General features: G+C 46.1%; 2 protein-coding genes and 1 long non-coding RNA gene across 9 annotated transcripts; 1 reads left to right on the forward strand and 2 right to left on the reverse strand.

Moving 5' to 3' along the window:
- Positions 1-6,607: 6,607 nt before the first annotated feature.
- On the reverse strand, positions 6,608-18,397 carry OAF (out at first homolog). Its single transcript, XM_009469581.2, has 4 exons — positions 18,161-18,397; positions 9,514-9,648; positions 8,765-8,945; positions 6,608-8,248 (listed from the first exon to the last, which is right to left on the reverse strand). The coding sequence occupies exons 1-4, from the start codon at positions 18,395-18,397 to the stop codon at positions 7,974-7,976; spliced, it is 828 nt and encodes a 275-aa protein (XP_009467856.2). The 3' UTR covers positions 6,608-7,973.
- A 22,875-nt stretch (positions 18,398-41,272) lies between these two features.
- On the reverse strand, positions 41,273-230,845 carry LOC148054995 (uncharacterized). Its single transcript, XR_015706101.1, has 4 exons — positions 230,698-230,845; positions 137,146-137,234; positions 136,897-137,019; positions 41,273-41,439 (listed from the first exon to the last, which is right to left on the reverse strand). It is a non-coding gene; the product is annotated as an uncharacterized LOC148054995 (long non-coding RNA).
- TRIM29 (tripartite motif containing 29) lies at positions 52,912-78,310 on the forward strand. 7 transcript variants are annotated; one of them, XM_087763538.1, is made up of 9 exons: positions 52,912-53,956; positions 61,578-61,673; positions 62,907-63,140; positions 63,491-63,689; positions 67,033-67,116; positions 70,499-70,558; positions 71,803-71,904; positions 73,017-73,093; positions 75,969-78,310. In XM_087763538.1, exons 1-9 carry the CDS (start codon positions 53,099-53,101, stop codon positions 76,029-76,031), a joined length of 1,773 nt encoding a protein of 590 aa, XP_087619664.1. In that variant the 5' UTR covers positions 52,912-53,098; the 3' UTR covers positions 76,032-78,310. The 7 variants fall into 7 exon arrangements, with proteins under 7 accessions (XP_087619664.1, XP_009467797.1, XP_087619666.1 ...); XM_009469522.2 differs by having other exon boundaries at positions 71,806-71,904; XM_087763540.1 differs by having other exon boundaries at positions 78,234-78,288.
- Positions 230,846-252,864: the final 22,019 nt, after the last annotated feature.

Genomic DNA, 252,864 nt, shown 5'->3' on the forward strand with positions numbered 1-252,864 from the left:
CTGATGACTTTAAAAGGGAAAACGAAAGCTGGTGGTGGTAGTGGGGGGAACTCGGCTTGGCTGAGACCATTACCTGGAGCCTATTGAATTTTCTGCGCTTTAGGTGTCTGAGCCCCTCTGGAGGCTCCAGGAAGGTGAAATATCCAAATGCCTGGGGAGGACGCGGTGGTACACGCCAGGGAACGCGCTGCTGCAGGGAGACCCTCTTGCCAGGGAGGAGGGCTTGCAGAGCCCAAGCAGCCCACCTTCACTTCGCATGCTGCATCTTTTCTGCACGGCCGTGGAAGAAACAGAGCACACCTCTGCAAGCAGCTTGCTGCAAAGCCTTACTGTTCGGGGACCCCGAGAGTGAACACGCTGAACTGCATTTGCACAAAAGTAAAGAAACACCCTCCCACCAGCACTGGGCTCTGGCACATGAAAGTGGTTGGGCCGAGGCTGGTCTCTCTCCCTGCAAAAAGACTGCTTAAACCTTAGGTTCTTCTGACAGATGGCAGGGTGGGATGATTTGGTAGAATGGAAGTTCAGTGCGCACCCAGGTCTGCACAGCTCCAGGCCAAATCCACCCTGGGAGTGATGCCACTGGCTTTGACAGAGGGCACAGTATCGATTTTGGGAATCTTCTCATGAAGAGTCGCCCACAAGCAAAGCAGATGGGTGGATAGGAGCCTGCGGGGGATGCGTCCCTGAGAGACACCACACACAAGCACACCCATCGCAGGTGCTCAGACTAGTCAGGCTCACACACTGAGCCAAGACCACGAGCCTCCCGCAGCCTCTCCTCGTGGCCGGCTGCGCAGTGCCGGGGGCTCCCCAGCTGCCCTCCCCGTGGCTGGCACAGGGAGCCAGCCTGCTCAGCGGGGTGCCGGCTGGCCACAGAGGGGTTATCCCAGAGCCATGGAGAGGTTACAACACAGCCATGGAGCAGAGGCTTTGGCCATGTCTGCCAGCCCGCTGCAGGCTGGCACTGTGTTAGGTGATGGCATTGCCGCAGCATCTGCCTTGCCCTGCAGGCGTGCTGGTGAGCCCACATGCAGGCAGGGCCTGTTGAGAGACTGCAAGCATTGGGCATGGACCTCTAAGTCTCCCCTGCACAGCAGGACCACCAAACGCCTGAGCTTCGCTGCAGCATGCAAATAGGTATGCAAAGGAAACAAGCCTGGGACAGACTGATGGAAGTATCTGCCCCCTCCCCTCCAAACCTGGAGACAACACACAGCATCTCCTGCTGCACAGGGCACCAGACACAGGTCACTAGCAGGGCACATGGCTCCCGTACCGCCAACACCCTGCCGCCTGCCCCTGCCGCAGAATGGGCTGTCAGGATCTGGCCTTCGCTGCCGCTCTGCTCCTACCCCAGTGTCTCCCTCAGCTGCAGCGTGCCCGGGGACACAGTCCTTCCCCTCAGCACAGGGGCTTGAGCTGAGGGCAGAAGCCAAACTCACTCTGTCAGGGCAAGCCAGAACTTGGCACAGCCCCAAGGGATTTGGCAGTGATTGCTCTTGTTCCCCAGCTAATTGCAGAGGGGAGGTCTGCTCAGAGAAGATGTGAGACCACCTAAGCTGTACCTCTGGGTCAGACCCTCTGGAAGGAGTCTCTCTCTTTCCGAGTATCCCTGTTCATTCATTCCTCACTCAGCCCAGCCTCCTACAGCTCCCTCCTCATTCATTTCTCCCTCCTTTTCCCTCTTTGTCATTAACTTTTCTCCTTCCAACGCATGTCCCATCTCACTCACACACACACACACACGCCCCCTCCACCCTTGCCACATCCCTCTGTGAATTTATCCCCTCGCACTCCTCCCAGCTTTATCCCAATGACTGGACCCACAGGCCAGGCACTAAATGCTCATTTTCCAGGTACCCAAGAGACCTCCGCACTCTGCTCCCCAGCCCACGTTAGGGCTAGCAGCATGAGCGGTGTGCCCATATTATGGGCATGGCTTGGCAGTCCTCTAAATAGGATCAGGACAGCATCCATCCCCAGGGAGGAATGTGGGCACTTAACCAGGCACTGGCTGTGATAGCCGACTCTGGCGGGAGAAAAGAGGAGGGAAAAGAGGGAGGAAAGGTCACAGGAATCAGAGCAATCCCATTTCCTGCCCAAGTCCACGGTCTCAGCTACGTGGTGAGCACCAGCCCGAGCCTTCCTCAAGTGCTCTTTACCTGCATGCACAGACTCCAGGTTCACCATCCTGCTGGTGGAGGGAAATCCGCGGTGCGCCCAGCCTCCTGCCGTCAGCCCCAGGTTGCCAGGGGCTGCCAGTTTGCCCTCCCTCCTCTGCCACCCGCTGCCTCTCAAACCGGGCGTGGGTCCGCTCCCGAAGGGACCTAGAGCTCCATTGCCTGTTGCCATGCAGGGCCAGGTGAGCATGCGGCGCCGCGCCACGCCTCGCCCCACCTCCGGCTCCCTCGGGTGCCCTGACACCCAGCAGCCTGGCGCCCGGCCCATGCAAAAGCGCCCATTTGCATATTAGTAACTCGGGAATGGATGAGTCCCTGCAGCGCTACCAGGGCGTGGGGTGGGGTGGGAAGGAGGGAGGAAGGAAGGCAGTTTGCCCGCCCTCAGCTGCACCGATACACCCCGCAGCACCTGCCTGCTGGGCTGCAAGTGGGGGCTTTGCGAGGGATCCGCCATCAGCCCCAGATCCGACTTGTCCCCTCGTGGACAGGCTTTTGGCTCTGCCTCTTGCCATGCATGGGTAAGAGAGGCCAAGGCATCAAGCCGGGCTGGGCAGCAGCCACCGGCATCCAGAAGGAAAGGCATCCAAGCTGCGGGAACGGCCCCTCCAGTAAACAGCCCTTTCACTTCATTTCTGGCCGCTCAGATAAACCCTGGGTTCTGCTCAGAGTGAGCCATGAGAGCAGCCTGTGCAGTTGAGTCTCTGCATCCCCTAGGTCTGGGCTGAACCTGAGTGATGCCATATGAAACAATCAGCACAAAAAGGGAAGTTAGGAGCAGAAAGGTAACCTGACTTGGCTAAAGACACAGGGCAGAGTTAGGATCAGCACATGGAGACTCCTCTTTCCTGACTTGTGCTCTGTGCGGTACATCAGTCCCTCAAGAAGAGAAGAGAAGTGGCAGACAGCCTCTTCCTCCTCCTCCATGTTGTTCAAAGCTGCAGCATTTAACTGGCTTCCAAGGAAGCCAGGGAAAAAAATTCCCCTAACGTTGGCTTCTTTGGTAGGAAGCTGCCAGAGGCCAGGTCCTCAGCCTACGCTCTGTGCTGTGACAGGGACCAACAGTCACCCTGATGGACCCAGGCACTGTGGTTGCTCCCTGTCCCTGCCGTGCGCTACCTTGATGACCCCTACCATGGCCCAGGGTAGCAGGACGCCTGTGTTAAACGCCTGAGCTCCAGCGCTGCTCAACCCCCTCCTGAAAGTGTTAACACGCTCAATTGGTAGCTGCCAGGTACAAGCTATCACACATTCATCTCTCCCTGGCTAATTCACGTTCCAGGGCTCTCAGCTTTCCCACATACTGCTCTCCCTCCCTGGAAAGACAGGTTTCTCCGCAGAGATGGGTGGGTGGGTGGGCAGGCTCGTGAGCCTCACCTCCAACCCAGTCCGACGTTATGGGGCTGGAGTGCCTGTCCTCGGCTTGCGTGGTCAGAGAGGACATCCTCAGGAGAGGGCAACAGGCTGGGAGGAAAGGGTGGACGTGTTAAACGAAACTCTAACAAGGAAAAAGAGGGGAAAAGTGAGGGGAGAACTAGAAGGGGGAAAGCAGGGAGAAAGGGAAGTTCCCAAGTCAGACTAACGTTTGCAGGACAGGGCGCGCGAGAAGATTTCTGCGGGCTGCGTTTAGCGCTGCTCCAGGAAGCAGAAAGGTGACACGGGGTGGTTTGCGCAGGCAACTTGTTTCGAGCTGCTGGAGGGGCTGGACTCCTGCCACCGATCCCCAGCCTGTGGCAGAGCCCCAGCCATTCAGGCCCTGATCCTCGGGGCGTTCCTGGGCAGCTGCTGGTCTGTTTTCTAGTGTTTTCAGCATGACCCCCCCATCTGGATTTTCCCCATCTTGAAGACTGACCCGATCAGGTGTCTTCACTGTGTCAAACCTGGATTTGCTGGTGGCTTCCAGCCAGCTTGAAGAGCCTCTGGGGCACAGGAGAAAGGCCCTGGAAAGGCTGGGGACCATGAGAGCTCCCCTTCCCCCCACATCAGAGCACGTTTTGTACACCAGTCGGGAGTTTCACTCGACGCCGATCTTTTCCCGGTGCTTTTCCCTTGCTCCAGAGCCGAGCAGCCTGTCCCGGAGCCCCAGGGAGGCAGGGCCCCCGGAGGCACCCCCCGCCGGGCAGGAGTCCCGGCATCCTCCGGCCGGGGATGCTGGCCGGGCCATGGGCAGGGCCGCAGTGCCCTCTCCTGGCGCTGCAGGCGCTGCCAGATGCAGCCGCGAATCCTCCAGCCACGCTCTGCAGCTGGTGGGATCTGCTTTTTCTGACTATTATTTTGTGGTCAATGGAACAGCAGGAAAAAATTAATATTTAGGCGCTTTTCTCCCCAAAAGGTTGTGGGAGCAAAGCCCTTCACCTGGGTACCCTTGGCTTCAGTGATGTGCTATGCAGGCAAGAGAGAATACAGCCTTCTTAAGCTACCTGAAACACCTCTGCTACCCAGGGAGAGAAAAAATAGGGGAGGGATCACAGCATCATCACTCCTTTCTGCTATGGAAATACGACCACCTTCTCCAGGCAAAGGCAGATTTGCTTTAACTCTGTCCTGAGATGATCACTCCTAGATGCCAGCAGATATGCTGCTTTTTTTGTCCGTGGCCATCAATGAATGATCCATCCGCTCTCATCCTCACTGCATGCATGCGTTCCTCCACTCCTGCTGCCAATGTTTATTCCCCTCTTAGAGGAAGATAAGCTCTGCAGATAGATAGCACTTGATTTATGGAGTATGGCCTTTGGACGGGCCCTGAAAGCACGAACTGCAGAAAGGTGTTACAAAATCTCCCACTGCTTTTTCCTAGCAGCAAGGATTTATACCCGTGCCAACTGCGCCTTCTCTCTATGCCAGGAAGGTCTCCTGTCTCCACCTGCAACAGCTGCTTTTCGAGGGTGTTATTTCAGTGCATCAAGAAAAAAGGTTTTTCTTTGGAAAGGCAAATGCACTGCAGTGCAGTTCTCCTCTAGGAAGGCTGAAACCTTGCAGGGACCAGGCTGCACAGCCGTGAGCCGGGGCACGGACCGCACGCCTCCCCACCGCCGCCGCTCCGGCCCGGAGCGGGCTCCGCCGCCAGCCCCTGCCCCCGGGCGCCCCTCACCGCCGCCGAGCAGAGCCGCGCTCCGCCAGCACCCACTTGTGGAGGCCGGGAAATCTGCACCGCCGGCCGTGCCCCGCCGGGCCCCGGGCAGGACCCCCCATCCCCGGGGCCGGGCAGCGCCGGGGCCCCGACACCGCTGACCGCGCTTTCGGACCCCTCCGAGGCCCCTGCTGCACACAGAGAGCTCAAAACACCCTCCGACCTGCACTGCTGAACACAGGTCCAGCTCGTAAAAGGCTCCTCCATCATCTCACAGAGCCGAGGCGACGGTTTGGTACGGCCGTGCACCATGCTGCTTTCCCGAGGCGGCCCTCGGCTCAGTGCTGCCAAAAGAACCGGGGAAGGGCTGAGGTGTCTCTATGATCCGGGCACCCCAGAGCCTCGCTGCTACAAAATAAGCACATTCCAGCTCACCCAGTGCTCCCAGAGCAAGCTCATGTCCCCTCCCAGCAGGCCTGTACTGGAGGTAACAGGGGAAAAGGGCTACGCAGGGCTCCTTGCAGAAAGGCACGCAGCCGCCCTGCAATCCTCTCCCACTCTGCCCACAGCCCACCTTGCCCCGCAGCTGGATTTAACTCCAGCAAGCGAGGACAAAGTCCCACGGTGTCCTGCTCCAGCAGGAGCTGAGGCAGCAGAGAACACACCCCTGCAAATGCTGACCACGTAAGTGAAAAAGCAGCAATTTCAGCTTTCCCAGAAATTGCAGTAAGAGGGTAAGTTGCCTCAGTGGCTCAAGCGGAGAAGGACCGAGGCTGCAAAAGTCCCATCTCTGCATTCACCACACTAGGGGGAATCAGCACTCCACATTTCTCCCTCGAGCAGCCGCAGCTGAGCTCTGAGCCGGCCCAAAACTCTGCCACCCTCATCTCAGCTGTAGCTGCAGAGGAATAGACAAAGACTACTTTATTGAGGCTGCAGGACCCAGACCAGCCTCCAGCCACATGGTGCAGCTGCACATCTGCATAACATCCTCTCACGGGACCCCACCATCACTTGGGGAGAAGAGCAGGCACCAGCCTGCCTAACCCCAGGACCTGCTTCTACCGCTAGACTTCCACTTCACCAGAGCTCAGGCTCGAACCTTCCACAGTTGCTTGAGATGAGCCAAAGCTGTCTCTGAGGGGCTGGGTGGACAGCATGCTTGAGATGTAGGACCACACTGCTAAGTGCTGGGGTCATGCCGAACAGCAGGATGTTCCCGCCCATCCATGGGTCTTCAATGTCCTAGGTGCAGGCTTGAGACTTACCCGTAAGGGAGCAACTCTTAATCAAGAACCCAAACAACCGGATCACGCATAGATTATGATGCACAGAGAATCTTTTAGGCCAGGAATGCTTTAAAAAAATCAGTTTATTTTACCTTACAAATGATAAATAATTTGTTTTTTTAAAAAAAAAAAAATCATTTCAAGTGTGTTTTACTTCATGTTGCAATATTAAAATACCTTTCCCTTCTCCCCCCGTAAGTGATCAATACAAAAATAATTGTGACCAAATTATTTTTTTGTCAAAAATTCCTGTATTTTAGGCAAAAAGGCACATTGTGAAGGCTTTTCACCAGGAGGCACAGGGGTTCACAATGACCCCAACAGCCTGTCTCCCCTCCCTGCTTGCTGTAACTTGAGTGGAAGAGGACATAGGAACCAGGCAGCACTCCTGCAGTGCTTTTTGTCTGATGCCCTCCAGGTATATACCAGGGCCAAGGTCAGCTTCAGAGTCATCCCTGTTTTACACATAGGGGAAACCAAGGCACAGCAAAGCAGTACAATTATTTAAGAGCTTCTTGTGAGTAGCTGGCAGAGTAGGACATAAAACTGGACGTAGATGTAGACTGTTGTCTTCTTCAAAACGACAGCGCGAACCCACCTGGGATCATCCTCCCCCCTCACAACCACAATGTTATGATGATAGTCACAAGTCTCTAGATATTTCTTTCTTAGTGGGAGAGTCACAGGACCAACACAAAAAGTTGGGCCTTCGCTAGTCTAAACAGGGATTAATTAGAGCCCTAATTACCAGCCCTTTAGGAACAAAAGTCATTGCTGGGATATATCCCCCCATTATATCTTCTAGCCACAGGAAGGATATAATAGCCAGTCGGACGCTAGAAAAAGCTACAGGCAGGCTCTTGCTTTGGGTAGGCTTCATACCTTCCTTGTTCAGGGTATGTGGTCCCATAAATCAGCTGTTTTCCCACTGGGAAATGCCGTGGTATCACCAGGAGGTGGCGAAGTCAGTGAAGGGGCTTCTTCGGCAGCAGAGGTGTTTGACAACCCAGGTCATCTGGACCATTTCTCTCCCTGCCCTGACCACTCATCAGGATGCTCGAGGCTGGTAACAGATCAGAGCTGCCCCCTTTCACATCTGCTAACTCCAGAGTAGGGGAAAACACACCCCTCCCGGTGCTTCACCCCAGAAACCTCCATCTCCTGCTTCTTCCAGGAAGCTGGATGTCCTGGCAGCTGGCAGGAGAGCATCAACGTGAGCTCAGTGAGCTGAGCCTGCTTATCACAGTATGAGGCAGCATCGGGTGGGGAGGAACCAGAAGGAAAGGCACACACACAGAGCTCTCCTGGTACAAGGCACCGCTGTGAACCATATTCCTTCTCTGGAGCAGCCAGCTCCAGGAGGCCCTTAGCATCATGAATGGTGGCAGGAGGCAGATGAGCTGCCCCTCAAAAAGGTCTGGCCTGGTTCTGCTAGGTCTCCTCGTCCCAGAGACATAGCTGCTTCTGCGGCACATAGTAATCAAAGGTGTAGCCCTTCTGGCAGCTGCGGATGCCACACTTGTAAGAAGAAACCTTGCCCCCAGCATCGCGACTCTTGCAGTACTTCAGCATGCACGGGTACCACTCGATGCTCAGCGAGTAGCTGCAAATGCAGGGTTTCCAGCGGTCTGCACACAGCTTGCAGCGCTGCAGGTCAGGGAGATCAGATGTCTGTGGCAGGACCTCGAACATGGAGCCATCCACCCCTGCGGGAGAAAGCAGAGAGATGTTGCTCAGGGCGCTGCCAAAAGGCAAGGCCAAAGGAGAGAGCCACCAAAGCGAGCGTTGCTCTCTCTGCACAGTCTCCAGGACAGTCAAGGAGAATGAGGTCAGACAGAGTGCATTTCCAGGGGCTGTTTGGACACGAGTCTGAATAGGAACCATGGGAGAAGAAAGGACCCTGGGGAGAGTAAGCCAAAAGATACACAAAGTGTGTAAATAACATATTTCTTTTGAGTGATTGACCAAGTGAAAGGTTACCTTGAAAATACCTGCCTAATTAGGTTCACTAGGAGACCACCACCAAAAGAAGTCAGATATGCTAACAGATTAGTGCAACGCGACATGCAAGCAAGCGATACACATGACTTATCCACCATAAAAGACAGTGAAAGAGAAGCCAAAATGATCTGTGCTGATCACCAGAAACCTGGCAGGAGAGATCACAGCAGAGTGCCAACTTGCTGACAGGAGCAGTTCCAATGAAACCAAAGGAAATTTACCTTTCTCCAGCCAAAATTTGACATCTTCTTCTCGGGTGTAAATGGCTTCTTTGGCCTCTGCACAGACATTGTGGATGTGAGAGCTCAGCTGGGCCCCCTTGCTGAAGTTGACAGCTACATCCATGCTGAGATGCTCCAGGCCCCGCACCTCCTCAGCCTGCCGCACTGTCCTGGGATTTTTCTGCAGAGGATGAAATAACAAAAACTTGAATCCTGGTTGCAACAAATTATTCCTTATAGCATGTCATGATTTCACACCAACATAAGAAGATATGCAAATGGATGCTCCTCTGTAAATGCACCTGCATCCTATCCGGATGGAAAGCACTTTAAAAACTTCCTGTTGATGCTGAAAGTGATGATAGTTTATCACTGCTCTGATTTGCCTGTGATGGTTTATCAATGCTTTGTTGTGATAGATGGTCCCAAATCAGTACTTACTTCATCGGGCAATGTGGGGCAGGGGTTTTCATGGTGATTGCTCTAGCCATCCACTTACCCTTTGATACAGGCTAGGCTTAACTAAATCATGCCTCGTTATAGTTTATTAGTAGAACAGGATCAATACTATCGATGAACTTCGTTTAATACCGAGTCCCTCAAGCAGAAGGGGTGGTCAAAGGTGGGTCTAAGAGCTGAACAACCAGGCAGCTGCCTGGGAAGAGTATCCCAGCAGGACGGCTCTAAGAAACCCTGGATGGGCTGGAGGATGGAGCTGGCACTCAAGCCAGCTGCAGGGTGCCTCTTACCTGCCGCAGCTTTACCATAGACTCGCTGGGGATGATCTCGTTGCGGTGAAGCCGTGTGATGAAGCAGAGTGCTTGGAACTGGCTCTGGCCCCTCTCCAGCTCCCCTAGAATTAAGGCACGGAAGATCTTCACCTCCTGGCAGAGATAAACAAACAGAGTGAGAGTCACAGATCTTTGCCATCAGTGGGGTGAACTGAGAAGTCAGGGTCAAAGAGAAAGGCTCTCCAGTCAAAAGACAAAGTCAAAGGTCTCATACTTCTGCTACCTGAGCAGAGGGGTGTAGTCCCAGGTTCAATCCCACCCAAAAGCCTGCAGCATAATAACTGGTGTCTGTAAAAAAATAAGGGGTTTCGCAATCTCGCTGTGGCAAGGACAAATCGCTGCCAGGTCACATCCCACATCCGTGGCTCCCTCAAACAACAGCTGGGGGTTTCCATCCTTTACCAAGAAGGGAGGCAAGCCTCCAAGGAGTCTCATTTTGTTTTGTTAAACAAATACCACATAGCCCTTATCTCCATGCATTACTTAGAGCAAGCAGTCCCAAGTTTCCTCTGCTGCCTTCCCTCACTTGCTTCTGAGCAACTGGTATCCTGAAGAACAAATTATTCATTTCTGAACCCAACAGCATGTGGAATAGAAATGAAAGTCAAATTGTTAAAGCCAGAAGGAACCCATTATGACCAGCTGCAGCTGACCACCTTTTCTGCCCAGGACAATAATTTTGGCATTTTATATAGAGAGCTTCTGACATGGATTGTAGTACATCTCCAAAACCAGCTTGGAAAACAGTCATATTTACCTTCACATAGACTCACAGAATACGTTGTTCAACAGCAAAACCTCCCTATGTCCTGTTCTGGCATAAATCAACACTGATTTCTATGCAGGTATCAATTCATCTGGCTTCAGGGGCACTTGTACACACTGTAGGAGTCCGCCATCCCCTGTCTTGGTGTCAGAGCATACTACTACAAGGGCTAAGCAGGTGGATCGGAACGGTGCCTCCTTCTCAGTATGAAGAGCAATTACTGCCTTTTGGCACCCACCCGCAGCCATCGCTCTTAACAACGTCCTCCACAGAGAGCTGGACAGATATTGGTGGCTAGGGACCAGCAAGTAGAAGCTATGCCAAGCTGCTACGATCATTCCTCTCCTCCTGGCCTGCTGAGCTATTCCTGTTGTACAGCTCATAAGCTCAGCTTCTTCCAACCCTCTTTCTGCCCTGAGAAGAAGGAAGTCTCTCTCTTTTCTACAAACTCTAAGCAGTGCCCACATCGAGTTGTTCTGCAGACTAGCTCATACAGCCCACCATTTATTCCCTGCCTTCTCTTCCATGTCCAGAAGAGAAAAGAGTATGCAATTCAGTCCACATCTGGACAGCTGAAAGAACAGCTGCAATCTGGGATGCGTTTCCCTCCCCAGAACAGGAGAAAGGGTTTTGCTGGGTGCATTTGTTGACTGAAAACTCACCACAAAAGCAGGACATGAAGGATGTTTGGGAAGAAAGAGATACCAAAAATGCTTGTGAAATTACTACGGAATCATTATTTTTTAACTGCTTTAATGGGGAGAATTCTTACTGAGACCTTGGCATCACTGGAACGACCCATGTTCCCATCTGCCTTTAGTCCAGCTGCCTTCTAGCTGAGCTCTTCTGCTGAGAGCTCCCACACTGCGCAAGGCCCAAGGATGAGTAGACTAAAACTAGTTAAAACTAGTGCTGACCCTGGCATATTCTTCAGCTGCAGATTTAATTTTAATTCACTTTGTACAATCAGCATTCAGTCTGGAAAAAGCAAACAGGGATAGCCATGTTTTGCACTCGGGCCGAAAACCTCTACAGGCAAGAGGTTAAAAACAGTGCAGGGCTTCCCAGGTTAGAGGCAATTTTTGTAAAACGAGAACGTGCTGACCAATTCATTAATCCTCTGATTTAAGAATCAGCCTTCAGACACCCAACTCTTTCCTTCTCATGGCTGATACATACGAGAGATTCACAGCTCTCACTGCCCCAGCAAACGGTCCAGAGCTCCCAACTGATCCCACACAGCTGCAGGTCCCTCGCTCTGCCTCCCAGGTCCAGAGCCCAGCTACCCCACCGAGTCCAGGCAGAGATAAGCTCCCTCCCAAATGGGCTCAGATCCCAAGGTGCCACTTCCACCGTATACAAAGGGTTCCTGGATTCCGTGACCCTGTTCAGTGGTGAGTTTGGACAAAGGTTTTAAGTATTTGTTTTAAGTGTTTCTGAGTTGCAAGCATACGGAAGAGGAAGGACCAGATTTGCATCATGACAATGCACCCGTGGAGCAAATGAACAGCTCTTGGGCATCGAGACAAGCACCTACTCCCCCCTCCAACCCAAGGCAGACACGAGGAGCAAGCTCGGAGTGCACAGGGTCACCCGCCACTGCTGTATCACCCTCAAAGCACCTTATTGTGTGAATATATATGAACCGCCTCCAGCTCCAGCCTTGCTCCCATCACACCAGCAAGCAAGTGACCTAGGGCTGCTGCTCAGCTAATCTAAATATTTATCTGCCTATCTCTGTGTGCTTGCTGATTTATAGGTCAATGAGTCCATATAACCCCTGGTAAAGATCCCTGCAAAAATCACCATTGAAAGAGCTCATTGGTAGGGGATGGAAGGAGGGAAAGAAAGAGAAAGGTGGGGAAAGGTGGTCTTGCAGTGGGGGAGGTATAGCTGCAGGAGGAAAGAGCAAGGGGGAAGAAGATGGTAAAGATGGATGGGGTGGTGTCCCACTGCACGACCCATCCTTTCCTCCACCCCCAGATTCTCCTTTCTCAGAAAGGCATGGCTGATCTCCCTCATGCCTCCCCCCTCCTGCCCTCGGGCACACACTCAGCCAGCTCTTTGCTCCCCACTTGCCTGCCACAGCCCCTTCCAGCTGAATCAGAAAGGCTCTGCGCCTGGACGGTACATTAAACATCAAAGCCAGAGCCAGATCTTTATCTAAGTCAGCTGTTCCACCAGCCCTGCTGATGCTGCTGCCTGCAAGAGCAACTGCCCCGGGCTGCCACCCTCAACGCCTGCCACATCCCCACACGCTGGGCTTGGGTCCCCCAGAGAGGGGGTCATTTCTTCCCCCTGCATCCCCAGTGCTTCTGGCCCACGTCCCTCTCCCAGCTCTGTCTCGCTCCACTGCACTGAAAGGAAGCGACTCTGGTGTGAAGAGGGCTCTGGTGCTGCCCAAACTCCAGGTGTCAGGAATTTCCAGCACATTTGTTGATACCCAAGGAGGTCCACTGGGAAAGACAGGAATGGTCTGGGTTTGCCAGCACTGATGTAGCCAGTGAGCCAACGATCAGCTTTAATCAAGTTGTTTTGTTCAAGGAGCTGGCTCCTATAGCGTGCGTTGTTCTGAAGAGAGAAATCCCACCTTTACCTGGCTCCGAGCAAACCCAAATCAACCCTTGCTGTGGATTTCAGAGCAAGGCTAAAACCGTGCTGCACGCTGGCCTGTTTTCTGGGAGACATGTACCCTGCAGTGACCACTCTCTCCTGTGCAAGAAGTCAGTCTCTTCTTTTCCCCAGCCCTGCTTCACCTCTCTGTCTCAAAGTCTTGCTTGGCTTTCCCTAGCTTCCCGGCTCTCCCTGCCCTGGCTATGCAACCTCAGGTGGAGCAAGAACTGAAGCCTGTCACATCAAAAATATGTCATGCTTCTCACATGGGAAGAGCCACCAAAGTTTTTCCTACTCAGGGAAAGCCTTTCCCTCCCCAGCCACCTCACCTCTTTCCCACCAGCAGGAGTGAATCAGTGCCAAGGTGGGTACCCAGCCAAGGCAACAACCAGCACCTTTAATTCTGGGTTTCTGCAAAATTTCCCAGCAGGGAACAAGTCCCAGCAGAACATTGCCTTTGCAATGTGGGGACTCTCCGGATGAACTCATCATGGAGGCACTGAGAATCCTTGGCCCTGACCTGCACTCGTGTGGCGGGTACAGTTACAGCTATTGTTTAGGTTTGGACAACAAACGCTTGGTGTAACAGAGAACAACCAGTTCTGCAGCCGGGCTCTAACCATGGCACTAGAGGTAACTGCAGCCTTGGCTTTCGCAGCAAGGGGGGAGCAGCTCCTCTTTCCTAAAGGCAGAACGGAAATCAGCACACCGAGCTCCCAACAGCCCAGGTTGCCTGCACCTACCAAAGGGACTTCCAGCAAAGACTAGCCTGCAAGGAGGAGCAGGGAAATCATCGAACTTCTTCCCTCCTTGCACTGTCCTCAGCCAGCTCCTCCAGGGACTGTCATCTGGGGTGCGAGAACAATTCAACCTCCATTTCTAGGGTTTATCCAGTAAAGACTTATAAGCCTGTGTGGTCTAGATCTGATCCCAGCATCTCGACATCATGTTGAGTGGAGCAAAGCAGTTCCCAGGGAAATAAATTATTTCAATGCCTTCCTCCCCGCAACCCATTCAACTTTCCTGCCAAATTTCTCTCCCCCAAGGATATCAGTGCTGCTGTGGGACCCACTTTTGTCTTTGCTGTCGCACGCCTGCTCTGAGTGGGGGGTACATGCAAAGGGGACGCGCTGCTCGGGGCACTGGGTAACACCGGCACTCCCGGGCCCAATTCCTTACCCTGTCAGCAGCCTTTGCTGCAGTCAGGGCCCTGCCTGCACTGCCCCGGGTGAACAGCTACAGCTGGCCAGCAAGTCATTGTGCTTGTACAACATAGAGAATGTGTTATCGCATCTAGACTAGGGGTCCAGCCAGCTGAGTTACCCTGACTGGGTGAGGATTATGTTTTTTAACCCTTCTCCTACTGGAAATGGCTAGAATGAAGACACTTTGGTGTATTGCCTCTTATACTCATGTACCTATAAAGATGAGTTAAGTATGTGCTGCGAGAGGGGGATTAAAAAAAAGCACATTTTCAGGAACAATAAGGTTTGACCCTGATTCTGACAAGCACTGAGCAGCCAAAAATCCCCACAATGCTCTGAGATGCTTGGAAAAACATCGTCCAGTTAAGCATCCTCACGCTCAGCACCGACAACCTGAGGGATGCCTAAAAGTAACTGTCAGAGACCACTTTTGAAACTGGATCCCACCTAACAAGTGATCTCCCTAAAGCTGTGGAGTGAGCAATGGGCAGCTCTGGCCGTAAGGCAGGAGCTCAGCCCTCCAGCCCTGCGCTCAGCTGAGCAGGCCATCGCGCTGCCTTTGCGTGCGGTACAGCTGCCATCTACCCACGCTTGAGCCATCAGCTTGAGAGCACGCATTTTTAGGTACCTCACTACAGCTCAGGGTAACAAACACCACCACGTTTTAATGAGCCCACCCCATCCCCTCCTGCCCTCCCAGAGGGTGCTGAATGACTTTCCTTTTATATTTTTGGTATCTCTATAAAGGAGAAGAGACTGCTTTCCAAATTACACAGATACCATCTTTGGACAGATGCTTTCCTAGATCACCTGGTCATTCAGATGGACTCTTGGCATAAGGAAATTCTCAAAACCCCACCCCAGAATATCATGTAACATCAGCTTTATCAACAAAGAAACTGAAAGGACTAGCACCGCAAGCGTTAAAATACCATTACCCATGCTTTCTCCCTTGTGTTTCCAACACAACTTTTCCAACAATCAAAAGGAAAAAGAAACTTTTCTATATCTTTGTACTGACCTTGGAATAAAACCACCCACTTTGTTCTCAGGCCACTGTTTAACAACTGGCAAGAACATGCTATTCAAATTAGACACAACATTTGGGGTTGCTGTCCCCCCTCAAACTTCTTTGCAATACATTTTGTGCCTGACAGTACTACACAGGAAAAGACAAAGTGTTTTCATCACGTTCTTTCAAACTGCAAGAAATGGTCTTCACTACTATATTGCCCAGAAAACATTGAGTCCCAGCTCGGACTCCCACTGACCACTCTGTGCTGCAATAGAGACCAAGGGAAAAAAAATGGTGTGCTCTGAGGACAAGACTCCTTCAGGTTCAGCTCTGGAGGGGAGGCAGGGGTGGAAGAGAAATGAAAATCCCACCTCTGTGGAAGACCCAACCACTGTTCAAGTCCCACCAGTATCAGAGCAGAGCAATGAACCGTGATCTCATTATAACTCCTTTCTTCTCCAGCCCCTGGTCTAGCAGCAGCTCCTTGTCAGCCAATGGAAAAAAAAAAAATAAAATCTGCCTTTGGACTAACCCCCTGCAGTTTAAGCCAGAGAAGTGGAAAAATCGTTTGTGCAAAAACCCAGCATCCTGGCCACAGCATGACCACACAATCTAGCTTGGGAAAGCCAGATCAACAACCCCAGCTGCTTTTACCAAGGCTAAGAGCCTCAAGACCTTCTCTCTGGAGAGGAGAACTTGTGTAACGTTAGAGAGACGAGCACCAGAGCAGAACAGGGAAATGCCTGCATGCAGCCAGGAGAACAGGTCAGAAGGGGAAGCCTGGCCAGGCAGCTGCCTGCTCGCAGCATTACTCACTGCACCACAAATTCGTCTCCTCAGTCCTTTATGTCTTTCTGGCTTTTTTCAGCTATTTTCCAGTAAAGCCATGAAACAGAGAGAGCCAGTACCCAACTGTTCTAAAACTGAAGATTAGTAATAGGCTTCTGCAAGTCTGACGCTTGAGAAGCCTTCCAGGGACCATCTCCTGTGTGCTTCCAGCAGGAGCTGGGGGGATGCGTGGAGCTAAGGATTTAACATACTGAAGTCAAGACACCTTCAGAAAACCCATCTTCCAAAGCAGCTCAACTACAATAAGGATAAGAGCAAGAAAAGAGCTAACATATACTATGTTTGGTTTGTAGATGAGATTAGAGAGCAAGCTCCCCTCAAGAAGAGTTGAAGCAAGTGAAAAATGCTGAAACCATCAACAGCTCAGGACACCAGAAGTCCTCAAGTCACATCCCAGGTTCCCAAAGGGCCTACCTAGAGGATCTGTAACGAGCTTGGATTTCCCTTGGCCAGGAATACGCTGTGATATGCAAGTTTGCAAACTGCAGGCTTAAGAGCCCTCCCTCCCTCTTCTAACTTCCCTCGTGTGCTGTGTCTTCTTGGATTTTTTTTTTATGGGACTGCTTCCCTGCACGTGTGCTGGAGTACCCTGAGCATGCCATCATGTCCAAAATCACTAAGGCTTCTGCTAGCATCTCAGAAAGAGGTGGGCTTGACCCTGCACCCTCCAGATGGAAGAGGGCCATCGGAGAGGCTTGCAAGGAGACTGGGACCAAAAAGCGTAGCCGAAAGGGGAAGAGGCAACAGAACAATCCCTGGCAGAAGGCTCCAAGGTTCGCAACAGGTTAGGACACAACACCTTCCTATCTCATGGGTTTGAGCTTCCTCCTGCTATGAACCAAAGTCCACCTCAGCAAACAGTCTGAACGGAGGGTTGGAACAAGTTAATACTGCCGTGCCACCCGGACAGCCGTGCCACCCGCATGGCGGCAAACAGCTCTTCCCTGTGCAATAGAAAGCTTGCTGCACCCAGCCAGGCTTGGCATGCTCCGAAGAATGACACGCGGGCCCAGAAACTGCCATCTCCCGCTGAGAAGCGTGGGATCTTGGACTTCAGCTCAGCAAGTATCACCTCGCTGCAGAAAGGCCACCTCTCACACGCTGGGCCGGGAGGAAAGGCTCCCTTTACAGGAGGGCTGTTGTCAGTCCCACAGACAGCTGTTGGTCAAACGCTTCCCACACCACAAACTCACACATGTGCTCCCAAAGACAGCAGGAGGCCACCTAAGGAACTAACTATACCCCACATGCACTGTGGAGGGAGGCTAGAGATACAGCAGAGCACAAACACCCCCATTCAGGGGTCAGGGACCCGAGCTCTCCCCACCGCACAGAGACTCTCCTGCCCTAGCCCTGCTCCGTACCCAGTTACTGCTGAGCCTGCCATGAAAAACAATGCTACTCGCCACTCAGCAAAGAAAAACAGAGCTGCTAGGGTCGGCTGGGAGCGGGAAAGGCTTTGCCACCCATCCCACTGGGATCTTTACTGCCTATTTTCACCACAGAGGCAGCCCAGGTTACAGGTGTAATGCCATCAGGGACAGCAGCCTGCCTAAATGGCTTGGAGCTATACATGTGAGAATTGCTCCGCAGAGACCGCGGACAAAGACCCCGACAGTGCTTGAAGGTGCACGGACTTTTCCTCTACACGTGTAAAAGGTCCCCCACCTCCTCAGAGACGGTTCTGGCTCCTGGACCCGCAGGCAGGGTTTTCCCAGGCTCCAAGCGGGTCCCAAGTCCGGACGGACCTCACATACCAACATCACCAGCGCTCACCCCACAAAAAACACGCGCCAGAGCCCTGACCCGACCCTCCGGCTAAGCCCGTCTGCTGACCCGCCAGGCGTGAGGGCCAGAGCTCCCAAGCTGCAGCCTTTGATCGCCTCCAGCTTGGCCGGGACCCACCGTGGGAGACCGGACCCGCAACAGGCGCCGGGGGTGATCCCGCCGCTGCCCTCCCCGGGGCTGGGGGACCTCGGGAGGGGACGGCGCTTTCAGTCCTCCTCCTCGGGGCAAGCAGCGCACCCCTGCGAGCGAGCCCGGACCCCCGCCTCGCACCCCTGGGACCCCCCGGCGCCTCCCTGCGACGCCTCCCCAGCAGCGGGAGCTGCCCGGCGCCGGGACGCGGTGCCGGGGCAGGAGCCGGAGGAGCCCTACCTGTCTGAAGTCGGCGGTGAGGGTGACGAGGGCGCCGTCGGCCGTGCGCAGCTCCAGGCTGATGCAGTCGGAGCCGCTGTCGGCCTGCAGGCTCTCCTCCGTCACCTGCCCGCCGGGCAGCCGCACCCGCACCCGCAGCTCGGCCCTGGCCGCCGGGCCGGGCGCGCCGGGCAGCGGGGCCAGCGCCAGCCAGAGCAGCGCGGGCAGCGCCGGCAGCCGGCGCCGCGGGCCGCGCATCCCCCCGCGCCCGGCCGCCGCGGGCTCAGGGCAGGGCCGGCATGGAGCGGTGGGCGGCGTGGGAAGGCGGCCCGCCGCGCCCCCGGCCCCGGCCCCGGCCCCGCTGGGGTGGCTGGGCGCGCCGCCCGCTCGCCCTTTTCATTCAAGCCCTCGGCGGGCTCTTCCTCGCCCCCCGCCCGTCACTTCCTTCCCCGGGCCCAGGGACCGGCCCCGCCGAGCCGCGCGCCGCCCCGCCGTTAAAGGGCCAGCGCCGGGCGGCGGAGGGCGGGCAGCGTCCGCCGAGGGGCCGGGACGGCGGGTGCCGCCCGAAGCGGCGGCCCCTGCACCCACCCCGCTCCCTGCCGTCAGCTGGGTTGCGGGAGGATGGAGGGAAGCATCACCTCCTGCCAGCCTCGCGGCTCTCCCGCACTTGCTTTGTGTGGCTTTTTTTCCCCCCTTAGGACACACAACTGCTGCCGTCGGAGGTAGGCAACTATCTACAAACTGCAGTTGGGGAGGGAGGGCAGCGTTAACAAAGCCCAGCTCTCCTGCCTGCGCGAATACACACAGAGTCCTCTAAACATGTGGTTGCTGTGAATCAAACGGCATTTACATGATTGCTCAGGCGCTCAGTGCACTGTTACGGGTCTGTTGCGAGGCACGCTGGGTGTATCCCTGCCCCTGAGGATGCAATGCGGGCCACTTCACATTTTCTTTCATAGGCACGTGGACCTGGGTCACTTCACGCTCCGCAGTTCGCCGTCAAAAAGCTCCCTATCTGCCCTTCACCCACCCAGTTCTGCAATCACTTCCAGATGGGCAGATGCTCATGAAGGGCCCCTTTGATTTCAAAAGGTCTCTCTGCAAACACAAAGGTCGCTGTGGCAGCAGGATCAGGGCCTCAGAGAAAGAGCTTTGGAAGGAGAAGCACAGAAATAAATAGAAATAACCCATTTAAATCCACGCTTCCAGGCAAAGAGATCGCTCTTGTCCAAGTAGCGCTTTTTGTGGCACTTCACACAAGTTTTAACCCTAAATTTTCACAGCCTCCCTCAAACAAATCATCTCCTTGAAATACTTTTCAGGACAACAGCAGTGCTAAAAATAAGAGCTGAGGAGAAGAAAAAGTTAAGAGGTGCAAACAGGGGAGAAAAGAAACGGCTCAGCTCAGTTACAAAAAGAGAGGGAGGGAGGGCCCACAAGGTAGAAACCTACAGGAAGAGTTCTTCGTGACAAAAGCTGCAAAGGAGAAGGCCCCACTCACAGCGTGTTTATTCAGAGGAGATTATGGAAAAAGACAGGAGGACCCCAGCAGGGGCTGGAAGGAAAAGTGCCACGAGGTCAGTGGGCACAAACAACCCTTGGAAGACTTCTAGTCCAAAGGGCCATACTTGCTTCCCAGCCCAAATCTGGAATCCACTTTCCTGTTGGGTTTCCTAGGGTTACTTCAGGTCCATCAGCTTGCAACTGAGCCCCAAGCACCAGAGTCCGGCACGGTCCCGTCTCTGTGCTGGAGGATAAAGGGAGATAAGGCTGCACTCCCTGCGGCTGTACGTGTTTGCGGGAACGTACTCTCCCAGCTGCAGGCTTTAGCAGTGCCTGCTGCGTGCCTGGATCCTGGGGTGCGAGAGGTAATTCAGGACTGTCCTCCACTGTGTTGCTGAGCTAGCAAAGTTGGCTTGGAGTAAGTGGTATCGTTTTTTCGTGTTACCTCCTAGAGCAAAGAAAATCAGAAAGCAGGCTGTCTCAGAGAGCTCTTTCTGAGGCTCAGTACTTTGCCAGAAATGCTGTAGTCCTGCAAATTGCAATTTGAGCAGGGCACAACTGAACCTTAAATCTGACTTAGGAACAGTAGATTTGATCCCAGTCCCAAAATGAATGGACACACAGACAAGAAAGGGAGGGCAGGGAGGGGATTCAAAACACGGGTAGGCAACAGAACTAAAGAGCAAGTAGCTCTTTAATAGCAGATAACAGAAAAGTAACCAGGGAGCACAAGAGAGAACTTCGCTGAGATTTGAAAGAGACTGAAAACTGATGAGCGCAAGGGACAGACGTTGCTGGTCAGCATCCCAGCAAGAGACACTTGAACCTCTGAGTGGTGGGTGGAGAATTACTGGCCATGAAGGGTAGCGGGAGAAGAGTAAGTACAGCTCAAAGGCTTTAGGACAGGTCTGAATGGCCAAAGCAATTCTTTACTGGTGTCAATCAGCCTCTTCTACCTTTGCAGTTTGCTAATATGGGACAGCTCTTCATACATGTAATCTCCTTTCTGAACTGGAGGAAAGGGGAAGCATGCCTTACAGTTCAATGTTCCCATTGCAGGATCAGCTGCCGAGGTGCATTTAGTTTTACTGAATGTTAATAGTCTGGCCCAAGAGTTCCTGGTATGTGCATGCTGGAGTCTTTTTACTGGGAGGAAACTTCCATTAAAATACCTCAGCCGTGTTTGAGAACAAGGTTAAGGAAAAAAATATGCTGTTAGAAGAAAACACTCTCTGCTGTGCTTTGTTGTGAAGTTCCAGCAAGGCAGCGCGTGGGAGCAGGGGATTACAATCTGACATGGGGTTTGCCTTGGTACCTTAGATGCATCCTTTGTCATCCCTGGAGAAAACCACTAATATTTGGCCAAGCTACAAATCTTCATTCCTTCTTCCTCACCTCAAAACTTCATTTACAGAAGCTCAGTGTCACATCGGCACCTTGGAAAACCAGAAAGGGATCAGTGCCCACTAAGATCTGGACTCAAAGGCAGCCCTTGCTGTAGAAGCTTAGAGCCTTAGCAGGCAAAGGAAAAATAGAGAGTGTGAAAAGTCCTACAGCATCCCACACAAGGCTCTGGGAGTAAATTGCTTGCAAGAGCCCTGCCTTCCTTCCCCACATGCAAATTTACCTGGCAAACAAAAATGTTTGCAGCCACGCTGTCTTCACCACTTACCACCCACTTGCTGTTGCGTGCACGCTGTCAAGCTGGATGATGAATAAATCTTCTGGATGATGCACCATCTTCTCCCTTCCTCCATTCTAGGAATACATCTGCCTTCTCCCTCACTCCACACACACACAAAAATCCTTTCCCCTCTTAGTCCAAAACTGGGCTGCTGCAACTATTTCTTACGCAGTCTAGGATGTTCCCTGCCCAACCCCCTGAACACAGGAGCATTTAAGACCAAAGAAAAGGAAGGCCCTTTCCCCTTGCTGTTTCACCCCAACGTGAATAATCACTCAATACTCTAGAGGCCATTAGCATCTTAAGTTTGCCCTCCGATGGAGGAGAGAGCAGTAATTACTGCTACTTTCTCATCAACTTACAGTAAGGCTCTATGGCCAGTTTTCTTATGAGCATGAAACCAAGGTATTTAAAACACCACAACAACAGTACCACCAATACATCAAAGAGTGAAGATGTTTGTTGTGAATGAGCTGCTTATTCTAAGAACCAATCTTGGTAATTCAATGGGGAGCTGGGCTGCGTGAGGCTGGGCAGCGGGGAAGAGCAGCTTGCTGAGAACTGCTCTGCTGCCAGCAACTCCCCTGCATCCCCCGCCTTTGGAGGGGAAGAGACACACCTCCCAGGTTCCCCTCAGACTGCTGAATCAACCACCACTGTGGCTCCCAAGAAGCTCTAGGTCCTCCACATTGTCTCTGCTCCTTCAAAAAGGCCCCTTGTTTGCCATTTCAAGTTGCCTTTGCCTCTAGCGTCATACACTCTGTTGAATAGAAATTCGGTGCGTGAGCCAGGAAGCAGCTAGGAAGCCCTGGCTGTCAGGGAAGGCAGACATCCAGGCAGGGCACCCTCAGAAGGTCTGTTCCATACCTAACTGCTGGGGCCCTAAGAGCAACAATAAGCCTTAAACATCCAGTCTCATCCCTCCCCCTAGCACCCCCTCTGCTCTGGCTCCACTGCTCCTTTTAAGCAAAGACCCTGGTCCCCAGCCTTTACCTGAACTCAACTGCAGGTAGGACCTCTTCAACCTTGACTTCTCTCCTCAGCATAACCCTGGACCTGGCTTACCATCTCACACTTGCCTGGTGCTTACTGGACTGTTGGCTGACCCAGTTATCCCCGCTAAGCCTGCTCTGCTCACCCTGCCCAGGACCATGCCTGTGTTGGCGATGATGCAGCCTTGTCCCACTCTGCTCATCTTATCTGGTGGGGCAGCCCCCCTCTGGGTGCTCCACACAACCAGCTCAGGGGAGGGCTGAAGGACTTGGGCTTAAATGGAGCTGTGGGGCCAGTGGGCAGAGAACATGTGGGCTGAGGCCCGTTGGGGCAATTAGTGCCTGCTGGCATGCTCGGGGCCCTGATGCCAAGCCTTTTCCAAGCCAGAGCTCAAACAAAGCACTGGTATCAAGCCATATTTCTTTCAAGGTGATTTATTGGGTTGTGTCTAATGAACTGTACACAACACCCTTGCCCTTGCTTGGTTAAGGCATGGAGGAGATGGACAGAGCAAGCATGAAAGCTGGTGCATACACCTGTTTTATCAACGCAAGAGGTTTAAGACTAGCTTACACTCACTTAAACAGACCAGGATTTCCCGCGAACTGCAATGGGAAGAAGCAAGATCCTGACCCTGCTGAAGCTGGGAAGCATAATGTGCTTTTGGATGGAGGTAGAACAGGGGCTTGAGAAGGCTTCCCTGTGCTCCCGGGGCAATGCATTTCTCTGGGAGCTACTCACAGCACACTCCTGCTCTGCAGCTCCTTTCTGCAGCACTTTCAGGAGGGAAAACACTGCACAGCTAACTCATCTCAGAAGCTGCAGAGCTGAGCAGAACCGCAGGAAAGATCCTGTCACTGCAGCCTCAGGCCTTGTGCCCTGATCAGACTGCTAATCCAGCTAGCAGATCCTGGGAGCCCTCCTCTCTCCCAGCCTTCGCCAGGCAGCTTGCCTGTGGTTTACCAAGGCTTTCCGTCCCCTGCCCTGGCCTCATCAGGTTTATTCCCCTTGCTGGACTGAGGCAAGCTCTGTGCGCACATACTGAGAGCCAGGCAGCCTTCTCCTTCCAGCACTTTGGCTAACTGGTTGCACAGACAGAGTTCAGGGCAGTAATATGAAGGCAAGAGGAAGGAAAAACAGACTTTTGGTAGTGCTCTGAAAACCCACTCAGCAGTTGTCCAGAACAGCCTGAGAAATCTAAGTCTTCAGAATGAAAAGCAACCAAGAACAAGCTTTTGCTGCCTGTTCAGTCCCCGAGTTTCTCATCTTATTTACACTGGTGTTAATCTCAACTAAAGCTGGTATAACTGAGGTCAGGGATCAGACCCAAATGTTCTGCCTTGATCTCTTTAATCTTCCATCCTTCATTTTCATGCCAAACTCTGCTTTTAAAGCTACATGAAAGAATCATCAGTGCTTTTTAAAGGATTCAATCAGGGCAACTATTTTGGGGATCTGAACACATAAAACCCAGCTTTTTACTATTGTTCACAGCACTGCAGAACTAATAGAGCTCTGGGAGATTTAATTGGATTTTTTTTTACTCTCCCAGTTCCCCAACTTGTTGACTAAACCCCAGCTATTATCAGGAATATTACTACAGAGGACCTACAGCTTGATCTGAAGCTCTGGGAAAGGATTTGTGTTGTGGTGTTCAGTAGAGATCTTACTGTTACAGAAGGAAATCAGGCTTCAAGTCATTTTTCATTAATTAAAACCTATTCAGCATCCCTTTTGAGTGTTCCCCACTGCCCCTCCCGAATGTCCTCCTTTTCTCGGCAATTACATAAAACAAGCTTCTGAATGGTGTTTAAAAACAGCTTTACTGTCTTAAAACAATGCCTAGCATCTTTTATCTCTGACCTGTTTACCACCCTATTCTCTGTCCTGGGCAATTAAAAGGTTGAAGAGTACAGCAGCCTGGGTGTAATTAAATGAACAGGCCCCAGTGGCAGAGCATCGGGAGGTTAACCAAGTGCTCAACCTCTATAGCTGATGCAGACTCTCTTCCAGAGATGCTGATGTCCTGATTAGATCCACATTAATTGAGATACCATGCTTATTTACACAGAGGCTGGATGCAGCTGCAGGGGGGATGAGAAAGGCAGAGGAAGGGGGGAGGAGAGCAGCTGGAGTGGTTCTTGGCGTAGGCAGGGGGGGTTCTGCCCCTTTTCCCCTGGCTAAATTCATGGGAAGAGACTCAAGAGCATGAGCCTGCTCCTGCTGTGGTCTGTGTGACCTGGTTCACAGCTAGGGTGGAACAGGGAAATGCCACAAAAATAATACCCTTGAAGCCACAGCACTCAATACAGATGAGGATCCCTCACAGGGGACCTGAGGCCCTAAGAGAGAAATCCTGTACCGTGGGAACCGGTGGGGAGCATCCACTAACAGTAGTCAAGATCTGGGCTGCCCTTCCTTAAAAAAGCCATGAAAGCTGGAAGGATCACGTGGAAAAGTCTGGCCTGCCTGAAGGAAAGACTTCAGAGTTCACACTGATGGTGTAGCTTTGGGAGCTACTAGGAAACGCTTGGAAAATCTTCCTTGTGGCCAACACTGTCCTACAGCTCCTTACGTGAGTAATAGCTGCTTTTCTGAAGGAGGCTCACGACTAAGCATTGGCCGTGGATGCCTTCTAAAGAGGACACCTCTTGGCGTAGGCCAAAATACATCACACTGGAAGAGGAGAGTAGGGTTTAGTAGTTTTTGTGGGTCAGCCCTTCTCTTGCGCTGAAGATTTGGGCAGGCTTCCCTTTTGGTCCCGCTTCTGTCCTCTGCTGGGAGCAGAATACAAGTTGTACCTGAAGAGTTGAATTCACATCCCTTTTGTGTTTAACTGGTCTAAATGGCAGGGCAGGCTCAGTGCCCTTTACGTTCTCTTGCTCCAGCCTTTTTCTGTCCCACTCACACAGTTCTGCTCCTTCCCTTAACATCTGGATTCAACTATCAAACAACAGGCTTTCTGTAACACATTCCTCACCTCCCTCGCTGCTTCATGCCTCATAGCGTTTGTCCTGTTCACAGAGGGAATAAACACAACGAGGGGGAGGTCGGAGAGAGACAAAGCCAGGGCAGGACGAAGGCATTTGTAGGTGAAAAGCTTTTTTCTTTTCCTTTCCTGAACCCAGCTCTTGGCATAGGCTCCCAAATGCCACACAAATACAGGAATCCCATTCAAACTCACTGCAAAAGTCTTCTGAAAGTGTCTCCTGAAAGCTGCCCTGCAGCAATCACAGTGAGCAGAAGGGAAACCTTCCTGCCATTTCCAGGGATGGGGAGGATGCGCAACCCTCTGCGCTGCTGACAGGCTTCTTTGGTTGGCAGGTATCTCATATAGCCAAGCCCCAGGTACCCTAACGCTACAGCTGCATGCGTGGCATGTCTCATAAGCTTTTAATATCTCTGGACACACAGTAAGCTCCAGTGTCGTGTTGTGTTTCGAGAAAGAAGAGATTCAGGAGGTTGGTTTTGTCTGCACGAGACCTCTGAGTAAGTGCAGCCACCCCTGCCAAACTGAGCACTGATAGCTGAAGATCTTAATAGAAATTGAAGTCCATCAGCTCAGGCCCTCAGTGGGTTTACAGATAAAACTGGGTAAGGTCTGGGAGCAGTGGTCCACCTGGCCCAATGTCCTGCCCTCCGACAGAGCCCCGAATCACATGTTTCTGGGAAAGCAACCAAATATCCTGCTGTGAACATCTGAAATAATACCCCTCAGGGACCTCTGCTGACCCATCTCAGTCAGAGGTTGGCTTTCGCCCTGAAGCATGTGGATTTAGATCCCTTCTAGTTGATTTCGTAAGCTGATGTGATCAGAGCTGGGCAGAACATACAAAGCCAGGTCCTCTGTGGCTGTTAACTGGAAGAGCGGCTTTTCAGAGCACTGCTGTTTTCCTCCTGCTGTGGTCTTGGCCAGAATGTCAAGGGACAGGCTCTTACACTGGAATTTCATGTCCTGCAAGACCTCAGCTCAAAACGAGGAGTGAGGCCTCGCCATGGACAGGGCTTAGGTGCCTGCTCCCTTCGCACAGTTATGGTCTTGGGGACACCAGCTAGAAGGAAATGCTGAGGAGGGAGATGCTGCTATGTCTGAGACTGCCAGCTCTGAGCTCTCCTTAAGATGTCTGAGTATTTTCCTGGAAAAAAGAAAGTGGAGAAGGAAACGCTACTGCTCCCTCAACACCCAGTTGCTTCATGCTTAGGGCACTTGCTTGGACAGGGAAAACCCAGTTTGGAGCCTACGTCACCCAACTGGACACTGATCCCAGAGTCTTGCATTCTGGGGGACTCCAGTCCTGGCCCCCTGCCATGCTGGGAGAGCATGCTCAGCTTCCCTAGGATGGTGTGATATTTAGTGTACAGGGAAGAAAGCAATAAAAGTGGTATCTCACTAACTGGACTCCCACCGGGTATTCCGAGGGATCCAGTTAGCGAGATGATCTCCACTACATTCCTGCTGGTGCTGACTTGGAAGAGGTTCATTTAAATCAGCACAGTTTATGCTGGAATGATCCCAGTGGAAATTAGGGGGGAAAAAAACAGGTGGTGAGTTCTTGCTTCATATATCTAATTGGGAGGCTGACCAAAGTCTAGATGAAGCAACATCAGTGTTGAGTTAAACAATATCCTTTAAAACAAAAAGGATGTGAATCTCCTATGCAAGACAAGCCTAGTAAAAGAGATATTATAAATCTAAGTGAAGCCCTCAAATTCTAAAGGGCTATAAATCTAATTAAAGTGATATAAATCTAACTGAAGACATACACTGTAAATCCAGTCCAAATGATATCCATCTAAGGAAAGCAATGCAAATACACTGAAAACACCATAAATAAAATCAAAGCAATATATAAGATGTAATGGACGCAATCTGAAACCTAAATCAAGTGATATAAATATAACAGAATGATATAAAACTAATTAAAGTGATTTATAAAATGGACATTTTGAAAAGAATCACGGCCCACAGAAGATGAGAATAGCTGTAGAGAGGTACCAGGATAGGTTTATGAGCAATAAAAACACCTGCAGCTACAAAGACTAAAACAAGGTTAATTAGGTGCTGTGCTTCAGGGCAACCTCCAGGTGCAGAGGGGGTCAGGAAAGCCGCTCTTTGAGTATGACACTGAGTCACAGTCGCTTCTGACCCACGTTATGTGAATAGCAAGAAAGCAAAATGGGGACATTTGCATGGAGTAAATGTAACATAGTGAAGATAATGACAGCGCTGCTCAGGGGAACCCCAGAGTCCTGGGAGCTTTAAGGGATACTCAGTTAAGCAGGAGTTCGTGGGAATGAGCGTAATCCCCTGCATGGCTGAATGCACTCATCCGACTCTATTGGACCTGAAGCAGCAATGCAGGGCAGGAGAGTCAGACCCATGCTGAGGGTCGACTCTCAAAGCAGTTAAGAGAGATTGGAATCAATTTAAGCCTGAAGCAAAAGGTTAGGCACATTTTAGCCATACTTTGCAGGGTGTGGTGATACTGGGTGCACAGTACCAGCAGCGGTGGGGCCAACACTCCGGAGCGTTAGCGTAGTGGGAAGGACGAGCTGTCGGGCAGTTAGTGGCTTCCCCCTCTCCCCAGACTTCCAGAGGGGTCCTGCTCCCCTACAGACAAGGGGACAAGGACAGAGGCAGCCAGCACGCTCCTGTCTGAAATTTCTTCCCCAGGGAGGCTCATTTCCATTTCAAACTTTCCTGTATACAGTGAAGGAACAAAAAGAAAATGAAGTATTTGGGGATTTTTTCCACTTCAATTATGAGCAGTGAACCCCTCCTTCCCCCTTCGCCTCCCACGTTTAAAGGCAGAACTGTCCCAAATCTTCTGTGTTTGACAGAGGGAAACAGCGGTTAGTATTTTTCTCTTAAACTGAAAAAATCTCATTGGTAGTTTCCATTTTCATCCACTTTCACATAAAATAAATGCCTAAGGATCTTTTGGTTTTCACTTAAGTGATTTAATAATTGACTTAATATGACCACAATACAAATAATTAATAAGGCTGTTGCTCGTCTTTGGAAAAAAATCAATTTCAGAAACTAGTCACATCTGCTGAAAATTCTGTCTTCCTTTAGCTAAAAAAAAGCTCTTTCTTTTCATTCTGAATAATAAAACGTGCTCAGTTCAGCTTTACAGTTGAGCTTTTCCCTTCCAATCCTATTCCAAAGCAAAGTACCATATGTTTTATACTTACTATTTCAAAATTTTCTTGTGCTTGAAAGTTATTTGGTGTTTGAGCATCTGCAGTAGTCTGAATTTCATTTTTCCAGAGTAAAGGAAAATATCTCTTTTGTGGAAACTTACTGAAAAGCAGCAACCCCCTCCCAAAACCCCCAACCCCAACTATCTAGGTTAGAAATCAGCCTGGAGGGAAATGCAAATATTTTTCTTGCAGATTTAGCTGGAAATGTTTCCTATACTTTCCTGGAACATTTATGCAAAATTAGGCAGTCTGTTGGACTGACAGCTCCACTGAATCAAATAGCTTTAGAAAAAACCCAAAGTTAACCAAAATGTCTATTCGCTTCATGTATGGACAGATACATTGCATTCTGTATCACCTAATCTTATCTGGTCTTAAAACGCATTGGAAGTAGTCTTGTAAGATATTATATTATATTATATTATATTATATTATATTATATTATATTATATTATATTATATTATATTATATTATATTATATTATATTATATTATATTATATTATATTCTTCTCATCAAAGTTGGGGGGGTGTGTCTAACCATGGGGATTGGCTTGAAACCAGGTTAAACAGCTGGGGGTGACCACAGGAGAGTGACTGAATAAGCCCCCCTTACGAGAGCTGTTTGTACCACACTTCTGTGTTAAGGTGCCTCTAGCAAAACCTCACAGAGCTCGTCACCTGGAATCGAGGTGGGCAGACATTCAGCATCGCCGAAATTCAAGCCTGATTTAGCCCAAGCTAGAAGGAATGAGATGTGACACTTAGAATTAATGAGTGAGCTGGAAATTGGAAAATAGGTCTGGCGACTAACAGCTAAAAGTTACACACCAAATCCAGAATGAACTTCCAAGAGCCCTGGTTCCCACAGTGGCACATCGATGCCTCCTGCTTTCCTTTGGCTGTCGGTAGCCCTTCCCATTATTTGAAAACAGCAATAAGCCTCAGCTACAGTTTATCACGGGGGAGTAAATCATATAGGTCACTAGAGTTATCCTTCTTTGCTAGATTTGTATAATGTTACACTGAGAAGGATTTTGCCTCTGCAACTAGCGCTATCCTGAAATCAGCTGCGAGGGACAGTGCTAGTCCCTGTGAGCATGGGGGCCAGGATCTGGCTCTGGGGATTTCACATAGTGCAAATGCAAGCTGGATCCAGCCCTGGGACTTAGTGGAGATTTACAACCAGGCTGTTTCTCATCCTGTTCTTTTGCCAAGGTGGTTGCAATCAGTATTGAACACAGACACTGAAATAATCGTGGTGATACGATCAGCAAACAAAAGCCCCAAAGCCACGAAACACTGACTCTGTACCGTCACTAAAACTTTTCCAGCGGCTACAGGAGGGCGAGTGCTGTCCAGACCAGCCTGAAACACAGCGAAGGCACCTCAGTGCATTGTGTGCCACATGTGCAGGCATGAAAAAGCCTATGATAACCTAGCATGCTTTAAAAAATGATGGGGGCTGATTTAGGATAGGGAACATTGCTGATGATTTAGAGCAGGGTAGAAGATGGGGTTGCGATGACATTTGAAGGAAAAACAAGATTTTACTCATGGTCAAGTACTTCTGGGGTTGAGGCTCTGTCTTTGTGCTGCCTGTTGACAGCACCTGCCCAGTGAGATCCTGGCACTTACCTGAGAAGCCCAGGTCTTGCTGCAATGAATATCGTAAGTGATGAAATTATTATCTAACCTGGAGAGATAGATTTAACAAGATAAGGTTAAAGCAGAGAAACTTGGTAGTCTGTCAAGAAATGAAACCAAAACTCAAAGCCAGGCTTGATGACTCTAGAGTGGATTAGTTACAAGGTCCAAGCCAAGAGTCTGTTCCTGTGAAGGACCTGGGGTGGTGGCTGGCCCTGGGAGCCAGAGTAGCACAGCTTTTACAGGCACCTCTTGAACTCAGAGGTGAGGGATAGTCAAAAAAAGGGAACAGAGGACCTTGGCCACACGAAGAGTCTGGCAGTGATATCAATCACCTTTAAAAAGGTGGGGACCTCCTTTGGGTGACATCTTCTGCCTGCACAGCTTGTGCTACTTGTGGTGAAAAGGCTCTGCAGCCACCCTGCTTCCAGCCCAGCGTGGCAAAGGACAGGGCTGCCACGCTCCCTCCTGGACCCACACTATTCACCTCTGAGTCTGGGGACGACACGATGGTTGAGCGTAAGTTAGAGCAACACAGAGGCTGCTCTACTTTACAGAGGGTCGAGAGGCTGCTCTGGGGCTGCTTGGGAAGGCAGATGAAGATGAACATTACCCTTCCTTCCTCCCCAGGAAAGGCTGCAAGCTCCTGTGCAGCAGGGCTGTGGCGATGGGCCTGCCAGTGCCCGGGAGGGGTGTCACCTCCCCTCAGCTGAAGTGAAGCCGGCGGCAGTCACCCCACGCTGTGGGCTTCAGTGGAGGAGAGGGAGGAGTAGAGCTGGTCCAGGTCCAGGTCCTGGTGCTAGCTTCACCAACTGATCACAGCTCTTGACTAATGCTTGTTGTAAATCTTTGCTGGGTGCTGCCAACAAGCCATCAAACTAGAGATGATGGAAAGAAATCCCCCCTGTGCCAGTTCCTGCAGTCCCTCCTGCAGCTCCTAAACCCTGCTGCTGCTTTGGCTCCAGCTCCCGGGTGCTATTATCCCGACACGTGGCTCCTGGAAACAGTCCACTCTCCCTTGTCTCTATCTTACTAGCTCAAGGTCCTCCTGCCTGATGTCCCTGCAGGCAGCGAGATGGAGGCAGGCCAAGGGACAATCTGTTCCTCATTGAGGTCATCCTGCAGCTTGCTGCTGATGTGGCATTTGGGGGATGGAGGGGAGAAAAAAAAAAAAAAAAAAAATCTCTTCCTCACTTGGCCTCAGTTCCAGTGCTGCTGGGGGACTGATAAAGCGTGAGAAGCACAAGGCCAGCAAAGGAAACCTAACTCTTCCAGGTAACCCTTTACACCCCCACCATCCTGCTCCCAGACCAGTGGCACCTCACCAGCTGGGCACAGTACCAGGACTTTAGAGAACATTTTCCATCTCCCTAGGAGGTCTTTCCAAGGTCCTTTTCCGTTTTTGTCTCTCCCCCAGTTATTTTAGAGAAGGGGCTTTCCCCCACCCCGGCTCCCAGAGGTCCCCCATGCTGGGAAGCTCTCCTTCCTTACAGCCCAGCCAAGCTGCTGTGTCATTTTAATGACCCAGCTCTAAGTGCAGCTGCCGAGCTCAGGCAGCTTCTTGGATTCTCGTGAAAAATCACAGCTGTCTGAGAGTTTCCTGTTGCTTTGCCTCCCCCCATTCGCCCTCCCATTAAGGAGGTGGGGAAAGCAGGAATGCAAAAGCTGAGAAGCCTTCAGAGCTGGGAAATTTTTCTTCCCTCCAGTGCATCAAAGGCAAGATGTTTCTTCCTTCCCTTTCTGTGGCACGTGGGAGAAATCAACAGCATCTTTTGAGAAGCTACCTGTTCCCAAATCCCAGAGCTCCTAGTCCTCCCTCACAAAAGAACTAGGCTCTGAATTTCAAATACCCCAAAGTCCAAAGAGGTTTGGCTCAAGCTGTTACTCTGGAGCTCGGGACGTGTCTTTCAGTCATGCTGTGGAGTAAAACCAGAGCCCAGCCTGTTAGGTAGTGCTTCGTGGAAGCAGAGAAGCATGAAAGAAAACAGAAAGGGGGCACGAGAGCTGGAACAAGGCAGAGCTACCACTGGGAAGACTGCGAAGTCCCTTTTGTTTGCCCAGCGCACTGTGACACGAAGCTCAGAGCTTGGCTAAGGACAAAACAAGATGGTCCTGCTTGCAGCTGCCCTGCCAACCACTTCCAGGCTGGGCAGCCCGTGAGTCACCGAGCATGCCAAGCCTGAGAATACATCGCGCTGTTTGTGGGGCACTGCTGCAAGGAAGTCTGCAGCCCAGAATTAATTGAGGGGTTCTTAGTGCTGCAGGAGAAATCACATTATATTCCCTTCACAGCTCCTGGGGCAGGATTGCATGAGAACAAGAATCCCTGACTGGGATGGAGACGCAAAAGGGTCAGGGCACTCTTGTCTATATTAGCGAGAAACAAGATACCTTTTGCTTGAGATAAGAGGCACTGACCACAGCAGGAGGGAGGCAGAGCCTGGCACTTTGTGCTCTGCCTGTTCAGAGTAGAGGAAGGAGAGCAGAAACTCACAAAGCACGTGTTGTACCCTGACGGGGTGCACAGAGGGGCCCCACTCCCTGCAAGCGTGCTCAGAAAACGCTTTTGCAACAGGGGGGTAGATCAGTGGGGAAAGCTGCCCCCCCAGTGATGCCAAGGAGGTTTGTGGCAGTATTAGCAGCGAAGTCCGGGTTGTGGAAAAGAAATCTCCTCTTCCAGTGACACTCCCACTAGCTGCCCCAGGGACCAGCTGGGGAGTCTGTCCCAGCCGATCAACACTGGGGGTTTCCCTGGTCCTGACCAAAAGCTGCTCCCATGGGAAGAGGCCAGCCCAGCTGTACCAGGAGATGTGGAATGACTCCTGTTCTCCCGCTCCAGGAAACCATCCCGCTGGTTTATGATTCATAGTTACGGGAGCGCAAAGGCTGGTATGTGCATGTAGCCTCTTGCGTGCTAATCACAGCTGAGGATGGAGATGGGGGAGGTGGGAAGTGTAGGGGGATGAATTCCCATTCCATGGTATGAAGAGATCCAGGCAGCGTGCTGAGTCAGCACAGGGTCAGCAGGGTGAGGCCATACAGGCTTTGATTCCCCCAGCAACTGGCTTTCAGCTGGTGCCTTCCCACCACCCAGCTCAGCCCCTGGCATAGGAACCATGTGTACAAGGGGAGCTAGCTTATCCCTTTGCCTCTCTTTCTCGCCGTAACCTTAGCTGGAGCCCTTCCCCACAATCACGTGGTGAATATGGCTCCGTTTCAAGGGACAAAGTGCAGAAGTTTCTCATTAACAGAGAATGAAAACTGCCTGCTGTGATCCAGCTGCAGTAACTCCATTGGAGGAGGGAGAAAAAGCGCTGTGGGGGAAGGAGGTAAAAAAGGAAATCAAACAAGCACAACCGCCTTGCAAAGCCTGAGCCAAGAGCTCTGAGCCCTGTGGTGTTGCCTCTGCGCTCCTTTCCCCATGCACCCTGCCAAACCCCCACTAACCCCAGCATCTCATGCAGGAGAGGACCTTGTTCTGCTCCCTGAGCCTCTTGGGGGATCACAACTGCAATGACCTTGATTTCAGTGTAACGCCCAGCAAAACAGCTCTGGACACACAACATCCATCTGAGGCTTCCCTGTCTTGCCCAGACACCTCCAGCCCATCCCAGAATGTCAGGGGCAGTGAGAGCACTGTCTTCCCAGGGTTTTTAGGGGCAGGGAACTGAACGAAGAGGAGGAAGCAGGAGAAAGGGAAGTGGTTGCTGCAGTGTTTACATCTCCCCTGTTCTCCCCCCCAAAAAAGAAAAAACTGAGATTTGATTTCCCTCAGGCAGCTCCCAAAGAAATTACCCAGCATTCAAAGGAAAAGGCCCCTTTTTTTCCACCTACAGACTTGGCTGCAAAACCAGCCTCTCACTCTACAAAAGAAAAGAACCCCATATTGTTAGTGAGAGCCCACTACTGCCAAACAGACGGACCCACGTGGGCCAGGGCTGGGAGTAGGAGTGAGACAGGGAGGGAATAAAGTGGCCCTTTATCTGGTGCCCGGGTTGCCTGGGCTGGGGGTGATGCATAGCTAGCATAACTGGAAAGGTCAAGTTGCATAACAGCCTGAAGAGTGGGATCTTCCTTCTGGGGGAACTAGGGGAGGAATAAGAAGGAGCGTCTGATGAGCAGACAGCCAGATGGTTGGCACTGAGGTGGGGGCAGTGGCAACAGGGTAGCGTTGAGGGGTATTCAGTCCAGCTTCATGCCAGTGGGGTCATTGACTTGCACATGGCTTTTTCATACTGCAGGGGAAAGAAGGGATTATAGTAGGACATGCTATGTGCATCACGTAACCTGGCGAGAGGATGGGAGAGCAACCCAGCCAACCTCCTTCGGCAGCAGCAGATTCCCAAGCCATAGAGATGAAGGAGCAGCCAGGGCAGAGATGGAGGTGGGGCACTAGGTGGCTGTGGGAGAGATGGGGTGATGGCACAGGGCAGAAGGGAAAACACTCAGTTTGGATAAAGCAGGAGCACTGTTTTCCTTCCACTACATTGTCCCAGCACCAGAGAAATCCAGTCCCGGGGGAGCTGTGTTTGTGATTGTTTATGGTGAAGGGAAAGAAGTTGCTTTCCTTTCACCCCCAACCCACACATTCACTTGCTGGCACTTTATGCAACAAACTCATCTAAACTGAGCGAGGACCTGCCAGCATCTGCTGCAGCTTCCCCTATCCTCCCCTCCCCAAGGGAAGTTACAGACAGTAGAATCATCCTTGCATTGTCCTCCCAGCAAACGCCTCTGCTTTTCCCCAGAAAGCTGTGGTGGTGTTGGCCAGGGTGGCATACTGTTCCCTTCCCACCTCTTAGTAGAACCTCTTGTTGAGGGTGAAGGGCAGGTTGCAAGAGACAAAGCCCTGATCCTATTGCCATGGAGATATTAATTCAAGCTGAGTTCAAAGGAAATTGTTCCAGCTAAAGCTAACAAGCCTGGCAGGAAAGCCCTGCTGTCAGTTGAAAGAGGCCAGCTTCTCGTAAAAGGGGAAAGGAGGTGGGGTCACAAAGAGGGGCCCCCCATTCAAAACACAAGCTCCAAATAGACGAACTCCTATTCCCTCTCTTTGAGCAAAGCCTCCCCCCCCCCCACCAAAGCCACCAGCTGTGAAGCAAGACAGAAGATGCCAGGCAGTCTTCCGTGCCTGGACCCTTACAGAACAGCGGCAGGGGACAGAGGAGCTAGGAGAGCAGCCTCTCCCGCTCAGGGCAGATGTGGCAGGCATGCACTAAGGCTATCGCCGCTCTGCAGCTGGCTGCTGGGCTCTCCCTGGTCAGATTGCTCTGCTACGGTGTACGCTGATGACAAGGACAAGCACAGGTCCCAGGCAAGGCTGGCTGCCTCCTGCCATGCACCAGCAAACACTGGAGGCGGAGGGGAGAGGGAACACTTGACACCAGTGGCAGAGCTCCTGCCTTGCTGCCACGCAACCTTTAAGTGCACCATGTGATAACCAACACCTTCCTCGTGAGGCTGCAAGGGACTGCTCGGGGGCAGGACAGTGAAGGGCAAGACAGCTCTTGCTTAGCTTGTCACTGAAGTAATTCAGGTTTTTATATAGCCAATGCAGTTTCAGGTTTTGGTGGAAGTATTACATTTGGTGTAATGATTAATCCTGGTGGGTGAGACTTGTTGGCTGGTATAAAACCTTGTGTTCATGCCCGGTGTTTAAGGAATGCTTTGTCTTTGAGAGCTGGGGGTGAATATTCACAGCCCCTCTGAGGATGGGTGGGAGCGACCTGGTCATTATTTGGTGTAAGGTCCCACATAGAGCATCTGGAGAGAAGGCAGGTGTGCTCTCCCACACAAAAACATCCTTAAACTGACACTGGGGAAGTGACAAGTGGGGGTGCGAGAGAGGCAGAGGCCACAGTCCAGGGTGGAACAGGAGGGAGTGCAGAGCTGCAAGGTCAACCAACAGCTTCGAAAGAGATGGTGAAGCAACCAGCTGCCAACCCCCCTCCCCTGCCCTGCAGGAGGACTTTGAACATCTCCTGCCCTGAGTCAGAGCAGGAGTGGGCCTGCTTAGTGCAAGGTTTGGAGGAGAATTACAAGCAGCCCAGCTTAGTATTAGGGGCATTAGCTGTGTTTTTTAAAAAAAAAAGAACAAAAACCCCAAACTCAGAACAGACTCTTCCAATTGAGCTACAATATCTTCCCATCTCCTCCTCCGGTGCCAAGAGGAGAAGCAGGCACTGGAGTTGAACTGCTCCCTGCCAGCCAGAGCAGGGAGAGGAAGAGAAAAAGCTTTCCTGCACCAGGCAGCCCTGGAGAAACTCCTGGCTGGCAAAGAAAGGCCCTGAGGGAATCCTCCGCAGTCCTGGGCCACTGCTGGGCCCTCAGGTGCCTGCAGGGCTTGCAGGACACTGCTGGCAGCACAGTTCCCCTCCCATTCCCCCATCTCCCTTTTCACTCCTTCCCATCTCCATCGCTTTCCTTGCTGCTTCTCTGCAGCCCCTTCCTTCTCTTGCACGCTCTGCTGCTGGGCTCAGAACTACTGCCAGGAAAGTGGCAGGGAGCAGTAAGAAAGCGCTGACAGCCAGTTAGTACTGCGGGTTTCACATCCCGCTGGTTTAGCAAGACTTGGGCCCTCTCCCACCTCTTCCTTTTCTTTCATCTTCCCCTGCTTCCAGGCTGTAGCTCAAGGCTGCAGCTGCTGCAAAAACAGGAGAAATTTGGTAATGGACAGCAGAGAGATTTCCCACTCAGAGCAAGAAATGTTTTCTCTCTCTTTTTCTTAACTTTTTCTTTCCTCCTCTCATCATCCCTGCAGCTTCTCCCTCTCTCTGACTCCTTTCCTTGCCAGCTGGCTCCTCTCCTCCCGTGCCACTGCTGAGAGCACGAGGGGCTCACTCCTGAAGCAACCTGGCTTTTGGCCTGTTCAGCAACATGCCTAAGCAACGGGAGAGAAAGTAAGGAAAAGGGGAAGGACAGACTCGGGTTACTGTGAGCTGTTAGGGCAGAGAGAGAGTGTGCAATGAAGCGGAGGAGGAGACCTGAATATGTTAGTGTTGGAAATAACAGCAGTGATACTTGGCATTTCTTTAGCCTTTTTTGCCTTTGCACTGTAATCTCAGATACGGGGTCACAGCATGCCAATGGCCGCACAGCCCCGTGGTGGCAGAGCCAAGAGGAGGACCCAGAAACCAGATTCTGGTCTGAACTGCCTCTTTGCTGTGCAGCGAACCCCCCTCAGCTGGGAACCTGCACAATTAAACCGCAGGGTAAGGCACCTCCGTGGCCGCTGCTCCCAGCACAGGCGTACACGTAAGCTGATCAGCAGCAGTACTTCTCAAAAGCCCTGTCTCCTCCTCCGGAACGGGAAAGGATTTGCTGGAGTAGTATTAGGAGAAACCGTATCATACACTCCCCTTCCTTGAAATAGCTCAAGCTTCATCCGAAAAGCAAGCTAGAGAGTTTTTTCCCCCCAAGCTCTATCTACAAGTTGAATTATTTTAGAAAAGAAAAACAACTAGTCCCTCCTCGGTGGCCACAATTAATTTCGTTTTCCATTTATATGTAGCCGTAACACTTCTCTCCTGCAAAATTTGCTCTGACATCCTGGTGAAGAGTGAGGTAGCATTTCTGTAGTCATCTACAATAAACTCTTCCCAACCCCATTTTTAATTGTAGGTATTGAATTAGGTGCTCTGGTCCTGTGATAACGCTGAGATGACACAGACTTGTTAAAAACACTGATGAAGGATCCGTGATTTCCTCCACTATTCTAGAACCAGAGGGCAAAAGGTATTTCCCCACATTCCCCCACCAGAAAGCAAGCTCTGAATTTTGTCTCTACCAGGAACTTGGCAATTTCCCTTTGAATACCTTTGCCTTCACTTGCCCCACATTTAGCCCTTTTTCCCACTGATGATTAAGGCTTTCTGAGGCAATATTTAGACCCGCCTTAATCTCTACCCCATGCTGACTACAGAGCATCACCATTCCTTCCTTCCTTCCTTGCTCTTTTTTTTCTGCATCCGAAGAACTTGGGGCTGGTTATTTTAACACCCATTGCGAGGTTAGCCAGCTCAGCTTTTGACAGCTCTCATTGATTCCTTCACATGCTGACCTCTAAGCTGCTGCTCTCTCTGCTGATCTGGCCTGTTTCTGCATCCCTTGCAGGCATTCTGATCACTGTTAGCATCCTTTTGAGGTGGTTATTCATCTAGCTACAACTGGAAACCTCCCTTGGAAGGTATCCCCACCCCCCCACCTCTCAAACATTTTGAACTTTGGTTTTTTTACTTCAAAAAATCACAAGCCTCCTCTGAGCTCCTGAGTCCAATTTTCATTCCTGTGGATTTCTCTTAGCCAACAAGGATTTGCCTATTTGAAATCAAGAACCTTATTTGCAGGCTTTGTTTGTCTTTCCATTTCATTTTAATTGAATCAGCAGTTAATCTCTGAATCCAAGGTTGCTTTCTCAGTACAGTGCCTTCATCGTTTATCGACACACAGTCCAGGGCAATACCTTTCCTCACTGGTTCAGCAAACGCTAGCGAAGAAATTCACCCGCTATCACATGCCAGAATATATTCCCTACTGTTATTAGTGACGTTGATTTTTCATGCTAAATAAGAGACTTTCACTTCCTAAGAACACACTTTCTCAGTCTGTATCAGACGCATAATTATGCAGGACTCTCTGTCCATGTCCCAGTCTGACCCTGGAAATCTACAGCACAGCCCCCTCACAATGCCAGGACCAGCCTATCTTTCTTTCCCCACTGATCTTAAGTCTAATAGATTCCTTTTCTGGCATGTCAAGACTTGGAGGATTCTCGCCATAAAGCTCGGTATTGCCCCTTTCTACCACATATACCTGCAGGGAATTGTAGTTACTTCAGATCTCGTCTCAGAGCAAGGTTTCCAGCTAGCCTGCTCTTTCTGCACCTCATCAGACGGATGTTGCATTGCATGGTGCAATACATCCTCTGCCTGGAAAGCAGGGCACGCTGCAAACAGTGATGAAACGCAGTTCTCTAAACTAAGGATCCACTGAAACCGGGATTCAGCACAGAATGGACAAGGCTTTACCTTCTCTCTCACTTCTAATTCCTCCAGCTCCAAAAGGCAGAGTTAAAAACCAAGGGTCTATGCTTAGATCTTAATTTCTGTTAAATTTTCCTCTCAGTCACCATAACAGCAACTACTAGATACATAAATGCAGAGCTAACGCGGACAGAGGACAATGGTACAAAGCATGCTATGCACCAGTACCTTGCTCTAACGTGTGGCAGGGGTCATGAAGCGGTACAGAAATCCGCTTCAGCGTCATTACATCACTGCAAGGAACAAACCAAAGCAATCAATGCAGAATGCCAAGGTGATTTCCTTTTCTCTCTCTTTAATCTGTATTTGAGTTCCTCTCTAAAAATCTTCCCTTTTACCTCCTGATGTTTCTGCCCCTTCCCTAATCTTTAAAGCATTGCTTCAGGCTGCTAAGGTGGGCATCAGGCCAGGCTGCTGAATGATACTGTTTGCTTAGTTTAGCACTGGCTCCTGTCAGGAGGAGGCCTACTGGCTGAACACACCATTTGTAGCCTTATGTGGTGTTATTTACATGGGGAAGGGAAGAAAAAAATACATCTTTGTGAAATATGAGTTGAGAGAAAAGAGAGACACAGGCAGAGCAGGGTGGGAGTGTGCCCATCTGAGAAATCCATCCCAGCCCAGACCGCAGGAGGAATTAGCACAGTGCCCACGGAGAGGAACGCTGCTCTTAAAGCAAGCTGCGAGGGTCTGCAACAAAGCCTCATAACGGGAGATGAAATTGGACAGGCTTCTGGAATCACTGCACAGAAGCTCTGCTACCAGCTGGGAGACTAATTTAGTTTCTGGGTTTTTTTCCTCTTCTCCCCATCCTCCCTCTTTCTCTCTTTGAATAGGAGACCAACGCGGCCAAGGGCTCGGCTCCAGCCAGATTGTACAGGCTCAGGCGGGGCAGGCTGGGTCACTCAGCGGAGGAGTAAACATCACAGAAAGCTGAAAGGGCTTTCTTAGGCTGCGCTTGAGCTAAAATGCTGAAGAGCAGCACAGGAAGCACTTGAAATCCCCAACAGGTCCCAGCCTGTCGGCATCCAGCTGCATTACCTGTTGGGAAGTAGAGCAGCCCGAGGACTGCTCTAAATCCCACAGCAGCCATGGCAGGTAATGAATGCAGAGACAGGCAGGGGCTGAAGCTGGCCAGTGCTCTGTAGTCTTCCTGCTGCTTAGCACAGCAGTACTCCGCTCTTTGACTGGTGCCCAGCAGCAGCATTGCAGTTTTGTCATCCCCAGTCAGTACCCTGACGCACTTGATGAGAGATGCTGTGCCAGTGGAGGTGCCATCTTTTGGAATAAGATGTAAAACCAACTGTCTGACAGCCTGGACTATAAAAGTTCCCTTGGCAGCCTCTGCCAGTGTTATCTTCCTCCCTCAGCCAAATTCCAGGTTAGAAACTGAACAAAGCAGTAGTGATGTGCTGCCAGTATTTTAATGAGCAGTTCCCACAGACACCTTCCTACCTCTGCCTGTGATGAAACTCCGCAGAGCAGGTGCACGTGTGTGCTCCCAGAAAGGGAGCTGTATTTACTTCTCGCTTGTTCAAACAGCAGCAGTTACAAAAATCCTCTCTCATAACCATCACTCAAGCAGGGAAGTGGCTTATTTGGCAAGGAAATTGTCATCAAGAGCAGTTTGCTGGAGATGTTTACACTGTGTTTCTGAGGGTATAATGAGTGTGCTGATAAGATAGTGCAGGAACTAGCTGACTTGAATGAGGGGGGAATATGTTGATGGGGAAGCTGTTAGCTGTATTCTGCAAGGTGTTTGGGAAATACCCTGCTGGCACCCTACAGAGGCAATAGCATTTACTCTTGAGCTTTTCTTTCAGGCCGCTTAGGTAGAAGGTCTTTCTAGGACAGAAAAGCAGGACTGGGAGAGCTGGGATTTCCAGGATCATGTTTTTCTCCGCCAGGAAGGAATCTGGGGTGTTTTCCCTGCTGTAAACCCAACTATCCCTTCCCAGCATCTGGGGCATTCCAGCAGGGAAGAGGAGAGGAACAGGTACTGTCAAAACCCCAAGGAGCCCTGGGTACCTGCTAAAAATTAATCATGAAGGCACTCACCCCTCTAAGGACCCTGCGGGACAGGCACGGACCAGGGGAGCAGCGCATGGAGAGGCTGGTTCCAACACAGGCCGATTATCATTGCTTCTTCTGCGCTTCAAGGTCTGGCACAGCAGCTCTCTCACTCCCCTGGGCTGGCTGCATTTCAACTGTGGTGGATTTACCTTTCTAGCAGAACACAGAAAAGCCAGGAAGACTATACCCAGTAAAACTCCAGTCCTGTCCTCTGCCCCAGCCTCAGTACAGGCAGAGGGAAGGCCCTTCCTCCTCCCTCCCACCAACCCCTCCATGGACACCAGGGATGGACATGTCCCTCTGGGACGTGGCCCTGGGCAGGTCCAGGCATCCACCCTACCACTGAAGCCGTGGGCTTGAGATAATACCCCCCTACCGCTGGCTCAGCCCCAGGTACTCCCTCCAACCCCTGCTAGGAATGGAGCTCTGCCAGGACAGGCAGGTGGAAGAGGACTGGATAGTCCTGTCCTGGAAGGATTTTCCAGCATGCCCACGTTTTTGGAGGCCCCTTTCTGCACAGGGCTCCCAACACCCGTGCGTGGGCTATGGAGGACACCTAGTGGCTGGCAAGCCATGCCGGGGTGCCCTCACCCCACAGCACCCTGCCTGCTGGAAACAGGGTGGGCAGGCTGCCCTGAAGATGCTCGCCCCATCGCTCACCCAGGGTGGGAGCAGCAGGGCTGCTGGCAGCACATCTCTTCCGCAGCTCTCCCTGAACTCCCCTCTCCGTCTTTAGTGCTCGCACACAAGCCCCAGGCCCAGGGAAATCGTGCAAGTCCCCTAGCATGGAGGGGGAAAGTGGGGCTCAGCACCTGTGGCATCCTCCCACCCCATGTCCTCGCACAAGCAGGGTACATGGGTGCAGGAGGTCAGCGAGGAGGAGCAAGCACCTCCTGTGTGCTCCCAAGCCGGACTTCCACATCTCCCCCATATGGTGCGGGGCACGGGGATGGGCAGGATAAGGGGAGCTGGGATGGGCCAGAGGATGCTGGGGGAGGCTTGCAGATGTGGCATAGGGGAGGGGGGATTTGGGTGGCCAATAGGGCTGCACTGACTAGCCTGCCCGCCCCCCCGCCCCCCACCATTGCGATGCTCAGAGAGCCCTGCTCTATAAAAAAGTCACTAAAAGTGTGCTGGGAGGGATCTCCCCGCTCACTGTTTCATTTTCCCTTACTGGATGGGCAAGATGTGAAAGCCCAGGAAAAGCTGAGCACTAAAGCCCTCCAGTTGAGAGACGTGGAAACCTCCCATCAATGTCCAACAGACCTTCATCCATCAGAAACACCCTTTTACAAATCAGCTGCTCTTCAGCTGGGTGGTGAGCAGCATGTGCTCTCCTCAGCGAGAATGAAGGTGTCCTTCGTGTGTGTCCACACGTACACACTGCCTCTCTCCCCTTCCTGCTGCCACGGGGCTGGGATCTCCAGGACAGGTAAAAGCAAGTGGGTGAGGGCAGCCCCCTGCTGCCCCCTCCCTCTCCTGTACTGGCAGAGGTGGCCCTGGGTGGCAACGTGTCCCCCTGACATGGGGGACTCACCCCAAAAGGCTGTCCCAGCCAGCCCAGAGGGCAGGATCGTTGCTGCCAGGGCACATGGAGAGGAGTGCAAGGCAAGGGCAAGCGCGCCCTTCCCTGTACCAAAAGAGAGCTGCAGCTCCCCCAGGCCTGCAGCTTTCTCACCCAACCTTCCTCCACCCCCTTGGCTTTCTTTCCTGGGTGCCAGCCAGCCCCATGACGCTACGTTAGGCTGCGTTTGGACTTGATGGAGCCTCAAACTTAAATGCAATTAATGTAATAAAGGCCAGCAGCTAGTGCATGCATGGAGCCAACTGGAGCAGCAGGGACAGCTCCCTGAGTTGCCCAAGCTCCAGGTGTTCCCTGCCCATGCACAACAAGCAACATCCCTTCTCCACTCCCTGGCATTCCTGCGGCCCGCAGAGCTGCAATGCCAGCACACGGCTCAGAGCTGCCTGGGAATCTCCCCCATTATTTTACCCTCTTTCACAACTATACCACCAACGAGGAGGCCAAATCCTGTCTCTGCCAGCAGCTCGCTGCTGGAGAAGCAGGCTCTGCCAGGAGATAGCAAGATGGGGAGGCAGGAATGCATGAGGTTTTGGGCCTTCTGGGTGCTGGGCACTTTCCAAAGCTCACATGCAGCTGCAAAACAGTTCTCCAACCTGACCGGCCATCCTGTGTGCGGGGCTGGCAGGCAGTCGTGGTGACAGTGCTGGCTGACACACAGGGAGTGTGGCAGATGCTGGCCTGAGGCTGTGCCCCTTGCTGCTGCTGCCAGTGTCAAGTCTGCTACCCTGCACCTTATTATGGGCACTTAACTCACCACGGACAGCTGCTACCGCAGTGACAGAGCTGCCACCAAGTCCGGAGGAGAACTCCACATGCTAGCCACACAGAAAGCCCTGCCCTGGGGAGGTAGGTGAGAGGACAGGATGGACAGGCAGGCATCCTTGGGCAAGGATGCAGTGGATGGCCATGCCTGTGCCACCAAGAAGCCCATTCTCTCCCCTGACTTTGAGTTAGGTCCTGCCATGGGGGTTTGTTGAGCTAGAGAGCCCTTCAGAGGTTTGTTCTGCTGGGTGGAGGTGGAGAGGGGAACAGCTTTTTCTGCCGCCAGGCCACGTAGGAGTGAAGCAAAGAGGCCCCAATGCAGTTGGTAGGAAGATGGGGGCTGGTGACAGGGAGGCTGTGAGGGGGATTCAGGGTGCAGGTGACCCTCTGGGCTGCCCAGAGCAGCAAGGATGCATCTGGAGAGAGGCAGGACCTAGGACAGAGAGCTGGGATAGGAGGATGAGAGATGAAGTCTGAGCTCCTGCCCATTTAACAGCGGGGCTTGGAAGAAGGTGTAAACAGGTGCTGAAGGACTGTGAGCTCAGTGCCAGTGACGTAAGAGCTACCGCGATCAGCCTGTCCCCAGATCCTTTCCAAGGCAAACATCAGACATTTTCCATCAGACGCTGCTCTCCTTGGATGCCAAACTTCACTCCCATTTGTGCAAGCCAGGACCGGTGTCCACATGCTCCTGTTGAATTGCAGATGCCTTCCCAAGCCCCAAACACCGAGCAGCCCCTGACAGGAGCAGATAAGGGACCTAGGAAGACAAGCTGTGTCAAGGACTGCCTACCCCCATCTCCCTCTGAATGCCAGCAACCAAAATACAGTCTCTGCACCGTTGCCTGGAGAAAAGGAACCTTGCTGGCCTTCCCTGCAGCTTGCTGATCCTGTTGTTTTCACCCAGAGAAGGGGATGGCATGACACAGTTTTTTCCCAGGCAGTTGCCACCACCCTAAAACCAGAGGGTGGGATTCAGCTGCAGAGGGATAATGCTGACCAAGGACAAGCAAGTCCAGGCAAGGCACGCAGCAGAGCGCCGCTCCTGATGAGTAAGAGTGGCAGATGCTAACCCTCCTCGAGGTCTGGTCCTGACCCTCTCTCTGCCTCAGCTTCTGTCAAGTTATCCTGTATTTATGGCAGTGAGTAAGGGAGGCTCAGGCCCCAAGTTCACTCTCTTATCTAGGTTCTGTATTTCTCTCCCACAATCCTTCTGATTTTTTTCTCCTTCTCCCTTCTTTTCCCAGAATTTTCCCCGTTCTTTGTCTTTCCCCCTTCACCTCCATCTCATTTTTCTGTTGCTGTCCTATTTGTTTCTTCTGTATTTATAGAGGAAGGGAAGAGAGGAGTAAATCAAGACACACACACACTGGATATTTGTCTTGCTCAGTCACAGAGTGAATAAGCGTCCTTGTTTCAACATGTTTTCCCATTTAACTTCCCAGGGGCTTTTCAGAATAAGAATTCCTCTGAACAACCAGACACAAGAGCTGAGCTCACAGTCATTTGCTGTGCGGGGTGGCTTCATTCCTCAGGCTTCCCCCCGTCCTGCGCTCTGATTTCCAGGAACCCAAAAATGACAGAGACTGGGGCCCACCCACCCCCTCCCCTAAAGCCTCCCCAGCAGGCAGGGAAGCCCAGCAAGATCAGGATGCAGCTCCCCAAGCGCTGAGCTGTCCCCCTGGCACGACAGAGCAGCAGCCCTCGCAGGGGCAAAACCTCCATGGAGGTTTCTGTACAGGGCAGAAGCCATGGGCAACCGACAACCTTGCCTGCTGGGGTTCTTCCACATCCAGGGGACTGCTCAGACCAGCCCTGCTGCCCTGGGTGGGTGATGGCTCCCCATCCCTCTAAGTAACTTCCCTGCAGGGGGGCTTGTCTCAGGAGGCTGAGCCTTCCACAGAGAGAGCTGACTCGAGACACTGAGGCTCTTGCAAGAGGCAAAGAAAGATTCGGGGGAGACAGCACTTGCTGTTAGTGAGGAAGGCACTAACCTGATCCCACAAGCCCACGAGCTTGCCATCACCCCCAGCCCCTCACCAGCACCTGGACCGTGAACAAGCGCAGCAAAAGGGGAGGAAGCATCTATCCCCCGCTCTGCCCCACCTGCAGCACGCTCTTGGGGCAGAGGTTGTCCCGTCCTGCTCTCCCTCCCACCATGCTAGGCTGCTCGGCAGTCACGCAGGCCTGGACACCTTGGGAGGGACAGACCACGGTTTCTGTCTCCAGGGCAGCTCAGGGCAAGGAGTGCTCCTCCATGCACGGCTCTCCATGCTACCCTTACTAGAAACAACCACTGCCTGGAGGGAAGCTTGGCTTGATATTGCCAAATACAGAGGATTTCAGAGTAGTTCATGGGTTAGGGAGACTCTATTAATAGCTCTCGGTCCTTTTTCTTCTTTCCCTGCCTGCCCTTGTTCTGCTTTTCTTTATCCATCCATGCTTCCCCTCTTTCTCTCCACCTGCCTCCTCCAGGCGTGGCACTGTGAGTCACACCTCGTCCTATCACCTTCACTTGTTTTCACTCCCAGACCTCACCATGGAGCTGGGACTTTGAGCTCGCAAAGGCAGAGACTGCACTGAGAGGGAAGCTGGGGAACTGCTGCCAACCTGGGAGAGCACAGATACTTGGAGCGGGGGGACAGGGAACCATGGGATTACAGAGAAGGGGATGACCTTAGAAAGAGACTAAGGAGGAGCAAGTACTGATGTTCCTTATAACCACCTTTTATCAACTATCACCAAATACAGAGCTGCTTCCAGCTGCATTAGCGCAGAGCCTCTAGATGTCAAGCCTGCCTATAGCTTATGATGTGGACTTGTCAGGTCTCTCCCATCACAAATAAAACTCTTCCCAGCAGTACTCTCAATCCTTTCCCAGCCTGAGCTCCATCCCCACAGCACCTCTCTCCCAATCTAGGACCCCAGATATAGCTGTATGACAAGCTTAATCTGCACAACTCTTCAGAGGGAGAGAAACCATCCCGCTGCTTAGGGAGGAAAGGACCATGCAAGGAGCCCTGACCCAGATATGCCCTAGCAGCCTTTCCCGTCTGCTGACACCCTGTGCCAGAAACCTCCTCAGTGGCTCGGCTACTGGAACTGTAACTCATGAATCAGTAAAATAGGCTCTAGAGGGGAAACAAGATTTTTAATCAATGGGACAGGGACAAGAAGGTCTCTGGGGATTTCCAGTCTCTGCCTTTAGCTTGCTGGAAAACCAATGTTTTTCAACTTTGGCAGGCCTTAGTTTCCTGAGGCATGAGATAGAGATGGCATTCCCCTGCCTTGCAGAGTTTGGTGCAGGGCATTTTTTTCTGAAATGAAAACCCATAGAGAACTAGACCTAACCTGCTGCTGGGGACAATAGCAAATTATGCTAAAAGTTATAATTTCCAAGCATCAGAGAAAAAAGAGCATCCTCATAGAAAAGTACACAAGGAGATGCTGGGGGCTATAGACCCATGCTAGCACCCAGGACCAAATCTTTTTCTGGAAGGAGTACAATCTATTGCAGCTACTCAGATACCAATAAATTCAGTTCTGCCAGCTGCACATCAGGGAATGTTTTGTTACTTCTACAGCCCCCAAAACCATAAGATTATACCAACTGTCAGTTTTACATTAATAATCATCTCTTCTAGTACACTTTGTTCCCAAAGATCCCAGAGCAGTTTAGAAGATTATCAACAGGTTGGACCAGAACAGAATCATGATCTCCAAAGTTCGCTTGTGGAACCATCCATGAAATCACATCTGCACAGTCACTGAGGCTGACATGAAAACTGCCAGTGACCACACTCCAAAGAAGCCAAAAGAGAATATGCCATCCTACGGAAGAAGGTAAAAAAAGCTCCAGTGGTCCTTGCCAGTCCACCTAAGGCATATTCCTGATCCCAAATTTAGAGATCATATTTTAGTGCTGAGCAGACATCCGAGGTGCAACCAGCTCCACCCAACTTCCCCATCTCAGGTTGCGCCAATCTCCAGTGCATGAAAAGGAGGTGGAAAAGAAAACAAAAACTGAAAACCAATGACACAGAAACCAAGTTAATCATCAAAGAGGGGGGGAAAAATATCCTTCCTGGCCTCTACAGGCAACCAGGAGAAGCCTTGAAACACAGACTTAATTAATTAATTAAAACCAATATGAACATGGTGCAACAAGTCTCGTAAGCACATTGAAGGCATGCAGTATCATCCATACGCTGTTATGCAACGTGTTGATGACTGTAGCAAGCTCATCTTGAATCCAGTTCGGATCCCAGTGCCCAAGACTGTTTCAAAGGCCATCCCTGAACTCTGCTCCTGTGATGTCTAGAAATTGTCTTCTAATTTCTAGCCTATATTTTTTAGCGAACAAATTTACCCTATTTGATCTTACACTAGCACTGTCCTTTAATTCAAATAGATTTCCCTCTTTAGCTGGTATTCCCTTTCCTGCCCTCCACATGAATTTAATGCTGAGTAGTCATTTTCCCCTTCAGCCTTTTCAAAGATGAAGACTCAGCATAACCACCAGAAAGGGGTCCTCCCCCAGGCGGCACGTACCCTCCAGTTAATGCCCTTGTCCCGTCACGCACCCTCTCGCTCCTTCAGTGAATCATCCTCCTTCTGCACGCTCACTGAGTATTGTTGTTACACAAGGGGCATTTATATTCTGCCTGTAACTTGTTCCAATAATTAAGATTCCCCGTGGTCCAGCTCATAGCCTGCAGGCCTGATTTAAGCCCCAGGAAGCTTGTGTCTGGCCTGCCATGGTGCTCTGGAGAAGCTATTCAGATGCTTACACTACCCTAAAAATCCGAGTCCTTGTATCTGAAGCCAGGTCCTGACCATCTTCACTGAGCTCTCAATTCAGCATGTCCCCTAACATGAAAATGCATCCCCCAAATAACTGGACCCTCGTGGTTCAGTTTTCCTTCCCTTCATCACCTACTCTGAGACACACAGATGATTATCACATGGAGGCGCTGAGCCCAAATTCTCACAAATATCTGAACTTAAGTTCATGCCACATAAGTTGAGTCTACCTCCTATAAACCACAGCTCTGAGAGGATCTGTAGATTTGCTTTAAGCACACCTGCAGCACTGTTGTTTTTTCCTGATGCGCTCTATAGCAGGATAGCTCTACTGATCTATCTGGATGCATTGCTGACTGAATCTGATACGTGTGAAAGCAACACGAAGCCTTGAACTCGTTCTGCCTGCTCTGCTGTTACGCTAGGAGCTGGTTAATGCATGGTCATTGCTCAATGGTGTCTACACGCTTGACGGATCGGTTTCCTGTGCTTTCTTGTAGCAAGAATGGCGTGCATGCAGTTCAGCGTAACATTTTCCGAGCTGTGGACTTGTTCTATGTAAAGGTGTAAGAAATGAGAAAGGACTGAAAATATGTAGGATGTGAAAGGGAGTGTGGATTAGTGGGTAGAGCACAGAGGAGGCAATTAGCAGACAGGTTCCCTGCTTCTAGTTTGGAGTTGCTGTGAGAACTGGGGCCAGTGAATCATGGGCTGGTTGATCTAATTCTCTATGACTCTCCATGACTTCATCACTCATTGGTGTTTGAAACTCTACTCTGGAGCCTGTCTAAAGGAGTGCCCTGGGGTTGGCTTAACTGTTTCTATTCTATTTAGTTTGAAATGGACCCAATTTTTTCACTTTTTCCATCCTGAGGAAGTTGGTATTTTTTAGGTACCTACCCATGAAGATTTTTGTGCAGCACATTGGACCATGGAAACACTTTAGTACAAGCAATAAACTATCCAAACTTGATGGCGTACATACAATGAAAAAAATGAAGTTCAAAACAAGAACAAAAGCATCATGGAATATTAAAAAAAAAATATATCAAGGATTTAGAGGGGTCACAATCATGAAAAATAAGAGAACGAGCAAGCAAAAAGGCTGCATAGCTATTTCAGAAAAAAAGTTTCATTTTTGCTGAAAAATTTCAGTCAGTTCCACAGTACGTGCCTCAGTTTCCCTAATTGCTACATGGGGTTAGCAACCCAGACCTATTTTGCAAAGGTGTTGTCAAGTTTAATTTGTGAACCTTTGAAAAACGCTCCGAGTTTTTCAGATGAAAGGCACTGCAGATGCCAAACGTGGGTGTATGCTCTGAGTCAGAGGCATAGACATGGGCATATTGTGTGATCGGCTTGACGCAGTGCACTAGATAGGAGACAGTTGTCCTCTGCAGGAAATGTAGGGATAGCTGGTGCAAAAATCACAGATGATGCTTGCACAAGTGTGAACTCATGCTATAGAAATCAGGAGCCACCCTCTGGGAGATGCAAAGATAAAGCCTGCAATAAAGAGACATCCAGTCTGTACTTTACTTTGGCTTCTAAATAGCCTGAAATACATGCATGCGCACAAGTCTTCTAAGTATGGTTGGGAACTGAAGCACAAATTGTCTAACAAACTACCCTTTAACTAACAAACTGCCCTTTAACTCCAGTAGTCTTCCTGTGATTCCCAGGCAGAAGTAGCTAGCATTAGCAGTGGTTATGAGCACCAATAAGACCATGCGCACCTCAAGTTTCAGACAGATGTGAAGAGTAGATTTCCTAGAAGAGGCCAGAAATAACAAGAGAGAGGTGGGGCCCACCTAAAAACAATTTTTTGGCATGAAAAAGACGTGATGAGGTGTGATGAGGTGCAGACAGATGATAGGGAGAAGAGCGGGCTTGGCCTTTGGCTATGGAGCGAAGCTGCAGTCCCAGGATGCGTGGCAGCAGAGGCGATGCATTTAGCTCTTGCTGGTCGCATGCGGGCCTGCCACGGCTTCACAGGTATTTGCAAGCAGGACGTGCCCAAGGCGCTAATGCCAGGCATGTGGAATGCCGTGAGAGCGAGCTGAGGTTGAAAGGGGACCAGTGAAAGTGGCGTTACAGGGAAGTGACTGGCAACAGCAGGGAATGCACCTTACGCACACGAGTGACATCCTTCCTTTCTTTCTTTCTGGAGACTCAAGGGAGGTTCGGCCCAGACTACTGGCAAACAGATTCTTCATCAAGAAATCCAGTTTGCATTTGGCTCCATTAGTCTCTATGTGTGTATATGCACATGACCTCCCTCTTTCTGTCTGACAGGGAGTATTTAAGCTGAGGACTCCCCAAATTAAGCAGCAAGGACAGATGCCACCGAAGCTATTCAAAAGCCAAAGCAGAACCTGCAGCTTTATGGAACATACCGACTGTCAAAAGGGCTGACAACAGCCCACCTGAGTCTGACTGGAGCAGCATTAGATGATAGACATTACAATGTCTTAGGTCTCAAGTATGGCCATACTTCACCAGTACTGCAACAAATGGAGGAGCTAAAGCCATGGCTGGCATTGGGGTAGGTCAGGCAGAGCACAGCCATAACCTGACTTATTGGAGGGTGCCAGTCTTGTATGTGCCTCTGTATGGACAGAAGAATCAATAATAAACCTCCTGCTGAGCCCAGTTACTCCTGAATCTGCCTGGAACAACTGGATTAAACTCATTTATGCTGGATTTGCATCAGTAAAGCCAAGATGAAAAAATTCAGTCCTTAATCTTTTGACTGCCTTACCTACTCCAAAATCTTAACAAAGTGTCAGGAAAACAAGAGAAACCAAGGCCACCTTCTTCCAAGTTAGACCTCTCCATATAGATGGGTTTTGTTCCTTAAGTATTAATGCTAGCTTGGAAAAGCTCTGCTGAGTCTTTTCTGTACACGTGAGAACAGGCACCTCCACCCTCCAGTATTTTTAATTACTTGGAGATCTATAGGACTGTTGATGTTATAAAGATCAGCTCAGCCCAGGAAGCCAGGGGGAAAGAAATACATATATGTCAGCCAATCTCTTTCTTTTATGAAATTTGTTTTTAAAAAATAGCATTACCCTTTCATATGCTAGAGAATGACTTCTGACTCACGAAAGACTACGGTCCTATTAATAAAAAACCTGTCCATTAGAAATTACTGCAAAAGGCGCGGCCTTTCCCAACAACTATAATCCAAAAAAATACCGTATACTGAATCATTTCTCATATATAGAGAGCCATAACGGCATACAGGCAGTAAGAGGGGCTGGATCTATGAGCCACAGGTACCAACTGCATTTCAGTTGAAGAGAAAAAAAATTTCTCTTTCCTTTTCTCTCATTTTGCACAGACAAAGCCCTTAGAAACCGTATCTGTAAGACAGGCGCTTCCTGGCAATCTCATTCTCATACCAGATCCAAAATGTATGCTGTTCCTGTTTTGGGCTGCACCTCTATTTTCTCCACACCAAAAAAAACCTGCAAAATGCAGACCTGGATTTTTCCTCCACCACTCAGGACACCTTCAGCGAGGGGTTTGTATGGATTTCTAATGAGAAATCATTACAGGCTAAAAAAATCACATTCTCCAGCAACACCACCATTGCATTCTGCGAAAATTAAATTAAGCACAAATATTAGGCATGGTTAATTTACACCCTGGGCATTAATTTCAGAGCAATCTCACTGAAATTCTTTTTTCTTGCAAGAAATATTTTGGCCATCTAGCTGTTAAATATTTCCTCTTCCAGGTATATGTCTCAGTTCAGTGGACATTTATGGGAAGAACTACATAAGATACACCTGAACCCTTATCTCAGTGAGAACATGCAATGAAATAGGCAATGGGGGTTTTATTCTACTAGTCACATTAGTGGAGATTGCATGGCCTGTGGGAAAAACAGGACTAGCCGATTTTTACTTCAGGTCAGCTGTGTTCTTTGGATACGTGGCTGGGCTATTTCCAGGTCTAGATGGATGGACCTTGCAGAAACCCAACATCAAAATAAAGATAACAGGGTCTTTTAAACCCAGTATTATCCATACATTTCCCCTCCCTGTCCTACTGAATACAGTAAGCCCTCAGGGGAACCCAGTTTAAGAATGCTTTATTCTAGGCGTTCATTTTAATTACAACCATAATTATTTTTGTGCATGTGTATGACCCAGTTAACAAACCCATCTTCGGCATCTCATGGTCTCTCCGACCCTGCCCATCTCTGCAAGGAGGTAACCTCAGCTCCTGGCAACAATGAGCAAAATTATTTTTGAAACAAGCGGTCGAACTGGTTGCTACATCTTAATGAAAATTATTTTTTTTTTTTAAAAACAGTTCTATGTATATAAACAGCCCTTCCTCCCAAACCTGGTTAGACAAGAATGTTCCTGGGTGTGGACTGCCTTGTATAATTAACTGTACAGCTGTAGCTTCTGATCCCTGGTAACGTCTGTTTCTTTCTTTCTCCCTGCGTCTACCTAGCATAATCCAGGCGTTCTCCTCCTCCTTGCAGGAGCTCCAGGTGCGTCACTTGGGCAGAAACTTTCCTGCATTCCACCGTCATTTCTTGCTGAGACAACGACCGAGCAGACATACCCGCTTTGTAGGGGGTTGAGAGACAGGACCTGGAGGGAAGACTAAGCAGTGAAGCCAATTTGCCCTGTTTAGACGATGGAAACGGGGAGTACAGCAAGGCCAAATGGTAACACTGGGAAGCCAGAGGATGTGAAGAGTCCATCTGCCCCCAAAAAAGAAGAAGAAGTGAAGAAGACCACAAACCCTGGTGGAGGTGAGAAGGAAGCTATGAAGGGCACTGGCGGTACTTCTTTGGAAACAGGACAAATCAAGAGCTCCCTCTTCTCTGGCAGTGACTGGAAGAGGCCCATCATTCAGTTTGTGGAGTCATCCGATGAGAAGAGATCGACCTACTTCAGCATGGATTCAGCAGATTCAAAGAAGATGCAATATGCCAGTGGACAGATCGGAGACATGAGGAGACCACCCCTCTCCTTTGCAGAGAAAGGCGATCTCAGGAAGACCCTCTTCTCCTTGGATTCCAAAAAGAGCTTCCTGCCTAGCGAAGGGGAAGGGAGGAAGTCGTTGTTCTCTGGGGGGCAGATGGGGGACCTGAAGAAAACATCCCTCCCTCTGGTGGAGACAGGGGACCTGAGAAGATCCACCTTCAACAAGCCTGACAGAACAGCTGGGTCACGGCCCAGGGTGAAGCTCGAGGATGTTCTGTGCGATTCCTGCATCGATAACAAGCAAAAGGCCGTGAAGTCCTGCTTGGTGTGCCAGGCTTCCTTCTGTGAGCTGCACCTCAAGCCCCACCTGGAGGGAGCAGCTTTCCGGGACCACCAGCTCCTGGACCCCATCAGGGACTTTGAAGCAAGAAAATGCCCTGTGCATGGGAAGACCATGGAGCTGTTCTGTCAGACAGACCAGATGTGCATCTGCTATCTCTGCATGTTCCAGGAGCACAAGAACCACAGCACAGTGACAGTGGAGATCGAGAAAGCAGGAAAAGAGGTAATGCTCTTTTTATTGCACGTTCCCATGAGTCTTTCCAATGGACCTCAGTATTACACCACAGCTTTTGCTCTCCAGCCTACAGTCTCTCTTAAAATCATGTCTGCGATGTAATTCTGGGATGCAGGGGTGGTTTAGTGGAGAACTGATATTGCCTGGGTTCTGCTGCAATGGGACTGTTGTTCTCCTAATGGCTGGTTACAGCAGCACAGTGCTGGTGTCGTGTAGCAGACTGAGTTGAGGGGGGGTGGAAAACCTGTTTTCCACCCCTGGTTGCACCACTGACTTTCAGCAGAAACTGAATCAAAGCCCTACATGCTAAGCTTTCAAAAAAACCGTCTCAAGTCTTGACAGTGTTTGTGTAGTGTTATTCACAGCCAGAAAGGTGGGGCATCACCCAAGTCAGGACCTCCAGAATACAGGTAGTCAGATCAGTGGCTGCTCGGTTACTATTGAAAATTGCCATCTCAGCTATTTAGAGTGAGATTACGGCTGTTTTGCTTTTCTGTTATGGACATAATAGTGTCAAACCCCACCTATGGAAAGATCTTTTGAAGCTTAGATGAAGAAAAAATCCTGGTGCAAACACAAAACATTATAGTTTCCCCTAAGTGTTACTACAATAGGTTCAGAGGATGGACATCTAAGGAGATGAGGCTGGTATGTGAAATTGTGCTCACTAATGAAAAGTCTTCCACCTTTGTTTGCTTAAAGTCTCATTCTGTTTGCTTTCTGGGTGGATGCATGATGATTCCACTAGCTCTAGTCAAGATCAGGGTCTCACCATGTTTGGTGCTGTACATCACCATAGTAAGAGCATGTCCTGGCCTAGAGACCTTCTGATCTAAGCAGACAGGACAGGAGAGATTACAGAACTGAGACCCATGAAACAGTAACATAAAACAATTTGCCTAGAATCACACAGACAGTCCATGGCAGAAAATGGAAGGACACTAAGATTTGCTACATCCTAGTCAGGCACAGCCCAAGCCAGCGCTCTGATGTGGTGAACAGGCAAATACAAGTACCCTCTGCTGAAAATTCTTGGGTTACCCTTAACTTAGAAGAACACTTTAACTCTTTCTAAGGTGCCAGGAAGATTTATCTCATAAGGCTGAAAGAGTAACTAATCTAGAGCTTCTCTCTCTCTTCGTGTGGAAATTTTTGGCCTTTTCTTGCAATGTCATCTCCAGCTTGCAGCCTTGCTGAAACCAGACAAGGTTTCTTCCATGCCTCAGACAGTCTTTCTTAAAGAAATTCCTGCAGGGCTCGCTAGCCTGCTGTTTGTACTTGTGTTTTTGATGTCAGCTCTGAACATAGCATATGCTTAACTCTCACAAAGCTGTGTCTAGCGTCTGCCAGGTTGTCCAATTCCTCTTAGCCATTTTACTGAAAAGAGGTTAACAGTTGCTCCCTGAGGAACCAGAGCTGGCCAGAGCCTTCTTCCTGTGGTTGGATGGACCTAGAACACCTTGCTTTTAAAGAGGCAACCATAGCTAGGCAGAGAAGACTTTACCTAAGATTTAAATTATGTTTGATTTCTTTCTCAGAGTCCTTGTGCCACTCTTGTTAGCTCCGTGCTTTAGCTCCTGTACTGTCCTGTGCTGTTAAGCCTAAAGGATTTAAGGCTTTATCAATATGAATCATACACATGTGCAAGTTTCTCCTGACAACGAGTTTTGATCGTGTTGTAACTTGAGTGAGTATTCACTCAGACAAAAACAATTAACAGGATAGCTGTTGCTTAGAAATGTTTATTCCTAGCCCTGATTTATTCACCATTGGTGGAGCCTTAGCAAGAACCACAAAGAGGAATGAACATTTCCAAGTCCCTTGTGTGCACCACCTATTCTTTTCAAGTCTTGCAAATCACCTGAGCTGGAATATGACCACAAATTGGAAGAGTGGCAAAGCGTGGCTGGTGCTGCTGGCCTTTGAGGAAAGACTAAGCAAAAAGTCCACATTAGGTCAACCCCATCCCTGCTCCGTTTTCACAGCTTGGCATCCAAGCAGCTCCAGGGTAGCTTTACTGCCTCCAAATTTGCTAACTACGCCACTGGACTGGTGACCAAAATACAGCTGTATCCAGACAGACCCTTTCACAGAGTGTTGGTTGTCAAGGAACAATTGGTTTATCTGCAAGGATTTCCCAGTTATGTATTTCCCAGCTTATACTGCGACTCCAAACCTGGAGAGGATTCCAGCAGAACTGGGAGGAGGAGTTCTATGCTGTGATGCACTTAATCCTGTCAATCTGGGTGCTCAGCAATTTGGTGGCACAAAACTGTCACATAATGAGGCGTAATATGCTCGTTTTGGGGACATCTATTCCTTTCATATTGCAGAATTAATGCAGGTTACAGTCTCTTTCATGAGTTTATCTTTGCTATAGGCCTGTAGGGAAGAGAGGTGCTGTACTTCAGTGTTGGGAAAGCAAGGGACAGCTTAAGATCCTTCTGTAAAATTAGGTAACTCTGCTTGCTCCACAATGCAGACAGAGACAATACAGCTTAATAGAAGAGGAATGCAAACAAGCCAGTATACAGACACCTACTGTTTAGAGCATTTAAGCAAGCAGTGGAAAGCCTGATAAGTCTCTGTCTGTGGAAGAGAGGAAGAACACAGCAGCATCTTCCACTTTTCAGGAGCCTGGGGTGAGAGTCAGTCACCCCTTCTTGGTGTGCTTCTGAGCAGACAAGAGCGAAAGGCACAGGGGCTCAGACAGAGACAACTTGGCAGGGAAGACAGAGACATTTTTCCTGAGTTTCCACCCAGTGGCGTTCACATATTTTACCCAGCAAAACTTTAATGCCTTCCCCAGACCCACTTTGCATTAATTTCCTGCTACGGATTTAAAGGAAAAGTAACACCCCCACCAGAATCAGTACAAGAAATAACCAAGAAAAAGTCTGTGAGGCTGGGTAATAACCACACACAGCTGAAAAGGGAGAACTGTCAATAGCAGCTTCTACACTCCAATAAAACCCTCTGGCCAGCTTGATTTATCAGCAGAACTAGAGCCCCCCTTTCAGACACAATCCTTAATTTTGAAAGGGGATCCTTCATTCAAAACCTGTTTTACAAGCCTATTCTCAAAACGAGACAACTTCACATATGCCTGCCAGACACAGAGCTGTAAATAACCTGGCGTTACTATCCAGCGCCAGCCTTAGTACTCAGCATGTCAGGTCAGTTCTACTGAGAAGCACTTTGATTTTTTTCTTTAATTCTTTACCTTTAAAGAAAAGTTCACATTGTACAGCAGGTTTAAAGAGGCAGCAGAGAACTGCTGTGCAGAAACGGGAGCTGGGTGTTCCTCGTTTCAACAAAGCAACTTTTAAAAGGGGAGACTTTACAGAGTCTGAACTAGGGCTTTGAAGTCAACCGTCCACAGAGATGGATCCAGAGGGATTTCCATCTGAGCCCTCATTGTATTGCTTTCACTGTCTGAACAGAGAGCAAACAAGAGCGTATCAATGTGCCAGTGGAAGGATTTTTGGCCCTTCCCACTGATGCAAGGTAAGGGCACGACGTGGCTGTGAGACCTTATCTACACCAGTTGTGGTTGCTCTGCGGACACAGCTTAAAATAGCTGCTCTTTCCACAGAGATGGTGCAGTTACCTACAAGACATTCTTCCTAGCTGGAAGGCTGTAAAAGCTGACCTGCTGCAAATTGTGATTTAGAGTAGGTTTGCCTGCATTCTGTGTTAATGCCTCTACAGCGAGGGCAGAACCCAAGGAGAATCCACCAGTTTGCAGGTAAGGAATTCTCTTCCAGCTGTGCAAAGCAGAGAGCCTTTTCTGGCCTCAGCTCATGCAGTGACTAGTGGCATTTTTGCAGGATGCTGCCAGAGCCTCCAGAGATTGTAGCCCACTGACACCCACCTCTGCTTAACAAAAGCTTAGATAAAAAAACATAATGGCAAAACCAGCAGAAATAATGTCTCAAACAATTAGCTGATTTCTCAGCCATGTCATTTCCAATACATGCGCTGTACTGCGACAACTAGTTTAAACACTTCTTCTCTAGCTTCATTATTGCATTTGGTTGTTGCTGTGAGGTAATTAGTAGAACTCTTCCAGGCTGGTGACACAGGGGTGTTCCCTGATTCAGGGACTGGGTTCCCAGAGCATTAAGGCATGATGATGCTTGTATTGCTGCCTTGCAAAAATGAGTTGCATCATGATGCAAGACTCATAATCTCACATCTCTAGGTCCTTTACAGCACAAGGGCTGGGTTCAGTTGTGGATGTTTAGGTGTACACTCTGAACTTTCACTTAGGCCTCTCGACTGTCCTAATTAACTTAGAATCTAATAGGGGATCCTCTCAGCTCAAAGACTCTCAGTGCCAGCATTTCTCAATTTGCTATAGTCACACTGAATGGTCTAAACCTGTATTTCCTAGATCTTCTTCACGGTTGTTGTTGTTTCTGCACTGTAGGGACTCCCCCCACAATGGGTGGAGCTGCTATATTATCTTTCACTAGGACCTTGTGAACCCCAGGTCTCATCCAATGGATTTGTTCTGGGTGGTCCATCATATAAGGGGATCAGGGATTATTGACCCTGGAGAATCTGAGAAATATGAAGAAAGCTAGGAGAGAAGTTTCTTCATAGGGAATGAAGCTAAAGTTGAATGAATTAATCAGTGAAGCTGACTATCCGTAGTAGCTGTAAGCACCCTACTGTAAGTGTAACACAGGATATATATGGACAGCTAAAGCAATCTTTCAGCCAGCCCCAGACCAAACAGGGCCTTAAAAACATCATGAAATCACCTTTGCTGAACCCCTTATGTTGTGGTCTATTTCCAGAGCATCCCTACCAAATCTGCCTCCTTGTGCCCATGCCACCAGTTCTTGTACTATTCCATAGTCTCCCTGGACCTCTTCTTAACATTTTTTTTCTATGGTAAGACTAGTTTTAATGTTTTGTACTATCACGCAGTGAAACACCTCCCTTGCCTTTGCTGGTGTCTGTACTAGTGTTTCCTTTTGCCCTTAGTATGGGCGTTTTAACCCCGGCCGAACCTGGATGACTGTGCTATTTGCATTCCGGCTATTGGAACCATCTCTGTAATTTCCATTTGCAAATCATAATTCTCACTCTAAATTGTAGTGTGGGTCTGCTCTTAAATAGTTGTTACAACCCATCCCAGAGGCACCCAAACTACCTTTCTGGGTGAAGGGATATTATAACTGCAACAAGCTGTTAGGAGTTAGCTATCACTTTTTGAGCAAGTAATAGTTTGCAAAATTCCTTTGAGACCCATCTTAATTAAAAAGTACTATAAAAGTATAATATTGTTATCACAACCTTCCAGCCATCACCTGAAATTTTTTCCTCTTGCCTTTCTTTTCAAACCACCCCTTGTGTTTGGGAGTGTCTATGTGGCTGTGAAAGGTCTGCTCTTCTCAAAAAAATCCCTCCAGTCCCTCTCTATATGATTTCACTCACATTCTTGTCATAAGAATCTCCTGATATTTAGGAATGACGAGGGAAGCAAGACCTCCCATTGCTCAGGAGGTGTGCTTTTTACTTTGCTAACAATTAATGCCATCTGGATGTAGCTCTGTGGCTCAAGGAAACAACCTGCATTATAGTGTAATTTCTCAGATTGGTTACTGCGATGGATATCTGGATCTAAAATGCTTTTATCTCACTGCATTTCCCTGCCGTGCAAAGATGGTTGCACACCTTTGTGTCTTGATGCAGAGGACACCTCACAGTGCACATGAGAATGGAAAAAAGCATGCATTCCTCCAAGTCACTCTCTTGAAAATGTGAAAACTATGAGCCAAAACTGAAAGCTCATGCCTTTACTCTCTTGATCAGTAGTAGAGAGAATTTTCTCATCTTGATACCCTTCCATGTCTGCTCTGAACTCCTGTAGAATATGAGCTCATGACTGCATTCAGTTGACTATTAAGGGCTGTCAGGTGTATGCATAATATTTAGAGGGCTAGTGCTCTCCTAACTCCCAACAAACAAGGACAATGACAACATGAGGATGCAGCTCTTCTAGCGTTGAGATACCTGCAAGTATATTTGCCTTTTTTGTTCCCTCTTTCTTCTGTTTTATAACGCAATAAAGCACCTATCAAATTGTTTTCCCTCTATAAATAGAAATTTTCTAAATTGGAACAGCTAGAGTCAATGGCTCTCAGATGCAGCTGTGCTTGATTCAAGCTCAAGAGGATGTTCAGACACTACAGTGACTGGCACCAAGGCAAGAGCCCTGATGGGCTGATTTCCTTGGTCTGAGATGGTTGACAGTTTGTTGCCTGCTTTTCATCGTGTGATGCTGTTTTCTACTCCTTGAATGGAGAACTGAAAACTTTTAAGCTCCCAGCCCAAGGGCAACTATGATCACAGGTTTTCATGTTGTATTATGTTCTTGGATGGGTGGCAAAGCAGTGGGAACTACATCGTGTGTTTTAACAGCAGGGAGACCTCACTGTGTTAGCTGCTGTGGGAGTGGATTTATCCATCCCTCATCTCCCCTGCCTCCAACTGTTGGTCTAAATGTAAGCACTTGTGGGTAATACAACCATTTGCCAAAGGATCCCACACGAACAGCAGGTTTTCAGAACTTTTCAAACACGACATAGTTCAGTTGTGGAATACAGGTAATTTCCGCCAACAGCATAGTTCCTAAACAGCTCCAGGGATAAGTGTCCCATAGCCAGATTGCCTGTAGTTATAGTTGTGCTGTGACCAACCTGTACACACATGAAACACAGAAAGATCTTGAAATGCGTAAACAAAGGCTTTGTCATGATCTGTTGGGCAGGGACGTGGTGAATATGAACGACCAAGGGAGGGGCTGCCCAGAGTTAACGGCGCAAGGCATTACTAAACAGCCAGGTCCTGGGCTGATCCAGAGACATGGCGAGCACACCAACCGGCACGTCACACCAGTGCATGGCTGCCTGGCCCTCCACAGGCCCCAGTTCTATGAACTGCCTTGCATGCAATTGTCTGGTCTGAGCTTCCCTGGGAAGCCAGTGCAAAACGAAACACAAATGAATCCCAGTGAAGTTGCTGATCTAAGCCAAGCATGGTTGACTACACCTCCTCCCTCCTCCTTTTGTGTTTTTTATTTTTTCCAAGCATTCCCCAGCTTCATCATAACATGAAAGCTCTCAATTCAGAGCAAATTAATCCACAATCCTGTCTAAACAGAATTCCTGCCAGAGGCATCGTCCTCTTGTTGCAACACTCGTCAAACGTCATTCCGTAATTACATGAAAACTGTTATTGCTGCAGAGGCACACCCTGGGATGGGCCCTTCACTGCATACACAGCTGAATTTTGAAACAGGCCTCTTCCCCCTCCAGCTAATGACTCTAATGTGATTAAAAGCGGCACCATGACGGTAGCCTAGTAGGTGGGTGCTTCTGCTGCTGTCTTTGCTGAGGGAGCTGAATCTCTTGACCCAGCCAGAAGCTCTGGGATCTTGTCCAGTGTCAGCACATGATCTCCATTTCAAGCAGTGCCAGGAACCTGTACCTCCCAGCTATTATTGTTCAGGGCCAAACGCGTAAGTGGAAACACAGGCCTGCTTTGAAGTAGGCTACCCTCAGCCCCAGTTCATGAGACTCCCCTCTTCTCACAGGCTGAGCTTTCACTGCAGAAAGAGCAACTGCAGCTGAAGATCATTGAGGTAGAAGATGAAATGGATAAGTGGCAGAAGGAGAGGGACCGTATCAAGGTGCGTATGGGATATTCTTTCAAGTTCACTGCTGTTTCTCCTGTACTTGTCACTTTCTTTTCCACCCTTTCACATCCCTCTCCTCCTTTCCTCAATTTCTCTGACATACCCAGCTCTTACTCACTCCATTCCTTACCCAGTCTCTACCTCATCACTCTCCAAAACTCACTCATGTGAAATCTTGGAAACAACAACTCCTGCTGAAGTCATCTTGCAACATACCCTGCAGGAGATCAAGAAGAGGCAGCACAGCCTTGTTACAAAATGATCCCAAGGCACCTCCCTGCTTTGGGCCCCTTACAGTTCTTCAATCACCAGTAGCCAGGCTGATTCAGAAACAAAGGTGTGCTGCTTTTTTTCCTGCTAGACCACACAAAAATAAATTCCAGAAGGGCTCCGAATTGCCCAAACAGAGATAAGGCAACAGGAACAGATGCAGTACGCCAACAAACATTTATAATGGAACAGCTTATTTCCATACGGATGTAGGGCTTCTTTATAATTCTTTCACCATGTTAAGGGTTAGAGCATAGTAATGGTGTTATTTTTTTTTCATTTATACCCTAACTGAATAGGGCAGTGAAAACACTATTTGGAGACACCCCAGAAAATTTGCATAATATTAATAGGCAAAGCCCATTCTTCTCCCTTTTATGTGGTACACACACATCGGCTTGCTAGTTCTGCTTTTTGTCTGCTTTATTATTATTATTACTATTATTAACATTATTATTGGAAATCTGACCTAGAAATTTTAACTCTGAATATAGTTACATCCACAGCCCTTATGAGGAATATTTCAGAAGGACCTAGAGGTCAGGTTTCCAAGAAGTCTTTCAGCACCTTTCATCCTTTGAAACGGTGGGAATTTGGTCCTCGAATTCTTGAGGAGCCAGAACCATGATTTAGAAGGTTAAACAGTGTTTTTAAATATCACCTAAGAGTGCAGTTCATTAATTGAAATAAAAGACATGCTCTTATAATCAGGAAGACAGCATGCCCTGGATATTACACACACACAACTATTGCAAGAACAAGTATTCTCTTGGCACAACTTTTCTGGTGCTAAGAGTTACATACCTAGAGTCTCCATAGTCACAGTCTAAATGCTGAGAATGCTTGGATGTATCCCTCTCTGTATCCCTCTGTTAGGAAGTGACTCCCTGAGAAGTTTAATATTTTTTCTCCTGTGTCTTTCCTGCTGCCTCCTCTCTTTGCCCCTTCCCTCCGCAGAACTACACCACTAATGAGAAAGCCACAGTGGACCAGCATTTCAAAGAGCTGATCCGTGACCTGGAGAGGCAGAGGGATGAAGTGAAGGCTGCCCTGGACCAGAGGGAAAAGATTGCATCAGAGAACGTGAAAGAAATCGTGGATGAGCTGGAAGAGAGGGCAAAGCTTCTGCGGGAGGACAAGGAGAACAGGGAGCAGATCCACCAGATCAGTGACTCTGTGCTCTTCCTGCAGGTAACTGAGATCTCATTTTCCTTTCCTTTTTTCCCATGAGGACAGGGTTTATCCCAAAGACAAATCCCAGCTTGTGGTAAGATGTGTTAATCTTCTCCCATTCCATGCACATGTATGGCAAGAACCAACCCTGACATTTGAAGCTGTCTCTGCTCTGGTAGGTGAAGAATGAACTTCCATGTGCCAATGCCTGATTTTTTGTAGATGGCTACAGCTCACGGGCAGAACATTTGTCTTCCCCCTCCATCTTCACTGTTCTCCTTTGCACGTCATACTATTTGGAGCCTAACATTAGCCAGTTCCCTAGGATCTAGCCTCCGTCTCTTATGTTCCTCCCTTCTTTTTGACAGGAGTTTGGGGCTTTGATGCGGAATTATGTCCCCCCTCCATCTCTCCCAACATACAGTGTGCTGCTTGAAGGGGAGAGCATGAGCCCATCTATGGGACTCCTCAGAGATGACCTCCTAAACGTCTGCATGAGGCATGTGGAGAAGATCTGTAAGGCTGACCTTGGCCGCAACTTCATAGAGAGGAACCACATGGAGAATGGTAGAGTATCTGAGATCTGCCCCTTCCCTCCCTCCCTCCCCAAAGCTGAGCACAGAGTCAGAGAAGTGTGATGAGTGTGCTCTCACAGAGGAGAAAGTAAGCAAGGACCTATGGAATGTGGGAGAAACACTACCTGTAGCTGAAACTCATCCTGGAATATCAGAGATATCCTACCAGACCTATGTGGGGATGGAGCCAGTTGAACTGCCAGGGATTTAAAGTATCTTGTGTGCACATGCAGTGCCAAATGGTCCCCACACTTCAGTAATGTTTAAGGATGGCTGATCTTTCTTATGTGAATAGAGAGGTCGTGGTCAATACTGCAGCACTGCGGGGAGTCTTCTAAGTTTTAGAACCCACTTACTTTCTGTGTCTCCCAATTAGTTCTGCAGAAAGGACTTGTCTTGCATCAAGCTCACACATAAGATTAGGCACACATAAGATTAGGAGGACAGGGCACTAGAATGGGACTCCACAACTGTGGTTCACTTCCCAGCTCTCCCACAAACAGCCTGTGTAACCTTGGGCAAGTTACTTAATACCATGAAATGACGTCTTGCGCTAAGAATAATAGGGATTGGAATTAATCGTTATCTCACCAGGCTTCTATAAGGGTATAATCTATTAATAATTGTGGAACCCCAGATACCAGAACAATAAAGGTCAAGAAGCTGGATAGGTAATGTGAGGATAAATTGCACCCTGCTGTCCGGGAGGACATGTGACTTGAAAAGATGCAGGAATAATTTCAAGTCCAGCTCATATAACACAAGCAGCTGAGGAACTCTGCTGCAGATCTGCAAGATCACTATTATTTCATTCAAATTCACAGTACTCACTAGACATTCCTCCCATATTCATACACCACCTTTTTTCCTGGGCAACAGCCATGCAAATCACTCCAGCTTCCTTCCAGAAAAGACAGATCCACATTACAAGATGATACGATAAAGGAAGAGGGAAAGAAACAGCCAAAAAAACCACCAAACCACAAACCCCAAAACCCAGACAAAAAGCAGACTGCTGAAAAGATGCATAGAGGTCAGAACAACATGGGTTCAGTTATTGGTCAACACGCTAATGTTTTTCAGAGCCTGGGTTTTGTGAATCAGCCTGTCTGGCATTCACAATCTAGAGCAATAAGAATGAAGGTGACATGGGACCGGAATATATTTAGATCTCTAATGAGAATCACTAGTATTCATCAAGTGACAGCTTGCTGCCTTCCTACGTTATGGAGAGAAAGAGTAAGTCCCTGGCCCCAAGGAGCCTGCACTGCAAACAGTTCATTAATGTTTATCTAGCACCATCGTTCTCCATTAGACATGAATTAGATGGACCAGATACTTCTGGTCCAGTGAACCAACCTTTCAGAAAAGTCAGGAATCACATTCAAAGTGCTCGCGATGCATAGCTAGAGCCAGATTTATAAACTCTCCCTACCCTTAAAGTAGTACCAGAAATTGAACATTACTTGTCTTCCAACATTTAACACTGCAATATACCTGGTCAGATTCTCAACACTCCACATACTAAGGTTTGCTGAGAAATTTGGCTGTAACTTAATACAAAGTAGATGACAGGCAGCTCAGATCCAAAAATCACTTTTGTACATTTTCTTTCTTCTCCTTTGCTCACCTGGAGATTTGCAGAATTTCCAAACTCTGGATGGCATAATTCCAAAGGGGTTTTGGATGCCTGACTACTCACAGCACTTCTGAAACCTAGATGAGTAGCATAAAAGCACTTTGCATTCAAGTTACCATTACTTAGGAAGTTACCTTCCAGCTGCTGAGCTGTATTTTGCCAATCCTGAAGCAAATACATTTTACTTGGCCATTTGTACAACCCAACGAGAGTATGCATATGTTCAGTTCTAGTAGCTATGGATAAAGATTGACTACTTCTTGATCACTTGATCACTTTTAATTAGGGTCCCCTCCACGTTACTGATGCCAGAAGTCCTCAATGGTACTTGAAATCCATGGGATTCGAGTGCCAAAACATTTCTGAGCAGGGCAACAATTAACTACTGCTAGAAACCTGGGCACTTTCAGAAACTTCACCAGAGATTTAATGGACACAGCTTGGAGTCTGCCTAATGAGAAGAACAGTGGCATCCACTCAGTTGGGAAATGTTATTTAAGGCGAGTCTCAGCAACTTCAGAGCTCTCCGTTTTTCAAACAACAGTTACACTTGAAAGAGGACAGCACTCTGCATCTAGTGACTGCAAGGAAATAACTCCACAATTACTTAATGGATTTAATTAACTCAGACTCCCCCTGAGTCATTGCAACAAATTCATTTGCAACCAGCTTGATCTTCTAGTGTAAAAAACTTCCCAGGAAGAAATATTATATTAATGGAATGAAACCTGCTTAATAGCAGACTCCAAAGGGAATCCACTTTCTTTTAGTTGTCATAACAGGTACCTACTTAGTAGCGTGGCAAAGAGGTAAATAATCAGAGAGCATCCAGGGAGTTCAAATAACACAGAAATAAATTGCAGAAATAACATAAAAGTTTGTTCAGTGACTTAAGAATCAAAGAACGGAAGTATTTAAACATGGGAACCAAATTTACCCCCTTGCAGAGAACAATAGGTTTATAGAACACTTGGGGCCTTAAAAGAAATTATGAGCAACCGAACTGATAGAGCATCATTTCCTGTGGATCAGTGTTAGAAAACCAAAACAGGCTGCGTAATACCTGGCAAAAGGGCAGGTTTCATCCACTTGACATGCAGCCTGAACCAAACGCCCTTGTCCAAGAGCCCAGGAAGCTAGAGCTGTTTGCAAGTCAGGTTTAGCATCTTTAAAAACTGAACAAACCAACATATTGAGCCCTCCCAACACTGACTTTCTTGAGCTTTGTTATACTTGCAGTTCAAGATCTGCTGGTTGAGAGCCAGCTCTGTGCACAGGTTAAACACACAAGAGAAGCCAAACCCAAACCACTGCTTTTGAAGTGGGATATGTTTTTAGCCACACAGCAGTATTTTGGTAGGAAAATGCCTGAACCCTCAAGTCTCCCTATGGATTTTCAGGAGATAGCGTATCTACTGAACGGCCGAATGCTTCAGCTGTGCTACGCCTGCGAGCGAGCTTCCTCTTTTGTCCCAGGCTGAACCTCTGGGCAGCTACAGCACTGCTTTACCTCCCAGCCAAAGAGCCCTGCAGAGAAATTACAAAAATAGAGGAACTTGTTTCCAAAGGGCAGAACCATCTCTCCTGCAGCACTTGAGAAAGCAATTCCAGTCTGTTATCCCCTTCCCCCTCCTCCCGTCCCTCTCAAGGCCACTAAACTGTCTCCTCCAGCTCACGTCCTGCTCTGCTTCTCCAGGTGACCACCGGTACATGATGAACAACTATGAGTGGAACCAGCCTGAGAACTTGAAGAGATTTTCCATGTTCCTGTCTCCCAAAGGTACAGCACCCTAATGGTGGTCAGGTTTCCTTCAAACACAACATAGGAAAGGAACTTCATTAATAATTTGTCCCAAAATTTGCTTTCCCACATATTTCCTGCTGTCCCCCAGACAAGATCAGATGCTCTGCATTTGTTTATGCCAGGTCTTCTCTCCAGCCTACAGAGTTTTGACACGGTTTTGCCTTTTCATCTCAAACAAGGCAGCAAAGGTTCTCAACTCCAGGGAGGAGAGCTGGAGCAGCTGAACTCTTTCAAGAGCGTAGTTTCTGAATATAAGGGAGTTTTAACATGCATTACTGGGTTGAAGTAAGTGTTATTCTCCACCAGAAGCTTACCCCACTGTGCTATCAAGTGTGAAAACTACACTAGGTTTGCTCTGCATTAGGATTTTACTTTCACCAGAAAACATGCTTTTTCCCTACAGGGAAAGGATAGCAGAAGTGAGGAATGTGTCCTAAAAAAGCAGGAGTCTGGGGTTCTTTTCTGAGCTCTGATGCCGACAACAAGAGCCCTGGTGATTTGCTTATGTCCCAGTTGTTACGTGAACACTACAGGATGAGTCTTTGGAGTGAATGACTGTTTTCAACACATTCAGTTGTAAAATGGCAGTTCTCTGTTTTCAGTTGTAAAATGGTAGTTGTCTATTTCTAAATTAGTATCAGGACCTCCAGAGTGAGAAGCAGAGTGTGCTAAAAGCCTAGACAAAGCAATGCCTATAGAAACAAAAGAACAGAAAGGGTAACACAAATTAAGTAACCAAATTTCCTCTGGTCCCTAGAGAGCAAGGCCCTGCCTGGATTTGCCAGGTGTTTACAGCTGCTGTTCTGCAAAGCCAGATGGCAGGCAGGGTGAAGGGATATGCCAGCAATTAGCAGTGGCACTCCCCTGAAGGCATATTTGAAGTGCGATGTTGCCCGCTCTGTCGTTAGGGTTTCATGGGGATAACCCAGATCCCAACAGAGAGCCCTTTGTCTGGATTTCCACTTTGCCCTTCTCTGTTATCAGCCCACGCCCGGCAGCTCGCTGGCAGCCCTGCCTGGCGCCTGGGGGTGAGGACCTGAAGTTTGGAGCAGATACCAGGGACAGAGGCGACATTCCCAGTTCAGCATCAGCAAGCCTCAAAGCATCACCAAGCAAGACTGTTTCCTGCAGGCCCCCCAAAGTCACAGGGGCAGCTTCTTCATCAGGGGCTGCAGAGGGGCATTTTGCCAGCGGTGGGTTCGTTTTGCATGGAACCCGTCTGCAAACACTGCCCGGATGGTTATAGCTGCTGTTCTTCCCCAGCTGCTTCAGGGCTTTACAGGCGCTGTGCTGTCAGGGAAACACATGTTCTGCTAAGTGGAGCTGCCGATGCTGGGGAGAGACCACAGTCTCAGCCCTGCATCCAAAACTGTTTTCAACCTTAAGGGATGGTAGAAAGTTAGTTCTAAAATTGCATGGGCTGAACCCATTTCTACCCAAAATGTGGGGCTTCAGGTTTAGGTGGAAATGGCCCAACATGCATTGGGGGGGGGACTTCCCCCTGCTCCTCTCTGGAGGATCAGCTGCTGAGACCTGGGAGCAGGGGCTCCCTGGCTCCCAGCTGGGGTCCAGCATCCCAGCCTCCTGAAGGATGTGCCAAGAGACAGGAGGGATCGACAGGGACTGCTAGATACAGGGTTTCTTATTCAGTGCTGCTTATTGGAGCCAGAGGGGACACTTGCTGGATGCAGTCAGCTATGGAGCAGCGTGAGGGTTGTACAGCGGCTCGCAGTTCAGTGGCCCGCTGCTTCCTGCAATGGACTTTTGAATATACAAATACTGAGGGAGCATTTGTTCCGCCTACACATCTATGTTTTCCCGAGAGCACAGACAGGTTGCCTTCCAAAACTACTCATTCTATATTTTCTACCAACAAAGTTACTTTGTCAAAAAAACCTAAGCATGTGATTGCAAGGCACAGTCTCTGCTGAAATGGGGAATGAGCAGCACTCAGGGTGAGGGCTCAAGCATGATCCCTTATGGGAACACTTTGACAGAAAGGAACCAGCTGCTGAAACCACACTGATGGGGACTTTGAGAACACAATGAATCAGTAGGCAAAACAGGAGACATGACCCACTTCGCTTGCATGCTGGCTAGCAAAGGATTATCCGATGAATAATGCAATATACCCATAATCATTTAACTCTCTAGAGCTTTCTATGCTCTATCAACGTGTCATGTAGAAGTCCAGCGCTGCCTCCAATTGCATCTTTTCTAAGGAATTCCATAAAATGGGAGGGAAAAAAAGAGGACCACCCTTTGCATTGCATAATATGCACAGAATCCTTGAATATCTCATGATAGTTTTGAAACACACGCTTTTTCTCTCTAGGTTGGATCACTGCAAATTCTGCCTGAGGCCACAGCAGCAAGTCTGTTTGCTGCATTGAGGCATGCTACCCAAGTAGTGCTTGCATTAATTGCAGTAGCCCATACTAAGAAACTGCTTGGGTTTGAGCTGAACCTATAGGTTTTTAAGCCCTGCTTAAATTCAAGGAGGCTTCCACTCCTCTTGTCATTAAAGACAGTATCACAGAGCATCTGCCTGCAGGGATGACATAATGAGGCAGAGGGGAGACATAAAAGGTTTCAAATGCTGCCTAAAAGATAGAGGAACAATCTGTTCAACTGCTCGACACTCCTTTCTGTCCTCTTCCACTGACCTTTCTTCTCCTGATGTTGCAAACAGTTTGGCCAAAGCCAGGAGGAGGTTGGAAAGATCATCTTGTGCCTTTGGAAATCTTTGAATGAGGAGTAGAAGGGACTCAGCTCTCAGACAGAGATGGAGAGATAACTGCTTAAATAGAAACACTGCTTAAATAGAAAAGCCGTCCACAGGATGGCAGCATAACAGCTCAAAGTATTCATCTCTTTTTCGTTCTTCTAGGAGCCCAGTGTCTCACAAAAGGGGTACAACAGCATTAGTCTGCATCACAGCATGATGTCCTAGTGAAACCCTGGAGCACATGCCTGTCACAGTGGCTGAGACAATGTGTGCTTGAGCAAGAAATGCTGCTCTACTTGTGTCTCTCGAGCTCTAAATCCAAGCCTCTGCCTGCAGGTCTCTTTGCAGAATAGTCATGTTGAGTAGGCAAACCTGAGTTGGCAATTTAATGCAGCTAAAGACAGCTCTGTGGCAGTAAGAGAGCTTTGTTCTCTAAATGAGAAGTCTATTCACCATTCCCTAGAACCCAGAGAAAAAAGACCAGGCTCTCCTCTACTCCCAGGACCCAGATTTCTGGTTTGGGGCTGCCTTCAAATTGGTGGGGACTGTTTCATAGAGCAATGCCAGGCACAGGCCTTTGAGCCAGCTCATCAGGAGCCAACTGCTGAACTGGATGCTCTTGTTTTACAGCCAATTTCAACCCACGATCATGGGAGTTTTCCTCCTTCCAAGCGACTGAGGAAACACTTGGTACGGGTAATTCCGACTTCAATTTGAAAGGATCTAATCCCCCGTGCCACAGCTTTCTAGCTGGCTAACCAACCTTTTCTGCTTCCCCTCTCAGCTGTCCTGTCACCTGTCAATCACTGTCCCACAGAACCATCTCTTAGCTGGGTTATCAGCACCACCTGCATACACCCAAACCCAGGAGCTCACTGCTCTAGGCGCTATGTATATAGGAGGGAAAGGCATCCCTGGTCCTCATTTTTCAGACAGTGAAAGAAGATAGAAAACATAGGTGCCAATTTGTAAAGATCCTGAGATACCTAACCAACTGCTATCGATAGGAGTGCCAACGTCATCCAAGGCAATCTGTGGAGGTTGTGGCATAACCAGGAGCGGACTCCAAACACCCTCAAGCCAGTCTCAGATGCCCAAGGCTGCTCTTCTCCATCGCACATACACCTTTTGCTTAGCTCATAATTTCTCAAAGACAGAGCCTGCCCAATGTTCGCTGTCTCTACAGCATCCAGCACAATGGGGTGCTTCGAGCTAGCGTACCGAGAACCAGCGGCAGCGAGTCATGCCTTTTCTTCCCAGATCCCCACCATCCTTTTTCTCGCTTATATTTTCTTACTTTGCTTTGTTCATGCTCAGAGGGTCCTGCCTTTCCTTTCATTCAGAGGCAGCCTACAAGCATCCATGGCCACTCTACCTGGGGAGCTCTAGTGACTCACAGCCACACCTAAGTCATTCCTGCTTTTCATGCCACAGGCAGGGCTGTCTCCCTCTCGTCGTCTCTGCTCTCAGCTTCATTCTGGCAGCCAGGGCCTAACCCCAAGGAGGCCAGGAGGGGAAGCCTTGCTTTAATTTCAGTGGGCTTTGAATAAAGCCTCAACTGCTTGGAGGCAAGGGAGCTTGGGCAGTTACGTAGTTTTGCCTCATTACTCCAGTTTCTGGAAAGGCAGTTTACCTGCGAGGAAGCTGCTGCTCTTCAGCCACACCTGCACTCTGGGTCTCGCAAGAGAAAGGCTCTTCCCGGCCTGCCTGGAGCATTGAGATCTCTTCACACTCGCACACTGTGTACACCAGGACCCCACAACTGACTGCTCTCATCTGCCTTTTCTTACTAAGAGAAAATGGACAAAGCTATTAGTTCCCATTTTCCCCCAAGCTGGTTCAAGGTAGTTTCACAGGGCGTGTTTTGAAATGCTTAGGCTTCCCCACTGCAGCACACAACACCATGGAATAACACAACCTCTTCTATCTTCCAGTAGGCAATGGTACTAAGCTGCCTTTTCAGTTCTCCTCGGTGGGACAGAATCCGCCTGGTGACTTCAGCAAACAGTCTGACGGGAGCCTCTTCACTAAGACCGGTACTAGGCATTTAGTTTTTTCCCCTTCCTTCTGCCCCTTTTTTAGGTGATAAGATATTTCATCCTGTTCTTGCTCCCCCAGAGAAGGCCTGGAGCAGTCCTACACCTGGCCCATATCCCCTGCCCTGACTGTCAATCTCTTAGATACACGCACATGTTCACATGAGCAACTTACTCTGCTGAACCAGGGCAACCGGAGTTTATTAGTGTTAAAAAATATTAAAAGGTTACATCTAGTGAATAGTTGAAGGGGTTTTAAATTTTGTTTGTAATGGGTAGAGATAAGAATTTCAGATTATTTTAGAGGTGTAAGGACCAGAGAAAGATACTAGGAAATCATATTCATGGCCATTTACCCCTTTAACTTCATCAGTGTTTTAAAACAGCTATTGTCCTGAAAGAATAATAGCCACTGAGCACAACCTTTAAAAAAATATGCAGCAGCTGCCCATCCTCCTTCATCTGAACCAGAATCCCCCATTCACCATCTCATAATCCTCTTTTCACTACCCACTAGCTCAAGGGCACCAGAGGTAGAATCCAAGAGCATCAGCACCTGCCAAGCAGAGTCAGGTCTGATTAATTTGCAAACGGGAGATGGTGAGGAAAGGCCATTGCCTGATAGCCTGAAACTGGTTGCAATTCAGCAGGGCTGGTATTATTTTTGAATCAGAACCGAGCTGGTGTAGTAGAAGGGGGTGAGGGCTTATCATGCTGCCAGAGGTAGTCATTAATTTCTGACATGAAACCCAGGCCTCGGCTCTTCGCACTAATTAAATAGCCTATAGTGTTCTTTGCAAGAGTCAGAATGCTTAGTTCGGGACTTGGCCTAAATTTAATTGGACTGATTGCATTCCACCTCTCTGCATTCCTCAGACATTTTAATTAGACAGACCTTCTTTACTCCCTTTTCCTAACTGATTGGGTGGTGGAATAGGCATCTGACTGACGGCTGTTGTGTCCTACCCCAGAAATGGCTGCATTTCAATATTAAGCAATGCAATACTAATTATGTGGCACTTCCGGTCCTGCTATTCATCTTGACGCTCGCAAGGGGAGACGGGGATGGTGGCAGGGACTGATCTATAACAGGCTGTTTTATGTTGTCACAGCTTATCCTTCCATAGTGAGACATCAGTCCACAAAGGTGACGCCACAGACATGGAAATCCTCTAAGCAGTCTGTATTGGTAAGAAATATACCCTTGGTGTGAAAGCATGTGCACAGCTTCAGCAAGAGAACTATCTGTTCTAGGAACACCTGAGACTTCACAGACTAGGGCTTAGGTCCTTTGGAGATGGGGAAGTAAAAGCTTCAAGTCAACAGCTTCTATTATTTTTTTCTGCAGTTAACTGCATCCACAGAGGGATACAGATTAACCCCCCCGCCTCCACAGTTCTGGGTTGTAGGAATAATCAATACTTCAAAATGACATTTTGAAAAGATTTTGCCCTGGTCTAAAATTTGATCCAGGCTTCTAGAAGCTATACAAATACTATAGCACACATGCTGCTCTTGGTAGTATTTTTCCTCCCTGCACCGATATCATACGCTCTTAGTAGTCTCTGACGGATTGTGTAAATGACACCAGAGACAACCATATAAAAGTATCTTGCTAATTACATCCTACAGTGGGCAGATGCAATATCAAAGATGAGGGGTCAGACTATGATCATAAATAACCAGAACATCTGTAAGTCACTCATTTTGCACTGTTAGCACAAAACAGGTAACAGTGCATTATAAGGGGCAGAGGACAGTGATATTTTAGGTCTTGTAATCTTAAATATACAAGGTTAACAAACAGTTAATGCATAACCACAGAAACACTAAGTTCACCTGTTTTTCTTAACATCTATTCATGCTGTGCTGCATTAAGGTCTTGCACGATCTGAATTAAGATTGTCAAGTTTTTGCCCCCATCTCTGCAGATGAAATCTATTTTTTTGAATTCTGATTATACATTTGTGAAAGATTATTTACTGTTCCCTGGAAATAAGACTTGTAAGAAGGAGAGGGTCAAGAATCGAGAGCATTCCCACACTGAAGAAAGAAAACAGAGGAAATACACAACAGTTAGAAAGCGTCTGCCTACAGACTGCAGCTGTATGTCTCTGCTAAATTTTCAAGGCCCCACCAGGAGATGAATGCCAGTGAAAGGGATGTTCCTTGGTAGGCTGTGTCACTTTCAGGAAATCCAGCCTTGAGTTTCTGAATGTGCTACAGCAAAACATATCTCCTAGGAACAGCAAAGTTTTGCAATATCTTCTGTTTTGTGTTTGATCACTACCTTTCTAAAAGATCATCTGCTTCATGATGTGCGTGCTCAGATGGAGACTCTTCCCGGTGATTTTAGATACCAACCTATCCCCCCTAATAGTGGTGTTATACTGGGGAAGTCTGGTCAGGAAAGTGAAGTCTCTGTTAGCACTGGTGGATGCGAGTATGGTGGTCTTAGCAATAAGCACCCCACTCCGTGACAGCCAGTGTGCGGTGCTCCATGAACATAACCCATGCTTTCCTTAATCCCCATAGAGAAAGCCTGGATAACTTCTCCCACATGAAGTCACCAGACTTTTTCTGTCTGCCTTTCTCTCTCATGCATACACTTGTAGCGGCTATTTTATTTTTATAGTCTAGATTCACCAGATAGCCCTGAACCTAACAATTGGGTTGATAAATATAACCATTAAAAAGTCCCAAAATAGAAATACATGTTCTGGACCTCAGTAGCTCTGCGGGAGGTTTTATGGTCTATTGGGCCAATAATCTAGCTTTTAAAATAGTCTTAAATATGTATTTAAGTAATACACATTCTAAAAGCTCTGTAAATACGAATTTTCACAAAGGATTATACTGTTTAAGGAGGACTTTTTAACCCACAGGGAGTTCTTTAAAATGAAGCCCCCCTCTTCCATCTCTTAATTATATTGGAAATTAAAGCCATAAAATGAAAAGAATTTCAACAAAAGGGAACATTGAGCAGGAGGTATTGGGAGTCAGCACTGAGCATCAAGATGGGTTGGGTTTGCTCTGCCCATGCTTCCAGCCTCCTGCTGTGCCTGATATTAACTGGTGCGCTGCACAAAAACGTACCAGCGTGTTCCAGTCAGGTCTCTCCCACCTTCTGCAAGTGAGATCTGGGCAGCGGATCAAACCTAAGACAGATCAGACGTTACAAAACCACGGTTTTTCCTGATTGCCTCGGTCACTGCTTCGGTGGTGTAAGCATATTCTTATCCAGGCTCAAGATTTTGCCTTGAGCAGTGCAACCAGCTATGACAGTCAATAGATTGGCTTTTGCATTTTGCAATGACTCCAAACCAACAGTAGCCTGCATGATAACTTTGCCACGCGTTGCTTATTTGTAATAGTGCAGATAAGAACGAAATTCCAGGGGTAGGTCCTGATGAGAACAGATACGATTAGGGACTGCAGTAAACAGACAGGAAAATGACAATTCCTTTAGGCTCTCCCCCTGTCTCTCCACTTATGCTTCTGTTTACACAAACATTTAGTACCTGGCCCTGCAATATCTGGAGGCGCGAATAAACAATACACCATTGTGTGAGAATTTCCATGCACAAGAGTTTTGGCTTGCCAGCCAGAGAGCACAAATAAATACCATGCGACTTAGTTGATCACTTGCATAACTGTGCATGGCTTTAAGTGTGAAAACTCCCATGAGTTCTCAGGTTAGTAAGCAATTAAAAGGCACTGACAGAAGCATAAAAATAAAGGTGACATTCCTCTTCTCCCAGAAACCTCTCATCAAACCATGAGTCATAGTCTGAGATTTTATATGATGCACAGACTCATTTGGCTCAGGAATTAAAGTCCATGCAAAACATGTGTAAATCAAAAAGCAACACCATTTGCATTTGATCACTCCAGCACCTCCAGCAGTGAAATGAGGCGGTGTTGCTCTGCAAGAGGAAAGACTGAAGGTGTTAAGATAGGAGTATGTTAAGATATGTACGGTTGGGCTAGCTAGGAGGGTGAAGTACAGGCAGTCAGAAAAAGAAGGTAGGTCAAACTCACATGCCCCGAATTCTCCATTGCAGTCACATTACCGCCCCTTTTACGTCAACAAAGGCAATGGAGCCACTTCCAACGAGGCACCTTGATTCCTGAAGATTTAGGGAAGAGCTGGCAGCACTTGGAGTGAAGACTCAGCTGCGGATTTTCATGGATGTACCTGCTACTGTATTAACCTCACTGCTCTAATCTCTACCAGGGAGAGGGAAGGTGCAGAAGGGAATAGCCTTTACTAGTGGAAACAAGGACTTTTTCCAAATCACCTAATCACCTTGAAAGCTCTGCAGGCCTTAACAATGTAATCCCGTCCTCTGCTGTCACCTCTTTATTCCCTCTCTGTCAATGCCCTTCCTTTTGCCTCTGCAGAGTGAGCTGCTCTGCTTCTCCTGGGAAGCATGCATGCTTGGGTAGCACTCCCCCCCCACTCTGCTATACCAGTTGCCCCTCGTCCTGAGTGTGTTTATGTGACCATAGCTATTAAGTCCTGGTGAAAGGTCCCAAGCTGGGGGGGGTGGTGCAGGGGGGAGGGCGGGGGCAAAGGTCTTCCTGTAATGGAGAGGCCCCAGCCACCAGGAGCAGTGACAGGCTAAGGCTCTTCCTATGCCCCTCTACCCCATCCCCTGGCCCTGCTCGGACAGGGACACACAGCTCTCGCTGGGATCAGGTCCAGCGCCTGCCACCTCCCTGCATCCCCAGCCCATGCCGGTGGTGGCATGCTTCCTCAGGGCCCTTCATCAGCTCAGCTCTACTCCTGCTGGCTTCCAAAAAGCCAGTCAACAGGACCTATTCGGAGCTGCTACAGCCCAAGGCCAGCTACTGGTGGAGGGCAGAGAGGCTTTCTATCCCATTAAAGAACCCCTGCAGCCACCTTTTCAAATTAAGAAATAAAAAGAAAATCCATCCTACTAATATAAGATTGATTAGATGCCATAGGTGCTGGGTGCTTTTTTGTTTTGTTGTGTTTTTTTAATTCCCCTAAACCAAAATTGATTTATGTATTGTGGTTCAGGTATTTTTTCTGCAATGGGAACTAGTACCATAGCTTTTGGCTTGGGATAATGTTTTTTATTTGTCCCTTGGATAGATGAATCATGTCAGCACCCAGCCTACAAACCAGCCAGGGCTGGTTAATCTTTCCATGATCTCACTGAGATTATTTTTCTTCCCCTTGGACAATGCTGGGAGATTGGGTCCATGCTATGCAAAAACCTCCCGAGGCCAGTCAATGGGAGTGCAGATGGCCCACTGCAGGATCAGAGCCCTCAAATGGTGATAAGCAGCTGCAGAACAGAGAACCAAGACGTGACAGCTGCTTTTCATGGTTTGCTCTGTTCAAGCAGTTTTTGGAAAGGCTTCCCCCACCCCTCCTACCCCCAAATGCTTGCAACACCTTGCTGAGAGAGGTCACACCTGTTGCTCCCTGAAAATTACTTTCTTGCTAATCCCCGTGCAAAGATACTCGCTGCTTTTGAATCCAACACCTCAGACAAAACTTCTGAGGCTGAAAGTTGGTTGCTCCACACCACCTGAAATGGCACTTATAATTATTTTTTCCTTAATGACCAGAAGGGAAGAGGACAGCATGGTAGGGAAGGATGTGAAGAAAGGGAAACTGGGATAGAGTTGCTAGGAAATGCACTGAAGGGTTTGAGTATGTGTGTGAAAGGATAAAATAAGCCCCCCTTGCCCAAATCTCACTGTTTGTTTTGCCCCCAAGCAGGTGTCCAGTAGTCACTTGGGTCCCTTATGTTCCAGTAATAGCTTGCACCACCTCCTTTCTATTCTCCAAAATGTGGGCATGATCCCTCCTTCCCGCCAAAACTCAGACATTAAAATCCCCCCTCCCTTCTTTCCTGCCCTGAAGAAGGCCTGCTGCGGTGTCAGCTGGCATCTGCACTGCCCCTCGCCCACCGGCCTGAGGAAGCCAGCGTCCCCTTCCTCCCGCTGCCCCCTCCCCGCCGGCTCTGCCCTACCCCACCTCCGCAGCCCCTGCAGCCTTTTGCTCCCCTTCCTCTCCTCAAGGGCCTCACTCAGACCTCGCACACACGGCTTTTCACACCGGCGCGCTCCGGTGACAGGAACGGAGCTGCTCCCCATTTCTGTTAGCCTGGGAGAACGCCCGGTCTCCCCTTCCAGCCCCGCTGGTCTCCCTGCAGTCCTTTGCCCCACCGGAGGAGTGTGGGACAGGGCACAGCTCTGGCCCTGCTGTACATCACGGTCCTGGGCAACTAGCAGCGTGGCTTTGAGGTGTATTGTGCATGAACTGTTTTTATCATGTTTGTCTTGATCAGCAAAGCAAGAGGAATTCCACCTCCTCAGACAGGACACGACTGCGCTGATGTAAATGAGGCCCTTCACGTGTGCAACATACTGCAGAAATAAAGGAGAAAGCTCCATGTCTGACCAAAAACCCTGGGAATGAGGTCTCTGTCTGTCTTTCGTGTTTGTATGCTTCCAAGAGTCTCAGTGAGGTTAAGTCTCTTCAAAATATTCTTTATACGAGCAAGGGGTTTGGAGAACCTGTTTTGCCAGCTCCTAGAGGCTTTTTCACTGCTTTCTGGATATTTTAAGTCAGGGTCATGTCAGCTCAGAGCAAATTCCCACATCCTTGAAGGTCAAGGCCAGACTGATAGGTGCACTGCTAGTATACCACCTTGAGACAACCCTGCCAATATGCCCAGCTAGGTCAGTTCCCAAACACCAGTGCCGTGCAAGACCTTCCCTGCAAGGGCATTTCTAGAAACCCCTCAGCCTGTGGTTGTTCATGATTTCAGTGCCTCTCTCCTGCCAGAGTTAAACTTCACCAGTTCCCACTGGAGGAAAGTGCGTGCTCACATATGCACAGGCCAAAATCAGCCTGGGAGAGACCAGGCTGCGAGGAGACCTGCTGAGCTGAGGCACTGTTTTGCCCCAGCCTGGACCCGAGTCTCCCCAGGAGGTTGGTTCTGGACACCACTGGGACCCTCCACCCACTTCAACCCTCCTGGCGATATAGGCCTCCGGGTTCTGCACGGCTCAGATTTCTTGCCTATATCATGGCTTCTCTTGTCTCTGAGGGAGAGAATAAATCCCCTGTGGGCTGCTGAAGATGCAGACTCAAGGCCAGACACAAATAGAGGTATCCCTGACAGCTGCTTAAAAAAAGCAATTGTACATGTGAATGTGTGAGGATAAGAACAGAGGCAGGCGAGGTTTATTCGTCTACCCTAGATACACTAAGGCAGGGAGCTTTCCAAAGGATACCTGGCATATTTCTTCTCCCAGGTACTGGATACCAGCTATTTTTCCCCAGACATTGCTGACAGTCATTCCCAAAGAGCGAGGATACTACCAATTCACTTGAGAAGCCAGTAAATCCTCCTTGTTTACCCCACATGGGAGTTACCAGAGAACAGAGCTCAACTCTTTCCCATCAATTCCACTCACTGCCTCCATTACTGTTATTACTGTGATTAAAAAGCAATCAAAAAGAAATCTTCTTCCTGTCCTGGAATTGCTGCAAACATCTCAGTTCCACCGCTTAAGCAGGAGAAGAGCGAGTTACAAGCGCACTCTGTACTCCTGGACTCTGTGACACTAGAAAAAAAATAGCGGAGCTCATCACCTGAGCAGTCAGATGCAGTGAGCAGGACTGGCCGCACCGGCTGCATGGGGATGGAGTAATGAACCTCGCAGCTGCAGGGCTGCGTCATCCCTGCTTAGGGAATCTAGTCAGAGCAGCCCCAGACACGCCGTAATGAACTTTGCAGCCTGGAAGTGCGGTCTGAGCTCAGCACTGCTGCACACCTAGCTTGGAGACCGAGGCCAGCCCAGCTGAAGGAGACAGTACTGCTCATCTCCCTCTACTCAGACCAGAGGGGTTGGATCTGGGGTCAGGCATCAGCTCTCCATCCCAAGGAGATCCCTGGCAGAAGGGACAGAGGTGACGGGTCTCTCTGATCCAGCCAGCAGCTGCAGAAGGGCAGAGGAGACTTGGACACCCGAAGCTGGGCTGTCAGAGCAAGGCTCAGTAACAAAATCTACAGTCAGGGTGACTCAGAGGGAAGTGGGCAGCCACAACACCTCTTTGGAGGGCCTGGATGCTGATGAAATCGTGGTCTTCTCCCTCTTTCACCCCCAGCAATTTACAGTTTCCTTAAAGTTTATGCTTCTGGGTCTAGCTTCTTGTCCCAGAGAGGCTGTTTCTCAGTGCAGACTTTATTTGTAAACCCCCACTGCCCACCAGAGCAACCCCAGCCTCTCCCTACTGCACAGCTCTTTAGACCCAGCCTGACACCAGCCCAAAGCACCCCGAGCGTGGTTCCAGCCATCGCTGGGCCAGGTAGGGCCGGGCTGGGCTGGCGGCAGCGTGCCGGGGTGCAGCTGGGTGTGCTGCTGTATGACTGACTATCTGGCTGTGCCGGTAGCCTTTTGATAACCAAAAAAGAGTGAAACTGACTGTCACACAAATATAAGCAAGTTTATGCTGGATTTTGCTAGCATATATCTAATTGTGGGCTTCTGAACCAGAATGATGCACGATCTGTGCTAGTCCAAGGGAAACATAAATAACATGGGGACAGACCCTCTTCTTGGATGTAAATTGGCTGCAATAGCCAGCTAAGAATCAAAGCAAGTAGCTCCAAAAGCCGATCATCTTTAATAATTCATTCAGCTCACTCAATCACTTCACTTCTGTCACCAGAGCAAGACAGGCCACTGTTTTATATTTGTACATGTTAACTATAAAGTTTTAAAATGAACAATTCTTCGGGGGCATAAACAAGAATAATAAAATCTAATTGCTTGCGAACCTTTAAATTTTTGCAATATTTTAATGACGTAAATTTGCCACTCTCTTGCACAAAGATAACACAGAAAGAGTTTGGATTTGCTAATTAGCAAGCATAAAATACAGGGACGTGTTCTTAATAAAACTATTGGGATGTTCAATCAAAGGCTATGATAGCTTCTGAATTTTCATTGCCAAGAATCTGGTCGTTAGACTTTTAGCTCTTCAGGCTACAGACCTTGAAATGATGCAGTGTAACAGAGCATTTCCTCCAGACCACACTGGAGCCAGGGGGCACAGTGACACCAGTTTCAGACCCTCAGTCAAGGCCAAATTCTGTCTTGAATATTTCATTATCTTGGGGGCTGGCTTCAGACCTGCCTTCAAGAGATCACTTACTACATGTAAAGTTAAGTACATGGATATGTCACACATGGGACTGGGGCTGAAAACAAATAGGATATTCTTAGCATCTGCAGGTACGGTACAACTGGTAATTCTGCTACCTCAATGTATCACAAGAAGCAGCTTTTTCATCTTCAGCTCTCCTGGACCATGGCTCACAGACGGACAAATAGAAAACACTCTATTGCCTGGTAGAAGTAAGGCCCATGTCTTACAGCACAGTCATCCAGGCAGTACTCAAAAAAATAGCAATGAGAAATACAAAATCGGTTCAATATGTTCTTTTTACCCCAGCTTTTTCTTCTACTTGGATTTTTAAACAACTCTGAATTAACTCAATAGAAAGAATTGTTGAAATAATTCTTCTAAATAGAAAGAATTGTAAGGAAACTCCCTGCAGGTTAATATCTCCCTTAACCTGGGGAAAAACCATTTAAGCCAGATAAAAAATGCATGGATAGTTGCGGTAATTAATTTGCACATTTTAGTGCACTTCAACTAGTAATCTTACACACTTCCATCAATCATATATCTAGTCCTGGAATAGCTGCCATGCACTGTCAGACAAAGCTGCCTGCCTGTTAGGGTAATGAAGGATAAGCTTTTTGCACTTTCTATCACTTGTTATTACAGGATCTTCAGTGTTTTCTAAATATGAGTTTTCAACACTTTCTCCCCGAGAAGGCAGGCAAGCATGGCCTGCAGTTCCCTCGTCAGGAGACATAGGCACAGACCAAAGGGAGCAGCTTCCCTGGCATTGCTGATGCTGAACTCTGTGCTCTTGGATATGTTTCAGGGAGGACTCAAAGCAGATTCTGTCAAACTCTGCCTCGGACTGTTTGTTGACTCTGATAAGGCCCGAGACCAGATTCTTTGTGATAGCGTTAGCCAGTCTCCCCTGGATTGCAGTGTTGGACAATCTTCCTATGGCTGGCACCCTGAACCTGGTTAGTCCAACTTTGATGAGCTCTAGGAAGAACTTGATGAGTCCTTGGTGCCGCAGAGTCCTGCTGAAGTCAGAGTGGGCTAAATGGGCCAACAGATCCCGAGTCGCCAGGAAGAGTCTGTTTTGCTGCTGTCTGGAACTGCTCATCAACCCCTGCATCAGCAGCATCAGCTTACGCTGATTTTTATTAAATAGCTCAGTGCCAGAATTGCTTGTGAACTACTTTTGGGTCCCTGCAACGCAAGTACCACAGGACAGCTGTCTTGGTTTAATGGGGACATGCACAGGAGGTATTTTTGTGGGATCCGAGAGACCTGTCTCAAACCCCACAGCAAGAGCATTAGCACTCGGGAGTCCAGCCTTGCATTTCCCTGCTCCAGCAGTTTGACAGACCCCATTACCTTTTCACATGCCATTTGGCTGCTGTCAGAAGCAAGAAAGCTTCTTAACAGGGAAACCTTTAAAGGCCACAGCCTGCATATGTGTGCTCTTTACTCAAGCCTCCTTCAAAGAAAAGATTTACTTCACATTTTCTCTTCCCGCTCAGGACCTCCAGGGGACGATAGCTCCATAGCCATGCTCTCCTGCCTACTTATGGATTCTGTGAGTACTTTCCCGTTGCAAATCCTGGAGGATTTAATATCCACTCTGTAATCTACTGGCACCAACAGGCATTATCTAACTAAACCTTAAATTGAAAATGCTAGTCTTTCCATTTTCCCCAAGCCGTTGTGAAAAAGTCGGGTTCTCGTAGTCCAATGTAATTTACTCTCACTCTAATTAAAATACATCAGTCAGCTGTTCCTGGCAAGATACTCAGCTGTCTGATGCTGAGTGCTGAAGGCACATCAGGACCTGTGCGGAGCTGGCAGGTGGGACAGTGGTGCCCCCGGCCTCCCAGACTGACTCTGCTTTATCAGACCTGCCTCTGTTCCGTCTCCCCATACACCAGCAGGAGCAGCATGCTGAATTCTCCGTTCCTGTTTTGCTGTGGCTCTGATTAGTCAAGTTTCGGCACTGCTAGGGCCAAGGATTGTCACTGAGGGCATCCAGCTCCTTATCCCAACCCATTTCCAAATCTCAGCAGCAGGGATCAGCAAGGAAACCGTTTAGTGTTGTGTTTGGTTCTGTAGTGGTGGGAACTGATCAGTGTCCACAGAAACACCCTCCACCCAGCTCACTTCCCAGGCATCTGATGGCAACAAAAGCGGCTACCTGGCTGGGCTAGCAAACACACATGGCTGGGCATGCAGCAGTGACCTGGTGGGGAGGAAAACAGGCAAGAGGGACCTGAGATACACATTTAATGTAGATAGACATAGGCCAGTGATACAGATTTGTGACCTTGACCTTTCTGTACCACCATGGGCTTCCAAGATAAAGAAACAAATTTTCTGTAGTTCTTCCTCCCTCTCATTCATCATGCTCCATTTTGACTAAATTACCAAAGTCTAAACACCAGCCAGCAATATTCATTTACGATTTCCAATTTTTTTCCAATCAGTCCCAATCAAGCCTGTTGTATGTATCAGGTTTCCACATGGATAGGGTATAGATTCTGTTCCATCGTAATCAATCCCCACTGACACACAGCAAATGGAAAATGGAAACTTTTAAGAGGAAATCAGTCAGGAAATGCAAGAACAAAGACAGTGTTAGAGTGGATTGCAGAGCAAGTCCATCTGGTTCAGTAACCCATCTGACAGTACCAGATGCTTCGACGGAAGATGCCAGTAGACAGGTGTGGGGTAAACTGTGCTTAGGGAGAGCTATTTCCTCCTGACCCCATCAGTTAGTATTCAGCTTATGTCCTTAATTAATACCACTTTTTGTATTTTTAAATCCTGTTAACTACATATCTGATGTGGCTCTCTATTAGTATAACAGCTGAGCATCAGGATCTCTGGTGCATTTATTTTCCCAACACTTACCGCAAATGTGAAACCCCATTTTACGACCACAGGGAAGAGAAGCACAGAGAAGGTAAGATTTGCTTAAAGTCAAAAAAGGAGTTTGTAGCAAGGCAGGAACTTGAGGTCTAATCTCCAGCCAGGAGAGGATTATTTTCCTCAAACATATCTAATCCCATTTTGAATCCACTTGTCCCTTAGCTCAGGAGTACGTGGCAGCAAGGAGTTCTACAGTCTAGTCTCATAAAAATACTTCTCTGAGAACAACTGTTGTTCAGACATCTTGGTACATTTGAAAACCATTTGGCAGATTAAAGGTGTTAGTGCAGGGAACACAGGGTTACAGCACAGCTCCACCTCCTATCTGAAGAGACAGCAGGCATCACTGGGAGCCTTGGCCTTGCCAATGAAGTCCTACATGAGTGATGTAGGGATTTCCTCCACCCTTTTTGCTCCAGCATAGCACATTTATTGGGACAAGAATCATAGAGGCTGAAAGGTCACCTCTTGATCAAAATGAGGGGGTTGGCAAGGCAGTACTGGGGAGGTGGGGGTGGCTGGACATCTGCAACATGCCTTTTGAATTGATATATAAACTCACCATGTGAAAACAGTGCAGACATTGATACACAGAATACGGTTAACAAGGTTAATATTTTGTGTGCAATGCTTAGGAGATGATGGAAAGATGGAATAATACACACAATCAAAGAAGTAGAGGAACCTAAACAGAATAATGTATTTTCTGAAAAAAATTGAGAAAAGGAAAATTTTCCCAGCTGAAACATTTATTATTTTATATACTTTTAAGAAAAATAATTTCAGGGAGATGTAATGACTGAATATTCCCAAATCCATTAGCTTCTGCTAAAAGAACAGCTGCACAGGAAATACAGGGAAATAATCAAGAAGAAAAAAACTCATCCCAGCATACTCTCATGTTCAGTAGGCATAAGGGACTCTTGCCCTTCATAACTAACATAACCACTTTGTGTTTTCATTACCCAAAGAAATGATTAATCCCCATTTGAACCTCTCTAGATGCTCCACTTCCATCACATCTACCGCAGCAAGTTCCACTGAAATATGTAGAATTAAAAAAAGGTCTAGGACAGAGGACTGATTTAGACTAATGAAATGTATGAACAAGGTCACAAATCTCTTTGCGTACAAATAAAAATGCAGAGCTCATCTCTCCAACCTAGGACAGCAGTTCTGGGTACCCGTCTCTGTTACCACAGGATCAAACTCCTCAGTTTGCAGTAACACTCACCAAGATATTCCATACTGAACCAGCCATGTAGGAATTCAAAGCGGTGTGCTATATTATTATGTTTTATTAGTATGGCTGTTAGGAACAGAGGGCATCGCTTTTTATCATATGCTGATAGAGTTATGGCAAGTCAACTCAGTTATGCTAATCATTAGGAGGTTTTTTTAAGGGTAATATCTTTTCATTTCATAGATAAGACAGGCTAAGAGCATGCACATAGTCACAATGGCTTTGCTAATGAGCAGTAATTTGTTAAAGGAGCAATTAATTTCAATAAGTGGTCCATACTTTCCCTGGCGAAGGGAGGGGTATAGTCCAGACTCTTCAGTTCCCGAGACACTCCTGTCACTCGCAGTGAGGAAGAATTTCTCTTTTTCTGCTCATTGCAAGCGACTAAAACACAACGCAGAGAAGTCGCAATGCCAGCCAGGCAGTAGCACAAACTGATGCACATAAACTGGCCAAGTTTCTACTCTGACAGAATGTGATGGCCACACATCGGTGCCCTCTGGGTGACCAAGGCACTGGCCCTTTTCCCTCCTGTTTCAGTCTCAAGGAAGACAGCAGCCTGCCCCCAGCAGTTCTCCCTTCCCACTCCCAGGTAGAGAGAGCCCAGCCGCAGCAAGAAGTGAGGCTGCAAAGTTCCTCTCCAAGACAACTGCATATCAAGTAGAAATCACACAGGCACTCTTGATAAACAGCAGGCAGCCCCACTCCTGCCAGCTAACAGGATTAATCTAAATGCACACAGACACAGCTGGGCAAAATCAAAACATTGAGCAGAGACTAAATTACACCACTTCATGGCAAAACATCTTCAAGGCTCCCACTCCATCCACTGCCTTTCCCCTCGCTGCTGCAGCCATGCTAAGGAGGAGAAGCTGCATCCCTGCCCCTCCAGCCCTCTGGCAGGCACCAGTTCAAATGACAGATGGACCTCAGAGGTGAAACCTGGCCACCCAGTTCTTGTAAGAGCAATGGGCAGAAGAGCGCCAGGTCTTCACAGACCTGGAGTCCTAGCTGCCGAGGGCCAAGAGATTAGTTTTTGAAGCAGTAGGAATGGCAAGGTCTCTTACAAAGGGAGAGGACATGGCTCCGCAGTTAACACCACAAGACTCAGGCTCTTATGGCTCTGCTGCCAACCAGTTAAGGCCAGAGCGAGCTACCCAGTGCAGCACTGAGCCTGTGGTTCACCCAAACCACAGGAAGCAGTCTTTAACGCCAAAGAGAAAAACCTCCACACATTTCAGCAACAGAGTAGAGGTGAAATGAAAATAAATATATGTTCAAAAGGCTAGTATAATTTTTACCCAGTTGAAAGTAAAAGCCACTGCAGCAGTGCCACACAAGAGGGTCTGTGGTTTTCCTCCTCCCCCTATAAAGACCAGGGAATCCTGAGACTGAAAAAGATGGAGAAGTTCTGTTATAGTTCACCCATGTTCAGGTCCCTGCCTATACAGTGGAAGGGAGATAGGAAGTGATACAGCTGCAATCACGACTGCGTTTTGAAAATGAAATTTGGGCAGAGGGATTGCCTTCCTGACTCCACACCTCAATTTCATCCTGTCCACATCTCATTTAACTTGATTCTCACAAACTGCTTTGTAGAATTAAAGAAAAAATCTAGCTGTCATGGCCAATGCCCCAGCATCAGTTTCCCAGAGTTTACAGTGCTGTGGGCCAGGAGATACAGAAAGTATTACAGCAGGCACCAGCTGGATGTGTCTAAGCAAACTTGTCAATGCTGAAAATGGTTTGGGTTGGCTCTGCCCCATAGCCAGATCTCATTTAGAACCAGTAAGCAAGGCTTTGCGTGGGCTGGCTCCATTCATATTGTGCTCACTAGAAAGAAGACTAGCAGTCATCTAGGAAGTAATTGCCTGACTCACCTCATGAATTTTCCTAGCAAGCAGAAGCTGAATCTCCTGTCCCTGACAGCAGAGACCTCAAGATGACCAAGAAAAGGTCGTATCAAGCTGCGGCAAGCTGCCCTCCTACTGCCTACTAATCCAGGACAGATTATGAACTCTGCTTGAACTCCAAATGTGAGTGAGCTTACTCCCAAGTGTTTCCTAATGATACCTGTGCACTTAAATGGAACATCCTTCATTCTCCAGAGACAGTGATAACGTCTGGTATGATAATACCAGAAACTTTGTGGTTTAAAATCAAAGAATTCCAGAAACACTCTTAAATGATTGTAGCACATTACAGAGGTCTTAGTGGGAGATGGGTTTCCCCTTAACAGAAATGACAAGCAATATCCTCCTCTGAGCAGCCCTGAGAGAGCTCCAAGTAGTTGTAGAGCAGCGACAGGAGGTTAGATGAGTGAAGCAATGACCAGATTTTGAGAGATTTTTGTGAAGAACACAGAACCCCAAAATAAGTAGCTGCTTACCAGCTTTCCAAACTAGCAACAGAAGTGAAGCTTCTGCATTTAGGGGTTGTCAGTACCATATACCACTAAAGTTGATCAGACTAAGCTCAGCAAGAAAAAGCTAACATTAGTAAACTAATACTGGTCAACATGATTATGGTTAGTTTGTGGCTTCTAGATGGAATTTCCTTTTAATTTCATGAATATTAATTGGAAAGAATTGTGCCACAGAGAAAACGTGGTCACAGGGCAAATCCAGTTTCCAGTTCAAAGGATGTTACTGTCTTTTCTCTTTTCCTTTCAGAGCATTTATAATTTTGCTTGTGGGATGCAGTTCAGCTGCTGAGCATCATCTTGTCTGGAAGCTTTCTGGGGCTGAAAAGACAGGGCTGGAGCTCAAGCAATGTAGGAACTCACTTTTGTGCAAGTGGCTGTTTCCTCTTTAAGGATAACTAAGTCTGTATTTCATAGCAGACAGGAAAGATGCTTTCTATTTAAAGCAGATGGGTTAAGAGTTCAGGAAAGGAAGATGAAAAGGGATCATGGGAGGAAAGGTTCTTGGAGATGTAGGGATTTGAGAGTGGAGATAGGCTGGCACTCAGCAGACAAGAAATTACATAGGGCAATTTGTACCAAGAACTATTCTGACCCATCTTAAATCAGTTCTTTAGAGTCTCCCCTGAGGTACCACAGTAATTTCCTTCAGCTTTTACTCAAAGGCCAGACTCTCCTCTAGGCAACTTCTTTTTCACAGGTTGTTTGGGTGATCTTAAATGGCAATTGCATTACCAGTAAGACCAGTTTCCTTTATTTCTGCCAATCAGCATCTTACAAACACTGTTACCTGCCATAGAACACAAGTTCCTGCCTGGGGCTGTTGTTTCAGCAGCTTTTAAAGCCCCAAGTCCCATGTAAACTTGATGAAATGGTCAGATCCCCAGCTGGGCTGAGGCTACCAGACCTCATAGCAGCCTCCTACAGCAATTCAAAGAGCAGCCTGTTTGGCCTCAGCTCAGGGCTGCAGACCAGGATGCTCTCTGTCCTGCATGACCCCAAGCACATCACTAAGGGGCCACTGTTCAAAAAGCACCTAAATACCCTTGTGGGTCTAGGCTGTAAGTCTTTCCAGGTGCCACGTCTCCACCAGAAAATGCTGTGCATTTCTATGGCATTCTGTATCTGGACATACAGTACTAGGACCCAGACGAAGTCCTTAGGGATACAGAATGGACATGTACCCCTCTTGTCTATTATTCCTTGCTCCATTTTTTTTAAGCAGCACTCATTAAACTGTCCTTGCCAGGCATTTCTAGTTCTAACTAAAAAAAAAAAAAAAAAAGCATCTCATTGCTTGGTTTCTGTAGCAGAGGGGTGGGGAGCACCCTTATTGGATCTAGTCATATTGTATATCTTTCAGACATTAACTAGTCAACTAGTCGCACCATGTTTATGTCCAGGTGCACAGTGTTCAGAAAGATCAGACTGCTGATCATCTTTAAGACTTTTTTTCTTTCCCTCATGTTCCTCTTAACTGAGAGATGCTTACCTGCCCTCCCCCTTTTCAGCATATTTGAAAAACAAAACCAGACAACCACTAGTTTGCTTTGCATGTAATTTTTTTTCCCTAAGAGATCACAGAGATAAACCTCACAGTCCCAGCAGCAAATCAAGAAATCTTGCAGTACAAATACCTAAAAATATTTTTTACAATAGTCATCTTGGTATTTACATATTTGCTCCCAGTCTCCCCATCTAATTAGATTCTGAATCCCATATTCATTTATGCTGGCAGACAGAGCCATTGTTTTCGTGTTTTGGGTCTGTGACTAACTGGAGGGCTACAGTATAATCCCATTTATGCCTTCGGTGGAGGATGAGGCAAAAACAAAGAGAAATGAATGCTCAAGTGAGGAGGAACCTATTTGCAAAGGCTGAGGATGGCCAAGGCAATGCTAATGCAATTGGTACTATGGGGCCTCTGGCAGGGCTCAAATGTGGGGCGAAGACTGACTACCTCATTGAATTCATAGATCTGTTTGAAGATTTTTCACATGAGCCAGGAACTAGACAATTATTACACGATCCAAAGAGAAGTTACTGGGCACCAAAAGACAAAATACCATTGGTAAAATCTGTATATGCAAGTGGAAACATCATCAACAAACGAGAAGGACAACAGAGGCAGGAGGAGTTTCCAGCAGGTTGTGCAGGGACCTGGATTATCCACACGTCGAGAACCTCGGTGAGCTGCTGTCTCCACATGTGGAACAAAGCCAAGGGGAAAAGGATCAGTTCTCACATGAGCTGCCTCCTGCGTGTGTGCAACATGAAGCAAGCAACCTTGAAGCAAAACTGGAGCAAACGTAGCTGTTGCTTCACAGCTCAGATAAATGACAGGCTCACAGAGAAGCCAAGACATGCTTGGGAGGAGCAGTCTTTGAGATGCAGCCGAAGAGACACCAGTTCAGTAATCGATGCAAGGCATTTGGCATGACAGCTTCTCAGCTGGATTTGTGAGCTGGGTGTTGGCCAATCATTATAGCTTCAAGCATTTTAGCATGGATATGGCCATAAATCAGTAAGTTCCCAGCCCAGCAGCAGGTTGAGTTGCAAGGACCACACCAACTAACATCAATGCTCAGCAAAGAGCTTTGGGGATTTCCCCCAAAGCATGATATAAGCATAATGAATAAGAGAGAAAAATGCCTGAATAAGCCCTTAGAATAAACCTGAGCTCTCCTCTTCATGAAGACGAGCAGCTAGATCTAGCTTCCTGGCAGCTGAATATCTGTCCCAGTATTAGGGTCAGGCTTATTGCTGTTGGACCTTGTCAGATTCAAAAGTAAAAACATATTATTTCAAGTTAGATGACTTGTTTTGGATTAAGGGAAAAGGGAGGGGAAGAAGCCAGGGAAGAAGCTGTGAGAAGACAGCACAAAAATGAAACTATCTGAAAAGATGAGAGTTGGGAAAATTTTATTCTAATTCATTGCCTCTGTTTCCCTGCCATGCGAAAGGATAACATCTACATCTGAGGGATAGAAGCAAGCTTGCTTGAACAGTGTGTGCAAAATCCATTTGCCATTCTTGCATGAAAGGGACTATTGAGATGTGTGGTATTAGCTGAGCCTTTATCTGATACCGTGCCAACTTGTTTGAAAGTCTCTTTTTACCCACAGCAGAGTCAAGAGCCACTAGCGTGGCTGAGATAGGGCTGTGCTGCTGCCACAAAGATCCTATCCTGGCATTTTGTCTGGTACAGAAATAAACCAATAAGCTTAGGATTTCTCTCCCATTGGTTAATGCATTAGTCAGAAAAGCAGCCAAGAAGGAACCCTGATGTGCCATGGTCTGACCTGAGGGGAGCCAACAGCTAAAGAAATTAGCTAGACACTGAAGAAATTCTGGCTCCCCAGTCTTGACCTATTTGTTTTCTAAAATGCAGAATCCAAATCACTTTGATTTTTAAGTAAGAGATGCTTCAGGGGTGTGCATTGGCTCAAGGAGCAGACAAGAGACCACAAAGCCTTTCTACCCTTAGGTTAGCAGCAAACCTGCCCTGCTTTGTTAGCGGCAGGATGGCACAGGGGGCTGACAACCTTGTAATCACCAATGGCACATGAGTTTTAGGCTCCACCGTACCAAACCTGTAATTTGGTAATCTCTGCAAAAAGATTGTGGAGGCTTGGTGAGAAAATGCTAAGCAGCGGGGAGATGGTTGTTGGCAGAGAAATCCTCTCTGTTACTGCTTGTGCTACCAACCTAAAGCTGACTTTCTGCCCAACAAGTCTCTCTGTTATGCTGTCCCTAACCAGGGAGGGATGAGAAGACACTTGCTCAATGCATTTGCTGCATTTTCTCTGTGATGGGAATTATATGCCCAATTATATATCTTGCCAATCTACTTAAATTGGGATCTTGCTGACCCTAAACAACGAAAAGAGTTTCATAGTATGAGCACCCTTATATACTTTGGGACTACAGGGGTCTTCAAGGAACACAAAGCTCTTCTGACAGTAAAGCTATGAAATACTAGCCTGCCTCCATGCTCCTCTCATACTGAGGGGAATTGTAAAGGAGGCAGCAGCATTAATTATTGATCGCAAATAGAATTAATAAAGAAAGAACATTTCCTACAGCTGATAAAACGTTCCGTGCAAGATCTTTATCCTCAGGTCGGTAGCAGAAACAAGACAATAGCATGCAACCCCCTTCATGCCAAACAAGATGTGATACCTTATTTCTCACAAGGCAGAAAGACTACAGAGCTGCTCAGGATACAGAGAGAGTTTCCATCATGTGATTGAACTCGATCCATGCCGCTACCTGGTGCAAGCACTGGGCCTCAGCCTTACAGCTCTGGGGATCTGCTGCCCTAACCCTTGCAAGCCAGCTGCAGATTTGCAGGCAGACCTTGCAGCAGGCAGCTATGCCAGCAGAACTGGCCAGATTCTCTCTACAGATAAATAGCCCTCTGCTCAGAAGGCAGATGTAGGTGGGGTGGGGATGGGGTTGAATAAGGCAGCTGAACCTGAAAGCCTGTGCAGGCTTGTTGCTGGTTGGACAAGCATAACCATGTCCCATCAGAGAAGATGGAGTGGTACTCGGGGTTTGGTGGTGTGCCTTACTGAGCTTTCAGGAGAAGCTGTCTTTCCCCTTGCCACAGAATTTCAACAGCAAACCTCTCTGGGTATTATTGCGTTTCAATGCTGCCCTGTGTTCAGGCATGGTATTTCTCACTTTTGAGGTTAAGATGATTTCTCATTTAGCTTGGATAGAGAGCTTCTTCCCAAGGCAAAGCCTCTCTGGAGGCCACAGCCTCTGCTCGCTATGGGCACCTCTGACAAGGATACAATTTTTCCCCCATCATCTTGGTGTCCACACACTAGCACCTACATAAATATTGTCAGTGCACATAGATCTACATAAATTAGCTTCCCCGCCCCCAACATCTAGTAAAGCTCTAATCAGCAGAAAAGAACAGATTAAAGGTAAAGGACTAGATCATCAGATTGCATCAAGTCTTTGCAATTCTTTGAATTCTGTTGAAGTTACTCTGGTTTACACCAACTGACAGGGTAATGCAAAGATTCTCCCATTGCCTTGAGTCAGGATGTTTTATGACCTAGTTCTGTTTATTTGTACCCACAAACTAAACTAACCTGCATTATAAATTATAACAAAGGGAGGGGATATTTTTCTTCTTCTTCCAGAAAGCTTTACATTCATCAAAGTTAATTGTAATCGGCCATTAGCTGCCATAAATAATCAGATATATTGCGAGACACAGAATAAATCCACCCAAATTATGCTAACGAGTAGGGTTTTGAAAAAGTTTAACCAAAGTTTTGGTTCTGCTGATTGCTGGCAGAAAACTTCCAGTTCTTAAAGCTCCCGTCTGCAACATCGCAAAACCCCTAAACCCAGGAAACAGTGGAAGCCTGAAGGGTTGGATGTTGGAAATCAAACCAGCAAGGCACTAGTCTCCCCTACATATCTTCAGGTCTTTATTTATATTGCCATCAGCAGCATGACAGCAGTACCATATATCTTGCTGCTGCCTAAACAGGACCCTAGGAATGAGGGGATTTAAGTCCAGGATAACAAGGTTTGGGGCACTTATTCTAGACATGGTTTTATACTGCCCTCCTCCTAACAACCTGCCTATGGCACAGCGAAGAACAGCAGCAGTCACCTTGTTTGGGCTTTTCCCCCTTAGCCTGTAGCTCCAACCACCAGCTCAGTTTCAATCCATCGCTCCTGCTAAGAGCTCCATTTTTTAAGTCAGCTCCTGTTCTCTCATGAATTTTTTAAGAGAAGATGGATGCCCCACAAAGCCAGGGTGGTCTCCTCCTCTCTACATATGAAGAGGCAGAAATGGGATATTTCTGGACTCTGAGTACCAGGAGACGAAGGCCCATACTCCTCCAGCAGTTGCTGGCTGGGTGATAAAACAAAAACTACCACTGCATCCTCCTGCTGCCAGCATCGCTATAGTAGTGGGGAATTGCCCACATAGACAACACTCACAATTTCTGTGAAGCGACGATGGGACTGTAATTCCATGTCTTATGCTGTCAGGGAGTCACAGCAAACTCAATTAAAAGTTGAGACCAGAAGAAAGGGGAAAAAAAAAAAAGAGGGGGATGTGTGTATACATATGTGCATCTGTGTGTGTCTGGGACAAAAATGATGATTGAAGTGCCCCTGTGCCCCAGCAATAAGAAGTGTCTGCTTTTGATGAAAAACGGGGGATACAGAATGCGCTGAGAAAAACCAGGAGCACGACCGGGAAGGAATCCAGCTGACAAATTACATTGAGAAAAGATCCTTCCAGGCGCGGGAGGCAACGAGTTGCAGTTCTGATTGAATAGACTTGTTAATAAAAATACATTGAACAAAAAATGAAAGAGAGAGCAAATCCTTTCAAATAAGATTTCAGTCCTGACTTAAATCCATGGCTTTATTTATGAGTTCCTCTGTCCTCGCTCACTCAGCAGGACAGTAGAAGAAAAGGTGAAAACAGACTGAAGCATGTTATGTCCCTCCCCAGGTCTGACACACAGTGATATAGCTGGCGGCAGAGGTGGGGGAGTAAGCCACAGCAGTTTTAAAACATCTTTCCCCTCCAGTTGCTTTAAAGTTACAGCTTGTTTTCCTGGAAGCAGAGACAGCTGTAAGGCAGCAAATCTTGGTCATTACACTTGCTCTGTCCCATAGCAGGCTAATGTTGCACCTTTACAGCAGCAACATTGGTCTCACCCCTTGGTTTCTTTCTTCACTGTCAGATATAATGGCTAGAGGGCTCTGTTAGCCAGGAACCGGAGCTCCATCAACTTGTGTTGGGGCTGCAAGAGAGCACTCTCTGCAGTGACTCTTTCTGAGGGACTTTCTGGGGACTCCTATGAAGCACCAAGACTAATTATTTTGCAAGCCTGCAGCACTGCACTTTTGCATTTCACAGGTTTGTTTTTTCAGTTGCTGGAATCATACCAGCTTCTCAGCTGCATAATGAACAGGCCAACACTGAGCCTCATTAGCGCTCGTTTCAGGTGCATGATTTAATTGTCAGCTTTAGAAAACACCTTTAGTGTCCGTGGGGAGCATTAGAATTGGGCCATGAGATAGGGCGAAGGAAGTGCAAAGAGACTGCAAGGAGGCATGAGAAAGGATGTAAATCATGCAGGGCTGAAACTGCTTTTAAGGCATGCACCTCTGCTATCTGCTGCTCTGAACACATTGCACTCACAGGCATGTGAGTCCCACCAATTTACCAGTCTGGGGCCCAAGGTCTCTCTGGGTTTCTCTCTGCCCATTCCCTTTTGTCCATCCCCTCTCCCAGTCTGACCCACAGGGAGTTTCAGCAGCAAGAATCAGTGACCATAGCCCATGGGATGAGAAAAGCAACAGAAATCCAAGTGCATTTCCAAATGACTCGCCTATCCCTCTGCTCACAAAGCCTTATATTTTGTGAGGCCGTTTTTTGTGCCTCTTACACGCTGACAAACTCCTGCTCTCCAGGGCCCATTTGCCATCTGAGACACATTTGCATATTGCTTCCCATAAGAGTTTAATAGAGCAGAGATAGCATGCACAGGAGCAGGATGAGGGGGGAAAAGCTGGAGGGTTTCAGTGTTTCAGAGCACTCTCCTTGCATGCCTGGAAGAAAATTTTTGCTTCCTGCAATCCATCATCCACTGGGCCTGCGCCAGAGAGCAATGCTGCTGGAGTGGTCCTGTGTCCGCTCCCATCTCACTGAAACCCATTAAAGAAAATCCCCAGCTGTCCTGCCCAACCTGGCACCATTACTCTTATCTCAGACCATTGAGACTCATACTGTACAAAAACTGCCCGGCCTATCCATCCTTGCTTCACATTGCTGCTTGAACTGCTTTTTGCTACCTTCTTTGGCGCAGAAACATGGTGAGCACCGCTGGAGGGCCCACAAGTTGTTTGAAGGAGTCTATCCTATATTTGCCACCCCCTGGAGTTAAAATATAATGAGATCTATAAATAATAAATAAATCAGCAATTCTTTTTCATGTCTTTAGAAAGGCTATTCTCTAAGGCTACATAGCTTTTAGAATTTTTAATGGAAGTGCAAGGGGGGAGCTAGAGAGTTTTTCTTCTTGATTTTAAAGATAAACACATGATTCGTGGAGATGAAGCTTTAAGAAAAGAAAAATCAAGAAAATTAAATCAGACTTTCAGTCCAGTGCAGAGGAAAGACAGAAGGAGAAAACTGGACTAAGTTTTGCTTGAAACCTCTTAAGAGAAACATTTACTCCCACCAGACAAACAGATCAAACTTTTAAAATGCATACACGGTATGCATAGCAGTACATACATACATGGTAATACATGGCAATTTGAACAATTCTTTAACACTCAACAGGGTGTTTGAAAATATGAGCTCAGTCTCTGACAGATCTACAAAGAGGGAGACTAAATGGAGAAGGGGAAACTGATAGGTACTTACTAGCCTGCGTCTCATGAGTCTTTCTGTGCTGGAGAAACAGGAAAGACCGCCTTTAGGGTCATTCAGCTCAATGTGCAGGGCAAAGGGTATTAATAATACAAATCACAGAATCATAGAATCATTAAGGTTGGAAAAAAACCCTTAAGACCATCGAGTCCAACCGTTTGCCTAGCACTGCCAAGCCCATCACTAAACCATGTCCTCGAGCACCATGTCTAGCCTTCTTCTAAATACCTCCAGGGATGAAGACTCAACCCCTTCCCTGGGCAGCCTGTTCCAGTGCCTGACTACCCTTTCAGTGAAGGAGTTTTTCCTAATATCCAACCTAAACCTCCCCTGGCGCAGCTCGAGGCCGTTTCCCCTTGTCCTATCCCTTGTTATTGGGGAGAAGAGACCCACCCCCACCTCGCTACAACCTCCTTTCAGGGAATTGTAGAGAGCAATAAGGTCTCCCCTCAGCCTCCTCTTCTCCAGGCTAAACAGCCCCAGCTCCCTCAGCCGCTCCTTCTAAGACTTGTTCTCTAGACCCTAATATCTAATATATTATCTAATATAATCCCCCCATATCTGAAAGATGAATATACTAGGCCAATTCAAGCAAAATATCATTGATGAAACCAGCACATCTGAATTGAGGAAAAGCAAAAGACAAGCCAATATCACACCCCTAGGTTCTGTCTCAGAAAAGCCTGCTCTGCCTGCTTCCTTCCTAATGAGGCATTTTACAATGCTGATGAGAAAATTCCCCGGTGGAATAGAAGCACCAGGGTGGGGACCACTGATACTCTGAAATTTATACAGAGTCAGATGAAGGTAGGCACACAGGAAGGGGAGCAAAGGTGGAAAAATGGAAGGGAACCAAGTTGACTTGCTCTATTGCACAGACCTCAACATTTGCAGTGTCTCTCTACTTCCATCAGGCCCCTGCTCCCCCCCTAGAGAACAAGCCAAACCAATACACAGACCTGTGTTTTTTTTATTCATGAGAACCTTCTATTCAGTTACCCCTGGTCCAGCAGAGCTTTTTTTGCTTTCGTTCTCCCAACCATCAGAACAACACTGCTAATCCTACAGAATAATATTAATGTAATCAATATGATTATGCCCATGAGAGAATGTCAGCCACTGTAAAACAACACAGCCAAAGGGATCCAGTAACAGAACAAAAACAAGGACGGGAGCTTATTTTTTGGATTTGTTTTGTTCTTCTGTCATTTTCTATCCATTTTTCCTATACTATGTAAAATAGAAATAGATAGAGTAGAATTCTTGGGCATTGCCAAAGAAAGCCAGCCTTTTGTTAAGGCCAAATACTAGAGAGAGACCCTAGCTTAAGTATCTGCTCTTCAGGCAGTTTGAAAAACATACCCAAAGCTGTAACTTCCCCATTGAACCCCAGGGCAAGTGCTGTCCAAGCTGCCTGTCAGTGTTTGGCTGTCTAATTATCTATACAGTACTGCTCTGACAGGGGAGATTATCAAACCGAGCCCATTGCTGCTTGGCTGGATAGTGTGGGCAGAGCAGAATCTGGGTGTTGCTGTCCCAGGACAGCCTTTCTACATGGACTGTGAATGATTAGCACAGACCGGAGGCCTCGCTTATAGATGGCAAGCACTAGCATTTCTTCACACTTGAAAAGGCTTGAAACAAACATGGAACAAACAGAGCATCTGAGATCTTGAAAACACTTCCCCACACAACTCTAATTAAGTGATTTTCTAGTGCTCCCACACAGCCATACCTGGATGAGAACTTGAGTCCCGTACTCATATTCTGAGCCTATATTTGTGGAATGAGTCATCTCCTGCCAATTTGGGAAAACCTGGAGTTTGCTTTTGAAGGCATGGAGTTTTCTTTCTTGAGTACTGCAGCATGCAGGAGCTGGCAGGGGGGATTTGTCTCAAATAGAGCTGTGTCTGCACTTCGGGTTGCTAGGCAGGTTCTTACAGCATGATCATCACTCTGATGGTAGCTAGCAGCTGCCCTGCTCACAGGTGCATTGCTGAGAAAACTGTTAAAGTTCCCCTTCTGGGGGTCAGCATCTCCTAGTCTGCACAACCAGTCCCTTCAGTCTGTCTTCATTTTTTTAAAATCTCCCATTACTGTTTCTTCTAAAAGCTCTGAGATGGTCCCCAGAGGCCATACAAGAAAACAGAAATTGAATGAAGATTAAAATGCTGATCTAGAGCTGCTAATGCCCCTCAGGAGTTACACAAACATCCACTTGGAATGAGTCCCATCTGGATAACAGCAAGAAATGTTCAAGAACAAACCTTGAAGGTTAGTTAACATATTAGCTTTCTCTAGATATCTCATATCCTCTTTGACTTTCATCCCTTTTCCCTGGCGTTAAGGAATGGCCATGAGACCACCTGTAGTAAAGCTCTGATGGTGGTCACAGGGCTTTGGCTGGGTGAAAGCTGCCCCTGCTCTGGGGGTGTACGAGCCACCGACGGGCTGAGGAAGCCTGGATGCTCTTCCAGGACATGACAGTGTCTCATGCATGACTAGCCAAGTCCCCTCACCTCCCTGAATGTAACTGCTCTCAGAGGATGAAGAGTTATAGCACAGCTAGGAAATCAATGACATTTAAGAAGGGATGGACTCAAACTGTTCAGAAACAGGGAGAGCTGGTCAGGTGAACAGGAGAATTTGGCTTTCCCTTAAATAGCATTAGAAGTTTAAAGGGCAAGGTTCAGCTCTGCCAGCAGAGATGCCTCTGGCACAGAGGTGTGTGTGCTAATCACTCAGCAACCTCACCTGGCTGCTTTTTAAATCAGCAGAGAGAAAGGGACACTTCTCTTATGTGTGGTTCATCTCCTCCTGAGGTCAACTCCTTGCCTGACTCACCCAGAGTTTTGCTTTGGACAAGGCATCGTGCTATGCTCCCTGCTTCAGCTGTTGTGCTTCAGCCCTCTCTCCTATCTGTAGGCAATTCACTCTTTACTTCATCCAGTTCATCACATTCTCTTTTAATGCCTTTGGTTTTGTCAGAGTTTTATGTGTGTGTGCACATGTTAAATCTGGGCAGGAATGTGTTTGAACATTTAGCCAGATTAGCCTGGGTTTTATTTATTCTTGCTGGGACACGCACTCCAGCCCCTGGCTGACATTGTATTAATTGTTTCTGTCTCATTATCCTTACTTACAAGGAAGGGGCGTGTGTGAAATGAAGAAAGCCTCATATGCCTTGCAAACATGTTTTATCTCCCCTTTGATTCCTCACCAGCTTGTTCCAGTATCAATACCCACCTTTGATCTGATAACCCTGATGCTTCTTGCCTCTCCCCAGTATCTGCTCATCCCTCTCCAGGACCATACTGATTTCCTCCTCTGTCCTCCACCCCAGACCCTCCTGAATTTCTCCTTCTCTCCCTGGCCAGCCAAGGTCACCCTCCTCAGCATCCACACCGTGGTCAAGGCACTACTTTTCTCACATCCTTCTCTCTCCTGTATCAAAGCCTCCCAGTCCCAGGTATCGGCCCCCCAGTCTGCAGTCACAGGGGTCAGGTCTTTGTCAGGATGGCACACCTGCAGCAGCAGCACAGCCCTTCCCCAACAGGTTACTAAATTCCTGCTAATCCCAAGTCCACAAATAAGAAGTGCTACTCTAGCTCTGATAGTAGGGGCAGGGAAGGAGGGTCTGAGACCACCCTTCATCGGGGAGGGATGCTGAATGCACCTTTGCTCACACCCCCTCACTGGGAGGCTACAACCAGCTGTCCCCAAACTCTTGGTCTATACACAAATACTGGTGTTTATGGGTCAGGGTGGCTGCTGGGGTGAATCTGGGATGCAGCAGAGCTGCCCACAGCAGTGGCCTGCTTGTACCTTGCTTCTTTTGGGAGTAATAAAAGAAGTAGCTACCAGGTGCCTTTTGCTGCCTTTCTGTGCTGGCAGGTTATTTATATGCAAATTTCTTGTCTGTGTTTGCTGCTTATAAACATGATAACAAAACCTTCCATGGAGATGGGATGTGGGAGAGGCATGCAAGGCCCTTTTGATCCAGCCAGGAGAGTTAATACAGTATTATTCACAACCAATTAGACATTTTCAGACAGGAAGGGATAGCTATATACTGACATGCAGTTCGTTAAACTGAGATTGTGGCTGGGAGCTGGGGAAGGCAGAGGTTTTCTCCCTTAGAAACGTATTCAGCTACAATTAGATTGTATTGAAATACCAGCACCTCAGGGTTAGCAGTAACACTCTCCTATTGCAGCAGTAAGAACTTCACCACTTGGATTCCTGTTTGGTTCCTACAGTTTCTGCAGAAACTCCTGGGCTTAACTTACGTTGCACCGTGCCTTGGGACTGCAGTAAGATCAGCTGAGCCCTTCCTGTCCTACCCTGCCATGGGTGTCCCTCTCCTCTTCCTAGGATTCAACACCTTCTGCTCTTTCCCTTCCCAAAACTCTGCATGAGGACCAAAGAAACACCTTCTTGGTGATTTTTGTTTTTATTTTCTATGATGCAACGTGCTTCCCCAGTTTCTGGACCCTGTTTGAGATACAGAGTGTTATCTAGCCGAGTGCATTTTCAGACAAGTTATCTGGAGCCCCCTCCAGTCTGGTAGAGACAGCCAAGTCCCCTCTCTCTGTGCCTTTGCAAAATAAGCTTTGATTAACCAAAATGTACACATTTTAAGATCCTTAGATGAAAAGTATTAGAGTGGCTATGAGAACAGTAGATTCAGAGATCTGAAGAGGCCACACTTTATCATGAAAACCTACTTCCTACTCAGAATAGGCTGCAATTTCTGTGTGAGCAAAATTATATCATTTTTAAAAGCCCCATAATCTTGAGCTTAATCCAGAGAGGTCCTGGGTCCCTAACAAATCCTTTCAGCTGCCCATTACTGCTGAGAGTAGCACCTCCACGCCCAGCTCTCAAGTTAGCACTAGCATTAAGTGTTGAAGGCTGCAAGTTTTTTTTCTGGAAAGACAGAAACAGAGGAGAGGGGGAGATTTCCTGGGAGGGACCATTTTTTTCTGGTAGAAAATGAGTAGTTTATAACTAGTGCCATAAATTCCCTGGAAAGGCGTGGCTGCTTTCCAAAAAATGAGTCTGAGTTAACTCAAAGGTGCCAGAATAGGAACTTGCGTCCCTCTGCTCTCAGACCAGCGCACAACCTGCAGGCTCATGGCTCCTTACCCGAGTGAACCACTTGGCCTCACCACTAGCTCTCAGGCCCTACCTGTTGCCCTTACCAGTTAAGGAGCTGCTGCCTCCAGAGATCTCACCTGGATGCAGGGATGCGAGCGCCAGCAAACGCAGGGACTCGTGTGCTTGCTGTTCAGGGTAAGCAAGGAAAGCAGCCGGCCAGCGGCTTTGCTGCTGGCTCCTGGCTCCCTCCACATCCCAAGGGGCCATCCCTGGTTTCCCATCACTCCTAAGAGGAGATGCTGACAGGTTGGGCCATGTCAGGTGCTGTGTCAAGCCTGCCACTCTCCCTCCACTTTCCCAAAGAGGAGGACTAGAGGCACCGCCTGTCACACCAGGTGTAGCTCACCATGACAGACCCTGTCGGCTCTCACTTCCCCTGTCTTGACAACATTAGTAAGTTCAGAGGCTTCACAGAGCCTCAGGCACTTAAACCTGTCTTTCTTTTCAGTGACTGTCACTGCCGTCTAAGCAGCAAATGGTAGAAAGAAAGAAAGAGGGAGAGAAAAACGACTTCAAGGAGGGAAAGATCAGCAGAAGAGTTCAGCTAAACAGAGCAGTATTGGTGACCAGCATATAGAAGCCAAGACTAAGCTCAAAAATGCACTTCTCCCTCTGACCAGCTACTAAAAGTCATGTCTCTCCTAACAAGCAAGACAGGCAGCCTTGCTCCTTCCCCTACCCCATCCTCCTGCTAGCCCCATTTCCCGCTCTGTTCAGCAAATGCCCTTGCCGTGGAGATGGAACCTCAGCAGCACTTAAACAAACTCTAGCCCTGATTTGCCTCCAGCTTATGCCAGGTGAGGTCAGCAGCCCTGCCACAAAAGCAAGCTTAGCTGTGCTGGCATTACCTCCACCTCCATCCTGCTCATCCGAGCACCTGCTTCTGTTTGGGCTCCATACCCCTAACGCTGGCCACACCGCTGCTCAGCCCTGCCAGATCTCCCAGTTGGCCAAGTCCCTGGTCTGGGGTTTTGGAACAAAAATGTTGCTTGTAATTTTTTGTGTGATTGTGATGGTGAAACACTGGCAGAGACTGATAAGCACAGAACCTGCTGGTTCCAAAGAGGCTGCGGTGATCACTGCAGGATTCACCCACCCTCCAGAAGCCCTGTTTTCGATTGCAGCTTTAATTGCAGATGAAAACAGGAGTGTCGGTGTGAAGTTAGTCCCCCAGCCAGGCTGACACAAGCAGCTGTTTCGGTTTACTCATTTCCTGTCCTCCCTCTACCTCTTGGCTGCTGAGTTTTTGATGTGTCTTCCAAAGACATAGGGCTGCCAAGCCCTAGATACTTATTATATCATTTGTCTGGCATTTTGGAGCTTTCTCATGGTCCAAAGAAGCAACCTGCAAACATGGACAAAGCCAAATCCTTGTTCCCCTTCACAGCTCTCCTGAAAACACCCTTGCAAAGAAACCAGTGAACAAGCACTTTACCTGAGGGATGCATCTGTAGCCCATTGTGATAAACTACCCTTGCTCCTTGCCTTGTTTCTGTCTGTGTTCGCTCTTTTTCTCCTGGCATGTTTAAACTGTCTGAGAAGACCATCTTTCTGCTGAGTCCTTATTCTTCTCTCAGCACCAGAAGAATTAAACTATATCTGAAGCTCCTAAACAAAACCACTATACAAGTGAGATATTTATCTAATTTACACCAGTAATCCCATTACAACAACATCAGCAGCTCTGATGGTACTGAAGTATAAATGGACCCAAAATCTCTGTATTCCGATCACCCCCCCGCCTTTTTTTTTTTTTTTTTTTTTTTTTTTTAGGTCCCTGCCTCATCAAAGCTAGGAGTGTACTTTGGGGACTATTCCGTATTTCAAGCCTGCTTTAACACTTCAACTACTTGTGACAAAGAGAAAGGACATGCGAATAACCAAGGAAATGCTGATTTCACACACGTCTGTAAAGACTGAGTGGAGGAGGAGATCTGGGTCCTGAGGCCATCCTTCATGATTCAGAAAGCCTCTCCACCTTCAGCCCATGATTTTTGATGAAAGGAAAGCTTTAGCCCGGCAGACAGTGTCACAGGGAGACAGACAGGGATTTTGTACATCTACCTCTAAGTATCTCTTTTCTCCAGAGTGATACAAGATCAGAGAGCTTGTGGCAAAGGGGATGGTCTGCAGGGCAGATGGGCTGTCCTGCTCTGAACCTGAGCCCCCTCTCCAGCCTCTGGCACAAGCCAGGCCTGCACACCTTTGGCACCAGCAAGGAAAATGGATAGAGACCTCTCCCCTCTACCAGGACTCACTCTGCAGATGCCAAGTGAACTACAGCAGGGCATAACCAGGCAGAGGGAGCAGCAAATGAGTCTAGCTCCATTTGCTATCCTGGTGAGTGACTTCCCCTGCAGAGATGGGGACTGTGATCTCTGGAGGAACTTGTCAGATAATACTAAGAGCTGCACAGGGATTTATGCTGTCAGGGGCACAATATTTCACTTCGATGACACTTGCTTTCTTAATATTTTAATCATGCTGTTAACCTCAAGACTTGAGAGACACAGGCGGCTGCCACCCTTCCCACTGTGCCTTCCACTGACGAAGCCAAGCCCTGCAGCGAACGCCACGCTGACAGCGTTCAGCACAGCACACGCAGCTCAGAAGTTTCCCCAGCTCGTGCGTCACAGCGCGCATCACTCCAGAGACCAGGGGACCAATTACCCATTCTCTTCCACTGAATTCAATGGTGCTCATGTCTCAGAAAAGCAACGCAGAAGAAACAAGAAGGAAAGTCAAGGTCAAGGCAGCCAGGGCTGCAGGACTCGCTTCTGCATTCCTTAGTAACTGCAGACAGCCAAATGCTATGACACCCTTGCTTTCTAGGCTGTCCCGTGCCACATTCTTACTAATGACTAGTAACAAAGGCATCAGAGAAAGGCAAGAAACCCTCAGTGTTCAACCCCACATGCAAGATTCATAGGATCATTTATTGCCTAACAACTTCCCTGCTATTTCAGTAACTTATGACATTTTTGATGTCCTTGATCTGTTTTGCTTTCTTCCCTCAGGTTACTTTAGCTTGGGAGCTTTTGGTCTCGTTTTAAATGTATTATTCTAGCATGCGTCTATCTTGGGGAAATGTTTCCAAGACTCATGCACAGAGAGGAGATTTTCAAGATGCTTGTGGACATATCTACTATGTGACTGCATATTGGCAGGGGACTATATTTGATGAGCCAGATGATTGCTTCTAATCCAGTGTCCTGTGTTATATCAGCGTAAGCTGAAAATTTACGTTGATCATATCCGGGTGGTGTGTTCATCTGATGTTCATTCTGTTCACAAGACTAATCAGACTATCATATCCATTTGTACACCTCAGAGAAAGAAGAACCCATTCCACAGCAGAGAAAGGCAGAAAACCATGAAATACCTTCCGAATTCTGCAATTCAACAATCAGAGATGAATACCGTAACAAACTGAGTTTTCCAAGTCTAACTTGCAGCTTAATAAAGTCCTTTCTAGGAGAAAGAAGAAAGCAAAGGCTCTGAGGACTCAACTTCAACAGGCTGTGCAGAACAGCATGGCAAGCAGCACACGAGATATTACAGAGCAAGTGAGAAGGCAACGGCGAGACATCCCAGGCTGCTCTTCAGTCTGGCAAACGGATTGTACCCAGCCCTGCACAACAGAAGATCGCAGGCAGGTGTCTGGTCGCTTGCAGGAGACAGGGTGATAAATCCTTCCTGCCACTGACTGCACTCCTGCTCTTCACCAGTACATTTTGACAGGGAGAGAATTGAATAGTGTCACTAACAGACAGAGGAAAAATTATAAGGTTCATTTAGAAGGCAGTAAAGAGGGAATTTTCAATTTCCTTTTAAAATCACAACGTAATAATTCTTTCCTACTGGTTTCAACAGTGGAGCAGGAGCCAAAGGGACCTCAAAGCATTTCAGCATCCAGCTCCACAGCTGCGATGGGTGCCTGCGCTCCGGCTGAGGGAGAGCAGCTTTGAGACCCCAGCGGGCAGAGGACTTCAGGCAAACATAAGGGTTGGCGCACATTTCCAACACCTGCAAATTCCAGCTAAAACTGTGGCCCCTTTACCCTGAAGCACATTACAAATGGATAAGGAAAAAACCCTTTTCCTTAAGGAGCTTTTATTATCCTAAAGGAAACAGGACATTGTGTTATCACTGGGAGACAAAGCCCTGAAGACACTAGATGACATGACCAAGGCCTTACTGGTAATCTGTGGCAGTACAAAGATCCAATTCCAGGTTGGGAAAGTTTAGGGAGAATGCAAAATGAGGCTTCTGCACTGTGTGTATCTGCATATATATTCTATAAAAGCCTGGGAGCGTGTGCATGCTCGCACATTAGCGGACAGTAGGGAGGATACACGTGACAGTATTAAAGTTCTGCCATTAATTCCTGTTGGTTCCTTGCATAAAATGACTGTGATTTCAGGTGCATTCCAGGAAAACTGGAACAGATATCATGCATGTGTGCAAGCATTGATTCAAGGTCTTGGCGTCAGTATAAATTGGTATGCATGAGTGAGGACAGCGTCCTGGAAAGGATATGAATATATGCACATGCCAGAACTATGGAGTCATGGATGGAACAGGAACATAAGCAGAGTATGCTTTTGCATAGTGCTAAGCAAAGTAATCACAGCCTTTCTCAGTTAACTGTTTTCCTATTCTTCTTTCCATCACCTTGTAAATAACTACAAACTGGCCTCAGCTGGATGTACAGGGAGATGATTGATGCAATCAACTTCTATGTAATTAGTGACCAAAGCAATAAGGACAGTCTCCTGGTGTTTCATTGGAGATCTAATAATGATACATACATCATATATAGACATACACACACCATTTTCACACACATATATTTATAGTTATGCCCACAGTTAGATGATTAAGAGCCATGAATATTCCTGAAGGCTCTGGTTTGCTGCTGTATTAGGAGTTTTGAGGGGATGCCAAAAGCTGATTGCTCCTACAATGCAACAGTTGCTGTTTGGATCAGAAAGACCACACAAAAATGTATTAACTGTTACTTAAATCCATTGTGCAATTCCTACTGTTTTCACTTATTCCATTTTGTATTAGTATATTTTTTTTCATAATATGGACAAGAGTTTCATTTGCTAACGCCAAGTGTGATGCCACAGAAATCAATAGATAATGATAAATTTTCTGTAGCTCAGGATCTGATTCCCAATCTTTTATCTGAATTACTCTATTGATTGGTGGAAAAAATGGATTACAAATAAAAATACAAGGCAATTAAATGCTATGCAATTAGCACTAAGCCTCAAGAAAGATGACTTAAAGACAAAGGGTAGAACTCCGTAATCAGCTTTTGTTCCTACTTTTTTAAAGGATATAAACCCTTACGTTTCAGTGCTCAGGCGAGCCTCTAATTGGTGTATGTTAGAAAGAAGCTTTCCCTATGAGAAAACAGTTCTAATTATCCACTGGTGACTTCCTCTCTAGCATCTGGAGCCATTTATTGTGGGAGACAGACACCACTCTGGTAGACCAATGGCTTGGTTCTCTAAGGCTATTTCTCTGGGAAAATAGCCAGGCTCAAATACCAATTATCTCATTAGAAATCTGGAATGACTCCATTGACTTTAATGGGAATGGTTAAATTTGGAATAACTTCATACAGTGGGTTTGTCCAGCCTGAAATGTGCATCAAGGACAGTATATTTCAGTCTAAACTAGAAGGACCTCTAACACAACACCACTGGGAACAGCAGGAGAGAACAGGGAGCACTTCAAATGCTGTTTTGAAGTAGTGTGACAAGAACATTCCTACCAAAAAATCCAGTTGCAAATTAGTTCCATAAATCTCTGCTGGTACCATTAAGGATTTGTGGATGTGGAAGGGGAAGAGAAAGGGCAATTGGATTTATTACTTCGGAAATAAGAGCAAGGCATCCACCAAAGGTAGAAATGTTTTGGGATAGATTAAGCTTGACCTTTAGGCTATGCTATGGTAACACACTTGGCTAGTATTATTCTTTGAAAGCACTAGAGCAAAGTTGTATATGGGCCTTTATTTCCAATACATAAGCGCCAATGTTTGATAGCTCACTGTTAGCTGATCTGTGGCCATAGGTCACTCTCAAATCTTCATTTATGTCAGGTAATGCCATGCATCACTGATTTCAATTGAGAAGATGCTTATTAATAAGATTTAGTGTATTGGATTGTAAGATAGCAGAAAGACCATCTATGTCATCATAATGATCCAGAAAGCTGGAATAACTCATTGCATCACTATATAATTTTCATTAAATGCTTGCCACAGTTTTCAATGTTAACAGCTTGCTTAGGACAGTGGAGCTTTACTGCAGGTCTGAGGATCTAAGACCCATATGGAAAATGATGTGAAGATTGCAAAGGCTTCTGTATTAGAAGAGATTAAAAACATTAAGACTAGATTAGTTTGGGGAGGAGATGAATAAAAGGTGACACGATAGAGGCATGTAAGGTATTAAATGGCACAGAGAAGGTCAGCTGGAGGGTCCTGGTTTTACATTTCACAATACAGGAATCCAATTAAATTAAGAGGCTATTAATTTAAAACTGACAAAAGGAAATACTCTTTTCACATGCAGTGCAATTAGGCAGTGGAACTCATGAGTATGAGGTATTAGAGAGGCAGAGAATTTAGGATTGCCCCAAAAGGAGGAGCATTCACAGAGACAGAATATGAATCCTTAGCTCTTTAGGATAAAAGGTTTAAAGGGGATATAGACTCATACCTTAGGCTATATATTAAGCACAAGAGACTTGGTACAAAGCTCAGAAAAGGTGGCCCAAAGACTCGCTTTCATTTCAGTGACTTGTTTCTGTCCATAGCAGCTTGTTGATGGAAGGGAATGCCTTCATGTAATTTCATTGCTGGCCTTAGTGGGAATGATACACTTTCTGTCCTCAGAAAGTGCAGCACTGAGTTTTCCTGTTGCAAGTCCCAGACTAAAGTAACCATCACTCTGAGTCCAGTGACAGAGGAAAAAGTATCCCTAATTCCATCCTTGAATGAAAAAATTCAGCCTTGCAGTTAAGTGATAAAACCCTATCTGTCTTTGTCAGAAAAAATTATAATAAATTAAATACCATTTTTTAAAGCAAACATTTAAGAGGCACCTTCTTCAAGTTAAGTAACAGTGAGAAGACCCAGTAAGTCTAATGCCTCTTGCCTTGGGATATCAGATGAGCAGTCACCAACATATGCACTACAGTAACAACGCAATATTATTTCACCATTGTTATTTATTAGCATGCCAGAAAATGCTATCCAGATTACGCTCCTATTATGCTAGGAATTGTGTATACACATGGTAAGATAAGTGCTGCTAAAAAGCACTTATGATCTCAATTTAAATTAAGCACAACAGGCATAAGTAACAAACAAATGTAGGCAGTAAAAGAAAATGGATAAAAGCTCTAAAGATAAGAAGAGCCCAGAGGCTCTTCATGTTTGGTTTTTTTTGTAAGAATCACAGTAAATGAGTTGCCTGGAAAAAGTGTCTTAGACACCGTGTTTTAATCGGATACATCACTGAAAAACAAAATCGGAGTTTCATAATCATAAACATTTATACAGGAAACCTGATGCTGTGATTTATGCTTATCCAATCAGGGATTTAAAACATGCCGTGTAACCACAGACAAGAATCAAAGCTGCTCCAAATACACTTCCCAGAAACTCATAACTGACAAGCTTTAGGCCAAGATTTATCAATAAAAACTATTTTTGAATATCATGTTGCCAATAAACATTTCAGAAAGTTGCAATCATGGAATATTCACAGAAAGCGAAGTGGATGAAACTGCCACCAAAAACTCATTTCAAATAAAATGAGTGAGGACTTGAATGGAACTGTTTTCCATTTGAAAATGTTATTCTTTCAAAATCAAAATATGTTGTGAAATTGTGCTAATTTTGGCCAGGGGATATCAAAAAATATTGACAATGATGAGATGTCTTGGTTTGGCAGTTCTAGAATAATAGTCTCTGATGTTTCTTTATGATATTATTTAAAATCTAATTTTTCACCTGATAAAATAAAATACAAATATCAACACTGAACCAAACCATTTCAATTTTGAAAGCTGACCAAGTTGCACCTAAAACCATTTTTTTTTTAATCTGTTCCTGTTATATCACTGCTTATAAAAACCTTCTCATGTCTGAGCTAAATGTATTCATGAACCCATCTGTTAGGTCCTTTTTTAGCTTAAACAACAAGACATGGGCTGAGACCTACAAAAAGTCATCTGCAGAACAAATAGTACCTCACTAGAGCTGGCTACAGGAGGGAATCCATCCTGTGATAGTTTTTCAAACTGATTTTGCTTAGAAAATTCAAAGATTTTGAAACATATCTCCCTTCCTCCACTCCATTTTGAAATGCTGAAACAAAACGAAAGCAATTCTTTGCATGTCTGGGTTGCACGCTTGCCTTGCTTGTGCTGGACTCTTCCTAACTCTCTGGTACCCAAGGCTGCCTGGAGCCTTTTACCCACTCATTCAAGACATGCACTACAAAAGTCACATCTTTTCTCCAACTGAACAGCCTGTGCAGCCAAAGTGCTTTGGTGCCCTTCAGTATAACAGAAAGAAACTAATTTGGCTCAATCTCTAGAATTAAATATATGTGGCTGGGGCATCTCAATCTCCCAGTATTCTACTTTTTTTTTTTTTTTTTTACCCCATTTCTGAGCTTCTCCCTCCATTCCTCCTAGCAATTACCTGCCTACATGATCTGTGGATTCACAATCCAATCCCCTAGAGACCACGGACAGAGGTTTTGACAAAGGTCTCTGAGACAAGCCACTCTAAAAGTGACAAAAATGTAAAACCCTACTGAGCTAAATGCAACGTGAAAAGGGCAAAGCTAAAGTCAGCTCAGCAGAACCAGTCCCCCCTTTGCTCAGAACAGACTGCCTCAGCAGAGACCGGCTGGCCTGCTGTTACCTCGCAGGTTTGAACAACAGCACTTTTAATTTAGCACCCACGGGGCAGAAGGTAAAGGTCTGTGCCTGATGACATTTCTTGTCTCTGATCCCATCTGTGGCCACCAAAAGTTCATCTGGCATCTTTGAACATGTCGTCTGTCTGGAAGGCGTCACACTGCCAGCAAAGATTCCTAAGGGGCTTAGCCATACCAGGAACTCAGAAGGGAAAACCTCTGTTACGCTTACCCTGAACATCTAAATGTAAAGGTAGGGCTGAAGGTGTTAAGAGCAGATGTGTTTGGTACTGTATGTCCCTCTGTTTATTACCCAAGCAACCTACTCCTTTAACCCATGCAGAGACAAGAAGGGTACACAGTCATTTCTAGCAAAGGGAGAATAAAGAAGTCTCTCAGATTTATTGGGAGGGGAGGTCTCTTCGAATATGTGGCTTCAGCATTAGCACTTTGGGATCATGCCAAAACTCAAGGGAGATTGACCAACAGATTTGGGCTGAGTACTGATAGAAACAACAGCATCTGTGAAATGCCAGTCTGTATGTTTTAGCCTCTCCACTCATTAAATAAGTGGGAGAATGCTTTGTTGGATTAAGCCCGATTGCTAGGTTTGGGGTATGGAAAGGTAGTTTAGGGAGCAAACCAGCTGACCTGCATTCACACCAAAGCCTTTGCCACTGCTCTCCTGTGCGGATAAGCTGTGTCCTCCCCCCTGCCTCTATTCTACAACTCACCATGCACAGTGAGATTTGGAGAGCAACAAAACAAAATAATGGAGCTAAATATTGCAAAAGTAAAGCAAAACTTTGGCACTCATCAAGCAAAGCATCCATTGAGAGAGCTGTGCCTGTGAGTGGGATTCTTAGACTCAGTGAGGGATTGGGATGATTGACAGCAGCCACTCAAAGGCTGCAAGCCAGGCACAGCAGAGAGACACTGCTGAAAAGAGGGACATTTGGCAGTGGCTGGTGCACTGCACTACCTAAGGAAACAGTGGCAAAGACAAAGGTGTGAATTCAACCCACGCAGCCCTGGAAAAGTCCTGCTCATTTCCTCACAAAATAGGCTGTAAATGCTGTGAATCACCCAATTCCCAATTTAATTCTGAAAGTCATTCAAGAGAGGGAGAACAACAGAGGAACATCTGTGCTGGTAAGATATACTGAGACCCAGATACCGAACATTATTTTAGTGCAAATTAAACTTTTTCCCCTTCCTTATTCCTGCAGTTGGCAAGAATCTTCAAACAACTGAGGGGAAGGAAGTAAAAGCATTTAGCAACACCTCAGTTGTTGCTTTTTCCCAGACAGCTGCTTGAGCAAGGTTTTTATCTGTCCAGAGATTACTGTTGACTAGTTGTGCTAACGTCATCAACAAATAAGATTAAGAGCAGCTCTTTTGGAAAAGACAAACATCCATCTAGCCTACTCCTGGTCTCTAGTGGTGGTCACTGGCACATGTCTGGAGAAGAGTATAAAAACAGGACAAACAGACTGTATTGCCTTCCCCAGCTCTCCAGACTCCCAGGCTGTGACTGTAGAATTTGACTATCCTTCTAGATGAGGAATCCCAGGGTATTTTCTAGCTCCTGACTGTAGTGTGCAGTCCAAGTGTGTACCACCCACCTCCGTGGGATGGCAGTGAGACATGCTCCCTCCATTCCATGGTCTGATCTCCATGGCAAATAAACTGCAGCGTGGGCTAGAGAAGAGTTGAAATTGCTTTAACAGAACACCAGTTTGGATGACGAGGGACTAAGGATGCATGGCTGTATATGCCAACAGGGAAGGCCACCTGCAGCTTTAGGGACTTCTGTTGTACACCACCAGAATTCCAAATTATATTCTGGTGGCTCCTTAAGATTAGAATAATATTCTGCTTTGATGACATGAGGATCTCAATGCTGACTAAGGATTTTGTATCAACTGTGTCTTGAAAAACTCTCCAACAAAAGAGAGAGAAGTCGTCACATCAAATGACTGGATTTCAAGAGAGTTTCATGGGACATGACAGATTTCGACAAAATGCTAGGGAGGGCACTTTAACTTGCTACTTCTCTGTGTGGGCTCATTAATTAAGGACTCATATAAAAGCATCCTATAGTTCTCTCCTGTGGTGGCCAGGCTGTTCAGAGAGATGCTGCTGCTGTTCTTTCAGGGTCGTTAGTGCAACACACACACAAGCTCTGAGCTAAGAGAGAGATGGGAGGAGCTGCTCCCACAGGAACCAGGATTGGGGAGAGCTGTTCCAGCACATCCATGCTGCTGAACAGCTCACAGACCTGCAACAAATTCTCTTTCTCTAACGATGTTACTACCCATGCAGTAACTTGGTCACACGAGGACTGCTGGGTAGAGAGTCAACCTGTTAGCGTGGACAAAGAAGAGTCTGCTACAGGATGGGAGAACCGCTTCTCATCACTGCCATGGGGGGAGCAACACCCTAGGAGCACCTCTGTCTGTGCTGCAAGATCGGTAGTTTTGCCATTTCTGCAACAGCAGAGAGTGTCTCCTCCAGGACAATATAGGCTGGGCCTGCTTTGTCCTTCTTAAAAACTGGCAGTTAATAAGCTACTTAAAACTGGCTGTCTACATCCTTAAGCACGTGAGTGAGTGTAAACAGCTGGGGCTTAAAACCGAGACCCTGCCCTGCCCTGAAGGGAATTCTTGGTTAAGAAATTGGAATTATTCCCCAGAACAGCTTCATCCAGCTATTGCCCTTTTAAGATGGAGCTGGCCAGCTTTTATAGGAGCCTCAAAGCTCTCATTTCTAGCTTGCCCTAACTTGGCCTTCATCCTGTTTCTTCCATGCCAGGAGAAGTATGAGGAGAAGGGAAGAGGTAAGGCAAGGTCTGGCTCAGTCTTAGTCTGCCTGGGTTTCTAGCCAGCGTTACAGGAAAGTCTCATTCTTGCTTCTCCTTGGAACCTGGGCGTATTTGAATTTACCCACAGAACTGTATTGTTGCTGCCTGGTCCACGGAGTAGCTAGCAACAGGACCACAGAGGACTTGCCTCCACAATAAGATTTCTCACCCGAGAACATAGTTTTTCCCTGTTCCCTTTCCCTTGCTCCAAATCCTACCCACTTCATTGCATGCAGACTCAGTACACAGCCCATGCAATCCAAGATGAAAAAGCATTGCATTCAGCCAAAAAAGACCAAACAAGGAAGCAGAGTGTGTGTATATAAATATCTATAAAATAAATTAAAAAAAAAAAAAATCACAAACCACACACAGCTGGTAACTACAATCAAAATGCAAAATAATTTAAAACAGGCATGGCTATATGTAAGTGAGAATAAGTAGATATAAGATTTCCATAAATATATTTAGGTTAAGAATGAGAAGGTTTCTATCCATCAAAGCGATGAAGCTTTGAAAGGGGGAGGGAGGCAGGGAGGGCAACAAACACAACTGCACAACCTGGCCACTTTCAAGGTGCAGCCTGAACAAGACACTACATTATACTTTCACAAGGAGCTGTGAAAATGAAGAACTGCAGACAGCAGGTGGGGAGGAATAAAAGGGAGACAGAAAAATGCCCTTAAAAAGATCATTTCAGATGAAAGAGCATCATCTTCCATGGTCATATTACACTTAAGATTATGTAACTAAGGTACAAAAATGTCTCTAAATATCAGGCTGGGGCATTTAAAGTCCTGGTTAAGAGATACATAGAGCCCAAGAGCAAGACAAATCTTCATCTGTCAGCAGTCCGATCACAGGGAAAGTCTGGACTCCTGGATTTTCCTCTCAGTTTTGCTCTCTTTTTCTCCTAAGCCCTCTCATGCAATGCCACAAAAATCAGTCCTGGAAAGGGACCTTTTTGGTGAAACTTTGAGATAGCCAGTCATCTTTCCCTTCCTTCCTACAATGGGAGGAGAGAAAAGGGGATCTCTAAAATCTAATTGGATCTGCACAACACTTCCAGAAGACCTGGAATGTGATGAACTGTGCATGACAAAATGTAAAGTCCCATCATTTTACTTTGGGTTTTAAAGTAGCTGGGTATGAACATCATCATCCCCATGTCAGACAGCCAGGGAACTGAACCTGCAACCCAGCCCAACACCAAGGGAAACAGCAGCTCTGATCTCTCCAGTCTCCTGTGACTCATTTCAGTCCACTGGGGCCACGGGAGGTGTCTGCTGCTTTCCCACCCTATCTGCAGTAAAATTAGCTGCAAACTCAAAAGCAGCCCTGTCACCCAGGTGGGAATTTCAGGCATAAGGGACTTTGACACAGCTGGTTTCAACTTGTTCCCTCCTGTCCTTAGCAAGCAATTTCCAATTGTCCAGCATTTCTCACCTCTCTCTTTTCCTCTCTCCCCTCTAAACCTATGAGACAGATGCTGCTGGTAGTGAATTCCTTTCAGTAGAAAAAAAATCAGCTCCTTCCTTCCTTTTTCTGAATTTCTGAGCTTAATTAGGCTCATTCTGCACCTGTCTTGATGACACATGAAGAAAATTAATGGAACCAGCAGCCATTTCAGACTTCCATGTGGCCTGTGGGAGCCTCCAATTACTTCCACTATGGGGCTATGTCAGGGATAAGAATAAAGGACTTTAATTATTGACCCTGCTGTGCTGAGGAATGGCAAGAAGATGGATATTTGGCTACATCACATGATCAGCACGGAATCCTGACAGCAGCCTTTGGAAGGGAATACAGCAAACGTCAGGAGCAAATAAATTCTGAGCGCAGAGCCTTCCAGCAGCCTACAAAAATCACAGGTCTGTCTGTGCTGGCAAATGAGCCAAGGCAGCATGATGAACAGCGCTACTGAAGTTCACGGGACAACTAGCAATGCATGTTTCCAAGCACTTGCACAACCCAGTCCTAAAACAGAGTATCTGAGCATCCACAGACACACCGCTCCATACAAAACTTCCGACTTCACTCCCCTTTGCTTTAATCCTACATAACTCCACTGACTTTGGTGAATGCAAGCTATTGCATGATCTTGAGGGTGTGAGAGAAGAGAGATTATGTGCAAGAAGGAATATGGAAGTCAATGTTTTTCTCATCAAAAATATTCTCCTGGAGTAAAATACTTCTTCATCAACACAAAGAACAGATGAAAAATAAGAGAAAGTGGTCTCTTGCATTTTTAGGAAGTCAAACACTGGTAACGTACACAAAAACTCACAACAAATTATTTTGACAGCAAAAATTTCTTTAAAACCATGTTTTTACATGTTCTAAAAATGGCTGTGAGCACACCTAATCTCATGTGTGTGCACACTCGCTTGCAGAATAATTTCAACAAAGCCATTTAAAAAAAAAAGACATTTCTGATAGAAGTAACAGAAAACCAAAGGGGGGGGGGGGAAAACCACTCCAAAGCACTCCTCTCCACTCCATTTCTAGACACAGGTTAAAATTCACTTTCCTGCAAATTCTAGCACAGAATTTGTACGTCGTGGAGCTGCCAAGGTTCCTGTACTGCTTTAGCTCACATCAGTCAATGACCACAGCTGTGCACTGGCCCTATTCTAACATTTGGCACAAATCTGGCTCTTTTCTGATGCTGCTTTTTTCAAATGAAAACTCTGAAATGCTTAGAACCAGTGAGCTAAGTATGTCATGAGGTTTTAAATAGACACAGCTTTCAAGTCATAGTTTCCAGTAAATAATTCACTATTTCATGTAAAAGAAGTGACATTTATTACCTATATTTTATGAAGTATCCAAAGAAATTTTATAGAAAGTGTTTGGCTTCTGATGAATCAAACCCGAAAGAGAGGGTTGGTCATATATCCGTTAATGCAGGTCTATATTCCTATCAAACAGGTTCACTGTAGCCAAGCTAACTATTCCCCAGCAACAGCAGTATTACATTCTGCTGCAAACCAATGAAACCGGGTCTTTATGGACCTGTATTGTATACCTGCCACTGTCGTGTTTCACATTTCCCAGCAATGCGTCACACCCAGTTAGCATAGAAAGTGCGTGGGCTGAACACCATATGGAGAAATGCGAGTAATTTAGGGAGATATGAAACATCTATTTGGAGTCAAATTTAGCCAGGAGTCAACTTTTTCTGTTATTTTTTCTAGGAAGGATTTTCAACTTATATCAGGAGAAAGTAAAGTGTAAAGAAACCTCACATTCTGCTTCCCCCTCCCTATACGAGCTTATTTCCTTAGGCCAACTCATAATATCAGATCCAGCAGCCAGCTTTCTCCACAGCTCTTGGAGTACAGGGCAGTTAAAACTAAGACCCACAACTAAGGCTCTGTAGTTATGAACTGTCTACACCAGGAAGACAACTTCATCCTGCATATCCAAAGCTTCACAAGCCATAGCCTTTTTTCTTTAATTTAATTCTAAATATTGACACCCATCTCCAAATCTGGCCACCGCTTTCTCTTACAGCTCTGAAGGAAGGTGAGAACAAGACTGGTGCCCATTTTCCCCAATACCTCATTGCAAGAAAAATGGGTGCCATTTCTGTGTATCTCAGTTCCCAGAGACAGTCACACTCTTCTTTCCCTTCTTGAATGGATATAAAATATCTCTTAATGTTTTTAAGACGCATAAAAACAATGAAGCCTGAAATGATATGTAGGTGTGTATGATGTATGAAGGACAACTTCACTCAATCCTACTGCTGAATAATGGCTCTTTAGGTAATTAGTATCTGATATTTTTAAACAGATGGGTCCCTCTGGCTGAGGACAACTATAAGGCTGAAAACAATCCTGAACAAGTATTATATTAATTTCAGAGATCCTTGTCTCTGTGGAAAAAATCCTACTGTCTTCCTGTGAACATTACAATGATGAGCACATTAATATTAGATAATTATGACTTTGAAAGATTAAATGAAAAATGGTGATGATGAGGAAAAGGCATTATGTTAAATAAATCTCCTGCCCGCATACACTATTAACGCTCATCTGTTGACAGATTCAGACTGAAATAATAAAAGCAAGAGGAAGGGAGAGGTGGTTTCTGTCTCTGTCCAAAGTGGCAGAGGTGCAACCCTGATGCAGGGTCTCCCAGTGAAACAGTTATTCAGACAGAAAAGGCATCTTCGCTGATCTATAGTAGAAATGCTTAGCCCCTTTTTATAATGCTTTTCATCCTCAGAGCTTTTCATCTTTTCAGTGCATGCTCAGGGTTTTGATTTGCCCGATTATTCTCATAACAATAAAAACAGAGAGCACTTTTAGAATCTTTCTTTGAAGGATCTCAGAATGTCAGGGAGAACATCTGCCTAGCCTGTGATATGGACAACTCTTCTTATCTATCATCAGAGACATGCAGTTGTACAGGACAGGGGTGCAGGTAGGCAAGCCTTGAAGTTAGAGCCAACGTCTGAAATCAAGATAAAGACTGAGCATCTGAAACTACAAACAAGAATCAAGGTAGTCACTGAAGATGATGACAGGGATGAAGAAAGGATAACTGAGGGAAGGATCAGAAGATGGCACCTGAGCAAGCTGAGAGGTAGCAAGAAGACAGGCTATAGCGATCAGGTGCTCCAGCTGTCCTCCCAACAAGCAGCTCTTGCCTCTCCATTGTCTTAAAACAAAGCTACTGCTCTCGCTGGTCCATTCCCCACACCAAGGAACAGGAATGCAGTCCTGCTTGTCCCACCAGGCTGATAGCTGGAGCTGAGCAGAGCTCCTGTCCAGACCCAGTAACCTTGGCAAGGAGATATCAGAGCTCAAAAAAACCTAACAACAACAAAAATAAGGCAAAGAAGCAATTCCCTAGATCATTCCAGGAGTGTTCCTTCCTTCCTTGCATTGGCTACTGCACACCCCTTAATCTCCTGGCCAAACAGGTACCACTACCTTGGATGGCCAGCAACCCTGAGGGACACGGCTAGCCCCCAGTACCCCAAATACTGCAGCCTCACACATCCCTAACACTGTCATATTCTGTTCCTATAATTTCAGATTTTTGCCTCTCGCCTCCTGGATATATCCAAACTAGGTAGAAACAGTACTTAAAAGAGGTAGAGACGAACCTGTTCATGCCTGTGCCCCTTGCTGAAGGCTAGCACAGGGCAGAATTTTAATTGCTTACCCAGCCCCATTCCAGGGCATGAAAGAGGCGTGTTTTCTTCCTACCTCTTTTTATTTTGCTTGCTCTGGAGAAATTTTGTGAATATAAAAACCTTACCACTGTGTAATAAGCACAATCCTCTTAGAGCAAATCTGACAGGCACTGAAGGTATCTTAATGGATGTATTATTTCAAATGTTCCCTTCTGTTTGATATCTGGCAAGCAGAGAGAAATGTGATTAGAGAATGCTGGGGACACTGTATAGCTGGCCCTCGTTTCCACCTCTCCTATTCAGATTATTTCCCCCCTGTTGGTGACCTTTTGAATCTGGCTCTGATCCGGACCTGAACTAAAATTTATGACCCTTTGATGAGAAAGGTAAAAGAGTTTGTGTGCACTAAATTCCTTTTCTTCTCCTTTAAAAAAAAAGGTCTTAAATAAGACTCAATAAAATCCTTTAAGCCAGTTGCTTTTATCTATTTTTATATAGAATTTAAGGATTTATGCCTTTTTTCCCCACCTCCCTGTTAGTTCCTTTTTGATTGAATTACATCAGGAGCCAAGAGTCACAATGTTCATTGTAGCCATAGTAAAGCTCCCGTTAAACTCTAAAATCACAGAAACTGCATCACACATCAGCGATGATTTCAATGGCAATACCTCTGTGTAAGGATACAAGCATCTCCTTCACCCTCATCATCATCAAGATTGTAATGCAGATTTGGCTTGCAAGCTGGTGAGATGCTGCATTTTTTCCAGCTGTAACCAGACACTAATGTCCAGGCATACCAGGCTATCAATTATCAGTCATGCTTTTACCTTTGCCCTACCCTACTTGATGTAGAAAACATTGTGTTTGTAGCAGACCACTTAGTAGCTTTATGGCTTGGCCAAACCTCCTCACTGCTCTCCCTTGAGCAACATTATGTCAACAGATCCTCATCAAATCACTAATTATAATAATTAGGGTGGGATGATCTAGGAGTTAACAAGCACAGTGCCCACGTTTGAGCAGCAGTCAACTTCCATATCCTTCATTACCCCTCACTCTACTCCCCAGCCAGGTCTGAAGGCAGATCTGCCCCCCCTCCTCTCCCAGCAGGCTCATGGGATTCAGGCAGCCGGGATGCCCTGGTAACCAAGGGGAAGGAGATTCCCAAGCTATCCCAGCTTTTGCAGTGGTTAATCAAAATAAATTACAGTATGTCAGAGACAATTCAGAAGCTATAAAATGCAACACAAGAAAAAACTCTTGAACTTGGATACTTTGAAGACTTGATTGTATTCTGGACTTCAAATTTCACAGCCCTGAAAAACTTCTATCCATTTTAATAGCATAGATCAGGTCCCGACGCACATTGATTTCCATTATCTTTCTCTCTCCTTCTGTTCTGCTGCCAACACCCATTCTCTTGGGATGCGAGAATCCTATTTTAACATACTGCTTTCTCTGCAGGGGATATCGCTTCATTAGCAGTCTCAAAAGGTGGGAGGGAAGCAAGTTAGCTCTGGGACATATGGCTGAGACAGATCTATCCCTGGTGTAAATTCCATTAACTCAATACATTCATGTGTTCTAGAAGCAAATCTGGATTTGACCTATTTCCACACAGGATACATGCATTCAAGTTCATTGCTGGGTTCTGAGCAAAGCAAAGCCCCATTCTGGATATGCCATTGCTTGCAATGAGGCCGAGACCAAGGATCAGTCATCTGCAGACAGAAATATAGGGAGATGAAGGGACAGATCAAGAAACACCTTTTCGTCCTTATTCTCAAGATCTTGGTAAGGAAGTGGCAAGACAGGTAAAATGATGATAATTTGCCCTCTCTTCTTTATTCTACCCTTCACCACCACCACCCCCCCCCCCAAAAAAAAAGTTTCAAAGAAAGGAAGGAAAAATCTCAAAGCCAAAAAAGCACATTTTCTCCATTAAGCTTATTGATGGTCTCAGCAGACCACAGCAAGATCAAAGAGAAAGTGGGAAAAACTGCAGCTTATTAGAGAAACAACTGAATACAACACAAATCAGAAAGCAAGACAAAAGCCTGATACAGATGGGGATGAAGCCACAGCCAGACCATACCAGTGCAAAGCCTTCAGCATTTAGGAGACTGCAGGCAGCAAATAGCTAGCCTTTGCCACAACAGGGTGACAACAGACTAAGCTCAATCTAAATGCCTGTCCCAGACAAGATATGCCTGCAGCTTGGACCTAGCAGTGAATGTGACAAATTCCTGTACAGCTCCCATTCACTGAATCTAAAGAGGCCGATGCAATGCTCACCAACATCACTGGCTCAGCCTCCCCTAATCTCAGTGTTACTTCATCAGCCACTGCTTCCTAGCTTGGTCATCAAGCTTTTAGGGAAGTTTGGACATCCAGGGCCCTAGATGCTCCAGTAGCATCCTCAGTCTATGCCCACAGGTACAACGCCAGGAGAATCTCATTGCACGGAACACGGAAGTTGTGCAACTGTCTTGCTTTTAAGGTCATTAGAGCATTTGTTTAAGGCTTAATTTTCAGAGGTGCTAAGCAACCTGTGGAGCTTAACAGGAGCTGCTGTCACATTTGAAAAACCAGAACAAGAAACATTCTGTCACACCAGTGTGCTGGGTGCTGTACAAGTCAATAGGAGGATCAACAGAACAAGAATAGTATGGGAGCATGGGAGTACCAACTTGTTCGTAACTCCTGGTAAACACTTGCACATCCCTCTCGAAATAAATACATCTTACATGCAGATGCTCTTACACATGAATAAACCTGCACAAATGCTCATATAAATTCAAATTAGGAAAATGCTTTATTGACATGACAGGCACTATAAGCACTGCCAAAACATAAGAGGAGAAACCTGTCAGAGAGATACAATTCAGCAGCCAGGCTGAACATACACCACTTCACCTGCCAGGGGAAGTGGAGAGATACAGCATAAAGAGTGAGGAGAGCAGTCCTGCATCACCAGCTATGACAAGGTGATCTGGGGCAGAGTCTGGGTCTCCTCAGCCAATGCAGTCTCACTCCCCAACATGTCCCTGGCACCTGCTCACTGCCTCAATCAATCTGCTATGTCAAACTCTCTTTCTGTTCTTATTTCCAGCACACTTTCTGGAATACTCTTTCTTCCATCCAACACAGGCGGTTCCCTCTGTTCCCTGAAGTATGTTTCCTTCTCAATTATCACACATTCCTGTCTCCTCTTGTTGCCTCACACATCTACAGCTTTTCGGACAGCAATGGGTGGGAGGGAGCCAGAGTCTCTGAACACCTTGGCAGAGCTGATGGAAACAAGGCATCCATGGGTTCTGCATCCACTGAAAGGTCTGCAACCAGCTGAGACCAACATTTGTGAGAATTAAGGGGCAAAACTACAGGTTGTAAGACATGTGGGTAGAAACAGCTGGAAGGAGTCCAGCAGCTCAGAAATTAATCATGCAGAAATCTGAAGTTGGAATGGAATTTCCCTCCAGGTTATGAGGGTGCAGCTGATGGAGATAGTTGTGGTTGGGAAGGAATTTTCCCCAAGGGACCTTGGCAAGGGCTGAGGTTGGGGAAGGAGGACAAAAAAAAAAAAATATATATATTTTCATCTTGAGCACAAAGCAAAGAATTCAGTAAATGTGCTGTTCGTCTTCATGGAAACATTCCTCTATAACAGGCCTCAAGTCCCTACAAACAGTTTTGAGTGCTCCCTATGGCTGTCTCTTAGGCTTTTGAGGTCCAGGAGATCTGGGATTCAGCTCCATCTCTAACATGTATGTGGCGGGGAACCCTGAGAAAATGCCTTTCCTCAGTGTGCTTTAGCTGACCCCTCCACCTGTTCCATAACAACATGAAAATGACTGAATTGGGTCAGGCTGTAGGTCCAGCCAGCCCCTTGCTCATCTCAAAAAGGGATACTAGCAAATACTGAACGAAAGATGATGTAAACAATTATTCTACAGATTATGGAGAGCAGGGAGCAACAATGCCAAGAAACTTAATTTTACGCATCTCCAGATAAAAACCAAAGCGTAGAAGGTCAAAGTTAAATATTTCTGTCTGCTACATGCACATTGACCTGCTGTTCTGCACCACTAAGAGATCTTCCTGCTTACAGGAAAATGCAAGTTTAAAAAAGAAAAGTTTTTGATAAACCATTAAAACAAAAGCCACTTTCTAGTCCAAATGTTCACAGTAGCTGCCTCCACGGGTGACTGCTAAGTAGACCTCTAGCAAGAAAGCACATTTTGTTTGCATAAAATTATCTGCTCTGCAAGCAAAACTAGATATTTATGACTTCTGAGATTTCCCCTCATTCCCAAGTTTGCTGTGAATCTCCTCCAGCTACCAATTCAGCTGTGAATCATGGTCTCAGTCCCTGGGTTGGACAGTCAGTGTTTCTCACATGGCTGCCTTCACGCTCCTTTTCTTCCAGAGCACTGAGCGACATTGTGGCAGCCAGTACACAGTGCTGGCAGTGTGCTCCATGAAGACAAGCGACCTTTGAAAACAGCATCCCTGTGGCATGGAGACCTGAGCTGAAGGCAGAGAGACTGCTGTAGAGGTGACAGTACTGACCACTCCTGGAGGGAGACACAGCTGCTAAGAGTCATGGGCTGTCACGGCAGGAGAGAGAAACCTGTGCTTTCATAGCAGTCATTGCAGTTCTTTGCATTCAGCCGTGATCTTCTATCTGTCTGCTGCCTGTACACAATAACTGTGTTTCTCATCACTAAATCCACTCTTCAGGCAGTATATAAACATATATACACACCTAGCTCACATCTATCTGTTTCCCAGAGTGGAGCATGGCGGCTGGTTAAAACAGCACACAAGGACAAGATAAAAGGGGTTAGGCCAGGAAATGAAGGAGAATACAACATCCATTTGAAAGCACAGGCTAAATTTTAATTAGATGGCAAGATGCAATTACTCATGTTGGAGTTTTGCCAGCTAATATCCATGCAAAATACCCCAGGTCTGAATGGACAAAAGGTTTGGGGACCTCTGCTTTATATCAATGAGGACACGCAGCTATCCTGCTCAAGGACAAAGTACAAAAATCTAGGTGGACTGCAGGGGCAGCCAGGCAGGCCGACATCCCACCCTGCAGAACACACGTGCTATCAGAACAATATAAGGACAAATGAAGGAGCAGCTCTCTGATGGAGCAAGCACAGGTGACCGCTGCTTTCTGCACTCCATGATTCAGCACGGTGGAAAGAATCAAGGGACAGAGTGCAAAACCTATTCCCTCCCCAAGCACAAAATGCTAAAATACATTTTGGGCCAAATTCTGGACTTCAGCATGCAGCAAACCTGGCTCTCACTAGAAATCTTCCACCTGCCTTTGCTCCCTGACTCTAGCCCTATACAATGACAGGTATCAGTCTGCTCTTCCATGCGTAGTGCCTCTATAGGCCATCAGAATATCGAAAGAGCTTTCCTTAAGTGCAACACCCCAATTTAGTCAGATCAGCACAGCAGTGAAAGAGAATATGATGTTGCAGTGAACAACAGCCACTTCTGTTTGCCCTGTAAAGGTAGAAGTGAAATGAAATGCAGGAAAAAACAGAATCCAGACAGGCAGCCCACCTCCTGCCCCATGGGAAGGTTTGAGATAGAGGAGCTTGTATTGCGTTGGCTGATTGCAATTACGCCATCCGCTGTCAGGCTAGAAATAAAATGAAATTGCAACAGAGTTCCAGCTTTAATTGAAATTTCCTGGGATCTGTTATTACATGGCAGTGATTGCTCTGCAGCACTAATGAGCCTTTGCTCAGATGATTATCCAAGTGTCTCTCCAGTCGCTATTTCATTATTGTATTATTAATGATCAGATAGGATTGTCACAGCTGAGATGAAACTTGAACATCAGACAACAGACAGAGCAGTACGCAGCTCAGAGCACACAAACATGACTGCTTTGACACACATCCCCCTGCTACGATGGCTGCAGCATCAGTGCTAGTACATGAAACACAAAGTGCATGCCAATTTTATTGGGGGGCAGGTGGGACCTTTTATATTTCTTTTGTGGTACACTGGGTGTACCATATATATATACACACACACCCCCAATATACCTTTTGTATTACTTTTTTAGTACACTAATAGTGATTAGTCTGTATGAACTCTGCCATCCAGATGACCTTTTGTGTCCAGTTGTGTGTAAGACTATTGGTGGTGCTCTCCACACTTTGTCTTCCAAGAAAGACTTTTGTTCTTTCTTGGTTTCCTCATTTCATAATTACAAGGCTAAAGCTATTTTTTTTTGTCATTCAGTGAAATGAGGACTGTAGCCTTCCCCTTTCCTTGTTGGTATGAAGAGCCTCCAAGATTCTCCCCAAGTGTCTATCTGGGTTTCATGGCCTGAATTGATCACCAAAATAGTTTTAGCATTTAAGAGCTGCTTACCCAGCCCACATTCTATTGCTTGGAAGTAATTCAGACACCCCCACCCCCACCCCACCCCGCATTCAACAGATCACCCTGTGCCAAGTCCTGCATGAAATCAGGCGGGATCCCGCAAGCTATCCACTTGGCACGAGACCAGGCCAAGACTGGAAGCTGTTAATTTTGGCGAGATGAGATTTGCAAGATTTGGCAGCACAGAGAAAGACCTGGCTCACTGCAGCCCTAACTGCTTTGGGAAGCAGCCTTCCCCTGCCTCGAGGAACAGAGTTGTACAGAGTGATGTTGCTGAAAGGACATAGCTACATCTGTGCAGTTACGTGCATCAAATATACCCCTCTCCCATTGCTGGTTCTCTGATGGATACGTAAGTTAACAAGTGACCCATTTCCTCTGTTGGCTGCAGGATCTCCCCATCTCAACACCACAAGTCAAAAAGCCATCATGCATAGAAAAGCCCTCTAACAGTGTTAGATAAGCTTACAATCTCAGGTTCACAAAAACTCAGAAAAAGCTGTATTTTCATATACCTGAAAGGCCTATTCTGCTTTCTAAATAAGTGATAAATCCCACATCTCTGCTTTTAACAGCATAACATAGCCCACCACTACAAAAGACCAGCCCATCCAGACCTCACTGCTCATCATCATGTCTTGACTAACTGGGAAGAACATTTCAAGCAGGCAGAAGCATTTCTCAAACAACTTCCAGCAATGCTGCATGTGTCCCTAGGCTAATGCAAATCCTTGAAATACAAAATCTTTTTCAGTTTTGACCAAAATCCAGGAGTTCTGGGTTTAGGTTGGTTTGGGTTTGGTTGGTTTTGGTTTTTTTTTTTCCTCACATGCTCCTTTTTGTGTGATATCGAGCAAATCACTTCTCTATTTCAGTTACTTCAGATGTAAAACAGGGCAAAAAGTTCAATCCCAAAGCTGGGTGACATTTCAGTTTTCTTGTGAGATGTTGCCAGAAACAGAAGAGTAACAGTTTTAAAACAGCAGGAAATATTTGCAAAATCAGGGTGAGTTAAGGGAACAGTTTCAGTCACCAGAAGTATCTGTAAAAAATTCAGAACTGCCAAACCTTTATTTATTTTTGTCACTACAATTACTTTTGATTTTTTCCCTAAAATTATTATTTTTTCTTGCTGTTCATACTTAAGCAAAATGTCTTGTTAACCCATGAATAAAAGATAATGGCTCCCTTGAGGGCGGCTGAGTGCTTCAGCCGCTATTAATTTTTTATTGGGGCTTTGTTGCCCAAGATCCTAAGCATGTATTGGTAATTGGACAAAAAAGTTTATTTCCCTGATATTTGGTTTTACCATTAAATAAATGTTCTAATATTTGAATAATCATCTTCACCCAGGCTTACAAAAAGTTTTACTATCTTCATAGATGAAAATACACTGGATAAGTGCTAGGTATTGTTCTTAATGCTGATAAAAGACAATCTACATGTCCAGGAATCATTTTCTTAAAATCCTAACATAGATTCTTCCTCTTTTTGTTCTTTCTCAGACACACACCACACACGATTAGATCATTATGGTCTATCATTTTGTCATATTTCAGCAATTTTTTTCTTTTAGGATCCAAGATGAGAAATCACTAAAAAGGTCTAAAACTAGAGAAAAATCGTTTTACAAAAACAACTGCTCCATTTTGATGTCAAAACACACAACATTCTTCTCCTTTGAAAGAACATTTTCAAAAAAAGTCACATCCCCCTCAGCAGCAATCATTTCCCCCTGTGATTTTTGTACATTGTGGTTGCAGATATCTTTCTCAGAAATGATAAGTGAAGCTTTAATTTACACAGCAGTCGCTTTCCTGTTAAGAGGCTCCACCTTAAATCAACCCCCCATTTCAGAGCATTGCCACCTTGTATATTTGTTTAATCAGCATACACGCATATGTACACACATATAGCTGTGAGCATGGCTGAGATGACAGAGTAGGTGAGACTTAAGAAGTTCCACCTTAGCAAGGAGCTCGGCACAGGCAAACGAGACCATTGCCTTCCCAACTTCTCAGGCAAGCCTGCATACTGCAGGCAGTATCTGAGCCACCTGACTCAAAGCTAGCTTGGATATGGCTATCCGAGCATCTCCCCTGTTCAGCTGCAAAGTAGCCTGTTTGTGATATACAAGAACTATGGAATTAGTAGTTCAGTGTGAAATAAAGACATCATGATGAGACAACATTGCATTAAATTGCTGGCCCAGACTGACTCCCAGGGGAGAAAAGCAGCCCTGATCCATGACTTTATCTAAATGCGCTTCTGCACGTTCTCCAGTGGTACCAGCTATTCTTTGCATCCCCAGACCATTAGCATGCCACACTAGCAGGTCAAGGAAGACAAAAAGGTCCCTGTAGCTCCCATCTGTCCCACTAGGAAAGATACACTGATTATGTTCTACATTCAATCACAAGAAATCATCAATCTGTAATTAAGAGACTTCTCTCCCACCCCTCTGTCAGGTCCTTGCCTCTTCTACCCTCCCATCCCCCATCAAACCTTCCAACATGAAGTCAATTTAATGAGATTTCACAGTAACAAATGACCAGTTTGTAATAATTATATTTTCTTCCGCAATTGCTGTAAAAATGATTTAAAGCAGAGAAGACTCCAATTTATTAAGCATCAAATTTTCTGCGGTAAACTTTTAACTATGAAAAGAGCCTTGAGACTGGGGGAGCTCTCCTCCCCCACTCTGGGCTTTGCCATTGCCCTGAAATATTGATGGCTTGTAGATGAAAATGTAACGATAGAAATTTGACTCCTTTATGAAAATAAATGAATCCTGTGGCAGGCAGAGCCCAGCTGCATTTTCTACCCTTTCATCAAGCCTTATGGCAGCATGGCAAGTGACATGGGGAAAGAAGTCATACAGAGAATAACAAACCCATCCTCAACCAGTTCCAGTCTCATTTTCCTAGCTAATATTAGCAGACATTAGCAGAGGAAGGTCTAACTGCTGTGCACCTTTCAGGCTATTAGGGAAAAGTCCAAAGCCAAAGGGAGTTCAGGTTCTCAGCTGTGGTACATCTGGACTTGGTGAGTTTACAGAGATGCTGAGAACACAACAGTCATCCTGAATAACATCAGGCTTGGGGCTCCCAGCCCTTGGAGTACCAAAAACCTGCTTCAACTGTGCTCCTATGTGTTTGCAGCTCAGTGACTAACTTTAGGGAAAAGCCTTGAAGGTGAAGATTTACTTCTCTTGAGACACAGCTCTGCTCCACAATGTTAACCTCTGCATTGACAACATGACCTGTGCACTGGTGTTTCTTGATCTTTGACAGTCTTTGCTTTCCCTCAGGCCTTCTACCCTACCATTAAAATAAAACTCTTATACATCCATAGTCTCCTCCAGTGTTTTTGTGTGGTTTTGGGTTGTGGCTTTTGTGTGTTTTCTTGTTTTGGTTTGGGTTTTGTTTTGGTTTTTTGTTGTTATTTGGTTTGGGTTTTGTTTGGTTTTGTTGTGTTTGGTTTGTTTGTTGTTTTTTTTTTTTTTAACCAACATACCATCTGGACTTTAAAAGCAGTTGAGACAGAGCATCTGGAGGAGGCCTAGAAACGATGTTCCGACTTCAATGCTTCATTTGAAAGGCACTTTACGGGCTTTGACAAATCACAACACTCAAGTTCTGCAATTGTTTCTGCTTTAGAGAAAGACCATAGTTAAATTAGTCATTTAAAAAGTCACACAGAAAGTTTAGGAGGAAGTGAGAGTCTGAATTTTTAGACTATTGCACTGCCTCAGCAGCTCACCGCCTGCCAGAGCTGGGAAGAGAACCCAGGAGTCCTGGTTCCCCATCCTGTTCATCAAACATAAAGCTCCTTCTTACATTTCCCTGATTGTTCCTGTCCATTAAACTTCAATGTAGTTTGCATCCTAAGTCTTTTCCCAGCAAATCTGGCTTTCTTTCATTTTTATTGTGGCAGATTATTTATATCACAAAGGCAGAGTCACCCAGCTGTGAGGCGATATAGAAACGTCACTAATGCTAAAGAAATTGATCCCACATCATTAGTTTTCCCGTGGCTCTCATTTTGAGTCAGCAGTGTGTCCTGCATTTTTGGACCTTTGATACGTGAGACAGGCAGAAAAGATCATGGGGATTTTGGTATAATCAGCAAGCACCATGCAGGCATGAGAAAGCAGCCATAGTAGTTCTGTCTGTTGCTTATCAGGGGACACAGTGTAAGAAGATTCGACTATAAGACTGGACTTGATGCAGGCTGGCAGTGTACTGAGAGACAAATTCCTGGTGACTTGGTATTCTTATTGATGTACTGTACCTGAATACCTGTCTGAGAGAGAGTGTGCTGAAACTGGTAAGTGTCTGATGGTTGGATATTAGACATGCCAAGTTGGGATACTGAAGTTCAAGATTCAATTCTCAGTCTGCCACAATTCCCTAATTAATGGAAGTTTCATCCCATTATGCACCTGGAGAGTGACAACAATAGAGCAGATAAGATCTTGCACTCAACTTTTTCTGGTTGGCCACTAAAGTCTTGAAGAGCGTATTTTATTAAGAGTACGCAGAAATTTCCTGTGCAATCAGGCCCTGTTTTATCTAAAGGACCTCTTGGGACTGCTGCAATTCATTAATAACACAGGAAGAACAGAATATGGGTAGCTGAGCTTTGAGATCCCTATGGAAAAGATGCTAGACAGGAGAAAAATAGGAAGGCGATTATGGAAACAAATGAAGCTAACTTAAGGACAAGATCTGGAGAGGTGCACCTTTCTCCTGATTCATTTTAAAATGCCAGCAATCGTTTGCTATGCTGGGGGAATAAGTAACATCTCAAACAAACAAAACCCACCACAACACCCAAAGCCTGCAGCATCCTAACACCCTCCAATATAGTCACAGCCAGACCGCACAGTTCAAACCCTGGTCCTAGCTCTCCTGTAATTCGAAGTCAGTCAATTCTAGCACACATTTGAACCCTTTTCACAGCAGGAGCCCACATTACATGCTAAAAACTGCTAAAACTACTCCACAGCTGACTTGGCCCTACCTAGAGCCCTTTTCAGTTTAGCCAGCTGGGACAAGCAGGTAGTCATAACCCTCCAGCAAAGCTGGTCAATGGTTAAAAACTACCAAGTCCCAGTCAGCTGCTGCTGTTCTCTGAATAATACTGTAATCTTCTTGTTCAGGCTGTGAGCCTGAGTACAGGCAGCCCAAAATAGAAGTGGTAGGAGAATGAGAGAATCAAGTCCATGCCATGAGATAAGCATATTTCTTCATGGATAATTATGGTAAAAAGAAAAATGCAATATTACTTCCTTTTTTCCCCACTTCGGTCACTCAGAGGAATGAAGGTGAATTAAAAGAAAATCTGCCTAATGCAGTACACAAGCAGATCCCAAAAACCCCAAAGGTTTGCCTGAAGTTTTCCCTTGTGTCACTGGAAGTTTTCGCAAAGCCCGTATTTTATTCTACCTGGGTTTCCCCATATGCACCTCAACAACTGAGAATGAGAGTTTTCTGTAGCACAGCAGCAATTGCTGAAACAGCGCTCAGCATGGAATTCATTGAAATGCAGACCACCTCACACTTTCTTTTACCTTCAGCTGAACAGAAAAGGAAATAGCTTCTACTAGCTGATTGACCTTTCTGCTGAATAGGTTGTCTTGCTCCAAAGCTATGATCCATGACCCCGAGTGGAGTGGCATGGAAGGCCATAGATAATTATAACCCAGGGCCATCACTGCTAAAACAAGAGGGTATTCGAATAGTTGGTGCCGGTTTCCTATTTAAAGTGGCAAGCAACTGATCCTTCCCATCTTTCTCCTCCTTGTCTTCCAAGGAGGAGGGAATGGATGCAAATGGTAGATTTCCTTAATTAGAACAAGGGGCAATTTGGGAAGACAGCAGGAGACTGAACAAGTCTGGCTCACGGGGGAAGAGATTATTTTAATGAGACCTAATTCTATTATATGAAAGATGATGAACAATCAATGTGCAATCATGCTGACAGGGAGTGGTTAAAGATTTTAGTCTTTGGTATGCATGAAAAAATAGTTTTTCTACACCTAGCAGAGGGAGAGCAAATATGAACGAGAAGAGGAAAGATAAAAAGAGCTGGGTCCTTACATAGGGTAAATTGGCACAATTTGACTGTTTTCTGATTAATACCAGTGAAAGATGTGGCTTAGAGTTTTAACCTGCACATTGTTTACCAACAGCTGTTGTAATCCAGCATGCCTTGTTTCAAAGCACACTTGTTACATCAACCTCCAGCACGCCTACAAAAGGCTGTTAATTTAATTAATTATCTCTGGTAAATGGACCCCTAAGGGCTCCCAGAGGTAATATGCATCTTGGCAAGGAAACAACACAACTGACAGGAGCATCTGCCTTGCAGAAAATTACAGTGCCCACCTAGTGACATTAAGCAACAGAGAAGAAGCCAAGTCTCCTTGCTTCTTCCTCAAGAGGGGCAAGGCATCAGTCACCAACCCTGGCTCATCTCTGGACCTGTCTGAGGAGCTGTACCACTGTCTGAGGTCAGAGAGAGCTCGGGTATTTACTGTCCTGGAAATAAGAACAGCACTAAATATTTTACTCCTTCTTCCTGGCACAGTATGTTACTATGAGAGTAGTTAGAGCACTGGGCAAGACTGGGTTCTAGAGCAAGTTTTGCAAGCGCCGAGACATAGGATCAGGTTTTCAGCTAGCACAGACAAATCTCACTCTGGCAGTAGCTCCAGTGAATCCTACTGGCGCTTTTGTCACAATCTCATTTCATTCTGCCACGGGCCAGATACTTCTAGTCAAGTGTGTACAAGGGCACGTATAGCTGCGTAGCCTTACATTACATGCTTAAGCAACTATTTGTGAAAGCACATCCACTATTTGTGCATACCTATAGCTCTGTATACATTCATGTGAGCGCACACAAAGACAAGGTTTTCATGAGTCTAGTTTGAAAATTTCCGCGCACAACCACCTTCTGCTGTCAAGTTAGCACTCAATCAATTTTTGCTTTAGAAGCTAATGAGGCCATTTTTAACAAGGTGAACTCAATCACACCCACATAAAGAGACTTGACTGCCTGATGATTTCTTCCAAATTGACTAAAACAAGGTATAACTTTTTCCTCAGCTATTTACAATTGCTAGATGAGCTCTAACTGAAGTATAATCAGATGAATCCCACCCTCTTCAGTGAAGCTTTGCCAATATTTGGAAGCTGAAGATTGTGCTCAGACAACCTTAGGAAGGTCATTTTACACGTTATCTGCAAAGCTCTTGTCTCCTTTACCTGGAGGAAGGTCTCTTATATTCCCCGAGGGGCCTATTTTATTATTGCTCTTCTTACATGCCATCCACACACTTCCCACAATTTGTTTAATATATATATTTTTTTTTTTTTACCTCTGATGAAAGTGGACATAAAATAGTCAAGTCTGTCTTGCCAACATTTTAACACTTCTTATTCTCCATTACTGCATGAAGGCCAAAGAAGAAAGTTACCCTGACCTCAATGTTACTATCATTTGAGCTTTTTTCACTAATAATTTCATATTTGTTATCACGTTCATTTTAGATACACACACATACAAGCCTTCCTACTACTCCATGGCTGCAGTGGAACTTTCACTGTAGTAATGAGAAGCCCAACTGCAAATGACTGATTATTTTTAGCTTAACAAGCAAGAGGACAAACAATAAAAGAGCAGGGATAATGCATCATGAAACGTACTTTGTTCATTTGACAACTGCAGTTTAGTTGTAATTAATTACGATAATACTTCATGGCATACCAGTTAATATTCTGTAGTATAATTTGTTAAAGTCTCAGTAACATGAGGCCTCCCCTCCAGCCTTATGCTGCTAAATCTTTACTATGTAGTAGGAAAAAGCCTGACATTTTAGGGGTGAATAGTATGGAAGACACTGTGGAGGGAAAGTACAAATTAAAAATTCACTTTGGGAAATCTGTCAGGGTTACATGCACACAGACGGGTCTTGGCAGCTTTGCATTTGATTTCTGAGACAGATATGAGGGCCTGCACAAATCATTGGCACCATATAGAAAGTCTTCTGTTGCCATTTCTCATGACCATGACATTCAGTTACAGTTCAAGATCTCTGCAATTAGTGCCCATATCTGAGTCCCCAGCTAAGCCTGAGGTCTCAGGCTAACAGCCGGTTGCAGCATTTTGCTCTCTAGTACACATCCCCTGCCTCCCCATCCCTGCCCCTTATTGTGGCAATAAGCTAACTGGAGTTTCCACTGTGTGGATAGCAAGAGCTGAGCTGCAGACCTGGGTGCACTGTACTCTGCCTCCCCTCGTGAACACTGACTGTGCCCCAGTTACAACATCAAGTGCCAGAAGCCCACTGCAGGGAGCATCTCTGCCCAAGCGCAGTGGACAGGGACCACGCGCCAGGCTGGAGCAGCTCAAGCATCCTTTGCGGCTCACAGCAAAGGCTGCCGGTGAGAGCCGAGCTGCGCTGCGTCTCAGTTCCCCGACAGCCTCCTCAGCCACTGCCAGCCCCCTTTGCTGGGCAGACAATAAATTTTTCATGACAGTACTTCTCCCTGCACAAGGGCCCAGATCTTGGCAGAAGCCTCTAGGTGCTAGTGTAAGACAAACAAATAATTGTGTCTGTCAGAGCATGAGGAGCACGTACAATGCTGTAGACAGCTGTAATAGTTTTACACATTTATGCTTCAGGCCTACATAGGTTGGGTGTCTCTTTCATAGGCTGAAATTATATTAGCTTCACACTACATATTGCTTTTCTTATTAAATCTGGACAGACCAGTTCTTGTCTAGAAACCCGTAGCTGTCACATTAGTTTTGTGTGTACAGCGCTCTGGACAGGTTCCAGCCTAATGACAGAGCCATTCCTTCCTGCCTGCGTCAGGGCTGGCTTGCTTTCTTCTCCCTCCCGTTCCCATACAACACCCTCCTCCACATGGAGGGAGTCAACCACCTCTTCCCTCCTCCGTCCCCTCCCCATGCTTCTCTCTCAACATTGCTGCCAGGCTCAGTGCATTGCTCAAGGAGATGTAGAAGCAGCCAAGGAAAAGGCACTTGACTGCTGTTTCCCCTTGTAACAACTTCACCTCATGGATGAGCAGAAGGTTATCAGTTAGAGGTTGCCAATTACCCTGAATACTTTAACATAGTCAGTCCTTGATAGAGGGGGAAAAATAATCCTTAAAGAACAGAGTGATATTAGCTCTCAGGATTGATCCAGACAAGTCTGTAACCTTAGGTAATTCTCCCTTTCAAAATTCTACAGGAGGATTAAAAACTTTCTTATAAAAAAAAAAACCAAACATTTTCCTCTAGGGGATTTTATAACTTTTCAGGAGCCCCCCTCACTCCCCATTAGTAATTTGTTCAGCATCAAATCAGGTGGACGAAAACACTGGCTGGTACAGGCTGACTTAGTTCCAGATATTTAATCTAGGGCAATTTGCATTCATTTAGTGGTGATTTGCCAGGTTGCACTCATTCAAAATTTGGCCTTGCAGACATCTGCATAAGGACTTGCTCTCCCTCTCTGCCTGGCCTAGTGTCCTTGACTGACAAGGGTGACCCTCTAACATCAGTCCTCCTGACAGCATCCTTCCTCTGCCAATGTCATTTTTAAGATAAGGGTTTCTTTTCAGGTACCTAAGCCAGGCCCACCCATAAGCTGATTCATGTTACTCAGGGGTAGGAAAGCTTCCCTGGAGCACTCATTTTGCCCTAATAGTTTTCTGGATGGCAGGTCAGCAGGGAGGCAAAGCATGCAACAGACCACAGTGAGACTGAACCCTCTCCATCTTCCAGAGAAACCGCTAAGTGATTAACCGCTTCCCAGAGAGAAGCGACACAGAGACATGAATAAAGAGACACTGGCTGTTAGACTATACAAGCAAGTAGAAATTACTCATAAGCCATGGGATTCAGAGAAATCTGTGATCAGTAACGGAGCATGTAATAACTGTATCACCAGAGGAGCTCCCCAAGTGCCCATCTCTCCTCCTCGCACCACTGCAGACGCCCACGGTGCCTGTCAGCTGCTGTGCTGAAGCTGACGGAAAGCGAGTTTATTGTTTTTATTAGGATTTGGATGAAGATTTACATCTCCCTTTTTTTTGGGGGCTCTACGTTATTTTACTTTATTGGTTCTGCCGGAGCCTTGGCCAGTCTCTACACACAGTGCCTGTCCACCTCCATGGAAAGACATCTCCCGAATCATTCAGACAGAAGCAGCAAGATGGGAGGGGAAAAAATAACCTAAGAGTATCTTGTCTACCAATATGATATTTTTAACTTCTGCTAAATGAAGCCACTGTTACATTTCATAGAGTCACATAAAGTTGGAAAAGACCCCCAGACATCACCTAATCTATCCTATTGCTCAGAGCAGAACAACCACCACCAAACAGGTCAGCTGTGGCTTTGTCTCTCCCTCACAAAGCTCCAGAAGACTGCATCTTGAGGTAGCACATTTCAGTCTTGCACTGCCCTGATAGTGAAGTTTTCCCTAGTGTTCAATCTGACCCTACACATCTGCCAATTGTGGCTGTTTCCTTTTATTATTGCAGACAGTTTGCACCTTAAAAATCTGTTTATCCAGAGCCTACATTCTCAGTTTCCAAATAAAGTCTTGGGAGACATTATCAAAAGCTTTACTAATATCATAGCAGACTATATCATCTCATCCACATAGGCAAACACTTGCAGAGAGCTGTACAGTTGATCGAGAATGACCTATCCTTGGTAGACCTGTCAGCTGTTCAGAACTTCCCCACATAGATTTTATCTTTACACCACTCATGAAAAGAAAGGCATCATCCAAGGGAAAAGGAAAAAAAAAAAAATCTGAGGTAGGGTTGTCTTCAGAAAATTTGAATTCCCTGGAACTAGTCAATAGACAAAACTACAGTACTCTGAAGAGCAATCGACAGGTCTAAGTAAGGCCCTGCGTGAAAAGCCAGGTGAGAAGAAAAACTGCTGGGCACAAAGCTATAGAACACAGCAGACTATTTCAAGACAGCCTTTATGCCTTAGGCAAAGCTCCAGATACAGGTGTTGTGTTGAATGAAGAGCTGCGCTCAAACCTTTTAGCTCTAGCATCTTGTCCTCTACGTTTTGCTTCCTGCTTTGTGTCCTGAGACCCCGGCCATAAACACTAAGCATTATCATGATTATTTGTGCAGAGGCACTTATTGTAATGAACATCCCCAACCTTCTCTGGGACACGCGCAGCAGTAACTATGTTTATGTAGGACTCGCTATTACTTTCAAGGATCCAAGGAGAAACCTTTCCTGAAACCTTAGCTGCAATACAAAGAGATGTGAGATAGATTTCCTGAACATTCAGTACCCTTCTGTTTCGTTACCAAATTCTTTAATGACCCTTATAATGAGCTGCAAATTCTGCATGTATCTTTCAGACAGCCACCATTAACTACACAACAACCTGAGGAAAAATTCTCTCCTCACTAGGTTGTGGAAAGCCCAGGACAGATTCACATGTAAACAGACTTAAAATCCAAACCAAACACACGTACTGTGTAGTGCTTAGTATGAAACACAAGTTGTCATTTTTAGGATTGCAGCAGGAAGCAGGCTCCTCTCAGACTCTGCTTGAGTTTTAGAGTGACCTTGTAAGAGACCCTGCTGTTCTTCCTCCTCAACGCACTCCCTCGCCTCCCTTCTCTTGCTCAAGTTTTCTGAATGTCTCTTACAGTGTGCTTGCAACAGTAGTCATTAACAAGGACCTGATCTCAATCTGAGCCTTAAGCCATTCCCATAGCACAATAATAAATATAGGCAGATTTCAGTATAGAAGAATTATCAGGTTTCAGTAGCTGTAACAATATCTGAATTATTAGGTGAAATCCTCGTGGAAAAGCAATTAGGTAATAAGAGACTTGTATCAGAGTCATCAAAGACTTTTCATACTGTGTTAGAAAATCAGGACCCAGAATGAATTTGATTGGATTAAATAAAAGAACCGATCTAACCTCCTCATGATCTCCTACACGGAACTGAAGCTTTACAGAGCTTTGAAAAAGCAATCACAACATTTTGTTTCAAGACTTCCTTCATTCCTTCCCAGTCTTGCAATAAGAACATGAAATAGGAATCACCTCTGTACACCTTCTCTCCCAACGCTTTCCGCTTTATTGCATTTTTGAGGAATTTATCAGAAAGATCTTCAGACCCCCATCCCAAAATCCCATTGATAAATGCAACAAGGTGGAAAACTGACCTCATTGTTGCCCCGATGTTTCAGAATGCAAGTGAAGGAGTTTGTGTCTCTTGTCCATTCCCAGAGTGCCTGGAGCTTTACAGATGAAACTGTTGTTTGAGGATATATTCTGTGCCCTGCAATCTGAATAAAGCAAAGGCAATCAGCAACCTATGAGAGCCACCTGCTTTGGACTTTAACACAGCTATAAAGCAGACACCATCTAAAGCCACAGAGAAAAAAGTCCCATAACAAAGTAGTGCTGAATACCTCTTCGTTTAACACATTTTCTGCTCCTTTTCCTTTGTAGAGTACCTTTTATTCAGCTCCCTATGTCTTCAAGAGGGTCCCATCACCTCCTGGAAAACAATTATAAGGACAAGCTGTTAAGAAAAAGGCAGAAAGGTAGTAGAGACAATCAGAGGACTTTCCTATGGAAAAGCATTTGGATGAAGGCACAGAAGAGCGCCATGCAGAACAAAGTTGTGGAGGCTGGGGAAAGATGAGAGAGCAAGGGTTAACAGAAGATAAATTGTACAAGGCCTTGAAGACAAGCACAAACCCATCAATACTCAGTGGCTGTCCAGGGATCCTGAAAATATTGCAATCATTTTAAGAAATAACATCAAAAGAGAGACAAGAAAGTTCCCTCCCTTTCTGTGCCACCTATAACTATTCCGATCCCTCCTCTGCCTCCCTCCCCTAGCATCAGCTGAACAATCTAATGATTGATTTTGGTTAAAAATAGCATTCTCTGTTGTTTTGAGGGACGGGATGCATCCTGCAAACAGCAAGAGTGGTCTCTAAGCAGCCCCTAGGCAGACTGGGAGAGGTGGGCAGCTCTCCTGCTTATCTTGTGCTCTGCAGATGGAGCAGAGTTAATCCTTCCAGATGTATCTGGAAGTAGAGTCCTGTACAGAGAAGGCTGCTGTAGCACAGTAACCAGCAATAATGGACCTGGGGTTTTTACAACTTAACTGGTGCAGAATTTGCAACCAATATGTGGACAGGGCCAAATCCTGAGACATATCAAATGCACCCAGAACTACAAAAGTCACTTAGGTCTCCACCATGGCTTTCACCAGGTCCTGCCTATACCAGTGACAAGGAAATTCCCTGGCATCATTTAGTGCAGCCTAAAGGCTGTTGCTTTCTACCTTCAGCTGCAGTGAACTCCAATGATATCATTGCCAGAGCAGACCAATTAGTTAGGAAATAATAAATATTTGTCTGATACAGTTCCTCCTCTACAAAATGCTTACAACCCAAACAAAAAGCTGTGGAAACCTCTCTGTCCTAAGGCCCATTTAATTAGAATTTTCTGTCTCATTCAGGTAGTATATTAAAGGTTTATGGACCCTCTAACTAAACCTATATACAATATGACATGACCCAACCTCAGTTTTTACAGTAGTGGCCAACTGATGGTCTTGCATTGCCATAAAAATGTGCCTTTGGACAGTTTTGCAGCTGGAATGCCCCATAATGATTACCCATCAAGATCTGTTCCAAGACTTTTGAGTCAGGAACCCCAAAACAAACTGCAGGAATTGCAAACCTCTGCAAATAAAAATACACAAACACTCATCCATCTGCAAACCGCAAAGGCCCTAGAAGCTGCACTGCTGCTCTTTGTTTAAAAAAAGACAAGTGGAAATTGAGAGAAATTGAGATAATTTACAAAAGACAAAATAGGTCTGAATGTTCTGCAAGAAAGAGGAAAAGCCACTGGAAAGCAGTTTTTGCTTCCTGGCTTTAAGGGAACAGTTGTCAACAGGGCGCTCTGTGAAATGCCATTACAAACCATGCTCCTGCTCTGTCCCCCCAAGGGGGGAACAAGTAAAAGAAAATCAATTAAAGTGCAGCTCTGTGGTGGGTTTGTACATTCACTATTTCCTAGTGAAGGCAGGAAAGCTTGAAAGCAGTAGAAAGTAGGTTAAGATTTGCATGAGGATAACATGCAGGACAGCACCAGAGGTTAGACCTAATAACCTTAGACAAGCCAAAACGTGTGCAAACTTAGTTTACATTTTTATTTTACTCTGATGCCTTCCTTCTTTTTATTTCCCATGCACCTGTGATGATTAATATCAGAGGGTGTTATTGCACTCCTGACATTCAAACCGAGCCATTTCAGAGCCTGGAATAAGCGCTAAAAAAAGGAAGGGCAGGTGGTGAGGTCAGCTCTCTCCCAGATCCAAGCTCTTCTTCTATTTACATTATTACAAGAAAGAGCTAAATGTGCTGAGAACACACAGGAAATGTCATCTCTGTTCACAGACTTTTGTATTAAAGGTAAGACCTGAATATTTATCTTCCCTCCCAGCCACTGAACTCCACAGGTCCATTAGCTCAGGGCACTCATGTTTGAGTGTGGGGAATAACAGCTGCTGCGGCTCGGGGATCCCAAACACCTACCAATCCTTTCAGGTGCATCTCTCTTTCCTCCCTTAAATAAAAGTGTTAACATGCTCCAGCACTGAGAATCAAAGGTAAGAAAAAAACCCAATGTTTTTTTCTTCAAGCTTGAGAGAAAAAGCAAGTAATTTAGCAAACATTACTTAAGGATTTCATAAAATGACTTGTGCTCTGCCTTTTATTTCTGTCATGTCTTTTTTTGTTTGTTTTTTAAATAGTTTCTTCTTACTTCTCCTCCTTACTTTTTGGCCACTGATTGACAGCTCCCTCATAATAAATTCTCTCAGTTGGAAGGGATTTTTTAATAATATTTCATTCATGGCACTGCAAACTGGATGGTCCCTCTGTATCTCCTCCAGTTTCTCTCCCTTCCCAATAGTTTTTAGGATCATTGGCAGCAAAGATAGCAGAAATCAAAGGGAATGCCTCTACACCCACCATGCTCCTGTAGTGGCAAAGTGCATGAGTTTCCTAACCTGTAAAGCCACCAATAAATGCTTCTACAACAACAGGAAAAAAAAGGAGCAGAAAACTCAGATTAATGCAGAGGACAAATGACTATTTTGCTCCAAGTATGAGACGTGTTTCTCAATGCAGCCTGGGTCACTCTCAGTGCGGGCACACCGGGCACCACCAGCCCCAGGATACCCCAATGTGGATCTGCAGTTCCAGAACAGTGGCAGCTTTAGAGCAGAGTATAGACAGTTCATATTATAAGCTTAGCATATCCCTTCTTAGGCAACCCAAGGGATTTGAACACTCAAGTGGCAGATTAATTCAAATCAAAACTGATCAGAGATGAGGAGATAACCATACCGTTTATTTTGTGGGCAAACAACAATTCCTTTTCAGCCTTGATCTCAACAAAATAACTTTCCTTTTGTTGTGCAATCACAGCCTAAAACGCAAATTCAAAAGAGGCTCAAAATAAATCCATATTTTCTGTAAGAGCAATTTGCACAAACACTGTGTTTTCCATGTTTACTTTGTTTGCCAAAATTAGAAGTGAAAGCCAGAGCAGCAGGATGGGAGACACTCCCCTGGTTAGAATTACTTCCACTTTTCCTTGGGGTTTCTTACTGACAGCGTAAATTTGGGGCTTGTTAACATATTACAAGACATCAAGCATCACACAGCTTTTGCTTTTCAATCTGCTTGTTTCTGTTGCTTAGTTGTGGTGACGGTTTAAATCTGAGCAGGAGGGGGAAAGCCTTTCTAGTGGGAATGCTGGCTGCCTGTGCTGGTTTTGCCTTCAGTTTCTGAAAAGGAGAAAGAAAGGTACTTTCTAAATAACTGGAAGTCACCACCACCATCAGGCTTAGAAGCTAGGACTGCAGAGTGGCCGGTTGGTTGATTCAGGGAAATCTCTAGTAATGGAAAGGGGGGAGGGGGGTGTTTAGCCTGCTAATCCTGACTTCCAGGCTCTGCTCCCTGCTTTCGTACAGAACCCAACGAGATATTTCAGCTAGCAACTTTGAACCACCTCTTTAAAAGGATTAAGTTTCTAAATGCCTCAGTAGAAATTAGGCACCTAAATGTCTTGGAGGATCAGAGCCTGGTCTACAGCCAGATGAGATTTGCAGAGAGATTTCTGTGCCTCAGGCTGCGGATAGTGTCTGATGAGACTTAGAGCCCGCACATTGCAAGCTGTCCAAACCCAGCTTGGCACTCTAGCTTCCCATCAGGAAAATTAGAGATAATAGTACTCTCTTGTCTTACTAGGGTAGAGGGAGGAGAAAGACATTAAAGATTGTGTGATGCTCACCTAATACAGCCCCAGGGAGCAGATAAGTGAGATTTTTCTCAAGTATTTTAACAGAGAATAGCTCTACTGACTTCAGTGGCGAAATGGAGCCAATTTGCACAGCCCAAGGAGCTAGCTCTTGATGCTTATCTAAAGCTTCTAGGACTGCAAATGAAGGCTGCAGGTATCACAGGCACATCCTGCTGTTTGCTGCTATGAAGTGCAGCACATAAGCAGCTGTAATAGCAACGTGAAGTTTCTGGTGACACTGCCCTCAAGGTAGGTAGCGCATCCGTGCATTTCCTTGCTGACAATGAATAACACAATGAGCAATAATTCTTCTGCTCATGGTCTTGGAGAGAACTGCAAAGTGCAGAATCCCTTGGCAGGGTGGGAGGAATCATAGAGAACTTGCTCTGGCATTTCTAAATAGGTTCAAATCCAGCCTCGCTTCTGTTAAGGCAGTTTTTCCTCAACATGATCTCCTGCCTTATCACAGTGCCAAGAGAGCTGTACAAGACCTTGGAGTTTGCTGCACATCCCAAATGCAATCAGATTCCAGACTTCCCCCCGCCCCCCCCAGCTTCAATCACAACCTGCAGCCTCTCCATGGTCCCCAATCAAGGCAAATGTTCTTTTTTCAATGTCTCACAATAGGCCAAGTCATTTTTCATCACCTTCCCCCTCTACAAAGCCCAAGGTTGCTGTTTCCAGACAGTCAGGTTTCTCCCCCGCTGTGTATTTGCCCATATCTTTGTAACTTAAGATAGTGGCCTACATACTGATCTGTCTCTTCCCAGTGCTTCCTACTTCCACAGATGCTACCAAGATCTCCACCGAAGACCTCCTAGCACCTACAAGAGATTCGTTCCTGAAGGACACACAACTGCCAAAGAAATCATGCCCATCCCTTAATGGCAGCCTCATTCCCAGACTTGCATCACTCCAGTATGATCTGTGGGTACAACCAGCACCTCCCTCTGCACAAGAAATAATCTTTCTTGACCATTTCCAGTAATACTCTCACTGCCCACCAAGCCTTTATACAATCAGCAGTTATGCTTTTTTAATGAGGGGTATAGTTAAATACTCAAGAGGAGAAAACAAGAACTCTCTAGTCTTGCAGTTAGAAACTAACATGGGAAAATCTGACTTCCAGCTATTTTCACATTCAGAAAGATTTGACACTAAATCCCACATGTTACAATGAAAAACCTTAATCCCTGAGCTGTACAAGGGGAAGAAGGGAAGACAGGGAGATACAGATAGGATGAAATGCTGGACTTCAGAAAGTTTGGACTGAACAGAGCATTTCTGCAAAAAGTTACTGCCAGTTGGCATCCTTAGCCAACTGTAGGGCGTTAAATCAATGCCTGATTCAGGACTGAATAGAAATGGAATATCCATTCAAAGCTGGCACCAGCAAGGGACATATTCTGCAGGTGCATAAAAGCAGGTTGCTCTGGCTAATTACTAGGTAATCAGATCCAGTGTAGTAGTTTCCTGAGTGGGTAACCAATTTACCCTACATAGAATGTTTCCCCTGAGGTGTATCTCCTGCTCATATTGGGTATTTCTTGATTGGAGGTTTTTCAGTTTAGCAAAGTAAAAGCAGCTGCTGTTTCAACTTATAAAAAAAGTCTGAAATAGCATCAAGGGCCCGGCATGTGGTTGGTGGTTGCAGGGGAAAAAAGGAAATCCATTCAGGCTCAAATATGCAAGGTTGGAACAGACTTCAGAGGAATCATTGGAAGCTTAACTATCTAAAACCCACTCTGTCCCCCTTTCTGGCAAAGTCCATTGTGACAGCTCTAACTTCTGAGTAGTCTTCCATGCCAGGAGAGGTATGGCTTGAAATAATCCATAATTTATAGGCAAACACATTTTTAAAAAAAATGCACAAAATAAACCAGTGCAAAAGTGACAGCTGGGAAAAAAGAAAAAAACCACACAAACCAATTTGGTACATTTCCAGACAGTGTTGGAAAGTTCTTCCCCACTAAGAGGAACTTCATACCACTGTCTGAATAGGACAAGTGAGTAGAACTGTAGTAAGCCTGAAAAAAATGCTTCTTGAAAGCTGTTGATCTCCAGGCTACGTATTAGAGCAGAAATGCCGATGTTAACTTCATATCAAAGAAACAGGGCTCCTGGAATAGTCATTTTTGGTGCCAAGCTGATATTCAAACACAACAGGGCAGGTAGTCTTCCTCAAGAGAATCCCTGGAGTGACAGAAAGGAGCTGAACTCCAGGAAACCAGTGATTTCTCAGGGAAGTGGGAGCAGACGGAGAACAAGGGGCAGGGGACTGGTCTCAGTCTTCATTCTGAAACTGTTCTGGACTTGAGAGAAACACAAATGGATTGGGTTCAAGCATCGCGCAAATCTTGGAATAGTTTAATATAGAACTAGAATGAATTCAGTTAATAAATATAAGAGATAATGGGAAGGGCCCATTGGTACATACGCTGTTTTACACAACATGCATACAATGAATAAGATTCATTGCCTTTACTAACCCTTCTGCTCTGAATGGTCAAGTGCTCCATCCAGCTAAACATAGCCTCTTCTTCAGCCTTAAGACAGTTCTGTAAAGCACGAGAGGCACACCATGATAAATAGATATGTTTTTTTTTTCTCTGCAGCAGCCTGGACCTGCCCCAGGTCAGCGCAAACAGAAAAACTCAGAGACCCATCAAGTGGCTCAGCTCCAAGCTAGCACCACAGAATTTCAGACACGCACACAAGGGCTGGGGAATTTTAGTATCTTCTTCCCCTACAAGTAATTTCCAGTGTTTATGCTCTGTGGAGCTCCTTACGAGTGTCAGAGCAGAACAAATGTCATTTTTAATGGACTTGCTAAATCATAAAAACCATTTGCAAAATTGCATCTGATTAAAACATGAAAACGTTCCATTATTCACAGAAGGATCCCAGGCAGCTTGCAACAGTGGCAGTAGTGGGCTGTCTGAAGAGAAATCTTGGCCCGCAGGACTTTACCTCAGTAACAAAAAGTAATCCTATAATGTACTCTAGCCAAATGCAGAGGCTTTTTCCTGGAGCGATGGAATTCACCATTACATCATTAATTCTTGTAGCAACATATAAAAACGCACGACAATATGCATTACAATGTACAACTCGGCAGCATGCATTGTCATTGGTAATATTCAAATACTTCCGAGATGTAGATCACAGTTCCCTTTGGGAGAAGGCCAGCTCTGGAACAGGCCAGGAGTATCTCATTTCTAGGGCAGTTGTCACTAAAAGACTTCACTATTATTTATCCCCATTCTAACCTGCCCACAGCCACAAAAAAAAAAAAAGCCTCTTACTCCATATGGAAGGGGAGTAAAACTGAAAGTTCTTTCCCATATGGACAAAGCAGATGGGGCAATAGAGCATATATTATAAATAGGGGCTGCTTTAGAGAGTAAATAGCACTAAAACCAGAAAGGAAACCCATCAAAATTATGATGTTATACCATTTACTGGCGAGAACATAGAGGCTTAGTTCTAACTGTGCTCTCTAGATGGTGATGCAGAGTAATTATGCTTTAGTTTACTGAGCATGTAACCTTTGGTAACAGTATATTCTGAAAAGCGACAGAAGATGATTTAGCCAGATACACCGCATCTAGGTAGCTGCCTACATCCTAGATGTCAAACAATACATCAACCTTTTACTGTTAAGCTGTTATTTACTTTTCAGGGGATTCGGGAAGCAAGTTCCTTCCCCAAAGCATATTTTTTTATTTTATTTAACTAAATAATGCAGCTTCAGGGGGAGAGGTAGGAAGGAAACCAACATTATTTTTGGAAAGGCAGAAACATATCATACATCCAAAGCCAAAACATTTCATTTCAAAAGGATCCAAACTTCCCTTTGTGCATGTCTCAAAATAGCAGATTAAGTTCTGGTTTCACAATGGCATTTCCATGACAGAACTGATGTATGCATTGCTTTCTAAAAGGATAGAAAAGCATGAATAACTCCAGCATTAAAATAGGTTGTTGCGAGGTTACCAAAGCTGATTATTTCCTTTGTGGGTACAGATACGCCCTGATCTGACCATGTTAGCATGCCTAGTTTCGGGACTGTGATAGCAGACGCAGGACTGCTTGCTGCACTGACTGATGCTGATGAGAAGGCAGAGGGGGATATGCTCTTTTAGTGCCTCCAGATATTCCATACACATGATAGGAAACACAGGCTCTGATACAGCATCCATTTACATACTGGAAATGTCTGCTGCAGTCTTTGCTGCACAGAGAAATTCACCTGTACCATCACCTGGTAAAGATTTGACCAGAGCCAAGTGTTGTTGCATGGATTAATTCCTTAAGGCAAAAGTGCTTTGAAATAGTTGGGTGAAACTGTCAAGTAAGAGTAAAAATCAGACTGTATCAGTGCTGCTGCAGTATTTTCCCCATATGCCAAACAGTGTCAGAGACATGCTTAAGTTCAACTTAGGCAAATTTCCTACCATTGAGCAGTACCATTTTCATGCAAAGGTTAATAACTCCTGATACGTTCTGTGAACTCAGCATTTCTTCTGAATTTCAGCTTGATGTACTGCCCTTTTCACCAAGAACACATTTCTTCCTGCCTGCCTTCCTTTTGCTAATCAGTTTTATCAACACAGCCTCAGGTGAAGAATAGCTTTCAAGATATGTAGACTACTAGACAGAACTTCTTGCTTAATGCAAATGATAACAGTCAACAGAAGCCTATTAATAAGCTACAGAAATCCAGCCATGGCCCAGAATCACAGCTGATGTAAACTGAAATAGCAATGTCAATTTACACCAAAAGAGAGCCTGGCCTTGCAAGTTTATAAATCTCAATGCTCTTTAAAAAACAAATCACTAAATCATTTTGCCTGAGAGATGAGAATATCAATTATATTGCTCTATATCCTTCACCAGAACCATTGATTTGTGCTTCCCTTATTTCATCCTAGGATTTTCAAACACAGTAGAAAATTTATGGCTCCATTCTATAGAGAGGAAAACTGGAAATCTTGTCAATTGCTGGTGGTCCGTCAGTGGTGGGAATCCAACTTCCCATGTTCATCCCAACAGAGTACAAACGCCACTCTCTCCATCCTGAAAAACTAATCCATTCTAGCCCAAGAGCTCCGTCAGCAGTGTTGAAGGTGCTCATTTTCACAATCAAACTGCCTGACAATGTCTCAGCAAGTCTGCAAAGAGACCCCGTATCTCCTGGCGAGTTTGGAAGATGCCAGCATGATGTCTAATCTTCTGGATTCCCTGCAATGAATATCTCCAAGAGAATAAAATGCATTATATTATCATACAGTTCTGCAGGCACTACACTTAATCCTTTGCTCCTACCCAATGAACAGTTTCTTTTGAATTGTATGCAGTGTGGCATTGGGCCAGAGCAAAAGCAGCTGGGTGATTCGTGCTCATTGCAAGACCTTTCTTCACCTGCTAGCCTCGGACACAAGTGCCCTAAATGCTGTCAAAGCTTGTTCTCCACAAGGTCACTAAAGAGCTCTTGCTTCACAGCAGACATGTTGGTTTCACTGAGATTAATATGTGTACATTTCAAGCTTAAGCCTGCTCATGCCAGGGATTCATCTGATTTCAGGCATTACAAGAGTAATGTGTTTGTGTTCCCTCAAGCTGAGCAGCGTTTGGCTGCCCACTGAGGACGGGCCCTTCATTATCCTGGGCAGGCGGGGGTGAGGGGGGACAGGACACAGAGCAGGTTTCCCTCCCAAAGGACCCTGGCGAAGGGATGGACTGGTTCTATAAAGGTTACAGTAAAGCATCCATGGCTGCATTTGATTAAAAGTTACATGAATGCTTAGCTCTCGCATAGCATTTGTCATCCTGAGACTTAAACTGATCAACATCATCAAACCTTGTTTAGAGCATAAGAAAGTGATTGGCTTAAGGTCATGCAGAGTCTCAGGGAGGACAAGGATTAGGTCTTTGACTGAAAATGGCACTGAAAATATTCTGTTTCCTCCCTATGTTTTTCCTTTTAATCCTGCTTCTTCTGGGTCTGCAAGTGGAAGTGTGGACTTTTCCATGCAACAATCCCCAATGTAATCGTAGTGACGAATGCCTTTCTGAATCTTTCGTTCTGATCTAAGTACATCTGCTATGCAGACACCCCCAAGCCTAAGACAGCAGGTGAATGACAGGGGCAGACAATTCTCCCAGCATGTCAGGAGCAAGTTTAACTGGACAAGACTGGGGTAAGTATAGTTCCTTCCATGCAGCACAAGGACTTGAAATGATCAAAACAAAAAATTAATCCCATCCTATCATCTAGAAGAAACTACATGGAAAGGCTCATGGTTCATCAACTTCTCCAGCTCTTAAGATGTCCTTAATTAAGGACAGGGGGTCTTCAACTGTTACTTTACAATGGTACGCACCTTCTCCCAAGGAAGGATGGGCAGCCACCACTCCCTTGTCTGCCAATGCTTCCTCTGCAAGGTGCTGTTAGAAGCCACACTTTGACAGGGACACCTCAAAGTGACCCCTTGCTCCCCAGGTTCTCAGCATAGCCCAAGCAGCACCCGACCACAGTGAGGGGCAAGAGTCACATCACTTAAGCACAATATTAGATAAAAACAATAGGACAAGAAGCAACAACCCTTCCCCTATATTATCTGTTGTAGAGTTGCAGTTCTTTTCTTTACACTGAACTTGGGAGAATCAGAGCTAAAAGCACAAGCCTTTCCCTGCTGAGATAAGCAATTAGTAGCTCTCAGCTCACTTCTTGACTCCTTAGTCAGATAGGATCACATTCCCTAGAAAATGAAGTACTTCTACTTGACAAAAGGCATTCTCAGCTATTGCAAAAAAAAAAAAAAGTCATTCTCATGACCCTAGTGCATTGCCAGCTTACCCCATCCAAGAAGTTGGTCTATTGCAGATGTTATTTACAAAATATTGGTCCTTTGGTTTGCAAGAGGTATGTGACAAGATATGGAAAACCACTTTTGGTATGGAAACTCCTCAGCCCTAGGTAGCAAGTAGCATCTAGTATTCTTGCTATAGCTTTAAGTTAGAATCAGAAACCAGGAAGAAAAACAAAAAAGCAAAGATTATTTTTTCCTGCTGATTCTCCTGACATCCTTGCTAGTGTATGGTGAGACAGGAGCTTCTTGGCAGGTGCTACAGGCTCTTGTCACAGGATGGTTCATCGTTGTTTTTGCAAACCCATTCATTCCTGAGACTTCAGCACAAACTTTGAGGCAGGAATGTCTCTATGCAGGAGATCTCAGGAATTACTTCAGGGAGCTAGAACTGAGAGCCAGGTCATAGCTTAGGCACTGCTTATGTCCCAGCTAATGAGTGCAGGGGATGTGCCAATAAACCTTTTGCAAAAGACGTGAGATAACCCCGCTGAATATCTCAAGGATAACAGCCAGTCAAGGACATACCTACTGCAGCCAGAGGCAACAACAGATCTGAGTGGACAATAATCATAATTTCTCTTCTATATTCATTCCATAAAATTTACAAAAGCCAATGGCTTTTCAGCTCAAGCTGCAGAGAGTCATTACTAGACATCAACTTCAACCAAAATAGAAAAAAATGAAGGGCTTCTAAAGATGCAAGAAATTAACTATACGACTAACTACACTGTAAATGCATCAGCAGTTTTCCTTTTAACTTCCTGCCCTCAGTTCCCCAGAACTTTGGTTAATTTTGAGCCAAAGCATTTCAAAGCTCAATTCTTCTGCAGAAAAGCCTGATGGAAACTAATTGATGTGAGAGAAATTCAAGCATGAAACAGAAAATGCCCTTCTCCCTATCTATTATTCACACTTCATAGTGAGAGAACCTCAAAATGGCTAGTAGGAACTTCTAGTTCATCTTGTTAGCATAGATTTGCCGAATTCTGACTCTCAAGCCAGTTTTTTCCCCCTAAGTGGCCAGCAGCCACAGAAAAAAAAAAGGGGGAGGGGACATAGAAAGTCTCAAAGGTTTCTAATGGTAACAGGACCAAAAGGAATTGATCTGGAAGTTAGAGAAAGGGAGAACCTTTTATCCAGTGGCCTGGCTACAAAAAGCATTTTCTAGAAATCACCAAGTTGATGTTGCCAGCCCACAGTACCGAAGAGTCTGACCTTTTCCTTCTCCACTGCTCCAGCAAGTACCATCGGGTGGGAGGAACTGACATTACGGAGCTCAGGAAGAAACGCTGAGCAATAGTTCTGTGCCTTCTGCCAGGCGCTCCTACCAGACTGCAGTCTGCCCATTTGCTTTCCTCCAAACAAGGAAGCTCTGTTTTGTTTTTTCTCTTTAGACTACAGCATAAAAACAAGCCAAGAAAACAGATATAAATGTCCACAACATGACAAGATTATGCTGCAGAGCTGAGATGCAGGAAAGTGAGAGAGAAGATGATGTACTGGTAACTTTTAATAGAAGCCACAGCCAGTAAACAGTAAGGAACAGGGAAATCTGTGCTTACTTCTCATAGCCTTGTTTATGCTAACAAAGGTTTGGTAATGAATTACCGGTAAGTGGCCTCCTTTTGTGGAAAATTATTCAAGCAAGCAGGTGCAGCTTAACAAACATTTATCTTCTTCTGGCTGCCAGGCACTCCAGGAGCTGCGCTAAGGGGACCATACGGCACAGCTACCTGTGCAGACATCCACGGGGGTGCGGAGAGGTAGCGACATGCACAGGCAAGAAACTGCTGGGTGTTTGTGGGCAGGGAAGGTGGCATCTGCTCAGGCATCCGTCCCACTCAATGCAAGTGCCAGCCCTAAATTCAGCATCCCAAACAGTCTAGCCCTTGAAATCTTGTTGACCTCCATGAGGCTTATTTTATCACTCCGAGAAGCCCATTCCTAGATTGCTTGAAGAATGTGAGGAGGTGGCTTTGAAGCTCTAAGGTAGGATTCAGGGATCCAAGTTCTGGGTACCACCAGCTTTGCATGCGACTTCTGGGAAGCCGCATCAGGCCTGACTGGGATAGTTTTGCAGTCACATCTTTCCAGGGCTCTTGCATCACCTCAGTTGCTCTGCTTTGCCCATACTGCAGCTAAATCCCATTTTTGCTTGCAAAAGGCTCAGGCACTAATACAGCACTCATCATTTCAGTTCCTAGATGGATAAATACGCTCACTGCCACTCTAAGCTGTCACAAGGATTTGTATCTGCCTTCATTACATCCCTTCCAGTCACAGTATAATTAAATCCGATGTTGCTTTAAGTCTCAGTGAGCAAAGGAAAATTCAAGAGATTAATCAGAATATTTTTCAAAAAGAGTTCTAAAAATATTCAAAATAGACCAGAAAACCAGATGAGTGGCATTCTCATTTATTACTGAGCCAAGCTCTGGATACAACAATCAATTGACTTGATAGATAACACAGATGATCTGCCTCTCCTATTTCATTCTAGAAGCTCTCATTCAGAGCCAGATCAAGATGCAATTCTCTGTATTACTGTCTCTCTCACTCACTGGAGTTTATTTTTGGATGTGTGTTTTCAGCATTCTCTCAAGGGGTGTGCTGTTGTCATAATTTTGAATTAGGTTTTTCTTTTCTCATTGTCCCCATCCTGTAATAAATTTTTTTTGGAGCACGTGTCCTAAGATACTGTTCAATTCTGTCCTTCCAGAAGCCTATGAGAGTTTTGTTGTTGTTTTCACAGCAGTCGTAATTGCAGACACGCAATAGATATTTCCCATATGGTTCTCAAGGCTTTTTTACACAAGCCTGGACCAGCTTTCCATGACACATAATCTGATGTTTACAAAGCAGTTGTGGCTGTTTAAGCCCCTCAGCTGTTTGCTCCTGGCCACTTCAGCCCTGATATAACCAATTACCTTTCTGCTTCAAGGAAAACGGGTTCATCTATGCCATCTTTAAGAGTAACTTCTCAAGCTTCTTGGCAAGCTAATGTTCTGGCTGTATCCTTGCATGCTTTTGTCACAGTGGCAGAAGTCTACTGACTGAGCAAAACTTACAGCTGATTTACGTCAAGAGCACAAGAACAAAAGCAGACACTCATCATTTGCAGCTGGGCCAACTGAGCTGTACAGAGGGGATGTAAATATTCCCACAAGAGCAACCAGAAAGATCTGATCCAGGAAAATTTCAGCGCTTAGATCAGTGTCACTTTAGCTGCTACTGAGAACATTTATTACAAATATATAACGCAATAAAATAAGGCACTTGCTTTTCATAGTGTAAATGACCTTGCAAAAGCACAAGGGGATGATGGAAGAGGGGAGTCAGTCTCTGTGCCTCGCCTGTGAATTCCTGCTCTGATTGAAAAACGTTAACTCCTGAGAAACACCAGATGCCATTTGCTGACCTTAGGACAGCAGTTCTGCAGAGCCCGGGCTGCCAGAGCTGGTGCCACCTCAGCATCCTCTCCACACCTACTCATGCATTCCCGTTCCACAGAGAAGCCTTGGGTCTGACAAGCACCAGCAGTAGTCAGCTCACAAGCAGAGAGAAATTCAAAGCTCCTGACGTACCTGACTCTTCCTGTGGCTGGAACACAGCCCCCAGGAGAGGTAACTCATTCAGAAATTAAGAAATAAACAAACAGTGTAAGCTTGAGAGGAAACCAACCTGCAATAGATTGCCTGAGTACACTATGAGCAAGGGGAATGCAAGATGGAAATTACACGGGGAAGAGGTAGGTAGCACTGGAGGAAGGAAAGAATATTAAAAACAGAGAATTGTGATTCAATGCCAAAATTATTAAGCAGGCAAAGGAAATATGCTAGAAAGCAGCATAATCGATATCAGTCACTGGATGCTGTTCCACTGGGGAAGACTTGAGGTGCCAAGGTTGAAAAGCCTGCCATTCATTATTTTTGATTTAGTGCTGCACAGACAAGAAGAGCTTGCATGATGCATCTGTTGTATATTCTTCTATTGATCCCTCAGACTTAGCTTTCTAAACTTACCATCCATCACCCCCACCAGTCCCACTCAAATTCCCCTTAAGAAGAGGCTAAACAGAAGCAACTGTCCTGTCTCTCAGGGCCAAGGTCCAAATGGTTTATGAGAGCCAAGGACATATAAGAACTTGGGCTGATCCACTACCTTTATGATGGATTGTCAGCATTTACGGATATTATTTTCTCCCCTACTAAGATGGCTCTTCTGAAGGGCAAATGAAGTCTTGAGGAAGCTGTGCTCCCAATCCCACTTAAGCGAGACAAACTGATCATGAGAGAGAATTCATCTCCAGCTCATGCACGACTCATTCCACCTCCATAGAAACTAACTCTGAAAAACTATCTCCTCCCAGACTACAGATCTCAGCTTTCTTTCTAGCTTGGCCACATCCTCGACACTAGATTCTTAAGTACACATCACTTCACAAACTGTACCACCCTCTGTTCCTCCTCCCTGTTCAGCCTGTACCCAGTCGTTTACCAAGGAGTAGGTATGTCCAAGTGGGGGTACACAAGGAATGAGAAGACAACTTGTGAAAAAAATGCAAATGCAAAACCCCATGTACACCTACTTATCTGCTTTCTCATGTATTATCCTTGCCAGTGAGTACTATTTATGGCCTGTGTTGGTCTGGCTGGGGAGGACTAGGTGGGCAGACGAAGGCTCATGGTACAGGCAGCGATATAATCTAGAAGTATGGTTAAGCTAGTGCAAATTTTGAGCTAGACAGTCATACTTTTGCGATCGTAAAGTAATTTAACTCTCAGATGTTGGCATAAGACTTAATATGGAGGGCAGATTAGCGTTCATCTTTTGGGAGCTTTTTACACTTTCACCAGAACAATTTAAAACTAGCCTCCGCTAGAAAAAAACACAACAGTTCCCACAACTCAGCTTTCATTACCAGCTTCTCATCTAGTCTATGGAAAGAGGAAGGCTCTTTTAGAGCATCAGTGACAAAATGGGGTGGTATGAATATCCTCTACATACCCAATAGTTATTTCTCTGTTGCCCCATTCCAGGTAAGAACCACCCCTGAAGTCAGTACCAGACAAAACAAATGAGAAGCAGTGGCAGTTTCACCCCAAGCAAGGGCTAAGAAAGAAAACATCAAATGAATTGTTTCAGGATTCATCTCCCACATGTCCAGCTATCATTTTCTTTTGCTGTGCTCTGCAAAATGTCTCACAAAAGCATTGATGGATCTGACAGTCTTGAATCCATCATCTTAATTTCTTATAAAAACTGTGGAAGGATCTTTACAAAAATTCTCACAAAGCTTCTCCCCCACCCCTTTCTTGTAAAAGATGCAGATGTTAAGAACACAAAGCATTATTCATTTCCTCCCTTTCTGACATTTCAGGTATAAAAAAGGAAGCCAGGTATGAAGGGGACATGTAGGTTAAGAGCAATCTGTCTATGCTCAATAAGAGATGAGAAAAAAAAAAGTGAAATTGTACATTATTAGATGATCTTCAGTTGCCCTCTCAATGCAAAGAGCAGCAGCATTAGGAGACAGGGAGAGTTTAAAAACCTGCAAATGGCTCCAAGGGAGAAATGCTCACTGGGGGAGGGAGAAATGTTACTGCCTAACAGGTTACATGCCAGGAAATTTCAAAGTTTAGAAGAAAACTGAAGTTTTTTTAGAAAAAGGTCTTTAGACAACTACACAAATTGGTTCTGCATTCTGTTTCTCTGTACATGGGTTAGTTAACAAACCTATAGTAAACCCTCCCACATCAACATGGCATGCACACGACAAGAGTCCCAAACATGCTTTGGAGTTAAGGCAAGCACTAAGCAAGGAGAAAAGAAAGCAGATGCTAACTGTGCCTTTTGTTGCATTGGCCCAGGAACATGTCATAGGGTCAAAATAAAAGTGCATCCAGAGCACAACCAGAAATAACCTTGTCTAGAGGAACAGCCCTGATATAAGCTTTAGGTTTAGAGAAAAAAAAAAAAATCTGTTTACCTATTACCAAACAGCCCTACTATTAACCAATTACTGAGAGGTAGCTCAGAGCAGCAGTGCTTGCTGGCTTGACTATTATCATTGAATATTTCAGGGCCTGCTAATTGGAGATAAATTCATGTACGGGAAATTGGATGCAATTATAGTCATTTTAGCAATAGTTCAGAATGGAACTGACCTTTGCTTTCACATGCAGGGGGGTCCAACAGAGATATGTTTAATACTAATTTTATTTGTTGTGGAAGAAAGCTTTTGTGTTTGCAAGTACCAGAACAACCTACCTAAGCAAAGAAAAACACAACATGAACTAGCATTTAGAGAATGGCCTAGGATTTAAGATTCCTAAATTCTAGTCTCGTCCTTGTCATCAACTCAGTGTAACAGTAATTTTGCCTTGCTATGACTCATTTTACCCATCTTCAAGGTTTGGCTGACTCAACAATCCCTTGTAGCTCCCAAATATACCCTTCTTTCTATTTGAAACTTCCCTTATTTGGTGTTGACACCTTCACAGCACTTACAGGCAATTATCAGTTTCCACTGAGAATCCACCTTGGAAAGGCAGCTGAGCAGTGTGGTGGGAAATCAAATCATTCCAATGTGGAAGTTCCTTTATTAGGATAAATATTAGGGGTCTTTTCCAAGCCTGCTTTCTATAGCTGATGCACAAAGGAGTCCTTACATAGTATCTGAAAGGCTTACAGTAGTCTTAAACAGCACTGCCATTTCAGGGGTGACTTTAACCAACAGAGCCATAAATGAATACCATTGTCTGCAGCCAGTCAGAACCGGATGGACATCAAAAACACCTCTCGTCGTATTTTCAAGCTTATATATCTACTTCCCTTTTCCTCTGCTGTTTTGTGCACCCAGCAGTGCTCCCCAGTCATCTAACCTCGGGGTCTGCAGCTACCAGTCAAAACTCTTGGAAGTCTAGCATCGTAGGCTTAATATACAAAGTGCTTATTTTTAACACAGACTGATAGCTTTTCTCCTAGATAATGATGATTGATTCTGTTTTCCATCCTTTGTCAAGGCTCAGCACATGCCTAGAATTTTAACTAGTCCTTCTTCTGATACTTCCATGCATCCATCTGTTCCTCTGGATCTCTCATTCTACTGCTTTAAATAATGAACTGAGCTACACTCAGAACAATCTATTAATAATAACAATCTCGGAGATTACACAAGCCAATTAATAGTAAAGCAGCATCAGGAACTGAAGTGATGGATGCTGCTGAATGGGAGAGGTGTGGGAGGGTGGTGAAGCTGCCAGTCCTTGTACACACAGGATTAGCAGAACTCTCTACAATAGCTGGGGGGCAAGGTTCTGCAAACAGCGCCATAAACAAACTCACAGTAATTAGGCATGCACACACGTCTGTGCAAAATTATGCCTGAGCAACATGGAGAAGGGAGTAGAACCACATTAATTCTAACGTTCTCTAACACGCAAAGTGAAGCTCTTAATTTGCAGCTACAGTTCAGGCACATCAAAAAGAACATCCAGCTCACTGAGCACTGGGAATACAATACCATCAATGAGTTTTTCTCCTTTAACTCGTTGTTTGAATGTAGCACAACTGACCTGGTAAAAGACATCAAGGATCTCCTAAATCTGCTCTGTGCTATGTCCTACCAATCCCTGTGTTTCTGCTCCCATTTGCACTGATACAGCAAAACCCAACTGGCATGGCACCATTCGAGATCCCAGTTAAGGCTTGTTCACTTTGCCTCCCAGCCTGGTGACACACGAAGCAAATGATGAGAAATAAGAGTAGCAAAAGATGAAGATGACATATGGGATACGTACTATCTCCCTTCAGCTAGTTGACTCAATGGACATAACCGAGTTACCAATTGCCAATGAAAAGGGACAGAAGCCTCCACAGAGTGACTGAGCCCATCTGCGGTCTGGAAGCACTTACCCCTTTGGCAATGCAGGGAGATGAAGCATCACCCATAGACAGCTGTCGGATCGAAGGATGCCTCTGCAGGGCCGCACCGCTCTCCCTGTCAGAGTTGGACAGTACTGTTCCGTACAGTGGTTGGGAATTTAGGAGTGGTCTAAACCTTTGACTCAGCTACATTTTTGCTCCACTTAATGTTAAGCACACACTCAAATGTTTAGCTGAACGGTCTGCCAATATCTTTGTTTACTGTGTTTGCCACCTATACCTCAGTTTACTGCATTTGCCATCTCAGTTTGTTCCTTTTATTTTTGGTATTCATTCTTCTGTCCTCTCCTCCTTTCCCTTTTATTTCTCAGTCCAACTCCTACAGGTTTTTTTTCTTATTTCTCCTCCTCTCTGCCCTTCATAATGACTTAATCTGGCAGGCAGTGTGACAAGCAAATGAATCGAACACGGAGTTTTCCTGCACTCCAGATTCATTTGAAGATTTCTCCCAGATGCAGCTCTAAAGCCCCAGATTCAATTTCCCTTTGACATAATAACAGAATTAGTCTCATATTGTCATACATAAATTACTTGCAAGCCCAGTGCCAGGAGAGAAAGAAAGAGGAAAAAAAAAAAAGACAAGAATAGGATTCCAAGGAAGGTGTGACTGTGACAAGCAACAACAGAATAACAATAGGCGACCAGTGGGTGACATCTATCATATCTGACAAACAAGGAGAAAGCCATCTCTATATCAAACATAAGAATTATTTACTTCTTCTCTCAGCCATTGAGCCATTAAACCTTATACAGAGGATTTCTGTGTCTTGCAAAGGACACACGAAGTCTAAATAACTCTCAGATTGAAAAATATTGTATCCGACTTTTAGTTTAGTGGGGCATTTTCTTCCTCACAAGACGCCATTCACAGAAATAACCCTACTGCCCTTAGCTGGGAGAAAGGGACTGCTCCTGTCAAAGTCATTAGAGGTAAGAGCTGGACAATGCCCTTCCCATCCCACCCAGCTGGTTTGAAGACCGAGCTGCTCCCAGACAGCAGCTCACCCAGGCTTCTGTTTCTGGGAGGCTGCTGGCTGGGAGGCAGGGCACTGCAGGCAACCATCGCTCCTCAGTGCAAGCTCCGAGTCTCCTGCTCTCAAATCCTTACAGCTGCCTGTGAGTTTCACAGCACTGCAAAGGACGGCTTAGCCTGTGCTACAGTGGTTCAGCTCCCACCTGTCCGCCGCCTAACAGCTTGAGAGAGGAAGAGACGAGCAGAGCCAAGTTAGCCAATACTGGAAATGCCCCCATTCTGTCTGTCCTGGGCAGTGTCAAATGGGTGTGCGATATTTGTCTCTTCCTGCTTTACTCAATGCTGCCTTTTAAAGGACTCTCCTCTTCCCAAAAGCCACAGAGCTGGTTTTTTGTAGGGTTTGTGGTTTGGCTTTTTTTTTTTGTGAGAGTTTTGTGGGGGTTTTTGGAGCAGGGGGTGAGGGAGGTAATTTTTAAGAAAAAAAAACCAAAATAAATTCCTCCTACTTTCCTGAAGAGGCTGTCAGCTTGGCTTCATTACCACTTCTTGTACTTCAGAGCAGAAGAGGCTTAACCCTTTGCATATTGCATTACAATTACCACATCACCATAATATTAAGGAGCCCTTCTATCACTTTTCCCTTCCCTGCCAACAAAAATAACAACTTTTGGTCAAAGCAGTCTTAATACATACAAATAAACTGAAGCCTTCATATTAGAGAGGTCTGCCTAGACAATCTGCAATGAATCAAACGTTATCCATGCTCCTTTGTCCCTATGAAAAGAGACAGCACACACAGGACACACCACATCACCCCCCAGCACTGCAGCTGGGGAAAAGGCTGCCAAGCCAGCAGAGCTGACAAGCTGTCAGTCTCATTGACAGGGCAGGGAAGTCACCACATTGTAATAGCCATTGCTCCACTTTACTTGCCCAACCTGCAAGATTCAACAGCTCTTTGGCTGCTGAATTAGTGCTGAAAGGACACAGTCACAGTGTTCCCTCCATTACTTGCATTTTGTCTAGGTAGCAGGGCAAGGAAGGTGACTGGCCAAAAGAGAATCCATCTAGTCCAGTATTCTGCCCGAGGCTGAAATTGCAGAAAGTCGCTACCCACCACATAAAAAATGCTTTGCTTTTATCTGCTTTAAACTGATCTGTTTTCAATGAGTGCCCCACTAGTTCTAGTACTGTAGGAATTAATGAATAACAGCTCACTTTATCTACTACCCTCATGATTTTGTAAACCTCTATCATAACTCCCCTCAGCTTTCTCCTTGTCTCTGTATCACAGAAAACAGCGCATTTGGAAAGGGTACAAGGAAGGGCAGCTGGAATGATAACTGATATGACTGAAATGGCAGTTTGTTATTGGTGTGCAGGTAGAGAAAGTTAACAGAAAGGAGATTCAGAGCTCTTTTGCTTTAGTTCAGTACTGGAATGAGGCATCCAATAGTGAAAAACATCTGGAAAATGAGTTTTTATATGCTTTTTTCCCCAGTTATGATTGCAACTGTTCCCATTAAGTTCCAGCCTGTAGATTTTAAAGAGGCTGACAGAAAGATACAATCATTGAGACTACACAGTCTGCAGAGAGGAGGGGCTAGGTGGTTCAGACGCAGGCTGATCTATAGACTTTGGCTTTGAGGCTACTAATTTTAATGCAGCCCAGAGGTTGTACTGTGCAGTGGATGCTTGACAGCATTTGCTGCGTGCTTCTGTGGGGTTGGGCTAGTCCCCAGTGGGCGAGTGCACTCATCTGGAAAGCCTACCTCTACCACAGATGACATTAGGGGATCTGCTAAGGACTGGCAGGTGTGGTGTGAGGACAAAATGCCCTCATCCTTTCCATAAGGCTTCTCCTTATTGCAGAATTGGTTTTATGGCTGGGACAGAGCACACCAAAGTGTACCTAGCTCACAAGTAGTCAGGAGATGGCAATCTCTCAGGCTAGCAGTAAAATTACCAGCATTCATATAAAAAGAAAAGTAGCAAACCCACAGAAACTCCTCTGTCTACCCATCCTGTCCTTTAATTCTTCTGTTGCCTCCTGCACCAAGAGCAAACAGCTGGGTCTATAGCTCTAAGACAGTAGCGAGATAGGCCCTGTGAGAGCTTCCCGGCCCTAGCTGGAATGCCACAGCCATTCAGGAGTTTCCTCACCCAGACAGACAGGAGAATTGATGCTGAAAGGCTCATTCATCAGCTCAGCGTTCCCCATAGCAGAAGATAAGGCCCAGCAGTGCTCCAGGTGGGAGACCAGAGTCAGCCATTGACACAGCTCCTTGTCACACAAAAATACAGAGCATAAGATATGAGCAGTTATGATCTCTATTTTGTAACGCAAGGGATGCAGGCAGACACCAACGGCTGCCTTGAAGGTCTGGGTGGCTGGTGACTCTGTCAGAGGACGTGCTGTCAGCACAAAGTGAATTAAACCTGCCACTCAGACCCACCTGTCAGAAAGATATTGCTTAGGATGGAGCAGACCAGCTTCTGCATCACATCAGCCTGGCTGGCCAGACACCCGTGGGAAACGCCTCCCTGGCACTGATGGCACAGGAGGGCATCCAGAGCACACACGGTGATACAGCCCCCTTCTTTCCAGTCATTTGACCTGTCATTTGAAAGGCTGTCACTATTCTATCATAACAAGGAGGAACTGACCACTCAATTTTAATAGGCATTATCTGAGTTTTCAGGTACATGTATAAGATTATTGAAATACAATGGGGAAGAAGGGAAGAAAGAAAAAAAATCATTTAATTGCCATCCAAACACAGGCATTCGGGATCAGAAGCGACAGTGTTTTAAAAATACATCAAACCTTCTGGAAAGACCTATGGAGTTTTGATACAATTCTATTGACTTCCTTAATAAAGGTCCATATATTAGGGAATAAATGGATACCTCACAGCTGATTACAGTTCTAGCCTTTTCCCAATATTCTTCATTTTTTATTTCATCTGTCTTTTGGGGTCAGAGACCAGGAGCTACAGCTATCCGTAACTTAACTAAGGGAATCATGAATGCCTTTTGCTTTCCATACCACTAATGCACACAATGTAAGATGATCTGGGGAGGCTCTCCTTGGTAAAAGTATTTGCAAAAAATTCCAGGTGATTTTTTTCTTTGTCAGTTGAAAGTCCAGGCTAGTTTTGAGGCAAGGTAGTAAAATAAGGGAGCAAGCAGAAGACAAGCAACAGAGCAAACACGGCAGGTTAAAATAACTCTTTGCTAGAGAACCGCAAGCCAGATTACTCCTAAAGACTGTCCGCAACACCGAAGACAGGTACTGTTTTCAGGGTTGATACAGCAAGCACTTGCAACTTAACACAAGGCTGACCACAAAGCACTCAATGTTTGTGATCAATTACAACACTGTATTTTGCCCTGGTTTTTTTTTCTGCCCGCCTCACTGCTCTGATGTATGATCAAACATCACCCATGTATGTCAGATAGCACACGTCACTGCTGATTGTCATTTGAATGTCAAAGTGCCACATGAAGGTATACTCAATGGTAGAAGTCCGAATTCTCCTTACAGCAGTCATCTGAAACTCCAGGATTACATCTCACTCCTCATCAACCAAACCGCTCCTAGCAGTAAAACAAGCTGACCTAAACAGAGACAGCCTTGAATTTTCAAGGAATCTTGACAACCTTACATCCTGATCAGGTGGCTTCTGTCCTTCTCTTTTGGTCTTTCAGCAAGCAGCAAATTAGCAGTTAGGAACTGAACATAGAAGGTGAAATCTGGAAGATGTCAGCAAAAGGCACTTGACTGAGCAATTCGTAACAAAGCTGTAAATATCTGTAGGCTGTGCCAGGTCAGAAAAATGGTACTATGTATTATATTCCAGCTGTCAGTCTACTTTGAAGCCCTCCAATTAAATTCACTTTCTGGGGATGAACAACTGACAGGATGCTCACAAACCCCAGAAATCAACACTTGAGCATCACTTCTCATGGGACTTCTAAGGGGGAGAAGACAGTGAAAAAGGCCTGCTTTCCCCTGTTGACCCACTCTTTTTTTAGCTGTGTAAATATTGCCTGCTGAATGACACCATACCTCCTCAAAAAAAGATAAGGGAGCCCCTGAGTTTATAAACATCGGGGGAGGGGGGGAAGTCCGGACCAGAGTCATCTGCAAAGGGATAAGTATCAGCCTCAGGGATGCTGAACTTCAAACCAAAGGCCAGATTTTATTTGCTTGTTGACAGAGCGAATGGGTTTGTTGGTCTTTCTAACCCACCTCTGAGACAGTAAAGGTCTCTTTAATCTAGCAAAGGCATAACAGAAACTAGTGGCTTAAAGCTGAAGCTAAAGAAATCCAGGCTGAAAGTAGGACATGCTTTATTTTTTTCCAGCAGAAAATGTAATAAGCCATTGGAATAGCTGGGCTAGGGGATGGAATGGATTTTGTCCCTCAGTGTCTTCAGTCAAAACTGCCCATTTCCATCTTAAAAAAAAAAAAAAAGAATAAAAACCATCCCAAAACTCTCTTACTCAAGGAAAAATTACAAGCTAGACAGGGATTATCAATATATGTTTCCTGCCATGGCTATACAGAAGGTTAGAGTACTTGACCCTCATATCCTTTTTGCTTTTAAAAACATGCAGAAATTTTAAGTGATCTTTGGATCACCCACTGTTTTGGCTGAGGACCAACTTGGAAAAAAAACAATCAAGGCTCAAATTTGAGCTATCGAACAAACAGCGTTTGCTGTTAGTCCCATAACATGCACAGCCCAGAGAAGTCTGAGTGGTTATTAAGACTCATGACATTCCTGGCTGAAATCATGGCATATGCTTGCACTGGTTTCAGGTCTGACTCTTTCCCTACCTCCCAATTCAACACACCTGGAGTGCACACGGGCTCCCCATCTGGATGTGCGCCTGCAGCATTTTGATGATTTATTCCCTTGGCACAAAGAAGAGACAGCTGCAGGTCTCCTCCTGGCCTCATCCAGTAAAAAGCTTTTACACCCCAAGCCTGCCTCAATGCACTGCATGTGGTGGGGGATCTCCCTGAGCAATCATGGCCCACCACATCAGCCCTGGTGGCTGCTGGGACAGGCACAGCTAGCCAACAAGGTGCTTTGGTACTGGAATTGAGCCACATTTGCTCACAGCTGCTTTGACGCCCTGACAGGCAAAATAGAGTCCTCGGCATCCTCCTCTTTAAAAGGAAACTGAGGGACTTAGTTGTATACTCTGCCATGAAAAATTTAACAAAATCTTCCAAAAATAGTAATGAGATAAATTGGTGAAGAGAAATAATGCCAATGTAAGCACTTTTTTCTTTTTTAAATTCTTCCACAACAGCCCTGATACTAGGCAGTCCTCCTTTCACCCAACATCCCTGGGCAGATCCTTTCTTTTCAGTTTTGTCTGGCTTGCAGCTGCTGGAACTAAGGCGGCTGCGCAGGGAGGGACACACAGACTCTGTGTCCACTCAGTATAGCTCAAGTGGGCTAAAGAGCAGCAAGACTGAGTTACATTGGACATTAAGAAGCATTATATAATAGGAGAGATAAGCACTGGAAAAAATTGTCAAGAGCAGGAGCGAAATCCATCAGGCAACTGTTTTCCATACAGTTTAGGCAATAGAGAGCAGTTCAGCTAGCACCACTCAGAGCCTGGAGATCCTTACAAATCCAAACACATGGGAAGCTGTTGGAAATTTAGAAGATGCTCTGAAGGGAAGAGGCTAGGCTGACTTTGAAATCACCCTTTCCTGAGCACCTGGCACAAACTGCATGAAAACCCCACTCCCCTGTTTCCTTCCAGGAGGTGCCAAAGCCCCTCAACAGAATTGAAGGAACTTTCCACAGCAAGAGGCTGGGAGATCTCTCTCCCTCCTCCTCCTTCCCCCTTCCATGAATAACGTCAGCCATTGACCTTTTCAAACACGGTGCTTGCTGTAAAATATTACATTACAGTTATCACCAGTACCAGTGGCAGAAGGGGCTGGGGAGAAGACTCAAAGCTGCTAGCATGCCAGATAAAGGGCTCTATGGTTGTAACAACCTACAAGGAAATTTTATGACTATATCTCTGGCATTTAGAATTAATATAGTTATTAAGAGAGATATTGTTTTACAGCATAATGGCTTTTTAACAAGGTGAATGCCATGAACCCCTGCCTCAGAGGAGAAAAAGAAAAAAAGGAATATGAAGGGTCTCCATGCATTTGTGCCTCTTGAAAAAGATCATCAGTGACAGAGGAGCTTTAAGGACTAGTTGCACCCCTCAATGAGACTAGATTTTAATTTATGTCACTTCTGTGCTATTAACCCTCCAACTGTGCACAGAGGTCCACAAAGAGTGGAGAAACAGGACAGATTTAGCCCAAAGATGCTTCCATCACAGTGTGATGACCAGCTGGGGTGATGGACTTCTCCAGGGGCGAGAAGCTGCAGTTTCATCTGTGCTTTCAGTCCTCCTCTTCTGCCCTTGTTTCCTTGGCTATTCAAAAGGTATCTCAGCACCAAACGGTATTGCTTGTCTGAAAGGTTTCTGCCTAGGGCTCCAAAAAGCATCCCTGGAGCTAGGGCAAAGAGATGAGGAGCCTGCACTGATTTTAATTCACTGAACTTTATTGCTGCATTTAACTAGATCATTTTTTTAATAGAATAAACCAATGAATCAAGAAGTGAGAGGAACTAATTTTGCCACTGGCTGGATGGCTGCTGAAATATTCTTTGCAAAGCCACCAGATTAACTTCTGCTAACCCAGGCATGGTCTATTCACAATAACATCCCTAAAAACCACCACAGCCTGTGTCACTTCTTCCAGAGGCTGCAGAGGTACCAATGAATTGAATAGCTGGCCACAGAAACAGCCTGCATTTTGAAGACATCTCATTCAGGGGACTGGATTCTCTCCTTGCTTGCATCAGTTTAGATTGGGATTAGTTTTGCTACAAGCAGGTTGCTTTCAAACCAGGGTGCAGTTACATTCCTTGTTATGTAGAGAGTCTTTGGACACCAGAGTATTGTGCAACATTTATTTGGTAGAACCAGTGCTGCAGAGTAGCTAAAACACTGTTCAGCAGGGCATGAAGGTCTCTCTCTAGCAAACTACCGAGCTCCCAAACCCTGGAATCTTAGTTCTCAGATGCTTTTAGCTGCTACAATGCAATTTGCTGGACTGTGACCATTTAACCAGGCAGTTTGCCTCATGCTGTAACAGTAACTACATTTACAACATCACAAATCTTTACCTCATCTGCAATCTAGCCCAGCAAAGGACATGGATCATCAGCTAAATCATTAATAAAAATATTGAATAGCTGTGGACCAAAATAATCCATCCCTGGGGAACCTGCTTGAAACAGCCTTCTTCATTCATATTGTTCCTTGAACAACTGCATTTTGAGCTCTGTTGCCAAGCCACACTCTCATCCATCTAGCATGCACCTTATTAATTCCACCCTGTGAAAGTTTTTCTTAATCAAAATGTCAGGTGATACCAAGTCAAATGCCTTAGAGGAAACTGATGATACGCTACCAACACAGTTGCACGTGTCAGCCAGATCTGTACACCTGTCAAAAAAGACAACAGGTTTGTTTGATGGGACCTACCTCAGAGGACACTGCTGACTCACATTAATTTTATTTTTATCCTCTGATTTGTTCTTGCCAAAATACCAGATCAGCCATTCCTCTATGTAACCCAGGTTTGACCTGAAACTGGTGCTTCTCTCACCATCTGGCTTGCCTCTTTTTACCCTTATTTAAACCTTGCAAATCTCAGAAGGATTTGGCAGAATGTTTCAGAGCAAGGACTGTGAAGGATTTTCATCTCCAGCCAGGCTAGAAGCTGTATAACAGACAAGTGCCATGCTCAACCATACATACCTCATCTTTCAAAAGGCCTTATTAGCTAATGTAGCTGTATGGCTTCTAGACACCAGAGCTGGCTTGCATCCAGCCAGATCGGAACAAGGGCTGAATGAGCTCATGTCTGTCTGTATCCATCCCTGTAGATGTTCCCATAAAGGGGGAAGAATTTAAATTAACACCTTGGTTCCTAAGTAGGTTTTGGTGCCTCCATTTTGCACATCTCTGGGAGCAGAGTAGAGCCATGCATACAATACAGCTAGCTATCAGGTATGCCTTCAGATGTCTTGCTTTTCAGATCATTTAGCTACTCTGACACACAAAACCACATACAAAAATATCAGCATTGAGATAGTCTAAAGCTGGTGACACAAACTATCTTTCAAGTATGAGAACCAAACTATTTTGCTTCTTTTTACCCCTGCATTGCATACCCAGAACATTTGTGGAAGAAGCCAAATCTAACCTCACCTTAGCTGTGTGACAGGGGAAGAGGAAGATGCCTTTATTCCGGACTTCTGAAGTCTCCTATATTGCTGTTGCTCCATCCTAAAATTGAAGGCACTCCCCTAAACCCCACAGAAAAGCAGCCACCCAGACAAAAGTTTGAGAACGTGAAAAGAAATATTATTTTCAAGCTATACCTTGTCAGGAGCTAGCTTCCCTTTTGTGTGATCCAGCAGACTGGGTAAACAAATGGTTAAATTTCAGCATAATCCTTCAGAAGAAAGTGGGACTTTTCACTTCTCTGAAGTTAAATATGCAGCTGCTACCACTTCAGGATCTGAGATGTCAATGGTTCTCCATTTTCTTCATCCTGCCCTATCAGAGCAATGTCTCCTGCAGCCTAAATGCTGCTGAGGCACTGAGGCATGCAAGACTGGCAGTGCCACACTAGCCCAGAACAGTAAAGCAGTGCACCTCTCTGCTTTACAGGCAGCAGGCACTCCAAAAGTCTTTGCAAGGAGAGGGAATAAATAAGCTCTGAGTGACACAGTTTTTAACAACAAAATCATTCTATGGACAGAGTGTGTAATGAGTTCCAGTCAGAGCAAGTTATGGAGGAATAATTTCCTAGTACCTGGAGCTAGCAACCGCTTCATAGATGCTTTTTATTCCTCGGTTGTAAATTGATTTTATACATCATTTATCAATGAAGGCTTGGCTATATAATAGGTATATTTTAATATTTATGCCTCTCCACCCTCATGCTCAGCAAACAAATGGGAACAATAGGACATGGTTGGTGTTACAAGCCACTGGGATGTCTCCCCCTGCTCCTAGGTAAGGGTGATGAAGGTCTGCAAGTGACAGATAAACCCAGAGAAATTTGATTATGTGATGCATAAAGAATGACTCCTGTGTTACTGAAGAGGATTAAAGAAGTGCTGAGGGCCTAAGTTTTGTGCTACATTTCCATATATTGCCTTTATAAGCCAAAGGCACCAGCATCCACAGAGGGACACACACAGACACACCCCCCACCGTGTCCACGAGGCTGCAGATCCGCAACACGGACCACGGCATTTCTCCAGGACCGTGCTGTCTTGAGGCGCTGAGGGGATGTGCTTGGGCAACCACAGCCATTGCATTGTAATGATTCCTCCAGATCACGCTAAACAAAAGGAGCTGAAAGCAGACAACGAGAAAGGTACATGCCCCCTTCAGGCAAAGGGCATGGCTTCTGCTCTGTGGACAAAAATTGGCTATTCCACAGGTGTGGAAGAATAAGTAGCAAACTGTCCTTGCATCTCCTCAAAACACTGACCTGTCCTTCCTTAGGGCTCACCTATCTATAGATTTCAGTTTCAGCGGTTTACCTGCTGGGAAGAAGCTATGCTGAATGTTTTCCAAAAACATTTCGTGCCTCTGTTTTCATCAAAACTGTAAGTAAAACCTCAGACAAGTTTCTTCGTTCATGCTTGGGCTATCAGCTGTATTACAGTATACTCAAATAGGACTCCTGCAGAAAGATCTTGTGCTAAACCCCACTGCTCCAGGGACGAAACATTAATATTCAGCAGAGAAACTAGGAAAATACATTTACTCCCTACTCACAGTTAAAGCTGTTCTTCAGGCAGCTACTTAATTTGTGGATACTGTGCTATTTTACTTCCAGAAAGGCAATGAATACTCAGAGCTCACATGCTGGTTCTGCTTTAGAAAGCCAGACTTAATCCCTGGTCATGTAAGCCAGGACCACGTTCGCAGGCTAACAAAACCTGTGCTCTGTGCTTTAGCATGATGCTGTACCCCTCTAGAGCCATAAACTGAGGGAGTTACACTCCACAGCTTTCAACTGCAATCATTATCTCCCCATTATTGATGTTGATTAGATGAGATATACTCTCCGCTATGTTAAATACCATATTTGTTTATAGATATACATACAATCAGGAAGTATCACCACCTCAGCCAACAACAGCAAAGCAGAAGCAGCCAAAATACGCATCTCTGTTTTCCTTCCCACATGCTCAAAGTATCACAGTTAATAACAATACCTTGTTAACATTTTGCAGCCTCACTTAGCTGTGTACCTGAAAGTGCCTTTCCAGCTCCCCAACGGCAGCTTGCCTTGGGAAGATGAAGCAACTGAGGAGTGAGGTGACTTGACCAAAAACTGTACAGCAGAGCACGCCTATTGAACCCTTCTTGCCTCTGCTTTAACCAGAAACCCAAGTGCCCTTTTTCAAGGGCAAGCAGGAGATCAGAAGCTGTGCCTTCCAGGCCAAAAGAGAGCTGAAAGTTGTAGTTACATCGCCATAGCTTAATACATTACTCTGTCAGTCAAGCATGCTCTTAGCTTGCAGCAAATGCAGCCAATGAGGCTTAACATCACACGCATTCCTTAAAAGATTAGCCACCAATTTATCTGCCTTTACAACTAGCAATTGTGAAAGTGGTTGGCTCAATGTGGGGTGGAGCGAAGGCTGGAGAGTGAAGGACAGCAACAGTTAACCAGGCAAGTAAACAACCCCGGTTTGACAGCATACCATAACTTCATTGTCTATTGCCAATAAAGGAGAACATTAGAGAAAATTCAATTGAGAGGACAAGGCATAATGCAGGTAATATGGTGTGCTCATCACGATCCCAGACTCCAGGTAATGAGTATCTGATAAATGCTCTGGAGAATAGGAGCACTGAGCACTGCAAGCAGGAGGCAGAAATAGACTGAACAGTTCTGCTTAAGTAGTGGGATGAAGTCAGGAGGATCCTGAGGCTCTGCCTCTTCAGAAGGACAGCCTGGAAGTGCCTCTTGCTCTCTTTTTCCCCATTCTCCCTCTTAGCTTGTTCTCTCCCTCTGTTATTTCTCCAAATTCTAGTGAAAATTTCCCAGTTTCTATGAATTGGAAGGCCTTTGAGTAGCAACGTGACTTTGCTCAGTCTCTTACCTTCTGATCTTAATATCTCATCTCCTGACAGATGCTAACTTAGCAATGGCTAAGTGGGTAGAACCTGTTTATTGCTTTTTACAATGAGATAGATTTGAAGTTATTGGCTAATTAGATGACAGATAAATTCAATAGCATTTGCCTAGAATCATCAGTGGTATTAAAACAGTAAGAGGCCAGATATGACAGATGGAGCTTACTCAAGATTATACAGCTTCAAAATTTCTTTTACTTCTGATGGTCCCCTCTGAAGCTCTCAGAGGCACACTATTAAATAACTACTCAGAACTGGAAGTCTCCATGGCTGGTTACAAAAGTTGATAGTGGAAGTACAGAGAGGTGCCCTGCAGCGCAGTGACAAGTTATAATTTCCAGGCCATAGGCTACTCCACACACTCCTGTGGCCACCTCACAAAGGAAACAAACCATCAGAGGCATGAGCTCTGAATCCCTTACTTTCCACACAATTCCTGCAGCAGAATGTATTAACAAGAATAATCCAGTGACGAAGACCACAGATGAAAGAAAAGGTACTTGGAAATCCTGTCTATTCCTTCTCCATCTAGCACTCTCAATGGAGATGCTGCTTTTTCAGGTTACAATATTAACAGAAAGAGCAGAAAAGCTTGTGTAATTTAATCTACCAAGGCAATAGTTAAATATACAAGCACATCACTGCAAAGAGGATTATAAAGGAAGAGCACAGGAGAAGGCAACGTAAAGTCACATAATTCTAAACGTCTACATTCTCCTTGTATATTCAACTTGCTGAGGAGCACTTGGGGGGGGAGTGTTTTCAGTCTAAAAAACTTGCTTTGTCAGGCAGGAATGACTTCATGCCCCCCCTCACCTTCCCCACGGTGGCTTTTGAGGTCACTCCACAGAGTTATTCAGCATGAGGGCCTCTGAACTTATTTGGCTTGACATGTCAATTTTGTCCTACCAGGCCACAGGCCAATGTCCTGGAGGAGCCGCAGCCCATGGCAGCGTTGGGAGACTAACCAGAAAAGGAGCGCTGGAGTCACAGCTATGCCCTGAGCGACACTGGCCTGACAAGTGTCATCTCAATGTAGCTAGAACACTGTGAAGCCAGAAAGAGGGGCTAAACCACCATAGCCCTGTCCCTCCCAGGAGCCCAGAGAGTTTATTTAGAAAGACGCATTTAACCATTCCATTTAAAGAAAAGCTACAGCATCAGCAGAGGAAGCTGGACTTAAAAACTGATCTTTTTCCTATCATCCCTCTCAGCAACACAGCTGAGATGTGAATCGAGGTCAAGTTTGTTTTCAAACACAAGGAGAGATTTGATGGGTTGGTTTTGTGCCTGCACCAGTACAGCTGCATGACAGGATGCTCTATGACTGATGTCTTGCCAGGTCAGTCTGTGCGCTTGACTCATGCTTTCTCAGAAAGAGAGCTGGAGGTACGAGAGGGAAAGCAGGAGGTCTAGGCTCAGTTACCAGCTCTACCATAAAGTCCTGCAAGATCCCAGGTAAGTCACTTAATTCCCTTGGCCCATGTACTACTTCTGCAAGAAAAATTAGCATCACTCTTGCCTATACTGCCCCTCGGTCAGGTGGTGTTTGGGGCTGTTTGGATAGAGGGCTAGCAGTGATGGAAAGCTGGTGTCTATGGAGCCTGGGGGGCATTGGTAGAATGTAAGTAGCCATAGTGATCGAGGCTAGAGCATGTATAAAGGAAAAATAGCATGCAAAAGCCTCCACTGCTGGCTCTGCACACCCCCCAGCTGCCTCATTCAGAGCCAGAGTCTCAAAACCACATCTCAATGACTAGTGTTGGGGCCAGATATTAAACAACACATGACTCAACAAGCAGTGGCAGCTGTCTCTTTCCTGCAGAGGTCCCCATCTCTCCTGCTCTGGTTTATCACAGCACAAAGGGACAGGGGAGGCACAAACTTCACAGCCCCCTCTCCATCCTCTCCTTTCCTTATTATTCCCCTCCCCGTGACCCCAAGCAATACATATCCGTTCTGGGACCAAATCCATCCCTCAACACCTCTGGCCAAACACATAGCCTCATGTCATTGAAATAACTCTGCAGCACAGGGCCCAGCCTGGCACCAAAACACTGGTGATTAAGATCTAATCTCCCAGCCCCCACTGTCCCTTTTTTAATCCCTCAATTCACACTAAACTCCTATTTATCCTAAACCACAGCCTTAGCCTGCAGGCTCTGTGGTTCCCTGGCAGCACCAAAGTCCCTTCTCTTGTGAAGGAAGTCTTATTTGGAGGCTAAGTCATTGAATCATTCAGTTAACATTGCTATGACAAAGAAACATCCTGGTACATACGTATATAGCGGTACTAAATACTCTGGAGAAAGGGGTGTAGATAGGTGGCAGATCCCCACACAGCCTTTTAGTGGCTTGGTTTCTTTTTTACCATCACTTTTCTATTCTCACACTGGTGCTTGGAAGGAAGCACAAAGCTAAATAGGTCCTGATAACTCCCAGCTTAGAGGGCAGGGGGTCGTTCCTCTCCTTGCTCTGCCTGTCTCTTATGATACCCTTGTACATAGAAACAATCTTGCTCCTAGATAGGAAACATACCCTTGTCTTTAAAGATCAACCCAGCTTCCTACCGATGCATTTGTAATTTGTCACTCCATCCTCTGAATGTGTCAGTCATCACTAGAAGTGCCACCTGCCTCCTGTTGCTTGGGCACAAGAAGGGTGTGAAAAGGAGAGGAGATCCCAGCACCCTTCTGCACAGATTGGATTAGAGGTGGTGTTAGGAAGGAGAACACCACCACTAGCAAAGGAACAGACTCTTTCCTCCCATGGCAGAGCACCTATGTTCCAGGCCTCAGCTTGGTTGTCTAATTTTTAACAGAAATAACAACACTAAATCATGTGTAATGCTTCCTGTCACTAATTTGCTAGTTTTAACCACCAAGATCCTTTGCAAAGTCCAGAGAACATGAGAATGTGAAGCAGCTCCAGCTGTTCACCTATTATCAGCATTACACATCTGTGCTGTATATTATTATACAGACATACCTTGTACAAAGCACTAAAAAAAAAAATAGTCCCTGCTCCACAACACTGACAATCTAGGCAGGAGTTTTATCTACCACCCAATGTAAAAGCACTTCTCTCCTCTGCCAGTGACTTCAGAGACAGGGGGGCTTTTTAGGGAACTCCATTTCCCTTGTGAAATTGTGAGAACAGCATTCTGCACGTTAGCCCTTACTGTCTCTGTTCCCCAAGCTCTTCCCAAGTAAAAGTGACTGGTATTAAAAACACTCGCTTCTACATTTGGTGGCCTTTGTTACCATCCCAGTAGGCTGAAGGGTGGGTGGATACAGAAGCTAAATTAGAAACACTGCCTCCATAGCAGAAATTGGCCCGCAGGGCAGTATATTACAGAATCTTAAATACCTTTAAGCTGCTGATTGAAGAATCACCTCTTCCACCACAGGAATACAACCATTTCTGGGGTGGGACCTGGCAACTTGCTAGCAGCAAAGTGACACTGTGATTTAGAGCCGTGTCTCCTTTTGATGCTATACTGAATGTCAGCCAGGAACCTTTAGTAAAGCACTAAAGCTCACAGCATGCGTCTGCATGGTTGGGGAGAAAGACGCTTGCTACTTCTTGATTGTAGGGCAGAACCTCGGTGTCTGTAAGCTACAGGAGGAATCCCTGACAGCCTCATTCAACAAGCCCTCAGGAAAGAAATGAGGTTGAACCTTGTATTCATTGATTATGGTTTCTCCAGACCTTCAGTAACACCAAACGCTCACTTTTCACCCAATCCCTTTATCTCTGTCTTTATTTTTTTTCCTTGAACTGAGCTGCCAGAAATCATTCTTCTCAGCTCATAAACACATTTCCATTTAGGAAAAGAAAGTAACCTTTGCTGCAGAACTGCTTCACCCTTCTTAGCCATGAGAGCCCCTGTTCTTCTGTTTCTACAGATAAGAATTTCCCAAGGGAGGTGAAAGCTGCAGGCAGGAAAAGGGGCTTTAGTGTGCACTGCAGATTCCTCCTCCTCCCCAAAATACATCCTGGTTTGTCACCCTGTTCGATGTTAATAAGCCTCAACAACATGCAGTCTGAGTGACTGTTTATTGAAAAATCATTACTGAGAAATGGTTGATGTTGGGAATGCATACAAGGACATGCAGTCTTTTTAAATACCATATGTGAAGCAGTATTTGTTTTGCAGATGGGGAGCTGCAGCACAAAGGGATTAAGAAACTCCTCTATGGTGAAATCAGGGAAGTTGTGTCCCTCTCTGAACCTGCCTCCTTTCTACTCCCTAGTGCATGTTTCTGATAGCCTAATTGGTTATCACTTTTTGGATCTTGAAGTATTTGTTTACATATTTAGCATCCTCATTGCAGGGAAATCTCAAAGGTACTTTTTCACTGCATCCCATTTTTCAATGGAGAACAATATAGCATGGACAATTTTGTCATTCTTAAAAGACATTCTCTTCTATTGGATGGAAGATTAGGATTGCCATGCATATGGGTAGACGTGGTGCTCGAGGACATAGTTTAGTGGTGGACTTGGCAGTAATAGGTTAACAGTTGGACTAGATCTTTAGGGTCTTTTCCAACCTTAATGATTCTATGATTCTGTATCTTCCCTACAGCAGCCAGACTGTGGGAATGGAAGAAGATGCCTGCCCCTATTCCGAGCTACTTCCATCTGTGAAAATCTAAAGCTTTAGATCCTTGATTCTTTGCCTTCTCTTGAGAGACAGTGATAAAATGCATTCATTAAGTCTACTTCAGTGGATGGAAAATGAGGGGAAAGTGGTTGTTTGTTAGATGTCGAGAAATACCAAACCCTTTTAACTTGTACTCTAAAAAAAGGGAAAAAGGTAAAAAGGTAATTTTCCAGGAAGCTCCTGTCACTATTTGAAAGGAGAGAGTAAAAAAGACTGCTTTTATTATCTGCTTTATTTATGATTACTTCATAGCGACACAGACAAGTACATTAGTTGTTCAGCCACTTCCCTGCTGCTGCCTTTGTAAAGACAAAGGAGCAATCAAATGTATGCCTGCTTGCTAAAAGCTGAACTCAACAGTCAACCAACAGTGGCTTTCACGTGTCTGACTTGGGAAAATGGAGGTATAGTGCAGAAAGTTAATGGAGATTTACATGATCCTGGACCTTAGGGCAGCAGGGTTGAGAGAGAGAGAGAGGCCAAATAAGGAGGGAAAAGGGAAAGAAGAGAGTTTTACAGGATTTCTTACCTCTTCCTGGGCTATTGCGTTCATTTTAAAACTATCACAGGAGAACATCTTGCCAAGATGGGAAGTAGAGATGGGTCTGCAGCACTGGCACCCACAGAAAAAGTGGGTGCCTTAGATTAGGCTTGAATTCTCTAGAGCCAAGTGGATTGAGAAGCAGCATGGTTACCAGACAGTTGTTGTTCCCAAATGTGATTGACAGCCTCCTTTCTCAACACAGCAGAAGATTAAGGGTCAAGGCCAGCCAAGTAGCAGAGATAGCAGGGAGAAGGGGAAAAAAAAAAAAACCACACTTTGGATTTGGGTCCAGAGCATTATGGTAGTCTTGCTTCAGGATATTTCAGAATTAGGTTAAGAGGTCAGTTCCCAGACCAGACCAGAGACAGCTGAAAAACTGCAGCCCTTCCTACAGGAGATCAGCTGTGGGGCCAAGAAACTTGGAAGGGTTTTGGGGATCCATAGGAGCTAGTTTGGATTTAATGTCCCAGTCCGATATTTGCTCTAATTGAAACTAGTACTTAGCTTCAGTGTGAGCAAATGCTGGAGGACAAGACTCAAAAGAAGGGAACAGCAACCCTGTCTCTATCACAGTCCTCCTTCAGTACCTTTTTTTTCATATTTAAAAACAAAACCAACTTAGATGTTATACAGTCTGTCTAGCTGGTGCCAGAAGAGCCTCCTAGCTGATCCTGCATGTACATTTGTCCAGCCAAGTGCGTAACATTGCATGGGAAGAGCAAAGGATGGGGATAGGAAGGGAGGGGCATGGATGGACAAGGTAATATTCCTTTCCTGACCTCCTCGAGAAGTCTGAGCCATAGCATTTGGCATAGAGACTACATCCACTTAAAATCCCTATGGATTTATTTTTTTGGTGTTTGATATAGATTTTTTGATCACCCTGTACACACACTATGATACAGCACAAAGCTTTCTTGCTACCAGGCACAGACAGTTCTTAATTAAGTGGCTTAACTGTGTAGTTATTTATACTGCACACAATGATCTCTGGATCCAGTTCTGTATCACTAGGGTACTGTTGGCTTTCAATAGCAAGTACTTAAAGAGATTGGAGGTCTTTTATACACAGCTGTTTAAGGTGAATGAACAATACATCCCATGAACATTACAGCAGCCAAGAGGAGAGAAGTGATGTGGCTATTAAAACCTGTTTCTAATAATTCAGAATGGACTTGGAGTTGTCCCAAATATCCTGCTACAAGGCAGAGTGTTAATATGCTATTATAACCCATCATGGAGCAAGCAAAGTGGGCTGCTACAGCTATGAACAGAGTTGGGAGCAAAGCAATATGTGCGGGGAAAGGAAGGCCAGGAGCATCAGGATCTCCGACACTGGGGCAGGAGCTTACCAGAAGGTAAGCTCTAAGGTTTATGTTACCACCTGCTTGTTTTTTCCCTTCAGCAATTTCTGCAAGCATTCTCCAGCAAGAACTTGTAGCTGTCCTGCACCATTCTGGTCCCTGCACCTACCTCAGAAGAAAATACAGGTTTGCATAGCAGGTATCATATGCTGAGAGAGGCATGCAACAGGTTGCTGCTGCGTGGGTCACCTGGTTAATGTATCACTTCCCACCACAATCTGCTTGACACTTGTTTACTCAAGCACAATAAGAGCCAAGCTGTTTGTTCCCTCACACACTTTCCATCTGGCCTGACACAGCTTCAGATGTGAAGTCTGGGGAAAGGAGAGAAACATCCTTTAGCAGCTTGTGGGAAGGCATAGGGCATGGTGATTGTCCTCCGACTGCAGGGGTGGACGCAGGGGAAGCTGGAGGAGAGGGAAAGGAAGAGGTGTGTATTTGCATAGGGGTCTCTTCACAAAGCAAAAGAACCTATCCGATATGTTTATTAGCAAATGGGCAGCTCTTGGTATCGATTCTCCAGAGCAGTTAACTAGGAAGGTTAACGGGCTTTGGGCTGACTCCAGAATAAACTTAATCCATTTTGTTATTCAGGAAGTAACTATCCTGGCTTTCCCCTAAGAAACAACTGCTCTGCTGACGCAGACAGATTTGGAACACCTAAGAGCAGGATATTATTTGCACCCTCCAGGACAAAGATATGGTCTTTGCATTGTGTTCACGCAGAGTCCAGCGCAGCTAGGAGCTGGTAAGGAATGAAGCTTTGGGTACCCACCTTCTCTCAAGTAAACCAGGACTAGACAATCTCTGGTTCTGATTTTGTCCTGAATAAGATTCCTTTCTCTGTTTTGGCTTTGTATTGTTCTCACATTGCTATCTCTCATTACAGTGTCTGAGTGCAGTGCTTGGCAGAGCAGCATCCTGACCTCTGGTAGGGACTGTCAGCACTGCTAGAATACAAATGCACTGAAACTGTGGCAAGGCCACAGTTTCCCCATCCGCTATGCTGTTACCCACAACGTGATGGCAGCCACAGCAGGAGCTTTTTCACAGAGACATGATGCATTGAAGAAAGGCTGCACAGGGAGGGAGGCAATATTACCTACCAGGCGTTACATCATTTCTCTGGTTCCCGACAATTGTATATCATAGCATTCAATACCTGAGACCATAGCGGCTGTTACAGATGAAAGCGTATACAGCACCCAGCCAAGAAATTGTGTCAGTAAAGAGTTGCGAACAGGAGCAAGGCAACAAGGCAGCAACATTTCTGAGTAGGAGTGCCTAGAAATTTCTACAAGTGTAAAAGCATTTCTGTGCTAGGCACTGTACATATCTGTAGACAGAAACAGCCCCCATATGCAGAGCCTGCTGCCTAAAGGTAGGTGGAAACAAGCACAGAGCAGGTGAAAGGACTTATTTAGAGGAAATGAGTTTAAGAGCAATGAGGCACCATTCTCTGCCTTAAACATGGCCCAGCAGCTCATACCCACACTTGCCAAGACCTGGCAGCAGGCTACGCAGAAGCATCCCACCACGCAGCAGCAGATTTTCTGCTGTGTGTCCACCGCAGGTCTTCCCCAAGGCATCCTGCCAAAACACCCAAGGCAAACCCACTTAGGCTCCCTGAGAGCCCTCCTCAGAGGCCCCGAGTCAGAGCTCCCAGCCAAGGAACACGCTCCAGACAACCATCAGCAGCACCGAGGCACACGTACTCCCCATCCCATCCCCCTGCCAGCACACAGCTCTGCTGCGCAGTCCTGCCCCTCATCTGGTAAAACATGGACTGGCTTAGGGTAGAGAAAGCAAGTCCCGGGCAGGGGGAATAAAAGGCCAACCACCAAGCCTGGAAGCACCGAGTATGCTGGCTTGATCAGAAAAGCTCTGATAAAGGGTTTAGGGAGAATGGAAGAGGAAAAAAATGCCCTGCAAAGCACTGCGGCCCAATCTGTCTCCGACATGAGCAGGTACATTGGGCACTAAGGACTTTGCTGTTAGATGTTTTTCCTCTGCTGATTGATAGCATTTCCAGAGTGTTATTAACTGCACTGGACTTTAACACTTTGGGGTGATCTATGGAGCAGTAGCACCTTTCAAGTATTTGGCACTCCAGCCATGGATTATAGAAAAGAGTAAAAATTGAAGCAGTTGCTCAGAGCATTGCCATCTGTCAAGGTGTGTGTGTGTGCGCACAGGGGGTGTGTGTGAGCATGTGCATGTAATACAAGGGAGCAGCTGAGGAAGGGCAGCTGGCTGGCGCAATGCATCGCTTCTCTTAAAAATGAAGACACTTCAATTTGTTTCCAGAAGCCCCAGCTGCTCACAGGAGTGAGAAATTGGGTGACCATGCTCAGAAAACCAAAAGAGGAGGGAAGAGAGACAGGTGATGGAAGGAGAAGCAGACATTTTCAGAATAGAAATGTCAAAGGAGGAGCCTGCTCAGGACACACTGCCTTGGAGACTGAGGGCAGATGAGAACCTTGGTTTGAAGGCAGGCTGTCCCCATTTCCCACTGCATATAAAAGCCACATTGCAGCATATGGTTAATCCTCTCTTTTTTGGAAGTTCAGTGGCTGTGGAGCTTGAACCATCTTATCCAGCATTTCCAAAGGCAGGGGAAGGCACAGGGTGGCTTCCACTCCCAGTAACTAGGCATTTCATTTGCAGTGAGCTGGCATGTGGAGAGCATGATGACTGGCTGGAGAAGACACTTGCAGAATGAGGTTGAAATTTTTCCCAAGCAGCGCCTCACCTGCCACTTAGCTCTGTTCTGGAAACAGAGTTGTGACCTGTAATTACAACAGCAACTTTGAAGATGAAATAATCTTATTTTAAGCAATTCTCACACCTGGATTGTTGCCTACAATACAGTCACATTTTCAAGATTGTCTTTTGCTGCACCCTAAATTTACCGTGGCATAAATGAACAGAGAGTCAGCCCCACGCCTACTGAGTATTGGTACTGCTTGACTAGTTGCAAAGGCCTGGATCCACACACCATCAAATTCCCTCCCATTCTTTCCCCCAGCTGAAACAATTTGCCAAATTTAGCACTAATGTATGAATCATTTCAATCAACGTGAAACTGGCTTCCATAATATTTATTTGTCAAGTATTCATCCACTAAGAAACACTGCCTTGTTCCAGTTTCGGGGGCCTAATTAAATCATGGCATGAATTGGAAAAAGCCAGTCTTCTAGCAAGACTGAGCTGACTTCCCTCAACTCATTTAATTCACTGATAACCATCATATGAAAGCATTCAATAGCCCTGAGGGAAAAGATGCTCCACATCCCATTGATCCCAAGCTTTTTCCTGACTTCTCAAGCAGCTCTTATTTTTGTTGTACAGCTGCATTCACAGATCAGAAATTACTTGACCAGCTACAAAAATCCTCTCCTGCCTCTCCCAAGGAGGCAAAGCTATAAGAAATCACAAGCACAGGCTCAACCGTTAGAGGAGACACAGGCAAGCCACAAAGCAATGCAATGGGAGCCCAAAGTGGTGTTACGAAAGGCGACAGCTATTGCTGTTGGACAGCATTTGAAAATGCGAGTAATCATCAAGGTGTCATTTGTATTCTTTCTCTGATCAAAGCAGGAGAGTGATGGACAGCAAAACATCAGCTTCTGCAGGGGAAATATGCAGAGGTGCCCAAGAACCCACAGCACCAACTGTTAGGCATCCAAAGCATTCCCCACCTGTCAGGAGAAATTTAACTGTTTATGGCCTCCTGTTTCTGTGAGCCATTAAACAAACAAACAAACAACAGCTGCTTCCTTCTTCTCAGTATCTATAGCAGGACAGGTTTGTTCATTATTAATTCTGTTTGGCATTTATGTCACAGGGGTACAAAACCCTGATCCCAGACCTCGTGTTAGATGCTTAACACTCCTAGAACAAACATGTGCTTGCTAACCCAATACACTTACAGCTGCACAGTGGGTAACTATGGCATGATGCAATTCATCTAGAAATCTTAACACATCCAAAAGGAATCAAGGCAGAAGGAAATTCATCATCCCTGTCCAGGTGGGGGGAGAGAGACACAGCAAAAGCCAGGCAAGATTCCCCCTGCCACATGCCTGCCTCCCCAGTTCCCTGGGTCCTGCTGTTCCCATGAGACTACAGGCAGCTAATAACACAGTGCTGTCTTTCCCCGCTGGCGTCAGCCCTTGGAGTCATGCATCCTCATGGCATAGGACAACAGATCCCAAAAGCCCGTGTGATGGTGCAACGGTGTAAAGATGGGGTAGAAGAGCACTGAGGAGATCAGGCCAGATTTTCAACAGTTGCAATTATACATGGGGAAAGGCACAGAAAGCCAATAGCTCATTAAAGTGTTATCTCTGAGCTGAGGTCCACCTCCCATTGGGATGTGATCACCTGATTTCCACAGGCTGCTTTGGAAATGCCATCTTCAGCCACTGTGAAATGAAAAGGCCAAAGGAGAATTTCAGAAGCCTGAGGCTCAACATGAGCAAAGGGAATTGTTGCTGCCTGTGCTTGCAGAGGCTTTTGCCCTAAGAGGAGTAGTATAATCTGTCCCACAGGAGCAATGAGCCTCTTACAGGGTTCTCCTCTTTGCTCACCCATTCAATTCCTCCTCCTTCAGAGGAGGATAGGAGGTTTTCTGTGTTCTGCCCAAAGACACATATGCCCTGTTCCCCTCGGTTCTGCTCAGTCAGAAGCATGAAATACTTAATCAGGGGATTAGCCGAGGCTGCTACATTGCCCCTGTCCTTAAAGGGAACACTTGCCACACAAAAGCAATAAAGAAATTGGATGAATACTGTGGCAGGGCAAAAAAATCCCAGGTGCTGTCCTGCACAAAAGCTCATTAGTCTATCTCTGCCTGGCTGGAATCCATTCTTGCAGCAGAGCCCCAGAGCCTGATTCCACCCCCCCATAACACTCCAGTTATGTTCCTGCCTGAGCCTCCTGAACAGCCCAAAAAAGGACAGCACTTGAGAATCTGTCTCAGTTTTCTTGCCAAGCCAGTGAAGGCAAGCAAAGGACTTCCACTGCGCCTGACACACAGGCACCCCTCCAATGCAACAAATGTCCTTTTGGAAGGAGGAGACAGAAAAATAGCTCTTTAGTGAAACTCCTCCTCTTTGGTTCCCTCCCTCCCCACAGTGAAGTCAATCTTTGTCTAAGTGTTCCTGCACTATCTTCTCTCCATGAGCCATGGCCATGCCTGGGGGAGTTTCTCCACTACTTTCTTCTAAGTCAGTTAAAGTCTTGGGAATATTCATCATTCTGACATACTCCTTAGCTAGAGCCTCTGTATAAAGTTGCCATCCATCTTCCTCACTCTGAGCTGCCCTCTTCTGCAGACTGGGGGGTCTGGACATATACCACTTTAGGGAAAAAGTGGGGTCCACTCTCCTTAATTTATTATTTGAGAAGGAGACAGAGTGGAGATTATTTCCCCCCCCATCCCCCTGGGACAGGTACGCAGAAAGCTGCAGGGATTAGACAAAAGGCTGGCTCTCCTTTCAACCTCTAAGTCTGTTCAGATCTCTCAGCCCAGATAGAAGCAGATTAATGTCTCCTTTTCTTTCTCCTGTCTCTTAAAGTGCACTCTACTACCTTGTCCAGCTACACTGCTACATTTATGACCTCTCTTGTGCTCCACCTAATCCTTTGTCACCTGTGCTCTCCCACCTCTTTGGAGATAAGGAGCTGTAAAATTTTACCCAAATGGGAGGGGATTAAGGGAACATTAAGGATAGCAGATGCTAAAGAGGCCTTCACACTGCTCAGCAGATTTACCCATGGAAGCAGAAGTATTTGTGGAAACATATGGATGTTAAAACACACTTATGCAAAGCATTTTCCTTACATTGGAAGAGGTATCTTCATCATGCCATTTTGGCATCTGCGTGCCCTTTCCCCTACTAGGTGTGAAGCTCAGAGCACATCAAAAAAACTCCTGCTCAGCAAAGAATAGACTCCTTGCTTCTCACATGAACGTGCCACCAACTAAGCAGAATAATATCCTCACTTCTGACCAGGGATTGAGGGTGCAGGCTGGTTCACCTGTGCGTGATGCAAAGGTATGCACTTTCTAAAATAACATCAGGGTTTTCATAGTCTGTACCTGTGATCCAGTGCAACCAGCTCCACACTCTGGAGTCCCCTTAAGCCAAGGGAACCATGCATCCATCATCTCGGTGCCACAGGATGCCCAACTGAGGAGACATTCACACTCCCAGCCCAAGGCAGCCAACATCATGACACATCCATGCAGCCAGTTCAATGCAAGATGCACATGGAATTGGCATCAGCCGAGTTTTCAACCAGAACACATACACTGCAGTGCAAAGATTGAATTGCTTTTGTTCAACTGTCAGCTTTTATCTAAAGTACAGAATGTTTTCTGCACATAACCCAACCTTCAGGTGTAGCCAGAGAGGGCAGCTCATCAGGAATCCCAGCAAAGCCGTCTGACAACCCCACTAAAAACAAAAAAGTCTTCTCCATTGCATGTAGAAATCAAGAGCAAGAGCAGATGGGTCCCTGCAGCACCTGCCGCCTCTGCTCAGTACTCTTGACTTCTTTTGTGTCCTCCCTCTCTTATCTCTTTCTCCCTCCCCTGGTCTCTCCCTGCCATCAGCACTGGCTGGTCTACAGCACACGGATTCCTGGGGCCAGTACCAGAGCCTGCTAAATTTGGTGTGCGTAGATAAGATTTTTGTTACAGCATTTGCATGGGATGTAGTAACCAACATTTGGGGCAGAAAGTCCAAAAGACATGCTGCACCTTTTGCTCCCAATGCAAGGGGCAGTCCCATTCAGAAGTTCCTGAAGCTTAAGCCATTAAAAACTTCCTGAATTTTGCTGAACCTCAGCACTTCTAAGATTTGCACATCCCGGACCACCTACTCCATACTCTATTCTTTATATTACATTATTCCAAGAGCTTATAGTTGAGATCAGGGTCAGCGAGCTAGGTGAAAAAGCCTAGGACAAGTGGTTCCTCTGTACTAGAGAGTGCACAAAGCTGAGCAGATGAGGCAACCCTAGGACAGAAGGGAAAACTGGCAAAAAAAATAAGTGACTTCTGATTAGCAGAAGAACTCTGTCCAGTGGAGAGTTGTTTGCTAGGGTAATACTCTTCAGTTTATCATACTGTGGTCAGAATCTAACATCAACACCTGAAACACTCTTTTCTGTGCACCAGTGATCCTTGCTTCCAATAACAAGCAGTAAAATGTCTCCCCACACAAGGCATCAGCAAGAAAGCCAACAGGAAAGAAAGTGGATCCATTCTTCCATACTTATCAATTCCTACACTCTGAAGTGCTGGCCAATAACTGGCATGTAAAACCTTACAAGTGTAAAACCTATTTACATACATAAGCAGTATTTTTATTATCCAGAACTCAGCAGAGGGGTCACAGCAGGATAGGCATGGATCATACTGGGCCACAAAAAAAAATATCCACCTATGAGACAAGCACAGGAAGACAGAGGCATAGCAAGAAAAAGTCTGGTTAGATATCATACCAAAAGGCAAGAAAAAGAAGGTAAGCTACTTCCCAACACTAAGCAACATGGTTCCCTACATTACACAGAATGGAACAGAAATTATGGAGAAAACTGCCCAGCGAAAGAAGAAAATTTTCTCCCCCTTTCTCTAAGCCTTTACGGAGTTACACAAGTTGACTTTATCTATTACAAATCCTCCTTTCTGTTGTCAGCACTTGGAAAGTTAAAGTCCTTAATTCTCCTACACACACTATAGGCTAGGTTGGGTAATATCTGCTTTATCCTTCCTATAATGAATCCCATCTCCTCCTCCCTAGGCTGCCGTGACTATTGATTCCAGCCTAACACCTTGGTTTGTTTTCTGTCAGCTCAGACATTCGCCCCTCATCTGGCCAGACTTTTTTTTTTTTATTTGTGATTTTCTTTCTTGTTACTTCTCTGTTCACTTAGTTTTGCTACATACTGAAATGATATTGGGGTTTTGCATCAACACAGTGGTGCTCCTTCACCAGCCTCTCCCTGACAGATTCCTTTGCAGGAATCTACTCTGGGATGACAGAGTAGGTCACTGGCAGCAGCCAGCAATGGGATGATGCTGCAGAGGAGAGTGGAGGACATTCAATTCTTTTCCTCTTTATGCTCTTCACTCTGTAGAGCACAGTGGATGTCTTTGCTCTGCAGACCTACTACAGCTGCATATTCCCTCGGGCACTGCTCCTTGCTTGCAGTTTGGAGTGGTATCATGCTCAGGTTCAGCTATGCTGCACAGCTCAGGCTCACTCTGTTTACTGGTACAAGGGCGTATTTGCACAAAACTGAACTGTAGGCTTCCAGCTCACAGCAGGAAAGTGCCTGCAGGGTTTAGGTGTTTCAGGAGCAGAACTGAAGGGCATTGGCATCACAAGGGCTGTATATATTGTGTATGCAGCACAGAGTGGGAAAGGCTTATGCACCAGCATGGTAGAGCTCAACTTTCCTGCTGTTAGAGCTGTACCCTGCACAGGGGGATGCATTGCAAGCCACCAGCTCTCAGGGAGAGCACATTCATTGCCAGCTGAATGCAGCAAGTCAGAGTGACAAGGCAGCATCCTCTATTTGAAGGAGCAGTACTTTCCCCCCAGGTACAGTTTAACTTTGTTGTACTGCACCAAGCAGCACTAAGCCTAGTGGGGCAGCTCATGACTTCCTCACTTCATCAGCAAACTAATGCCTGGAAGGCAAAAACACCCCACTTCAAAAACTCCGAGGGCCCCAAGTGACAAAGTGATGCTGCAGGCCATCGGCAGCACTGCAGGTCCTTAGAAACATCTTGACATGGCTCTTGCCTGTGGCATCTGCCTTAGTGACAGGGCGCTGAGGGGATACAGCTGCATGCTACTGCTGCCAGGCTCCTTTAGGTGCGAGATGGAGGCACTAACAGGTAAAGAGGGGTCAGGCATAGGAAGAAGGAGCAGTGGGGGGGAGCGCTGAAATGAAAAGCTTTCTGTAACTGTCTGTGGCTGTACTACAGCCCAAGTGTATCTTGGAGGTTCCTGGCTATGCCTGAGCCCAGAGAATAAGTTGCTGTATTGACATCTGCAGGGCCTGCCTCTAGCTTACACTTTTAGCTCTGGAGGTCACAGCTTCTCATCCAGCAGCTGAACTGGAAGTTTAGGTAAAGTTAGCCTGAGGAAAATGGCAGGAACAACAGGCCCATTAAACTCAGCACGGTGCTGATCATGACAGGGAAACCAGACTGAAACTGCCCTGATTACCCCATGCGCTTGTGCAGGATTTCAGTGGATAAATAGCAGCCATTGGAAGAAATGCTAGGTCAGTGATTATCATTAAGTCCAGGCCCATGGAGCTTATGCAGACACATACCCACTCTAAGCCCTCTGCATTATGTCGGGTCCCCTCCCCTGCGCAGTTCTTTTGTGAACTCTCTCAATCTCATCCATGATGGATCCCTGTTTTGGAGATAAAACCTCTCTTCAGCAGCCCTAGACTAAACAATAGAATCTATCAGGTTTTCCAGATTCTGAAAATCTCCTCCAATGAACTTTTATCTGAATCTCCTCTCCCAGCATCTCAAACAGCAGCCGCCTTTTCACCGCCTCATTTGTTTGCTTGCCTTTCAAAGGTTTAGCTGCAGAAGAGCTGAGCCTGATTCTGATCTCAGTCATATGGTGATGACTTGGTGGCCTGATGCATCTGCTCAGATGCAGAACTGGAGCTGACAATAAATTTCAGACATTGCCCTTGGGAGCACTAAGTCTACAGCTGAAGGAGGGAACAAACAGCAGCCATAAACATCACCCTGATCGCTAAAGGGAAACAGCAGGATGGGAACATTTCTTTGCAGGTGGTAAAGCCTCTCAGAGATCCCATCAGAAGAACGGGATCCCATCATTCGCTCCAGGCATTTTCCCCACCAGCAGCTGTGGCACCTGCAGGCCCCAGTGCTTGAGCTCCAATGCACTGAGCCCTGACTGGCATCAGGTCACTAGAGGTGGGACTGGTGCTCTTACAATCCCCTTTTGCATCAGCTGCTTGTTCAGCACCCAGCCAGGTATCCAGGCAGGTTTGTGTCCCCTCCAGTGCCAAGGAGCTCCCTCCTGATCCTTCCTCCTGATTCAGAGCCTGTCCCCACCACACAAAAATGAAAGCAAGTCTTATGGTGAAGGCACCGAACCCAGAGAGCTTATTCTCTGTGCTGCTGTACGCTGCAAGTGATCTCCAGCAAAATCACTTCCATCTCATTCGGCTGCATATTTTACATGATCATCTATTTGCAGTAAGAGGTACAGTTGCACAGCAGAGAGCCCCCTCACAAATTTTCAGGAGACAGCCCTCACCTCAGAGACCTTGAGGGTTGGCTGAGGACAGCACAACTGGTGGAACTGGCCAACTCCCTCACTCTGCCCTACCACCGGCTCACCTTGCAGCTATTTATAGATGCGGTATTTAAAGTTTTAAGTCTCTAATAATACATCACTTATTTCTGTGCTGTAAGCAGATACACACTTAACCCTGTCAGCTTCTACGTTGTCCTCAAAATGCAGAGTGGGGAACACAGCCAGGTTGGGATGCAGTGACAGATGCTGCTCTGATTCCCTGGTGGTGCAGGGAGACAATTTGCTGCCATTTCAGAGGGGCCAGCACATTGCTCCTTTATCAATTTGTGCAAAAAGTTGAGAATTGATGAGGGAGACAAGTGCCTCACGCTTCAGTTCCTGCAGCCACTTCTAGAGTCATTTTACAGCACTCCTTCCAATGCCCCCCCCCTTTTTTTTTTTAAATTGCAATATAAGGCTTAGAAGGTCAGCTCTTTTTTTTGCAAAAATAAATTAGACTCATTATCTGTTAAAATGTCTAGCTTGGAAAGAAAATGTGAATTTGCCAAAGAAAAATAAAAACATTAATGAGATCCAAGAAATATTAACAAGTCTGGAAACTAGAGAAAGAGAATGCGGGAGTGTTAATTAAAGATAATGGGCTCCAACACACAAAATGGGGACATTCCAATACCACTCAGAGGGGAATAATGTTCATGGGTTGGATTTTCCTGAGGTTGTAACATTCAGGGAGGATTTGTCCAATTCTTCGCCTACACTTGTGAGTATGCTTGCATGTGCAGAGCTGCTGCTGATTTGCCAAAGTTGCTATGGGGCAGTTTCATGCACTAGGGCACCAGAGAGGACTTTGAAGGAAGACATGCTAATATTTGGGCCTGAATAGGAAAGACAGAATGCACAACTATGCCATATTATTCTGGACTGACCTATATCAGGCCCGCTTTGCTTCCCAGAGGCATTTCATATGCCTAGAGCAGCAGACTGATAGCTTAGTCTCCCCTCACCAGCAGGGAAACGGGCAGATTGACTGAAGCCAAGTGAGGAAGAAACAGACAATTCCTTTCCCAAACCAGATAGAAATTCCTGGCCCAGAAGGAACATTCTATATTCTCCAAGCCCAAATTAATACAGACATCCACCAAGATGCTGCTGAAACCCTCTGCTGTTGTCCCCAAGTGCTGCTTCCAGCAACTTTCTCCCAAGAGCAGGAGAGGGGCTCTTTGCCCTACCTGCCTCCCATGCCCGCTCCCTCCCATCACCAGTAAATCTGAGTGGACTGCAGCATTAAACAAAAAAAAAATGTTACCTTAAAACCTCCTATGATTAAAGGACAGGCAGTGTAATTCCATAGCTGTTTAAAGTAAAATCTATAAAGGTTAAGTTTAATATCAGGGAGATGAGATTTCACCTCACTGGAGCTGTCAGTCAAACCTGGGCCAGGGAAGCTCTTACAAGAAATCTTCCGTGGTATTTCCCTTGCCAGGACCCAGGGCATGATCCGCAGCCTGGCTTACACCTCGATAAGAGCTGGCAGTTGACGGAAAACTGCTGGCAGAGGACCCCAGTAAGCAGGCACAGAAAGTGTTCTTTACCCAGGGATAGAAGACAGATGCATCTGCTCATTTCAGGTTGTTAGCTTGCACTGCCTTTGCTGACTGCTGTATTTAAAAAGTGCTTCATGTTCTATAATAGTAGCTCTCCACTTGTTCATCCACCTCACCTTGCGGGTCCCATATCCCCTCCATCCCAAGGCCCAACATCTCTGTCCCTCCTAACCCAGTCTATCCTCTGTTGGAAATCACTCTGTATACAGCTATTCAGAAAGTCTGAATACACTTGCCTTGGAATTCTGAATTGCTGCAGCTTCACTACTGCTGCATCACTAATGCAATGTGAATCTGTCCAAGTCAATAAAAAAAGAACCCAACAGGAGACATTGCTGTATCTGAAACTGTGTACCAATAAGAAAGAAAACAAAAAGAAAAAGCGATGCTTGCCCTCCAAAGACAACAAAAGTAGCAGCATCAACTGGCTGAAGCTGCTGCTGCTGGCACTGGCTATTAGAACCCATAAGGGGAGGGAGGGAGGGAGGGAAATCAGTGCATTGGGCAGAGGGTGTGATGGAGGCCAGCTTCATGCTTGAGTCCTAAATGATCTGACATTTCACTAACACAGCTTTGGGCAGTTGCTGTTTAAAGAGAAACCAGCACGTTCCATTAAAATTCCTTTTCAAGCTTCTGCCAGCCTCTAACTCCAAACAAGCTGCTCCTTGATAAAGTCTTTGAAGGATAAGTTTGTCTTGGGATTATTTCCAGGCAGCTGGAAGAGCCCTTGAAACACCCTGTCCTCAGCACTGTTGGGATATAGGACATGAGAGCAGCTTTTTGAAAACTTGAGCTTCCTGCTTAAGAATCTGACAGAGGAAACCTTTACTTTCCCTTGAGATTAGAAAGGACAGGTTGAGGGAAGTCATCTGTCATCAGGTGCTAAGGAATAACATTCATTTTCTCTACTAACAGAAATGACCTTTGGGCTAAGGCCCTGCACAGGGATACTGGAGATCTGTGCTCTTGTCTCAGTCACAAATTCCCTCTGTGACTATGACAGGTCACTTCATTGTTCTTTAAAACAAGGAGAATAACCCTTCTTTCCTCACTATTTGCCCACTTCATTGAGATTTCTCAGCACAGAAATTGTCCGTCTGCTGCCAATGTGCAGATGGCACCTGACATTAAGAGGCTGTTGGTGTCAAAGCGAGCACTACCTTCGGACCCCCTAAGAGTACAGCTGCTCAGCTGAGGGTCTTGAGCTGCTCTGCAGTGCTCAGCCCAGCACCCTGTGCTCCAGATAGGAGCGAAGCATTGCTATACCACGCTAAGGCATGGGTAAATTGAACATGGGGCTGCCTGCAAAACAGAAGGCATCAGCAGACTATCTCAGCCCTTGCCCTCTACAGGAAAAACCTAAGCCTGCTGTCTTTATGCCATGGTGACCATTCCCAAAGTGTAGATTAGAACCAGACCTACCCCTGAGGGTGCGAAGAACTTTCTTCCCTGATACTGCTGGCATCTGGGTTGCTATTATTGGACACTACAGGCTAAGACTGCTGTTAACCTGACTTCAGGAGTAAGCCAGCTCAATCGTCAGCCCTCATCCTCTATGGGATAAAATTCTGCTACCCTTTAGCAGAGACTCCCTCAGAGCTTCACTGACAAGTTATTTCCCCAAAAGCTAATATTTCAAAGATGATCAGAGCTGATAATGCATTTGTAGTTAGTTCAGAAGCAGCAGCGAAAGCCACAAATGTCCATGAGATACTGGGAAGCATTCAAGTCTTGACATTTTCAGGCTGGTTTAGACATGAGCCCCATTTACTCCAGCATATTCTCTCCACCCAAAGCTAGCACCAGCGGCTCTGCTAGAAGGCTCAGAAAGCCCTGAAGCAGGTGGATACAAAATAACCTTTCCCCAGGGAAATTTTCTTCCTGACCCTGATTAATTACAAGCTGCCTGATGCCCTGAAGCATGGAGAAGAACACTACAGCAAGAAACCAAAGGTAGACAAAAGGTTGCCCAGGGGAAGCAGCAGCTACCTGCCAACCGACAAGCCATGACTGGAACAGTAAACCAGTCTGCAAGGGAATCTAAAGGCTTTTTAAAGTGCATTTTCCTGCCATAAAACAAGACACTTTCCTCCTTGGGAACCAAAGGGGGTCTCTCCTGGGCTGAATTTCATTTCCTGTGTAATGAAAATTAATAGTAATAGTAAAGACTGAGGCAAGGAGGAACTATAGCTTCCTCCCACTCCACAGCTATGTGCCTGCCACCCTACTGCAAACCTGCTCCACTCAGAAAAAACAGTCAGTCACCACATTTTAATTATGCCAGTAATTTATTTGCAGCCAATATCCCCCTTGGAGTCAGCACAATAACCATTTAAACACCAGGTCAATTTGCTTGCTGTAACATAGACCAGAACACTCTAAAGTTATATTTCCACAATGTGTTTTCTTCTAGATAGACAACTTTTCTCCCCTATGTCCCCCACTCCTCTCTTTACTGTTACCCCTCTCCTGTAACAGGCAGGTAAAGGTTTCTGGCAAAAGCCAAAAAAAAAAAACCAAGGGGGAAATGCAGCTTTTCCATAAAGGTAATCAAAAGATACCTCTCCAGGAGATGCCAGGGCTTCAGAGAAAGTCTTTTGGGTTCAGGCTCAAAGGGGTACACAGTTGTATCAATTGTATCAGTCCTAGCATTTTTTCCGGATTAGGACGCAAGATTAGAGGAGAAAGAAAAGGGATCGATAGTCATAGCATGTGAATGTCAGATACATGAAAGGAGCTTTGTAACAGACATGTCAGGCAAGGGCAGCAACGAAAGCTCCTGTCACCCAGCACTAAGGAGTCCTTATAAGAACGAACATAATTTTCCTTGCTTGGGGCCTAAAAGTTTATTACTAATATCATGAAGTTAATAGCAGTAATATGAAGAGGATCAAACAGTGGAGCTAAAATAACATGCAGATAAAAAAGAAAAATGTGGTTTCCAAAGAGTGACAGTGAAATAGGTGAAGCCAAATGGTGATTTGGAGGAAGTGGATCAAATTTTAAGTTTTCACCCCAAAAAGCCTGGAGCAGCAGGAAATGCTGAATGATCTGCAATCCAAAATTGTTATGGAGGAGGCATAGAGTATGATGTCCTAAGTCAGCTGCCTGCTGATAAGAAGGGTATTCTTCCCAGCTTCTCATCCACCCAGCTCATTGTCCATGCTGGTAATTCCCTACTTGCGGAAGGGGCAGTGCCAGGCCCAGCCTTGGATTTCTGGGGCTTGTTGTTTGCTAGCTGCTGCTATGAGTCTATTGTTTTGAAAGAGGCTTTGGATCCACACTTGGATCCAAAGTGCCCCAAGTCTTGCAGCATGCCAAGCTCACTGTGCAAGCAGTGGATGTCCACCTCTGGCTGCAGAATCCAAACCCTGGCAATGCAGGAGACCTGACAGCAAAGCAAACCGTTACCACCTGTTTTGTCCCTCCTTCACCTCAATTTCCTTGCATTCAATAAATCTACCTCCACATATGTTTCAGTACTTTTGGTTCCTGCAAAATCTCCACAAATTCTAGGATTTCTGGGATGTTTCCAGGAGCAGGGAAAAGAAACAACCCAAAATATATTTATATAAAGACAGAAACTGACAGAGTCCCCAGGAGATCAGACTTTTCCCTTCCAAGATGCACGACTTTCCTTTCCAAGGCTCACAGCACCAGGGGAGCCTCCTCCCCAGCCTCCACGAAGGAATGCTGTCTCTGGGCACCGCCATGCCCCTGGCTGGAGCGGGAGCAGAGAAGGATACTCTTGGCCCTGCCCGAGGCTGTGCACAGCTCCAGCTTATGATACCACTTCCTCTTTCCAAGGCATTTTGGGGCAGGTTTTTTGCAGTACACCACCATAGTTTGATAGGCCTCCTCCACAGGGTACCATCATCAGAAGCAGACTCTGAAGACAGAGGAACTAGAGAGAACTTGAAGGCTGATTCTTACTCAGTCTTTATTTAATTTAATATTCATGAGTGATCCCAGCAGAGGAGCTAAAAATCTTCCACTCCTAAATTGAAATGCTGTATAAAAGCCTATTTAAGTTATTTGGTGGAATAAAGTGACCTTCAGAGCTGTAGTTTCTATGTGCCATACCACATTCCAGAAATCTCCCAAGAATAGTTCCCCCGGACCCACAAACCTCATGACTCTTCCTTGCACAGCCTGTAGGCATGAAATACCACTGGGACAGTGTCCAGTGCAGCACAGTATCACATGAATGCTAATCCAAGCCCTGGTACTACTTGAAGAGGACGTTTCAACATTTGTTGTCTGGGAAAGAGGTAGAATCCAGGTGAAATGAGGGCTACAGATCAGCATTAATTGAAGAACAAGAGTAGTTCAGAAGAAGGACCTGAACCCCTAGAACTTGAACGAAGGAGGAAATTTCTACAAAGGACCATTTTATAGCCAACATAAGGCCTGCAATGCACACAAGTATATCAAGTTAGCTGAAGACTGCTCTTTGTAGAATTACACATTGTCTGATTCATCTCAAGGTACAGCATCAAATTTCCAGGTTTCTGAATAAATTCTTTGGTGCAGGCATAGCTTTCACCAGTTTTCAGTCACAAAATTCTGCAGTGCTACTGATTTTTTCAAAACCTGTCAGAGGCTGGACTTAGATATTCAGGCTTTAGCAGTTTCTGCTAGAGGAGTGCTGATTTTTCAAGGGCAAGCCTCTGGTATTGAGCTTGCAGTTGTGTTGAAGCTAGCCACCAATACCAGCCCTGAGATTTAGAGCACAAGATAGCCTCTATATTCAAAGGCTGTTCAAGAGCTGCTTGGATTTTTCTTGTCAAGGAGAAGAGAGGGCATGTGCTGAAGAGGCCTGATATACAACTGCGTACCTGGCTGGCTCTCCTCAAAGTATCAGATGCTGCGTGCGGGTTGCAGGAGAGAGGGAATGGTCATATTTGTCTGGAATGCTGAGTCACAGCCAGATGCTTCTGTAGTGAGTCACATTTCTGGCAAAGGGCAAGCTGACCTAACTGATAGCAACTTTCACACCCCAAATCATCTTATCTTGCTGGAAATGACAGCAGAAGGAAATTTGCAAGTCTACACACTAAAAGCAAATCTTGGGACAGCAGGGGCTGGATCTGCTCACTCAGCAGTGTAATAACCCATACTGTATATGATTCTAGGGAACAAGGTCAATTAAGCACTTGGGAAACAATTCTGCAATTGAGATAGTATAATCTGTTTTATTGTTTCCAGCGAAAGAACCTCTTCTGCTGAAGTGTATTCAGTGCTGCTGGTAGAGCCTGGATGGAAAATGGCTATCCCTCCAAACACAGGGAGGAAGGTTGTCACCTGTTTGGCCAATATGCACACCTCCAGTCTTTTAACAAAGATAATTGCCAATCCCTTCTCCAGAGCCGCTCTCTGCTGAAATGCAGAGAGTATTGCATAGCAAGAGTCAGTCTAGGAGAATCCTGTTCATATCTAGCCACTATTTGAATGATGCTGATGGGCTAGGGGGATTTCAGTCTGGCAAAACACACCAGCTCTTACTTTGCAGGGAACAGATACCAAATGCACTGAATCAATGTTCCATTTTGAGTCAATACAGATCACAAAACTCAGGGACGTGCCAGTGGAAGGTGGACAGCCGGTACACTCACTGTTTCCACTATCCATATGCCTATGATGGTGCATGTACAGTATGGCCTGTGCCACTTCTGTAATAAGGGTTATCACATTTGGAACACCTCTAAGCACTATGATTTGAAAAGCAACAGGGCTGAAGCTGAGTCTCCCTTGATTGTTGCCTACCCCCCATCCCCTGTTTTTCTCTTAACTCTGCAGTATGGTAATACTACTTCTAACCTGGCCTGTCTCAAACGCTTCCATTAAAATACCTATATCAATTTCTCTATATCTTTCTTTTGCAAAGCTCCTGCCTATTCTTGCTGCTTGCAGCAATTTCACCTCCTTCCTTGAGAAAAAATAATGCTGAATTAAATGAACTATATCTTCACGCACAGCTTTTTTCCTTTTTCCCAGCTACTACATCTATGTACTGCTGCTCACCATGATCCTGTCAATCCTAGGATATGACACAGGAAGGTCAGTACAGCCTATAGCCACAATGGGGAAAGAGCACTGCTACCAAGATGAAGAGCTCCCAGCTCAGCAGGTGATGCTCAGCTCTTTGAATCAAGACTGGCCCACAGGGTGGACTAAACAGAGAAGGGCTTGCTACTGGAAAGATGCTGTTTTTATAGACAGCAAGTAAAAAAAAAGGAAACAGACTCCCTTACAGACTCCAAGATCCTTGTGCATTTCTATTAATTAAAGATCCAAAGGTAATTTGTCAAGAGATTAACTTTGATGCAATAGCCAGCTCCTAGAATGGGTAATTGCATTCTGTCCCCACTATCACACTTCCCTGCTCTGAAGGTTGCCTGCCTCCTTTTCATTACCCAAATCTAACACACTTGAACAAGTGTATTCTGGATGTCAGGATGCATTACCATGCTTTATCCAACACAAGAGAAATTAAGGCTCAAAAAGATCAAGTGATGTAAGAGTTCATGTGGATCCAAGAGTCAGACCTAGGGCATCCTACATTCCCAAGGCAGCTGTGGGTTTTGAGCGAGAGGCAGCAAACTGAATCATGCAGAGCAAACAGAATCATGCAGAGCCTGCAAAATAGTTGTGCTTCCTATTGCTTCTTCCTAGCTTCTAAGGGCTTTTCAGGCTGGGGATGCATTCCCCTGAACTGCAGCCAGTGTCCCATCGAAACTGCACATAACCATTTTCCTTCATGGAAACACTCTGTCTCCTCACCTTTCTCTGTGTTTCAGGCCATGAATTCCTAACCACAGCTGGTCACTTCCCACCATTCCTCTGCAGCCAGGATTGGGTTGCCGCTCAGTCACCCAGCTTTCTATGCCTATGGGGCTGCTGCCTCTCAGCCAGCCATGACAGGCCCCACCAGCACCAGGCATTATAACAGTTTAAGCTAATCAATACCAAAGGAACAGATTAAGGGCACTGGTTTGCAGCCATCAATCAGTACCATTTACACAAGAACTGTCAGGCTGCAAATAGAAAAAAGAGGTGATGTGAAACAATCCTGTCTGAAGGTTTTTAGCACTCTTTACAAATTGCTGTAGTGAATAACTTGTTGCCTGTATTTATCCCTTTTCAAATTGTCTCTTAGCTACAGTCATCCATCTTCATTCCTCTCTGCTTGCTCCAGACACTCTCAGCTGCTACCTCATTATTTTACATTTGTACACTGCCACTTGGCTGTGCCTTGCTCAGATACATAGAGCAATCTCAGGAGGACAGATTCATCCCTGGGGCAATGCTGCTGGCTTCAGTATGAATCCAGCATGGCCTTTCACACATTTCCCCACATCTCTCCAATTGAGACAGCATGTTTGCAAGAGATCAAAGCACTGGCACCAGGACACCTGGGTCCCAGCCAGGACAGTGCTACTCCTTGGAAAGCAAAGCACCTGCTCTGTAAAAACGTTGTTTTACAGTGCACATGGTGGGGCTTCACTGAAACACTGCTACAATGACGGGCTCAAAGATGTTTGAATCGGGTCAGACTTAGCAAGCCTGAGTTTGCCCTTGCACGAGAGCGCCAGCTCAGTGTGTCACAGCAGTGACAATTCCTGTGCTTGAAGCCCAGATCTCCTTCACTTTCTGACTGCCAGCAGTATAAGGCACATAACGGTTATTCTAACAGTCCTTTGAGACAGGAGTGGCATACACAGTCCATTTTAGAAGGAAATTACAAATCGGAGACATCAGTGAGAAACAGACACTGCACTTAGACAAGCTTCAGCACTACCGTGCTCCAACGCACTCCAGAAAAGCACCAGACACGCAGCTAGTAAAAGTCTACTTCTTCAGCAGACTGGCTTATACCAACTCAAATGTTTCTATTCCATTTTTCTCATCGCTCCCTGTTAGAGGAATGCTATCTTCTTCCATCCTTGAAGCCCTTCCACCCAGCCACAGGCACACACCTTCACCTGCTCCTTCAGAGCAGTCACTCTTGCATCCTGCCATGCCTCCAGCTGTCCTGCTCATTTTAAAAACCTCATCTTCAAAATTAAATATAGTGGTTTTCCCATGCTTCAGATTTTCTGTCTCCATTTGCCAGTCTCATGACTGAATGCCCTAAATGTATTCAGTAGCCAACATCTCAAAACCACTGCTTCCCCTAATTTGTACTCTGTACTGCCTTGTTTTTATTTGCCTCTGAAAAGCATTCAGGGGACAGTGTTTGTATGAAAGATGCTATACAAAATAAACTTGTATTGTGCTATAAATCTCAAAGTACAACTAAGATAGGTACAAAATTATAGGCTACAAGTAGGTGGTTTGAAAGTGCATGCTTATGTAGGAGGGAAGAATGATTCCCTTTATAACAACCATCACTGGGGAAAACTGTAGCTTGTATTATTCAAGTGGTCAGGCTATAGAGAGCTCCTCTCCAAATCTGCAACTCAAAAGGTCAGGTGTTGTTACAAGAACATTGACAAGATCAAGCCCCCAGAGCCCTGGAGACTCTGTATATCTGTCTTCAGAGAGGACCCTGCCACTTAAGACAAAACAGCAGAGCGAAACGCCTTGGTCAAGGGCAGCATATGAGTCGGTGGCAGGAGTGGGATAGACCCAGGGACTCTGAAATTTCCGTGCTGTGCCATCCAGAGAAAGAACAACAGGGAGAATTTGAAGCAGGTCCTGTTCAGGCGTAAATGGGAGGAAGGCAACCACACAGAACCAGAGCAACGTTTTGCAAGGGGGACAGCTTTGGGGGAGAGGCGCTATCTTTCTCAAAGGCAAGAGGAGAAAGGAACACCAAAACAACCTTAAGGGCTTTGTTGTGCATTTCCCAGCACAGGGATGTGTCAAGGCTCCATCTCACCGCCTTTGAGCCAGTCAGTCCATCTCCCCTGCAGCACCTCCCATGAGGCCACAGCTCACTTCAAACGCCCTCCCAGCTTACTGAATAATCACAGATACTCAGCCTTCCTCACTACTTTCCTCTGGCTTTATGGAGAAGCAGAATCCAGTCAGATATCATCATCGTGGGGAGGGCTCCTCAGTTTCACCTCAAACTTATTCTCATTTCTTCTCACTGAGACGATCTTAACTTGAACGCCTGAGCCTCGTGCCCACAGTGGCTCCATGCTCTGTGCTGCCACTGGGCCCAATTTATTCAGCATCAACGCAAGCAGCCTGCTAACAGACAACCCGAAGAGCTCTCCTCTCCATACCAGGCCTGCCTCTTGCATTATGCAAGATCTCTCCACCTAGAATATTCCCCAAGCTGAAAAGCTGTTCGTGTAATAGATGAACGCTCTGGCTGGACACTTATTTTTATTATGTTTAATTCACTTTATCCATTGCTAATTTCCCTTTTGCTGTGTGCCTGTCAGGAATCCATGTCTCAGCAATTCACTGAGCAGAGCAGCCTAAGCATATATCAGGCTTCATAAATAGTACCCCAGTGGCTCAGGCTTGCTGACAGAGCTGCCAAGCAATACTGATCTACTGTGATCTGCCTCTAGAGGCACAGTCCTTTGGGGTCAGACGTGGTAACCATCTTCCAGCTATACCTCCCTGTTTGCTCCCCACGACCTCCCCCATGCCCTCCCTTTCTGGCATTATTACTATTATATAGTAGCCACGCCAGACCCCTGGCAAAAATCCAAAAACCTCTATTTGTGCTAAGTGCTGGGGAAGGATTTGCTCCAAGAGCCTCTGAAAATAGATGGCAATAGGGGAGGGTAAAGGGGTTGTGACCTGCTGCTTCCCAAAAGGGGAGAGCAGCAGAGAAGGCTGAAAGGACATGCCCACTGGCACTCGGGGAGTTTACAGTCGAGGCAGTTGCCAGCTGATTCCCAGGCTCAGGCTTTATGCACACAACAACCCTTGCCAGCAGGGGAAGCAGGAGCATCAGCATTATACACACCTTCAGAAGCGGGCTGGCAGCACCACGCCGAATAATCCCACAGAGGTTAAATCCCACGGAGGTTACACAGGAGGTCACGACAAGAACTTCCCAACGGGAGCCAGAGGTAGGCAGAGCTCATCTGCCATCCCGATGCCTAGGCCTGTCACTGCAGCGATTGCTGTTCACCTCACAGCTAGTTTAAAGTCTGAATTCCCCCAAACAGAAGCTAAAATAGGTTTTCATATGGAAGCAAAAAGCCCTAGAACTTGAGCTCTGCCCAAAATAATTTTTTAATATGCTAGCTAAAAACTGAAGCATCTAAAAAAATGTTTTCATGGCTATGGGAAATTAATATATCATTGTTTCTCATGGAAATAATCCTCTCCCCCTCACATTTCAACCCCTGTATATGTAATCATATCATTTGGGGTTGAGCAAAATGTTTCTTTTTCTGCTGAAAACTATTAGTCCAATGTGGCATGAGCTCATGAATAGTTGCAGTCAGCACAAATTGTATTTTCCAGCAGAGGAAAATATTCAGCCTCCCCCACTCCTCAAATCAGTTCTAATTATGAGAGTAGAAGAATGCCCTCAGAGATAGCAAAATGAACGTTACTCTCAATACAGAAAGAGAACAGGCAGAAATAAAGCAAAAAGTCTTCCTGAATAGGGAGCCAAAGGAGATGTCTGGGGTCGATTTGGCTTCATAACATCAAGGGAAAAAGTTATTTATGCCCTTTTCTGAGGGTCATACATATAAAACAGTGATTGCCCTTCCCAGCCACATCCTTCCTATTTCTTCCAGCAGTCTATGAAGGAGGAAAAAGGAAACTCCAACTAAGTAAACAGGAAAACACCCCAATGAGGACACCAAAACATGGAAGTGATTAAAATTTACAGCCATTAGATAAACAGTCACTATGTGCTGCTGATTTATTTTGTCTTACCCAAATCAATTTCCAAATGATAATAAACATGAACTCACATCTGGCATTAATAGTTTCATAGATCTGCACCAGGCATTTGGAAAAAAGTCTGCAAAGTCTGTTATCCCAATGCATTTACAATGAGAAAACACACTCACCAATAAAGCTGGATACTGAATCAGAGAACACAAGAATCTAAACAGGTAGGTGGATTTTTTCCCACACTGACACATAAACAAAGCTTACAATTAAAATTTAATATTTTCCTTTCCTTTTAAACTAACCACGAATAAGTTTAGACCACTGAGCTTTTTTGCATTTATTAGAACCCTTCGCTGGGTGGATGTAAAGCCTGACTTTCAAAGTCTTCTGCTTTCAGAGAACAGAAGACAGGTTGGGTTATCCCCAGCTTTATTAATTATTTATTGTTGCCATCCACACTGAAGAAGTACGTTCAGGCCCCAGCTGGGATCAGTCATGCCGCGCTCGGCTTTGCACACACGTACGACAAGCTAGACTGCTCCTCGGGGTGCAGACCGTGCCCCCAGCAGCGGGGAAAGGAGGCACAGTGCCCGAGGACAGCGCAAGACACCCTTGGTCTCACAGCTGAGCAGCAGCAGAGGCAAGAGCCTGGGGGTACCCCAGCTTTGCCAGCCTTCTATGAAATCTGTATTTCTGGTCTGGTCAGGAAGATTGCTGCTTCACTGGGCTCAGGCCAGACACAAGCCATGTAACACCCGTGAAGCATGTTACTAGACCTAAATACAGACCCATCTCCCCCAAACCTGGGCACAGCAGCTGACAAGAGACAGCTGGAAGGCAGAGGAAGAGAAATACTGCACATATGGACGTCCCTTCTTTAGGTACGTTTGGGGGGAAGTTAGGGAGCAAACAGCAGAAGCAGTAGAGTCTTGTACCTACTTCACCACCACGCTACAAGGGAATACCCGGAGCAGGTTGGGAAAGTCATTTTGTTTCTCTGTACAGCGTGGAGCTGGAGCAGAACTGAACTGCAAACCCCTGACCTTGCTAAGTAATCTCTTCCTCTCCATAAACGTGGGACATGCCAGGTATGCAGGATGGCCCAGTGGAAGGTAAAGGTTTTCTGACAGAGAAAATACAACTTTTTGCAGAATCTCACTAGAAAATAAATTATTTCAGGACAACCAGCAATCTTCTACCTTCAAGTAAATGAATTACTGCATTGTATTTTTAAAACCAGAAGAAATATTTCAGACTATATGTAAGAGAAAATACAGTATACTGGTGGTCGCACAGGGAGAAAAAAGTTACTTCTTTGTTCCTTAGCAGCTTAAAAACTGGCAATTAGCAAATCGGTATGCAAATGTGATCCAACCTGACAGGCAGAGCTACACAGTTACACAGTAATAACACCAATGGAAAAATACAAGCAGCAAGAAGAACAATAATATTTACAGAAAGTAGAAACAGCAGGTAAATATTTTCATACATTATAAACTGTATACATCTTCAGTGTTTTCAGTATTACTCTCAATGTAATTATTTGCATTGAGCAGAATGTAATGGGTCTTGGAAAAAGGTATTGTGCAAACAATAAATATGCTGCCTGCCACAAAAAGGTTAAATATGGAAGTTGTAAGACAACAGACTGTCAGACAGAAGTGTGTTGAGTCAATGAGGTAGTACTGCTCAGTGCACTTAGAGGCAGTTTTAGCTTGCCCTTTAGCAAAAGTTTGTATATATCAACACTTTATGATATTATGGTCACTTCCCAACGTGCTAAATCAAGGTTTGGGTGTTGTTATCCCCGGCACATTGCTAACACAGCAAAGAGCTCATCTCCAGCCAAGTGGCATAAGCAAACAGATGGGCAGAGCAGGAAGATTCTGCAGAAAAGCAAATCAAGAAGGAACAGTTTGGTGCTCACTTACAGACTGCAAAGCTTGTCGTTTGGTTTATAGTCTTTTAAAATTGTTGGCCTTAGAAGTAAGAGAGGGAGAGGAAAGAAGGGAACTAGCGAAGTCTTCTGGCTGGCATGCAGAGTTTGGAGGGTAACTTGCCCAAAGTGGGCCTTAAAAAAAGGGACACAGCAGTGGAAAATATCTTATGGTCAACATAAGCAGGTGCTCCCTGAAACTCACACTGACGCCTTCAACTTATTGGGCACTCACCACAGGGCTGCACTTTTCCATACTGGCACTGCATTTTGCCACTTTTCTGTGGCTTCAGTCAAGCAATGCAGGAAACCGTACCAAGAGCAGAGCTGATGTGATCACATCACAGAATTATCTTAAATAGCTAACGTGACACCTCATGAATGTAGGGATGCTCCAGTACAAGGGGCACACTGCCATATGACATTTTGGGGCAAGACAAATTGTGCCCTGTCATCACCTAAGCTGTCTTGAAAAAGTCTTGCTCTGCTCTTGAGAGAAAAAGCTGCTAAAATAGGGTCATTTGGTTACCTGCCTTAATACTTTCACTGAGCTCTTCCAAAAATTCAGTCCTAGGGAAGAATCAAGCTAGAACAGGCAGTGAAATATCACAGCAACGTGCTTCCCTTAGTAACTATTACAAGAGCAAAAAAAAAAAACCAAACATTGCCTGAGTAACTGGATCATTGAATCCACATTCAGATAGCATAACAGGCTCATCTTGAGAAAATACTCCTTTCCTTTAGGTAGTTTTTGTTGTTGTTTCGTTTTTTAAGAGCAGGAGAAAATTTGATGGAAAGCAAGCCTTGATACTAAAATGTTTTGATTTCCTCTATTTGCTGTTGAAGAGGATTTAGTTCAGCTTTTTTTTTTTTATAAGGCCATGACCAAACAGACACAATTGGTATTATGCGTTTCTATAGGCAATGTGTCACAAAAGCTTTGCTGCTGATTCGGTAACGTTATCTGCAAGCACGCTAATAAAAGCGTGAGCGTGTATGCACACACACAGAGGCACCTAAAAAGAGCAGAGCAATGCAACTCTCTGGGAGTAGCAATACAAGTCAGAGTCAATCTCCTTTCACCTTATGCCTCATTAGAAGAGAGTTTCTTCTGTGCCTGAACTAGGATTTGATATTAGCTTTCAATTACCTAGTGTACATTTTAAACACTTGCCCAATTACCTTTGCCACCTCTCTCCCGTTACAGTCCCACAATCGATGTATGGGCTTTCCCAAACTCCAGTGGAATATAAAAGGCAATCTAGGCAATAACACCAGCCTGCCTATAATGCTAGGGAGAGGGGATGTGTTTTCTTACCCTCCAATGTAACGTCACCCCCTTCCCAAGCTGAGCTTTCTTTGGTCACTGCATTTCACTTCGGCTCACTAATGATTATTATCTCCTCTAGCAATAAATAGAAAGACTCCGGCTTGATTCCGCAAGGATATTTATTACCCAGGGTGCCCTTTGATCCTGTTTAGTCTAATTGAGCCTGGCACACAGCTCCAGGTTGCTAACGTATTTCCACCATAAACTATATCTGCAGACAGATGGAAGTTACATGATTGCCTCCTTTTGCTGCTATTAGCGAAGCAGTCAGCTCCTTACTTTTACTTACAATTTAATTACAAGGCATATGGAAATGTCGAGAGCACTGAAGCCAAGGACCTAGCACAGATTTCAGTGCTCATTCTTTTGCCTTCAAGCCACCCCTCTCCTTCTCAAAGACTCAAAATAACTCCTAAAACAGAGCCTCTCCAACAGCATTCAGAAACAAAGAGATCCCTTTGCGAGCCATGCTGGGGTGGGCTGCTGCCTTGGGGAAGCTGCTCTTAGTTTGTGCAAATTCAGCATGGTGGAAGAAGCAGCTAGCAAAACAGCTCCCGCATTTCCACTACTACAGGGCAAGAAACAGAGGCTTTTCTGGTGACAGCTGATCCCCATCCCAAGAAGATCACTAGCACCGCCTTGCTAAGACAAGCAGCTCAGACAGACATGCCCCAGCTGTCATTAGACTAGTTAGCCTGGGCAATGATCTTAGCATAGCTGGAGGTACTTAGACCTCATCAGCTAATCGCCTGAGCATTTATTCAACAACAGCTCTCTGAAATGTCAGAGACCCAGTAAAAATTGAGATGCTTCAACTCCTGCCTGCTTTTAAATATCAAGATGCCATTAGCTGCGCTCATTGCCCTCGAGGAATTAAATGGAGGGAACAATGGCCATTCCTGGGCTCTTTGCATCTGTCTTTCATCTCCGTCCTCTCCAGATGCCCGTGGCAAGAAAGACACCGCTCTGCAGGGCCCCCACTCTGTAAAGCAGGCAGGCACAGGCTTCAGGGTACACTGGACCGGGAAGGGCTGGATGAGGGATGCCTGCTAGCCATTATATTTCTCAATGTGCTTTTCATCCTGAAGCAAGCTGCACACGAGCTATTGCCAAGATACAAATAGCTTCTGGCTGTTTTAGGTGCTCCTGGTGCACTGAAAAGGTGAGCCTCAAAGACCCCCTTTCCTGGTAGTGACGGCATCTTCCAGTGATCTTGCAGAAAAGACCCAGAAGAGAATGATGCGGCCCCAGTCCGAGGGCTCTGGGTACAGCTCTGACAGACAGCAGTAGCCCTTGCTAAAGGGAGTCCATTAAAATCAGCTGCACTGCAGCTCAGCCTTTCCTGCTGTCTCATTATCTGAAGTTTCCTTGTTTTATTTTACTGTTTTCAAATTGAATCCACAATAAAACAAACCTGAGAGTGGAAACAAGCCAAAGAGAATGGGGGAGGGGGAAGGGGAGGATGGAAACGTGACATTCATTTCCCCCCTCAAAAAGACACCTGACAATTTTTGTTGCTGAGTAAGTGACAGTTGTATTCAGGGGGATAATTGAATCCCTGTCACTTAGACAGAAAAATCAGATCAAACCTACAATAAGGTCCCTGTAAAAATATAAAAAAAATAAAAGGAACAGACAATGAAAGCAAATAAATTGTACAGAGTAGTCTAAAGCACTCTTGGCCTGACCTATCCCAAGACTGAGTTGTATCCTACTGTGTGAAGGGACAGATGTGAACCTTTTGGGTAGCAATGGGAACGTTCCTCTGGCTGAGGATCACTTCTGTGGTCCCACAGACCTTATGCAACTCATGTAGGGCCCTGTAGAAAGTATATTACACATGAAAGAAGCTTCATCTTTAGCAGGACAAGAGAGGTGCCTAAATACCTGGTGACACACATCATGCAACATCTGGATAGACAGGGTGCTCTCATTTCACTGTTTGCTCAGGACATCAGAAAATTATCACCTGCTGCCATGCCCTCTTCCCCCTTCTCTCAAAGGCTGAAAATCTGCAAGCTGGTGCTCCATGTCCATACTGGTAAACTGAGAAATTCCACTCTATAATCTTACTGTGAATTTCAAAAGCAAACCTGCCATTGTCTTTGACAGAAGCAGACAGGACTTTTGTGTTCCCAACAGCGTCATCATATCTGTGTATCCTGTTCTAAACACTGATCCCAGCCTGCTGGATTCTTGATAACAGAGTCACCACTAACATTTCCCCGCTTTTAGATTTTAGTCTCCTCTCCTTGTTTTTTCCATCTTTTTCTTTCCTTGAAAGAAAATCTCCCCCTAGCTTGCATGCTTTCTCTTTTGCTTCCCTTCCCCCCCAATAGTAGCCTACACTTCTCTTTTCCCTTTCTCAATTTCCATTCTCTGTTTCACTGAGTTCAATTTAATTTAAACCAAATTGCTTTATTGGTGCCACTGAAAGACAAGGATTGCAAAAGCCATTATAAACGTGTACAATACACATTATGTAAAAAATATTTAAGGAAGGAATACTCCAGTAAATGGAATCAATATATTCCACATAAAGCACTACCAGGAATGGAAAAAAAAAGGAGTGAAGTCAAACTCTTGTTAAGTGCACCGCAAGCCTACTCAAAATTCAGAGCTGATAACATGTTAGCACATAATCAGCAGCATTCCAGTTCCCACTGCTGTGCTCACCCTGGCTCCCGTGCCCTGACTCTAGCAGCAGCCTTTCACAAATCAATGGTCTCTTGCTATTTCAAGGATTCTGGGCTAAGAACTAGAGCCATTTCCTTTGGATCTCCTCTCACGGCGCTGCTGCCGATAAAACTATAGATCTCCATCTCTGTCACTTCTGAATCACATTTAGGAGATGTAGCAGGCAGGCACGGAGGGTGGGGAGAAAGTATTTACACAGTAATTTTAGACCCAATGAGGGAAGAAGTCTACGGCCATTTTTAGAAGGCAGCCTTGTATCAGATCTGCCTCCAGACATGTTGCCTTATTTGTCCTCGAGTCTTCTCTATAAATAATTATTAGATGCCTAGCAATATTGATGGCAAGGAAGACTCACACCCAGAAAAGCAAGCAGATCCCGCATTACAGTCCAGGAACTGTGCAGTTCCACCCTTCCTGAAGGAGTCATGAGTATTTCCCTCCTCAAACTCATTTTAGCAAAACCCTTCTTTTTACCTTATCACACAGCCAGCTAGCAAAGCTTTGCCTGGTGTACTTCAGAGAGTCACCTTGAAGCAAGCAGTATGCTGTGTGAAACATGGCACTGCTCAGCAAAAGCTTAGAACCTGGTCCCCAGTGACCAAGGATGAGGTTTCAAAAGCTAAAAGCATCTGAAGTCAGTGTAAATGGACAGAGATTTTCAGAAGCTACAAGCAATCTGGAGGCCAGATGAGTTAACACATGGCACAGAGGCTTCTCTAGAATGGACCTAAGGGAGACAGAGCCAGGTGCCCTCACCACTGGGGATTTCTGCTTCTTCCTAAACTTTTCCTTCCCTAATCCACTTTTCCCGTTTCCCCACACCTGCGCACTCCAAGCAGCAAAGCACACCCCAGCACAAACAGTCCCTTTCTTGCTCCATTTCCCCACCAGGCTGGAGACAAGTCTTGCTTTGAGATGCAAGACAGTTCATTGTTTTCGCTTCTGCCTTGCAACTGTTGTTGGATTATCAGCTCTTTTTCTGACAACTCCTGGATGCCTCAAGAATCCCAATACAGACAAAACACTCACCTCTCTGAGAAGAAATTAAGTTTTCTCTAAGGAAGCAATCAGTTAGTGTGTTCCACTTACTGCAGAGATTAAGAGGACTCTGCTAATAGTTTGCTTTCTCGAACAGAGCACATCAGTGCTGCCTCCCTACTGCTGCACTGCCTTGCTCAGCCTAACAGCACTTTGGGGCTGCCTGCAAATTGCACAGCTTTTAAAGGCACCTTCAATTTCAGATCATGCAAAACACATGAGCACCTGGTTTTCTTTCCTCTCCTCCTTCCTCTAACAGTTTTGGGGACAAGTGATAATCCAAGTGAGGAGATGAAGCTGGAAACAAATGGGAAGTTACTCTCCACACTTTCCCTTGTAACCCTTTTCTCACTCTGTTCAAGCCAGATGAGTGGATTTTAAGGAGGATGGGCTCAAGACACCAGTAAGTGGGTAGATGAACCATTTCAGCTCCAAGCTGTGGATTTGAATCCTGCCCATTTAACTCATCTGTCTGGGTATTCACACAACTCATCGCCACAGTGGTTGGCCAGTGATCCAGAAACATTTTGGATTCTCATCCAAAAACAAGCAGGAATTTTTTACTAAAAAGGACACATAGCCTTATCTTGCATGTCACCTCTCATGGAAAGGTCTTCCAGAGTGACAAGAAAAGAGGAGGAAAAGTTTTGCCAAGGCTTGTGGAGGATACCCATGAAAGAGAACAAAACCTTTCTATAGGACAGGTATCTCTTCCTTTGGTATTCCTTGGGGTACTGGAGCACAGCACTCAGAGCAGACCATTTAAGTAACTGTCCAGATGCATTCAGATACAGCCCTAATAGAATCATAGAATGGTTTGGGCTGGAAGGGACCTTAAAGATCATCTAGTTCTAACCCCCCTGCCATGGGCAGGGACACCTTCCACTAAACACCTTTTATTCTTCAATTATCAGCTGATAACTGTTTCCTGGGTTTTTCCATCTGCTAACTGAAGTGAAAAAACGCTTGCTCCCCTCCCTCCCCATTCACAGTTTGCTACACGTGCAATTTACTCAAGGGCAGGAAAGATAAAGCTGCAACAAGCGGCCATTCACACAGCAAATCTGTCAAGCAACCTGCTCACAGAAGTGGCTCAACCCCTGACCCAGCACCCGGGAGCTCCTGCAAAGCACTACGTGTCCTTCGGTCTGTAAGGCAGCAACTGAGCAGGAAGCTACAGGGGAGAAGCACTCCTGAAGCAACGAAAAAATCCTGATCATATTTGCCAAAGCAATGTTAGAGCAACAAAACAATGGTGATAAATACTAATAGCTGTTAAATTCTGAATGGGAAAGAAGTATACCTCCAGTGTCTGATTTAAGCAGATATCTAAGGATATGGCCGCCTAACATGAACCATTTATCTGACCCCAGAATGCACGAGGCAGGGGATCTGTGGTAGGTAAAGAATAGCAGCTGCGCTTTTGAACATCTGACATACGGTATATCCCATATAACACTGCTACTCTGCCAGCTCCACCTCTGCCACCTCCACCTGGGGTACCCCAGACCAGGGTGCATCCTGCCAGGTGAGGGACACAACAGCATGACAACCTGTTGTCCTGTCCCTGTTCTCACACCCCATCAGGGAACCAGCATATCTAGAACACAGGAGAACGCTTGTGATTTTAATTTAGTTTTGCCAGTCATCACTGGAAACAGGGCGCTCTGCCCAAAACAACACTTGCCTAAACTTTTTCTGACAGCTCCTGGCTTCATTTCCAGCAAGTCTTCCACAAGAGGGAATCTGCTGTCCCCCTTACCCTTGCCAGAGCTGTTCCTGCAGTATTGCCCTCCTTTCCTCCCCAATATCTAACCTGACTGGGTAATTCAGGGGAAGGAAGAAAGCTGCATTTCCTCCCCTAACACCATTTGGCACCCTCTGCATCACACACCACCTCCCAGGTGCATCTAGGCTGTCTCCATTACTGTTAGTTGTGCCCAATATATTAATCACTGCAGACAATGATAGATGTCCCTTACTCATCGGTGCTTCACTTGGTTTTGGTCCTTAACTGTGTCACCTTCTGTTTCAACATACTTGGGTTACAGATAACACCACTTCATGATATTACTATCAACCATGTGTCCCACTACAAACATGGCTCTAACCTCTGCAGTAGCATTTTCAGGGTTTCAAGGTAATATTAGTGGAAGCCTACAGGAGCTTAGCTTCACTTCAGGGATTCAAAGCTAATGAGAAGATTAAAAAACATTGCTGACAAATGTTCTGTTTTAAGCTGGAAAACAAGACCAGAACAGACTGGGATTCCTCAGCATCTCCCTGCAGGCTGCTGGCCACATGCCAATACTATTCAGCTTCACAGTCCAACCAAAAGCAAGCAAGGAGAGCTGAGGGGGGACAGGCCTCTTCCCCAGCAAGATTTTCCTCACCCCAGGATTCAGAAACATGCTGTGACGCAAGAATGATGCACGTTAGCCAAAAATACACTCAAAGAACCCCAGTACGTGCCTGCGTCCGGAAGTTCCTAATACATTTTAAAGTTTAAGTCATCCTTAAAACATCCCAGATATTTCCAGAGATTCCATGACCTGGGAATGAAAGTCTAATTTCCAGGAGTGTCAGAAGAGTGTCTTTTGAGCTCATGATCCCTTGCAAGTGCCTCAAGTCCCAGTAAAGTTACAGCCTCTGGTTCATGAAGAGCCACCTGCCTGGCAAGAATCCCAACCAGAAGTGATGCACATGCATCACAAGAGTGGGAAGAACACCAAAGACACTTATGCCTAAAGATTATTTGCCAAAACTCCATCCCAGGCATATTATTGCAATTTGTTTTCATCCAGACCTCCAAGTTTTATAATAAATTAACACTTGCCAAATGTAACCTGGTACTTACAGATGCAATGATTTCAGGACAGAATTCTCTTCTTTGTGGAAACGAGCACCACAAACTATAATCATTTTTTCAGATCTATAGTGGACTAATCAGTATTAATAGGGATAGTTATCTCCTCCTCTGGCTTGTGTGTCCTTAACAGCAGATAAAATGCTTGTAATATAGTTTCCTACTCAGTATATACTGATTGCTTTCTTCAAAACATGCTATTTTTCAGAGCTATCACTGTGTGGGACTCATTACCCAGAAGGCTTTGGTCATTGACAAATCTGGTAGAACCTGCACTGCCTTGAAAGTAATGTAGCTTTTGTCTGCACTTTTTTATAGCTCTATTTGTTTCTTACTGTTCTCCCCCTGGAAGCCTCCAAATAAAAATGGATTTCATAGCATAATGCAAACAAAGCATGCCCTAGAAAGGGCTCAAATGAAATTATGGATGATGCTCTTAGTTTAAACAGCATCTTCATGGTTGCTTTTAACAGACTGATTTCTCAGCAGCTGGCTGGGTACTACAGAACACTGCTGAAAGGGAGAGAGGTCACAGACCCAACTGCCCCAGCACTGGGGCTCTCTTAATTAGTCTAAGCTCTCCCAAGATTAACTGTCTACTCTCCCCCAGAAATCCTCAGCCCTTACCCTCAGAGACAATAGTCACCTGCACCAGTTAATCTTTGAGGCAAGGGCAGAGACCATCCCATTGCTTAGTCGCTCATGGAGGTGCCAACTGATCTGGCATCCATCAGGGACCCAGCACACAGCTGCCGTAGTACCCCTCCCAGGGGAGGGAGAGAGCAGCTGGGTGGGCAGCTGGCCAAGGTCAACCCACCACAGCCCTCAACAGTTACATGATAGAGAGCAGCAAGTCATGTAGCACACTAAAAGAAGAGTCCATCATTTCAACAGCCTCCTTGGATAGAAGAGGAATGTATAGTTCATTGGTTAGATACAGTCCTTCTGTGTGATTAAGAAATTGTAAAAGCAGATACTTGGCAATATAAATGCTGAATGGGTCACTGTGCCCTGTAGGTAAGTTTATTCAGACTGACATGTAAAATTATAGCCCTGCTTGCTCCTCGCTTTGTCCTCAAATGGGTTAAGGAGCACCCAGCAGTTGTTCTGATGCCCATCTGACACATCACAGTAAGATCAGGTTGTTGAGAAAGGGATAATTGAAGTGAAGTATCTGTAAGGAGGAAAATAGAGGTGGGTTGTAGCTAAGAAAAGAGCCATCCTCGAATTTGAAGATCCATGCTTTCCCTTTAATCAGAACATCAGTGAAAATTGTTCTGTGCCTGTAGGGACTGGGATTTAGAAGGTGACCAGAACCATCCAACTGTTTTATTACTGCTACCATATATAGCACTATGATCCTTTCCCTTCCAGTGTTTACAGACTGGGATATTAAGGAAAGAAGAAAAATACTGACCCCTGAAAGAGAAACAGCAGATCTACACTAATTCTTGCAGCTGTCCTTCCCCCACTTATTGCTGTTACTGACTCTAAACCCAGGAACCCAGCTCAACAAGGTAAGGACAGTTTCTCCACAAGAAGGTATGTCTGAAGGGGAGGCACACCTTGCTGCTGTGTCGGGCAGTCATATGCAGAAAGGTCACCTGAGGGCTGCCATCAAAAGGCAACACTGGGGACCACAGGTTCACTGGGCTGCACGCACAGCTGAATACAGTTGTGATGCTTGTGCACTACATGACAAATCTCAGCATGCTTTGTGTGTATCATCTGAGACACAGGCGGAATGAGTATGCAGGCAGGTTGAAATACAGCAGGAGAACAAGGTGAGTGACACCCTTACATCATTTCTTGTCAGAGAAGAGTCCCATGGAGGCAGGATACTTGCACAGAGCAGGGTACACCAACAGAACTGGTTGCCCCGCTAAAGTGTGAAAAGCCAGCAAGGTGCCTGTTACTGACTTTCAGAAAAACCTTTTCCTTTCCACTTGTCAGTTTTCTGCTGTTTGAAATAACTCCCACATTCTCTCATGCAACAGTTTACTAGGCCCTACTTGCATTATTTTCTGGTTTGTGGCCCCAGGAGAGCAGAATCTTTCATGCTATAAATGAAGCAGGGACTAGGTCTCTCCTCCTCTCCCACCAGCCTACAAGGCAGATAGCTCCTAGCCTACCTTGCAGCAGGAGGTACCCACAATTTTTCAAGCACTATCTGTCAAGAGCACTTAGATGAAAGGCCAAAGCAGCAAGTTTCCTTAACTCCAGTGGAGAGACAGCTGCATATCATACCATTAATGCAATGATCTGAGATTTGTTTACTGTCTGGCCAGAGACAAGCAGAACAACTGGTAGCAACAAATGCACTTTGGTGCTCCAGCACAGCACCCTGTCATTTACCAGCTCTGTTCATCTCCTCTTCCAGCAGGGAGACCAGAGACAAAGGTAATGACTCCAGAGAGCACACTGTGAGCTAGTCTGAATTCATAAGAAAAGAGAATGAATGAGCTAGAAGATGCTTCCCCCTTCTCATTTCACCTACATCATGAATTTCCAGCAAGCCCCTCCACTACTGAAAGCAGAAGACTGAGCTAATTTGACTCCCAGGAGACAGGATAGTGATAGGTGATAGTTCTGCGGCAGAGGATTTCTACATCTCAAGTCCCACATACAATCGGTAACTGCTGCAGAGCTACCAAATTCTAAGAACCATACTAGAAGACAAGTCTCATAGAAGGTGATTTTAAGCATTTGTTGAAATCTGTGGAAAAATCTTTCTTTCTAAAATGAAAAAGTAGGATAGTGTCTTCTGTCACCTGGGGGTGTGTGAAATGCAACCTTTCCAGAGATTAAGTCACTATATAGTAACTAAAACAGGAAAAAATACTAGGTCTGGTGCATTCACGAAGAGAAATCCCTGCTAAGAATACTTCCACTAAAGCAGCCGATTAGTTTCTAACTCCTCAGTAGAGCTGTGCTTTAAGACAAAGCTGCAATCCCAGAAAACAAGAAAAAGAGATGCCCTCTGACATTATCAACTGCCTCTCACATGTACACAATTTTTAATTTAGTCAGTTTAGAACACCTAGTACCCCACTACCTAATTGAAGATCATTTTGAATCCTAAACATTATCAACTGCATTATGTTTATCACCTGTTTCTCTCCCTGGCCCTTGAAATCTCCAGACTGTTTAATTAGCAGACCTATAGTAAGAACCACTTACATAAAGGCACTGGAGCATACAATTCCTGTTGAAATCAGATAACCACAATATCTTTACAAATCTGGCCTCAAACCTTGCTTCAGAGACAGAAAATGGAGAAGTTCTCTACGAAGGAAATTGCTGCAATACCAAAGAACCCCAAACAGAGACCAGGTCCTTGCTATCCAAACAAATAACCTAAAACCAGGCAACAAAATGAGGCAATTAGAGATAATGACCCAGCATTTATCCTTTTCACTGAAGCTCACTGAAATGAGCAGCACTATGTTGAAAGTATATTTAGCTTTTGGAGGGGCAGAGCAGGAAAGGGATTGGATGGTTATTTCCCAATTATCTTTCCTCCTAAGTACTGAAAGGAGTTCTTTAGTAGACACACAGGTAAAAGTGAACAGATAGTGAAGGAAAAGCAGTGAATGAAAGCATTATTCATCCATTCTGTCCTAAGTCTGGATTCTTGATCTCAAGATGCTCTTATTGTTCGGAGGTTCCAGCTCAGAGCAGATCCTACCACAACAGGCATGGTAAGAGGCAATCTGCCCCTAAACAAAAAGCAAAATGAGTGTCACAAAAGCAAAAAAAAAAACCCCAAGTGTCCTGCCCTGGCCATACAACTGCTCATCTGGGGAACCAACCCTCCCAAGTCCCACGTCGTTGGAGATATCTGTGTGCTCAGCCACCCTATTGAGTCACAGACCAGTTCAAGATAAACACAGCAAGAGGAGGCTATAAGAATAATGACAAATATTGAGCCTTTCTGTAAACTCAGTGAACTAAATGCCATTACACAGAGGTGCTTTTAGTTCATGGATCCATAAGGTTTTGCTTTTCTTCTGTTCCAAATTTATACTTACCAGTATAACTTGTAGCAATCTGGAGGGAATAAGACTTCTCAGGGATATTTTGCAACTTCCACTTAAGCTCAGTCTGTCTTTATATTCACTGTCATCTAAACTGTGAATATATTATATTTTTTTCCCCAACTTTCCAATTTTATCATCTACCGTCAGTGTGTCACATTTATGTGCAATACTGCCTAGATGGGAGCCTGGGATTTTTATTTATTTATTTCTTATTCAGGAACTTCACCTTAATGTGTTATAGTACAAAACATAACAGCCATTACTGGGTTGGATAGGAAAGATAATATTTCATTTTCTGTGGTTTATGTCCTGATGGCTTCCTACTAACATCAGAGGTAATTCTCACATATTTCACAGGGAAATGTAATGGGGTGGAAAGACATTCCCTAGCTCTGCAATCACTACTCTATCTGAGACACAGATGGAATAGGGACTTGCAGAAATGCATTGGTGGTGTCTATTCTGGACAGACTTTCAGCAATTTATATAAGATACTAATACGTTTGTCAGTGAGACAACATCAGACATTTACTTTTTCTTCTGTTTGTTCACAACACAAACGAGAGAAAAGGAATGGATGCATTTACTGAGATACAATCTTTAAATTAGTGGCATGGAAAATTGCATTGATACTTCCTGAGTAAAATGATCAACTTTATTGAACAGCAGCAAAAGCTGAACATTTGCATGAGGCTTTTAAAAAGAAATCTTCATCTTCTCTCTATGACAAGTAAAACAGGAAGCAAAGCAATTTTATCTGGATGTTCTCCAAGGCATAAGAACTTAATTGGAGGCCAATTTATTTTTGGGGCAGAGGAAAACATATTGATCAAGGGCTACACAGAAATAAGAGATGCAAAATTGGAGACAAATTGAGCTGAACACGCTTTGAAGAAGGGAATTTGATGGTTTACAGGTCTGGAGCATACAAGATGGTCCTTTCAGCTCTAAATTGCCAGATTGAAGCTAACTCACATTGACCAGGAAGTACAAGACTATACTAGGTGTGAGCAATTCAAATGGCTTTGATGATCTCACTTGTTGTGTCAGTCCACAGGTAGTCTTCCCTGTAACCATCAACATCAATAGTACACGCAATTTCAAACTCATCAAAATAAATAGAATCTAGAAAATGAATCAAATAATGTGGTCCCACAAAGACAGACCAGCTAAACAGTCTAGAAGTGGCGAAGAATTTTTACTACCAATATAATTTCTTCACTGGAAGCAGAAAAAGGTCTCATCCCCCATCACAATCTTACCCTTTTAGGTAAAGTTGGAACAGGTTCCTTCTAGACATCAATGAAACCTATAACTTGTTCTTCTGCACATGGAGAACTCGTGCATTTATTGCAATATTATTGTAGAACCCTTAGTAGGGGTTCTACAGACAGACTTCTGCCCTCTCCATTAATGCAGTACATTAAGGTTTAAAGAGCTATTTGTTTACAAACAACCCTGCCTTCCCAACCTATAAGCTTTGAACCCTGTTGTCTTGATTGATTAAAATCTTAGCACTGGCAGACCTCCTTTTCGCTTAATTTTTAGATTTCATAAGAAAATTCCTGAATCACTCCAGAAAAACACTTTCTCCTCCGGTACAGGTAGACCATCCTTAGCCCCACGGGGTTCTCACTCATGTAATCCTGTATCTAAAAGTCATGTGGCCTTGCCAATGTCTGAGCCCAAAAGTTCCTTTTCCTTCCACGAACATCACAGGCTCCAAGAGATTTCTTTTGTGCATGTGTGTATGCAAGACTATCCACACTTCAAAAAGTCTTGCATCTGAAGTTTGTCAGACTGACTTCCAGAAGCTCTGGGACCATATGAACCTCACATTCCCTGTTATATCTCATCTGTCTGGAACATTGTGGACAGAGATAAGTCATCTTTATTTCAAGAAAAAAGTAAAAGCACGTAGAAAGCCACAGCACTCCCAGGACTTTCATTACAATTCAAAGGAAGAGCTCCCTGCAATGGCTGTCAGCAGTGTGGCTGACATTCTGAGCAAGCCTCTAACACCAGTTAAAAAGCAGCTCAACTGAAGGGGGGGATGACACAAATAATCCAGTGGTCACAACTTGCACCAATCAGCTGAAGTTTGTGTTTCCCAGCTCCCTTCCTCAGATCCGAAGCAGCTACATCGCACGGTCCAACATGAAAGCTGGTGCTAGGGTCCTTTTGAGCTTGAAAGACTTTGTCCTATTTCCCACTCCTTCCCCCCTTCCCTACCCTTGCTTCTCACTTGCACTCCAAGCCCCTCCCCTTGCTCATTGATTTTAATTATTCAGAAAGTGGAGCTCTCATACTCTAGTTAATCTCTTGCATTCTTTTCTTCCCAGTTGAGTGACAAAGCCACAGTGATGCACGTGATGTCAATTAAAGTATTGATCAGCCTAGAGCATTTGCCAGACTGGAACAGTCAGGGCTAGTCAGTCCCCACTACACCCCAGGGCATCCAAGCTGCAGAGATGCTTTGGTCTGCCCAACAGCGTTGCTCTACCTGCAAAGACAGAGGCACAACTCCACTCAGTGCTAGGGCACACGCAGCAAGGAGGTTTTTAATGCTTGCAGCAGAGACTCTCGCAGCCTCGTCTTTCTGGTGGTGCCAGCCCTCTTTGTTCCTTTCAAAATGCAGCATGTGCAGAAAGATGTGCTTGGACAGCCTGTCATCCTTTCCTCATGCTCAGAGCCTCACAGCAGTCACCTCCTGGCCAACAGGCCTTCAGCCAGTGCTGAGCAAAGGAATAAAGTCTCCTCAGCACATTCACTCCTTCGTTTTTCCTGGAGCTGTCTACTCAGGGTACTCAGCTGGAGTAGCCAAGCCTTCCCCAGCTGCAGAATCCCTTGTGCATTTGCAGGGCTCTGACTCCCATGCCAGAGCTTGAAGCAGAAGGATGAGTGGATGGGTTTGTAGAGACAGTGCAGTACAGCAGCTCTGTTCGCTGACAGATACTCACATGCTGCCCGCAGTGTGCTGAGGGCACAAAGTAATATCGGGGTCTGCCATAAAGCACTCACATTATGTTTGCAGGGGCAGCTACTGAGGAGGTTAGCGAAGCAAAGAAATCCTCAGGCTCAAAATCCTGCTTTGGGAATTGGGATCAATGGCAAGTACACAAGAGAATAAGCCAAGTAACCTAGCCCTGTATCATCTCCCCTTTGCATGGCCAGATACATGCCTATGCTATCCCAGGACCTAGGGTGTGGTCTATGCGAGTCAGCATGAACAGACTTGTGCAAAACAGCAGAAGTAGAGGCCTGTCTCTTTCAGCACCAGAGTCTCTTTGCAAATCCAGCTTTTGATTCAGACTCTGTAAGAAGGGGACATAACATGATCAAGTTTGGGCAGAACTTGCCCTGAAGACTTAAAGAGGTATGCAAGAAGGGAAAGTGAGACAGGGATGCACTCAGCCCTAGCTGAAAGGCAACCACCAGCTACGCTCTAAAACAGTCCAGTGACCAAATAAAGCCAGTAAGATTCATTTGCAGCAGGAACCGCTCAGCTCCACTAGCGAGAGGCTGAGCTGGGCAGCTGTACACCTCAAACCTCTCCCCTCTCCTCCATCAGCAGTGTTCCCTATACTCCCGCCTCCCCCACTGCCTCCCTGCTGTAAGGCAGCTTTTTAAAGACGCATATGGCTGTGCCTAATGAAGCCACTGGTATCACATTCATTAAGGGGTGTTTGATCTGTCAGCCCTGGACTCTGCAGCCTTGGCACTTGCTGCCCGTGATGTCTGACAAGGGAGGAAGGGATCGGGCCCTCAAGTTCGCAAGGGCTGGGAGAAGCTGTGGAGGGAAGGACACTGCATTGTAAAGTTAGAGGACAGCAACTTATGATCATAATTTAGCTTAAAGCAGCAGGAGGAAGACTTTCTCAGGCAGCTATTTTTGACACCAAGGCTGCTATAATCTCTTGCCCTTCTGTGCTGCCTTTGTGCCTTTTCTGTTCTCTACGGAGAATTTAAAGGTGAGTATAACACAGGGAGAAAGGAAAAAAAAGACATGGTTTCAGATCCCAAGTTAGTATCCAGAAGGATGTGTTGGCCTGAAAAAGCTCCAGTAAGTATCAGCGATGAGACCAGGCTGAGAGCCTGCTTCCCACCTGGGGAATGACCTGTAATTTTCAGTTTGTGAGGTGCCAGTGGATACTTTTGAGACAATATCTCAGGAGGCACTTGTGGAGCATCTTGCATCAATTGCATGCAGAGGGCAGCAAAGGGGTTGAGGCTGTAACGTTGCCAGCTGTAAGGAGACAATTCTAGTGTTGTGCTGCCCTGAAAAGCTTCGAGTCTCTGCAGCCTTCCTGATCCCCAGGGGCCACAAATCCAGAGCTGAGTGCCCATTTCTAACCCACATCCCCAGACATTTTGGTCAGCGTGATGAGGTGTGCTCAACATCAGAAGGCAGGAGAAGACAGAAGTTTGGCTCCCACTTTCAGGTTACCCTCAGCCTACTTTTTATACTTGTCTAAATGAAATACCACTATTTTGTCAGACAAAAGCATGAGCTTCTTTCCCAATATTTGCTTCTAATCCACAGCACAACCCTATGTTCCCATAGAACCTGACCCTGAAAGGTAATGAACAACTGACTCCAGATGAGAACAGAGGTTTGTGGTACCCTCCTCCCAGAGATGCTCCCCTCATCATCTGACAGCATAGCTGTTTACTTTTGGACACAACACTGAATGAGGGTTTCCTCAGAAAGACCAGCAGGGCTGAACGTGAAGCATGTAAATGCTTCACTTAGCAGCTTTCAAATCTGGAGCCCCAGGGCTCTTTTAGGAGAGGTATTCCTCCTGATATCACAAGATATCAGCTTTCAGATGATACCACAGGAGACAAGAACACACGAACCTGCAGAGGCTTCTGCATGGCAAATCCCCTCTTTTGCCAGATACTGCCTGTATTCTTGTCTTCAAAGTGATTTCAATATGCTATGTTAAAAAATTGTCATCAAGTATAGGAAAACCCTCAAACCTAGGGGCACAGTGAATTCATAACATCACTGACAATTTTTTATTTCTTCAGTCTCTCATCTCAAACTGTGTTGCCTACAGGGTTGAGATCAGGTCTCTGTGTGCGTATATATATTTTCATCTAATCACTGCTGAAAAACAGCAAGGCTTTTCACACGCGTTAATGAAACAACTCATTCTGTTGGTCAGCCACACACTATCTCTTTATCTCCCCTTGCTTTCAAGGGCAGGGGAGTGCACGAACATGGGCTACAGCCAGAATTCTGGAGTACCTTTGAGGCAGTCGCTTGCACGCTCTGCCTTCTCATCTGTGAAAGACTACTGGTAACACCTTCATCCCAGAACAGGCTGCCTCCATGCCCCAAGGGCATTACAAACCCTCAAAAATCAAAACCCCATGGGAAAAAAGTCTGCTTTTGAGGCACAGCTAAAGAGCTTGAGAAATGCACCCGTGCTCCCAAGATGTAGATGGATAGAGAAGCATACACTTCAATGGTGTTTACAGGGACTCTCAGCAACATGTACCTGTAATGAAGTGTACCTGCAATGCTAGCCCTGCCAACTGACACCACAAAATGAGAGCTCATTTTTAGACATTCTTTCCAGGTCTATTTGTGCTTCACCTCTCAGGACAGGACGTAATCTTTGTGCTTCCTAGGATGTCTCAGTAGTTTTCTATAGCCTGACACCTGTTGAATTTTGCATTGGAGTTTGAAGAGAGGAGGCATGAGCTGAATATGCTACAAAGTCAGAGCTGATTCCCATTTCAATTCTCCAGGAACATACAAGTGAATGTTTCATTTAATCATCCCATTTTCTCCAAAGACTCTGCATCTCTCACCACTGTCTGAGGAAGGTTCCTGCATATGCAAACACACTTTATACAGGAAAATCATGTTCAGTGAAAGCACGCAGGTAAACATATGCCAGAGCACGTCTCCTATCACAAAGACACTGCCATGTATGTACAGTGCACAGAGCCCCAGCCACATCATGAACAACCAGGTTCAAAGCATCCTGAACAAGAGGGAAACCCCCTAGGGTCTCATGTCAAGTTTGCACAGCCAGAACAGCTTATGTCTGCTGCAGCATCCTCAAGATCCTTACCCCAGGAGACAATTCCACTACACAGAGCCTGGTGAATCCAAATGCCTGGCCCTGCAGGGAGCTTTCTGGGTACAAAAAAACCCAAAAACCTTAGAGTACTAAGGCTCTGCTCTTTATCTTTCAGAAAGCAGTGGATAGAGGGATACACACCCATGCCAGAAAAGAAACAAAGTGAAGAGCCTCAGTATTTGTATTGTTGTACGACCTACATTGCCTACCTGTAACTGAAGCCTGGCTGTGCTGGACAGGGTAAATATCAGCTGCTCTGAAGTATTTTGTACCTAAGCAGACAGACAAGCAAGAATAATTCCATTTGTTTTGTATATAGAAGGGAATGATACAGATGTCATACAGGAAGTTTTGTGGCAGGGATGGGACTTCTATCATCTCAATGTAGCTGAAAGCATTAACTGAGTTCTGGCCTTTGCAAAGACAGGGTGGAGAGGTGTAGCTTTTAGGGAACAGGTTTTCACGTCAAACATTGACGGAAGTCAGCAATTCCTCTCTGGAAATGCAAGGAAGAAACACTTAGATAATCAGACAACTGTATCTCACTACATTAGGTAATTCTTCAAGGGTACAGTGAAGTTCCCTCGAGCAGGCAGGCTCCAAGCCACTGTTCAAAACCAATTCCTTAAGCTTCAACTGTCTGAAAACAAGCACGGAAGAACAGCTATGAAGCAAGAACAAATACAGGCATTCACATCACCTAATCAGAGCCACTGCAGACTAATGGTTCTAGCCTCCCTCCTCATTGGTGGCCAGGGAAGAGAAACTGTCTCCAAGGGTGATTTACAAAACCTGTCAGATAGATGAAGGAGGACCAGAAGTAAGAGATATAAAGCAAATAAAGGAGATTGCGAACTGAAATTGGAGAGCTTGAAAAGGGAAATGAAGGCCCTTGAGCCTGACAAGGATGAGGCTAAATCCATAAATCCAGGCTCCCACCAAAGGATTTGCCAGCTGTGCAGCCCAGGGACTCGGGGCACAGCAGGACAGCAGTGGCTGCGGCTGCACTGCCCTTGTCAGAGTCACTCCCAGCCCTGCTTGGCCCTCGCAAGGAGCCAAGGCTCTGCAGGTCCTTGCGTGCCACCTCTCCCAGCTGGCACCAGCGAGCCCAAGACAAAGAGCAAGGCTTTCCCTGCCATGTGCCTCCACACCCATTCTGGCCAGAGTGCTCATACTAGTGCTTCAGTGCCACAACAGAGTTGGATGGAGGAGTGCGGAGGTGGGGAAGATGCAAGAGAGACCGTCACAGACCTGCTCCTGCTGGCACAGCTGGCAAAAATAAACCTCAATTCTTCTACTCCTAGCATTTTAAATTTAAGTCTATCTCCTTGAGAGAACAGGCTGTGAAGCAAAGAATTTTTTTCCTTCCTCCTCCTTCATCAATTTCAAATGTCAAGCAAATTGAGGCCAGCTCTGAAGGGCTAAAAAAACTAGGCCCCTTGCTGCTCCAGAGCACTGACTTGAATCACATCAGATCTTAGCTCCTTGGTTTGTAAATAAGTCGAGGGCAGCTGGAATAATATACCCGTCAAACAACAGTGAGCTTCCAATTTCCCTTGACAGCATCAGCTCACATGTGCTGCCTGCCTTTTACAAGAGTCTGCCAGGAGGAATCAATTCTTTAAACATATGTTGATGTATAAACACATACTCTGTTGCTTCAGTATGTTCTCGCCATTGACCATGGACCTGAGAGAGGCTTCACCTCCAATCTTCATTTCTCATTTTGGTTTCAGGCCAGATCTGGTTTCAGCCTTCCACTGTGAGATTTACTATAGGCAATGCAGGCAAGACATACAGGTGGGATGCCCAGCACTTTGTCTTCAGTTCTTTGTCACATGCTAATCACTTCAGCTAAGAGCCTCCATGCCAGGGGCCTGTCTGCTAGACAAAATCTCTGACAGGGGGAGTTTCTTTTGGGATAAGTTTTCCTGCTTCTGAGAAGAAAGATAGGCTATTTTAGAGGAAAAACACACGTATCTTACCTATAGTAAGAAATAAACAGTAATTTGGCTGAATTTTTGCAATGGTCTCCACATTGAGACAGAGACTCATTAGAAAACTGGAACTATTAAAGAAAAATAATTAAAGAATAGATATAGGGCTCTGCAAATAGAAATTCATTAAAGTTTGCAGAGCACTAAGATATTTTGACAACTGTCATGGCAAAGCTCTTGTGGAAATTCACTGTTGTGTTGTAGTCAGTGCAGGCATTAGAAACTGCATCATAAATAATGCATACAAGGCAGGCAGTTTGTGATGAGATTAAAAAAAGTGCTTAAGAATAGCCATGCTGTTACTACGATCGGTTCTTACACATGGAGAGAGGCCCAGGTCTTGCAAAGCAAATTGTAGGTGCTTAAAGATATAAGATACAGGCATAATCAGGAAGAACTCAAGTTATTTAAAGCAATTTCTGTTCTGGTGCTCCCAGCCTCTTGGACATCTGGCTGTTGCCTCAATGTACTTCTCTCAGAAGCAAGTGTAATGTTACACAGCTTGTGCTTATTTGCTTCAACTGCTATCCAGGCTCTCAAAGCACGCTATGAGCTTTAATGAATTAGGCTGAACCCTGGGCTCTGACAGGGGTAGAGGGATCCAGACATCCCATTCAGGGATGGAGAAACTGAAGCTCAGGGAAGTAATTGTTTGCTCAAGGTCAAAAGATGTCTGTGTTAAAAGCAGAAAGAGAAGAGATGGCGTGACTCAATATACGGGACAAATCTTTGGTGCTATAAACTGGAACAAGTCTCTGCATGTCTGAAGAGCAAAGGCAGCAGGTGCTTGATTTCACTCACAGGATTAGCCCTTCATCTTTATGAGCCAGCCTTTTTGTCTTGTTACTGACATACCACAAAGATGCAAAAAAAATGTCATAACAGCAACAGAACAGCTGACACAAAATTAAGCTAGCAAAGCACCTGAGCGATGAAGTTCAAATGCCAACTGTGCTTCTGGTTACTTGCTTAGTACAGCAAGGAAGCCACTCTGACCTCTCTTACACTGCTGAGAATAAAGCAGTTGAAATAGGCATAGTAGCAATGGTGGAAAGTGACGGAAAACGAGGCTTGATTATTAAGGAAAAAACAAGGCATTTATGCCTATCAATCCAATAAGTGATAGCAAGGGTGAATTCAACATCTTAATTGCAGGCTTAACAGGCTGTGCTGGGTCAGACCCTGTTCCCTCTAATCCACTATCCTGTTTTATACAGCAGCGTGATGCAGAGACAGGAAAAAAGAACAGAGCAAACATATCCAAGTCTTCCCTGATCTCTGCTTTGAGCACTGATTTATCAGACCATAATACTGAGGGTAATTGCATTAAAATTATTAAGACTCAAACTAAGATTTGGACCATTGAGCATAAGCTTAGTCAAATTATTTTTACTTCTGTTCAACTCAGTGCACTATCATCTCATTTACTAAGCTAAATGATCATAAGTTTAGCAACTCTCTGCAGAAGGTTTTTATAACGTTCCTTCTACCAAAGGGCAACCCTTTGCTGCCTGAGCTAGTAAAACAGCTCCTGTAAGTAGACTGCTGTTACCCCCCACTCAGCAGGGGCTGCAACAAACATTTTACAACTTCATTATGTGTCAGTGCCTACAAACACAAATGACTAGAAAAGCCAGGAACATCACTGCAAATGACACTGTGGTCTGAGTAAGAACACTAGCCAAAACACTGACCAAACGTTTCCACTTTGTGTTAGGAAACAAAAATAAGCATTGACAAATAAAAACACAAGAGCTGGGCTGGGCAAGAGATTCTTCAATATTTCCCTATGTCTGGCTTTTGCTTTCTAATGTTGACACATGCAAAAAATCCCTGCTGTGCCCAGATCTGGGAACACATCCCAGAGCCCACAGAAGGTGCCAGCCCTTCCAGCAGGCACTTGCCTGTCACCATTCACCAGCAGAAACTAGGGCATGCAGCAGGGACCAGGCAGTGGGCTCTGCAGTCACACGCAGCTTCACTTTGACCACCTGAAACAGCCCTTTCCCATAGCCTGCCTGGCAGCCAGGGGCTGGCATGGGCCAAGGCCACCTGCCCTGCTCCGCTGGAGTCAGGGCTACCTAGCTGGGGCCTTGGGGAATCAGCTCCTCTGCACCTAGTTTGATGCTGCTGTAGCACAACTCAAGAGCAGAGGAGCTGCTCTCCCCTTCACCAGGGGGGCAGGCACTTGACAACAAAAGCAGACCTTTCGCCTGCCTTCACTGCTGCCTCCCATCCACCACCTCTCCCAGCACTGCTTGAGCTGTGTGATTTCTCATCACTGCTCAGATGATCCAAAGGAGCATGATGGGACACAAAAAGCAGGTCCTTTTCCCAAAACCACTCTGCTCTGGGTCCACATGATATGGAGAACTGGTCTCCATGCCCTAGCAACTTTCCAGATTATATCCTGCCCCCTCTATCACTTAGCAGATGGCTATGGCACCCTCCTGGCATGGTCTATTTTCCCCTGTCCCAGGTAACCAAGTGCTTGCTCACCCCATTATGTTATGCTGCAGAGACACATCCATATTCCACTCTGAGATAACTCACTAGGAAGCCCCAGAGTGTTAAAAACCCAGGACTGAATCTGCCTCCAGCCTGTCCCATTTGAGAGCTCCATCTGGAGACCATATTCCCCCTCAGCAGATACAGGCATCTACCTAGAGGGGTAATTTGAGCTGCCTTTCTCAATTTTTTTTTTTTTTTTATGTTCTAAAACGTCTCTTCCCAGCCCTGGGTTTCCCTGGAGCTTTTCACCTTTTTCAATTGATTACCAGCTCCATCTACCCCAGATAAGCTGCATTTTGATGGCTGTTACTCACTATTGGAATTGCCTCACTCTTGGGACCTAGTGTGGTTGAACAGGCTGCAGAGGGGGGGATCTATTTGTCTGAATGTAGACACTGACCAAGACAAGGTCTTCATCCGAGCACATTATCCAGACTGACTCCTCAGACAGTTAACCAAGAGAAGTACATGCTTCTAAGGAGCAATGCATCCCATCCTTGTCCCAAAGGGGACTCCTAACACCAGGGAGGAGAACCTACCTCATCTGTTCCTCTTTCTCTTCATTGACTAAGACAACACAGATGAAAAGATCAGATTAGTCATAGGTGCTGCCTTTCTCAGTGCAGTGGTGTAAGCAAAATTAATCTCAACCAAAAATGTTTGTTTTGGCAATGGGAAGCCAGGCCCTGTAAACAAGGACTTACCCCCACCTTTCATTCTACACTGCAGCTGTGCAGACCCAAGGGGGAAGGATTTAGATTACACTGTCTAGCAAGGCCTTCTAATGAGATTGCTTTTGGCTGCAAGCACAGCAATACATTTGCAAAACCACTACACCACCCTGAGATGCCATCTGACTCCATTTAGGGAGGTTTGCTGCAGATATACAAGAAAACAATCCAAAGTGGGAGGACTGCAAGGAAAATGTTCTGGCTCTCACAAGTGAGCCTGGGTTGTGAGTCAGGCTGGGACAGCAGAATAGAAAGAACAGAGAATAGAAAATCGGCAACACCTCTTCCTCCCCAGAGCTGGCTACATTTCAGTATTACAGAGAACAGTTTGTGAAGCTTAGGGAGCAGCTGAAGATTTAAACCACCTAACACCAAGAATAAAGGTCTTCATGAACACAAGAAGTCATTCCTGTGGATCTGGTGTTGATAGGCTTTGCCATTTGGGAAGGTGTTAGCCTCCAGCAGAGAGCTTCCTTCTGATGGGGACAAAGTTTGACCATTCTGGTATGCAGGTGCCTTGATATTTTATCAGGACAGTCGGGCACTGCAGCCTCTCCCTCAGTGCAGATGCCATAGGATCTCTCTTGCTGAGCCCCAAAACTTGTAGGAATCTGACACTTGAAGCCTCCTGTCCTCTGCTAAATGTGGCTGAAATGAGCTAATGGGGCAGAAGTTATGAGAAGCATGTATACAGACACTGATTATGTAAGCCTCATTTCTTTAAGAAACTAAGCTAAAAAATGGTAATGAAAAGCTGTATCATCTTCCACATATTCTAAGGTTAAAGACCTGCATTACAAGCATCACAGAAATCTGCTTAGATCCTTTTTCCTGAAATCTCACACAGGTTCAGCACCCAAGTAGTCAGCCGTCTTCTCAGAGTATTTCTCTCATCTACAAGAGGAAAATGTCTGGAGTAGTGACTGCTGGAGAAACTATTCCATCATGCCTCCCAAAGGACATTATGACAGTGGGTTTTTATTCCAGAATAAAAACCACTCCAAAGTAATTAGCATCCTTCCAAAATGAAGTAATTATGCTACAGTAGAGTCACTTATGTTCCAGAAGAGTGTGTCCATGCAGGCAACTATTCTGGAAGGCTTCCGGCTGAACAGCTTATTCTGCAATAGCTATTCCAGTCAATCCCTCACTGTAGGCAAGCCCAGAGAATGACAATGATCTCTCATTTCCCCTCCTGTAGGGAGGGAAACCAGATTAGGAAAGTTAGTGTTCTTCAGGAGACATTTCAACCAATTTGACAGATACACCAGTTTAAGGGAAATTAGTTTTTTGCAAGTTTTATAACCACTGGAAGATAATTAGAGGAGAAAGGTCAAATTCTTTCCCTGCCCCTAAAGAAAAGGCAACAACTATGCTCAACTATGTTATTAGCTATCAGATCATCCACAGGGAACAGTGCTTTTATGAACTCTCCAACCATACACAAAGCTTCAGAAGTGCACATTTTTAGACACCAGAGACTCCAACGTAAATCACAAGTCCGAAGGAAAGCTGGCTGCATTACTTTTGCCACTCCTGGAACTGCTCGTTCAACAATAAAAAGGACATGAAAGACAACTAATATTTGAATACATAACTACATGTAACCATGGGCAAAGCACTGTGCCCCATTGCCCGGCTCACGGTGCAGAACAGTACCGCTGGCGCCAGCCACGTTCACCTGTTTACAGCGATACAGGAGGTGGGAGAGTATCTCCCAGTACCATCTACGTGCCAAACAGACTCTAAACTGAAGGTGGCAGAAGGGTTAATTGAGACCAGAATGGCCTGGGATGATTTTACTGTGGGCTGGCATGTACTTTAAGTGTACCAATCTATCTTTGGAGCTCCTTAGCATATTTGCTCAGCTTATTTGCATACACAAATATAAACTGTACTCTCCAAAAATTGCTCAAGCAGAGTCTGGAGCAAATTAAACACTCAAGCTGAGGAGAGAGAGAGAGTGTGAAAGAAAATTGTAGCTATTGCTTTTTCTGGGCCTATAGCTGACATGGCTTAAAGCAGAGACTTGCAAACATCGAGTACTAGGAGAAAACATGGAAAACATGACAGGAAAGCAATGCTAGGCTAAGAGAAGGAGATGCATGAGTAGTTTATTTCTGCATATTTTTTCAGCTAATACAGAAAGCTGTAGCTGTCAGCAGTGATAGGGTTATATCTAACTGGACAAAGACTTGGGGAAAGATCAAGGCACAGGACCTGACCCAGAGCTTCTTGGGACACAGGATACTATCTATTTCCATGGCCTTCAGTCAAGCTTTGACTGGCAAGGAGACTAAATTGCTTTGGTCCTGCAGGTGCCAGCTTCAACACACAGGGCCATGAGCTGGCCAGGCTGTGTGAGCAGATCCCAACACCCCCAGCTTGAGTCAAACTGGGAAACACATTTGGTGTCAAAAGCCAGGTGCAGAAAAGGCTGCCTACACTGGCTGGTCCATTCCCCTGCCAAAGCAAGCTGCTCTGCGGTGCAGTGAAACACAGCTGGGTTTGTGGCTCAGTGACATAGGAATGGGCTATCGTGACTTCATGCAGGGTTGTGAATACTTGTGATTTTTACCATTCTGCCCCGGGGGGTGTGGGAAGTAAATTGCTTAGTCAGATTCTGGTGGGTAAAAGCTCACATCAGGCTCCATAACAACTCGCACATCGAGCTGACCCAGGAGACTGATGGGAGGCTTAGAAAATACAAGCCTCCAAGAAAGGTTAAATGAAATAGGCTTGCTCAGCCCAGATAAGAGTTTTCTGAACTGGGGATATAACAGACTGATATGTAAAAGGTTGTTCTGAAAAGGGCAGTGAGCAATTATCCCTCAGGCCACTAGAGGCAGGACAGGGGAAAATAGGGTGAATCTGCAAAGGAAGAAATAGAAAAAGGTAGATTTAGGTTTCTTGTTAGGATAAACTTTTTAATGCTGAGGATAAATAAGCACTGGAACAGACTAAGTGCATTAAATCCTTCTCAGGGGAGGATTTTAAGGACATCTGGCAAGGTTGGTGTGATATAGTCAGTTGCATAGAGAATAAGGGGATGGATTAGATGACCTTCAAGTCCCATCAGCCCCATATTTCTATGGCTATACATCTCTTTTGCATACGCACAAGTGCTAAGAGTCAAATGTGTTCCAAAGAATGAACCAAGAAGGAGAAATTGAGGGTTTTATCCATGTCCTAAGGACCACATTACATGAAATAGAGCATATGATCCTAGGGCAGGGCTGTGCCTTGTGCTACAGAGGAAAAAACCTCTAGCAGCTCCTGTTCAGGGTGGGGCACATTCCTTCCTGACCTCATTGCTAGTGGTCAATCAGTCCTCAAGCATGTGAGCAAGAGTCCCCAGACTCCAGAGGAGTTTCTCGGTGTCCCTGGAAAACCTGTACATCCCACCTGGTGTCCTGTCTCTACCTGGGACCACTCTCTGATAATCCAAAAGAGGCAAAAAGCAGTAATCCAGACGTTAAAGATGGGAGAAAAGTAGAACGACTGATGGTGCGGATTCTTCCGGCCCCCTGCAGACCAGCACCAGAAGCCCTGAACAGGGGCTTCATTTAGTACAGTGCTAGAAGCAGCCAAATTCACTTTTGGTCTTCCCTCCCCCACCCAGAAGATGCAAAGCCCCCTCTGTCAATTAGCACTGCAAAGCATCTCCCCATTCTCCATTCCTCTCCAAAGCAGCTGACAATACCCCAGTTCAGCATTGCCTTAAAACCTGCTCAGCCCAGCAATTCTACTTTGCATTTAGGTTACAAGAGTTAAGAAGGATTTTCTTTGAATAAGCTCTTACTTTCAGAGCAGAAATGAAGAGTAATCAGCTCTCAGGAACAATGTTTCCACTGCTGAGGACTGGAATTCATTTCTTGCCTCTTTTCCCCCATGACAGACAAGCTCTGAGCCCCCAGACACTGCTGACTTGCAGTATGATGCTCCAGATGCATTGCACCAGGTAAGGACAGGAGGGAATATTGTCACACAGGAGATGGAGAGGGAACTAATGGAAAGACAGGGAAGAAAAGAGGTTTCAGCTTGCTTTCTAGCAAAAAGTCAAGTCTGTTCTGGGAATGACAGATTTATCTCATGGGGACAGGAAAGTGCTGGAGTTTATCTAGGCTGGCAGTGTATGCTGTGTCTCAAGGGGAAAGGGTAGAAAAGACTAAGGAGGCTCGCTCTTTGTGCCCCTCTCAACCCCTAGCTGCTTGAGCTCCCAAGTAGAAGTCAACTGGGGTAGATGAGGCAGGAAGAAGTGCAAAGCAACCTACCACACTACCACATCAAACCATTACAAAAATCGGCCCAAGCTGGAACAATCTTTGTCAAGTTTTTTCCTCTAGCCTCTGCAGATAGATTAGGTTTGGCTCACAACCACCTTCAGGACAACATTGTGCAAAAAATGCCTCCCTGCCCTTTACAAGGGTTGAACCTGCTGTGACCAAGCCCTCCCAGACACTTGCTCTGATCAAGCAGTTCCAAAGCCATCTCTATCATTAATCAATGAGCTTTTCATTGAGAGATTTCAGCCTACATATGTGTGGAAGCTTTGTCAATGGAAGCCAAGCTGGCATTACAGCAAGGAGACAACCCAGGACCTCCATGGCTCTCCAGTTATATTTTGCCCTTGCTTTGCAACTTCCCCTTAAACATGTTGTCCCAGGGCTGAAGTGACATCCCCACCAGCCTCTGACAGTCTCTGCAATCTCATCACCAGGAAAACTGTCTCCATCTGCTGAAGCGTGAAGCACACATCAAGATTTTGCCCCTGGATTTACAGCTCCTAACTATACATGCCTGCATGGAGGCGGTTGTAACCTTCAAATGCACTTGCAAGCGTATCTGAACTTGGGGAAAATTTTGAATTAGATTAAAATGTCGTTAGGGTGGTAGATGCTTAGCCTACTTTAATCAGCAGAGGAGATTCTCCCCAACAGGGATTTTTCCTGGAGTTTTGAATCTTGACCATTCCTACCCAAAGTTGCCCCTATTCTTGCCATGCAACACAAAGAAACTGAGGCAAAAAAAGAATTCATGTGCCTGGGGGAACCTGGGCACATTCAGTGACAAAGATGGGAAAGATCCAAACAATTCATTGCTGCTTGCCTTTGATCTGCTGAATAATTCTTGCAAGGCCAAGGAGCATCTTGGGCACATTTCTAAAGGAATTACTAGGGAATCGTGGAGCTGAGGTTCCCAGTGAATAGCACAGTTACACACAAAGGATTCTCAAACATTTACAGAGGAGCAGAGTGAGGAATCCTTTTTGTTCTGGGCATGTAACACTAGAGAACCTGTCAGCTCTCATTTCGCTTGATGACTTGGGTAAATCTCACTGTCTCTTTGTCTTTTTCTGCTTTTCTTTCTTTCTTTTATTGTTTTTCCGAGAAACAGTTGACATGAAAAATGAGAAACAAGAATTGCATTGTCAGTTAGAAACGCATACACGTAATGAATTGTAAACTGGTTGACCCTTCTTGGTATTGATTCTGCTTTTTAACTAGGAGGGGAAGCACAGGCTGCTTTGCAGAAGCTGATAAAAGAAAAAGAAACCTGCCAAATAAAAATTGAACCCAGGATTTTCTTATTTTAAGCTTAAGCTTGTCACTTACAGCACTGGCTGGAACACTATAATACAATGCAATTCTTTCACTGAAAAGAGGCTCCCCCAAAATACTACTTTCTGTGTGCATGAGAAACTTGCCTGTTTTCATTTATCACAGTTTTTACCATAAAGAAAATGTAAATAATTGAGACCATGAGCAAACCCAGTGTTCTAAAAAAGAAAGCTCAAAATGTTTTGCTTTCTGGGATTCTATCTCCCATCAAAACCTTAAAGATGCTCATGAAATACTTTCACTCACTGAAGAAATGTTTTTATGAAAAAACATATTTCCTGAAAATAATTTGCATTTTTCAAACAGCTGCAGTAAATCCTTATCTCATAGGGATGCTGAGAGGGGAATGCTAAGCTTTAAACAGTTTTAGAAACAGATCTTCAGCTGGCATAAATCAGCCTAGTTCCACTGAAACAACAGACTTGGAAGCCCAAATGTGCATAATGCAACTCCAGAGAAGCTATTCCACTTACAACAGTTAATCATTTGGCCCTCTAATCTCCCTCCCCATGTAGAGACAATAGAAGCCATTACAAGTGGCACATTCCTGACTTAAAGCAACAAACATTTTTAATCACCCCAGCAAAACACCTGGATAAACCTACACTGCTTAGACCTGAACCCTTAAGCATATTCATCAGCATCGCAGCTATTACTGTGCATTGCAAATGATTGGGAACAGGTAACAAAGCGTTCCCCTAACTTTCTCCGTCACATGATAGATGTTGTTTGCATTGCGGAGAGCAGCACCGCGATGATTGACTGCATACAGTAGCACAGACCAAAGGACAGGTACTTAAAGAAAAGACTTTCAAATGAGAGCAGAAACACCAAGTGCATTTCCAATACAGATATATTCAGAAGATATTTCCCCACACACCCCGTCAGGGCTAGCAAAAAATGCTTTTTAAATCTTCTTTAGCAAAGACATGAAACAGTGAACCTTCGATCTTGGCAGCAAGCACCAGGAGCAAAGGGTAGGTAACTCGGGAAAATACGCCACTTCAAGGTAGGTATTCAGCCTGCTGCTTTTCATCACTGCTGCCTGCATTAGTTATGTGTGCTGCAGTTTCTCCCCCTTTCTTTGTAAAGACAGTTTGTAAATAACTTTTACCAATCTCTCTTCAATCAGCATAACCCAGTGTGTGCAGAACTGTGAAACACTCGCAGGCTTTGCAGCCCCAGGGAGTAGATGTGTGGAGGAGGCTGTGGCAACCATGGAGCAAGCAGGCAGCAGCACCCAGCTTTCCAGAGGCACATCTGTATCTACTCAAATGCAGGTATCTAGAGATGCAAAGGGCTACTTGCCAATTCACATTTGCCTACCAAAGCCAGGGGCCCCTTTACTCATCTTTGCAGAATGCGATTGCAAATGGCCTCACATGAAGACAAAGTTCCTCTTGTTAGTAAAACCGTCCTGACTTCAGAGTGGGATGGGGGTTTCACAGGGCACTAGGGCCACCGCCTAAGCTCCTCTGCTAGTGGCCCACACAAATGTGATGGGAGCTGGGTAGCCCAGGGGCCATGAGGTGCTAATGGAGATCTCTGCACAGGCAGGCTTAGAAGCCAGCAGGTGCAAAAAGGCAGGACACAGGGGTTTGGGGAAAGCATTAGGAATGCTGTAGGGTTAAGTAGAGTGGCTCAGAGGTACATTTGGTAGTCTCAGCAAATACCGTAACTTCCCTTTCATATTTTGCACCCAACAAAAGCCACTGACTTATTCCCCACCTCACGCAGCCCTTCCCTGTGGACGGCCTGGCTGTGCCTGCAGCTCGCAACACCCCCAAAGGCTCCCCAGACATCCTCTGGGCACACTCAGCGCCCTGCAGTCCGGCTGCCTTAGGGGGGAACAGCGGGACAGGCTGCAAGTGCAGAGCCAACAGGTGGGCATTTTTGGATGAATTTTTAGCTCTTCCCCTTGATACTCTTTATAGCAAGGCAAGACCTCCTGAGGCACAGCCTTGGTAAACTTCCACTCATCTACCATTGCAGGCTGAGGAGAAAAGTCTGGGGAAGGGGCTGGGCTACACAGACAGCAGAGCTTTCTCCAGTTTTCTTTGTCCTTTCCTCAATATAGCCCCTAGATACACTGAAAGCAGTTAAAAAAAAAAAAAAAGCCAAGAACCAACCCGAGAGAGAAAAGTGCTGTGTCGACATTTCTGGGGCAGATGAGGAGGCAGAGATGGAAATGAATTACAGTGCAGCTGCTGTCTCATTGACAGATATCACTGGTCTTTAAAACGCACTTATCTGGCTGACAGATCTGCTGCATTCTTCCACTACCTCCCCTAGCACTCCAGGCTGGAGGAAGGTATACGAGACCGAAAAACAGAAGTAACAGAAAGTTTTCCTACCTTATCAACGCAGCTCCGAGGTTGAGGGAGGCAGAGTAGAGCAGATAGGAAAACCACCTTGCACCTACAGGCACAGCAAGGTGCAACTACAAAATAAAAAACCAGCTAATAGCTCTAGCTCCAGCGGAACATCGGACGCAAAGCAGCACCACATTTGCAGTACAAAAGCCTGGGGAGGGGGCTGTGCTGCTCAATAAATACCTTTCCTGCAAAGACGGTGCCCCCAGGTGCTGGTGGTGGTTGAGGCATCATGGCCTTACCAGAAACAGCTGGGTCAGGAATGCCTAAACCCTGGCTTGTTTACAATCATAACAGCTCACTCCAGTGCCATGCACAGACCTCTGACAGAAGGTAGCATCTTTAGGTAATCTTTAATAGACTAACGAAACTGATACATGAATAGGGGAGAAAATTATTTCCCCAAGGAGAAGTACGAGGAGAAAGGTTTATTGTCCCAATTAACTGAATCAGCTGCGTGCCCAAGTGAGGCTTAGGACTGCTCATATCACTTTCACCTGGTTCTCCATGAAACAATCATGTTGTCTGTGTTTCTGCTGGTTTGCTGTTTATCCTACAGAACTCCCGAAATCCCTGTCCAGTTTCACTCCATTTACAGGAGACAGGACAGTGTGCGAGAGTAAAGTTCTGACAGATTTCTGCATCTTAGGGCCTGGGGGGGAGAAACTGCTCCTAGCCCTGTCTCTACTCAAGGAAAAGCTGCAGCATGAGTCCATTAGACACTGAAGAAGCTATGCAAATGCTCATCCTTTGGTACCATGAGTCCATCAGTTCCCCAGTGCAAGGACGTATTTAACAATGCTTTTAGGTTTGCAAAGTGGATAAGGTTTCCTTGCTCTTGTTCCTTGCTTGGACAAGTGGAAAAGATCCCCCTATGTCAAGCTGATTCTCAGGCATCCCTAGGAAATAGCTGCAATTATTATCAAAATTGCACCATGATGCAAATGATGATTGTGCATTTGAAATTTTCCATCTATTAATACTAATTGAAAAGACTTGAAATTCCTTAATTCCAACCAAACTACATGGGAAAAGACTGGCTTGAGCAAAAACTGTCTCTCCCACACTGTGTTGTACTGGCTGAATTCCTGAACTACAGCTGCAAAACTGGCATCTAGACCCAAACCTCAAATGAGCTTTGGTTCGTGCCCATCTTTTGATCAAGCTTTGGAGTGAAGGAAAGAAGAGCCGCAAGCTCTAAATAACATTCAGAGTGATAGGGGTAGCAAGGGAAATGCTTTATGCTGATCGCATGGAAAATAACATCAAAGCCTGCACAATAAAGTGAATTTATTAAATTGGTCAAAAAAAGTTTATTTTAAAATCAATTCCTATTGAACCTCCATAACAAAGAAATCATAAACTCCTTGCAGTGTAATGAACTTGAATTGACCTCAGCCACTCATCCTGAAAGATGCGAAGCCATTAGTCAACATGGACAGCCCCTTCACCTGCTTAATGCATACCCTGCTCAATTCATAAAAGCAGTAGCTCTACAATTTAGAACACAGTCTCTCCAATCTAGAAGTAAACTGCCCTCTAAGCAATCAAATTCAGAAACCACTAAATCAGTCCATTCCCCATTCTAAGTACATCACCGGTTTAGAACATAGTGACTGTTTTATCTATAAAGTAGTAAATGGCGTAAATCTAATACTCAGTAAAATACTCTTTCAGAGAAAGGATGCTGTGCTATCAATTTGTACAGTCTACCAACTAGCATCTAGAGACTCTCTCTCCAGCCTGAGTTTATTATCTGTGGACATTAGAATCAACGGATCTACACTGGATCCAAACTAAAATCACAACCCACTCTAAAACTTCATGTCTGACCTAGATAACAAAATGGATCAGCCCGGAAGAGCGCTTTTCCTTTTTTTTTTTTTTTGTTTTCCTGTTTGCTGAATCCTTACAATTTTCTCCTGGAATTGCAAATCCTTGTATAGCAAATTTAAGTCTACTGTCAGTAAGTTTCTTTTCACCAAACAACCAGAAATAGTCAGTGGCTTGCCTGGAATCCACGGACTGCAGCTTGGAAGTCAGCACAGATCTAAACAGATGTGGGTCACAGCAAACCATCTCCTGGCCTATCTGTTGACCTGCCGGTCCTGTGGAAATGCTCAGAAGTGACCAAAGCCCCTTGCTCAGGAATAAAAGGCACTGCTGGATTTGGAATACAGGATGAGAACAGAAAGTTTTTCAAGTGGCCAGTGACTTGGGAGCCTGTCTAAATACCATTTTCAAAATGGTGCTGGGACCTCTAACAGTTTAAAAACATGACCCCAGATTTAAGATATCCAGTTGGCAAGAAAGGAGTACTCGTGAGCTGTGCAGCTAACAAAGCTTTGGTTGTTTTCCGAGGCTCAGGGCCACACAGATTCCCTGTAACAAATGAGTTGCAAGTTCTGACTGAAGGTTTTCTCAGGGCTGAGCGATCAGCATGTCCCTGGCCTGTGTGGATTCTCTGGTGCCTGTTACTGCTGCTGTGCTCACACCGCAGCTCTTCCTTTAGCTGGGGAAGTAACTTCGGTCTCATTCTCCCAGCTAGCAAAACCCATCAGAACTTCACTGGGGATCTGCTGAAATCAGCCGATAGTTCAAACTGATTGAGAACAGGACTGGCAGATAGGCAGAGAGAGAGAGAGAGAGAAGTAGAGGCAGCTGGGCTAAAAAATGCTGCCAAGTTTGACTGTAGGAAAGAACAAATAGAACCCACAACAAATATCCACATGCATTTCTGTAAAAAGTGTTATTCCCCCCTTATATTCAAGAAAGTCTTTACTAAGCAAACTTCCCAGATTGAAAACCTGTAACCTATGTTTGGCTCTGGAGCACCCCAGGGCCAGGGAGTACCACGTCAATACCAATTACAAGTGAAGGGACAGAGGTTTGCCCCGTCAGCACTTTTACGCGTGCAATTAGTCTCCCTAACTGTCTTGTGGATAGGTGACGCTGCCTGCTGCTTTCACCGATAGGAGAGGGACGCCGTGTGCATTACGAAAAGGCCGGACCTTGCTCTGGGCTCCAGCCATTCACAGAGCCAAGTGGCTGCTCAAAATCACATTAGTTCCTCGGAAAAGTGCTATAGCAAGGGAAAACTGGAGAAAAGAAATTGGCATTGCTCTTCCCCTTGCCTCTGGGTTCCCGCAACGACTGCAATCACTCTTGGCTCCTTGAAGGCACTCTTGCTTGGCTTGATAGAGGGCCATCGGAAAGGAACAGACCGCCTCGCATCGCCACTGTGTGAGAGTGTACGTGAGCAGGTGAGCACGTGTGCACTGGGGTGGCTTGCAGGTGGAAATAGATGGAGCTAGCTCTTCAGGCTTGTGCAGGAGTGTGCTCACGTCGCTTCACAACAGCAGTTATCGGGAGGGATTCCTCCAACCACGGAGTACCATTTTCTCCCATCTGTCCCCCACTCCCTAAGTGCCCAGGGGACTGCAGGTCTCCTCTCCACGCAGGTCATGAAGTGGTGAGCAGGGGGCTGTGTGCTGGGGGTACTGGCTGAGGATCTTACAGATGCTCATGTCCTCCAGGCCAGTAGTGCTGATTCTTGGCCTCACACAGGGCTGTGTGCTTCCTCATCTCAGTTTGCCAGCTGAGCACAGCATGTCTATGGCATAGGGAGTCCATGGAGCACATGAGCAAAGCCCTCAGCTGGATGCTCAAAAAATAAAACAGAAAAAAAAAAGAAAAATCCAGTGAGTGCAGAGAGGAAGGACATGTTTATCCACCTGCTCCTAGAATGACATTTCTTTCCCTTACACTTCTCCCAAGCCTTCGGGAAATGATAGGAGACTGGGATCCAATGCCAGCTGGGCACATCCCAGATGTGTAACCCCTGCTCCCAAGACTAACCTTTCCACAGCCTTGCAGGTGTCCCAGCAAGCTTTCCCTTGCTCCACCGAGCTGAATGGCAGCACACCGATGCCCTGAGTGAGGGGTTTGCAACGATCTCTAGAGAAGCAGGGGCTTACGGACACCGAGAGGTTTCACCAAATCACCAGCAACACTCTGTGTGCAGAAAAATACTGGAAACAAAAAATCCACCCAAATGCCCAGACCAAGTGTTTAGGGCACGATAGAGCTGTCTTTTTCCCAGACGTCTGCCAGACTTGGCTGGCTCTGCTTCCCAGGCAGTTGCTAAGAGTCGCAGTGAAAGTGGAATTTGCTGAAACAGCTTGAAATTAAGCACTAGACTTTTCTTCTCCACCTTCCACGTAGCCATCACAGATCCACCAGCACCGTTCCTTTCTATGATCAGATCCCGGCCAAAACCCTTGGGAAGTGCACCTCTGAGGACGGTGGCCAGGTGGTTGATAGCTGCATGTCACCAGGGCCAGGCTTATGAAGAACTGGTTTGAGATGCTGATTTGTTTTGCTACGTCTCAGGTACTGGAACAAAACCAGCGTGCTTGGACAGACGGGATTTTCTGAAACTTATGGGAACTTCATACTTCAGAGACATCTCTCCTTCTGTGAGAGTCAGAGGAAAGAGGCCAATGACAGCAGAAGTTATTAGCGGCGCGTACCAGACACGCACGCAGACAGACAGCAGGTTGCATACACCTTGCTTCCCTCGGGAGTCAGGCTTAACTTTTAAAAAAGAAGAAACCAGCAGCACAATCTTTTTCCTACAAGCTCCATCTTTATTTTTAGAGTTGTAATCTGAAGAACATTTTGTCTCCCGATTGGATCAGAATGTCTGGAAACGTACAGGGGGCAGCTCTGCTCCTCTTTTCTTTTCTTTTTTTATAAGTGGAAGAGTGGAAGCAGTGAAGAGAGTGGGAGGAAGGAGGCAAACGTGCACCTCAGTGCTGAAATGGCCCAGCGAAGCGATCGCGCCGTTATCAGCACCGTTGTGCTTTCTGTGAATGCGTGTAGAAGAACGGAGAGGCGCGCAAGGCGGAAGAAAAGCTTCATTTAGAAATGCATTTCATTTACATTTTTATAACAAAACTTCAAAGTTCTGATTGATCATAAGGGCTTTGCTTAGTACAAAGAGCAGAATGATTAAAGCTCACAGAAGCAATGATTGTGAGCCAGAAGTGAAGTCATTCTCCCTTACTGATGAAGGTATGTTTATCCTGCAAAGGTTTACACCTTCTCCTCAAATAAGAAAAGAGCTTCTCAGCACTATATTTGTATTGAAACCACGTGTGTGCAGGCAGGGTCTCGAAGACTAAGGAGAGAAGATGCAGCCTCATTTACAACTATGTATTTAATATACAACTGTGCAACCAGAAGCGTAGATGAACCTGCGAAGGAGAAGTTCCCATAAGCGTTAACAAATGAACACTAATCCATGCTAAGAAGCAAAGGCCAAAGGACCACAGAGACAGTGGGTGTGAGCAAGCATCGCCCATTGGTGCTGTGCAGATTTATGCCTGCTGAAGACCTAATCCCTTATCTGACTGGGACAAGGAAAAGCCACAGGGGCCTGCAGGGTTCCCAGCCTGGAAAAGGAGTAAAGCACTGGACAGCAGGACTGTGGGCAGAGCACTTAATCCTGCTGTGCCTCAGAGCCCCCAGCTGTACAACAGGGGGAATAACACTCCTTTCTGCACATCTTTTGCCTCCCTCCTTCTCTGAGGTTCCTCAAGGCACCTCTGGGTGCCTGTACAGCACCCTGCACAATGCGGACCGGGTTGCAATTTAGGCAAAAACCCCCAGTGTTATACAGAGCAGCCACATTCTGAGTTAGATCCACACTGGTAGAGCCATCAAAATATCAGTATAGCATTCACAACTCTCACCATGGACCAACACACGAATGCAATTTGAAGCGGTCATCACCCAAACGCACAGACTCTCTTGCTTGTAAATCTGGCGTCTTCAGCATCAAGAGAAAGTAGTATCACACTAAAACCCATCTCATAAGCCTTATCAGGAAAATGGATCAAAAGTTGGATAACAGCTCTCTTCAGACTCAGGAGTCAGATGTTTTAGAGAACTGGTTTGGAAATGATCCAAATGATATAATCAAGGGATCAAGATCAAGTTAAGTTAGACTTAAATAGCTCTGAAACTGTATATCAGATACATTCGAGCACAAAATAATTCTGCATTGCGGCACCATTTGGAGGTTCTGGCAAAGAGGTCCAGGTTCTGTCATGATGCTTGTGTATATATTAAGATAGGGCCTAAATTCCCCAAGCCAGACAGGTCTCTCTTATTCTACATGCTGTCCAGACCTCTAGTGAGAAGCAGTCGCTGCCATAGTGACTTTAGTGACTACGTAGCTTTCACCTTCCATTTGCAGAGCCCTACAAATTTACCAGTAGAATTGTGGACGCAGTGTAGCAAATTTAAGCCTGGTAACAGTGGGCTTTGCTTTCCCTAATAACTTTGGCAGATCCTTTAAAAGTAGCCTAAGTACTGCCTAGACTTGCAGAACACAGTTTTAAACCAGCAGGTTAAAAAAACAAGGTGGATTGCATATATGAGAAAAGAGGTATCATTGTTACATTAAGTTTTGATGTTTAGGATAAACCTTCTTTTTGCTGGGAAATGGTCATTTTGCCAGGAAACCTCTTCTCTGCTCCACGCTGGAAACTGCAGCCCAATCCGTATACTAACCTAGAATAATAAGGGGTAAAAGGACCAATATCGCAGAAGTCAGGACCTCAGGCATGAAATTCTTGGCTTATACCCATCCTTGACCTTTTCAGCCTGCATCAGGCAGAGCAAGAGTTAAATCATCCCATAAAGATAAATGTTTATGTGCAGGGAACAGCTTAAAACTGTTCAAAAGTGATGAGCAATATTGACTGCCTTCACTGGTGTGATACTGGAATTCAAGAAAGCTGGGGTTCAGTCTCAGAATTTGAGGCATTCCAAATTACTTATCCCACTTAATAATCTTTGCTTGTTCCCAAAGCTTCTCCCTTAAGCATCAGTTGAAGAACTAGCATTTGGAGACCTGAATGATTTAGATATTGCCCAGATTTTTTATCTTTTTGATTCCTGAACATAAGTCACATCTTGATTTAGAGTGTATCAAATCTCGAATTATATATATTTTTTTCCTGATTGAGCATACATTTGTGGTGAAAGGAGCACTGTGTATTTTATTTGCAATGCCGTGACTGGGTTTAAGATTGGCCAAATACAGTGATATATGCCTGCTTTGTTCTCCTCATAGCATTTTTCTGGCTCTTTAGTGGGAGGTTTATGGCTTTTTTGTGCAATATGAATTCGGCAGCCTGTATGTTTTTTTTAAATAATAAATACAATGTTTACAAGAATAAAACCTCAATTTCAGATAGAAATATGCACCCGCATATATATATGTCAGTGCCAGAGGCTCCGATCTTTTCCCATTGGTAAGTACCAGGAGTAAAGTCACAGACACACACAATCCTCAGCTGGTTTAAACAGCTGGTCTTGGCTTGCAGGGAGCTTCACAGACCTGTCCCTGGTATGGCTCACCCCAGCAGCAGAGTAATATTGTGCAAGACCCGGGTGAGAAGGAGGGAGGCTCCTGCTTTCCCCAGGGATCTGTCAAGTTATGGGCACTGCACTGCACACAGGGGTCACACGCCTGGGAGGCCAACAGCTGGCATGTACCGCTTGTCACAGCGCTCCTTGAAAGACGACCCGTGAGGTGACACTAAGGCTAGCGGCAGCATCGCGCAGCTGCCCGTCCACTGGTCTGTGACCCTGGCACCCGGCACAGCTGGTCAGCAAGGTGACAGGTTAGCCCAGGCCAGCCCAGCCCACATGAAGGCGATGGTGCTGGAAACAGGCAAGCCAACAGCCCCAGGAGGGATGCAAGCTGGAAGATGACTGCTAGCACTAAGCCTGCCCCTTGGAGCTCAGCTGGGAGTGAGGTATCTCTTACAACACGGCCCCTGAGGCGTAGGATAGCACAGCAGCAATGTTCTTGCAGCATGAGTAGGTCTCGATTCCACAGATGTGCTCTGGTGTTGTGCACCACCAGCACCCATAGCTCTGCAGGCACAGAAAAGCGATTCAGAGCAGGACTCAGATCCCCATGGCTTCATGAGTTACCACGGCCCAGCCAAAACATGGCAACCAGCTGGACACGTCTCAAATGTGGGGCTGGATGCTTTAGAGCTGTCATCGAGCCCTGAGCTCACACATTTCCTTCCCAATTGTGGTGCCAGATAAAATTCCAGTTGCCAACTAGAAAGGGGGGCTAAGGTGTTGTATTGCCACCGTGAAGCCCACAGAGCCCGCTGATGGAAGTTTTGAGTTTAGCTCACCGGGTACTCAGCTGCCAAGGAGCAGGTGACCCAGAACCTGGAAAGTACAGGTTTTAATATACTTGTTACTCCTAAGCGCGGTTATAACCCAGCCATCAGGAGTATGATTACCAAAACCACATTTAAACCAAAACTGCAGACAGACTCTTTTACTGCCACATCTCCTTAATAAATGTATTTGGAATAGTAAAGACAAATATATGATGCTGTAGAAAATGACACCAGAGAGGCTACGGAGAGGCCATAGCCAATGATCAGAACTAATGGATCGCTATTTAATAGTAATACTTAGCACTTGAATAGCTTTGAAGCTTCAAAGAGCTGTGCAAACGGTAGATAATTAATGCATACAAAATCCCAGCCAGGTATTACCGGATTCTTTCCCTCCTTACACAACGCTCAGAAGATTACAGCCACTAATTGTCCCCACAGTCACAGTGGGGGAGTGTGGAGATTGCTAAGATAGGAGGAAGCACGTTCCTGCTGATGTGAACCCCACAACACACTAAATGAGAGGTTTAGGCCCTTGGGAACATTATTGGAGCTAATGATTCATCCCCTTCCAGTGATCCTAAAGGCTACTATTATTATTACCTTAATTTTCACAGGGAGGAGAGAAAGGAGCGTCAGAAGATGAAGAGCTCATACAGGAATTTGGTAGAGGAGCAGGGTTAGAAAGCAGACCTTAGGGGTCGTTCCTCTGCTGGTGAGCAGCAGCACGGCTCTGCTGAGCAGCAGGCAGTGATGCGAGCGCAGCTGAAATTGAACACTGAGGTCTGGCTGGGAGGGGGGACTCCATGTGCTGGATTCCCCATCCACTCTGCTTGAATGTAAATATTTAGCCACCCTGGGTCCGGAACACCAGCTGTCCCGGTGATAATAGGGCTAAATCCCTCCTCAAACATCCAGGCACCTCCTCCCTCTGGAAAGGCCATTTGGCTAATGCAATGTTTGCACATGTTAATCTGGAGCAGGCTGACGCAGAACCACCCCCTCCGGGGCAAGGGCTGCGCAGATGGAGAACGGGGCGCAGGAGCTGCAATTCACCCAGGAGCAGCGCTTGCGGGCCCTGCCGAGACCTGTCTGGAGGAATAAAGGAGAAAGCAGGAGCACAGCCCCCCATCCCTGGGGGCCTGGCAGCACGGGGCGCGGCAAAGACCCCGGAGGAGAAGCTCCTGGCTCCTGGCACTGACGGTACAGCTGCTCTCCTTATGGGGCTCCGAGGCACGCACCTTGCCCAGGCGCAGGGCAGGCTCTGGGGCGTGGGGCTCACTGTGGGGCGAGGGACAGGAGGCTGCCCCAGCCTGGCCACTAAACGCCTGGGACAGACCCGGGAGGAAGAAGCAAGTCTTCGCTAGCTCAGTGGGCAGCGTTTGGGGTCTCTGGCTTGTCGTTTAGTGGCCAGGCAGAGTTTACATCCATTCTGCCACTGGCATGCTGGGGGACTGTTTCACCAATTTTGCTACTGTTCTCACCTTTTTTGTATTTATGGTATAAACTCTTGAAGGTAGGGGATGTCTCCTGCTAGGGCTATGCGTAGCACCTGCACTGTGGTCTGTACTGATGGGCTCGCATCTCTCCCTCTCTACTGGTGTCATATGTGGCTGTGGAGTCACCATCAGGGGCAGAGGGAAAGGTACTAGCCAGGAGATTAGAGACCTGACAGCTGAAGTGGTTCGTTCCTTGTCCTGTCATCCAGACTGGCTGCTGTGGCCTGTAACTAGAAAACCCAGAGCAGACAAAACTGCACGTACTTCTGTTGGACAGAGGAACTTTCAGCTCATCTCCTTCCTGGCTGCTCTTCAGGACTAGCCCAGACCCTTTCATCTTCAGTTACAAAATACTAGGCTTGATAGATCTGAGCTCTCCTGAGTTATCATGGATTTCTCAAGATCCCTCACTGTGTAGTTCTATAGATCAAAAAAAAGCTTGCCTTTTCCTTTTTTCACGTGGTTTGTGATCATTCAGTTGGAGGTCACAATACAACTAATCTTCAGGCTTACAGGGCATTTTGCCATCAGCAATTCAGCCCAGGGGAGGGGAACAAAATTATTTCTTTTCTTTGTCACTGGCCCTCACACTAATATCACATTACTGAATGGGATCAATGAGAATGTGCTGCTACACTTCCTTAATGCTTCATTACAGGCACCAGGGTCCTGCTAAACAGCATAATAAAATATCAATAAATAGACTGTTTGCTGTAAAGGCTCCTTCTGCTTCTGCAATTTCTCCACCTCATGCACGATTTCTGCAGCTGGGTATGTTTCAGCTTAGCCAGAGGGTACTCTGGTATGCGGGGAGAGATGGGAATGGATAGATGGATGAATGAACGAATGGATGGACTGGTAGCAGGCACAGGGGTATCTGTTTTCAGAGGCTGGAAAGAAACAAGCACATCACCAGAGCAACACTGATGCCCACTAAAATTGTTCTGCTTTCAGCTTCCTACAAACAACAAACCCCAAAATTGTTCATGAAAAAGCAAGACTGATTCCCCTCACTTGATAACAATCCCAGAGAAAAAGAAACATAGCAATTTTTTTCATCCAGTTTTTAAACCAAGATTTTGGGGACTGTTGGTATGAAGGGACATTTCATTGGAAAGGTAGTTAATACGCATACAGAAGTAGTGGGGGGAAAAAATACAAAAAGGCCTACGTGAACCTGAATTATTGTGATTAAGCCCAGACCAAAATGGGTTTGGATGATTGATGAAAACCATCAGGATTTTCATTTTGGAAAAAAAGGCTTTGACCTTCCCCCAGAGCAGGAAATCCTCTATCCATCCTGCTCTTCTAACCTGCTCCATTTTTGATATAATCTTTTCTTTAGTGCCTCTGCCTAGAATATCTCAGCAAAGCTCCTCTGCTGAGAGACAGCTGGGTCTGTGATGCAGCATGGTATAACACAGACCTCCTTTTTTATTAATAGCTAGCGGTCTACCCAAGCCTTTGGGTTAGCGAGGGCTCCATGCAGCTTCACTCTGAATCTCAGCCAGTCTGTGCCTGAAAAATCTCTGCTGACCAAGGTCTGTCCTACAGCTTCCCCTTGGGGGCTTTGGCAAAGTACCTGATAAAGATGTCTTCAGTGTGTCTGACATCAAGCTATCATGCTGTTTACAAGAGATCTGTCGCAGACAAGTGCCTTCTGTACAGAAGCCATTTCCTCCCCAGGCAGAGAGCAGAGGACATCCTAAATTAGCTCCCGAGGATGGAGTTATTCCAACACACCCAGGCACTAAGCCGTGCTTCAAGCTGCACGGAGCTGCGTCCTGTTATGAGTTTGGCTTACGACCTGTAAACTCTCTCTCATTTCTGATCCCCTTCCTTCTTCCTTTGGCTTACTGATCTTGCAGTTTATCCAGAAGTTCAGCAGGAGAGAGGGCAAAATTTGGAGGGGAGGGATGGGAGATGGTGAGGCTGAGAAATGCCTGCTGGGAATCGTTTGGAAATCACCCAAAAGTAGGAACACATCATTGTTTAGAGGATGGCTAATATGAAACAAAGCCGTCAGGAGCCCTGCCTCATGGGCTGCAACCCACTCCTCCTCTCAGACATGCATGCAAAACCCAGAAGCCCAGCTTATAAGAGTGGCTGTAGTGCCAGCTTGCAGATCTATGGGCAGAGTCCAGGAACTTTGGATGTCCAGGCCCTCATCAGATCCTTTCCCTCATGCCTTCATTTCTGTCTGCAGCCAGGGGAGCAGATATTCTCCACGAACTAGGGTCTTCCATGGCCTCTCTTCCCCCTCTGTCACCGTACTGTGGAGCTGCAGAGCAGAGCGAGGTGCACGCATGTGTGTACAGAAGGGGGGGGGGGCAGCATGAAGTGGTGAAGGGTTCATTTCTCTAATCATAAATTCAGCCTCCCGTAAATTCAATTCCGTGATGCAGCGTCTGTGACGTCAGTAAATCACAGCCGTAAAGAAGGGAAGGCAACAGCAGCATGCAAAGGGAATGTAAATGCACCCGGGAAGCTGGGGCCATCACTCACACTGGGCTGCTGCTGAGCTCAGCCAGGAGAGGCAGGTCTGGAAGCTGCACAGGCGGAGATGCCCGTGCCGGCTTCTACCCCGTGAGAGTGGCAGCACCCTGCATTCCCATCAGCCGCTGGCTTCACCCAGCAAAGGCAGCATCTTGCAGAAGGTGGGAAGCGTCTCCTTGGAAGCTGACTCAGCTGAATGGACCTTTGGGTTCAGCAGAGGATACCTTGCATCTCCAGCAGGCTTTTAGCAGCCAGGTCTCTGTCTCTTTCCATAAAAGCTGATATTCCTCTTGTTTTACTGGTCAGATTTTCCCCAGAGGAAGAGCATTTACTGCACATTTGACACCTGAGGTACAGAGGTGGGCGCACAGCTGTAGAAAAGATGGTGGATTGTTCTTATTCATAACGGATGAGCTTCTGTCTCCAGCAGCATCCTGACGCTCCCACTGAAGGTGCTCCTGCCCCATATATTGCAACACATAAAATCCCTTCAGATCCCACTAAGTGTGAGGGGACTGCAGATATTCTTGGGGGTGAAGAATGAGGCATTTGTGGCCTGGGAAGATGCTGAGACCTCTGTTTCCCTGTGTGCACTGAAAACATCCTGATCTGTTATCATGGCTGAATTCACCCTGCACGGCTCTGCCCAAACCACTTGCTTCTTCAAAAGCAGATCCCAACTGGCTTTCACATCCAGGTGACCTTCTTCAGGGATGCTTCCCCCTCGCCACCCCGCTGCCTGGACATCACATGTGTGGCTCTTGGCAGCCCAACGTGACGCTGACCTGAGCTTCCCTCCCACACAGGCTGCTGCTCCGCAAAGCAGAGGCCAATCCAACAGCGGCTTGCTGACAGCCCCGCGGGTAATCATGATGAGCAGGGAGAGCCTGCCGTGCCCTCTGTGCATACCGCACTCCAGCCTCCTCCACCCCCTTCCCAGTACCCCCTCTTCGAGTCCCCTGCTACTCCAGCACAACCTATTTGGAATTTGGCCCCCTCTGCTTTGCTGTCTTGCTCCCTTGCCCCCTCTGCCCCTTGCAGGGTGGCTTTGTGAGTCCCCGAGCTGTCGCAGCGCGACTGCCGGCCGCCTCCACCCCACTGAAAGTGAAGCTAATGCTGTCTGACATCTCACTCCCAGCACATCACACACTGAAGACGAGACCAGCTGAGGCTGCTCCCTGCCTCCTGTCCTGGAAACTTCCAGCACCAGACACCTAAGTCTCCCTGCAAAGAGCTTTTCCAGGGTGATGGAGGTTTTTTTTAATGCATCTGAAATCAGCCTGTCACAGACTTTGCCGCCTCCTTTCTCCCCAGGGCAGGGTGACTAACTCAGCAGCAGCAGATTGGGTCACAGGCTGATTCCTACTCTGATCCAACCAAACCAGAAGAGGCAACTTCAGAGGAGATTCAGGACCACCAGGAGCAGACAGTCTCAACGGCTTCTCCATACTAGAGGCTGGCTGTATCGCCCTTGGCTGTCCATGGCAAAAGCCATCAATAAGGTCTGCTAGCAATGAAGCTGGGTAAAAGTTTCTGTCCTTCCCTCCTGCTTCTGTAGAAAAAGCTCATCTCAGCCCTGCAGGCTTCTTTTAGCTGCCTCCATCCCTTCTCTGTGAAGAGACTTTGCGCAGGAGTCACAGACAGGCAGGGGCCATTTCTTTTTGCAGCCATCCCAGTGCCTGCGCTTCATCTCCTTGCTGATAAAATGCCCCTCACCACAGAAACAAAGAGCAGCTTCTAAAAAAATCTACCTGCCCTCTACCTCCAAACCACGCTTCACGTCTGATTGACAGCTTGGGAAAGTTCCTAATTATGTCCCCTGGACACTTTGGAGGCAACCCACCCCACAGCGTGATTTGATGGCTCAGCGGATGGATGGCCTCGTTTGTACTGATTTATATTACAGAGCCAGATCTAGCCTCATCAGCCTGGCTTGACCTAGTTTTTCTCTTGCATAGGTCAATAAAAACACAGCAAATAGAGCTAATCAGACACTGAGGATGCACAGTTAATTTGGGCTGGTCCAAACTTAAAGGAACACTGTAAACACTGCTGTCATGAGGAAGAAGAGAATAAATCTTTCCCTAAAAAGTCAAAGGGAACTGTACAAAGAACATGCCATTTTCAGGACACATAATGCATGAGGCTTTTTTTTTTTTTCTTTTTTTTTTTTTTTTGCTTGCTTCCCTTTTGGTCTGTCTGCATCTGGTGGATGCTGCATGATTCTCCTTCCCCTGAAAGCAGAGGGGATTGGTCCCTTCTCTGCAATGGGGTTATAAGCAATCACCAAAAGGGCATGAAGTCAGACAAAAAACAAACCAAGAAAAAAATGTGTGCAGCTTACTCTGGAGTGTCCAAATAAATCTTGGGTAAATGCCAGGCTGCCTTAGTCACCGGCTCTAGCGGGACAAGGATGACCTCCTTTAAACTGCCTGTGTAGTGAGAGGAAGAGTAGCCACATTAGAGGGCTGGCTGCATCGCGGCATTGTGCCATCGCTGTGGGCATCGAGCCGGCGGGACCTCAGGCAGGGCTGGGCCGACAGCAAACAGGCACACGGGAACATGCACGCTGCAGAACGTGCCTCACAAAACAGACATGTGTTAGGCACACACAGCAGGGTAACCCACACACGTAGTCAGGGACACCCTAACCAAATGCTTAGTTTTTGTGCGAACACTGACTCACACGTGACATATTAGAGATCTGCAGACAAACACGTCTGCCGACCGGGATGCAGAGAGACGTAATGCCTTACAGCCACACACATGCCATCCCTCCTCAGCCCATCACACCACGTGGACGTGACGTCTGCATTCAGACATCGGCATAAATATGTCCAAGGCAGAATGCTCACATGTATCACCCACGCATGGAGGTGGTGTGCAAGGACCCAGCCATTTTCTGTACTCGTTTGGCCATCGTGTCCCTCTCTGATCCCACTGCAAACGTAGCACAGCAAAGGTGTACTCTGTGCAAATATATTTCCCTGTATAGTCACACTCAAGCATCAGCCACTGTATGTGTGCTGACCCGTGTCACAGTAGGTATGCAACACAGCTGCATGAAAGAAAATCACGGACGGGTGCGCCCCTATCCCACAAAGAAACAGTTTACAACCTACTTAATGGCACTCAATTAGCAACCTGCATGCTTCCAGCCCTTTTCCTCCCAAAAGCAGCCAAGACCAGCAGCCCTGACGGCAGCGCTAACGAAGGACCATACCTGTTAAGGTGCTGCAGCCCGTTGCCCTGCTGGGGTTGCATGCCAGCCTGTGGTCTTGCCCCTCCTTTCTCCTGGCTCTTTCTTCACGTGGAGATTTTTCATGCCCCAAGTGAACAAGCCCAGGCCTGAGCAATAGCCTAACGAGGGCATCTCACATCCACCTGCTGATTACTGCCACACACAGTGGCTGGCAAGCGGAGCCCGCCGGAGTGCAGGGCTGGCTTGGCCTGGGGCTGAGGTCAAGAGTGTTCATTTCCCTAGGAAAATTAACAGTTGCTTTCTCCCATAGCAGACACGTGCAAGCCCGCTTTGCAAAGGCGGCAGGAGCCAGTGCCTTTCCCAGGGAACGTTTCCCTGCAGGCAGCTGCGGGAGAGCCTGCCGCCCTGTCTGCAGCCGTTGCTGCCATTTCCACTCAGGGACTGCAGCTTCAGCGCTGCAGGCACTTGGAAGCAGCCTCACAAGGGCAGGCAAAGGGGCCAAGGTCACCCGTACCCACGCTTGCACTCAAGTGAGAGCAGTCAGCACGGCGCTCCCATGAGAATAAAAGCTGGCACCGACATGCCAGGAGTGATGAGGTCTCCACTTCTGGATGGAGCTGCCATGCTCAAACTGGCCTCAAGCCACCCTGGGAAAGAACATCAACCCCTGCAGGCACTGAGCAGCTGAATCCCCACAGAGGAAATGGCAGGGCTGTCTGCATGGGGGAGAAGCGGGGAGAAAAGCAGGGCTAGCGTGGGGTGGGCAGAGGCTGAACTGGCCCACGAAGGACTGCAGCACAGTGTGGCTGACTCCTCTGGTGAGCGAGCTGCAGAGGACCACAGGGCTGGGCAGAGAGGGAAGGAAGGGCTCCTAGTCCACTGCAAAAGCCCACCTGCCTGCTCCCCTGAGCCTGGACATGTGGGGACCAGGCTCCATTCACCACCATGGGGAGAGGGTTTACCTGCCACCAGAACTGCACCAAATACTTTCACTGGAGAGGGGGAGAAGCAGCAGGCTCCAGTTCTGCCTGCCCATGTGCCGGCTGCTCTCTCAAGAGATGCTCGCGTGTTTGCAGCGAGGGAGAAACGACAGCTGACAAAAGTTATTCCCAGGCAATTAGCCCCAAGAGGCTGGTGAAGGCTGCAGTTGCTGTGCTACATTGCATCCATGTTTTACTGTACCATTGCCAGGGCAGGGGGAAGGAGCAGGAGCTGAATGCACAGAAATATGCTGGTGTATGTGTAGGGGCTCCCACTGCTCTCATCACAACGCGTTAGGGTATCTCTGCATGGGGATCCAGGCCTCCTCCCGCTGCACAGGGAAACTGCAGCTCTGAGACCTGGCCCTTGGCTTTAGCTTTCTATGTCTTGGCCCACTCATTGCAGCGACTAGAAAGAGCTTGGTACTTTCAGAGACTCATTCCTTAGGGAGGGAGTTGTGCAATCCCAGATGCTTGCAGCGACACAGCCTAGCTTTCTCTAAAGAACCGGTTATTCAAAAGATTGCAGCATTTGTTTTTAGCTTGGTAAGGGAAGATCTATCAGCAAGGTTAAGTTCCTAGGCCAAGGTCCTTGCACTGACACAAAAGCAAGTGGGCTATGTCCATCCAGAAAAGAAAAAATAGGCCAGTGTTTAAGGACAATGGAGTTATCTGGATTTTATTTCCCCCATTTTACCACCATACACCCTAGCTCTACTGTCCCTGGGAAAGCAGAGCAGGGCCAGGCACAGGAATGCAAGAGCCAGGTGACACCACCAGCTGATGCCAGCACCCATGAGAGGCTTGCCCACCCCCCCTGCCTGAAGGAAAACCCTGCTTCGGTGTGCCATGCTGCCAGGACTCCAGAGAAGAATCAATATTTGCAAAGCAAACTTATCTTTCTGCCTGCTGGCCCTCACCGCATCCCACTCCGCAGCATTGTCCCTGTGTCTCTGGTGCTGGAGCATCAGCGTAATGTGATGTGACACCTTCCCCCACACTTTGTTATAAATATCGTGTTTCACTGTAACTGTGTCTGACACCCCCTTGGAGGCATTTTCTCATGCTCCCAGCCAAGATGGGGGCACGTGCAGATCCCCCCAGCGTGCACTGTCTCTGATGGCAGGGGGCTGCCCTCCGTACCCTCTCCTTCCCCACCAACAGCAGCAGAGACATTAGTGGCAGTGGGACGGGGCTGTGTAGGGTGAGCTGCCTGCAGAGATTCCTTTGCATTCAGTCTGACTCTTCAAGAAATAACACTGCTAGATCACAGATCTCTCCCTTTCTTCTTCCGTAAGATGGATGCTGGTGCATGGGACGGGAGCTTATACTTCCCCATGACTGAAGTCCGTTATTTATTTGGAGAGCAGAACTATCTCCTTGCCACCATGCCCAACCACTTCCCCGGGCACCCCCTTCTTAGCCATACGTGCTTGTAGTTATAGTAAAATGCCACTAGATGTCTGTCAGGGTCCTACACATTGCCTGCTGGGGATAGCCCTGGTAAACAAGGGAGACAAGGCTGGGGTGCGAGCTGTGCAGAAAGCTGTGTCTGTTTCTCACTTCATTATCCCAGTCAGGCTTTCTGATATTTTTGGACCTGTGGAAAAATCTCGATTTTACATTGATTTCCTTCTAAGGAATGTAGGGAAGCTGAATATTATCTCAGTGTACCATAAGCTTTTCTCTGGTTTCATTGCAGCTGGTTTTAGACAAGTTTTGAAAAGTTTCCCCTCAGGACATGACCTCTGGGTAAGTACCTCCATTAGGGCTGCTTAGAAGAGCCTTCACCTATACTCTACCATGGGGACATGCACAAGAAAAAGATGCTGTTCCCATACCAGCCATGAGCAAAATCAGCTGTGCAACCGTTGAATAAGCCCTTCCTTGTAGCAGGACTGGTCACCCAAAATCAATCCTTCAAGGACAAAATAGTTATGCAGCTCAAGTTCTTTGAAGAGCTGAGGATGCCTTGCAAAGGCTACATCACTTTTTTTGTCATCCCACCCTCAAATGAATGTGTCCTGTCCTGAACTCACCAGGCCTGAGCTGACCTCCTGAAGACATCCCTGAACTCATCCTTCTCTCACCCCTCCAGTCTCCTTTTAACTCTGCACTTCTCTCCTTCCTCTTGCCCTGCCCTGTCCAGGCCTGGGGGCCCTGTTCTGGTCCCGCTGGCAGCCAAGTCCCTCCGTATCAACGGGAGAGACGAATCTGGCCTCGCTCTGTTAATGCTGCTCTGGAACATGAACCACAGTGACAGGAGCCTTCAGTGGTTCCTGTGCCACCATTTACTATAAAGCCTGTTGCTCTGATGCCTGGACACTCCTGGGTGGGATGGCAGGCTCAGGAAGGTGGCAGCCTTTCTGGAAAGAGGGGACAGCCACGTTCACACAAACACACGCGCCCATTTATTCCCCAGTCGGGTTCTCTTTCCTGCCTGCGGGAGGGTGGGAGCCTGGCAGCAGGTGAGCAGACCCTCCATGTGTGGCAGGGAGGAGGGGGACCGCCGAGGCTGTGTCTCAAGGTGCAGCAGTCCCGGCTGGGAAGGGGCAGTGACTGCGGCTGCCTCTGCTCGTGGAGTCGCCCTTGGTGCTGGGAGCAGAGGTCAAGCCCTGGAGCCGCTGCGCAAGAGCCATCGCTGAGGCTTCTTCCAGCGAAAGGGCAGGTGCAGCTTTGTGACTTCACCTCTTGGGTAACTCTCTGCAGCAGATGCCGTGCAATTACTGTCACTGATGTAAGCGCAATTACTGCTCGAGCTGCTTGAGAAATGACGGTTATTTTTCAGAGGAAATTTGGGAAGGAAATCATCTCTTTTTGTGTTTTGGGGAATTTTAAATTTCTACTAGCTTCTTTTTCTCTCAAAAGAAAAGTATGAGAAACATGCTCTTCTTAATACTGTTGATGTAAAAACATGATAAGGAAACACAAGGAAAAAAAGATAAATTTGTAAGAGGGAAGCTATTTTTGAGTGGAAAAGAGAGCATTTTACATAGTTTACTTTCTTTTTTGAAATCTGTAACCGAAAATTTTTGTTTTTCTATTCCAAGGGTATTTATCTTTCTGCGTAATAAAGTTTGTTTAAAAAGAACACTAACCAGCTTTACGTCCAGGTCCATCCTGTAGAGGTCAGGATAGCGTAGGAGCCTCTGCATTCAGAGCTGTCCCTCCCCATGGCTGCACCGCCCCGCTCCAGGCCAAGGAGACTGTGACGGTCATGGAGAAGAAAAGCAATTTCCTTCCCTTTGCTTCACAGCTGACAGCCCAGTATGGGACCAAAGGGGACACCCTGTTAAAATCTCCCAGAAAGGCAGCTGGCTGAGCGCTGGCTGGGAGAAAAAGGCAAAAGGCAGTTAAAAAATAATGGAGAGGACAGAAGAGACAGAGATAGGTACTTGGCTCTCGCAAGATCTGGGGATGTAACGCACAAAGCCTTTGGAAATGCTCAGAAGTTGTGTCTGAAAAGCTCCCCTGGCTGATGTGTCAAGGAGCTTCCAATCCCCTTTCAAAAGCTTCCCGTCTCTCTGCTGCCGCTCGCTCCCTTTGTAATGGGTGGCTGTTTCTAATTATCTGTAAATGTTAAATGTTCCCTAATTCAATCAGAACAACTTGTTCACAGATGGCAAACCCTTCATCTGCTCAGCTTTCAGTGGAGTCTCTGACTCAAGAGCCATTGATCCCTTCCTTCCCGGAGCGGCTGGCTTGAGACATGCAAGGGGTGCGGAGAGGAAAGGAGTGTGTAGTGTACAGGAACAATTCCAGGTCTTTCCCTTTTCCCTTGACAGCTCTCACGCCATCCTCTGCTACCGTGTAACCCAGTACCCCCTCCTGGGCGGGACACTGCAGTCATGATGCTGGCAGATGCGTGCTTAGGTTCAGTCTCTCCTCCTCTCCCCACTGCCATATTACTGCTCCTTGTCTTGCCTGAGCAAGCAGCCCTGTTCAGTGCCACCTCATCCCACCTTGCAATAGGTACGCAGTGTGGTGTCTTGGATCCTGATGCAGTTATGTCACAGGCCTGTGGTTTATCTCACCCTGCATCCCAGCTCCTGTCACCACCTCGCTAGCTCATGTCAAGCTCGTGCCCAGCTGATGCTGATCCTGTTGGACTCCGCATTTCTTGTCTTGTTGCTTGCTGGCAAATGGCACATGCCAACACTCTGTGTCCTTTCTCATTCCCTGCTCCTAGCACACGCGCTCACTCACATCTATGCCCCTCAGCTATAGCACTTTTTCCCTTGCTACTGTCCAGGTTTGTTGGTTAGGGCAGAAAACTACTGCCCGATGCCCAGGAACAGCTGTAACAGGGATCCTAAATCAGGTATCCCCATTCACGTCACTAAAATTTGCAATTTACGCTACAGAAGCCAGGAGGCATGGGGGACAAAGGAGGGGTGTGGTGAGGTTTTCTCGTTAAACCCAAGGGAAAGTCTCTTTACTGCCAATTCCTAATGATTTATTGAAGCACCTAGTCTTCCCCTCAGACCTAGAAAAGGGTCTTGCCTTTGATCAACCAGTGACTCACCATCTGCAGCCGAGGGGATTTACAACAAATGCAAGCTATTTCTGCACATGGAAGGGGAGAAAAATAGGCCTCATCATCACTGAGAGGGTGGGAAGGATGAAAAACAAGCCGCCCACAGGATAGTGCTGGCTGGGCTGCTCCTCACAGCTTTGCTGCTCCCCCAGCACCTCAGCGGAGCGCCTGGCTCCCCACGGCAAAAACGCTGCTGCGAGGGGTTGTGTGGGGGAGACTCTTACGTCTCAAACAAATGGCTCCATGCCAGGATAGGAATAGAACAACCTAAATTGTACTCTTCACGTTGCATCGTGGGGCCGGGCGCGGGTCTCCGTCAGGCATGCCGACAGAGCGGGGCTGCAGGAACAGCCCACGGGGCGGAGAGCACCGACAGCCACTGCTGAGCACATATCCTGATCGTGCTTCCAGGTCTGAACCTGCTCTTTTCAATACCCATCCTTCCCTCCCTCACGGCGTAGCAAAATCTAATCGCTTCCAGATCAGGAAACTGCATTTCCTGGAAGCTTTTTTTTTTTGCAAAAAACTCCAGCCAAATTCTGGCATAAAGATGAAATCCTTAAAGACCCCTAAACTCCTTCCACGACATGCCTAAAATCTGAAGTATCACCTCCACCATCCCCCTAGTCTTCACCTTCTGACTCTGCAAAAATGCATTTAGCTGAAAGACTGTCCCCTATTTAGAGAAGGAAAATGTTTCGTTGTTCAGGACGTGAGCAGATTCACAGCTAACATCCAGCCACCCATGAGAGACTCCCGGCACAGCAAGCTTTGCAGAATCACTGCTCCATATCCTCCAACAACTGGCTAAGGAGAAGCAAAGTCATTAAAGTGTGCGTTATACTCGCTGGAACAATCCTTGGGCAGAAGCTTCATGCAGAACCCCACTGGGCAAAGTGCTCTGCTGCTCAGGAGCGGTGATTAGGGAGAGTTTGTTAATGAAGCAGATTTCAGTGACTAAAGGCAAGTGGAGAGAGAAGAGAGAGAGCAGACTCTTCATCAGATGGTATAATGTGGGCTTGCTGCAGCTGATCTTCAGTGGACATAAATCAGTTCAGTTCTCCCAGCTTTTATCAGCTGAGGATCTGACCCACGGGATGTGCGAATCATTGAAGGGCATAGCACCAATCACATCATAATAATACTGCTCATCTTCTGGCTGCTGCAGATCTCAAAGCATTTTGCAGACGTCCAAAGCTGCTTCAGAGCCATAAAG

The sequence above is a fragment of the Nipponia nippon genome, unplaced genomic scaffold (genome assembly GCF_047370975.1).
Source record: "Nipponia nippon isolate SJK-2023a ecotype South Korea unplaced genomic scaffold, ASM4737097v1 scaffold_28, whole genome shotgun sequence".
Classification (NCBI taxonomy): domain Eukaryota; kingdom Metazoa; phylum Chordata; class Aves; order Pelecaniformes; family Threskiornithidae; genus Nipponia; species Nipponia nippon.

What these genes read in the sequence shown, in the direction of transcription:
- OAF (XM_009469581.2), bottom strand. Translation starts at nt 18,397, where the DNA reads ATGCGCGGCCCGCGGCGCCGGCTGCCGGCGCTGCCCGCGCTGCTCTGG. An exon ending in CTATGGTAAAGCTGCGGCAG is followed by an intron (nt 8,946 to 9,513) that starts GTAAGAGGCACC and finishes CATCCTCTGCAG; the next exon opens with AAAAATCCCAGGACAGTGCG. An exon ending in CAAATTTTGGCTGGAGAAAG is followed by an intron (nt 8,249 to 8,764) that starts GTAAATTTCCTT and finishes TTTCTCCCGCAG; the next exon opens with GGGTGGATGGCTCCATGTTC.
- TRIM29 (XM_087763538.1), top strand. Translation starts at nt 53,099, where the DNA reads ATGGAAACGGGGAGTACAGCAAGGCCAAATGGTAACACTGGGAAGCCA. An exon ending in AGGAGAGGGACCGTATCAAG is followed by an intron (nt 61,674 to 62,906) that starts GTGCGTATGGGA and finishes TTCCCTCCGCAG; the next exon opens with AACTACACCACTAATGAGAA. An exon ending in GAGGAACCACATGGAGAATG is followed by an intron (nt 63,690 to 67,032) that starts GTAGAGTATCTG and finishes CTGCTTCTCCAG; the next exon opens with GTGACCACCGGTACATGATG.